This window comes from Trachurus trachurus (assembly GCF_905171665.1).
Source record: "Trachurus trachurus genome assembly, chromosome: 15".
NCBI lineage: Eukaryota > Metazoa > Chordata > Actinopteri > Carangiformes > Carangidae > Trachurus > Trachurus trachurus.
In genome coordinates this window covers 14,389,218-14,662,820 of record NC_139906.1, presented here as the reverse complement: position 1 = coordinate 14,662,820, position 273,603 = coordinate 14,389,218, and the positions used below count along the sequence as shown (strand labels likewise).

The 273,603-nt window shown below is 40.4% G+C and overlaps 3 protein-coding genes across 3 annotated transcripts; 2 read left to right on the top strand and 1 right to left on the bottom strand.

The window, feature by feature from the left end:
* Nucleotides 1-5,057: 5,057 nt before the first annotated feature.
* prokr1b (prokineticin receptor 1b) lies at nt 5,058-8,897 on the top strand (the record flags this gene model as incomplete). Its single annotated transcript, XM_083987671.1, has 2 exons — nt 5,058-5,524; nt 8,192-8,897. 2 exons carry the CDS (start codon nt 5,058-5,060, stop codon nt 8,895-8,897), a joined length of 1,173 nt encoding a protein of 390 aa, XP_083843797.1.
* Nucleotides 8,898-30,753: 21,856 nt separating this feature from the next.
* plek (pleckstrin) lies at nt 30,754-36,490 on the bottom strand. The gene is made up of 9 exons (XM_083988107.1): nt 36,383-36,490; nt 33,225-33,380; nt 32,904-33,085; nt 32,304-32,395; nt 31,999-32,183; nt 31,755-31,859; nt 31,391-31,474; nt 31,187-31,256; nt 30,754-31,043 (listed from the first exon to the last, which is right to left on the bottom strand). Exons 1-9 carry the CDS (start codon nt 36,422-36,424, stop codon nt 30,904-30,906), a joined length of 1,056 nt encoding a protein of 351 aa, XP_083844233.1. The 5' UTR covers nt 36,425-36,490; the 3' UTR covers nt 30,754-30,903.
* Nucleotides 36,491-113,155: 76,665 nt separating this feature from the next.
* On the top strand, nt 113,156-251,716 carry LOC310997852 (protocadherin-15-like; the record flags this gene model as incomplete). Its single annotated transcript, XM_083987673.1, has 36 exons — nt 113,156-113,246; nt 125,784-125,798; nt 127,097-127,162; nt 144,292-144,452; nt 146,605-146,760; nt 147,784-147,903; nt 148,021-148,131; nt 150,320-150,490; nt 159,566-159,674; nt 159,794-159,906; nt 164,045-164,251; nt 166,468-166,602; nt 170,430-170,579; nt 172,128-172,321; nt 173,433-173,565; nt 174,103-174,182; nt 178,969-179,062; nt 183,375-183,503; nt 190,870-191,175; nt 192,758-192,988; nt 195,698-195,814; nt 199,337-199,477; nt 200,765-200,877; nt 217,649-217,758; nt 219,333-219,473; nt 223,371-223,498; nt 229,413-229,628; nt 231,437-231,525; nt 233,412-233,588; nt 235,837-236,055; nt 238,404-238,517; nt 245,775-245,796; nt 246,464-246,502; nt 246,638-246,711; nt 248,280-248,394; nt 251,096-251,716. The coding sequence occupies 36 exons, from the start codon at nt 113,156-113,158 to the stop codon at nt 251,714-251,716; spliced, it is 5,208 nt and encodes a 1,735-aa protein (XP_083843799.1).
* Between the last annotated feature and the right edge of the window lie 21,887 nt (nt 251,717-273,603).

Here is a 273,603-nt window from a genome sequence, read left to right as displayed (position 1 = left end):
TTGATACTAATTGTATTTTGGTTTTTATTATCTAAATGAATCATGACCGAAAGACATTCATTTGTGATTACCAGAGACGCCCAAATACAAAGATACATTATATTGAAAAGAGTTAAATATTTTTTTATTAGTGTATAGCCAAAACATGATAATAAAAAATAACTCTGGAAACTGCAAGAAATACGGTTGGAACTGAAAATAGAATCCTGATGTAAATACTTATAAAATTATCAAGGTTTCTGCACATTAAATTGATTGTTTTAAGTGAAACAATTCAACAGCAGAGCCCACATTGAAATGCAAAGTATTTGTTTTGCTAGAAAGTTGAAATATTTCTGTATTTCTAAAAAAAAAAATCGGAACAAAGGGAGCCTCCACTTGTTTTTACCAAGGTGTTTTTAGCCAACATTTTCCTTTTTGTGTTTTCCATCCATTCTCTTCCACTTACTATAACATCAGCAAAGATGCAAAGACGAGGATGAGACAGAGTGATTCAAGAATGACGAGGAGGCAGAGGACCTTCTGCTCTGGCTTGCTCTCTGCAGGCTGTGGTACAAGGTCAGTCAAAACGTCCCTCTGGACAGATCCAGCAAGCTGTCTGTAAAACGGCTGAATGAAACACACGTCAAATGGCTTTACATCAGCATTTCAGCATATTTTAGCCCTAGCAAAAAGCATGGCTCGACAGCTTACTCTGGTAGTTAAGCTAGAGCATGAGAATTAAACTACTTAATAAAACATTTAATGATAGAAAATAATGCTATAGCTGAATAGATATAACCATATAACCACCAAAAAGAAGGCAATCTTGCATGGGTTTAAAACGCAAAAGCATTCTTTTGCCTGTTCAGACTATTTTTCTGTTATTTAGCATTCAACAATTGTCAGTTTCTACAGCACCTTCCAACTAATAAGCAAACTCTCCAAGGACACCAGACTCCTTGCCTACGTTAACCGCATTATGCATGGACTGGTTTCTGTCAATGCATAGAAAGATGCATACATTACAAATCAGTCTGTCTTTATGAGTGCTGGGACGACTCCTAAGGAGTATGCAAGTGACATTTCCACAACATGCACTGATTGGACATAATAAGCACACTGTGACAATGGTCATTTAGAGGTTGGATCAGCAGTTATGCAATATCATGTTACACAATTATACTGCATGGCATGTAATGTATTTTATTCTTTCGGACAAATTCCATTGTGCATCAGATATTAATCGTTTTTCTACACTGCTGAGGACAAACAAGAGGTTTCAATACAGTGACAGCTCCACCTTCAATATGCAAGGTTATTTAGATGGTTAGATGTTATAGTGTTTGTTCTGTAAGCACAACCGCATTCACTAAGAGAGACAGGACAGACAGAAAGAGAGTTCATGAGAGTTAATGAAAAAGAAAAACAGAGAACAACAGTTTGAATGGAGCGCATGATTATGCAGTCGAATACTGGCAGAGTGTTTCGACAACTACTGACTCACAAAATCAGCGCCCCCAACAGAACCAACATTCTGCCAAAACAGACTGCCTCTTTTCAGATTTAAACCCCTCATACAGTATATATGGATTCTGTTTCACCGCTGCTTATTCCACCGTAACATTGTCATCAATAAACTGCCTCAGTATCTGGCCAGGATCTGTTAACCAACACCATAAATTGTATGTCTTGTGCATATTCTTCATGGTTGAAGAGAGAATGCCAGGATCACACATCCCCCTTTTTCATCTATATTCATTGGTTACGAGTAGCAGTAAATCTAGGACTGGGTGAGATTAGAGAGCTGTCCAGAGTTGGAAATGAAAGCCCGGTGTTTATCTGATGCTCAGGCCTCTTGGACTCCAGTGACAGACACTGGCAATACTGAACCAGTTCTGCTGATTATATTTAAATGGTTGTAAAAACAAACTGAAACATACAAAGACATAAAAAAAAAAAGCTGTCTATGTCCATCATACATGACCAGAAATTTTATTGATGGTCCTCTTGTGTCTCTTTCTATCCATTACTGTATCTAAATTGTGCTGACCATCTCTGCCAGCCTGCAGCTTTGAATGTGAAATCACACAAAAAGCCATCTCACAGCTATCGACAGGTGATTGTCACAGATGATATAAAACCCAGTGGTGCTAGCTCTCCAGCACAATAAGAAATTGATCCTAAAACGTTATCAGCCCTTCTGTCTGTGCCTGTTTATCTGCTGTTCGGGATGGTTGACCACAAAGATGTAGTAGTAACAGCCACCAGCACCCCCCAAAAAGGAGAGGAAAGAGGAAAAAACATCAAATTAAACTCAGTCTTGCTAATTAGTCCTATGGATGTTTATCATCAATCCAGCGCCATCAAAGGCACATCAAAATGGAGAGATATATGATAATTCTTTCACAGTCGAAAATCAGATTAGATTTATTCTTGATAATGAGAAAAACATATTCCCAAACATCTCTAACATGAAATTCTTTGCACAACCCGTTATGCAGTCATTGTCAGTAATGGATCTGAATATCAAATGTGGTTTCTTTTTCAACCGGAGACTGGCAGAGACGACGGCACTTGGCACCAGTGAAGACAAAGAAATGCTAACATAACATCAAGCATCAAGTTCACAACTAGATTCCCATCATCCTGGATGTTTTTTCAAAATGTCTGGGGGGCGAAAAAAAAGGCAAGATACAGTTGTATAATTCTATGAATCAGATACACAAATTACATTTTTCTTCCATTTTCAATCTACATTGAAATTTGGACAGCTGTCACAGTGATAAACCCAGTGAGCATGGCTCAATATGACATGAAGTTATTCTCTATTCATTTTCTGGGGTGCACAAACAAATTGTTTTGGAAGCCATTACACACAGGCCATGCAGGACTGACCAGAGATGTGAAAAGTAAATAAATGACAAAATCAAGTTTGGGATCAGAGGTTGAAACATTTCAACTTTATTCAAAATGGCAGATACAGTAGCTGCAGCACTCTCCTGGATTAGTTTTTACCTCCCAAGGAAAATGTATAAGACCTCTTTCCTCTATAGTTTCCCTCTTTACATCCCTGCTCTCTGGGATTATAAATACACACAAAAAATAACATGTCACTTGTTGGTACATGTGTAAGTTGTTTATTGTTTCCTCATGAGCAGGAGTGAAGTCACTAACCTGAAGACATTTACATGTTCACAGCATCAAATAAGCGGAGGCAATTTGCTCGCTCCCATGGATTTCAGTGATAATGTAAATGCCAATGTGCATCCTGTGGTCAGTGTATGTGGGGTTAAAATTAAGCTCAGTTAAATGCCTGAATGCATCAATACCTGGAAAACAAGATAAGCCTGCTTGGTATAATGTTGGACTTTGTGTGAAGCAACCGATAAATCTCTCACAGGTTGGTGGAGACCACAACAGAGCTAGTGGAAAAAAGTACATTGAGCTTTCATTCGCCACATACTGACTATACTAATTCAGCTCTATGTGTTCATGAAGTTACAGGGCAATTATATATCAGTATTATGTAGACAGCTTGTTTCAGCTGATCACAACTCATCCCCCTTTCAGAGATAATGAATTCAGTGATGATCACCCACCCCCACCCTCCTCAATCATGTGTGAGACACGAAGGGTTAACATGATCTTTAAGGTAAATAACACCCTGCACCCTATAGGCTATTTATGGACATACACGAAGCTGTTGAACTTTCAACCATTTAAAACCTTGCGACCACCCACATGTGCACGCGCACACTCGCGCATCACCCACACCACCTGCAAGACGCGAGGTGGAATTCCTTCTTCTCCTCCTTCAGCGCTCGTCTTCATCGTGTTTGTCACTTGAGGCGGAGGAGAAACAGAGACAACTTTTTTCTCTCCCATCTCCATTCAAAGACTCGGTCCAGTGGAAAGCGGAGCGGTACAGGAGATACAGTGACGCTGATGTAGCGACCTTCTGTCAGCACAGCTGGAATAGGATTTAGACTGCATTTCATTATTGTCATTATTACTATTATTACTGTTAGCTCAGAAAAGTTGCGGAATCTGCATTTGTTGGTGAGTACCCTATGTTATCTGTTTCATTTTTGCTGGGTTGTATAAATGCCTCGCAATAAAGAAAGAGAAAGCGTCTATCACCTAGAACTCTTATATTTCAGTCAGTTGTGAGCCTACTCTTAATCTATATTCACAAACTGTGATACCTCCTGCAGACTGAGACGGTAAAGAGCTTAGCTGCAGTTTATAGAAACAATCTAAAGTACATTTTTTGCTGTAGTTAAGTTTGGTATCCTTTTCTTGTGTTCTTTTATTTGTCTATTTATTAATTAATTTATTCATTTGCATGCTACAGTATGATATTATATAGAGATATCCTTTTTATTTTCTTTTTTAACTTCAGTGGATATCAGTCATAGTTAGAGCTTGATATTGGAGATTTTATCAGCTCTGTCTTGATTTTTGATCTCTCTTCTCTGTGTCAGTGATAGTGTGCTCTGTCAGGTTAATTGCCTTGTGCATCTATATCAATACAGATCTATTTTCATCTGGTCCAATGTGCTTGTCTTTCTGATAAGTGGCATTATATTATCGTTTGCTTTCCCTCTCATGCATGCTGGGGGATTTAAGTCACAACTTGCAGCAAATTAAAAAAGCCCTGTCATCACCCTGAGACTAGTCTGTGACGTTGGTTTGCTGTAAAGTGACATGGTCTTAATAAATTACAAGAAGGCCATTGCTAGATATAATGACCTCACCCACAAACGTTTTTCATCAGAAAAGATCATAGAAATGTCACACATGCCAGCATGGTTGCGCCTGAAGCACTGAGATCATGTAATTTGTTTTGACTATATCTTGTTGCCATGAATCCTGACCCAGCATGAGTAATGCTGAGATGGGAACTTTCTGTTCCAGGTGAAGATGTGCTTCAGTGTCTGACTCAGACTGCTATCAACATCGCACTAACAACTTAATTGAGGATGTATCAAAAAGCATGACCTTTTTGCACCTCTTTCATTGGATCAAATCATTTCTGTAAGTTACTGTACCATAATAAGAGCGCGGCTTCAGACATGGGGGACTCCAACATCAGCCACATGGTTGCAGCCTACACAGAAGTGCAGGAGAATCTCCCGGCAGGCAAGTTGGATCATTACGTGGACAGCTATGATATGGACTATGGCATCTCTCCTGATGACATCCCAGACACCACACAGGGCCAGGCCTTCTTTGTGGCCACCATTGTTATCGGTGTGGTCCTTGTCTGCATTATGCTTGTCTGTGGTTTGGGAAACTTCATTTTCATAGCCACACTGACACGCTACAAAAAGCTCCGCAACCTCACTAACCTGCTGATTGCTAACCTGGCCATATCAGATTTCATTGTGGCAGTGGTGTGCTGTCCATTCCTGGTGGACTACTACGTGGTAAAACAACTCTCCTGGACTCATGGACTAGTGCTATGCGCCTCTGTCAACTATCTCCGGACTGTGTCCCTCTACGTGTCCACAAACGCCCTGCTCGCCATTGCAGTTGACAGGTCAGTCAGTTATGGCTTCCATCTCTTTGTTGAATATGTTAAACACTGTCTTAACACTCTGCTCCACAGTTGTTATTTATAATTACATGACTCTTTCTGTTTTGGCAATCTTTTCATTACTGGACATCAGGCATTTCAACAATGTCAATATTACCTGTCTTTCTGGCTGTTTGAACACGATTTAGATTTAATGAGTTGCTGATGCAACACTTTCTTCAATCATTTTTCGACAGATTTGTAAATTGAAACTTGTGACAAATGTAATGACTGCTGTGAGTGGATATTAGAAATACCACCATGCTGCTGCAAAATGTCCCCTACTGCAAGCTAATATAAAATAGCTCTTCTGGTTCACAGCTACTTGTTATATTCAAACTGAACTGGGTACATTACCTTCATCAAAGATTCAGTCCTTTTCTTGGCATAAACTGGCACCATGCTGCAACTGAGATTTGGGGTCTCGGATTTGTCTTGATGTATAACTTATCCAAATGAAAGATTTGTGTTTGTGTACATTATTACCAGTAGTTCAAAGCACATGTAAAATGTGTCTTGGTTCATTTTTGATTGCTAATTACCTCAAAAGGCTCAACAGGAAACAGTCTCCATATTCCTTTCAGCGTGCAACAGGCAGAATATCTTCTCATTAGAGTCCTATGGCACAGGCTCAAACAAACTTGAAGCATGCCTCAAAAGCAGATGGGTTGACATAGAAATATGCTGTATGTATTGCATTTACATGCAGAGTTTACATCCTATGCTTAAAAAAACATTATGCAAATAGGGAACAAAGAAAAATACAACCAACGACTACCAATACTCACAATGCCTTCAAATACAGAAATGTGATGCACGTATAGCTTAGATGACTTCAAAGGGGACACTAAAGTGAACCCAGCTGGGATGTGCTTGCTGTTCTGTGCTTGTAACTTCAGGTGTCACAAAGCATTAAGCAACAAGTGCTTCCCAGCAGGATTCATTTTATTTGTGTTTCATGAAAATATTTCACATGTGCTAGGCTATATGCAGTGAGTTTCTGTATTTGCAGTACATGTATTGTCAAATTGATGAATTTATTCTATTTGCATATGTTTTCTTATGTTGTGGTGCAATAATCAATTGGACTTGGCTTGATAATGAGTTTTTTTATTTTGTGTTAAATTGCTAAAGGGTACAAACAATGAGGCAACAGCAAACACTTCAATCCCTCAGATGTGCCGTTGCTCACAGAGTCGTGACTCGTGAGGGCCTTTAGTACACATGGCACAGGTGCAATCAATGAGCATGTTCAGTTAATTAGTGGAAGTAACACTGCAGACACACACACATGCTCAATAGGCTCAATAGGACATTTTGACACGGGAGGAAAACACACAATAGATTGATGATGGTTGACTTTCATTTACTTTCTTGCGGTGTATGTCTTGTTCATGTATAACTGCAGAGCCTTTGTTAATTCTGTTTGTCTGTGCTTTTCCTGCAACAAGTAAGACTATCTCCTATGAAAAAGGCCCTTATTCACAAATATAGGCAACAAGGAAAAACACAAACAAAGCTTGAAAAACAATAGAAAAAGGCCATGACTCTATAACAATGCTGTTGATAGAAGTGCAGATCACAGTAATTCAGTGTAAATACTTCCTCTCTTTGTGCATGAGTGCACACAACACCCACAGATTCACAAAGAAGTATGGTTCCGATTTTAGATGCTTGTCAGGAGTGTTGTTTGATTTGTGTCCAAAACATAACATTGGGGCTGGATAATGTGTTCAGTGTGTGCCAATGTAATAATTATAAATTATTGTTCCGTCTATAATCTTCCAGACATTGTAGGAGCCTCTTAGTGTTGACAAAAAGCAACAGCTTATTGAGTGCAGCTTATTGTTCTGGAGAATCTACAGGCTGCCAAACTACTGGGTGATCATTTACTACTTTGTCGATAGTGCTCAGTATGTTAGATATTCTAGGGATGAACAGTTGTGCACGATAAAGTTGTGAAACGGGAATGATTTTTTTCTGAATTTTTTTCCAAATAATTTTCTGTCATTTGATCAGGACAGAATAGAGTAAGGATAATTGTGGAATAATTGATTAGAACTATTAACAAAGACATTTAAAACACATTTCTACAAATTAAGCAACAAACAAATTTAAGATTGGACCATTTATAATCCAAAATTTAAATTGCAGTGTTCTAAATTTTAATCAGGAACATAATTATGCAGCATCCTCGGCACAGAGAAACGTCAGCGGTGAGGATGACCAATTGACTTTGAAGCAGGCAATTTTGTCTCTCTAGTAAATGAAAATAGAACTTGATATATGGGAACACGTTAAAAAACATGAAGAATCATTCATGTAGGTTCATGCAATTATGTGACCTGCCAATCAGTCATACTGTAGCAATTATTCAAGTGTCTTCCTCTTAATAACAAAGATTGTGCCAGACTCCCTAAAATGCCCTTCCTTAATATGAAAAATTCAACTCCCTGAATAATGGAGCATGGTATAATGAACTTTAAACTTCCATGAGTGACTGAGAGCCATTTGCCAAATCTATTGGGTGTGCACAGCATTCATACTGCTAAATAGGCTGTTTGGTGGCATTGTATTGTCTGTATGTGTCCTGAGCCTCCTCAACGCAACAGCATGTCTTTGTTTTTCCAGGTACATGGCGATAGTCCATCCTCTCAGGCCTCGTATGAAGTATCAAACTGCCTACTGCTTGATAACAGGAGTCTGGATTGTTCCCATTCTGATATCAGTTCCCTCTGCCTACTTTGCCTCTGTGACGGAGTACCCCCAAGGCGGCAGCGCCCCAACCACTCACAAAGTCTTCTGTGCCCAGATCTGGCCTGTGGACCAGCAGGCCTACTACCGGTCCTACTTCTTGTTTGTTTTTGCCGTGGAATTTGTTGGGCCTGTCATCGTCATGGCAATGTGTTACGCCCGGATCTCCCGCGAGCTCTGGTTCAAGAACGTCCCGGGTTTCCAGACGGACCAGATAAGAAAGAGGCTGCGTTGTCGCCGCAAAACAGTGATGGTCCTGATCGGGATCCTGACCGCGTACATCCTGTGCTGGGCGCCATATTACGGCTTCGCCATCCTGCGAGATTTCCATCCAACAGTAATCTCCCGCCATAAGAACTCGCTGGTGGCTTTCTACATCATTGAGTGCATTGCCATGAGCAACAGCATGATAAATACTTTCTGTTTTGTCAGCGTCAAGAACAACACAGTTAAGCACCTGAAGAAGATTGTACTCCTGCGCTGGAGGTCGACATATGCCTTAAGTAAGACTGTGGATGAGATGGATATGAGGACTTCCTCTATGCCTGTAACAGAGGAGATTGAATGTATTCACCTGAGGTGAAGAGAAGAAAATCTACCAATCATTGAGATTTGGACTTTTGATATACAGATGCTTTGTAACTGACGGGTGATTTTGACATGGGGCATCATCTCCGTCTGAATCAAATTTGGAAAGATGACATGAAACACGAAGCAGCAGCAAAGGTCAAACCCCTACACAGTACAGTACATTGATTAAAGGATAGCTTGCTCAGTAGTACATGTAGTACTTCTATCTGGGGTATTATAAGAATGTCATTGTTGTGTATACTGTGACTATACAGTGTATTGTGAAATGTTAAAGTGTAGTGCATGTATACTGTAAGATATACTGAAGACTTAAAAATAATAGCAGCTGCTACTGTTTCTGATCTATGGTGTTTGCTACCTACTGCTCATAAGGTTAATGTTTGTATTGCCGCTATCTTTTCTGTAAATTGATTTACAGTTAGGTCAAGTAACGGTCAAATTATGGTCGATACTAAAGAAATCTTTGCATTGGCCATCGCTGTTGTGTTTGAATTTGTGTGTTTTCTACCCATGTTTTTGCCTCTCAGAAATTGGTAAGATTTAATTTTGTGGAGTGAAGAGTAAAGTGAAGGTTCCTTTGAAGAAGCAGCAAAGACATATTCCCATGTCTTGTGAATGCCGTAAAAAATGTCTTTTTCCTCTTGATTTTTTGTCTTTGAAAAGAATCAGTATATTTGCTTGCATGTCTTCTTTGTAGATTAAAACATCTCATGTGTGTTTATGTTAATAAATAATGAGTCACTTGAAAAAAAAAAAGGTACTTTTTATCTAAAAGCTGTACTTTCCTTTCTCCTGGGTTGTATGCAGCTGCCTGTAGACGCATCCTGTTCATTATCATAAACCTTGTTAAAACCTGAAGTGAGAGGCTGAAGAACAGCTTTCAAACACCCCAGGTTTCTCACAGATTTGTTTGTACCTTCAAGGGAGTCGGAAGTGTAGGATTTACCTGTTACTGGAACAAGTGCCACAGAACACCCAGAAAAACACAAGCGCTGTTTCCATTGCTTGTGCTAGCTCTTTATAAATAATGTATAGATATTTATGTCTGTCATAACATTGAGATGCACGGTGAATGACATGGAGAACTGTTGAAGTGTACAGCATCCAAACAACTACAAAAACGTGTTAAAAAGAAAATAAATAGTAAGCCACAGGTTGTTATGTCTTCCTCTGAGAATCAAGACGCAGGGATTAGATGATCGTTATGCACTGACATTCAGCTGTTTTTAATTTCAAATCCCATGTGTTGAACATGTGTCAACAACTCAGGTAGCTCATGAATTGTACATGTTCCTGTATAACTGCTGAACATCCCAAATAGTGTAGTCATTACTGTGTTATTAATGTGAATGGATCAATATTCACACATTGATGTTGCATAATTCAACAAAGCCTTGAAATTGTGTAGTTGAAATTTGAGGAAACTCAGGGTGAGTTTAACAAAAAAGTCACTCTTAAATGACACTGCACCTGCATGAAAATCTGATTTTCAACACACTAGTCCTCCTCCTATATTAACAGTATAGAGGACATACTACTCCACATTGACACTTTACTTATATTATGCAGCTTCCACTGGGACTGAACTTATATAGGAATAAGAGCTGGATCACTACAGGACTAACAGGTAAAGCAGGGGAATGACGGCATTACCACCACTGAACCAGGCCTCCCCTGTTGTGCAGTATTTTGTGTGACATTTGTCTGTTTTGTCTTCCAATTGTTGTTTGGTGACTGCAGGTGGGACTTGTATTAGTGACTCATAGTATCAAGAAAAATAGTGAAAGTCTTCTGTGGTGGGTTTTATCTCTAAACTGCATCATCTCACTAATATAAGTTCTTGCCAAGCAACATCTGAGCTCTTCTCTCTCATGTGGTAAAGGTTGGAAAGATGCACTTTCATGCTGGAAATGTCACCTGGGGCTTTCAAGGGGGAAGCTCTTGATGACAGCAGGCCACACATGTTGGGCAGAGACCAAAGATTGTTTTGAAGGAGGACTGAGGGTTGCAATCTGTACATCATTGACCTACTTTCACTGATCAGGGTTTCACAAGACATGATACTATCAAGACACTCAAACATCCCAAAATGAGGACACTGTTTATCAGCAGCTCTTATTGACGACCTGCCACCCCTCAGGCAATTATTGTAACACAGATCATTCTCACATGACCATGTGACCTTAATGACTCACTTGACCTTAGTGACTGGCCTCTTAATTGCCCACAGGTATGAATGTGAGTGCACTGTTATAGATCAACAACTTGTACAGGGTGTACTCTGCCCTTGCCCTATGTACAGTCTTGTATCATACACAATACACAACAGCATTATATGCTCACTAAACCTATATTTAATTAAATTTAATGAAAATATATCTGATATAGGATATACATCCTCTACATCAGACTTAAAATGAGGACAACATACAAAAACACAAATATACCATTATGTTTGAGACACTAAGTTGGATTTAATCACACAAGGAAACAAACAACATATACCACCATATCCCAAATATGATGTGGTTGAACCCTTTGTTTGTTTTTGACAGTACTTTGTGTGACTGTTTTGTATCATTTCTGTTTTATTTTGAAACCTCTTCCCTTTGTGTGTTTTTCATATTACTTTACATCCTATCTTCACCCTTGTCTTCCCAGCATAATGTGTTGCACTTGTGTTCTACCATTGCCTTACCATTGCCCCAGTCTACTTAAGTGCCTGTCTTCACCTCTGTCTTTCTCATTCTGTCTTATACCACAGTGATCCTGCTGATGTCCCTTTTGTTCCCCAGTTTGCCTCTGTGATGTTACTTTTCTGTTGTGTTGTAGATTTTATTGCTTGTTTTGTAATTCATTTTTGTTTGTAAATCCCTTTTTATCACCAATTCCCTTTTGTTCTCTGCATTTGGGTCCAACCTTATACTTCAAAATCTGACAATTTCTAGATGTTTATGCAACTATAACGACTCAACTCATGAGTTGCCAGCACAGTCTCAGGTGATACTGGAATACACAAACTGAATGAAGCACATGGAGCCACACTGGTGACTACTGGACTGAATCACAGAGGAGTCATCTTAAGGTTGCAGCCTATTTTATTGATGAACAGTGGAAACTGCACTCATGCTGTAGCTTTGAGCTATAAACATGCTGAAAACATTTGAAAGCATAGGCTGGACTAACACGCTGTAGGTTTTGGTCATTTCCTGGACTTGTGTATTACTGTATACTGTTACCATCAGGTGTAAATCTGCTGTGTAGTGGAGCGCCGTAGAAATAAGCAATGCCGGAAGAGGGTTGAAAGTTCCCTTATTTACTTCCCTCCTACGCTGCGGTGTTGGTGAAATCAGCATCCTGAGCAGCTGACTGCTAATAACAACTTTATATGAACCCACAACAGTGGATTAAAAGGCCACATGCACTCTGAATCCCATATACAACTTAACAAGCTCAAAACTATTAGCCTGTAAAGTAGGAGCAGTAGTAATGAGCTGTTGTCTGGAACACATCTACTTGCATATGCTGACCTTTTTTTCTTATCAACCTCATTCTATAGTGTGCGTCACTCTTATTGTTTTGCAGTGAGTTTAGTCATGCTTCTCTTGATCAGGCCATTAGGTCTCTGGTTACTATGTTGACAGTTTATGAAGATTGTTGTCTTTTATGCAAATTTTCTTACAGGCCCTTGTTTGACACAAGGAAATGTTTATTTCTCCATTATCAGGGTCCTTGCTTATTGTTCCCATTACTTTCCGTGCTCTGGCCCCTGTGGGTGAAGTGTCATTTAGCACAAGGTTGGGTTTTTTTTCCCTCAGTACCTCACTTTCCTGGGGAACCTGCTATTAGGTTGCACAAATAAACAACATTTTCAAACTCATATATTTTCCTGCCACTGGCAGCTCAGCTTTTCATTAGGCTCCAGTGGGTTCTTTCCCAGTGAGGCAAGTGTTTACACATCACTGTTTCTCCTCAAGATAATTTCCCATGTGCTCTTAAGGCACCTATTTTCTATGGAAGCCCATTTCCGCCTAAAAAGTAAATTATACGGGAACCGGGATTTGAAACTGATGAAAACTCCATAGCCATCCTGCTACCGAGGAGCTCCTCTGTGCTCCTTGTTTTGACTTATCTCAAAATTTTGACTTAGTATCTCATAATTATGACTTAGCTATCTCATAATTTTGACTCAGTATCTCATAATTTTGACTTAATATCTCATAATTATTAGCTATCTCATAATTTTGACTTAGTATCTCATAATTTTGACTTTTAGTATCTCGTATTCTTTTTCATCAAGTAGCAGAAATGGGCTTCCATAATTTTTATATACTTCAGAGACATTCACAATGAGTCCACCAGTCATACATCCCTTTTAATTGGAAGTTTACCTTCAGTACAAAGTTCATTGCAAATAAAAATGGTGATTCCTGTAAAATGTTGAGACTAAAATTTGTCAAAACCTGACTACAAGATAAAGTATGACCTTTCACCACCCTGAGCATGTTTGATTTGCATATTGTTTAAATGCACCTAACATTTTAGTGAGTCTTTAAATGTTGCACATCTCATATGGCAACTCTTTCATTATTCATTCATTTCTATTTCCATGGTTTTGTTGGGCAGCTCACAAAAATCTATTTGCAGCTGGATGCACTTCTGCCAGGGAGACTAGCAATCATGTGTTGATAGGCATTTTGCTAATACTTGACCTTTATCAGTGCGCTCAGTCTGCCATAAATACACACTCTATACCATGAGTAGGCTACCAATGTATTTAGATCCACCGCATGGTATCTAACGATAGGAAGGACTTCATTCCTTTTACCAAATAGCAGGAGCTTGGTCTGATTCCTTATATGCAGCGATTTTCAAACACATTTATTCTTAACTCCTCGGTAGTTATTTGGTTTTGGCTGGACCAGAACAGCAAAGTATATGAACGAGAGCCTGTCAGTGACTGACTGACTGATGTATCTCCATTGACTATTGCCAATGGTTGGTCTTTGCACAAGAAAAAATAATACTTGCAAAATCAAGTGTCCTTTTGGTCAAATCTTATAGCTAATCTAATAAGCTAATAATGGCAATATTTGAGGCTGGTACACCTCATGACAGCTGTGGTGTCAATGCAAGCCAATCTGTTTCTTTTTTCTTTCTTTTTTTTGTCTGTATCACCTGCCTGTATCGGAATAAGCACACAAACTGAAACCAGCTGATGCCAGATAGAGTGCAAATAGCCTAAGATGTGTCCCAACCATACTAGGTTTTAAAGTCTTATTTTAAATAAGAGTTGACATCATATGATATAACTGTAAACAATGCACACATGTCAACTTGCAACTTTATAGTTCTTCTATTGGATCTACAGTAACTGAGTAAATGTGGTGTCATTTCATAAGCTGCAACCTTCCACCATCAGTTGCTTAGAACAGTCTGAGTCATCCTCCTTTGACATCTCACAGCCAGTTAGTCATTTTCTGCTGGACAGGTTCAAACTACTGTCTCCTCATAGTTAAAACAGTGATTATCACTGTTGATATGATGAAGGGAACTTTGTTTAATGGATCAATCAAGGGCGTTATGCAAATTAGTGATGTTGATAATTCACTTCACACGTAAATGGGGGATAATTTTATCCTTGGGCTGTATGCAGTCTGATTGGTGTGTGTGTGTGTGTGTGTGTGTGTGTGTGTGTGTGTGTGTGTGTGTGTGTGTGTGTGTGTGTGTGTGTGTGTGTGTGTGTGTGTGTGTGTGTGTGTGTGTGTGTGCGTGCGTGCGTGTGAGAGAGAGAGTGTGTGTGATGCTCATCTGTGGGACAGTGATGGGTTTGTCTCATGACCTGTCTGCCCAGCTCCTCTCAGTTTGCCCAGCCATCAGGGCCGATGCAGCACACTGAGTCTATCCAGAGGGCTAAATCTGACGAGAATGAAAAGTTACGGTATAATGTTGTCTCTCCTCCTCTTTCCAAATGTGTTTGGCTTGAACTTCACAAGACCTCGTGCTACAACTTCAGGCTCTTTGGTGCAAAAGAGCTTTCCTTAAACGGTTGAACAGTTTTATTGTCATCAGAAGCAGATCCAGCAGCAGCAGCACTCTGTCTAAGAAGTATTTGATATAAACAAAAGAGTGCTTCATTCTTTCCTTGTTAAATGTAGCTCAGCCATTCTGCAAACAGACACAAACCTAACACAGACATCATTCCTTCCCTTAAATAGGAATTAAACCTAAAAATTATCCATTGACACCTACATTTTTCCATGTACTTGAACAATATCTCAACATACCTTGTGAATGTGATATAACAGCTATCTCTGCATTCAACTATTTCAAAGAAACGACTCCACTGAGAATCAACCCTTGTGGATTGAAAACACAAAGCCTACTGTAGATGTGAGCTCAAAAGGAGGCTCTGAAGATTTGTAGTTTGCTTGCTCTGAGAGGACAGCTGCAGTCACCAATGGTGATCCAGACTCTTGGCACAGAACCCTGTCAAAACACATCAACATGTACAGAACATAGGGTCCTCTAAAACCTCCTCTAGCCTAATCCACTTCTCTGTTCTTCATCTGTGTGTTCAGTACACTCACTCCACAGCACAGTAGAACGCCATTACTGTGGGTTTCTCAGAGCTTCCAAGTAGCACACCTAGTGGTTTGAACAGAGGCGCCGCTTGTGAACAGGCAAGGCAGGCAACTGCTTGGGGCCCCGAGCCATTAGGGGGCCCCCGAGGGTCGGGGCTCGAGGGCAGTTTTATCGACAGAAATATCTCAAAATGCGCTACCCGCAGTGACCGCACCCCCTCCCCGTATCGTCGTATAGCGTCGATTTGCAATGACATCTCAGTAGGAAACCCCCCTAACGGGGCCCCATGTCATTCTCCGGATCTGATCCCATCTAACGTCAACCTGTATGATGCACCTTATCACCGGGAGTTTCTAATGAAGCCGAGGGAAAAAGAAGAGTCCACCTGGGAGCAAGACGAGAAGAAAAAAGAGGCTGAAGTAAAAATGAATGCAAGACAGTGGTGGTAAGTGGAGCAGAGTGTAACGTGAACAGTAAATAACTGTTGAACAAATGCTAATAGTCTAATGTTAGCTTCAGACCAGCGGTGACCAGTTAGTTAACGTTAGCGAGTTGGACTGCACTGGAGTCAGTCCGACCGACCACCAGACTGAGGGACTCGGTGCGTGCGGTTCTGGTGCTCCACTTGGTTACGGTCGTTAAGTGACAAAAAAAAAGAAAAAAGAGCAAGGTTAACTTAACGTTATCTGCTGGCCTCCTTGGCAGCAAGTAACAGCACTATTAACTTGTAGTAGTAGTTGAGTAGCCTATTATTATTATAATAATATTATTATAATAATATGAAAGTGTAAAAGCTATTGGTGCTATGAAAGCTATGCCTAAGGAAAACATTTAAAAATCACTCTCTTATCTCTCCTCAGGATTATTATTTAGGTTTCTGACAGCAGCAAATCAGAAGGACAAAGTGCTTCCTCCCAGTGCTGACAGTGAAAACTGTAAGTGTATTGTCATAAAGAATCTTTAGAGGACATGGCATATGTTATCAATTAAAGTAAAACTGTCTTTTGTTTTTTTGTCATATCAGTTGAACGTACACCTCCAGTGAGACAGCAACACCTGCCCATCATGAAGACGACATGTCACCAGCTTACACCATAACTGGACATTTGGAATTTAAAAAGTTTAAATTTCATACATTTTTTGTTGGTGTTCGATTATTTATAAAATTATGGTGATAAACACTGGTTGGAGGGCCCCCTGGGGATTTTTGCTTAGGGCCCCAGCAGACTCTAAAATCGCCTCTGGGTTTGAAGACAAAATAAGGAATGTTTGGAAGTGATTACATAATTCTTCTTTTTTATGCTAATCCAACGTAACCATCTCCTGGCTGTAATTGTAAGACAGATAGTATATTGATCTCCCTTGATGGGAAATAAGCATCTCCATTTCACGCAGAAGCACGGGCAAGAATATTCTCTTGTAGATCAGCAGGTGGGCTTAGCATGTTCAAAGAGCAAATGGCCATTAGACGTTAAACCAGGGCACTTGAGGCCAACTTCTCATGATAGCACTTGTGTCTTATTCTACCTTCACATGCCCCAGAGCTTTCCAGACATCCTGTGACAGCAAATCATTGACTGGTCATGAATAATGATTCTGATTTCAGGCTCAGTTTGTGCTCACTGGAGAACAATTTGATCAATACTGTTCCTTTAACAGCTTAAATGAATAAGTGCCCATTTGTCCAATGACCTTTGTTATACAGTGTTGCCGGTGTCTAAACAGCAGGGTGTGAGCTAAGAGGAAGTTGAGTGTTTTTAATCTTTCCTTTGACTTGCATATACATAATTCAAAACCAACTGATGGGGCACAGCATTTGCATAACACCATGGCTGTTTTCTAATTGACCCCATTTCAGCTCTTAATCATCAATCATGAAACTGACGTGATTTACAAAGCCTCAATAAAATCTCCTCAGCATGGCTGCAGATACCTTAAGCTTAATAACAACTTGCTGTCTTGCCTTTGGTGCACCAAGAATGTTAATTATGTGCTGTAAAGCAATATTTTAAATTATTATGGACATGTGCCAAAACATACTATAGGGCAGGGGGAAAAAATCAATATATTAATAAAGCAGTTTTACGTGGAAAATTTGAACATGATGATGCGAAGGGCATAATTAAATATGTGTATTCTGCTCTTCAAGGCAGCATCACATCCTGCTGAGTGAAATGTTTTTTGACTTCATCCCCACCAGGCATAAAATCGAACAGGAAAACATCCACCCCACTGTGTCATGAGCTGTTAGTGTGGTTCTACCCACCCAAAATGTGAAGAGGGTAGTGATGACAGCCTGCCAAGGCCCACATTTTAGCCACTCTGCAACATCAGAACATTTCAACACATTTTCATCACCCATCAACTCTCGTTCAAGACATCCCATCGATACCAATCTAACCTGCTCAAATACTATAGGGGGCTTTGTCAATAAAGCTTTCTCTCTGTGTCTGCACAGGTCAGGGATCTCATTGTCAAACATGGGGACAGTGTGCTAATATGGAACATGCATTACTGTGGAGCTACTATATATGATAGGCTTGTGGTCTGATGCTTGGAAAGGAGATACCATTTACAGGGTTACAAAAAAACTGAATGTATATTTTAAAAAGCTAGGTTCATTCTTCATCGTCAATTTAACTAAAACAAAAGCTTAATTAGTGATTTTACTATTACATGTTATTTCCCTGTTGTCTTACTCTCTCTTGCTGTTCTGAACCATGTTTCTTTACACTCTATTGCACTGGTCATTTATTGTGAACTCGACAGTTGAGGCACAAATCCAATGAAGCTCTCAGGTGCTGTGGCAGGGGCCCTCCGAGTAATAGAAAATTAAGTGTTCTGGTTTGCTGGCTTTGGAAATAGCTTCTTCAGCCTGAGGATAAGAGGGTAAAGAAGAAAAACAAAGAGAAAACTCACCAAAAACAATGACTTACACATACACCTTTATAGTCAAAAGATGTAGGCTATACTTCTATAAAGTTTATGCTGATACTGCCATTATTGCCAACACTTCCTTGTCACTGCAGCAAGATGTCTCACTTAACTGGATCCATTAGTCTAGTTTCCACTTCAAGGACAGATGTTTTGTTGAATAAACCCCAAGTCAACCTGAGATGAAGAGGGGTGATTTCTTCTTGTCAGAATCTCCTGGATATTTTTAGTAAGCGGAACGTTAATATTCCAGACTGAAATGCTTCCAGCATGACCTTTAAGATGACAAGTTGTGTGAATTATTTCAAGCATCTTCTGCCCTCTCGTCAACCTGCTCGTACAATGAAACATGGCAGCTCAAAGTGCATTCATTTTGGGTGGCTGTACTGTACCACTCAGAAAAAAAGAACTTGTCTTTGGGTCACAATGTTAAAACTACCAAGTGTATGTTTCTATTTTCCTGACAAGCGACCTCCTTTTGCAATCATGACCTCCCCCTCTCAGTTAAAAAAAAAGAAATGAACACAGTATCTTTCCAGTACTTTTTACAACCAAAACTGTACCACAGCACTGACTACAGAAAGACTCAGGGCTGTTTTTTGCTGTCAATCATTTTAGAAGGCACTGACAAACAAACCATTTTGTAATGGTTGTGTAAAGACTGAGGACTTGGTGAGCATCAAGTTAAAATTTGTATGGATGGAGAAGACTTTTAAACACAACAACACAAGTGCACTTTGTTTCAGAAGGCAATTATTCCTTGAAGGCCTGTCTGTAGGAAGACTCCTGATGCATTTAAGAATGAATCAGTTTTGGAGCAGGACAGACTAGGAGAGATAGTGGCTTATAATGTGATTAAAAAAAAAGATTTGTGTTTGCGAGAAGAGATTTAACTGAAGACTAAAGACTTCCATGAGTCAATTTTTAGACATTACCTTTACCAATTCCTCCTCAACAAATAAGATCAAACTTAAATACACTTTAAATTTGCAAATTCTGATATTGCTACACAGCCAACGTTTGCATTTACAGCTGTTTGTTATGTAGAATCAAACAGCCTGTCAAACCTACAAGGGTTTTAATAATACTATTCAGGCTGCTTAACATTCACACACGTGATCTAATTACTTAAAAATGAATGTAATAAAGAGAAGATATGTTTTACTGTGTTTAAATATTTAACAATGGATCAATTTGACATGTGACAAAAGTTTCACAAACCTGTTATATTCCTCACATTAAAGAGCCAGCTGTTATCCATATTATGTGCAAGAGGAATGGGGGTCTTGAATTAATTCTTTCCTATCAGAGTAATTACTCTGTCATTTATGTTATGGGGAGCTGTTGCTGCATGAAAGCAGATAATACTTCTGCTTCATTCATGATAACCTTGTATGGACTATGAAATGATTCAAGAACAGCAGCACACTAGCCCTCAGCCCGGTAGCTAAAGTATTAACTTCACATAGCATGATGACAGCTGATGAAATAGTTTTCTTCATAAAAAGATCTATTTAGAAAAAGGTTGCACTTAAAGCAGAAGTAAGCGATCCGGTCGTTTTGGCTAATGCTGCGTTCCAGGCAGGCTTTTAAAACCGTAAATTACAGCCTCAAGTCACGACTTACGACTTTGTAGCGTTCCAGGCAACCCACTCGTGTTTTTCTGACCTGTTTTACCTGTGAAAGTCACTATAACGGCCACTCGTAACTTCCGACCCGTGAACTCGTACCAGATCGAACTGGTACGACTTCACAGGTCGGAAAAACACGAGTTACGGGCTGCCTTGAACGCACCATAACGTCTTGTCAGCCGATGGAGTTAGCAGCCCCCGTCCTCGTCATGGATCTATTGGTCCTCGTCCCTACATCACCACATTCAGGCGCATCCCTTGGCTGCACACACAGAGAGGACTGCCCCTTTATGCCGTTCTCTCTCCTCATTGGATAAAACTTGTAGGATACAAGAAAAGTTTTCTCCTGGGCTCAGAGCAGAGCAGAGTGACTGACAGACCCGTGTTTCGGTCCAAACACTCTATATAAGTGATTGCTGTCGGAAGATAGAACTATTTAAGACTTATATTAACACAAAAATATTGCTTACTTCTGCTTTAAAAATAAGAGACCATGCTCATGAAAATGAAAGAGACAGGGGTTTAGGGGTTTATATGTAAAAATCTAACTAAATATAATTAGTTATAATATTATAAATATAGAGAACATGATGAGAATCACAAAATTAAATGTATACTGTATACAGTATACCCCTCCTGTTTCACTCACTAGTTACCAATTTGTCTCTTTTTGTTTGTTCTTTGTCTGGTTTACCTTATCTGCCTGTCCCTCCAGGGTTGTTTTTTTCTCCATGTGTCGGTGTCAGGCATGTTGACGTTTTTCTTGATACAAAGTTTTTTGGGTTTGGAGACATTTTGTGTTTCCCTCTTTTTCCCTCAAACTATGTTTTCACTCACCTGTGGAGTCTGCGTTTGGGTCCTGTATTTCAAGCCCAATACGTGACAACCTCATTGTCACTGACAGCATGTCTCTGGGGAAAAAAAACAAAAGACTGAAAATATCTCATAAAACTGCTGTTCAGAGAAACAATAGATCACACATTAATTAAATCAAATACAATTATATTTGTATATCACTTTCATACAAAGTTTGCATCACAAAGTGCTTACAGAGACTGAGACACACGGAGACATGTACAATGAAAGAGAAAGTGAAAGGGACATACCACCACCCCTCATCCCACAATGCTCTCATGACAGTGTGTAGGGAGCCAGAGAGGGCTGAGGCAACGCTATCATTACTTTGTAATGAGAAAACACTATGATAGCAATGATAGGAGGTAATGTTGAAAAAAAAATCTAAATATAAAAACTAAGAAATAAAAGCTAATCCCTAAGTAGTAAAAACTATAAAACAGTAAAATGTGTAATAATTTTGATAACTAATGAGAGAATAAATATGAGCTACAAGCAAAATATTACCCAGACCTTAAGAAGGACAAATTGACCTGTCATTAATCTGTGTTTTTAAGAAGTTTTTTGCTCAGGAGGGAGCCTCAAATCCTTCTATCCACTCAGCATCTTCCTCTGCTTTTGCAGGAGGGGTCTGACCCCCTTCCCTTGATTCTCCCGCATTATTCAGGCCACTTTTGAGTAATTGCCTTGCTTTTCCATCACTCAGCTGAGACCATAAAGCCTGCACTTAAGAAAATACATACTTGTGCTCCAATGACGTCATCTTCCTGCATATACCTGCAACAATACGTCAACGATGAGAGACTCCACAGGTTTCTCAGAATTTTTTGGAGAGATTAATGCCATCCTTCCTGTTTTGATGATGGTGGTGGAAGGTGCAATCTAACAGGTTGCCTGAGTTTCCCTGAAGTGTTTATTTGGGTCAAGATCCTCAGGCTATGAGGGTTGGTGCATATGAGTCACATCATTTTCATACACATCAAACCATTTGGTAGCCCATCCTCAGCAGGATGGACCTCTGCAAACCTCAATAGCAGATCTACCACTGACCTCTGTTGCAGTGTTCAACAGAAAATCTTTTGTTACATATCCCCACTGAGGAAACCATTTTACATCAGTGGGACTGTATGTGTGACCTGCAACTGAGCTTGAAAACGCCTTTCATCAAATATGGCGTCTCATTATGCGTATCACAGTAAGTCATATTCTTTTCATGTATCATATTGAGGTGCTGTCATGGTAGCCGAGATGGAAAGATTTAGCAACAATGAGAATGTGATGAATATGATAATATTACATTTCCTTTTATATTGATGTGCCTATTTTTTGTCAGTAGTTAATAAATTATGTTCTCTGAGTATATATTTCCACAAAGAACAAAAACATGTCATCTTGTACGTAGCCTAATATGTTGGGAGGAAATCAAACATCAGAGCCTTTGAAGTTAGAACAAGAAAGCAAATATTCATTTTAAATGCTGTTAAATAGGTAACAGAGTCAATCTTGTGGACAAAATCTGTGTCTGTTGAACAGTTCATGCAGGAAGGGCTTTTAGTCTGAGAAGCTTTGAAGTACTCCACCTGGGCAGAAACTGAGCTGTGGTTTAACAGCAGGGAGCAGATCCAATCTAAGAAAAAACATGTTTTCTGAGAGCTTACTTGCATTAAAGACTCCACTTGGGAAGTCGCCAGTCAGAGGTGAGGTAAACTTTGTTCCGTGTTGGTCAAACATATGATTGATTGGGTAAGACCCAGCTCTGAGCCTGAAAGCTGCCTCATGTTGCTGGCTTCATCTCCAGCTGAATTCTGATGAACCTGAAAATGCCATTCACATGCTTAATGGGGCTTCATTCACATGAGCTGTCAGGCCATTTTCCATTTTACTCTTAACAGTGGTGAAGTGGTCATCTTCCTGTAATTGAAATAAAATGGGAAAACATAAGTATAGTGCACTGCTCATATACTGTATATTTTGTGAAGACTGGTGGCTTAGTGGGCAGACTGTTTGGCTTTACCTTGCTTTGTCTCAGCAGGATACAACTCCATTCGGTTGCCTTCGATTGCGACTATGTGATCTCTCTTTTCATGCCCCTATAGAGTCACTAACACATGAGATGTTGCCTCTAGCCACATATTTATCTGCCTCTGTTTGAACAAGATTAATACTGGGATTTATACACAGTAAATGTTGAACAGGCTTAGGATAAGACAAAGCTGCACAGAGACACAGAGATCAAAAGTCAGAGACAGCAGCTTCATTTTTTCAGGGTGTAATTACCTACTTTAAAAAGAGGACACTTTTTGAATTACACAGGTTGGGCTCGTAATCTTGTTGCTACATGTAAATAGACAGCTTGTTGTTGTGCAGTATTCCCCTCCCACATAACACCATTACATTTAAAAATTTGTTCCCCTCTGATTTTTGGTGGTATGGAGCTGGCATAAATGTTCAGAGTGCCAAATACCGGAGGGGAAAAGAAACACTTTTGAAAACATCAACATGAGTGTGAGCAGGATTCAAGAAAACACTGTTCCTTTATGTGTCTGCTTGTTTGTTGATTTATTTTTCCCATTTTCCAGAGGGGGAAGTTTGATGGATTCTGCTCTTTCCCTTCTCTTTTATTTCTCAGCAGAGAAGAGGATTATAAAAATCTCTTAAATCATTTAATGAAAACATCAACCACATGGTACATGGTGCATTTTCGCCTTTATTTTCTATAGATTCAGTTCATATGGTTTTAATCAGGTGGTCACAACATGGAAGAATAGTGCATTGTTAGTTTAAGAAAAGAAATTGTTAGTTAATAATTTCTTTTATAATGTATCAGTTGTTGAATCATGGTGGCTGTACACTATCTCCTTCATCTGAGTTGACAGAGTGTGCTAGTTGAACAGTGTGGGTGATAAAAGAAGCTTTTTTTTTTCTCCTGCAGGGTCAGTTTAAACAGAGGTTGAAAGAACTGCTGTGTCTTGGTGCTACACTTAAATCTGTGACCATCACTGGCTTTTTAACTGTAGGAGCTGGTAAACACTCTGTGATGGTGCCTCTATTGAATTATTTGTGTTTTGTTGCAGTGTGGTGGGCTCCAACAGCCCGTTCATTTTGACGCTCAGGAGGCAGGTCAAACACACTAACATTTACTTCAGTGGAGCATCCATAATGGATCAGAACTGTTGAATTACATTTACACACACCAACTGATTAGTCCTTAAATAACCAAATCAGTTTGTGTGTGGAAAACAGCCCTAAATAGTTATAATACATGTATTGCAATTATCACTTAGTATGCAAGATGCACTTGTTGATATTTACATTTTACGTCTTCATACATAGTCACAGCTATGTTCTCAATGTGTTATTATTGAATGGTCACAGTTCCTGTTTTTCATACATGATTCACAGAAGCATGAATGATCTTGAGGAGTACACCAAGCTCTGAGACTGTATGTGGGTTATGAACCACAGGGTGCTTACAACATGTATACATAACCATGTAAGCAGTTTTATTAGTCTAACCTACTTTTGACCATGTTTTCCAAGTATAGTTAATTGGCCATATGTGAACGCGAGATCATGCTTCGCTATGACTAAGAGCAACAGTCTTATGTTGATATATAGTGACCCCCAGTGTTAAAATGCTGAAACACCCACAAGCCCACACTGCCATGTCATGGGGTTTTGGACTGATGGTCACAAACAACTATTTGCTCATTTACTGTAAGAAGAAACATTACAGAGTAATGAGTACAGTCTCATTACAGTTTTTCTCAATTGCTAAAACACTAAACCCTATTGTCTGAACTAAATGCTCAGTGCCCTGAACCCATTTATTGAATTGGCCATCCTTTTGGCATGAACCTTAAGCACTTTGCACATAGTTAGACACAACATATTCTCACCCACTAAAACACATTTTGCATTAGCCTATAATAGTAAACACAGGTAGCAAAAGTGAAACTCAAAACACAGGTGTCACAACTTAAACACAGCAACTGAAAATTGATCATACTTGTGGCTAATGATGTGAAGAAATCAATATACGGTAAGCCAGTTCATTATTGAAGTTTACTATGGACAGAAGCGATCAGTTAGACAGAGGCAGAGTAAGTAAGTCCTGTGGCCGGACCCAGCACATCGACATGATGCTGTAGATGAATAATTGTACAGTAGATAGCCTATGCACTTTTGTAGTTGTAATGTGATTCCTCTATATTTCTATCTTTTACTGTAAGTGCTAAACAGGATTTTTGTTTTGTTTAGCAAAATGCATTTTCCTATTGTGAACATAAAGATTATAAGATACAGCTTTATACAGCTATATTTATGTTTTCCTTTTTTCTATGTTGTGTGTAATGACTGTTCAGTGGTGTTTTCCGTTTTGATTGTCTTGGGGTCTGATCTGACAACAATGTTTGGTTTTGCACTGTTTGAACTGTTTTGAGGCAATAGTTTGATTTTATGAGTCAGAGGTTTTGTGAATGTAGTTTGGAAATTGGGTTTCATGTTTTCAGTTTAGAGAAAAGGATGAAAGGTTTCAAGAAATGTATCTTAGCAATTGAGAAAAAAATTAATTCAAAGGGATCAACCTTAGCTTTTTTTTTTTTCTTTAAAAAAATGAATAACAACTGAAATTGAAAACAGGATATGCATTTCACACTTGGAAGAAGTGTGAAAAAAGGAACAGAAAAAAAGAAACCACAGTTTGCCCCCCTTCTCTATATCAAGTAATACCCATCTGCCCAAAGCTGTACCAAAGAATAGGCAGTGAGAAAATAGCAGCTCTGTGAGAAAACGAACCACTGGTCTCTATAACCACAGAAAATGGCAAAGCTTTCATGGTGATTCAGCCCTGTTGGAGGAAACACTAATGTTAAAGGTGACACAATGGAACAACAAGTTAATATGTGCATTAAAAAATAGTTTTGTTCCTTTCTGTTATGATAATACTAAACCCACCAAAGTAACTTACAGTGACTTACTGTATGTCTTACTTCTTTGTCACAGTTCCAGAACACAGCAAAATTATTTGGAAAATAAAATATTATAAACTGCTTACACCCCAAAAAAAACAGATGCTTAGACCAAAGCTTGTTGTCATATGGGATAATGTTACTGTGTGGTCGGTTCAAGGTTGAATTTGGTGATATTTGCCCTGTTTTAGCCAGGAACCATCTGAAATCATCTGTGATGTCAATGTCTTGTGACCAGATCCACATAGAAGGATCCACAACCATCCTTTACTTAAAAAAATATTCTCTTTTTTATATTTCCCAGGAATAATTTCTGTTCTCTATTTGTTGTGTTTACAGTAAAAACAAATGTACTGTAATTTTTTGTATTGTAATCATAACAGACACTGTGACTGTACAGTATTCTCTTGTAAGACTCTTTTATTTACTTGTTACCAACTGTAAAAAAGAAAAAAAAGAAAAAAGAAAAGGGTAAAAAAACACTTGCAAAAAAAACCAACAACCTGTCAATTGATTACTGTAGAAATTCTACTTATAGCCTAAGCTTCACACGTTTGCGAAAATAGAAATAGTGTTTTGTGTAAAGTAGTACATTAGTGTGTTGCTGTTGATTTGAAAGTGATTCAAAATGGTGCATGTGTGTATCATTTTGTTGCTAAAATTATATTTTTAGAACGAATTATAGGTTTTGATTGCAGTTTCATTTTGACAGAGCTGTGAGGTGTTTTACAACAAGTGTTGTGTCTTATCTTGCTTTTGTGTAGAGTTTTGACACAATGAGTTAAATTTTGCAGAATGTGTGTAAGCAATCGGCAAAAACTGTAATTTGTCACTTACTAGCAGTTCTCAGTTAGGAAATGATCTGGTCTCGACTCATCGTCACTTGAAATGTTTTTATGTACTCACACTGTGGCTCACTGTCACTGGTACATTTCTTTCACGCATTAAGGCCTGAAAGTCACACAGTTGCGATGAACTGTCAAGGCAGAATATGATTCATACGCTTCATACTATCTCAAAGTTTTGAGAGACAAGTTAACACAGAGGAAATCAGAAAAACCACACTGGGTGGAATACTAAGCCTCAAACTGAAAATACTGTGTCACTTTCCTCTCACTGCCTTATATGTTCAAACTTGTTGGTTACACCAGCTGCAATGTAACTGCATAACTTAAATCATCTATATTTAAAAAGGTTCACATGTCAGCTCACAGGAAACAGCCAGTGTAAAATAAAGAAACATTGGCTGACTTGTGTTAGCTACTGTAACAAGGAAGCAACAGTATTGTATACAGCTTCTAATGTGCTGACATTTATGGGTGCATTTTTTACAGATCTGAAATGTCCTCATCTAGACAGTGGCTCAATTGTTCAGTTGTAACACAATGAAATGTCATATATCTTGGGAACAGAGAAATACGTTAATGTGGTAAATTACATTATTATTACATTACAATATATTATTATTAATATTACTGTGTTACTATAGTTGCAGCAATGCTGCGACTAATGGGGATCCTAATAAAAAACAAAACAAACTGTCACTGGTAACAACTTGCTAATGTTATTAGCTGTGGCCAAACGTATTGGTATTGGTACTGTACACAAAGTTTGTTGCTTCAGTGTTTGTAGATTTTTTTGTCAGATGTTAGCTACTATGGTTTGCTTAAGTATAAGCATTTCATAAGTGTCAATGGCTTTTATTGACAATTGCATCAAGTTTTTTAAGTTTCTTGGATGGTTGGGAAAAGTTGCACTTGGATGATGATTTGATACCATTCTTTATTCACAGCTGTGATCTCAGTGAGCCCACTCCCTTACAGTAGCTGAGAAACAACCCCACACATGAATGGTCTCATGTGTTACTGTTGGCATGACACAGGACTGATGGTATAGCACCCAGCTTTTTTCTGGATGCATCAAACAATCGGAAAGGGGATTCATCAGAGAAATTGACTTTCCCCACTCAGAATAGCAGTCTGTCCCTGATCTTTTTCCTGGAGAGAAGTGGCTTCTTTGTTGCCCTTCTTGACACCCGGCCATCCTCCAAACGTTTTTGCCTCGATGTGTGTGCAGATGCTCTCACACCTGCTGCTATTCCTGAGCAAGCTCTGCACTGGTGGTGCCCTAATACCACAGCTGAATCAACTTGGGAGATGGTCCTAGTGCTTGCTGGACTTTTTTGGGCGCCTTGAAGCCTTACAACAATTGAACCTCTCTACTTAAGTTAATTTTAATGGCAACAAGGAACTTTGCAATTAATTGTAATTCATTGGCTCACTCTCCATTACATTCTGGAGTACGTGCAAATTTCCATCATAAAAACTGAGGCCGCAGACTGTGAAAATTAATATTTGTGACATTCTTAAAACTTAATAGGGCTGTACACCCCTTACCTCTCACGATGACGTGGACACGGATGTCTTGGGTTCACATCCATGACTGTGTGGGTGAGTAACTGCATTGCTGTCGCTTTACAGTAACGTGTCACTGGGTGTGAGTGTAAAACACCCAATGAGACACATACACTGTAAAAGCAGACGATTGGTGTTGGATAGGCAGTTTACCAAGGTTGGAGGTATAGCTCAAAAGTTAAAATATCTGCAAACTAGGTTTACAGCACAGGGTGTGTAACCTATACTGTAGATTATTCATGGTGATAAAGTGACTGGTTGACGGTGGTGTGCCAAATTAGGTCTGTCTGGTTTCGGGGACATGGTAGTTGTGTAGTCAATTGGTAAAGTTTTCTATCTCACTGTTTAAAGAGAATTTGTGTGGGTTTGTTCATGTGTAAAGGACAGATATGGTGGACAAATTGAATTACAAAATAGATCTTCCCACACAGAGTCTAAAAAACACAATGCAAACTTCAAAGGTTTAGTTAGAACAGCATAAAGTTCTGCCCACTGTTGAAGTGCTTTATTGCTCAAAAGATGAGCACCCTGTTGCAGGGAGCAGCAGGGGGCCTGCTTTGTTTGTTTGACTTTGCTGAATTAGGCTTTGAACAGAACAAAATGACTCAAGCTGCAATAGGATACAAGCAGGAAAACGAACATGAAAAAGGATCATGAGACTCATCGACTGGAGCAAGAACTGGAGATGGAAAGCTAATTACAACGTTACAGTATGTGAATCTCAATTTCAACAGGGCATAATAGTCTGGACCTGGATAAAATGGAAACCTTTCCCCACCCTCTCCTGAGGATACTCCTTCCACCTTGGAGTTGGCTTACAACTTGAGGTTAATGCCAGAAAATAATGAGGAGACACCATTTTTGTGCTGTTCAACTGTCAAACAAGACAGCAGTCTTATCTGAAGAGGATTTTGTTCTTACAGTGCGTGCTTGCTGGTAAGGCCCAAGAAGTACAGTATTTTCTGTACTAAGCATATCTGACAGTGAAGATTGCCACAGAGTTCAGTCTGCAGTGCTAAAAGCTAATGAATTGGTGCCTGGAGCTTATTGTCAGCAGTTTGGGAAGTGAAGGAGGTCACCGGGGCGGGCATATATTAAACTTATCCGTGAGTTCAACATACAGTTCAATCGCTGCTTGACAGTTTCTGAAATAGAAAGTTGACTGAATTAGCACTTTGTTAAAGAGTTCAAAGATGCTGTCCATGAATGTCATACCACATATTTGAAAGAGCATCACATTTAAAGGGTCATAGAGGGCCACAGTAGCTTTTAGTTTTAGCTGGTTGGTTCTTTCCAGAGGCCGGGAGATTGACAAAGTCACTTTCTCATTGCCTGAACCCTCTGCCCCTCTACTGATGCTGCTGTGGACTTGTATTGACATGACAAACATGCAAAGCAAGAAGTAAAGTCCTCCAAATCAGTCAGAAACCTCTTGCTGTAATTAATGCTGAACATCAGGTTGATAAAGAGGATAAGTTGCAGCACTTCATACTAATTGAAAACCTTGGAGTTCCTGGTAAAACTTGAGTTCTTGCTTTGACCCTTACCACAGTCTAGATTAAATATGATGTGACACACTGCATTCTCACATGTTCTTGAACATGATGTTGATGTAAAGATGGGTTTACCATTCTAGCTGGGCCTTTTGTAGAAGAGGAAAAAACACATTCAGACCTTGTTCCAACTTTAGCAATGTGGTTGCCATTTGCCATTACCAGGCCAGACAAGCTATACTTTTATCAGATGGGGGATTGTGTGGCTCGGAGTGGTTCTGCAAAGTTTGTAACCACCGTCACTTTGATCTTCTCAATATTACATGCAACCACCACTGATGTCATGAGCCAGGGATATTGCATCATAAATTGCATCGTTTGTCAGCCTTTCAGAGTTTTATGCATACACGGTCATGCCTTCTGGATTGAGAAATACACCTGCCACCTACCAGTGCTTGATGAACCAGTAGTTTCTGGGCTAAACGGGTGTACAGTGTATTTAGATGATATAGTCACAATGATAAATAGCTAGGACTTTTGCAGCTTATCCAGGCCCTGTTTGATTGCCTGGCTTCAGTGAGCCTCACACTGAACTTAGAAAAGTGAGACCTTGTCAAAGCTGTAGTGACAGATATACACTTGGCAGTGAAGAAGAGATAAGTTTCCTCCTCTCACTTCAAAGAAAGACCTCCGAGGTTCTCTTAATACCAATTGTAAAAAAAAATCTCTCAGCTGTAGTTGCTCCCTTGTGTCAACTGAAGAGCCTAAAGGTCAAGCTCAAATAGTCGGGCCATTGTTAGAACGTTTTTGAAGATGTTAAACCTCTACTTACTTATTCTTCAGTGCAAAAAATTAATTAAGAAGTAGTGATACAAGTTAATTCTGTTAAATGTAGAAAATATGACTTTTATTTATATTTGGTTAGTTTCAAACTGCACAAAACATCATAGTGTATAGCGGGGAGAATCTCACTTAGCTTTGAATGAAACAGCATGATAATGTTTTACTTACACTATTTGACACACTGTCAAATATAATTAAAGATCAATCAAACTTTTACGATCAGTTGGATGAACTGTGGTTGGCAGACACTGCACTCCTGCTCCACTGCTCCTGTTATTTTCCACTTTTTGACACTGCCTGTATCGCTTTGATCCAATCCTTTCTTTCTTCGCTCGTAGCAGCCTGAAGGAAGTAGTGAACCTCATCTGAGGTGATGATCTCAAAGAGGTTGCCGTCAATGTCATATTTTTTGGCTGAAACCGGGAAAGGAGGAGTTAAAAGGGATGACTTGGAGAGACACTACTGGCAGTAAACACCAATTACATCTCCTGGTCACAGTCTGTCACAGTGGTGATGCAACTGGACATATTTGTCATGGGGCAATGATCTCACTCACCATCAGGCACGTACTCCACAGCTGTAACCACAGATCCACGGAGATGGATCGAGCCCAGAGGTTCATCACCCTGACACCAAGAGAGAAAGGACATAAAATAAGAACGAACGTATGGGCAAGACAACATACAGTATGTGAGAGGAGAGAAGTCCACTGAAAGAATATTTTTTGTGTGTTTCAGGTTGTACAATCCTGTGAACCTACCTTTGAGGGGTCATAGTAATGCATAAACGCAGGGTCATCTCTCAGTATGAACTTTCGCACCTTCCAGTTTTTTCTCCTATGTCCCTGTAAAAAAAAATAACACACAGGCTTTTTCTAATGTGCTGAACACCTACTCAGCAAACAAGTCAAACTGAAACACACTTCCTCTTTCAGTGAATGTGACTGGTGACTCTAATTAGAATAACACAAAAATGGACTGGTGGGTGTTGTTTGTATCTTCAAGTTTGTGTATGAAAGTGTGATGTTTTACAGAGTGAATACGATAGTTTCTCATAATTATTATTTGTGGCATATAAGTAGGAAGAACAACAAAAACCACTGTATTATTTGCTTTCTTATTCACCTGTTTCAGTAAGCATCCCTGTTTTATGATATTTCCTCTGAATTCCTCCTTCACAAGCACATCTTCATCACTGGAGTAGCCTTCACAGAAGAACCCACTGTCTGCCTGCCATAAAACACAGCAATGCACACAAACATCATATATATTTGTCTTGCTGAAAAAAAGAAAGATTCAAATTTCCATGTCTAATATCAATCAAATATTATAATCAAATAGTAACTTTATGTCACACATCTGAACTTACAAAGTAGTAAAGAGCCTTGGTATCATCTAAGAAGGCTGATTGCTCTCCCTTCTCAGCTCCATCCTTTGCCACGTCCCCTGCAGGCTGGAGAAAACCTTCATTCAGGAGCCCTGTTGCTAACATCAGGGCCTCAGGCCTATTTCTTACTTTGTCCTTTGAAATCAGCCACTCTACCACTGTTGCACCTGTGTTAAAAAAAAGGGAAAGATAAAAAAGAAAAGAAAATTGTGAGGCCACCGAAAAATAAGAGAGAGATAAAAACTTCCTCCACACCTGGAACATCAATACAACCAAAATAGTCATACCAGTAAAGCAGTGGTTGAAGACCCGTTTATCCTGCTCCAGTTTTAACTCTTTCACGCCATCATCCTGGTCTTTCATCAGTGTGTACAGCTCACTGGGAAAACACAATGTGAACTCTGTGAACACTTTCAACATGTCACACCATACTATCACCTATCTCTAAGCTACAGTAAAGCAATCAACCCTTCAATTAACCCCTGTCCCATACAGTCATCCAACCCTATACTGTACTGTAACTTGGCACAGGGGGCCTAAGTAGCTTATGTGAATAGTGGATATTTAAAATGGCTTTACAGGTTTCTTGTCAGCTATTTTCAGTTAAATTACTGAGTTAACTACATCTTGGTTGGTTAGCTCACTACAGCTGATGAAACCTGCTTGCAACATTATACTTTCACTGTCTATATCAACAGTCAGCTTTAGTTCTTTCTGTTGGAAATCAAGACATATTGTTTCACAAACTTTCAACTGATGGCTCTTTTGTCACTAGTGTGGCTCTGAAGAGTGTGGGGACTAGTTGGGCTAAATAGGGTGGAAAGACTCCATCAACAGCTGTTGTGAAATGATGTTCTCTACCAACAAAAAGATTTAACAGAACATACGTCAGGTTTACTGTGTCAGGTAGGCGAATGGAGCGTCTTGTGGACTTCCTGGCAAACTTTTTCCCCCCCTGCAGACAGGTAATGGCTCGTTTGATGTCCTTCACCCACAACTCTCTCTCCTCCACATGTGAGGCTTGAAAGAAGTGGTCCTGCTTCTTGTCAGTGGTAATCTTGAAAACCAGCTAAATGGAAGATTTAGAAATAATTTTAGCTTTTTCATCAGTCTGGAATTAATCAAATCTTCAAATCCTGTACATTTCATCATGCACTTTGAAACACTAATTGTAGCTCTGAACTTTTTGACTACTATGATTCTCTCACCGTCCTCTTGGCAAAGTCCTGACAAGGACTGAGGAGCGTTGCTCCCTTCAGGGGGATCATTCCTTTTGGAGAATTGTCTGTTTTCTTTTTATAGAACTCCATCCCATCTTCTGACAGCACCACCCACACGGCCTTCCAGGAGTTTAGCAGTGTACCCTAAGGATCAATAAAACAGGTAACCACAGGCAGGCAAAACTATTAGACGCGAGAGTAGTTGCTACAAAGGCCTTGTCGCAGCACTGTATTGATGGAGTATTCTGATGTATGCCTATTATAACATCTCTGCGTAATCCCCAAATGTCCCCTTGCCTCATTTTTTTGACAACTTCCTCATCTTCTCTCTTCTCCAAATAACTACCACAAATAGCACCATACATCATGCGTCTTACTTTTAACAGTGACCTTCAAATCCAGTGAAGTCCACATATAAGGTCAGTGACACCTCAAAAACTTCACATAAAACAAGAAAGTTAACTTTATATCCAGAAAATGACACATGAAAAACACCTATTTAATTACTAGTTTGACATGATTTTGTTTTTTAAATATACTGTTTCATTTCACACGCTGAGTTAACAGCTTGTTGGCAGAAGAAAGTGAAAGCTCACCATAAGAGGGAAAGCTGTTGACTTTTAGCTGATCAGGAATTAGTGGCATGAAAATAGAGAAATAAATCTACATTTAGGTCTTTAAAAAAATCCTTGGCTCTCACGATCGCTTTCTTGACCAGTTTGAGTTACTTTTTGTTTTTGATTGACAGACTGACGGTCTGATGGTTTTGCCATCTCTACCCAGTGAAGCGATGACGAGTCACAGTCAACAGTGCTGCTCTGGTTTCCCAGCTGCTGAGGAACTGAAGGATTCCAGTATACTGAGCCTTGCCTCTATATATAAACTCCTTGAATTGCATCATTATAACTAAAGAAGGCAGGGAAATAACTAACATAAGACCATGGATAGAGCGAACAATCTTTGGTAATGAGGGATTAACAGCTATGACAAACTGCAGGTATCAAACATAACAAGCTACATAAACACACCTGCCTTAAAAAAAAAGTGTGTTACATTTTGGAATTTGAAGTAAATAAGAACAAAACAGAGGCTGTGCTCAGTGTGGGAGATAGTCTACCATGGGGTGAATGCTTTGTCTTGCTCACCTGGTAGAGCATATTGTCAATTTGGCTTTTTGTTCTTGACCCAGCAGGCCAGGTTCCAGTCTGGGCCTATGGCTCTTTGCTACACATCTCCCTCTTTCTCTCTCTCTTTCCCCATTTTTCCAGTCTTTCTCTCTTTCTCTCTCTCACTATGCCTGAAAAAATAACTTTAAAAAAGGACAGATAGTCTGTCTTTTCTTGCATTGACTGAGAGATCATTTTACAGGTAATACAGCTGAAATCACCCTCAGTCTTATTCTTTTATGTGTTGCTGAGAAACTGTTCCCTTAAAACGAGCCATTAGGGCTTTTGTTAACTTGTGATGTTACAAACTATAGCCCTAACGCCTAACTATAACTCTTTTAGAGTTGCACAGAGGGGCCTGAGGGAGGGGATGTAAAACCAACTAGAGATGGTTTTTGGTACTTAATACCACACATAGACCAATATGTCTGTTCTTATGAGGGTCACACACAGCTAATTTTGACATTTACTGTAAAACCCCAGACACCACAATCATTTGCTGTCCATCAGCACTTTCTGACTTCCCAGCCCTGTTTGTGGTACACATGCCCAGTTTGTACTGTAAAAATAAAATTGAAGAAGTGAAACTAAGTTCTAACTGGATATAAGTATCTAGTTTCATTTTCGGTAACACTTTATTTTAAGGGGTCCTTGTTCCTGTGTATCTACCTAATTAATTACAGTGTAAGAAATGCTTGTGCAAAGAGAGAGGCCACTTTGGCATTTCTTATTACAAGTGTAACAAGGACCTGTAAGTACACCAAAATACACTATGTATTTACAATGTAAGTACATGTTATTACATACGTTACATAGGTAATTACACTGTAATTAATTAGGTAGATACACAGGAACAAGGACCCCTTAAAATAAAGTGTTACCTCATTTTCATATTTCAAAAGTAATTCCTAACAGCAGGGAATGGTAGTTTAGAGCAAATACCAATCAGTAATAAAAAGAGCATCTGTCAGTGACATTTTCAGCCACTATTTGGACCAAGCAGATAAATAAATTGTCAAGTTTGGTTGGACAAAAAAAAAGATCTATAAATTATTGACAATAAGACAAATCTGGAGCTGTTATGTCATTTGTTGTTGTGTTTGAATCTTCTTACATGAAATAAGCTGTTGAGGTACTGTGCAATCATCCGTACGTACATAGCTGTGCAAGAGCTTTTACTGCTGAACATTGCAAGTTTCTTTGACCAGCTTTTTCCTTGGAGTTCGATGTTTCATTGTATTTTAGTTGACACACAGTAAGTCATGAATGGATCAGGAACTAATCATCTGTTTGTAAAATACCTCTGACTTTTCCATGACACACACATGTTCTCTAACAACGCCCTCAACCACAACCATTACGCACATCTGTGGCTACTCATAGCACCCAGTTGAAACACGGTTTCATGTTTTACTCTACGCAGAATCAGGAACTGGTGTTTTTGTTACTGCTGTGGAACAGAAGTGTGTATTTCTGCATTATGTAGCAACCTTCATGTGACATTCACAACTGTTACTCTAGATTCGGAACAACATTACTTTTCTGTTCAGGAAACTGCACCCTAACGGTTTGTGGATGTTTATGTGTATATGTAGTCCTTTAACGGTTTCATTTACTGATGCATCAACTAACCTTAAACCTGCACTGACAGTGAGTGATTGTATCACTACTGTGGCAGTTGTCTCATCATGGTTTGAACACTTAAATGTGGCACCTTTATGATACTATCTGCAGTTTATTCTGTCACTCACATTTTTATTGCAACTGCATCTCCTTGAAGTTAATATTTTTGTGTGGCTAGAAAGCCAAAAAGAAAAAACCGAAATACATTTAAATATCTGCCTTTGGCTGCAGTACCAATTAAGTTCTCAGTTTTGATATAATTTCTGCTATACTTTTATAAATGTTAAACTTGACAAAGGGAGTTCAAGCTATAAAAATGCCACCATATGCTGAATGATTTTTCCATCTACGTCTTACCTTTTTCACCAAGTATCCCTCTCTGATCTCTTGTGGCTCCATTACTCTGCTCTCTGCTGCTGTCAAACGAAACGTTGTTAGTGACTGTCTGAGCCGTTTGACACCCAGTTCTCCAGATATATCTCTCTCTCTTTCTCTCTATCTGCCAAAACCACAGTCACACACAGATACACAAGCAGGAAGTTGCGCTGCTGAGTCTGTGACAACAATGACTGGTCAACTGCTTCCTCTTCCCTATGGTATTATTAGTTACAGCTGCTCCTTCTGCTGCTACTGATATGTAAAACTAGATAATAAAAAATGCTGTTAAATATGAAGAAGTAGCTAGAACGTTTTGATATAAATGTTCTTACAAGTAATGGAGGTTTCTCTATACAGTTATCTTAATTTGTCTGAGTTGACTCAATAAAGTATCAGAGACAAAGGTTGAGAGAGAAAAAAAACCACACACCCAGACAGACACAGAGCAAACCAACATCCGGATGACCAAACAGGAATTGGGAGAAAGGTTTTTACTGTTCTATTCGAATCACATTAAATCACCTTTATTGGGCATGTCTACAGTTGAGTTTGTGTTTGAAAGCTTATGTTAACAGTGAGTTGCATGTTTTATCTCATCTGCGATGCTCATCTGTGGTTAAGTTGATCTTTATCTCTTGACTTTTTGAGTTTGCGCTGCAACCTTTAGATTTTGTCCAGAGCGGTGACACTGTTTATACAGTATGTTTCTCTAATATGACTAACCCTGCATGTCTTGAAAGGCACCAGGAATACACTGCAGTTGTATCATCATTAATATTACAGTTTTGCAATCACAAAGAAAAAAAACCCCACATACACACTATAGTAACTCTATATTTAGCTAGACTATGACTTACCATAGATTTTACGGTGGTGCACAACAGCTGATCTGAGTCAGGAGGCAGTGTAGGTTAAAGTGTGTTGTAGTCAACATCAACATGTGTATAAATAGCAGACAGACATAAGAGAGCAGCAGACATGAGTGGAGCCCAAAAACATAATAGACGACAATATATTACCTCTTTATTATGAAACATTTTATTCACTGTGCCGTCAAAGTGTGAGTCCCAACTTCCTGTCATTTTTCTTTTGTAATGACAGAATTCACCAGAGCTCACTCATGCCTTATCGCAACATGTGTCACAGCTGTGGTTGCATGAAAGGAAGTCTCTGTATCTGAGGTGTCAGCTCTCATCAACATAGTGGACCAGCTGTTTGCGTCAGAGAAATAAAGCAAGATCCAAAAATGAAGTGAGTGGCAGAGATGAAACACTACGTGATGGGTGACAGAATGACAAGTTGATATTTGAGGTATTTTTTTTGGGATCAATAAAGAGTTCTTTGTACTTTTCACTCAGTTCTTTTAAGATAACAGCCTACCACACAGTAAAAGAAAAACATTCTTCATACACGCTGTGCATTCGGTTTATTTTAATTCATCTTAAGCAGCTTACAAAATTACTGACAGCACTGTACACTGGTCCACACTGGTTTGTTTTTGTGATGTTACAAATGCACCTCTAGAGGGCCTCAAAAACAAATCAAACTGAATAACATGTGGGAGGCACGGCTGTACTGCATGCAGGGGTTAAACAAGAGAGACACATTAAATCATAACAGACTGAGAATGAATGTCACAGTAACACATATACATAAATACATCTCTGTCAGTGAAACCACGCTGCTCAGGCTTTGAAATCAGTCATTAATTTATACATTATGCTAATAACTTTCATATGCGTCCAGTAATCCTCCTAATGGAGTTAGGCTTTACATTGGCTGCCTCATTCCAATCAAACATCTTTGTTGTAAACACTAAACCATGATAAGTCACCTTCTGATTATGATCTCATTCACTCCATAAACATGGGAATGCTCTCCATGACCGTCATCAAGCGGCCGTAGCGTTGTCTGCCTTGACTTGCCTTGCTTTCCTTCCTGCCCACACGATGAATAAACATTAAGGAGGCTGGCGTTTACGCCTTTATTGATGAATCTTGAGGCGGCGAGTTTCATTAACTGGCAGCATAAGAGTCACCTCTCCATGGTGGTGATTGAAAAGGGGGTGGAGGTGTGGAATGTTAATCTCACTGAGGAAATAGCAACAGAAGCAAAGAGGACACTACAGAACATTATAATCTCTAGTTCTAATCAAGACCAGGCGTCAAGGGCGGCAGAAGAGAAAAAAGCAACACAACACGTTAACCCTGGTCTTCTTTAGGTGAGATACATAAAGATACAAAAATAAAGCAGAAAGGGGAATAACAATCAAAACACCTCATTGGTTGATTTTTATCAAAATCACATCTGTCCTCTTCATCCCTGTGCTGTCTTTTTATCTACACATATTCTACTGTAGTGCATAAAATAGCACTATGATGATCCACTGTGCACCCTGGGAACAGGGAGAAGACATGGATCTGTAGGCACAGAGGAGGCAAGTAATGTACTGTAAGCATGATGAAACTGAAGACACAGGATATCTTCACAAAGATAAAAAAAAAAACACCCACACAAAATTTATTTCGACACCTGAAACAACCCATGAACATGTAAGAGCCTAAGCAGAAAGTAACGCTCGCCATGGGACCTCAATTCGGAAAAAATCTCCATGTTCGTGATCTGATTGAATTGTGCCATGAGAAAAATATATGACCTCTACGTATTTTTAAAACATTGCATTTCGTGCCAAGAAATCAGCAGTTTGTTGTAAAACTATTATAAAATAAAATTCTGAAAATCCATAACCAGAAAGACTACAGGTCATGTAGGTGACATCACAAAAATCACACGTGTTAGAGTGGTCTTCTTCACACAAAATAAATTCTTCTGTTACCATTTCACGACAAACTGCTGATTTTTTGGCATGAAACGCTGTGTTTTAAATAGGTTAAGGTCATATTTTTTTTCTCATAACACAATTCAATCGGATCACGAAATAAAATCTTGACTCCCATTCACTTACATGGAGATCTTTTCCGAATTGAGGTCCCATGGAGAGCCTCTCTTCCGCTTCTGCTTAGGCTCTCTATTACCAAAAGACCTACAAGCAGTATTCACTGTATACACATGATGTACACTGACCTTTATAGTAAGCGGCACTGAAAGTGCAGATCTAATCAATAAAAGTAGAGAAAGCTCATTCCAGTTTCCTAGTGAGTCGTTTGAGTCTGTACCATGCAGAGGTGAATATCCTGTGGTGAAAACTAACCCAGACCTTTTATTGTGTGTTTCCTCCCACTCTTCTCAGGAAAAATTTTACACTTTGAAGTACCAGGTGAAATTTCTCGTCAGATCTTCACTGAAAACCCTTAAAGTAGGCTACAGTCCAGCTTTATTTCCACTGATAGTAATTTTTGAATATGGGTTTGTTTCTGTACTTGCCACAATCAGTATTTCAATATATTTGTAAGGGAAACGCTCTTGGTGACACTCCTACAGAGAATTATTTGTAACTCAATATTTGCTTGTGTGTTATGGTCACATTTACGATAGTAAAGGAGCAGATTGCCTCTTCCACCAGTGCTAATACAGTGACAGCACTGTAGTATGAGTTGTGTGCTGCTCCACTTCAGGGACCACTTCCATTTTTCTTCTACTCTCCCCTCGTATTGAACACAGCAATAAATACTGCATGTGTTGTTGTTCCTCCTCCTGCTGCCCCACCCTTTGGCTCTTGTTGAGATGTCTTCATCCCAGTCCTCTGTACCTCACAAGCGCCATCAATTATTGCTAAAGAGTGCACTGGGCTGAAAATGGGAAAGAAGTTTGGGTAGGGTGGGGTGGTGGGGCAGTTGATGGCTCTTCCATGGCACATTCAATCTGTCCACCTCTTTCCATTCGTGCTCCCACACTAGCATGACCTTCTGCAGTGTTGTTTATCATTTTGTGTGACATAGAGAGGCAGGATCACACAGGCACACAGCTTTTAGCCCTGACATAAAGCTCTCCATTCCTGAGGTAGGCTCTCAAGAGTGTTTGTGTTTGTCTGTTTTATAATTCAAAGAGCCACAAGCAGTGGTCATTATTAATCAGTGAAGAAAGGTTGACAGGTCAACATAAGCACTGGATGATTGTACAGTAATATATTGCAAACCTGTCAGCCTTTTTAAGATTGATGATATATAGATCACTGCAGATAACGGGATGGTAGCCTATATCAGCTTCCACAAATGGGTTCCAAAGGCAATTTCTGATGATGTATTACATTTTTGTTCTGGAGCTATGGACACAAAACACATTCAGAAATGAAAAGAAAGCTAGGAAGCTTTACTGTATGTTTGTTCACACACAGTTTTTTTTTTGTTAGTTTTTTTCACTTTAACAAGAGTCAGCCTCGTATTTGCTTTCCTGATATGTAAATGATTTTTGGGAGGGGGGCTGAGACTTGCTAATAGATGGCACTGGCCCTCCCTGAGGGCATTACATCATTTGTCTGTTTCCACACATCCCACACTGAGCTGATCCCTCATTTGAAACTCAGATCTCATGATACCAGAAGACGCAGGCGTATTTTCTGCAAAATGAAAGATAAGATTTACAATCTCATGGGGAAATGTAATAAAGACAGCCTTCACTGCTCTTTGAAAGATATGTATTTTTTTCATCCTCCCAAATGATCATGGTTTTTAAAAGAGGTGATTATTTGCATATTGGAAGACTGTCATTTTGACACATATGGTGATTTTATGATATTTTATTAGCTACATATGAGCATCTAGTGCAGCTGCTCTGAATGTTAAGAGAAAACAAGTAAACAGCAGTGAAAATCAAAATTTGGATTATCTGAAGTGTTAAAGCCAGCAATGTGGATTTAGGAGAGGCAACAGTAACACAGTGTTACACCTGAGCATATGGTTACACCAAAGCCCACTGTGTAAGTATGGCTGCACAAAGCCACCAGCATGAAAGTAGACCAGTGTTTAAATATAACATAATGAAGTCACTTTTATTCTGGATGAGCAGATGTACCCATGCATTATTTCTACAGAAATCATCCCACATTGTGTCTACTACATTTACCTTCTACTAACTCCAAGCAGACAACCTTTGAGAAATTGTGTTTTGCTGAGATGTTGAATTTAGAACTGAAATATATGAAGTAAATGATTTCACAAGAATAAAAATCACCTTCTTGCTGAAATATCACTGGTTCACTGTTTATTTCAAAAGCAGTTTAGACTGGATGCCCTCGTCTGTCTGACCTATAACATTAGGTGAATTTACCTCTTTATCCAATCATCAGTTAAGGTGCAAAATAAAATGGGAGATAAAGGGCAAAGATGTCACGTTTATCGCCTAAATTGACAACAAAGTGAAATGAATGAGCTGCTGGAGAAGTTGGCCCGCTGTGGTGGGACTAATAAACTTGCAGGTTAGGTCAGAAGCAGGGGGAGGAGGCTCCTCGATCTGCCAATTAAACCAAAAGGCCATGAATGGATAAATAGTTTCACTGGGGATCAGAGAAGATTGAACCCCACAGGGTGCTACTCCCTGCCCACCATAACCACCATTGTGCTGTTACTGGCCTTGGGGAACAAGCTAATTTATTTATTCCCATAATTTCTTTTTCTAATCTCTCCCTGCCATTGCTAGAAAATCCCTACAAGAGTTTCACTAAAATTAAGAGCTGTGCTAATGTGATCTTTTTAACAGTATATTTGCTCTTATGCAGATAAGCTCTCTTGTTCTTATCTGTCGCTTCACACCTGCTTTGCTTCTGGCTATTTCTGCCCATTGTTTTTGAGAGGAAAAGATGCTTTACCTTTCTATGGACAATTATATACACATCATACACACCATATGACTGAAAAATTTCATCCACATGATTATATTGTATCCACTGTAAGCACTAAATGCAGTGGCTGAGAGATTTTGAGTGCCTTCATGTGTCTTGTCTAAACCTTTTAAAAAGTATTGATTTGAGTAACAGCCCGGAGCCACCGAGGTGATTTCCCCTCCTCGTCTGACCAAAGCACTGATGAGGTGTATCCATGTGTCTGTCTGTTCAATCTCAGTGCCCTAGAAATAGTTTTTTTGTTTTTTTTGTTTTTGTTTTTTGTTTCTATGGCTTAATAAATTCAATTTGATCTGCAAGAGCTTTGGCAACACCTGGATGATACTGCTGTGTTATGTTGCCCTTGGCCCCTTAAAAGGGATGCTAATATTCATGCTTGTGGCTCCAGGCTAGGCCATTGTGCCCACATCATTAATGTACAAATGTTACTTTTTTCTGTTATTAAAGCTAGGACAAAACATATTTCCAGCTGTGCTTCCAACCTTGATCTTACTCCCTTTTAGTTATAAAAGTAGATCAGACTCTTTCAGTAACTGGGACATGCTACTTTATTTCCTCTACACCTGCAAGAAAACTGCATTGATGCAATCACTTCATTGTTCTGACAGACAGGAATTACTGTAATAGTTACATGAAAGAAAATCTGGGATCTGTATTAAAATGCAGTATAACCTGTCCAATCAAAAACTCCCTACTGTTGTGTTTTTTAATCAAGTTTTCATTAAAAGTGGGTATGGCTACAGGCAAGCGCTGGCATGGAAATAATGTGTTTTGATGGGAAGGGCTGGCTTGCTCCTGCTCTTGGGGACAGGGGGAAGCAGGGAGTGAGAAGATGCCAAGCAACAGACTGAAGCAGGATATAAATCAAATCTCTCTGGAGACAGTGGGGCTCACAGCACATACACACGCACGCTGTGTGATTTCTGGGGTCTAGGAGCCTCAGTACCCCAGCCACCAGGTTAATGACTGCAGAACTCAGTGGGAACAGAAGCATGCAAAAGTGATTACAGCAGTAGAATAGTAATGTGGATGGGAAGCGTAAGAGATTTGGTTTTGGAGAATTTTTTTTTAGGGATTATTAAGTATTATCGGTCAGGTCTGCCCTAGTTTATTGGGTCAGATTATAGAATGCGTTCTTTTATCTATACAGATAACAAGAGATAAAAGAGCCAAACAAAAGGCTACTCTTGGAAATTTTAATTACACGATTGGCAATGTCTTGTATTCCCTTACTCTCTGTCTGCTTCAGTGTGTGTGTGTGTGTGTGTGTGTGTGTGGGGGGGGGGTGTTCAAGCTTTCTGTTTCATGAGCCAAGACGTAGATAATTTCAGGAAACACTCCACACCTGAGTGGTTTGGGCCTCAGTGTGTTTAAGTGACTAAATCTATACCTTCACTCTCTTCTTTTCTTCCCTATAGTAAGCCCCCACCTGCTGGCCTTTGTGACTCTTTGTCACTTAGTTTGTGATAAACTGTGGGCTCGTCCAGGAGGGACGTTGTCCTAAAAAAAATCTCAACCTACTTCAGCCCTCAAAATGAGACCCTAGCTTCACATAGATTAACTTTAATGGTGCATTTGGGCGACCCACTGCAGTTTCTAATGTCAAGCATCTCAAGTTTATCACCGGGAAACCTTCTAAAAGCAGACAAAGCCAAAGATCACTGAGGCAAATTTTATTATATACGTAGTCTTGACATTTCATGATGTCAAGACAAGACATTTTAAATGATAAATGATAAACAAATGATGATGAACTTTGTACCAGATTAGTGGGTATGTTACTGTTATTCCATATCCGTATGATTTGAATTGGAACTTGGATCAACTGCGGCAACTGAGCAACTGTTTGCAAATAGAAAGTGTTTTGGGGGACCATGTGAATACCATCAAACAATCCTGAAGGCTTCAAATGGTTTGTTTTTGTCCTGGATAAATGAAGGCAGCACATTTTGTATTGTGGCAGGCCTTGCTGCTTTGTTTTGATTCATTCAATTTATAAATGCAGACATAAAAGTCAAAGAGACAGAAAATAAGTGTTTTGTTATCCATCCATTTGTACATTTTCTGCCAATTTTTTCTCTCTTCCTCCCTGTACTTCAAGTTATCCTGGAAGGTCTTGTCGTGTTCCCACATTAAAAGAATTTAGATTCCCCCACTGTGTTCAGGGGTCTGCACCTGAAAACCCCCTGTGATGATCATGTGAAATCTTGTCCCAAGATCTGCAGCAGGCAAAAGTTTAGGCTTTTAAACTCCCCCAGTGTGTCTATGGAAAGAAACAGGAAGTCAACTACATTCATCAAGCTTTTGTGGATGGCTATTGCCTCAACGTGTGCAAGATGGCATCCAAAATCCATATGGGAGCCCACAAGTTCAGAGCTCTGAGGTCAACACTCTGCCTCGAGCAGTTATTCAAGTGCCGCATTTTGTGGTTCTGTATGAAACAAATATAGATTTGCTCTGTCCTCTTTGACCATAAGTTATAAAGTAGGGTCTTTCCACTCAGGCCTCTGGCAGCTTCAGAGTGCATTTAAAACAGAGTCAGAATGAGCTGTACAAATTGGAGTGATCATCTACCCACACTGAGCTTACTGAAAAATAAAACCTTGAAGAAACTGAGGTCATGGACTTACACCTTCTGTTAATAAACTGTTTAGAGACACAAGTTATGGGAATGCTCCTCAGTTGCCTGAAACAAGAATCTCACAGCCAGCTGAAAAGACTTCTGATGTGTCAAGCCTGATAAAAGTGTGGATGTAGACAGGATGCAGTACATTCACTTTAGAAGAATTTTAGAAAGTGCTGTTAGGTGGATTTGTTAACAGAGCCAACCCTCTGTTTCCAGTCTTTTTTCTCCACTAAGCTTGTTACATAGCTTCATGTAGACACCAAGCCTCTCATCTAACATTAGAGATGAAAGCAAGTCTTTGTTTCCCTAAATGTTGCAAATTAGTACTTGAATTTGTCTATTACTACAGTACTATTGTCTACTTATAGTGTGCAATGAACCCAGAAAACATAAAGTACAGTACTTGTTTCATAAGATCACTCTAATATCAGAGGCTGATCTCCAATCTCTACTGCAAAAGAAAACAGCAGGAAAATAACTGAGTGTAAATAAAGAGGCATTGGCTGGAACCCATGCTGACATTGTGGTGGGTAATCTAGAACCTCCCAGAGGCATTGTGCAGGCTTCTCTGCAGGTGGCTGGGGGCAGATTGTGTTATCTGCTGGCATCTCTTAAAGGTTGATGCAAAAAAAAAAAAAACTCTAATGCACTTTTGCTGGAGGCAATGGTTTTAAAAAAAAATTCAGAAAGAAACATGATAATAATTTTAAAACTTTTATTTTGTTCAGTTGGTACCTGTAGACAAAGAAAATGTTACTCAGAGCATAGGGCGGAACAAAGAAACACTGATACCACAAAAATTAAAGGTTCAATATGGAGAATGAGCAAAATACCACCATCTATTGATCAGAGATAGGAATGGCAACAACAGAAAAATAATTCCTGCAGTCGGTTGGCAGACTGTTGCTAAGTATAACACACCATTGCTAGGGACGCCGCTCTGATCAGAGGAGCACATATTTACCTTATGTTTCATTTTTAACTTCAATTAAAGTAACATTGCGGAGTTTTTCGGCCTTAAAATAATGTTTCCAGACTCATTGCAATGGTAGAAAAATTGTTAATAGGATGAATGGTGCTGCCGCTGCAGCCTGAGCGGGGTCGCGTCGGCTGAAACTGCGCTATGTAACTTCCCTGCACGGGTACGAAACACCGCCCCCCCCCCTCCCCTCTGCGTCGAGGGAGAGACGTGGTGGGTAAAAGTGAAACTTACGGTTCTCCTCCGGTCGTCGTCGCCGCTTGCTTCCATATCATGGCTGAAAACCAAACCTGCTTGATCAGAGCCTCTGACCCAGGCGGTGTCACAGGCAGTCGCTCTGGTCACAGGCTCAGCTCTCGCCCCGTTGGAGCCGCGAATCTGTGAGACAAACATGCCCCATAAACCGTAATCTCTTGTTTATGATAGATAAAATACAAATACACACATTGTAACATGTATATCAATCCACCGATTGATTATAAAAGGCTTTGTTGAAAACAAATGCACACGACTGGGAGGAGGCTTGGCAAAAACAGTGGAGAAGTGACCCCCAATGCCAGCTACTGGCTGCTACAATGTAAACAGGAATTCATTGTCGAGACTGCCAAAATTTCTTAAATTATTTAATTCAGACTAATTATATTATAATTTTTTATGGAAAGGCAATATTTGTATTCTGCACCCCTCGAAACGCCCTGTGGATGTATTATTTTTGAAAAAATATAGCTTTTAATAGGCATTCTCCATATTTAACCTTTAAGTGCGAAATGATTTGGCAAGGAGCCAAGCCCAATTGCAAAACATGTACCATGCAAGATACCGTATATCCCATGGGAGCTGGTTCTCATTTCAGAGATGCTACCCATTCTCTCCTTTTAGACAACTTAGAGGGAACCGTAATTAATCTATAGAACTTTTTAATTGTTTAGTTTACAAAGTTTACATAAAACTCTTGCATCTATCTTACAGACCACAAAACATGGTCACACAGATGGGGCATAAAAGGGTCTCAGATTATTTGCCTGGTTGGGCCCCATTGAAGGTCCAGTATGATCCCTCTTTGTGCCCATGTGGACAAAGATATGGGGCCTACATAGGTCCTGTGAAAATCACCAAGTTGGGCCCCATACCTGAAACCCAGTCAGAACCCACTTGAGGCCCATATGAGCAAACACAGGTGGGACCACGATGGAAACTGCAGACAAACCCATAACGTTGTTTATTTGGGTCCCACTTAAAGCCCCGTCAGATCCCTATTAAAGTCACACAGGTTGGCTGGGATACAATAAAAAACATATACACCCAATGACAGAAAGGAACAATACAACTGTGTTACATTTACACAGTCACTTCATTGCCAGAGCTTTGGCATGGCCTGTGTATAACACACAGGGTCAGTGTTTTCAGAGCTTTTACTGTGCCACCAAATCCCCCGGCTCCTCCTACAGCTCCACAGACTGCCCTTCCTCTGGCAGGCAGATCATAGGCTCATGTATATTTGGCTTCACAGAGATTTCATGGACATATCATGGAGGATCACTGCAAAAGGATAATAAATCAGGGTTGGTAAGTTCAGATAAAGTACTGTTTACAGAAAAATGTAGTTTGTTATTTCATCGTTGTCGATAAGCATTGTTGATCCATCCTACTCTTAGGATTGTGACTTTCTCCGCAGATTCCCATGCTGACATACTCCTACATTAAATAAACAGAAGGACGTTGCAAAGATTGATTTTACACTAGTTTTAGAAGTTGTAAGTGTAATTCTGAATGCATTATCCTTGAGGATGTGAGTGTTGCCTTCATACCATCCAACAATCATACATCATTCTAATTTGCATTTCATTCATTACTGACAATGGTTTAATTATGGACTGCATGTGTATGACACATCATATGTCATGCACTGCATAATTCAAAATTGCTCTGAGATGGATAATCATGAAGGGTTAGGACACTGCACTCTTTTTTCTTGCCTTCACACCACTTAAATGCTATAGTTCTGTTACAGTGGAAATAGTGCTGTAGATACTCCTTTTTTTTATCTGGAATGAATGATTCTTTTGTTGCCTTGTTCTCTATATCAAAACCCGCAAATTACATTTTATTGTCAAATAATGTAAATAAAAAGATAAAATAATCTACACTGGTATAAACTCCGTATTTAGCATTTGAACAGTAAAACTGCTGATTTATAATACTGTTTTAGGTGTTAACCAATACAATAACATACTGTCCAGCTTCCATAACTATATTTAGATGCTTCAACACAGTGAGCAGTTTCCATTTTACACCTTCTTTGCACACAATTAATACACTTCAATTCAATTGAATTAAGTCAATATTATCCCTTGAAAATGTCATTCAAAAAATATTTATGGCACAGCATTAAATTTTATTTTCATTTATTATTTGTCAATACACCAAGCCAAAGTTAAATATACTGTATTTATATAATGACTGATATGTTTCTTGCAGTAAATTGCATCAACCATCCGTACAAATCAGTTGAAAGCCTTTCCAAGTGTCGGGTAATTAAAACTACTGAAGATATATACAACATGATAACAGCTCCTCAGTCATTCACTAGTCCAACTGTGGTTACTAGTTGTATGAATGCGGAATAAATACAATTAATTAAACTGTGTTATAACCTCTTCATAAAGTAATAATGCACTAGTAATAACACAGTTTCTTAGTAAGACTATTGGAAATACATTTTTTCATGTTTAATGTGTAACTGGTGCTAGTAAATGAGCTCTGTTGTACAGTCTATTTGCAGTGCATTGGAGAGTTGCAGGTACAGTACTCTAACCCCTGAATCTCAAGTGGATGAAACCCATTGCTCTCCCCACATCATTGTTAGTGCTGTGAGTAGAAAACTCTGTGATGTGATGGCTCAAGTGTTGTTCTTGTGGATGCAAACTTCAAAACTGCAGTGCCCATCATTTAAACATCTAGCCACCATTCTACGCCTGTGTATCTGATCCTGTTGCCAAATATTCACATTTGTGTGGAGTCCATCTACCATCAGGAAAGAATAAAATTTCTGCAACATTTTCAGAGAGATCTGTCATAACATGTTATAAGTATAATATGTGTGACATTTATCTGAATTGTTATTGACTGGCTGTTCTGAAAATTTTGAGCAAAGCCTATTATTGTAGGAATGATTTAAAGCAGAAGTAAGCGATCCGGTCGTTTTGGGTATTGCTGCGTTCCAGGCAGGCTTTTGAAACCGTAAATTACAGCTTCAAGTCACAACTTACGACTTTGTAGCGTTCCAGGCAACCCACTCGTGTTTTTCCGACCTGTTTTACCTGTGAAAGTCACTATAACGGCCACTCGTAACTTCCGACCCGTGAACTCGTACCAGATTGAACTGGTACAACTTCACAGGTCGGAAGTTACGGGTTGCCTTGAACGCACCATAACGTCTTGTCAGCCGACGGAGTTAGCAGCCCCCGCCCTCGTCATGGATCTATTGGTCCTCGTCCCTACGTCACCACATTCAGGCACATCCCTTGGCTGCACACACAGCCCTTCATGCCGTTCTCTCTCCTCATTGGATAAAAATTGTAGGATACGATAAATGTTTTCTCCTCGGCTCAGAGCAGAGCAGAGGGACTGGGAGACCCGTGTTTCGGTCCAAACACTCTATGTAAGTGATTGCTGTCGGAAGATATAACTATTTAAGACTTATATTAACACAAAAATATTGCTTACTTCTGCTTTAACTTAGTTGTTCATAAATCCAAGTGTGCCTATGGCTGCTGGTCATTTGCACTTTAATGAAGAGAATTCCATTGTCATTCCACAGATCAATTCTACTTTGATCTGACTCACTTACTATTATTCATTCATATTTTCTAATATATCTTGATGAACTCATTTGCTTTACTATGATGTATGCCAGTTATTAGACTTAAATTACGACAATGTTGGATGAAAATAATGGCTGTCTTTACGGCTTCTTCCACATTTTCTCTGCCACCCCAGTCTCCCAGGTCCTGACAGTTGCCTTATAAACAGTGTAGAATGAGGAGCCAAATCAGTTGGCACATTCATGACTGACTACTGCCTGCCATATAGGCACACATACACACACATACAAACACATGCAGTGACTGGCAACCACCTATCATTGGCCAGGCTCTTGTTTGATTTGATCCTCAGTCCAAAACCCTTCCTCACATGTGTGGTGCCTCATGCATACCAAGCAGAGGGCTGCCTGGAAGGTTAACTAGTTCATTATCTGATTATAGAAGATCGCTCGTGGAATCACCAGCAGTAATGTAAGAAAAGATAAGAGTTTTGGTGACAGTCAATCTGATGTGGCAGTAGCACTGAATATTAACACAGTGAGGACTCACTTTGGGCATATTAACTAAATGTGTCACATTTTGTTCTGTGCTGTTATCTGTGTCATGTTCACACTGTCCAAGATGTTAATTAATTATGAAAAATTACAACCAGACCATGACAACATTCCCCCTTATGCCTATTAAGGCATTATTGGTCCTAAACTGAAACTTTCAGAGATAAACATATTTATCACCTTTTTTTTATTTTCTATCAAAATAAATGAAAAGTAGGTCAAAAGCATATCTGTTTTTTGTGAACTAATGAAGATTTATCTTCTGCCATCAACAAGGTGAGAGCTACACACAAGAAAGATGAAGTGCTGTCATGAAGATTAATTAACTATTTAATTGTGGTGGCATTCATTTTGAGTTCTAATGAGACTTGGAGTCAATACATTTGATGGCAGTAAAAGCCAAGGTCAACATTTGTTTTGTTTTACGATGAAATAGTAGATGTATACACTACTTTAACAAGGATAGGGCCAATAGGTCAAATGTAACAACAGGGGTGAACAGGAAAAAACTGAATACTGTACATTTTAAATATCTTGAAAAAATGACAGCGAGAGTAATATCCTTTATGTAAATCAGAGCAGTGTTAGCTTTGGATTCAAAGTCAGATGGATGTGCAGTTCTGGTGGAGTGCTATGAATCATTCAAGGTGTCAAGAAATGCTACCGAATAGTAAAGAAGACCCAGATCTGACATCTTTATCTGCATAACAAGGAGGACTGTGACTTCTTCCAGACAAAAAATCTCAACATTTCTTTGATATAATCTACATGTTTTATTCATGGAGAGCTTACTGTGAGATTTGTGGTTTGGCCAAGTGCTGCGTGTTGAGCCATTTAGCACTAATTCCCCCTGAAATATCTGCTATTGTTTGTGCTTTAACAACAAAACCATATCCTTTAAATCTGTTGGCAAATGGATCTGTCAGACAACTGCAAATGGATTTTAATTAGATTAAACATCTCTCTGCATTTGTTGGCTGAGCCTCTGATTGGACCAGACGGGTTGAGTTATTATGATTAAACTCAGTGTTAATGGACGAATGATTCCTACCTACCTGAAAATCGATAAAGGACACCTCAAGGACCATTTTCATGAGAAGTAGCCCGTGTTGCATTATAAGGTTTCTCCAGCTTCTACCTTGTGATTAATTACATTCAATACCAGTGTTGAGCATGGCCATTTAGTTTGTGTAGAGAAGCATAAGCTACCTTAATGCCAGTCTCAGATTCAAATATAGCTAGGGTTTAATCCCTGATAATGTTCCCACCTGAAATTCACAAATCTCGGTGTAACATTAATCTCTATTCAGGCACTCTCAATAACACTGTCACACAGTCTGTGGTGTCCAGCGCTGAACAGTTCCTCAATCTCCCCCTTGCGGTAAATTGAGCGAGAATCTCCTGGCACCCAAGGGTTTTCACAGATGGGAAACATCTCAAATAGTACATTTGTTCATATAAAAGTTTATACAGTAATTCACCTTCATGACAGCATCAGTGGGTTTAGTGTCTTGGCAATCGCTAATTGTTTTAAGGTTGTTTAAACCAAAATTTCTTCAAAACCATGAGATTCTAATCATTTGACATAGTGCATCATGTTTTTGTGAGACGCATTTTCACTGTTTCCATATTCTTTCACTCTATCAGACAGACACTCCAAACCGAAACTTGTGTAGACTTTTTATTAAAATGTATACGTTGTTTGATTCTAATGAAATACGTGACACATATTTATAAAAGGAAAGAGGTATATTTAAGTATATACAGTACAGTGTGGCTTTCTAGTATGAGGAAAATAGTGAAAGGATCTGTGACATGAAGGTGAACTTTCCAACTTTCAAAGAATTTGTCTTCATGACAGCAATGTACTTAAATGTCCCTGATTTGCAGAATGAGATGGTACTTAAGAATAAAAAAGGTATTTCATATGTGTGCTGTAACCATGGCAACCAACCAGGTAAAGCAGCGACCTGTCATCGTTCACACACTCAGTGTAATCAGTCTAAATGGCAGCACCTCGGCTGTTTATTGCACTGAATGAGGTGTGCAGGAGCACAGCAGCATTATTCCAGGAAGCCGCTCTCTGAGCCTCCACCAGTGCAGTACATTACTGACATCAGTTTCACAAGGAATAGAAATCAAGTTTGTGCTTTCAAGCTAGTAACACCAGGTTTTGAACAAAAGTATTGTTTCTGAAAATCCAAACTGACTGTATAACACTACACATGCAATGTCGAGCTTCCTACCATCATTTATCAAGAGCAATATAATGCGTCTAATTGGTCTGACCTTCACACTTGTTTTGTTATTGGTGCAGATGACACATTAGCAGGGCCAGTGCTTATGGCCTTGATATAATTAGATCACTTTGCCATAATATCATGAGTCCAGTATAAGATAATACGATCAGAATATACCTTAAAATCAAGACATGGATTTAAACATAAATCTGCATCAATCTGTGTAATCTTGACACAGTTAAAAACACTTGTGTGTTTGCATTCACCAGGTCGGAAGTTTGGACTTAGATCAGAGCTTACAAGGGATCAGTGCAGGATAAGAACAGGGAAGCCTTCACGTGTAGGCACTTTTTTAATACACAAACTCCTGTGCAGATTCAGCACTTATGTCTAATGCACTTGACACTGAGCGTGTTTTTATTCTGCTCAGTGAGATTTACAGTAATGACAGAACCAAATAGACAAATCACAACTGATCTTCCCAGTCCTGCTTGATATTATGTAGATTGTCAACACTTGCAAAACTAAAAACACAGCTTGTTCTCCCTCAAACATCCTATCATGTCAGCTGTAATGTTATAATGTGCCCACTCAGCTGTAAATTTGTCTGTGCTATGTGGGTGCATTTATGTATATATATTTATATAAATATTGAGAAAGAGCAAGAGCTTGATTTGTCACTTCTCTACGTTTTCTACAATCTGTTATTAAGGAGCAACAGCAGGCAGACATCTCAAGCAAGAAAACCAGTAGAATAAGTGTTGTATTGTTTGCCAAATCAATTTGACGGTTCAGTGTTGCAGATATTGGTATTGGGGTCATTTGTTTGTTGACATTGACTTTATTTCCTCATATTTTGACTTTTACAGAAACCCCATGTGTAAAAATAAACCTTCCTCTCCATCATCTGACCTTATTAAAAGCCCAAATGGTTTTGATGTTACCCCAGTAACACTTCCCTTGCTGCAAACTGAGATGAATGTATTTAATGAAGGTAACACTATATCAAAACCATCATAAAGCAGCAATATTACATCAGAAATGGGAGTGTTTCGTGTTTTATATGTGGGCTGTTTTTATGAGTATTACTTTGGTTCACCAAAATGTCAGCGTGCACCGTGACCTTTTTTCAGTTCCTCACTCATTATTCCCTTGCGCTCTTTACAACACTAACAGAGCTTTGAAAAAGGATCTGCTTGGGTTTTGCTACCAGTATAGTGCATGACAAGTAGTTATTAAGCCTACAAGTATAGAGAATAAAGAACATCCCAATTAAGCATCTATTTCTGTAGCAAACTGTCAAAACATGTTATCCTTCCAAAATAAAGTTTTATTAAGGCTAAAACATCATTAGGATTTTGTTTGTTTTTAGCTCTTAACCTTCACTTAAATGTTTTATAAGGTCTATCTTTATTCAAAACAAAGTTCATCAAGTCTTAATTTGCATAACAGGAAGGAAGGAACTGTTTCCCCGGTAATAAGCGCATCAGCTGATGCGGGGCTGATTGGAGGATTGGGAACAGATGTGATTGGTGAGACAATCACGTGACGTCCAAGGTTTTGAAATGAGGAAGTCCACTGTGGGACGGAGCATTAGTCGACACAAGAAAGTAACGATTTGCAAACGAACTCTAAGAATATTAAGATTTGGTGTTACGACACACGTTCTTGCATTTTTATTCTCATTTCGCTTAATGTGACCCATAAATTCACAAGAGGATCCAGCTGTATATTGAGGACGTTCAGTGAGGCTCTAGAAAGATTTGGATTAGTTCCATTTGACTGATATTTAATTCATTTGATCCTGTGGACAGAATAACAATGAAGAAATTAAATCAGATGTTAAATTCTGCACCAAGTGATATAACTCAACAAAAAAAAAAAGTATTTCCTGGAAGTGTGTCTCTAAATCTCAATCTTGTCAAATTAAGGCGCATGGCCTAAATCTGTTTAGAGAGGAAGATGGACGTGAAGACATTAGGGAATCCCTACGTGCGGATGGGGGAGAATCTCCGGTACAACTTTGGGTGGCGCCAGAGCGCAAGAAAAGAGGCGGTGGGTGAAAACCCCCCAACATGGGTTAATCTGCCTGGAGAATCACTTTGTGGATTCGGCCGTCTCCACATCCCGCCGGATGATGTGTGAATTTCTTCAACGGGTGGTTGGAGTTGCCACCTGCCGGGAATGGTAAACAGGCTACAGCGAGGAGACTGCACTGACCTCTCCCACTTTTTCCACGGGAAAACATTGTCGTTTTTTCTATTATTTATCCAGGGTCGCCTGCGTTTGTGAAATAACCACGGACAACTTTGTCTGACCGGGCTGCACAGGAGAAAGTGAGCCACACAAAAACTGGCAGTGCTGAGATTATTAACGGAGTCTCTGAGCGCTGTGCCCGACCCCTCTCGCTTTGAAGATTAGAGGGTTGACGACGTCTGAAGGACACTAAGAACAGGATTAGGTATTGTACGGGCTAACCTACTTCTCATCACTCCTACATCTTGTCCTCTGAATATTTGCGCAGTGACCTTTGGTGCACTTGGAATATATATCTACAGCGGGTGCGCCCCTGAGGTAAGTAAATCATTTTTGTCACAGCTGAGTTTTCTGAAGGCTGGTGAGGTTAATTATATATGAGAAGTTGTGTCAGAGAGCTAAATCCACTCTAAGCATATGGCTGTGGGTATTTGGAAAAAATGACATTCTCTGTGGGAGCCTGTTACGCGCATGGTGCCATCGGGATCCGGTGTGAATAATATAGCCTGTCGATATATATTTGACATACATAGTGTTTATGGACCGATTTCCCTTATGTTGTTCTGTGTACGGCTTTACCCAGGGACCGCGTATTATATTTCACACGCTTAACACGTCAGCCTGCTGAAGCGCTCTGTGGATCCAACGCTCCAGACGCGTGAAGGCGAATAATCAGCCAAATGTGAAGCCTACTAGTTCAGAGATGATACTTTAGGGTTTTTAGTCTGCCTCACTGCACATGCTGTTTGAGAGGAGAAACTGCTGTTAAATACCACGACCCACTTTGATCTTTTGGCCATCTCAAGTTATTCCTATGCGAGCCCCCCCTCAGAGACACTGTTTTAAGAACACATGTGATTTGGATAGGTTAGAACAAGTGCCATCATTTTTAGCCATCCCCACGCCACAAGCCACAGGAGACATGTGTCTTGTCATGAGATGTATAGCACGGAGCTGCTTCAAATAACACTGCTATTTTGGGGATTAACAAAATTAATCAAACGCTAAATACCATGACATTTACTCTGACTTGTAGAACAGAGGAGCTCTGCATCAGCTTTAGAGAAAGTACAATTTGTTGTCCATCTGAAAAGCACTAAATCCTGACAAAAATAGACTTGAGTTGATTTAACTGTGCACATGCATTTCACTCTGGTCCAAGCAACTGAGTGCACAGAGAGCATAGTAATGTACTATGTCATGTCTTTTAACTGCAGTCTATCCATCTACTGTATACAACTGCAAGCAACTGAAGCAAAAAAAAAAAGCCTTTGTAATTTGTTTAGTATTGAGTGGTAAGAAAAAATAGAAAGCCTCTCTGTAACAATGTGTCTCTGCATTATGAGCAACACTACTCATAGCAGTGCAGCTTGACTTTGACTTCAACTGCAATTCGTAAAATGTAGGTTTTTAGACTTGACATGGCAGCATGCAGGTATTGTCTTAATTTGACTTGTTTCATTGCTAGTATTCATGAATACATGTTGGTACTATGCCCTGGAGTGTGGGCATAGCCTGGCCCTGAATATCAGTCCTGCTCTTCTCATCTCTGACGTCATGTTATTTTATGTGTACTACACTTCCCAACAGCTACAGGTTTGGATAGTGCCCTAGAAGTGTGCAGAGAATATGTAAAAAGCATTGCTGCAGGATGTCTTCATGAGTCTAGGGTTGGGCCGGTTCTTTCCAGAGGCTCACATTTGGGAAATGAGAGATGAAGAGTAGCAAGGCTGAGGCCAGCCAGTCTCCATTGATATTCTGCCTGTGTTCTGCTCCATAGGCAGCCCATTGTCATGGCTTGCTCAGTGGGATAGTATCTGATGATTGAGGGGGTATGGAAGATGGTTGAAAGCCAGCTTGGAAAGAAACTAAAGGTTAATTTATTGAAGGTTAAAGAGATGTCCTCACAGTAATGGCTGATTGTGTATGTGTGTGCGCGTTTGTGCGCGTGTGTGTTGTGAATTGGATGCAAACGTGTAACATCTGCTCTGATACTTTAATAATAGACTAGTTCATGTTTCTTAACATGCACCTCACTGCAAGGCCAAATGAATGGGAGTCTATTTCATTTGCAAGTTAAGTTCCTTTTGCTTTTACTATCTTTGAGCAGAATTGCAATTAAATGCATATTTAACAAAACGACGCTTGACTTGTTCAGCACCCCCACGGCTCTTTAATTTTCTCTAATTGTACCCTAGAATGCATGAAGATAAAAAGGGAATCCCAACATAAGCAGGTGCATCCGAAGTTTCAAAGGGAGCAGCTTCTCTGCCGTCAGGTGCAACAGTGCCATACTGTGTGGCCACTCAGCCTCTGTAAGATTCATGGCCAGCCAAGCAGAAAGATTTATCTGTCGTGAGTGCGTGAAATTGCAATGCTCTGCAGTATTCTGTCCAGGGCTGGCGAGAGAGACAGATCTTCCATTGCTTTGGGAAATAAAGAAGTATCAGAGGGGAGTCATGCACTAAAAAGTAGCAAGCACTAATGGCTGTCTGTGCTTTGTGTCAGGTAGAAGTGATCAAGGTTGTAATTTTTTTTTTTTTTTGGGAAAGAAAGAAGGGAAATAAGCAGAAAAGAGCAACATTGGGAGAGAGAGAACAAAGACATAGAACAAATAAGGGTAACTTTTGAAGAGTGCCATATAGTTGATGTGCAAAAGCAAGTGTAAACAGTTGGGGGAGTTTCACTCTCATCTCAGCATTGCCTATGTTTTTTTTCTTGCACTTTTGCTGCCTTTTTCTGCGAATGTCATGGTTAATTATCTTTTCTTTTTTTTTTTTTGAAGGACTTAAATTTTGTATATTGTAAGATTGCATAGCTTGAAGGTAGTCTTTTGGGATTGTCTTTTTCTGCAATGCACCCATCAATCAAGCAAGCAATAGGTTTTAGGGTCTTATTTTGAATACGATGTATACCATGTTTTTTTCTGCACAATTGCAAAAAGATGGCCTGATCAATTATAGATTGTATAATTTAATGAATATGTCAAGAGTCAGAAAATATTCAAGACTAATGGGCTGCTGCAATCTACAAATCAGGAACACAACATTTTGTCAGCACATGTTTGTGGTGTAAATCTGTAGTCGGAGGCTTGTTGCTGCATTAGGTCATAGTAGAGCTTGACTGACTCTGGTGGCTGGCAGCTGTAGCAGAAATTGTGTCCAGGTCTCCACTGAAGCATTAAGGGAGAGGATGATTGTATATGAGTTATCTCAGTGTGGCGACACCAAACAGTCTCAAAATTAACAGAAAGGGAACTTGATCTGAATATGAAAAACCATGCATGTGGATGCACTGCAGATATTTTCCATTCTTTCCCGCCCTTGCTCATTCCCTCAGCCTTATCTCTCTTTTCTTGTCGCTTTCTAACACGGTGACTGGTTCTGTCCATCCATGTGCTGCTCCCTTCCTCTCAGATACGACCTGTTTGCACTGGGGAACAGGTTCATGAAATGATACACAATGCAGACTCACATTCTTTTAGATTTGGTTAACAAGCAGACCTTATTGTACAGTAGCAGGGAGCACACTCAGCTCATATACTGCCGGACCCAACAAAATGCTGAAGGGCAATTTGTTCCTCAAGCTCCTAGTCCTTTTATTCTCCTTGTAAATTCTCTGAATGTGGACTGCAGTAACTTTTCATGACCGGGCAGCAATGTCTTGCTGAGAGTAGGAAATTTGTTAAACAAGTATCTGTGGGGATGCTGGGTATCTGATTGAAAGACTAGATTTTTTTTCTTTTTTAAGAACGTTAAAATGAATTTCCTTCCTTCTAGGGGATGACTTAAGTGTCTTTGAGAAGGGTCATGGTCAACAGTGGAACAAGTTGTGCTGATTGGCTCCCAGACATTTGTGCATAAGCCGTGTTTAACCTCTCCTTTAAACAAAAACCCTAAGAGATGTTTCTCAGAGAATCAAGAGACTCTGTAATAGAGTCTTGTCTCTACTGAATTGTCCTTTTAACAGTGTCAAACTCCAACTCCAACTTGCCAATTAGACAATCTGCAAAGGCTAAAATTAAGCACTCATGCTGTTGATGTTTGGGCTTTTGCCCTTTGAATCAATAAGTATATAGAGACTAAAAGTGGTTTGTTGTTTACTTGCCCCTCAGTTAAAGTCCATCAAATGAGCAGGATCCCACCAGTGCATGAGTAAGTATACATTAAGCATCATCTCCCTCTGGCAGCTGCCTCTGGAAAGAATTTTTCATTTTTAATTTCTGCTCAAGGATCCACTGACAGCTTGACTTTTGAGGGGAGCCAGGTTGAGAGAAGCAGATATGCAGATTATTTTCATTTATAATTTGGGAGGAAGTTTGCAAGAGTCCATATGTTTGCTGATTGGAATTCTATTAGCATAAATTAATATTTGCCCTGGCTCCAAACAAATAGTGCTGTACAAAAAGCAAATAGAGAGGAAGGGTGGGAATTACCATACCATGATAATAGCCTGACTAAACATTGACTGCATGATTTGTAGGCATCGACAGATAACACTGTGACCATGTTTTAATTTCACACTTCAGTAGAGTATTTATCTGTTGCTGGTGTGACAGATTATGGTATATGTCCTGTAATTTACCATACAAGATGATTGCACATGTGGTTCAACTTTTTATTTGTATTTGATTCAAATGGCAGCAACATTACACGTTATTATTAATTATAACAACTTATTTGTGTCACGACTAATGACAATTAATGTCTATGAATTCTGCTCACTATTTGAAATCTCCCCTGTATATTGTAGTTTCAGCATCAACTGTGAATCCTGTGATTGTGTTTGCTAAATCACATATTTTTCTATTAATGGTACAGTAGGTTACTGGCAGCAGGGTTGCAATTCTTTTTAAATCGCCGATAAACTCCACCACATTAACCTCATAGCTACTAACTTCTTTCTATGTGCACTTTATTACTATGCAGGCAGTTTACAGCAGCTTCCTGTTGCTGCTGAGCACCATGCAGCCATGGGATCAAAACCATAGGTTCCAGTGAAAGATGCCAAAATTCTCAGTGGAGCTGAATATCTCCATCATTATATATAATGAATTGTTCAACTGTCCATTTAAAATCATCAGAGCATCCTTGAGGCAAAGCTACAGTACATTGATCCATGTGACAGACATCACTGCTGCACACTGCTGCATCTTGTTCAAACAGGTTTTGTGGTCTTTGCAGTAGCTGTGCTGGACAGGTTGTTCAATTCTAAAGTTTAGATACTTGTAAACTCAAGGATGTACTCACTCGAGTGGATACACAAGCTGAAGAGTCCAGCGCTGGTGTTGCTGTGCACTCAAACAGCTTCGCCATGGAGAAACACCATCAGGATAATGATGCTTCAACTGAAACCTATGGATTTTTACATTCACAATTTCCAACAATTCAGAACATGTAGGTTACACAGTTGGAAATATCATAGGAAATTAAAAACAACAAAAAGACATCAAGACCCATGGCAACCCGCTAAGACCTGTGAATGATTTTAGTCTTGGAGGGATAAATCTTCAAGTACATAAGATCCACCCCCCCCCCCACCACCTCACTAATAAAACATCTCCAAATTTTCATGCTCTCTTGCGCTCTCTTGAACATGCACTCAAACACACATGCGCACAGACACACAGCCTCCTTTTGAATATCTATTTCAAGCCTAAAAATAGTACAGTATGCACACAATGCTATGGAGCTCTGAGGTAATCAGAGGTTGTGGGAGCATGATATGTGATTCCAGGGTGACATTTTACTGATTACGCTTTAAGTCATAGATAAAGTTGTTTGGTATTTTTCTCACCACGTGACATGTTGGGTTTACTAAGAATAATCACACACTTAAAGCCTGAAAGCTCCAGGTTCTGCCAGGAGTAATTTAGGCCTCATTTCTGGCCTGGTGGTGGCTTTAGCAGCCTCTTCACAGTCTCAGATGCTTAAATTAACAGTGAGACGTACAGTATTACATGAATACAAACTGTGATGATCTTCATTTCCCCGAGATGTGTATCAGCTCCAGCTGCCTGACCGACAGCTAATCAGATTTATTCATGCCAGTGCCAGGATCAAAAAAACATTTGTAGACTATAATTATCATGGACATTTCAGCTTGTGATATTTTCTAAATAAAATCAAACATCCTCGAGGGGTATAAATACATGCAATGGCTAAAGACCGCATTTCAACCGCCATCCCAAATGTTTACAGCATTTTATCTCGAGTGACTTAAAATGTGAACTGTTCAGAATTTACTTTATCTTTACAACTGTGTCAGAACAGGAGAGTGTTGCGTTGTCATCGGCGTGCTGTCAAAGTTGGTGCTTTGCTCAATTTCAACATCATCTAGCTTGATAAATAAGTATTTTCATTCATGCTGCTGTTTCCACTCTCCAGCTGTTTGGCATAGAGGGGAATCCACTTGTGTGTGTTTGTACACTAAACCCTCTCTGGTATTTGTTACAGAGTTAAAAACAGAAGCTATCTCATTGTCCTGTCGCTGAATTTGACTGTTTAGAACTAGCTCCAGACGGGGCCACGTAGACTTACAAAGATCTGATCAACATAATATATTGATTCAAAGTCAGAGCCATATGCTGATGAAAGTACTGAATTGCATATGAACCTAAGCCTAATTGCTTCTCAGTTATATTGTCAGTGTAGAGTATATGTACCAACTGCTGACCTTTCTTTAGATGTATTAATGCCAAAATGCTCTCCATGATGGAGGGAGATTGGTGCCTTGAGTCCATTGCTAATGTGAAATATTGAGCAATGACATTATGCGTTTTCTTCCAATGAATATTATGTGAAAGCACTGGGTAGCCAGTGGAGGTTTATGAGGACTTCAACAATGTTTTTTCTTTTTTTGTTAAATAACTTTCTGCATCGCTGCAGTGTGTGGGTGAGTTTAGCTTGAAGGCCCATGAATGGGGAACTGCAGAACTGAAGGAAGCTTGCGACAGGGGCTCCATGTTGAAATTGAGGACGAGTAGGTGGAACCAATCAGTTGATTGTTGAGTTCAAAGGCTTTGTGTAGTAAGTGGAAATTAAAATGAAAAGTTGTGAATCATTACAAAAATAGGTAAAAGTGCTTTTCATTTAACAGAATATTTCAGTAAAATGCTATTAACATCACTATGTATTATCTCATCATCATCTCAGTCTCTTGAGACCTTCAAAAGAAGTATTTTAAGAAGTGCAGGTCATTTTGAAAATGAGAACGGGGAAAACATTTTACAGTGATGACATTGTGATAAAATAATCAGCAAAATAAAGCAGGAAATGTGGACATGCGAATGCGAATGTGTCATACAATACAGTATGAGTCATTTTCCTGCTTTTCCCCCTGCAATTTAATGCATAGTTCCAGCTTCAGCTATAGCTGCTAACACACACCTTATATCCCCAGCTTCTCCTCTGATGCAGTTGCTGAGTGAACTCTAACAAGTGCACCAAAAATAAAAACTACTTTGCTATCGTAATGCAACTCATTACAACCACCCCTGAGTAAAAGGCACCAGATGTGATGTTGTAATGTGGTGAAATAACATGTAAATGTCAGAAAACCACTGAAGTCACATGGTGAGTGAATATTGCAGGTATTGAAAACTGTGCTGCAAACTGAACCTACGGACAATTGAATTGCAATACGGTATATTAATTACGTGCTGGAATCTGGACTGAAAATATGTTGAGTGCTCTCAAGTTTGAGGATAAAGGCAGTGAACTTATGAGGCAAATGTCACTAGAAATGAGAATATTGTGGCTCCATCCTGACTATCTTTCATGTTACACTCTCCTCTAAAGCTGATACATCATCCTGTATTAGATGTTAATAAGATTTCCTTTAATCTTGCCATGTTTCATTTAACACTTTTAATGGTCTGATCATAAAGAAACAAAGCTGTTGAGTCTTTGTCTCTGATGTCAAAGTTGAAGCTAATAATTAGTCACATTATTAATTCTGCTAATTTTGTTCACATGAGCTGTGCTCATAAAAGATCAAAGGCAGTTAACTTTTGAGAAATGTAATTATACAGTGAGAAATAGGTTTATGTTGTTAACAAGTCTTTGCAAAAGTTGTCATCTGAAGAAGGAGACGGGTGATGCAGAGGGCAGAAGAAAATAAGAAACTTTAAAGTAATTTCCAGTGGATGTTTAAGGATAAATAGGCAATATTTTTTTTTATCTCTGGAGAAGTATCTTAAACTGCAGCATAAGACTCAACATTTCATTAATACAAAAATAGATTCTGTGCTTTTGAGCACAAAAGCTAATATTTAAAGTTTTATGAGCACAGGCCGTATAAGTACCCAGATTAATTTGATTTTCATTTTAAAATGTTCTATTTCAACTGCTTTGTTAATTCAAGGGCTAAACTGATGCTAACATAGAGAAATGGAAAAAAGTATATCAACATGTGCAGTTATATCTCTGCCAATGTGAATGTGAGTTAACATACAGTACTATGAACCACTCCACTACACATTTAGAAACAATACTGTAGGTGCGAAGGGAGATGGAAATCAAATATGTAAGTTTTCAGAACATTTGTGTGTTTGAGTGACAGCAACATGTCACTTAAAGAGTATGCAGTAGTTGTACATGTACATGCTCTTGGTTAAAAGTTAAACTCTTCCATTCCCACTCTATTTTGAAGCAAAAAGACGTGAGTGACTTCTTGGTAAAAAGAGGCCTGACCTTTCACTGAATTTACGCTCAATGTGAATATTATTTTTAAACTGTCTGAACAAATGACCTGTGGTGCAGTTTCTATCTGGGTAGGATGATCTTGGGAGATTACATATTAGCTAGAGACACTCAGTCTCTTTCACTGGATGAAAATAATATTCGACTCCTAGCTGCATGCAGTGCAGCATAGTTTCTTTGAGGTTTGGCTTCATTAAGGAATTTTATTTTTTACTGTCATTGTAAAGGTTTACAAAAACAACCCATAGAACCCTTGTAGATTATACAGTACATTGAAAATTGTGTCTCATTCTTCTTGCCCCACAAGTCGTAAAATCACTCTCAAGACCCTGAACATAGTTTTGTCCATTTGAGTACAACAGTACCTGGTGGTGCTGCAGGCAGACCAGTAACATATTTATCACAGCAGCCAGCTTCTTTTGTGCTCTGCCCACCAACAAGAGGGACGTTTCTAAATGTACAAGAAGGAGATTTAATGCATAAAATGGATGGATCTTAGGCCTGAAGACTGTTTTGTTGTTGTTTTCAGCTGCATGTGAAGTTTAGTTTGAGGTGAGAATAAATAAAACCCTCTCATTCCAGGTGACAGACCCCATTTGGAGGCCCATTCACTGTCACCCCACAGGGTCCTCGGGATATAGACTATTGATTCAAGAGCAATTTTCCTTTGTGGGGTTTATTTTTGCTCTTGCATTTCTCCTCTCACGTTGCTCTGTGGAATCCTACAACTTGAAATACTATGTCCTTTTCAAAACTTTTTGTTGGTGTGCGAGTGTGTGTGTTTTCAAACAAGTCCCTCTCACAGATAAGCCTTAGAAAAAATACTAATCAAAGCGTAATTCATGACGGATTTGGCCTGAAAATACAAATCCGTTCATCACAAGAAGGGGGACATCGTTGTTTTGATTGTTTCTGCTGATAATCAGGTCAGATGAAGTAGAGCTTGACTTCATCAAAACCAATGGTAGAGCCTCATTTGTAACACCATTAGCTGCCCTGCAATGAGCATACAGACTAGGGTTATGGAATTCCCCCTTACTAATCTCATTGTAATGCTTCGTTTTATTTAAAGACACAAAAAATGAGACATAGGAGGCACTGGACAATTTCACATGCACACAAAAAAAACATTCTCATAGAGTCTATAAAAAAAATGGCCCGTGATTTATGTCCTTATTGCGCACAAGGAAAACCAGCATATTCACCTTATGTGGTTTCAGAGATGATCGGAGAGGGGTAACAATATTTCCAGCAGCACTGAAAAGTATCTTGGATGGTGCGCTCGCTAAATCAGGGATGGACTGGGAATAAAAAGCAGCCGTGGATTTTGACTCGGTCCGGCTCGGCCCACAGCGGGGTGGGGGATGGGGAGTGGGGGATGGGGTTGTTCCTCTCTCTCTCGGTCAGGCTGTGTTGGGTACGGGCTTCAGCGCCTGTGAGTTGGATGTGCCAAGAGCAGGACTGTGAGGTCGCATGACAGCATGTCGCTGCTCTGTTGACCCCACACATACGGTAGTTGCACAGGTGGTTGTCAGTCTGTGGCTTCAGGCTGGTCATGTGCAGTGGTGACGGTGGCCCACTATGCACCGCGGTGGGCTTCTTAGTACCGCGACCGACATAATCCAGACCTACAGAATAGACATATTATTGAAAAACAATTCAGTCTCAGGTTGCGTAAATACATGTATGTCTACATGTGCTCACATTTGTCAATTTTATTTGGTTTGTTTTTTTGGATGCAGGCAATTAAAACTGTCAGCTTTCAGGCAAATTGCTGAGAATGAACCATAATTTGTGCATTTAATTTACTTTGATGAACACGTGTGTGTATGTGTGTGTGTTTGATACATCATTGTGAGTGCATTCGGATTGTGTGAAATCCTTACATCAGTGATGGCTCTTCAGGCACAGATCCACAGCAAGGAACCAATTATCTTGTGGCCTTCAGACGTCACACAAAGCCGGTATATTTGAAGGAAAATAACACTTACTTCACCTTGTTCTTCTGTGTTTTCACTCCAATTGAGTCATTGCCATTCACTGACGTCAACGATGCAACTTTGCTGTTGTGTTTCTTACTGAAAATGGCAATGCACTTGAGACTTTAGTTTGGAAATGGAAGATGAAAATTGAATTTTCTGAACTGAGGGTGAAAGAGCCAGTTAAATGTATTACCTCGCTGTGATTCTTGAACTCCCGTGTACCAGCATGTGTTGCGGAGTGTTGACTGGGGAGTAGGGGAGTCGTGAGTGGTCACGACACTCAATTAGGGGCACCTTCACCTAATTAACCCCCTTTCTCTGTGACTGTGGAAGCTCACCCAAGAGCTTATAGACTGACTTACATGGGTTCATGTTATGGCACTGACTAATGAGAGTCCACTACAGGACCTTCAGTTTGAGGAGGTGGCAGGTACAGTTAGCTTGAAGTGTTTCTGCTGTGTCGGATCATTACTCTGAATTCATACAGGAATTTAGGTTGGTGGGCTGCAGTTGTCTGACAGGTGCTGGTCAACTCTCTATGTGGTTTGTACACTTTTTTTTACAAACATGTAGTAGCTTTTCCAGCTGGCTCAGCCTCTTAGCGGTATCATTTCTTGGTGGGGCTGCCACATAGCAGTGTTCTTACATTTGCAGTCTACAACCCACAATCATCTGTGTTTTTTGCAGTTGAGGTACAATTAAGATGTTTGATGTAAAACAGAGCTGCAGTTTGTCAAATTGAAAGACTGTTCTGGCCTTTTTGATCTCCATCTTGAACAGTAGTGATGCAAAGTATGTTAATTTTATCTGTTTGAGTGAACCAGCCAATTTAAATCTTGCCAAAATTGCCACTTTGAGCATCGGCCAAGTGGCTTTTAGGCCTTCATTCTTTCCAATTATTCCACATTCAACATTTATTTTTAATGTATCAGGTGTGTCCATACCTGTGTTTGGAGTCACATGAGAACAGTTTAAGTCAGGTTATGCAAGTTGTTCAAATTCTGTCGATTTTCTGACTCAGAGTCTCAGAAAGTTATAGAAATTGTTCCACCCCTGCCATCCCACCCCGCATCGCCCCGTCTCTAAGATTTGAAAAGTGTATGTGCGTGTCTGGCTTAGTGGGTGTGCAAGGTAACATTTTAAATTAACAGTTCCTGACCACTGGTTTCATTTCTTGGTATCCATTTGCTACTCTTTTCTCTTTTTTTTGAAAAACACATTGAAACAGATGACATAAGAAATCTCTGAGGACAGCAGGGCATTTTAACCCGAGGTCAGGATTGTTTCCAGTTTCAGTCATTTTCATTCTGGGGTTGCCTGTGAGGTTGCCTTTTGGTAAAATATTTTTATGTGTAGTGCTTTTAAGTACCACGGTGCAGCATAGGCTGTATAGGAAAAAGAAAGGGGGGAAGAAATGACTGTACCTCATTATATTTTTTCCCCCTCTCTTCGTGATAATCACTGTGGACCCTGGTCCAAGCTGCTTTTCCCTTATTTTGACATTTTATATCAAATATTTCATTAATCCAGACTAGCAAGGATCTGAGAGCACTGTTTGAACATGACAGGCTCAAGGGGATGAGAAGGGATGGACTTTTAATGAAGAGGACAAGGTTTTAACTTGGGAAAATGATCACCAGCAAAGAGTGGGAATTACTTCTGTCGCTTTGAAGTTAATGCGAGAGACTCAATTAAATTGAAAAAAAAAAAAATCTAATTTTTTTCCTGCACTTTGCTCTGCTTAGCAGAAATCCTTAACCTTTTGCATCAAGAGCCAACCCACGAACATTGGACTTCAGTGTCTCTGTATTGCCTTTCACACTCCACTAGATGAAGAATTTGGTGTTTTTGCTTCATGTGGGTTATGACGCTTTCAGTTGACAGCGGTGTGTAGATGCACTTGGTCAAGGCCCATTACTTTACCAGTGAGTGGTAGTACATTCAATAGAGAAAATTACCATTTGGTTCACTGAAATAAATGTTGAAAAACATGTTTTTTTTTTTTTTTTTATCCATATGTGAGAATAATAACTCTTCTTGCCACAGGGAGTAGAAATGCAGCTTGCCAATGTGTTTCAGTTATTTCACAAAAGGCTAAAACATGACTTGAAGAAAACACAATCTTATTTGCATACAGGTACCTCACAGCGATCAAATTTGCAGCTTTGATGAAATTATACAGGACAATATGTGCTGACTTTTTGTGGGAACACTTTATTTTGCAGTGAGCTGACATTGTAGATCAGGGACAATATGTTAGTTTAAAACTAAAAACATATGCTCACCGCTCAGTGATCCAGCAGGTTCCAGACACTAATATCCCTCCAGCCTCAGCACTGGATTAAATGCACATCACAATAAGAAAGGATTTAGTTAAACATCAGCTCTTTCCATCAGAACTACCCTCAGACTTGTGCATCTTGTGTATTTCAGATGTGATCCTACCTCAGGCAGTGGACTGAGAGCTCATGAGTATGAAACGCACACATTCTGAATTACTTGTGCTACATTTTTTTTCTGTCTGTGTAGACTCAAGGCCACACTAGAGTCTCAGATGTTTATTTCTTTCTACATTCTTCCTTTTGTCAACATCCCAAAGAGAGGATTTTTTTTCAAAATGGAATTAATTGCAATTGGAGAGAAAGAATGCACTATATATACTGTAGACATAAATTGACATGTTTTCCCCGAGAAGAGGATTTAATAAACACATGTCACAGCAGATAAATTATTTTTAGAGCCCTTTGTTTCACTAAGATGCCATGCCAGGCAGTATTAAAGTCACAGAGTTCCCCTTTGTAACCTTTGGTCAGTGTCTTTCATTAAAATCACCAGCAGCAACGATCAAAACAAGACATTTATTGTAACAGAAAGGCAATATGACATGTGTCATACTAGCATGGTTTTGAACGGATTCTTGCAAGGCATCAGTGAGTCACTGCATTAACAATCATTTTCCTGGCAGTGGTCTACGCTGAACAGAAAAATGCATACCTTCTTGATTGAAGTAGTCAGTTCAGCATTGGCTGTTAATAATTTTCATGAATGAGGTGAAGAGCAGCATCAGAGAAGGACAGACAATGTATTGGTTTATGTAATTTAGCCTATTGTGGCAAAAGTACTACTGAACTAAACACACTTTAGAGAGAATAGATTAACCCTCTGGATTTATCATGCTTGGCTTCACAGTGCTTTGGTTTGTACTTCTTTTTCATCTCACCCCGGTCTTCTCCTATTTTCTGATCTAAGGAGGACATCCATTAGAGCAGACACCAAATCAAACCTTTTGGCAGTATGTGCTCTGCTCTTGTCTAATTCTCCCCCACCCCCCTGTACCTCCCTAATGAATTCTCCTGACAACTCTGATAATACCAGACGCTAGAGGGCTATTTATGCACCAATACTGCCATTTGCGTCTGAAAGCCAGTTGGTGAGAACAGCCACCATTTTCATAACATTCACAACAGGGGCCTCTTTACAAATATTTCCCCAAGTTTGACAGTACATTTATTCAGTGGGCAGACGTGGGAGGGGAGCAAATGGCTAAATAACCTTCTATCCCATTTTGAAGGTTATCACTTTCAGAGCGGTGTTGCAATGTCTCACAGGTGCGATGACAATTTCACAAGCAGTCGGGCTCCCAACCACTCATCAGCATAAAACGTGTCACTAGAAGCTGAATTTGAACCATTTACATATGGATTTGAATTGCTAAACTTAAGACTGAATTTAAATCTCATAATTTGAATTTGTATCATTCAACTTGAAAATTGCATTGAAAGTGAATCTGAGTAATGTAATTTGAAATTTAATTTATCCGTTTCCATCAACTTGACACTTAATTTAATATTATTACTTTCAGTGACACATAATTCTACTCTTGAAAGAAATCATGATGAAACAAGAATGTTCCATCTTGCAATTAAAAAAAAAAAAAAATCCTGGATCTGCCCTTTTTAACCAGACCTGCACCATAACTTAACCACTCCTTCCATGGCTAATTCTCTATCCTCCCACCAAGTTTGGTGAAAATTGGTTCTGTACTTTTTGTGAGATCCTGCTGCCAAACTGAGAAACAAAGAAACCAACAGACATGGCTGAAAACATAACCTCCTTGGCGGCAGTAGAAAGGGATTCTGCAACCAGTGCGGTCCTTGTACTCGGGCTGTCAACCTGCCAGCACTGAGCCGAAACCGCAAGTGATTGAACACACACAAGGGGCCGCACATGCCTCTCGACTTCGTACGTACAGTTTGCTGCAGATGGAGTCATTAAGAATTGAATGCAGGTAGAAACTATAGGTTGTGTTCACTTTTATGCCACTGTGATTTATGCAGGTAAAATTAGTTTATTTATCAGTCTTAGAATTTGCTTAGTTAAGCAGGAAACACATTTTTGTAAGGTTCAGGTTCTTTTACAATCAGTTCAGCTCATTGTATTCAAATGGGTTTACCAGATCAAGGGTCTCAGAGGAGATAAAACACTGTTATGTTCCCTCTTCTCTGAGGGATGACATTTACCCCCGAAAGCATGTATAGTACAGTTGGCATAGCCTTTATCAAAGCAACATATGACAGTGACATTTAAAAAAGTACCACTTTGCACTTGTAAGGCAGGCAGTAAAGAGGCTTCCTCATAGTTAGAAGCTTCGTTAATAGATTTCTGAATGTGAGAAAAGAGACTGAGTTTTTAATGGCACTCAGTAGGGTTGTGCAGTAGCCACACACACCTTATGATCTTACTAAATTAACTGTGAAATGTGGAGTTGTACTGATGTCAGGTTTTAATTGAAGCCCTCTCTTTCTCACTTTCAAGTTGGACTGCATAAAGATCTTTTTTTCCCCTTTTTACATAAGCAAATAGAGCAAAATAAACCTGACATTGATCATTGTAGGCAGTTTTTTCTTAGCGACAACGCATTCAGTCTCTGGAGTCTATCTAAGGACATATTCCCTGTCCTCTCCATTAGATAGTTGAATGAAGAATTTATGATGAAAAATACACTATAAATTATTTGTATCCAAACACACAACCCATTCACTGTGGCCCTGTGCCCTAAAATGTGTTTCAATTTTGCAGGTTTTGTTTCTTACCTTATTGTTCAGTGAGTGTGATGGGTTATCCAGCAAAATTGGACATGTCATCTCAGTTTATGGATGTTTTCCTTAAGTTCACACAGTGGATCTCAGTCCAGTGCAAGAAAAATAGCTGTCGTCTATTTATGTTTATGGTTTTCCTGTGATCGATTTTCATTTGCGGAACTCAAAGAGAAATCTGGGCCACCTTTTAAAAAGGCCACTAATGCCTCAGAGAGCAATCAATGGCTGGCATTCTTTTTTAACAGGGAGCATTTTTTTCATGGAAAAAGCTCAAAATAATACAAAAAGATTGTACGTTAAATGTTACACAATTCAGTGCTCTAACACATCAAGCACATGTTTTATCCTTGACTTCACCACAGTAGGGCACAGCACCACATGAACACCTAACGGCTGTGTCCGTTTTATTTAGTGGCAGGTCAGACTGAGGTCTTGTTTTGGCACGAACCTACAGGCTGTAGTCAGAAAATGTAGACACCAGCCTACAGACTCCTCGCAGCGCTGTTGACTTTGTAATGGTGTATTAAGCTTTTTCGGCACAGTCACGGTCTGTCATTTTCTGCAAAGTAAGGTCAATGATAATTACTGCTAACATAATCACTGGCCAGTAAGTGATCATCTTGGTCGTCTGGTTATTTAAAATTCCTTATTATGCATTTCAAATGGGCCCACATGCAATTCAAATGACCATTCATCTCTTCATGAAAGGGATATTCATTCCACTCCAGTAATTAAATTATACCAAATGTAAGACCATGCTTACAGTGATTATTGCAGCTGTCATTTTAATATCTTTTCTAAGGGATCTAATTTGAATTAAGAATATAATGGAAGTGGTACATCCTACCCTGCTCCTATGGTCATTTCTTGTATTGATCTTAGCAATGTTGTCTGTGCTTTCAGTTTTATCTTGAAAATCACTCACCTTATTTATCTGTGGTTTTACTTCCTGCCCTCGAAAATTTCCCTGCACATTGATTGATCGACACTCTGATTAGTTTTACCTCTTGTGTTCCCCTAGTCTTTGTCTGTTAGGTTGTTGAATTTCCTGTGCTTGTTTGATTTTTATCATCACATGTGTTTTGCTCTCCCAGTTTGGGATACTGGAGAGCAGTCATGGGATTACAGTGTCATTAGAATACATTACCCTGGCTTAATAAACTCTGTGCTATTCCATACAGTAGATATTTCACTAATTATGTGGCAAGTAGATGAGACCGGATGACAAGGCAGGGGACCACCACAGTTATTAAAATGTATCCTCAGCAGATCATATATATTTTAAATGTACCAAATTACATGGCAGTGTAATTTAAAAGTTGTTGAACTATTACACTGTGGACCAATGTGGTTGACTGACGGTCATCCCTAGAGCCATTCCAGCAGTGTGACTAAAAAGCAAAAGAAGGCCCCAGGCCAATCATTCAACCGTAGTACAGGACAAGAGAAAACTAAACGGGGGAACACAAGCCACAAAACCAGGCTACCTGTACTATCTGTGTAGGCACGAGGTGTGTCCTGGTTTAGAGGCTACATCCATTGAAGATACCAATCTATAAAGCAGGGGAGACTAACTTTTTCAAAGGTCGCACTAGCACATGATTAGGTCATGCCTTCAGACAGGGTACCAAAACAGCCCCCCCCCCGCACATTTGAAGGGAAAGGACAGAAATGTTACAATAAAAACCACAATGGACCAACAGAGGGACCGCATAACTCATTAATCTTTCAAATCACCCACAGTTTGCAACTTAGCCTCATTTCTCTGGGTAATGTTTCTGCACAGGTGCCACAGAGATCATCTGTGTGCTAGATGCAGGAGAGCTAAAGAGCAAGAGTTCAAATAAAAGAGCTAAGCGTTGCTGTGAAAAAACAATGAATATCAATGAAGTCCCTCTAGTTTCCTGCTCTTCTTTTTCCCACTGGCCTCTAGGCGACCACCCATATTATCAAGCAATACGTGTAAACCTTTCAGTTCATGCAAACGGAAGTGCTGCAAGAAGCAATAATAGCATGGTGAGGCTCAGAGTCTGAAGACAATTCAGATTTGTTGCAGGTCTTTAGGTAGATAGATTGATGTGTAATACCGGTACTCATATTGTTACATCCTTGACCCTTTATGGACAGTAAAGGAATGTCTTGATGGAATCTTGAAGTTGGTAAGTGCTTGAGACTCTCAGCTTAAACCAGAAACAGCCATCCATCACAGCTCATTGCTGTGTCACCAATGGTTATGGGTCAGCTGCCACCAGAAGTAAACAGAACGATGTTAATTGTGTTAATTTATTTAAAGCATTAAATGTTTAAAATTAAACGCAAAAAATAACGCGTACTAGTAAATACTGTATCTATATAATCACTTGAAACCAAGAAACTCAACCTAGGAATGGTCAATTGTTCATACGAGAAAAAGTTTGAGCTGCAGCAGTTCTGTTAAAAGAAAGGTGTAAAATCCCTCCTGAAGATTGTGCAGGTCTGATCAGCAGCTACTGGAAGCTCTTCTCTATAGTAACTGCTGCCAACACTGGTTTGAGCAATTATTAAATCCATGGGTTAATTTACTTTTCCCACTGGCACTGTGAATGTTTAATGGTTGTGTTCTGTGAAGACATAAAAGTTAGTAATTGTTTGTGTGTTATTATCTGAGGTACATTGTGTTTTTTTTTCTCACTTGCGACTTAAATGAGGAGCTGAACATATCTGATGACAAATTAATGCACAAAACCAGGTAATTACCTCCACTAAGGAAGTTATATTTTTAACCATACCTATTGGTTGGTTTCGTTAGTGTGCTTTTTGTACAATCCTGCTGACAACTGAATAAACAAACCACTTTCTACCAAACATGGTGCAGGGATAGGGGCATAGGCCAGGGAAGCACCCATTAAAGACATTTTTGTCAATACCCCATGAAATCGTGAATGTAACTTCATGTAAAATATCTGGGATTTATGGTACTGAGATTTGTGAGATTGTATGTGTAGCAGTTTTACAATAATTTGGGTGTGGTGGAAGAAAATGGTATGCCTTGGTAGAAGTGTGTGTTTTACCGAGTGGACTGTCGAGGGTTCATAAACTTTCCTTGCCACTGCAAATGTGTCTCTTTCCATCTCTCCGTCTTGCTCATTTACTAAGTCTGTCCACACTTCTTTTCTAAAGTGGCAGTTTGAGTGTGGCTGTTTTCTCACTAGAGAGTGTCTCAATGGCTTTTACTGTCCATTAAAGCACATCAGCCATGACACGTGTTAATAACAAGGAATATTTCAGCTTAATGGCTACCACCACAGGTCCAGGGTTGTCAGACTGTTGAGTGTCACGTGCAGAATGAATTCATGAAGCAGAGCTGCTTTTAGCCCACTGTGCTGACAGTGCTGATGAATGATCCTATAAAGTCAGGTGTCACACTACATGTCGGGTGACTGCATTCGTGCACAGGTGTGATAGGATTATTTTAAAGAAACGCTTCATATTGGATATCGACAACACTACTGTACAGTCCACAGCCTCTCATTGACTTTCCTTATAATTTTCTGATGGATTTATTTTCATGGGTGTAAAACAAAGAAGGCTACCTTTGAATTATGGCACTAAATGAGGTTTAAAGTTGTGCATTATTGAACTACACATTTTTATATTAGATATTAGTTTTATGTTTGTTTTTATGCTTCTAAGCTAAAAAGTATATTAAACAATAGCAGAGTTTTTCTTCCTATAGTTTGTACTGCAGTCTTCTTAATAGCTCACACAGGCAGAGTTTTATATTGTAGTGTGTTTTCAAGGACATTATAATCCCTCACAGCCTTCCCACTCTGGGACACTGACTGTGTTTTGGAGTGCAAAAACCAAGTCAGAGCCACTGCTGTTGATAATTACAATGCATTTCTTCTCTTCTCTCCTTATATTGGCAAAGCTTGCCTTACTCCTTTCATATGGTGTGGTTATGGTAATACAAGTAGCCTACAGACACAGATGTTATCTAGTTAGGAGTGCATCATCTGCCCGTTTTGTGCTAGAACCCTCACTTCATGAAACAGTTTTGCAAAGCAATATGTCCTGCTCCCAAAGTCTTAAGAATTGAGTTACAAATGCTTTGGTTCCTTGGTTGCCTGCTCCTGGCCTGATGAAACGCTGAGAGATTCAGCTTGTGAAAATATACTTGCCTGTGTTGACGGTTCAGTGATCATGTTTTGATCTCTGTTGGGCTTGGCTCTGACAGGGCTTTAAATGTCCAGGTGTGCACAGTTGCAGTGGGTGAACAGCTGACATTAAAAGTTAAAGTCCAGTGCCAGATTAGTGATGGTTGAACTGAACAAAGTATAAATATACTGTATGTTTTGACTTAACCACTATAGTGAGAAAGTCCCTATCATGTGCAAATGCAGCACACCACCCTCAAGCTTGTTAATGCTTTTGATTTTAGCTTGTGACTTTGAACGTGTGTTTACCCTGTGCAAAACTAAGAACCAGAGCAGTGGAGTGCAGTAATTACTGGAGTCTGCAGATAGATGGTCTTTAGCGAAGAAGGGGAGATGTCAATGCAACAATAATGTGCATAGTTCAACCATAAGGTCTATATATAGGGATTTACCATAGAGCTGAGATGGTACTTCTATAAACATGGCCAAAGCAGCAAGATTAGTCATAATTCTAATGTCCTTTTTATCAATATTATTTAAAGTTAGCAGCTTTCTCTTCCCTCTGTGGCTGAGAATCTTAAGGTTTCAACTTTCTGAACCCTATTCATAAGACTCTGAGGGGAGCAAGTCCTTTAATCTTAGCTTTTGAAAATAATTCAAAAAGACATTGATTACACTCCAGGAAAAAGAAAAATTCCTCAAATGTAATATGGACATGTCCATTTATCTGCCCAGACTAAATGAATGGCAGTAATTAGTTAAAGCAGATATCAGCTTCACGGCCGTTTCGGCTAATGCTGCGTTCAAGGCAGGCTTTTGAAACCGTAAGTTACAGCTTCAAGTCACAACTACGACTTGGTAGCGTTCCAGGTAACCCGTAGCTCGTGTTTTTACCATCCTGTTGTCTGTGAAAGTTCCCTATAACGGCCACTCGTAACTTCCGACCCGTGAACTCGTACCAGATCGAACTGGTATGACTTCACAGGAAGGAAAAACACAAAGTACGAGTTTCTTTGAACGCACCATGAGTTAGCAGCCCCCGCCCTTGTCAGGCATCAATTGGTCCTCGTGCTACGTCACCACATTCACGCGCATCCCTTGGCTGCACACACAGCCCTTCATGCCGTTCTCTCTCCTCATTGGATAACACTTGTATCCCACAAGGAAAATTTTCTCCTCGGGTTACAGCAGAGCAGAGTGACGGAGAGACTCGTGTTTAGGCTGAAATACTTCATGTAAGTGATTGCTGACGGAAAATAGGACTATTTAGGACTTATATTAACAAAAACATTCCACTGATATCTGCTTTAAGTCCATCCAGGTTTTTGGTTTTCTAGTGGGTGTCACTAGAAAACCAAAAACTTCAGGTTGGATATTGGATGCAAGAGTCCTTATTGAATTGTAATTAGATGCAGATGTGCTGTTCTTTCTTAATGCTACATGGATTAACTAATGCCCTGTCATTGTCATAACTGCCAGGCTTTGAGACAGGTAATTAAGAGTGTGGTGGAGCAGTGGGGGATGATGTTCATGCACCTCATAATTCATTATCTCTACAAAGCAGATATTTTCCCTGAAGTCATGTCCTTTTTGCACTTAAGCACGGCTGATTTTACCCTTAAAACTGAAGTTCAGCATCTACACATACACTTAAGTTTTCTGACAGTGTTTGTGAGACTGCACTCTTCACACACGTACCTGAGGTGTTGCAGGTGGATTAATATAGCTTTTGTTTCCTTGTTAACAAGACAGTGAACTCTCAGTAACTCTTATTTTGACAAACAGTATTTCTGTAAGATTTTAGCTGTCTAAATAGTATCTAAAATTAACATATTTTGACATTTGAGTATATTATCATTAAATGTATATTGTGTGTAGAGCAACACCACGCTCACATTTGTAAGACACAAAGTTGCAGCTAGAGTAGGAAATAATTACCTTGCCTTGCTATGAAGACTGTCCCTACAACAACCAAAGTGTGAAAACAGGGTGAATAATGTGAGGTACTAGTATTTCTTGACTGGGTGCAGTGAATATACAAAGTAAATATTCACCTGTGTATTCAGGAAATGTGTTTTATATAAACAGTGATCAGAGTGTTTATTCAAATGCCATAAAATATGCTCAATTATAACTGTTGATCTTCTCAACACACACTTGATTATTTCTACAAATGTGAAATTGTTCCTTTTTAACGGTAATTTGTCAAACCCATTTAGCATTAGTGTAGAAACTTTACCTTATCCACAGAGGTGTCAGTTTATAAAAACTCTCATTTGTACATATTTTTGGGGAATGCACTAAGAAAACCACCGATTTTGTCATTTTACTTTGCAAACCTTTTGCCCCTCAGATAAGACACTGAAATGTCAAAGGCAGTTATGTGAGGTATATGCTACAGGGTAAAGCCATCTTGAAGGCACCATGGCGTCATAGGGCCTTAACAGAACTGTTGTGCATTTCAGATGTGTCCTGTTTATATGCAGGGTGGCCAAAAAACAAAAGGCTGGTATTTCTCAGACCTTAGTATTCGGCAACATGTTTTTACTATTGCAGCACTTGAGGAACTTGAGCAGTTGTTTTGCTTCGACACTTGGCCTGTACTTTCTTAATAAATGATACCAGTGCAAGAAGCTGCAGTAACCTCCTGGACTTGTTCTGTGTCCTGCTTAGACCTTCTCTTTTTTTTGGACAGATATACTGGATATAGCACTTGGCAGTTTAGCTGCTGTGAAAGCAACTACTTACATTCAAACTCTGTCCATCTCCTCCCTTCTTATTTCTTTCATATTTCCCCTCCCACTCCTCTTCTCTGTTCCTGTGCTGCTTCCCCTCTGCCTTTTGCTTTTTCATGTTTCCTTTCTCACCCTGTGTCTATCATTTCCTCCTCTCTCTCTCTCTCTTGCTCTCCCCCTTTTCTCTTGTTTCCTTTGAAGTGCTAAACAATGAGAGGGCTACACTCCCTGTTAAGCTCATAGGGAAATCCAGACTGAAACTGCATGGCACAGTGCAGCGCAGCAGAATCTTGTCCTGGGGACCACAGGGGGATGGGAAGTATAAAGAAGTACTGTACAGTCAGCAAGCGGTGACAATGACAATGGCTGCATAGAGCCTTGATCCACCAAGCCATCAGCAGACGACATCAGCACAGCATGGCTAATGAATGTTCCCGCTCATCGTCAGAGAACATGCCTATCTGCTTCTGTCCCTCTGATTGCTGAACCTTGACAACTGTCCATTTCTTGACAGGATATGTTTGAGACTATCAGTGTGTAGATATAAAGACCAAAAGATTTGCATGTGAAGACCTTATTGACTGTAATGATTGAGCATTTCATTAGTCCGGCATGTCAGCACAGAGGAGAAGGACAATAAGTCGTCCTTCCATTGTCTTTGTCTTCCCCCCCTCCTCTCTTTTTTCCCCTTGTATGCAGCCACAGACACGTCCATGCAGTGATGAATGCTATTCATTACTAAAGGATGGAACAGGAAATGAAGCAAAATGAGTGCTTTGGGAGGCAATCCGTGACGGGGGCATATACTGTTGTCTGCCGATGCATCTGAGACATGTGTTTATCCACTCCCACGTTTTCTTAAGCTATATCTCACACTTACTCACATTACGCTGAATGCACCTCATTCTGAAATCTGATACGGCTCTCCAATTTCCTCTTATGTCTGTCTCTTTCTCTCATATTCATCCATGCTAATGTCAATGTCGCATGATGTTCTTTTATGTGGGCCTTGATGCATTTCTTCAGTCAATCTGTTTTAGAACAAGCTGTGTAATTCTCTCACCATCAGCCACCCTTAATGCAGGCAAATGCCTCTTTCCTCTTCATAGTGACATGATTGATTCCACGTAGGGATTTGTAATGACAACTTGACATTTCGTATTTATTTTCATGAATCAAGAATTTTATTGAGGTCATATCTGTGTCAGAAAAGCACATGCATCACTTTGCTTTTTCTCTGCCTATCAATACCTGCAGTGGCGTTTTCAGCACTTTGAGTGGATAAAAGATTGCTTTGCTCTCAGTGGGGCTCTGCGGTTTTGTCTAATGGCTGTTTAATTTGTTTGATTATTCTGATGAGGTGAACAAGTCTGCAGGTCTCTCCCTGCTGTTTGAACTGCTTGAATTCTTAAGGTCTCTACAGGTCGTATTGGTCCATTCAAGCCTGTGCCTAAAATTATCGAAGTGTTTGAGAGACTGGTGTCATAGCAAAGATAACGATAAATCCATAAATCCATTTCAGAGTTGATTGATTAAAGGGTAATATCTATATGTCATAATTTGTAATTTAATAATGATTCACTGGTACAGTATCATTCTACTGTGATTTATTTGAAACGGTTGAAAAGTGTCTTCTCTGATCAGTAGCATTATTATCTTAGGATTGTAAGCAGTATTTCTTGGGGTTCAGAAATTAGGCGGAAAGGTCATATGATCGTCATTAATTGTGAAATATTTTAGCTTAAAAACAGCCCAAATCCTGTCACTTCCACCCTAGGCCAAACTCACAAACCTTTGCATCCTGTTTCTGTCACTATTTCCAGCTTTTCCAAGATAGCTCCAGCAAACGGCTCCAAAAAATATAATATTTTATGTCTAAGTCTGTTTTAATTATGCTCTAATGGGAAAGTTATAGTGTTTAAAGATGAGTTGGTGCACTCAGGAAGCTAAGCCAACTGGTTCTCCTTGTTTCCTGTTTCCTGTTTTAAGCTATAGGCATCATGCTGACAGCTGGCATGGGAATGTTGAATATTATGCTCATGGTTACCATCAAGGTTGAGCTTATTGCACATAAAGACTAAACAGTCTGGCTGAACCAGACTTCACACCATAAACAAAAGAGAAAGCGGACAATGTTTTAATATAGATATGAAGAGTAATTTCTGTTCAGATGAGGTGATTATATGCATGTCAGACCTTTTTGTTCTCTAATATACTGATAAACACGCACAGGTAGGTGTTTACCAGTGTGTTGCAACAATTATGAAAGCTCATGGCTCAGTTATTCAGAACTGGAAATGCTGCAAAATGTAATCTGATGATAAAGAAGCAACCGTTGTGTTTATGCAATGCAGTGGTGTTGCTTTCGCATTATTCAGTTGACTGCTGTTCCAGAACATAACATTTCAATCAAATAAAAGATAAATGAACAGATTTTTGCCAATTTCCCCAATTTTGCAGAGCTGATCATTATCATGCATGTGTCAGAAAGATGTCTCACAGTTAAGAAAGCACTTAATGATAACCCAATAATTTATAATTCTGTAAGATATGGAAGCAGGTAATAACAACTCTGAAAGCACCGCAAAGTTTATCTGGATTCTCCTATCTGCTGTAACCATGCATTTAAATCTGCACTGGAGGATGTAGTTTTCTCAAAATGGAGAGAGAAAGGTATTATTACTTTGAGAAATGTTTATATTGAGGGTCATTTGGCCTCCTTTCAGCAGTTACAGCAGGCATTCCAGCTTCCAGCTTCCCATTTTCGTCTGCAGTTGAGACATTTTGTGAGAACTCATGTTCCACAACATGAATGTAAACCTCAGCACGAAGCATTAGATAGTTTTTTTTTCAAATCCAGCCATATATGATATATATGAGGGGCAATATGGAATCATACAGAATGTGAATAATACTGTACATTGTCGGACCCATTTAAAGAGGCTTAGGGGAGAGAATTGGATAAGGAAATCTCAGATGAGATGTGGGGGAATTGTATTAGGAATATCCATGATAGCTCAATCAATGCAAGACATAATTTGATACAATTCAAGGTAGTAGATAGACACTATTCTCCCTCCATATTGCAGAAAATATTTCTGGATGTGTCATCCCAATGCATTAAGTGTCTAAGTGAAGAAGGGACACTATCCCACTTATTCTTGTCATGTCATAAACTACAATCATTCTGGGGCTCCTTGTTTGATTTTTTCCACTTCCCTTAATCATCCATGTAACCCATTCACTGTTAGGGGTGGCCAATCCAGGTAGTGTGAAAAGTAGTTGTGAGGCTAGGGCTATTTCTGTTTCAACATTGTAAGTCAGAAAGCTAATTTTACAATCTTGGAAATATGAAAGGTCTCCGACTCCTACATTTGAAATGTGGTGAGAGAGCTGGGAAATGTATCACACTTGCAGAAAATCAGGTACATTATGTCTGCTAAAGAGGAAATCTTTTTTCTTTTAAATCTGGCAACCTTTTCTCCACTTAATGTCTAAAAGCTGATCTAGTGCTATTCTGTCTGTGTCATTATCTATGCCCTGTTTGTCACATGTCAAAAACCTCTGTCAACACCACCAACTATTGTTAATATCTATCTACTTCTTTGTTTTGAAAACAATAAAGAATAAATACACAAAAAAGAAAGATGACATGCAGGATCCACCACAATACATAATCATACAGAGCACTAGGCTGCACTCCATCTTTGCACAAGTGTTTGTCGCACAGTATTGTATGCCTCACTGAGCAGTATAATAGAGACTGACAGGACATGTGGGAGAATGAGGGGAGAGATAATCTAAGAAAGAGATTATGAATTACACTCACTTAAATATAAGTGAGTAAGTGATTGTGAGAGTTGGCTGACGTGTGATCTGCATTCATCTGCATGTGGACGTTCCTCATTGTGGATCTAACACTTTCCTTCTTTTTCTTCTTAGGTGTGTGACTTTGCAAGGGGGAAATGTGGTCTGATCACAGAGACTCAAATCAGGTATTTCTTAATCAGATTTTCACCTTTTTGGAAGAGCTGAAATCTTTTTATAACCTGTAAAAGATTCAATGTCTGTATTTCTGTTGTGTGCGCGTGTGTGCAGTAGTGGGTTTTTGTATGTTTTACTCAGCCAGAGTAGGACATCTCAGACATACTGAGTCAGACAGGATAGACCATTGAGGTTTTAAAGCATTGCATTGCTATGTTTTATTGATGTCCCTAAGATGATTCGCCCTGACATTTGCTGATGCTTTCTCTCTCAAGCAAATCTCCTGCTATCATAAAACTGCTTGTCCACCTGGTAAATATTTCATAGGTTCCCCCATCAGTGTTGACCAACCCTAAGATAGTCACTTTACCAAGGGCCATCTTGGATTGTATGTAGAATAAGATTTTTTTAAATGTTATTAGGAATTATTAAGGCCTAACCTTACCTTAAATGCTTGGATAGAGACACTCGCAGCAACAAACAGTTCAGCTGTTAAGACTCAACCAAACACCTTGGCACCAAATTGTTATCCATGCTAGAGAGGAACCGAAGCGACACATTTAAAAATCTGCTGATTTAACAAAAACGCTGCTTCAGTAAAGCACAAATCTATTGCTGCTGGAAGGTGCCTTTCTGAATATGCCATTGATGTAATTATTGATAGAAAAAATGACTTTTTCACACTGGACTGGAGTTTCAGCTGATAGTTGCATTCTGGAAAGTCCTTGTTTTCTACAGTAATTAATGCAGCTTTTCACATTTTCTCAGTGATGTCGATGGCTTGAATATCTCTCTCTGTCACTCTCCTCTGTCTCTCTCTTCCCCTCTCTCTTTCTTTGTTGTGTAAATAGGATAAAAACTGGTTTTAAATTTAGCTTTTTTCAACCACTTCTGAAAGTAACACACCTAGTAACTTAAATACACACAAACACAGGGACTGTGCACCCAGATTTGCAATCCACATAGTGAGTGACAGGTTCAGAGTCTGTGTGTGAACTGAAGAACAAGGAGGAGGGAGAAGAGAGATGGGATAAATAAAGAGGCAGCGGTGCAGGATGTGGGGCATGTACCACAGCATAGACGATATACGCTGAGCAAGTGGTTGGAGCGTAAAGGCGAGTGGAGACGGAGCTGATGGGGTTCAGGTGGCAATACTTGTAGATAGCATGGTCACTCAAGCACAAGCACAGACATCAGGCTTAGACGGTGCTGAGACATGGCTCAAGATCACAGCTTGAACAGGTCTGGTCATGATTGACAAGTTTTCAAGTGCATAAAAACTCTGAATATATATAAAGAAATAAATGTAAATGAACCAATTTATTATATGCAAAATATGTTGAAAAGTTACTTTATTTTGTTGCTCAACAAAAATAGAAAAAAAAAATCTTGCTTAATTGTAACACGGAACAAAATGGAACAAAATGGACATAGAAACGGGCACAATTATTGGCACTCTTCACTCTGACAACAATGAATGCTAAATGTTTTTTGGTGCTCCTCCTTTACTATGCATTTTAAGCCTTGGTGTATATTTTTCAATGACAGATTTGATCTCTGGGCAAAGGTTTTCAATGGGATTTATTTTCTATTTTAGATCAGGAGGACTCGTTGCTGGTTTAAAACAGTCCATCTTATCATTTTTCTCAGTAACCTTGGATATTTTTCTAAATATTCTGGTTGTACAAAATGTGGCTCATTTGCATTTATTTCTGAAAATATCCTGAATAATGTATTTTGAATTCAGGCGTGCCAATAATTTTGACCAGGGCTGTATAAATAAGTGAAATCATAGCTGAGATTGCCTTATTGACTTCAGCTCAGTGGTCTTAATCGATGGAGTAACATGTCCCCCATAGGATGCATAATAAAGGAAATGTTTATATCAGAGCCACAGCTGAACTGAAGAGTCTGGCTTTATCCTGTTCATCTCATTGTAAATCACAATTGTCATTGTTGTCTTTCAAAACCTACCCAGCCTCTTCATGGGATTTCTATCAGAATAGGAGAGAGAGAAAAGTGCGCCTTTGAGAGACAATCCAATTCAACGCTTGTCTGCAGCTTTACTGTAACACTAATATAATCTCCCTCCTCACCCAAGCCCCGAATGCATCTCCTTGACAAAACAGTAATCAGTGCACGGTTTCCTCTGCCTCGCATTCCTTTAATGGGATGTTAAAAACTGCAGCATGTTTATGACTGTTGTCTCACTCATCTCCAGTTTCATTTGGGTGTTTCCAGTAGGTACAGCACAACAGCAATCGAGGGAGAATGGGTGTCTGACAGCTGGTTGGTTTGTTTGTGTGTCTTTCCTTTCTCACACCTGTGTGTTGACCTACAGTTCCTTGCAAGTACCTGCAAGTCGGTTTTGAAAAGGTTCAGGAAACATACTGTTTAAGTGGGTGTGTGCAGAGCTCACAGCTTGAAGGAATCTGGTATAATGCCTTTTTGCCCATGTTTTTGCAGTGCAGGTCAGCCATGCCAGTGTGTTCAGTGGTGCTTTGATGATGATGTGAAGTGTGGAAAGAGGCCAGTAACACATTCATTGTCAGGTGTGTTGATCTATCCCTTGAATTATCCCAGCAACAGTTTGTGTGAGTTTTAAAAGTGAGTGAGTTTGACTCTTTCCCTTGAGTTTTAACTTCTAAAGGTTTGCTCAGAGTTGTCACTGCTGATCAAGAATATGTGAAAGACATTTGTACAAAACCACGCTGAAAGTTAAATTGTTGTTTCTATCATTTGAACACCAAAAACCAAATTTCATGCAAAGGGAAACATTTACTTTGTAATGAGAAATGATTGTTTGACTAGTAAAATCTGTCCATCAAATGACAGTTTGAAATCAAGGGGAAGAAAATGATGTTCTCCTGTGAACCTTTCCATTATTGGTGAATTCAAACATTTTGTCTTTCTTACACCATGAAGCATGAAAAGTACATCCTCATTGCTGCCAAAGCTCAGCCCATTGCTAAACAAATACAGCAATATTTGGCCTTGTTGCTGATTGTTCGTGTGCAAGTTTTCTGCATGCAAAATTTAACAAAACAGCCTCAATTCTGTTTGACATAGATTTCACAAAGACATCCCTTTTGAGATTGTGCTCCACTTTGATGTGATCACGTCCAAATATTTTTTATTGTTTTGTCAGCTGCACACTCATGCTGCGATTGACCCATTGAACTGCATCCAAAAGGTGGATTCAGATCTGGTGAAGGATTGAAGTACACAAAACTCATTGTTGGTGTGAGATGACTTTTTGCTTTGTGACATGTTGCATCATCACACTGTTAGTTGCCATTAGAAGATGGTAAATTGAGGTCATAAACTGATGCACATGGTCAGCAGCAATACAGAGCTGGCCTGTGACATTCAGACCATGATTGATTGGTCTTAAGGGACCCAAAATGTGCCAAGGAAACATTCCCTATAGCATTACATCGCCAGCATCAGCTTGGACTGTTGACACATGGCAGTTTGGTTCCATGGATTCATGCTGTTGAGGGCAAATTCTGACCAGTCGCAGTAGAAATACAGATTCATATGAACAGGCCACTTTAACATTCTTCCAGTTTCGTTAAGCCTGTGCACGCTGCAACCTAAACGTTTGACATGTGCCTTTTCCAGTTGTTCTTTTGCTCATCACAAGTTATCAGCATTACCGTAGCCCTTCTGTCGATTCCAAGTAGTCTGATGTTTCTCCTCCGACCTCTCATCAACAAGGCCTCTATGTCTGCAGAACTGCATCTCTTTGATGTTTTTTGTTTTTGGCTCCATGCCTAGAAAAATCCCAGGAGATCTCTAATTTCACAAATCCTCAACTCAACAATCATGACATAGCCAAAGTTTTTTATCCCCATTTTGATGTTTGATGTGACTGAGTCTTTTCATTGCACTGCATTGCTGGCAGACAAACTATCTCATTAAGTGACACCAAGTTAACCAAACATGTTTTATGTTAATCCACAAAAGATTTCAACCAATTGTGTTTGAATGAGGGGAACAAGTTTCACATAATGCTGAGAGAGGGGAAGCCCAATTTTTGCTTTTCTCGTCAGTCAGTTGTTGTGTCAGTGGCAAAAGGGCATATTGAAGAGGGACAGTATCTGACAAGAAATAAAATGGAGTCCTTGCCACTAAACCCAAAGCTATGATTAGGGCCAAATTCTACTGCATTTCATTTGCTGTTCATCTGACAGCTGTCTGTTTCTGGTCTTGTTCTGCCTCCTGTGTATTCTAGATGTTGCAGTCATGGAGTTGTTGAAAATGGGCCAACTCCTGCTCCGTCAATCTCTGTCACATCACTTTTGTCTGATCGACTGTGTGAGAGGCATTTGTATGAAATTACATATTATTCTTCACACACATGCAGCCACATACACACATACTGTAGATGCACATGGAAAAACACAAAGATGTGAGCAAAGAAGGCGAGGTGTGAGCTTCTGTAAAGCACAGCTATTATGCTGCCGGGTGGAAATAAAATGGCCCAATAATGTCTACGTAGAGAACAGTGTAAGATGAGTGCATTTTGCTGAATTCAGGTAATCTGGAGTTTTCTTTTGATTTGTCAGGGACATTTTTCTTCGTTCCATAGGAACACTAGCAGTGAGGCAGCTGTACAGTAGCTGTTATCATACAAAGCACACAGGTCAAGGGCATTGTTCAGTGACAGGAGGTTTTATTGTTTTTGTTCTTTACCCCATCCTCTCTCTACCTGCTGCTACTTCTTTATCCCAGCCTCGTCTCAGTCTTATCTCCCGATAGCATCTACGTCCTTTATCCTACTGCATCTTATCTGTGGTGCCAGACACAAGGAGTGACAATTCAAAAGAGAGGAAGAGAGAGAGAGATATATCAAGGGAGAACAGGACTCTTAGCATTAGAGGGGGGAGTAGTGTGAGAGAGTTAGAAAGGGAAATATTCAGACACATTCTTAAAGTTCTTTTAAGCCTTTCATTCAAAAAAAGGAGTGAACATTAAAACCTTTCCTTGGAAAACAATTGTAAAATTATTGTTATCCAAGGGGCAAAAAAATATGTTTTTGCAAAGATTTTGGCCAAGCCTTTATCTTATATAACTCCCTGGGACAACAATGCATCTTCACTATCTTGCTTTGGGTACGTATTGATTTGCACTGAGTGATAAAAGATGCAATCCTGCCTCTGTGCACAAACTCTGACACCAATCAGTGTCCACCCAGAGCACTCACTTTGGCACTTAATTGATCTTAGTTTGCACACACTGTCAAGTTTTGATGGATGATAAGCATTTGATTCAAGTCTGTCCAGTTTTGAAAGTTTAAAGTCTCTGCTAGTCAGTTGAGAAGTCAACTGCTCTTCTAAGTGCTAATGGACTCTCTAGAGGTCTGGTTGCCCCTGGTTGTAAAAGTAATAACCTGTGGTAGCTGTCAAAGGAGCTCTCTCCCTAAGGTTGCCATGGTGCCCTGTGAAGAGGAGAAGAAAAGGCAGGAGGGGAATCAAAAAAAAAAAAAAAAAAAAAAACAGTGAGAGGGATCATTTTCATTACAACCCTCAGCGTAGGTCTCTATAGCCTCTGGGATTCCCAGTAACAGATTTGGTGCTTGCGCTCTGGTCCCCCTCTTGTTCCAATTATCAAACCCCTTTGGCTTCTATGCCCATGTGAGCAGCCCAAAGACATCATCGTCTCCTGAGTATCTGCTGTCACACAGCTGTAGGGCAACAGACAGAATGAATTACCAAGAAAGTGATACTGAAATGACATGCAGCTCTTTTCATTGTCGACGGCAGCATCAAGTTTATTTGTTACTAGTTAACATCTTTCCCTTGACTTGCTATAATCAGTGTTTTTAGGTAAATAATAGATCACGTGGTTACTTGGCTCAACGAGAACTGGACACAAACCCCTAATTTCCTATAAACTGTTTTTTTTTTACTAATTTGTCTTGTTTTTTAAATACTTTAAATACTTTTATCTACATATTCGTCAACTTTCCACTTTTATTTGGGCAGGTTTGACCTTTATTTTGAAAGAGAGATGAGAATGAAAATCAGGGGGAGAGCTAGGATCAAATAGAGTAAAGGGCCTTAGGTTTGACTGTAACTTGGGCCACTGCAGTCAGGACTCAACCTTGAGTTTGCATTCCACCACCAGGGATCCCCAGTGACCTACTGGTGAACCCAGTGCTGCATTTAGCTACTTACGATACACATATTTCATTAAGGAGTTAATGGAAATCAACACAAAAAAGAGCAAAAACGTCATGTAAATATTAATATAGCTCCATTTGTGCTGGATTGTGTTAATTGTATGTTAGTGATGGACCAAAAACAGATATTTCAGGCTTAAATTCTGAACACACGCAGCAGCAATGCAAAGCTGTGGACACGGCTGCATGTGTTTAAGGAGTTTTGCTCTTGTTTTTGTTTGATTGTGATGATTGACCCGATGCACCTGTACATGACTATCCATACAGTTGCACCACTGAAGGATTTACCACACCACAAACCTTTTCACACCAGGGAGGATTTCTTATGCAGAAAACTCAGACAGCAATAAAATATAAATTGACTCCAGGTCTGTACTATAAATACTTGCGGAGTGGCACAAAGCTGGGAGCAGTTAGATATTTTGCATAATTATGCACTTTCAACTCAATTGAATAGGACATTGTCAGATTAGCTCTCGGATTCAAATTCACATTCTTGCATATTTCCTATCTCAATAAGGAGCAGGGAAACACCACAACATGGTGTTTTGAACAAACTAGTCACAGTTATTTTTAAATCCACCCTCTGCGCAGACTTAAGCCCGTGGATATTCTGTGACAAACTGGTGAGTCAGCTGCGTTGCTCTGGCCTTAACCCCCACTTTTTTTTGTGAGAATATCAGCTGAATAACTTACTTATGAATTCAGTCTGATAGAGATCTCTAACCTTTTAACTGACTTACTATTAACTCTTGGTTTCTAAAAGTAGCCAGATCAGCTTCCTCTGCCACTTATTCTCATATACCTGAGTGTTTATTAGACTTGGCAGGGTACAATATGACAAAATTACCTGTATTGATGTTTTGGCACTCCCATTATCTCTGGCTGATTTGCAAGGCTCACCTCTTTTCCATGTCTCTTTAATTTCTTTTCTCTCAGTCACTTGTTTCTCAATGACCTCCCTCCCCCTCTCTCCCTTTCTGACACACACACACACACCCTGGCTTTCTCTGACCTCCCTCACTCTATCCCTCTCTCCCTCTTGCTTGGCCACTGTCTCAGTTCCTCTGACCTCTCAATATCACACAAGCTGTCAGTGCCAAACTATGAATGTCCCTTGACACTTATTCGACTCAGACACCCTTCGGCAATTCCATTTGCACAGAGCCAATTTCAATTTTTATAGTGGGTCGGGTGGGGGCTGGTGTAAAGCCTGCAGTCAGAATAAGCCAAAGTTGAAGACACAGAAACAAGCGCCCTAAGGAGAACTGTGTGTGTGTGTGTGTGTGTGTGTGTGTGTGTGTGTGTGTGTGTTGTTGTTGTTGTTGTTGTTGTTTTCCTTTTTAAAAAAGGTGGCTCACTCAACCATGGAAGCTATCTGACCCCACCTTTGGCAGTTTTGCTATCTGGACTAAGCTCTCCCGATTGTTTAAATGGCTTGACAACTACAACTATTGACTTGACAAGTGAACTCCATGGATATTCTCACACTTTTCTTTGACACATTAGCATTATTCATAAAAAAGAAGTTGTAAGAGACACAATATGCTAAGTGAAGACTTGTGGCAGAAAGTTTGCCCGCGAGAGCACAGTGTGTTTTTGTCCTTAAGAGTGGGCTCTCTTTCAGCACCATGGACAGCACCAAATTCTCCAGCCTGTGTGGGAGGCTGCCTTCTGCCCGCATGATAACAGCCTCACACACAAACTCACCTTTTCAAGTATTCACAGTATTTAATTTCTGTGGATGTTGTTGGCTTTGTGCACAGACCTGAAAATATGGAGGTAGTTTCCTGTCTATAAACTTGTGTGGGTGCCCTCTGAGTGAATGCAGGAGAGGTGCTTTTTTGTTTTGTTTTTGCATTATGAAGTCCAGTTCATGTGCCTCCTCAGGAAATGCACTGGGAGATGAAGAGAGGGAATGTGTCAACGGGCCGAGCTGTGCTCAAAAAGCAAAGAAACCCCTGATTTCCTTAACACATGGCGTCGCACATTAGCACATCTGGAAGCTGCCTTGTCATTAAATTTGAGCCCCTGCTACTTGGTGCAGTAGATAGTACAAAGACAGTAGAGAGAGGGAAATGACACATCTTATTCTTTTGATAATGACATTATATTGGCAACTTGAACCTCTAAAATTATACAAGAAATGATCCAGCACTTATTTATGAAATTGCCATTCAATTGTCATGTGAAGATGTGAGCCTTTCAGCTGTTTTGCAGCCTGAGAGCCTGTGAAATGTGTCTATGTGTGTACTTCTATTTGTGTGCTCAGTTTCCAATTGGTTTGTCTACAGGGAGTTCACATGCAGAGTATTTTGGGACTGAACAGCTGAGTGCATATGCACAGTCCAGGGAAATGACACTTCAACAAGAAGAATTGTTCAATTCGACCCAAGTTGAAAACAATATTCAAGATGAAGCATGTTTTTAGTGCCACTGTTTTCTTACTCTTGACTTTTACTTTCTCACAGGGATTATTGCACCACTTGTTGGCAATATAGAGCCAAAGTAGTAGCAGAAATTAAAAAAAAAAACTAAACAAAAAATATCCGTAGAAATTGTTTATTTTCTGCTCATCGAAGTATATGGCCATGCTCTTTTAGAAACAAGTCTTTGATAAATGAATCATTGGCACAATAAATCAAAGGAACACACCACCTGTTGACTCCTCAAGTAACAATCTTACATTTTGTCGGAATAAACTGATGGTGCTAAAGTATGCTACAGATGCTGCACAACAAATTACCCTAACAGTGAATATTGTAGTCTAATAACGAGTCGCTCTTTGAAAACAACCCATATTCAAACTTTGTAATGACCCGCAAACCACTTTAAAGTGTCTGCAAAATTCAGCAGATAAACAGTGCAGCTTTCTCACCAAAATAAATAAATAAATAAAAGGATGGGAGAAAAGATGGTATTCACTGAGAACAATTAAAGCATTGCTGTCTGCAAAATCAGTTTCATGCGCTTTTAAGAATGACTGATGGTGTTGTGTTAATGCACCATCACTAATAGCAACAATTTCCCCTGAAAATGACTTGCCTGCTCAGTGACTGAACCCTCAGCTGAATAAGTCAAGTAGATCATTCATAAAGGAACCCTCTGGCTTCCCTGGTTTTATGGGAAAAAATAGGCATAAACACTGATACAACTCGGAGCGTCCTCAGAAGAATACATGACACCTCAAAGTAAACTTGAAGAAAGCTATGGAAGTTAAAGCTGCATTATACTTGACTTAGATCTGACTCAGGCTGAAGAAGCCAGTCATTTCTAATATAAAAAGGTCTGTTTCTATACTCTCTTCTAAACATCATTAGGCTAGGTACACAAACTGCAGATATTTGAAGAGTGATACTATGAATAATGGAATAAGCCAGAGTGAAAGGCCTGTTAATTGCTGGATACAAGACCTGATTAGACAAGTTGCTGCAGTTAGTGTTGTGCTTTTTTTTCTCACCAGTTCCTTTCTCTATTCCAAGTGACATATGAGCTCAAACACATACAAGTAGATATTTACATAACCCCTTAAAGGGCATTATCCATATGCACATGACACCTGGATATGTAAGATGTCAGCTGGCAATGTCTAACTAAGAAGTCTACTTTTTGGGCAGTGAGAGGAGCCTTTTTTCCCCCAAGAGCTGCGTATCCCTTAATCACCCTTCTCTGTGGAGAGTCTTCACTCCTGCCTGAACCCTGGCCCCTTGTTTTCTCTGCAGCAACAGAGACGAGATGAGAGGGAGAATTAGCGCCATGGCAGGGGCTGATTATTAGAGAGCCTTTGCTCAAAGCCTTCCTCATACCAAAAACAAGCTATAGGCCAAGTGGAGGTAGTGATGACTTAACCTGGATTAGCTCTTCATGCTCATCCAGGGCCAATGCATGCCAGGCAGAAGTCTATTTTTACACAAATTTTAATTTGGCATTTCCATGAAAGATGGCCAGACTAAATATCCAGCTTGTCCTGTCTTGTCCGCTAATGTGTGTGAGATACTGTATAATTTAAATGTGCTGCAGGTCTTCAAAATTGCAAAGTAATTACAGTAAAATAACAAAAACAAGACTACTTTCCTCCGAAAAAGGTAATTGCTAACGCTGCCAGGCTCAAACAAACTATCATACATTCTCTAATAAGCATGGTCCTGAATTATACATAATGAAAAGAATCTGAGCACATTCTTTCAGTGAAGACTGAGACAGTTTAAAGCTCCAAATGTCAGTAAGCGGACCTTTGTGTGTAGATTCTTACTGTTCCCAAAGGCCAGGAATGAACATCCATTCCCCTCTGAATTATACATGCCTAGTATTATTTAGAGCACGGCTCTCAACCTTTTTTTGTCTATGTTATTCACCCCTCAGATACACTTTCATTCACACTACTCATTTCTTATCTACCATCTCTACTGCCTTTCATCACTCATGGTAGTTTTCTTTCTACATTTCTCAGATTATCCCTCTAAAGTGCTGCTAATTGGCTGAAAAATGCCCATGAACTTGAGCATTTTGTTCATCAAGGAGACAAACTGTCCAACTCCACTTTTTTAAGCTTCCTGTCACAGCAGATCCAGCCTGCATCTCTTTTCAGTACATGTTTTTACAAATGAATACAGGATAAGTTCAAAAATAATTACAGAAAACCCTTGGGACAGGAAATACTTTCTTGCTATTGTCTTGCTTTATTAGTTTGAACATAGCATTACTGTATCTAAAGTTGACCGTGCACTCTGCTGTATATTTAAACCATCAATCTGATCAGCTCGGTTTGTAATTTATAATATGACTTTGATGATGTGTGAATTAAAAAGTGTCAGTTCAATTTCCATTTCATTTCAATGTTCAGAATTTTTGTAATGTTGTGATATTTCCTTTTTTAAATGTAATTTGAGGTTATTATGAATTCCTCTGCTGGTGTCTGCTTTTGTTGAAAGGCTTAATACTGTAGATACTGGCAAGTTCATATACGGCTAAATTACACCTGCTGCTTCAAATGCTGTCAGAGGAAATGTTTGAATTTTTTTTCACACAGTTAACATGTCTTTTGTGATTCAGACCCCAAACTGTGTCTGTTGTATAGAAGTTGTTGTATTGAATATTCCCTGCAACCTTTAGTTGGGACTTATTCAGCACTGCAGCTAATTAGAGTATATTGATGGGAGGCTTTTTGTTGTTGGTTGAGCTGGAGGGAAGAAAAGGCCAGCGATTGTTGCAAAGTGACAAGTGAATCATAGCTAACTGCCTCCACTGGTATTATTTCTCAGCTGCACACCAATTGTTGCACACAAAGCAGACTAATGGATTTGACTCTGAAATAATTGACAACTGACATTAATGGCTTTTGTTGACCTTCAGTCACACACTACACATTGCAGCCCTCATGCTGTAATAAGTTATGGATTAGTTTGACCTTCACTAGCAGGTTTTTGGGTGACTCTTTTCCTTTCTGTTAAACCACAGGAATGACATCCTGTTGAATGTGATCCATCTGTCTTTGGAGGAGGGGTGGAGGGGGGAGGGGGATGTTGGTCAGGTGCATATCAAGCAGATATGAGGTTGGAGGAGGGGCCACGGAGCTTTATCCGGCTCACCTTTACTGACCGGTGTAATAAGATTACCTGCTTTGCACGTCATGGCCGCGGAGAGAGAGACAGACAGGAAGAGAGCGAGAGAGGGAGAGACAGGAAGGGAGACTTGAACGGGGCTGCTCCCTGCAGTTTGCTCGCATTGGACCTAGGATACAGCCCTCCGGTGAAGTGTTGCTGCCTCTCGCTGTGTCGGGCTAAAGACACCGGGGCAGCAGAGCGCTGATGTGCCCGTGTGAGGAAGGCTGTAGCTGCCCCTGCCAGCCGGTATCTGTGGCTCCGCCGCCTGTCTAAAAGGATTTCTGTTGAGTACTTCTGGAGCCAAAATATGGTAAGACATTTTCTCTTGAGTTCTCTGGACGACTGTGGATGCATTTTACGCACATTACTCGCCACATGTGTTAACGCACGCGTTGTGTCCCCCCTCCCGACACACACATACACGCTTCCTCTTCTATCAGCGTTGTCACTGAGTAATTGTATCTTTGACCGCGGAACTGGAGCTTGCAGAAGGAGGCTTGCATTGCCAATATTTCCACCGTATCATGTCGATTCCCCGCCGTGAAATGAGTAATCCGTTGGCAAGGCGCAGTGTTTTACCTCAACTCTGCCCTGATCTGGGCTGCTAATCTCTGGAGGGAGAAGTTTTCAAACACTGACTGAGCGCATCAGCGTTCACTTTGGATTATCTGAGGATGAGATCCCATTAATGCATGTGGCTGACTGTATAAAATGCAGTTATGGGTTTGTCAGACCTCGCAAGGGGCAAACGCTGACTGCGGCAGTTTCTGTAATATCTCACATATACGCTTTTAGTTTGTATGTATTTAAATCGACAGAATTATTTTATGTAGTGAGGAAATCTTAATGATTATGTCCGCCGACTGGCTGCATTTCTTATTAGTTGACTTTGTATCCCACCCTCTTCTGCATATCAACTACAGCACTTTATCGAGAGCACGATTGGCATGCAATAACTTCCCTCGCGAGTGTGAGCGGTACGGCGCAGCAGGAGGTAATGCATGCCCCCTTAAAACTTCATTGACTGGCACTCCGCTTCTTACAGGCTCTCAGCAGCACATTAAAGAGGTGTTACAAGGCTGATTTGCTCCTGAAATGTGCACTTTCTTTAGAAACCCCCTCTTTAAAAGCCTAGATAATTAAAGAATCTCTTCACCTTTTTAAAACGAAAGCCTTTGTCTCCTGGTGACTGCCTGTACCCTACTGTACAGCACTCATTAACCTGATCAGCACAGTGAGCCAGAGTCTTGGAAGCGGTTCATTTGGCATCTGGGACCCCTGCATGTGTCTGAGAGGCTTATGATAATAAAGTCACCTATATCCTACAATTTAATGTTCCTCATGGTATGAGCACTGTGCCACAAGCAGCTGCAGAGCAATAATGTAAGTTAATTTGACTGTGACAGTATGGGTTCTCTTGGGACATCACCTCCTGCCAACAGAAAAATCTTACAAGTATCAGCCCAAAGGGTCTTCATTAATTAATGTCATTAGTGGTAAGTAGTTAATAACATTAACGGCAGCTGTGCTCCAGTTAGGTGCGTCAGGTCTAGTGGCTTGTCTAACGGTGACACTTAACTGAAATGGACCTCATTATTGATGTTATGAGTGGCGTCCGTGCTGTTGGTGCAATATGAGGACATGTAATGTTTCCTGTGAGGACAGTGCCATCCAGTTGCTATTGTAACAAAGGAGGAATAAAAGTCTGGGTTAAGATTGTCCTGCCAATCTACTTCGATATAACTGCTGCGCATTGTTTTATCCCAAGTGGCCCCTGTAGCTGTCAACATCAGTGAAGGAAAAAAGAACAGAGATGAGTTGATGCGTTAACATTTAATCCCAGGTTGTCTCAATGCTTCATTATAAACTAACAGGCAACACTGTGCTGATAGTTTGTAATTACACACCTGTCCCTGGATATTAGACAGTCGGCTTCAAATGGCTCCTGCACCATATGCTTACATATGTGCATCACCATTGTGTGTATGGTTTTCTTGTATCCTAGCATTTAGAAGCACTATAATGTTATGAAAGTGTGCAGTGTCTGTATGAGATCATAGACATTGTAGGTATAAAAACCCACCATTGCACACAATTCTCCCTCAGAGGTAAAAAGCAATTACATAACCTGTTTCTATTTAATCTAAAAGACTTTAGCACATTATGAAACGGTTGGGTCTCATATTTCACCTCCAAACAGTTTCTCAGTTGAATTTCTGGAACATGCACTGAACCATGAAGTGGATCTTTATAGACATAGGGTATACTATAAGATTGATCATTGTTTTTTAATGTGAGAAAAAGCCCAATGTGATGCAACTGTCGGTCCAAAATACACAGATTCAATTTATGACCATGAAAACTCATATTCTCAAATGAATGAGGCCAGATTTAAAGAATATTTGGCATTTTTATTTGAAGAATTTCTTCTTTACACTTTTTCAGTGATGTTTGATGATAAATCAATCACACAAATACCCCTGACAAATTCATTTAAAGCCTTGATAGAAAAATCTATCTACCCTATCTGTAGCATTTTAGCTATAATCTCTGAAGGAATGTATCTGCAGCCATTTTCAAAATGGCCACCAAGAAAAGTACTAGACGATGCGGAACTGACATTAAAGTCCTGAACTTTTTTATTTTTAGTATTTCTTCAGGCTGTTAGAGGAAATACAGTACATATGATGGTACAGTACTTCTGCACTACATATTTGGTAGTTGCAGCTTGATTAATGTGAGGTTTTTACCACTGGTATAAGCTTCAGGACTAGTAAAAGATATATACCATTTTTACTGGCATGATGGAAGATGGGCGGCTCAAGGCATCCTCTCTTTAAGTATTAATAAGGTGAACTAAAAAGACTGTAAAAAAAAAAGTGGACCAGAGGGGATAAATTAGGCAGCGGAGAATTACTCGTAGAAGTAATGGAGTGCCTTGTTCACACCAAAGGATGGAGAGGAAGGCCTGTGGGGTGTGGCACATATAGGTGGAAGTTTGAAAAGACTAATCAGCTCACTTTGTTGCTGGTCTGAAGTAGACCGAGCAGGTGGAGCAGCTTGTTAGAGAACTGGATGACTTCCTGTCTTGTTCCACCTCAGCATTATCTTTCAGTATTGAAATACAACGCTCTGCAGTCAACAATGACACAGCTCAAGCCACCTCATGCTCCCATCACTTTGGGTGAGCAGTTTGCATTCATTTAGTCTTTACCTCTTCATTACATGCACTCACACCAGGCAGATGTGTGTGTGTGTGACTGATAAAACAGTAATTAACAAAGCCTGCAACACTCCGATGACTGACTAATCTTGCCTGTTGCATCAGTGCTTCCCACAAGAAGGATTCTGGTGCTGTAACAAAAAAAAAGTGCACTCATTTTGCAGCCCTTGAGCAATTAAGGCAGAAAACAATCCTGGGAGTTTTTTGGGGCTTATTGAATTTTCTTCGCCTAAAATGTATAATATAAACCAAGGCAGGTAGAGGATAAGAGTGATTTTATGAAAAAACTTTCCACTGTGTACATGTTTGAAGCTGCAATTACACATCCTTTCAATTTGAAGGATGGAGAATGCAGAGAAACGACCAAGCATTCATGCACACACCCGATCTGGTCTATGAGAGACAAAGAAGAGACAAAGAGAGATGAGACTGGAAAGATGCTCTGGTCTGTTGCTAATTTTAATCAGCAAAGCCATGTAGAAAACCTGAGCTGCAGCTACAGTATGTATTCATTCTGTCTGGTGCTGAACTATTGTTAGTAACTTGATGTCAGTCCTAAATCGGTGGCATTTTCTTCTTGAGGCCAAGGGAAGCCGGGCTTCCCCTGTTTTTCAGACTGTAGTTGTCATTTTATTATAGAAGGGCTTAGACTAGGTAACAGTAAATGTCTTCTGTAGACTGATGTGACATCTCCTAAGAAGGCCAAGTGGAAGTTGGTGTCCCTTGATTAAAGAAATTGAAATAAATGACCAACAAATCAGATGAAGTTACCATCATACCACTGCCAAACTGATGCAGGACGATGCCAAGAGAAGCCATCTGCCCTCTGGTGTCACACCAACCAAATCATAGTAGGATTATAATGTTGTTGACCCTACTGTAACTGACCACTAACCCAGTAACATTTACCAATGTTCTCAGTGAGTGTGAGTGTAGTTTTAGTTAAATTTATATGCAAAGTATTTGTGAAACTCAAGCACATCAACGTCCGAACCAAGGTTGGGTGTTGTGGACTTTTGAAACATGATCTTCAGTGTCGTTGACAGGTGGCTCTAAATTTCACATAGTGCGTGAATGTGTGTGTGCGTGTGTGCACATTGTTTGTTTGTCTCTATGTGGCCCTGTGATAGTGGTGACCTGCCCATGGTGTACCCCGCCCTCACCCTATGTCAACTGGAATTGGGTCCAGCTCCCTGTGACCTTGCATGGATAAGAAGTATTGACAATGGATTAATGTATGGAAGGATGGATGGATAGACGTTGGTGCAGTAAAGTGTGTCTCTATGTGATTGGCTTCAGCCCCCCCCACAACCCTACATGGATAAACCATGATGATCAATCCAATCCACTATACTGCTTGTCAATTTTGTGATGAATAATAATATAATATTTCCAAATTCATTAAATTAACCCAGACATGAGTAGCCAAATATGAAACTTGGTGGACATTTGATATCCAATACATTTTCATTGCAACCTCAACTAAATTCCTTGATGTGTGATCTAGCATTTTTCAAACTAAGTTGTGCTCTGTACAAAAATTAAGTGTTGCAGCTTCCCTACCATGTCTTTAGAACCCACCTTCAAGCACACTGCTTAAATTTTTTTTTTTTTTTTTTACAGATTAGTATTTACATTGAGATATAGGCTACATGTATTAAAAAGCAAAGTTTAAACAAGAAGAGCTTACATATTCTCAGGGAAACTTTCTCCATTTGTAGTAGTATTATCTTTGTGTTGATATTGTCCAAACACAGTGAAGCACAAGAATTTCAACGTTAAATCAGGAAAGCTGGGGAAGCAATATGGTAAAAGTTAACAGGTTAGCGCTGTAGAGCACTCGTAGATTTGGTATTCAGTAGTGTGTCCTTCTAGTTGAAATATTTCGCTCTCTGGTTTCACTGGGCTGGTGAAAAAACAGGATGAGTTACAAAATGGGATTTCATCATAGGATAAAGAATATTTTCCCCGTAGTGCATTACTATCATAACTTACTTATCATTCAGCAAATATGACTTTATTCATATGCACAATGGACACCTCAGGGTAACCATTTCAATATTATTTGATAAGAGACTCGTGGGTAGTGATGCCTGAAATGATTTGGGCCCAAGTGCACAGGAAGAGGAAACAAGAGCCGTTGTGAAAGGCTTCTTCTTTTTTTCACCTTCCTCCTGGTGTTTTCATTTCCAATGATACTCTTTCACAGATTCAGAGGAGATGGTGTAGGTTGCAAGATGCTGTGTTATGACTTGCCGCCTTCTTTGCGCTCTGTTTCCATGTGGGGGAGGGCAGGTACTGCACAGCAAGAACACCATTATCAGATCAGCAGCTCAGTGTCAGATATCAGAGGTAATAAACTCTGTTTCATCGCTACCACCTGTAGTGGTATGACACGTGCGAATGGGAACCATCTGCAGGCTGCAGCAAAGATGGAAATAAGTCGAAGACACGGATGTGGTCGAACAGATTGGCAGATGATGTGATCTCTACATCAGGGGAAAGATGTCGGTGTAGTTTAGGGACACCTATTATAATCACGCGTTTCTCGAGTGGTGATCTTCTGTTTCATTAGTCATCAATTTCATCTGTTATCTTTTCATCCTCTTCATTACAGTCAATTATGACATTGCCAATAGTTTTGCATACGCCTAGCCTACTTTTTTATATGTGAACAATTAACAGTTTAAATACATATATGCAATGTGATCTTTCAACTTCCACTGCACTACTGGCTGCTGTTCATAGAAATATAAAGCAATCTGAGATGAAATTCATAAAATTAATGTTATATACAATTATCTTGGGACTAGTACAGTATTTATCCATTCGTTGACCATCTGACAGTGCTGCATTGCAGAGCTGCCAAACAGTTTTTCATAGTTTTTAACGAAAAAAACTGCTAATACATCTAATTTTATCTCTTCTTTGGTATTTTACTAGTTTGTTCATGCACGATTGATATTTGCTGCCATGATATTTACAGTATGTACGTAAACAGAGCAGCATACTGTTTAACTATTTGTTAAACAATAAAGCACTTACATTTCTCTGCATAATGTACATGGCTGGATAACTGTTAACAAGCAACATATAAAAAGGTTTCAGTTTTTATCGTATCCATGTGAAATTCCCTTTCAGAGAGCACATATGTGACTGAACAGAGTTGCAGCCATCTTGCCTCATCAGGCCTGGATGCTACAAAATAATTCACTAAACAAATGTATTGGGTTGTGTTTTAAAATGGCACTACTGCTGTAAAATATGAACTCATATTGCCATGAGAATGGACCACAATGTTTTGGATGCGAAGCTCAACATCATAACTGTCAGCCATTGGCCTATAGTGGGAGCTTAGCCAGAGTCGGCATCTCAAGGATAAAATGTACTGTATATGCAAGTACTGTATGGATTCTCTTGAAACAGATCAGCATAAGGTATGTTGGGATAGTAAGTCGCAGTTAATACGCTTACAGAGACTGGGGTGTTGTACAGAGAGGCCAAGCAGTAAAGCCAGGGAAGCGTGGGATTTCATACTCTTACTTAATTAAACAGGAGGGCACATATTACATATTGCAAATAGCTAGTCAACATTTGTTCATTGTTTTCCTGCTTCTTGAAAGACATTTAGTGGCAGTGCAACTGAGACACTACAGTATGTGCTGTTAGCCAAAACCTGCTTGAAGAAAAATGAGATGTGTCTTCTTGGCCTTTGACCAAATATTTAGTCTACTTTGTAATGAGAAGTTTATTGAAAAAGTCTAATTTGCTGCACTGAAGCAATACGACTCAATTTGAGAGTTGAATTTAGGGTATTTGCAATATTTATTTGTTTATTGTGACTTTAGTCTAACTGGGTGTGTTCCAGCTGTGAGCTCTTGACTAGAGGGTGGCTGGCATTACATCTGTGGTGTCTGTCACCACAGCAGAAATTCCCTTGAGCCATGCTTTAAACACTGTGGTGCACTGCAGCAGTGCAAACAACAGTGTAGACCAAACTTTCTGAAAGTTCTCCTCTGCCATGTTTCCCTACATTACAGTATAAAACACAAACATTGTTACTGACAAGTATATTAATTCACCCCCAGTCTTGTGCAAATATGTCATTTAGCGTGAAACGTATTTATTTTCAGCACTATCTATATTGCTTGTGCAATGATTTCAAGCAAAACCATAAAGACGTTGACATCAAAGATTAATCTTAATTAATGTTAATATTTATAGACAAGTTTAAAACAAAGACCATAAGGTTGTCACATTATTATAAACATTATACTCAAATGTACCATCCTTTACTTCATCTACCAAGATCTACATCTAGATCATCTACCAAAATGTTATGGCTAGTGGCACTTCTTCACTAATTTAACCAGTGGTCTCTCACCAGATATTATAGAGTAGGCATGTCCAAATTATTCCACAAAGGGCCGGTGTGGCTGCAGGTTTTCTAAGCAACATGCAGCACACCAGACTTGACTCATTTAATCAACTTATCTCAGTCTTCAGACAGTTGATTGGTTGGAACAAAAACCTACAGCCACACGGCCCTTTGTGGAATAGTTTGGTCATACCTGTTATAGAGGTTTGACTTTTCTTCTTATCAGCCATTTTCATGAGGCTGAGGTCAGAGAAATGCACTTAGTTTTCAGGTAGTTCCTCGCTGTGCTTTTACAGCTTCTTGAATATTCACTGTGACATATTCACCTGAATGCTATTCACAGAGTATTGGCTCATAAAAAAAGACCAATTTCAATAAAGGAAATGTGTGCACACTGTCTTTTTTAACAGCCATTATAGAATCCTCTGAGATTTTGAAGCAGTCAAAGGAAGTTACAGAGATTCAGTGTATCACTTCGTGCAGCGGCTGACATACTACTTTAACAAGCGTTTAAAAGTGTGAATGTAGGTATTGTTTTACATGTCTTGGCAGAGCTGTTGATGGCGCTTGTGGCACTTCTTTACAGACATAAGAAGAATGGAGAATATCTATTCTTAGAGACTATTATACAGATCCATCCAGCATAATGTTGCCGCAATGACATGTCATGAGATCTGATACCTGGGAAACAAGTTGATGTTAAAATTATGATAATTCTGCCGGTGCTGGTTTTGCTACAATATATATATTTACCATAGATGTTGTAGGTGGTTGAGATGTGATTTTTCAGGAACTGACAAGGGCAATACAATAACCGTATGAACTTTCTAGTCTGACATCAAACTCGAACGGGGGAAAGTACAGTGATAATATCAACAGCATGTGGAGTGGCAGCAGCAAGGGAGGGTCTTGAGAAAGTCTGTTTTGATGTATATCAGCAGGGACAAGTCGCAGAAAGAAGCCAGAATCCAAATGGTGCCACTGAGCATTTCAAATAAAAGGAAGACAACAAACCTATTAACAACGCGTTATCAAAATGGTCATGTCCTGAAATGTTACCATTACTGTTTGTTAATTGCGACAGCTGGCATCTGTTCTCGCAGCCCTCCACACACAATACTTAACAAAGGCTAATGTTATCTTGTTTAGAGATTCATGATGTGAGCCCACAATATTCATAGTCCAACACACTTGCTGTGCAGCCTGTCAAAATATAATGCTAACTTTTAAATGAAAATTTAAGACGATAGGGGATTTAATTGGTATTGCTGCAGGTGCAAAATGTATGGTATCATGACATCCCTACATTGCAGGCAAGAGGCAGATGGCAATGCATAGTAGTCCACTTGCTAGTTATTGTACAGTCCAGGTCTTCTGAACCCTTGTGTTATGTATTTTCAACATTTTATTCTTCGATTTTTCCGTTTTCAACAGTAATTCATCCTGACCACATGCTTCATAATTCTTAACATTCCCTTTTGGATTCTTTTTTCTTTGGATAGGATTTGTCGCTCCATTATGTGTCAAAGATTTGAGACAAACCCTTTGATAATCACAGTGGCGCTGCCACTCGCCGGGGGAAAAAGTCACCCACTGAGGTGAAGGATTTTCAAAAAGTCGAAAACATTCTATTGTTTGGCATCAGCTGCGTGTGTTTAAAGACCATGTGGCTAAGTGGTTCCTATTGTGCAGAGCAGTGTGCCTTGTGACATGGATAGGGCATTGTTGATGCTAAGCAGACAGCGCAGAGTGGTCGGGGCACCCACATGGACTGAGCTCAGCGAGGGTTTAGAGATTTAGAATGTGGTCATGAGATGACTAAAGCATTAGGATTAGAACCTCTGAGATCTGTGCCTCACCCGCTCCGAATTAGAGAAAATGAGAGGTTTAGCAGACCACCAGGCTTTGTTGACATTAGATGCAGCTGAATGCATTATCTACTCACTGCACTGCATGTACGTTTACTTCTCAGCTTCCTTTTTATGGGTTATTCAAAAATAATTGAGAACAAGACATGATGATTTGAATATTATGATGTATATGTAGTAGTGCCGGGTCGTTTTTGCCTTTGCTCTGTTTATGGTTCTGACTCAGTTCTATTGTAAGTTTTTCACTTTAATTTATTCAACAAAACAAAAATAATATATTCTTGACTTTGGCAGAATGGTGGTGCGCCCAACTGCTGTTCATCCGTATCATGCTGACTTTCTGCTGCCTCCCCCTCAGCTGCTCCTTCATGTCCTGCAGCCATCACTTTCTCCTGACACTACATGATACACTGGCATAAAAACCATCAGGCCATTACTGCTTATCATATGTCATCCTGCTCAATTTTTTAATATGTAATGGCCTGGATCAAAATGTCTTGTAATTATACGATTGTGGCCTTTTCCAGTTGTCGCTTTGGCTTCACCCTTTATTCCACATCATTAAAACACAGTAGTGTACTATCAACTGCCCTTTCATGTGATGATGACAGAAGCAATGTACATTACCCAGTTGGTCTGACATTTACCAGGAGATACATGCTTGTTACTTGGACAATGGCATCATGCTGTAACATGTACTAAATACATTTGTTTTAACTGTGGCTGTAGTGGATAAACAAACCAACCATGGCTCTGTTTTGCAGCATGGCTTATTGGGGGCCAACCTGCAAACTGAAAACCTTCAAACTAAAGTTCAGCCTCATGCTAAACTTGCTCAGTTTATATATGTATATATACAGTATGAATGGCTTTGCTGGTGACCACAGAGAAAGTGTTGTTTTTAAAAGTTTCTATTTTCAGCTTGCAGTGCTTCTGCATCCCACTGAGCCTCTGTGCTTTGGTGTTTTTTTTTTTCACTTCTGTATTGCTATGTGTGCTTTATGTGCCTTGTCACATTAAAAGCTTTCCAACTGTAAACCAGCAAGTGGCTTTAATTGTGAAGCTGGCCCAGTTAATAGTTATGAGTTTTTAGTAAAAACTGGCACACAAAATCGTCCAATTTCTCTCTGATCTGATGATACGTTCCAGTTTATTAGGCTCAGGTTTATTTTCCTGCATTGTATACACGTAACTCAAGTGGTTGCATGTTCTGTGCATTTCCAAAGCACAGGAGACATATACTTCAATACTGTGCCTGAGTGGCTCCTGTGTGGATCCGCACAAAGCACCAGAGCAACAGTTACGGTTAATGCCCCTGTTAATGTGTATACATGTAAATGTTGTGGAGCATTGTTGTGTATAAACACTCTCTGAAGTCAGCATAACTTTTTGAAATACTGTACTGATCATCATCCTGGCATCTTTACTTATAAGTTAGGATACTTCCTATCAGTCATGATAAATACTGGATCCCTCATTTCCTTAGTGGCTTCAGTCCTTTAAACAGGTATTTATTTGTGTGTTAAAGCAGGTTGCATAAACAGGTGCGCAGAGTTTATCATGTTCAAGCGATCCCAGTCCATCACAATAATCGTGAGAGCACTCAGGGCCCACATTAAATCTTTCATTTGCAGGCAGCAACTCTGCAAAAGCACATAATGGTGTTTATACGTTTGCCCATTAGGGTCAGACTTTTCAGCAGAAATACCAGGGCTAAACAACTCAACCTTTATGGTTGTGTTTCGCATCAGCACAAGTCAGTCCAGCGCAGTTCTTCACAGGGAATATGATAAAATGCACTTTGACACAGGTGGGTTGAAAAAAAAAATTAAATAATTAAGGAAACCGAATGAACATTAACTGCATAATAGCATTTCTGTGTCAAGTGCACATTGAGATCACTGCTCGCACTGAGGGCTACTCTCTCCCGCAGCCACACGCGCACACAGTGAGCGCACACAATGAGCACTCACTTAGGAATCACTCATAATAGCAGTTACATCATCCTGCAGAGGGAAGCACCTGCAGCATTAGTGACTGAACACCGGCAATATATTGAGAACAGTGCGATGAGTAATTGTCAGGAAAGATTTATTTTACCATTTTACATTTATTTAGAATTAATTTGTAATCAGTGTGACAGTTAATCTAAGACTGTTTTATAACCTAAAGATGGATGACTAATTGCCCGGCTCTAGATGATATGTGTCATGTTAGAACCAGTCTTTCTAATTGTGTTTCTCTGTGCTATTAAGCAATAACTTGAAACTAAAATGATCATTTAATACCATTTTAGGAATGTCTTTCTTCCCTAATGTGTCAGACTGTACTGAAAGATCCGTGCAGCCTCTGATGCAGGCAGTGATCACTCAGGAGCTTGAACCAATTTCAGATCTGTTAGTGAGTCACACGGGGAAGCCAGAGTTGATATGTGCCAAAAGACAGCGCTGCTGGTAGTTATTTACTTCTGTGCTATAAGGTGAACCATTCAAGATGCACTGTTGCATGGGAAATAAAACTCAGGCTCTTGATAGGAAAATGTCTAAAGAAGAATGTTAATTTTTTTTGGCATTTACTGTTAAATAGGCATGTATCATGGCATGGAAAATGGAAGAAAGCTAATGAGGTGTAAAAGCAATTTTTCATTTCACTGTGACTTTAAGAGCAAATTAAAAAGCAGTTTCCTAAATGGCAGAAAGAGAGGACTCCACTCACAGGGAACTAGATCCTTTTCTCCAATTCATCCCTTTAGTTCCCGTTGGCGCAAATATCACCAAGTCGCATTAGCACCATAAGCACTGTGTGTATTTAACTGATATCAAGTCCAGTTTGAACAATTAGTTCTCCTCTAATAAACTAAGATTGCCCGGTATAGCTGAAAGTACGGGGGAGTGTCTGACCCTGCAGAGTAGGGCATGTCCTCTACACCTCCTTGTCTCAGTGATCAAATACCTCAGAGTAATCAGTTAATGAATTGCCTTGGCATCTATGAACTTGTCTATAAGAGTTCTATGGAGAAAAAGGGACTGATAAGGTTTAAGTACCAGCTTCTTGCCTGATCTTTCTGTTGGGTTTTGAATATCTGTATCTGGGCGTGAGCCACGTGCAGGCCGGCTTGTTAGCTGGAGCTAATCGCTGCCATCATTAAAGCTACCACTGATTACATCTCACAGCAGGTAATGAATCGCACTGCACTGGTCTCGCACACCTAACCAAAACTGACTTCACTTTTGCTTTATTTGTTTATCATTCAGTTGTCTCATTGTGAGCGTGTGTGTGTCTGTGTGTGACGTTGCATTGTGTTTAGTGTGACATCATTGGGTGTGATGTGGTATCAGGTTTGTTTCTACTCCCTAGTTTTAAGTTACTAAGCTTTGTGTAGTTTGTATTATGTTACTGTCACTGGTTCACTTCCAGGCTATTACGGTCAAGATGAGAAAATACACACGAGTGATGTAACTTGTTAAGACTTTTTCGTCATTTACTGTTATCGCTGATGCACTGTGTGGCTCTAAGACCCTTATGTTCCATTTCAGATTTCAGCGTGTTGTATTAAGATCCTCTAAATGAGGAGCAGCGCTGCGGACAGAGTGGTTTTGTCCATTGCAGTGTTATTGACATAAGCATTTTTCAGCGGTGGCTCCTCACTGCTAAAAATCCCCAGAACAAACACTTCATTAATCACAAGGTTGATGGTTCGATTCCCATCACCTCATGGCCATATATGTCAAGAGCTGAGACACAAAACCTCCATTAGCCTCAGGGGTGAGGCTAAATGATCAGGCTAAATGCAGCTGTTTACCGTTATCTGAATTGAAGTGCTGAAGCTTCATTACTGTACTGTATGTTGACCTTTGTGAACTTCTGTTGAAACATTCAGTCTATTAATAGTTGTTTAGTTGTTCAACAGAAAGATACTCAGCATCTGTATGAGAAAAGGCAATTAAGCATTTTCTGGTTCCATGTTCTCTCCACTGTGAGATTATTTCTGTATTTTATATCACGATACACTTGATGTCTCTGGGTTTTGACTGTTCGTCAGAAAAGACGTGACTTTTGAAGGTTTCGCATTTGACTCAGGGCAACTTGGATGCTTGTATCAGTTTTTTTCAGTAAAGTTTAAATAAGATATTTAATACTGACAAACCGCACACTCACTTAGGCAAGACTTACTGTGAATGGTTCTGCAGTGTTGTTTTATTGTCTAATGGAGGTAATTACAGTGGCCTCATTATGTAGTGACACATTTTTCTTTTATTATCACTGTGATGTTTACATGTATGAAATTACAGCACAGAAATTGCATACATAGATGGGGCTAATTTGTGTTTGAAAGTGAGTGAGATGTTACAGTACATTTAACATTGTCATCTACTGTCGTAAAAAAAAAAAAAAAAAAAGCTCAGACCTCGGAAAAGCTTTTAAATCACATCACACAAAACATTTTGCAAACATATTTTACAGATAGTAAAATGCTGTGTGTTGAGGCAGTTCTTCCTTTTAGGATGTCTGGAGTTATGCAGAATATCTCTGCTGTGGCTTTGTGCCAACTTGGCCAGTTCTGGACAGATGAGCCTGAACATGTTGTGCCGCTGTGTGGCTGTGGATATTTGAATGCATTTGCTAATGGCTGAATATGTTAGAAGTGCAACATGGGTGGACACTGGAAGAAGTTGGTGCAAACTGAGGGTCCTTGTGGAATGCCAGCAGGGTTGGCAAGCATGTTAATTAGACATATTTCATTTTACATAAAATGCTGCTTAGCAAACTACACACAGGAAGCATGGGGTTGCTTGCTGAATGGATATGGTGCTGAGCCATTTAGCCAGCCAATGAAATGCTTTTAATCTCATGAAAGAATCCAAAACCCCATTTGCTTTTATCTGCCTTGAGCCCCTTTCTCTTCACTCCAAGCTTTTTTGCTAGTGTGTTGCTCAAGGTCCAGGGTCTATTAAACAGTTTCAGTTGATCCCTGTTTGATATATAAAGTCCAATCCATTTACCATATTGTGCTCTGTGTAACTGTAAAATGACAAAGCATATGGCCTATAGGTGTTTTAAATTTGAATAAGATAGGACAGTCTGCTGCTTTTATAATTCAAATTGGGCTGTGATAAGGTTGAAACAAGATGATTAAACAATAATTCTGTGATACATTTTTAAAGCTCTCTGGCATTATTGGGTAAAATGGCGTTCTCTGATACCTAATTTATAAACCCATGTGCTGCTGGACGGTATCGCTCTGTCTTCATGACATAGATCTTTGTATAATTTATGGTGCATTGTTTTTCATCCAGTCACTTGATCATTTAGATGACACGGCGCTGTACAGTTAACGGGGATGGGGAGGAGCCATCGGTGTAATCCAAGGCTTCTGTTACACTGATGAGTCCAAAATTTTCATTACCTGCACTAAGAGGAGGAGGATGATAGATTTGTGAGACTGATGAGGATGTCAAATCACTTGAAAAATGTCACCACGCCAGGCCCTTTGTTACTGAAAGCACCGCATTGTGATCCAAAAGAACCACCTACTCTTCACTACCCTTATAAACTTATTGTGCTGCTGTGACTCTCTCTCTGAAGTAAATGTGTACAGTACAGCTGCCATAGGCCTACAGTATGTTTACTGTATGGTTCATGCTTCCATCTCTATGTTTAATCATTTTAAAACATTAAACCTGGCACATTATGACACAATTTACTGTGCTGTTGACAAATGACACAAACTACTATGCTGTTGACAAATGTTATATTAACTTTTTGGACTATAGGACAAAGTCAACAAAGTGCAGTTCAAAGCTTGCAGCGGAGGCAACAAGATGGCACAATGTGTTGGTATTTTCAAGCCAATCTATTCATTTACAGACTAGCACCGACTAGTCTGTCCATTTTTTTTTAATGGTTTATTCTTTAAAAATGTCAGAAGGCTGTGACACAAGCCCATCACTGTTCTTCAGATTCCAAGATGATGTTTTAAAATGTCAAAAACACACAGAGGTTCAGTTTACAATGATATGTAACACATGAAACAGCAAATGTTCACAATTTTAGATCTTTGTGACATTTTTTGATGAAAACATGACTCAGGAGTAATGGCACATCTCTCAAAACAGATTACTTTTGTATCTTTAATAAGACATTGATGATACTTAAGTGTTATCATCAGCTCAGTAGAATTAAATTGTGATAATATGATGTTATCATCTTAATCATCTCCAAATTTCTAATGTCTAAAGCAAGGAAAGCAAATGAATAGTGTAAAAAAAAAAAAAACTAAGTTGCTTGTTTTACTTGAAGAGTTTGGTGTTATTTTATCTCAACAGTGGAACATATTCCTTTGCCCTCAGCAAGTTGATTAGCCTGTTTTATGCTCTTATTTTTTCAAATAATTTCTATATGGACTGTATATCTATCACTTAATATCCTTGTTATACAGTATATAATGTATAGTGTAGCCCAGCACTAGTGTGTAGACTGTAGTGAAATATGTAATAGTCAGAGATAGCTGGAGTGTGACATGTCAGTCACATTATTGTCAGTGGATCTCGACTTTTCTTCCTCCAGTCCATTTTATTCTGCTGCAGTGGATGAGTGTGCTGTTACATATTTAACAGACACTGGTGTGAGAGTGACCCACTCAAAACTCCTTCACTGTCAGCTATCAAAGTGAAGCGGCATCCACACCTCTACTTAACAGCAGGAAAATAACACTGAGGTGTCATTATTTCACTGCTTGAATGGTCACATCTCAGACCCATGTTTGGCAATTTCAGGTGTTTTGTAGAACTGAAAAGATGTGTTTTAAGGAAGAAAAACATGACGTTGTGACAAAGCATCACAACAGTGTTTGATGCTGTCTGAACATGAGAATATTTTGCTGCTAATTATGCAGAGCTACTATCTGTGCAGAAGTCTAGACAGACTATTTAGTCCATTAGTGTTTACCTCAGAAAAGGTTTCTACCTTCCCTCAATTCATTTTATTCACCACAAACACAAAGGTTTTAACTTCATTATTTTGTCAATATAAATTCAGAGTTCTCAAAAATGTATACAAATTGGAAACAAAAGACTTGAAAATAACTTAAAAAGAAAATTAAAAGTTTTAAAGGCATATAGTATATAATTATTTCTCATACACTTAATCTTCATGAGTCAAAGCAGTCTTTTCACTCCAGACTAATGGAATTGCTGTTTTCAGCAAAATTGCCATGAAGGTGAAACCCTGTTGTTCATGGCGTCTTCTGGTCTGATGAACAACAATTAGACTAACATCTCTGCCCTTTTATTGGGTTTCTGCCTCACCATTTTATGAACTCAAAGACTGGACTTTTCACTTCTGAGTGGTTTTATCTGCCCCAAACACTGAATTCTAATAAGAAGCAAACATGTAAAGACTTTGCTTCAAACAAAGCTGCCAAGAAAACAAATTCACCTCTGGGTGATACATTGAGAAATTGATCTCTTTTTTTATGTTGGTTCAATCTGCTGCTAGCAATTAATGACTACCACAAATTAGCAATTGACCAGTTACTTTTATGTCATGCTTCACTAAACTCATGACTGAGTTGAAGTGGTCATCTCTACTCATTCATGGTACCAGACAGTATATTAATAAAACAACGTCTCCTCCATTTGGTAGCATGTTTGGCTTTTTAAGCTTTAATAAAAGTTGTGTTTTCTGTTATCGAGACATCTCTGACAGTCTGTCAACACCAAAGCGCATGAACAGGAAGGGATGGAAAAAGAACTCAATGCCAGATGAGAGATGATCGAAGAGACACAGACAGCGGAAGAAAGAGAGACAAGCTGGGTTTTTTTTTTCCTCTTCCAGGCAGGCAGTGTAAAGCCCCTGCACTTAGGGGATAAAGAACTGCATCTTCACTCTTCGTGTAATCCATAACTGTGATTGCTTCATTCACCTTACACACCGCCTGCTCCTTCTTGTCCACCCCGTCAGTCACAAGTTTTAGCACTTTTCCATTTTCTGCCAAAGAGAGATGATGTCAGAGATGCTGTACAAACATATAGGCATTTCCTTTTAGCAGAACCATACTGAAAGGAGTTGTGGTCAGACTACATGTACAGTACGTGATGTGCATTAACTCAGAGCGTAATTGAACACCATTACAGTCTTATCAAAGCATTCCATGATTGCTGAAAATCCAGATATCTGTCCGTGATCTAACTAATGGGCCACAATGAGAGGACTGCTCTGGAAAGAGTATTGGAGACATTTTTCTCTCAGCTCTCGGTCAGCAATCTCCTCATTTTCCCTGTTCATTAAGTTTGAAGGGACATTGTTGTTAGCCTATGTAAATGAGATACAGTGTTCCCATGTCAACCAAGAGGAGATTTGGAGGAAGCTGTGGAGAGAAATGACTTGTCTCATTGGGGTGGCTAGTTGTGCAGGTCTGAGTTTTCTCATGTGAAAGGGATCAAAGCTATCTTACTCAGCCCCCTTAAGAAAGATAGATGTACGAATGTGGGAAATCAAATCCGCTTCAAAAGGGAACACTACTGGGAGCCGGAGAGATGAGAAGGCAGTGAGAGAATAGGAAACCAGTGTGAAATCACTCTTGTTGTTGCACTGTAAGAGCAGAGAACACAGCTGTCTCCTGCTGTCCACAGAGCGTACATGCAAGATGTCTGTCGTTTGGGTACATTAGGTTCAGTGTCTGCACAGATTTGGAAGAAGGCAATTAACCAAATACAAACTGCACAATGTGTGCAAAAGAGCAGAGAGAGAGGGAAGCGAAGAAGAGAGGGGAGATCAGCCTCGCAAATGAACAAGCACCGTTCGTATGAGTTAGACATTTAGATTTTTTTCAAACAGGCTTTGATATGATAGTGTTGATGTCTGTGAGTCCCCTCCTGTCCCCTTAGCATATGCTATGAAAGCTGATTTCACAGCTTATTGCCTGCTCTGAGAATAAGCCTTGTGAAGAAGGTGTGACATCAAATGGCTCAGACAGACGGAAGCAAAAAAAAAAAACCCTCTTATTCCTTGTAGTGACACTTTACCTTCCTGTAGCTCAGACTGGAGGGTGTGTGCTATGGATCAATGTGAGCAATGCAAGACAAGGAAGGCTCAGCATACACTCTCTACGCACCGCTTTGCTTGTAATTTCTGTTCGAGCCTGAATAGGTGTGTTTACTGCAAATCCTGTCTGACAGTTTGGTTCAGGCACCGTCATAATGTATGGAGCTGATACAATGTCAGTGCTGTAGGTTGCTGCCCGTCTGACTCCTCAGGGCTGGTGACATGTTACTTTGGTGATACAAGGTTATAACTTCTGGCAAGGATCTTTTATTCACCTGTCTGCACAATGCTAGCCTATTAAATTCCACCTGAGATCTACAGCATTTACTCCTGTGTGGATGAAATATTCACTCCGTGTAGACTGGACTATTTTTTTTCTGCCTCTGTGCTGGTGTCGGAGAGGACCAGAGGCTTTGCTTTTTCAGATTGTCCCTCCACACATAATGTCTGTCATCTCAGGAACATTACTGTATATCAGAGGAACACAATGTCACAGTAACACCTTGAGAGAATTAGATGCAAACATTTATATGGACTTCAAGGTGGACTGATTAGGGTTTGGTGGTCAAAATATGGGTTTTGGCCTTATAACCTCAAAATCCCAAGAACTCCTCGAAGGAATCTTAGATTTCAACTCAAGAATGAGTGAATGAGAATGGATTAGATTGGCTAAATTATTTCGGTGGTTAAAGGTCAAGATCACTGTGCTCTTTTAACAACTGGCTTCAAGGATTTTTTTCAGATTTGGTGCAAACATTTACTTGGACTCAACCATGAAATGATCAGATAGTTTTGGATTAAAGTAGAAGGTCAAGGTCATGGCGACCTCACATTCTTGTGAAGACAATACATCAGAAACACCAAGAGGCAATTTCATTACATCAGAGACAAGCGGTCACTGTGAGCTCACAAAACTCGTTTAGGAGCAATGGCTGGGTTCATCTTTGATTTCAGTAGAAGTGGACGTCTTAAGTAGTTTGGTACTCTGTACATTATATCATCTTTTATTCAGAACATATTAAAACAAAAAACGTATTAGTTTACATTCTCAACAAAATGGACTGCACTGTTTTTGTTCTGTTTCCAATGCATGGTCCAGCTTGAGTACTGAATCAGATTACAATGAGAGAGATTTTAAATTTGAACGCAACAATGTACATGAATCTGCATCAGATCATTCTGCTTTGTGCATTGATTTTGGAGTAATCCAGAATTGACTCAATACATTCAGGTTGATTCAGATAATCCAGCGGATTATATCATTTACTGTTAGAAAAATTGAATTTTGAGATTAATGTGTTGTTCAAAAATATTGACTTGCTGATAAAGTGTAGATAGATATACGAGTGTGTCTCTGTATGTGCGTGTGTTTGTGTGTATGTGTCGGTCACAGCTGTGCATGTATAAGGGCTGGAGGGCTCCCTGAAATGAAAAATCACGAGAAGACACAAATGAAAAATCGTCGCTTTCATTTTTTGTTTTGTTTTTTTTTTGTTTTATGTCCAGGTGGGCAGGCAATAAGGCTTGACAGAAGATGCAACGGGGGTGGTGGCTCGTCAGATGGCTGGGGACAGGAATGGCGGTCCTCTCTTTGCTAACCCACAGCTGGGGCCAGGACACAGAAGGTATGAGCAGCCAGCACTGAGGCGATCGCCCTCAGGCCTCCCCTTCTTCAGTTAACAGTAGCTGCATTGCCGAGAGGAAACTTGTAACGTGGACGAGGCAATGTTTGTTTTCTCTGTCAGAAGACCAGCTTAATGGGAAAACCTTTGTTCGACAACAGCCCACTCTTGTTACTAAAAAATGATGTGCCAAGCAGAGGTGTGAATCACTTAAGCTTCTTTTAAAAAAAACTCTCACTAAATAGGCCAAAGGTAAAACTGATTTCAAATTATTAAAAAATTAGTTTCTGGCTCGACAGTCATTCCTTGCTAAGTATGATTATATATTTTGTATTTTTTTCACTAGATAGGTAGAGTTTCCACCTCTTGTGTCTGTAAAATCATAAATACAGTATGAATATTTGCTACAGTCATTTCACATTGTCAGTCTGTTATTGCAAATATGTTCCTAGAGAGGTACAGTTGACTTATAGATTTTGTTTATCTCAGCACATAAAACTTTTATGACAAAAGTTTGAAGTCGTTGAAGCTGAGGAGGACCATAGAGACATACTGTATTGCTCTCAGGTGAATTTCTCCACACCACGCATAATGCTTCAGTGCAAAGACCTTCGCTTTCAATGTATTTTCATTATCCCTCCCTTCTGAAATTTACATAATGTTTTTCAAAAGACATTATTTCAAGAGAGGGCGTAAATCCAGCTTCTTGCCTACACAGTTCACTGATTGTGCTAAGAGGATTCTCCTTGTAGTTTCATGTTTAAGTTCCCATATTACAGAGGGAATCGTAGCATTTAGAGTTTCAACTCGCTGACTTTGTAGCAGATGCGAGTTAAAAAGAGTTAAAAGATTGGCAGGTCTTTAAAGACAGCGCCGAGAGAAAGCCGCACATGCACAGAGATGTGCTTTAATTCCCTTGTGTGGCAATATTGCGCATGATTCAGGTCAATGCTGTATGCTGTAATGCTGTAATTTTCAGAAGCTTATTCGCTTTATCCGAACCCTGTTTCCTTCTCTCTGCTCCTGCTTCCCAGGCTGCCTTGACAAGCTCACTAATGTAAAATCATTTTTAGACAGGAATATAATGTCTACTCACTGTCATTCGGATCAAGATTCTATTTTGAGAGGTTTTCTTTGTGGCTTTGTATGATGTCGTTTTAATACAGAAATGACTTGCTTTATGATGGAGCATTTGAAGGTGAATGAGTGCCTTGTGGTTTCCTCTCTGGATGAATCTCACTGTGAGCCTCTGACCACTTTAATAGGCAAGTTGTGTGTGTGCGTGCGTGTGTGCGCGTGTGAGGAAACCATTGACCCAAAGCATAACAGCTGTGGAACTCAAGAATAGCCCTATGGAATATATGGGTGTTGTGAATTATATCATTTACAAGCTGCAGTGCCTTTAGTAAACAAAGATATTATGGGTCTGTTTATCAAAGCTTTACATGGTGCTAGTGGACATGCAGGACAAGCTGTCATTATTAATTTGGTTCACTGACCTTGAGGTAAAATTAATCTCTGCTTCAACAAACCCATGTTTGCTTGAGCTATTTTGTGCTAATGTTGCTAATGTGTCACTGCTCTCCAGCTCTTCTCTCTAACCTTGTTGCTACAGTGTAGAGACAGTCACAGCAGGTTTAGTTGTGTCCAGGGAATAGTCACATGAAGCATGTAAAATGATTTTAATGTAGAGACTTAATAGCAAAGTTCTATAAATACTAATTACTTGATACATTTTTATAGTGGATTGCTTATTTTATTTATTTATTTATTTTTGCCGAACAGTGAAACAGATAAATTAACAAGTTGCCTTCCCTCTTGCTCTGTGTTCAAACCCACCCATCTCTGTGAAATTGTGTTTATGTACTACTAATTAGCTTTGTCAATTGTGTTTTGAGGGGATTGTAATTGGATTATGTTCCCCGGCAACCTTTTGTTCTAGTGTAGGAACGCTACATTTATATATTGCACACAAGCCGTAGCCAGTAGGATGTCAGTGTGGTTCAAACAGCAACACTGTAACACAGGACTCAACAAATCAACAAAAAAAACAATGGTAATAATTAACATATCATGACACAAGATTAGAGTTAGCGTTGACTTTCCATCCTTTTCAACACAACCGTTTATTCTTAACCATACAGTACAAGCAGATACTACAGAAAGAAAAGAAAATCAATACTTTGTCAGTGAATGTTTTGCAAGATTCAGTACCATGTTGCTTCTTTGCAAAGGCATTATGCATTGGGAAATGTAAATCTGGGCAGCATTATTTCTTAAAAAAGAAGGGGGGGGGGGCAAATCCTTTTCCCACAAATTCACAGTCATACACAACATATTATCAGTGATTTTCAAGTTGCAGTTCACGTCTCCTGCATTGAATATGCTTCTGTGAGTGAGCTCTATACGTACCAGCCACATAAAAAAAACATAAAGTGAAGAAAATACTGTATCACTAAATGGCTTCCTCCACCTGAATTTGGTGCCATTTGGGCACTAGGGATGCACATTTAGATTTTTATTCTGACCAATAACTGATGCTCGTTAACCGATAATAATCTTGTATAAAAGCAGTTTCTAGGAGACAGGGCTAAATCACACTCACTATTCAACTTCAGGCATCTTAACCAGGAGAACCAATAAACGATTGATTCTTGAGCACGTATTGTACTTGATCATCACTGGTGTATTGTGATCCTCACTATTTTTTTTTCCAACCCTATTTGCTTTGAAGTAGCATCAAGCATCAATCCATCAAATGGCTTCTGCGGCGGTGATCACGCACACTGTCCAGGCAAGGCTTTAACCTTGCTTTTTTCTTTAAACCTGACAATTGTCGTGTGACCATCACAAAGGCTTTTTTTCTCCCTGCTGATTACGAATGTGGCTGCAGCCTGCAATTTCACTCGTCATGTGAGACAGAGTATATCAGGTTTGAAGAATGAGGGCTAATGTGGGTGCTGTTGCTGCCTCTCCACCTCGCCACTCAGTGTCACCCAGGGATGATGTCAGCTTGAGTGGGGATTTTCCCCTCCCTCAACACCACATCCCTCATCTTCGCACTCATAAATCTCCCTGCTCCTCTCACCTCAAGGCGCCCTTGGCTTTTGGCTCTGTCAACTTGTTTGTTGTCTGTCTATCAAATAAAAATAGCTACCAGAAACTTTTAGACACGCAGGGAGATGTGGAGGCAGCGGATGTCACATTGTCTTTCAGGTCTTTATTTAATTAGCAAGGAGACATTATGTATCTCAGACTTCTGATTAATATGAATGTGGACACAGTGTGAGAAAATGGAGGTGTCCTTGAGAAATGTTAGAATTTCTTCAATTAATCATTTCTTCAATGATTGCCTAATTTAATAAAAACAATGCAATTATTAAATTGTATTTTTCCTCCTCTCTCTCCCTTATAATTTGTTGCATACTTAAGACAAAAAGTGGATTTATGAATACTACGGTGTCTCTCTTTCAAGTAATGACTGACTACCTCGAGGAAGAACTTAAACAACTATTGAATTAAGAATTTCTTTGTCTGGCTGGACGATAATGGCCAATAATGACTGATTAGTCTCAACTAATTGTGGGTAGCCATTTAGAAAATTCAAGAATTGTTTTCTTCCTGTTCTTCTATTTGTCTCCTTGAGTTCTCCTCCCACGTTTGCTCTGCATTATATCCCTTAATTCATTTGCTTAACACTTTTGCTGGCAACGTTTTTCAAATAATCCTCTCTTGCATGTTCCATCCTTTCATGTTTCTCATGTTCTCTCGCATGGTCCGACTCTGACTCGGCCGAGGATCATTTTAAACTACATGTTCAAGTGTAACACCTGCAGCACAGCTCATACAGTATGTATGCATCGATCCTGTAGTAAGCACAGACTGGAGCGCCTAGCAGTTTAACATATTATAATGAAAGGTCAAACTTCAATCCAAGCCACACATGACAGACGGATGTACAACGTCTATAGCTCCAAATCCCTCCGTCAGTAAATCAGACAAATGTATGTACGCACAAACATGCTCTGTATTTGTGTGTCAATATGGATGTGTGGATAAGTGTGGATTAGTTGATATTCCCATGCACACTTCTGCCATGTGATTTCACTCTCCCTTCTTGTCTCACATTATTCCCGCCTCTCAGTCTGTCTCTCTCTCTTTCCCTCCCTTCCCATCTGCACATCCATTCTGACCCACAATTGTTTGTCTATTTTTGGGATTGTCTGATTAGGGGCCAGATGTGCACACTGTGTCTGGCTACAGCAGAAGCCTGTGGAGTGGGGGAGTAGTGGAGTGACAGCGGGAAGGGCTTTTTAATCTGCTCGCCAGTAGGCTGTAATCAGGCTGTGGGAGCATGAGAGCGGAGGGGGCCACGCTAAGACTGGACCCCGCGCTTCCCTGGTATCTCCACCAACAGGCCCATCCTGGGGGCGCAGCATGTTAGAGTGCTGAACTGTTCACTGGGAGTGTGATTGCAACCTTTTGCCCCCCTTCCTGTGTGGTTAACCTCACAGAGAGACAAGATAGGCAGCGGTTAGAGAGGCAGAGTCCGAAGAAGAGGAGGAGGGAGAGGAGAGCCTCTGCAAGGGATTACACATCAGTAAAGTAATCCCCTTCTCTTTTCCATTATCAGCCACTAATGATTTACAAGATGCTGCAGGAATTCATTTCCACCAATTTCAGTTCTTCATCATTGTTACAATCACTACTGCTGCTTTGTTTAAACCCCACACAATCCACCTTTATTTTTTTCTTCTTTGCCGTTTCTCATTTTCTTTCTGTTTCATAACAACATTATTCTCCCCCACTTGTGACCCTTAAAAATAAATACATACCACAGTTAGAGAAGCCCCGCAGAGAGACCCACTCTCCTGACAATTTTTAAGAGGGAGAGGTTTGGAGAGCGAGAGAGAGCTGGAGTAGAGAAAGACCAAGAAATAGACAGTGATTGCATTCCTGTGCCAAACATAGGCACGCTGCAAGAAGCACACAGCAGTGTCTGTCTCCACATTGATTTAACTGTTTTTTTCTCCCTCTTAAGTAAAGGGATGGCTGAATGTCTATATGTAAGAGGGTGGGGGCTGCAAGATTTTGGTTGTTCATAAAAGAAAAGTGTCTCACAAATTCCCAAGTATTATTTTCTTTTCAGTTACTTTGAATTCTTGAATTGTTTGCTGCTGTGATCCTTATTGGTTTGTAACTGTGTCAGATTAGTTGTCTTGGGGAAGTGCAGTGGCACAAGATCAAAGCTAGCCTGTTACAATCTCTTCACCATAAAGGAAAACAAATTATTGTTACAGTAGATTCAGATACTCGGTTTCTATTAGGATTTGCGTTTTTTTTCTCTTCAAGTGTGTAACATAGTAAAAGATCTCAGAAAGAATTAGTTGAACTGGATTTCTCCTTTACACGTGTTGGACATTTCTTCCTCATTTGATTATACAATCAGAATTCAGTATTGAAATCAGTGTTATATATTTATGTAAATATAATACCCAAGCTGTTACATTGTCCAAAAAATAAAAATAAAAATGCTGCATACGAAAGCTAAACTGGGGAAAACGTCATTGGGTATGCAAGGCAGGATGCACTAAAAATGTTTGCAGTGACTAAAAATATAACTGCAAAAGTAGAGTGCTGAATTTGTTTTCATTTCCTTTACTACATAGCCTGAGACTATTTCCATTAAAAAAAGTCAAATTGAAATCTGGCAAATTGCTTTTATATCTCCTGTGTTGTCACAGCAACAGTCAACATCTAAAGTCCAGTAACACTGTGGTCTTGATGACCTCAAAGTAGCTAAATCTCCCACTCAGAACTGAGCTGCAGATTAGAAGGTCCAAATAAAGTACAAGTCAAAGGCAATTTTGTTGTGGAATTACTGTTAAATTGATGTAAATGTAATGTGTTAATTGTAACTCCAGACTACAGTATGATCACTTACAGTACAAATTAAACATAGCAACGGCTTTGCATACTGTATGTACAGGCAGCCGTTTTCTCTTCTAGGAACAACTTTTACTATTACAAAGTGGCTTTAGTGTAAAAGACAATATTGTGAAAACAATGTCTGTATTACTTAGATGCAATAAGTAGAACAGCCTGAGTATTGTTTGATTATGAATGAACAATGGCTTGTGTAAAGTGCTTTGGGTATCATGAAATGTGCTATATAAATCCAATCCATTATTGTTATTAAGCTACAGTATTGGTTTAAGTATTTTGCCTTAAATGGAAACTCACATCCAATACACATTTATGTATAGAATAACAAACATGACAAAAAATCTCATAACATAAAGTATGCGTCTAAACATCTAAAGGCTGTTAGACAAGACAAAGGAATGACCTGTTGCGTGTACTCTCAACAATGACGGACCTTTACTGTATGATGTAATGCACTGCTCTGACAGCCAAACCCTGTAGACAACTGGCTGCAGCCCCCATTACTACAACACACTGCTCATCTGCTCATCTGTTTCGACCTGCTGTCTGCCCATGAACAGCCATTACCTGGCAGTGTACGCCACTGGACAGCTGCCCTTTGTCTGTCTCAATGTCATTTGCCAGGCCCTACTGGATGTGTCCCAGAATGCCCCTCTGCCCCACTAGACACAGATACAATACAGTACATGCAAAATAAACAATCCAACTGGGAAATTAAAACAGTGTCCCCGCTTGTTCTGCCTCTTCTCATTCCTGTCCTCGGCTGCCTGCCACCCGGGGGATTCATTATAACGCTAACATCCAACCTTTAAGTTATAAAAGTAAGATACTGGTCAAACTGGAGGTCGGCAGAAATCCCAACCACCGGCGCTATGGCTGAAAGAAATCTCCAATGATCTCATCGAGATTTTCCTCTCCCCAAAAGAAGAACTTTCCATAGGCCCTAGCAGACATCGCCTTATCATCACACAGAGTCTGATATTTATATGAAAGGGTAGAGACATTTATGATGGTATATAGACATATACAGTATGAGACGTTTTATCATGAGAGGGGCCTTGTGCTGAGTTGGCAGTTTGCCATGCACGTAAAAGATGAGGAATGGGTTCCTTCTTTCCTTTCTGCTGCCTTTGCCCTTGCTCAAGACTCTTTTCTCTCGCCTCTCTCCCCCCCTCTCTCCTTGGACAGTTTTTAATGAGTCACTGCCCACAACAGGGCAAGAATATTTTGCTGTAAATGTAAAATAGTTTGCATTTCTTAGTTATTGAAGGCGGACGCTTTGTAGGTTCATTGTAAAGGCGTGACAGATTGATAGGGGCAGTGCAGCCTCCTGGACCACACTGCTTGTTAGATTAGTTGTCCTTTTAAAAGTCTTTTTTCCCTTCTAGACCTCCACTCCCAGGTAGCAGGAGTTTGATTTATTGGTTGCTAAAAAGGTGCTTTTGCAGATGAAGGCTCGGGAAAGCACAGGCTATTGAATCGAGTAGCAGGTTAGAAAAAAAAAAGAAGCCTTTTGAAACTAAATGTCAGTGAGCAGAATTCATCTCGCCACTGCCTTGTTGCACCAGTAATGTAGCAGTCACTGAGCTGCCTTGTGAAGACTAGAATTGCTCAGGAAGCTGTCTGCATCTCAGAGCATCTAATTTGAAAGAACTATGTATAGAAATTGAAATCTTTCTTTTTCTATCCTCACCACACCTCAGGTTGAATATCAAATTATTCCTTCCTACCAAAGTGTGTGAGAGTATGAGTACTTTTCAACAGTTTGGTTCACTGGGTAATTTTCACTATTTGTTTAAAAAGTAAAGTTTTGTTATAATTTGTCCTTAAAGACCCACTCCCGTGAAAATCGTGTTTTTTGAGCTTTTCACATGTTCCTGTGGCATTTTTCTTGTGTTAGAGCACATATCAGCAGAAAAGGAAGTGCAAAATTGCATTTCTGAGTTTTTCTGCCTTCAAATTGCTGTGAACCAATGGCAGACGCAAACTGGCAGTTTCAGGGAGACTGGAGCTGACGTGTCACAGCTCCAGGGGAGGGCACTAGTGCTACAAGCTCCCGGCCCGCGCTGCATCTGGCTCAGAGGTGAAAGGCTTCACAGCTTGGTGTAGCTATCAAGGTATAACAGGTATAGCTCACCTGGTAGAGCAGCTTGCACCGTGAGCAAGGACTATGTTCCAGTCTGGGATCGAATCCCAGTGTGGAGTTTTACGCTACACGCTCTGAATCTGTAATACAATGTCCAGCTGTCAGCAAGCGGGGGGTGGGGTGCGAGGAGGTGGCTGGGCGGGTGCAAAGCAGCGCAGTCTCCGCCCACCCTCCAGAGGTGCATTGCTAATGTGCATGGCTAATTAGCTGGTTTTAAAATGACCAAAAAGGGTCGCGGGAGTGGGACTTTAAAGGGACAACGAGGAGTTTTGGAAAAGCGAAGCGTTTTCACACTACATTTATGAGCCTCCGCGCGCACCGTACATTTCTTTGACCGGCGCAAGACAGACTCATGTTTTCATTCATCAATAATTAAAGTCAGAGGTTCAAAGAGGTTCACATACCGTCGTAGTTCCGACCATAAATGGCGATTCAGCTGCGTTATTCTCATAACTCGCCACGAAGGAAACGCTGGTCGGCCTGACCAGCATTTCCGCCACCACTAATAATAACAAAATAATGATAGAGACAGAACGATATATTTATCGAAAATGGGCCCATTAACAAGTGTGGGTAGCGGAGATTCATCCACATTAACGTGAGACTTTTTTATAACCGAATAGAAACTCCTCGTTGTCCCTTTAAGTTTTCTGATCAATTCAACTCAGTTTCCAGCTATTTTGTCAAATGTTATGGCTTTTGCAGGGCATAGTGTTGTTTTGTTCAGTCACAAGCATTTTACAAATTCATTGGAGCTTGCTTGCATTCTTTCTTTTCTCCCTATCTGTGTGAGAGTCAGTTATCATCATCTCAAAATTAAAGTTTTTTTTTTTCTCCAAGTCAACCTAGTGTGGCTGATTTGTGAGAAAATCTCTTTAGGTGAGAACAACTACTGACTCCACCAACACCCACAACTAAGACATTTACTGGACAGAAGCTTGTTGAGCATCTACCGATAACTCACAAAGACCAACTATAGTCTGTATGACAGCTAGTGAAATATACTACTCAAGTATATAATTTGATAGTGTGATTTCTTGTTAAGTTTGAGCACATGATCTTGTCCCATTTGAAACAAAGAAGGCTATATGCCAACCAACCAAATTGTTATATGAACACTGTAAAGTGAGCAATCCTATTTAGATTGGACTTAATTATTTAGGCTTTTCTCTCCTCATCCATTTGGCTTGCAGTTCTGCTGAACCTCTGATATAATTGCATATTGTAGGTGCTTAGATATTCCAGTATTCATACATTTGCTAGTACTTCGCAAGAATGAGACAGTTTGCTTCTCATAGTTGTGCTATGTTATGAGCTCCCATCTCCTGTAAGGCAGCCAGTTATAACATATACAAACACATAGGTGACATAAATGTAATTGTTCAAGGTGATTTGCACCTTTAATTTGTCTTAGTGACCATTTTTCATCTGTTTGGTCGTGCTGAATACTTCTCAATGAGAGGCTTTTGACCATTTTTGTAATTTGTATGACGACTGCACATCACTGAAACACTGATGGACCAACCTCACACCCCTACACTTAAAGAATGTGGAACATTTCTTTCATCTACCACAGGTTATGAGCTTTCTTTTCCAATTGTATTGATTTACTGTATCTCAAGACCAAGGCTAACAGGTTTTTCTAATAAATAAATAAATAAATAAAAAAATCCATGCAACCAGAAGTTTACATAAGAAATAAAGTTGATAAGTGGCAGACACTTTCTATTCTTGAATCGGGTTACTGTTAAAAACATGCACGCACACACACACAAATGCAAGCCTGGTGAACAGTCTTGTTGAAAACCTACAGACCTCAGTAACTGAGCACCCCATGCTGCTGTGCACCCCTCTCCCTGAGCTGTGTGATCAACTGTGCCTTTTATCCAGCTCTCACTATTCTCCTCTGTGCTGTTTTTGACTGGTTACCATTTGATACAACTGCATCTATTTCCTTCTTGACTCTCCTCTGCACAGTGTGAAACACAAACTTTTCTGTGCAACAAATTATCTCTGGTTGCTACAAGTAAACCTGCTGTATAGACCCGAAATCAAGCATGTCGTTTTCTAGGATTGATGATGGGCTGTCAGTTTGGTGGATTAATATTAGATGTTTTCCTTTCATATAGGTTTACTATTATCAGAAGGGTTGTGCATGTTTTATTTAGTATTATTTACTTGAGTGCTGCAGTAGGGTTGTATGGGTCGGGTTTGGCACAGTCTTGTACCCTGGGAACACTGGGAAGTGAATTGGCAGGAAAACATTTTTCATTCTCTCATGTTACTCTCTTAGGCTTTTTGAAATGAGGGAACACTTGATGTAGGGCGTCATTAGAAAATATCCCCCTCTGCTTAAAGGTGTAAATAGGGCAAGAGGTGTAGATTGTTTCTAAACAACTGAACCGTCCTTTGTTGCTTCGGGTTGTGCGTGTGTTCCTTTGTATTCACATGCATGTGTGCGTGTGCCTTACAGTACTTCCTCACTACAATTTAAGTTTGTACTCTGATCGCAATGTAAGACTGTTAGCACTGCAAATGGGGGGCTCTGTTCTTTATCTCTGCTTGGATCTGCCTTTTGTCTTCAAAGCAGATTCTTTGCATTTGACTTAGATGTACACAGACACACACACAGTATTTGTGGCTGAATACACATGCAAAACTAACAAAACAGACAATCTGTGATAGCTTAAAAAAGACTTATCAAAATGAGCACAGGGAACTTTTATTTCACACTCTCACACATGTGCACACTTGTTTTGCCTCATGCAGAGTATATATTCTCTCAGAGAAGATTTACATTTTGATGCTGCTTGTTGTTTATGTCTCCCGATAGTGAGGTGTGACCCACTTGCTTTGTTCATTGTGTCAGTATAAAAAAAAACAATCCTGCTATTTCTTCAGCAGGTAGTTACAGGTTTCTAATTGCTATAAAGTTGTGTGACTCTGAAAATGAACAGTGAGCACACCTCAGGAATTAGCATGTGTTGATAATTGCTCCTCAATGATTTAATATCAGAAAACTTTATAATGTTCAAAGATGTAGCCCTGTACTGAGAGAGGATTTTCTCACACAGAGCAAGATAAGATTCTTGCATGGATGGAAGTCTCAGCTTTAGATAAGGTCCACACAAAAAAATTCCAGTTCATGGCTAAATTTAAAGGGGCACTATGTAGCTTATTTGGCTTTTTAATAGCAAAAATCAAATATTGCTTTCATAAATAAGTATTTACCGAAGTCTACCGAAGCCACATACAGTACAAATGAAAGCTGTCTCGTAGCTTAGAATGAGTTGTTTACAAGGTGGCGGTGCACCCCACCACCATGGCGCATACTGTAAGTCCTCCTGTGTAACTGTGTGCTGTGAAATATGAGTGTCAGTATCAGTAATTGGTCAAAGATATTGTTAGCAGTTAGCGGTTAGTTTACGAATGTGTTTGTCCTCGGCGGCCACCGTCACTTTGCCGATGGGAGGGGTGCAATCTAGAATCTGAACGCTGGATGTTACGGTTTAGCCCCAACACACCAAGGCTTTAAAGCAACAAAAATTCAGTTAATCGTTTTCATGAAATATTACATATTGTTGCCTCAGGTTTTCTTTGCCATTTAACTGCAAATTATTGGAAGTGTTTGCACTTTGGAAACAGCAATAATTAAAAATGCAGCAACATTACATCCTAAGGTTTTGTTTTTTTTAATCTCCAGCTTTTAAACAACCACATCAGTGAAGGCTTGTGGGTATGCATATTTAATAAGAAAACTATCTACTGTTTTGCACCTGGCAACAGGTGCATAGATGCACAACTTGAGTCAGGGAACAGAAGGCAGGTGTGAAACCCTAGAGCGGTGACTGTCACATGTGGTGTCACTGACCATGTGTCTTTTTTTCTGTCCCTCTCTGATTACATGTAATGTCAGAAGACACCATCTGACAGCAGGCTGCTGAAGGTTCAATATCTTACATGATGTGGGCAGATCAAAAAAGAAAAAAAGCTAGGAAAACACACTTTAAAGAGTTGAATATGGTTTCCTGTGCTCCTTCGTGCTGTTGTTTCCCCCCTTTTTGCAGAACACAAGCTACCACTTAATTTACCAAGATAGAATGTTTTAGTTTTTAAATTGATTCATTTTCGTAATGCGCCTCTCTACCTCTCTTGTGGAATAATGTCAGCCGGCAGCAGCTGGCAGAAAGAAGCGATCTGCTGGCCATGTTTGTAAAACCTGTGTGTGGTTCACTAACATCCATTTCTCTAGTGAAGGCTTCTACAGTGTATCTGCCTCTCTTCTCTGCTATTTTCAAATATCTGTTTTTAAATATATTATATATAATGATCCTTTTCTCTTTTGCTAACATCAGACCTGTTCTTCAACCAACTGTTTCATGCCTTTCTTCTTTTCTATGCTTCTGCTCTGCTTCCCTCTGGCTCCACTAACCCCCTGAACCCTTCAGACTGGCAGTATGAGGGTAAGGGCAAATATCCGTTTGTCAGTATTTCATTTTCCTCCTATAATGTCTCTCACCATTTCTACCTACCTTTACCCCCTCTCTCTTTTCACTGTTAAAAGACATTTAATCTTGAACTTTCTTCACATCAGTTGCAGAGCGTGTTGCCTTGCAGCCTCTATTCCTCAACACTAGACATCTCCCTTCCTCCTGTCTCCTCCTTTCCACCCCTCCTGCTGCCCCATCTGGTGCTGTCTGTCAAGCTGCCATTACCTCAGTCCCGTGTACTTGTACCTTCTGTAACCTCCACCTGCAGAGCCACTCTTCGTCAGTGCTTGGCTTATGGCGTTGCCTCATACTTTGACCATCCCGTTTGTCTGATGTCAGTGTGTTGGAGTCCATTCCTGTTGATGTTTGTGTAGTAGCAGTCATTGATGTCACCACTATAAACATATGTGTCAATGTGACAGCTTATGGCATGACAGCAAAACACAGAAGCAACATTTTGAGCTTTATCTGCGCAGACCAATGAAACATTTACAGTGTCAGGGATTGTATGTCAGTTATTTTTGCAGTGTCGTTCCAGCGTTGCTGTTGGCTAGAGTCAGCCAACACTAGTGTACAGTATATGAGTCCTTCATTCAATTACACAATTGCATAGGTAAAGTAACTCAAGAAGTATAAGCAGCCAAATGTACTTGAAGTTTGAAAAGAAAACTTGATCATTCTGCTGTGAATGAGCTTTTTTGACCGATTCACTGTGTTATATTACTTAATCCATCTTTGCTCTTTGTTTTGTGAAATATTGGATAATTAAAATTTTTGGGGGCCTCAACAGTCATTTGTCTCATACTGTAGACATCTGAGACGTGATGAGAGACCTCAAGTAGATACTGCTTTGTTTGTAGTCACAAGCCAAAAATTTTGGGAGCCAGTGATTTAATCTTAAACTGAAACTTTAAATTATTTGTTGCGTTATAGAATATAGATATAATAATAATAATAATGTAGCATGAAGTAGCATAAAATAAAATGTGTCAAAAATAGTAGAGAACAAAATAGAAGTAGGCTATCTTACTGTTTTTTAAATAACTTTAAGTCACTTTAGCACACTACTTGAGTAAATGCTCTCTAAATATAGATATATCAACAGCTTCACTTCTAAATCTCTTTGAAATTCTTGTGTTTTATTTGACCTAATATGCAGTCATTTTCTTAAGCTGCCATGATGACAATAATATTGGGATTGCAAAATAGATGATTAAACTCATCAAAAAGCTTATTTTTGGTTAATTGTCTTTTTCTCTTTGCCTATGCAGAGTGTAAGCTGTCCCGGCCAGGCCCCCCTGCAACCATAGTGACCATTGACGAGGAAAGCCCAAACGGTAAGATCGATCAATCAATCAAAAACTTTATTTATCACCAAGGGGCAATTAAAAGCAACAGGTAGAGCAGCAAGCTTGCCCATGACTCTCCCTATTTATCTGTACCTCCTCAGTATTCCAGTATGGCTCTGCACTCAAGTGGCGTAGATTAGACAGTTGGGATTGTGTCTGTGCTACAATGAGTGTTGCTTTGGTAATTCAATACATATTAATACTTCCCCCTACTGGGAGTGTTCATTGTCGTGGTGGAGAGTACGGTTGCTCCGCTGATGGCACTTGGGGCAGGTTGGTAATAGGAGATGTTTTGTCAGATGTATTGGATTGTGTATTGTATTGTGTTTTAAATTATAGATAAATAAATTGTAGTTGTTCTCGGTGTGTGTGTGTGTGTATTTGTACCGCTTTCCCAGGATAAAGCAGAGGTGTGTGTGTGTCTGAGTGAGTGAATACAGATGGTGTTTGGCATACAGATGTGACATGGGGCTCCATTAATGAGTAGTCTCCTCCCTGCGCAGGTTGTCTTTACTGTGGTATTCCTGTGCTACAGCAGTACAGAAGTCACGGTTGCATAGAGCAGACACGCAGCACTTGAGTGGGTCAGGTGAAACTATTTTGCTCCTCCTTTTTCTTTCTTTCCTTATCCTCCTCTGCCTTCTCAATCGCCTGCACCCACTTCTCAGCCCTCTGTAGTTTCCCTCCCTTACCGTGAGTCTGTGCTGTGACGTTCCACCATCTGCCATCTGCATTTTGTTGACGTGTGTATGTGCGAATGTCTGCGTGTATGTGATGGGGAGCGCCGAGTGCTGCTTAGGAAGGAGCTATATGTACATTGAGGGAATGAGAAATACAGTTCCCTAAGTGGAACAGGTGTCTGTTTGTCTCGCTCGGTTCTCCCTGCAGATATTAGTACTGCAGGTTAACAGAGTTTAATGAGCAGCTCTCACTGCAGATAGGATCCAGAACTTGTTTATACAGTCTGAATACTATGTCACAGATGCTCAACTTCACAGCTACAAATGCTTTGGGCACTGCTTTGTGGTTGTGTGTGATGGCGAGGGAAATTGTCTGTGTGAATATATGCATACACCTCATGTGCATATTTGAATCCCAAGAGTCTGATTGGCTGGCTCTGTGTCAGATGAGGCCGCCATTCGTCAGTGCAATAGCTCCCAATTCAGGCTGTCATACTGTCTCACCTACTCCTTCCTCTGTGTGTGTGCAGCTGTGATTTGGGGCTTTGATCGATTGCCGCGGGAATGTGCGAGATGGAGGTAACCAAGCCTGCATCCCAAAGCTTCCCTCGCCCCACATGCATCGATGCTGTGTGTGTGTGTGTGTGAGGGATTTGCACTAATCTTCCTCATAAAGGACTCATTTACCTGGGATATGGGCCTCTTCTGGTTCCACCATCCTTTTATTTATCTCCCCTCGATGAAACAGCCTACAGCCCGTCCTCCCCGTAATGGAATGTAAAACAGGCAACCCGCTGTTATTGACCGAAGCAATTATCGTTCTAAACGTGTTTCAACGCCTTTCTTCTGTCACAATGAAACCATACAAATGACACCTAATGAGATTCCATCTTTTCCGAGCATTTGCCTTTAAATTCATTCATGACAGTGAATGGCAAGGCAAACAACATAATCACCCGTCTGTCTGACTTTATTTGCTTGAGGTCAGATAAAATGGACAAACAAATAAACATATAATCCTGTTTCCCTTTGCTCCTGAGATGAACACATTTCACATGAGTCAGGGACCTTGTTGAAACATTTGCTACTGTCAAGGCACTGTGTTTTTTCCCCACAGCTGTTCATTTATTGATTGTCTGGGGTGGACTTATATTTGACTCGGTTAAGACAATAAAGCTTGGCACAGATGATGTGAAATAAGCTCATTTTCTTGGTTCTGTCTTCTTCTTTTCAGCTGGCTGTGTTTTATTCTTGGAGGTTTTAACGTTAGAAAAAGAGATACTCACGGGGGGATAGCAACCCAGTTGCTCAAATGAAGCGTAACATGTTTAATTTATCCAAGCTGCTGCTTCTGCAGACCCACTGACAGGTGCCAGACACAACACATAAATTCTCACTCACATCTCTGTTGGGAGGACAAAGCATGTTTTCCATAGGCTCCTCTGGTTTTTTAAACCCAAAAGCAGTTAATCAGATTGAAGAAATTTCTATCTCATTGCATAGAGGCAGCTGGATATGTTGAGAGTGGAGAATGGAGAGAAGGTGTATTTTCTCATTGACAGAAAGCTTCCAACAGCAGTGGGAAATCAGTGTGTCCATAAATGAGGATGCAGTCTCATAGCTTTTATCTTGTCTGTGCAAATTCATGATTTGTATCAACTGTTGCCTGAAGCGTGTGAGGATCCTCTCAACCCTCTGCATATTGAGCAACAGCTTATAGGAAATCAGAAACGAGTGTTGCTGAAGGGCTTTATTAAACAAGTCAATTCAGCATTCTTTTATGTGCTGTATCTGCCAAGGTGGATTCACTCTAAACTCAGATAAATCATGATGTCTTTGAGGAAGGCCAAAGAAAGAAATCCTTCCACTAGATGATGATGCAAGGAATGTATGTCTGACCTCACTCATCCTGTGGACACAATGGATGTTCAAAACAAGTGCTTGATGGTGTGATTGAACCTATTCTCCAGCAGCAGGAGAAAGCAGGGTATGGGCAGGTCTAGCTTCATATCTCTCACCAGAAGTTAATTGTAGCCAGGATCCAGTGTTTCCCTTCAGATGAGCCTGAATATATTTTCTAATTTATTTGGGATTTGAAATTGATTTATAAAATTGTTAAATGTTGATTTTGCGAGGGATGTATGTCCCCAGTGCAGACATTGGCCTGGACAGTCTTCCAGTTTCAAAATTATAGCTGCTGTGATGTACCTAGACTTAAAGTAATTTTTATGACATGCTCTTTGATTGAATCATTACAAGCCTCTCATTAAGGCTACAGTCAGTCTTAAAGTGTTGCAAAAGAAAAGTTGATGGTAAAAACTTCATGCTGTCAGAGCAAGCTGTTAATATTATGAACTATTATATAGCACAGTGCAAAATGAGGACCAGTATGCAGGCTTGCATAACTCTCTACATTAAATGTATTTACTATTTGATAGGAATTTAAATCCTTTTTCATTGCAGTTTGCATGGTGTTCATATTTTTTACTGTTATATCTACAGACATTTAATAAAGGGGGGGAAAAGCCCTCTTTATTTGAATTAGATGATGAAAATGAGACTGAGAGCCACTTTATCAAGGCAGACCCATGCAAAGCACTCTGTACTCAGTCCAATCATTCATATGATGGGAAGTACCCTCTTTTGGAATAAAATCTGTCTCTGCCTCTACCTCTTCACGCTCGACTCTGAACTGCACCAGACTCAACCACACAAAACGGATCAGACAGAAAGTGAAGTGACAACTTCTCCACAGTCTCTGTGAAGACGAACAAAGTGAGCCACTTAAAACTTCTGCAGTGTTTCAGCTGTTTTCTCTGGTCTGTTGTCAACTCCTTGCTTTCACCGTCTTGTTAGTATCCGAAGGATTCGAAATGCCTCTGAGCCCATCAATTCCTTTTATGGGTGGTGGCAGCATGTTTTTCTGATAGTAGCATGTTGAGAAACAGTGACGTAAAAATCATGCATCTATGCTGCACAAACCTGCAATAAGGAGTCATAGTGAAAAGACAATGATTTAGTTGCATTATATGAAAAAGTCATTTAAATTAATGGTCATGAAAATACCAGTAATAGGCAGATTTTTGTTTTTCATTGCAATACAGGCTTCAATTACAAAAATGTATTTGCATTAATTAACACTCTACATTATAATAACATTAGCATCCAGGCTGAACAGTTTTTTCTTTGTCTAACATAAACCAGCATCTCTAGATTAACAGTTATAGTACAGTCTCTCTCTAGTTATAGTACAAAAGAGTGATGTAAATCAAAGTAAATCTTACAATTGAACGCCTCATTCCACACCAATTTAATTGACACAATTTTGGACAGACCTGTCTGAGCATGCACATGTTGTAGAACTGAGTGGAGACCAGATGCTTCGCGATGCACAGCAAGCTAGCTAACCTGCACTGTTACCCCCATGTGAGCTGTTACGGGGACTTGTGGACTTGTGCAAATTGCAGCTATAGATTTTTACCTAGTTTAGATTCTCCCTTTCTAAACTGCACAAGTCTTAACATGCACATTGTTGAAACACTACAAATAAATTCTAAACCTGAAGAAAATGCTGTCAATAAAAGTGGCAGCTAGATGAGGAGCTTTGTACACCTGAATCACATGCATGTTTTTCCCCACAAAGGCCTACAGTATATTTTCTGCACAGAAAAGTCAGCAGGAACCATTAAAACGGAATTGATCAAGACTACAGCCCATAAGCAGAATCAATAATAGCGTTGTCATCAATAAAATCTTAACAATTCTCATCTCTTTACCTCAGTGTGTCTTATATTTAGACCAAAGACATCTGTTCACTCAAATGATGGTAAATAGAGAAAATACAGAGTGCCAGCACTAAATACCATGAAGTCTGTTTAAAGGTCTTTTCTCTTGAGGAAAATATAAGGTCCTATGTCTTCTGGTTTGCTTCCAGCATTCAGAGGGCTTGGAGGCAGCCCTAGAAAGTGTTAAATGTGTTAGCAGGTTTAAACAATTAATGAGATGAGCCAGCCTACGTGAGTGTTTTTCTCAGCCACCATGGACTCATTAGCTTCTCTTCTGAAAGTTAATTCAATCCCTCACACGGTTTCTTTCTATTGAGCTTGTCATTAGTCTGACCATATACTTTCTGTGGTTTTATTCCTTCACCTTAACATGTAGTTAGTCCATTAAAAGGCTTTCCCTTTCTTAATGTGTGCCTCTTTCATTAATTTTGCCATATTTCCAGATGCATCATCTTCATTTTTGTGCACCTGTAAATACCCCTATCCCTTATAATACGTAATGGATAGATGGATTTAATACTTGAAGAGACTGTCTCTGACTTCACTTAATTTTAAATGTAGAAATTCAACTTGCACACCTTCCAAGCATATGGCCTACTATGATGAATCTTCAAACGCCCGTAATCCTGAACTCCACTGTTTTCAAACAATAGTAGTTGTCAGCAGGGAAGTAAATTGATGTATGGTGCTTTCAGTGTGGCCCTGTACAAATAGCAAGGGCATAATTTGTAACTCTTTTACAGAGTGGGGTGAAAAAATCTTGATCCCTGGCTGAAGGGGAGAGCGAGGCAGAGTGCACCACCATTTACCACAAGTGAACAGACTTGGACTTGACTCTTTGGGCGCCTAACTGTTTGTTTGTTTTTAGTTAGTTTTTTTCTTGGCAGACAAATTATTTTCGTGGTGTGAAGCTATACATGCATTTAAAATGAATCGGTCACATCCAAAGCCAGTTAAATGGAAAATCAAACTTCTGTGGTTCAAATACAATCTATGCACTCCCACACCAAGTGTATTCACTGTGACACTTAGGATGTAGTTATACTTTGAACATGAAATAATCAATACACTCTGTAGTTGTATTACTTACTATAGTTGGAGATTTTACTCTTTGCATGCCCAGCACGTGGACTGTGGTTTTCTGGCGAGATAACTGCAGTTGTGGTGCATAGCATCACACTTATTGTCAAGTTCATTTTCTGCAGACCAAATTTAATTGGGCAAAATGCACAAGGAGGCTTAATTTTGATGAGCGAAAAGTTTATTACCGTAGCTATGGACTGACACTACCACTGATCATCATAGAGCACAAACATCCAGTTTAAGCTTCCACTGACAAGTTTGACACTGAAAGTTGTCTGAAAAATTAATCTGCCCCTGCCTTTTCCTACAAACGAACCTGATAAATATACAGGCAGATTGGCTCCCTGGCTACATGCAACAAAGTGGAATCAGCAAGGAACTTACTGTATCAATAAAAAAAACCTGAGTGCTTGGACCAACATAACAAACCTTTTTTATCAATCTGTTGTTTTCATAGATGTTTTTTTTTAGATTATGCAAAATCCAGGGAGTCAAATAAACAGCAGTAAACAAATAGTTAAAGCCTTCAGTGGCTTAACAAAACAAGTGTTACTTTTTGATCTAAAATAAAAATAAAAATAAATTATGGAGATAGCACTGTCTAAAAAATTAAGCCTTGATGGGATTGTATTGTTTCAGAACTATAGGGATGGCCCTTCAAAATGATGAATATAAAAACAGCCATTTGGCAATTTGTCTTAAATCTGATTCAGTGCATTTGGTTTGGAGATAATGCAAATTTTTACATTTAAGTTAAATTAGATTTTAATGAAAAAAACATATTGGAAATGTATATGATATTCTCACAAAGCTTGCTTTAATTTTGCTGATCAGGAGTTTGGACATTTCTATTCTGCTTAATAATAACAATTTAGCAGGAAAGGAAACATCTGGGCAGAGTGGGCAGCAGTTACCCAGCTGTGAATCTGCTGCACAAACAAAATGAGCACTGCTGTTTTGTCTGCTTGGTTTCTGTTTGTGCGAGACAGATTCCAGACACTGTGCATGTGTGTGTATGTGCACATGTAATACACGAGTGGGGACATGTTGCACTTGTTTGTGAATTCCACTTTTTTTTTCCTAATCAATTTCATGCAGATGTCTGATGTAGGATTTTGAACAAGACTTACTACACAGACACACACACACACAAAAGTCTCTCTGTTCAATTCTCTGATCACATAGTGGTGATTGCTAGGTCATCAATATATAATTAGAGCCTATCTGAAAGGCTGGGATTAGTGCACAACACCTGCTCCTTGTGGATTAGAGAGCAAAACAAGAGGGCGGGACATTTACTGAGGCTCACTTATACATAATATACAACACTGTGACTGCCCCAGTGTAAAGTTGGTATGGTTTTCTGCCTAATAAGCCTTTTTTTTCATGACCTGAATTATGATAAACTGTCTGGTTTTTCCAGATGCTGGAGGTCTTTGTTTATCAGATTTAAAGTGGCCTCCAGCAGCCTTTCTGTCCTCATATGCATGACCCTAATTAGACTACCAGTCTTGTTAATGCTATTGTTTTTCTTTAGGAGAACATATTTTAGTGTTTGATGTGCAAATAAAGACAGCAATTACAGTATATTGTGGAGATAAACGGTCCACATAATTACTTTTGTTCATGTTGTAAATCACTTTGTGCTTACACTCATTGCGCTATAGAATCAGGCCTTTCATGTGTTGCACTGCACTGTATACTGTTTTGCATGATCGTGTTTGGTTCCTCGAGGGTTTTAAATATCAATGGAAAATGTCCCTCTAATCTCTGATTCAAATTGCCTCATCTAATTTAAAGTTTTTATTTATGCTTGATCAGAGAAAACATGGTCTGCACCGTGTTCACCAAGACAACTTTGATTTCTTTCAGCACTGTAGTTTTCTTTTTATTGTCTTTTATGACTGTTTTCCTTAGTGTTTTTATTCAAGCAGTTTTTCTTCAATATGGTGCAATTTAGATGAATAATGTCATTATAGATTTTTTTTGTTTTATTTAGGGTGTCCCGAAATGATGAGACTAGAATGATTTTCCAGAGTATGGAAATAGCAGCAAAACATCAACAGTAGTTTGTTGTCTTCTTCATGGTCAACACCACAAAAAAAAACGCAGAAGTTGTTTGAATATTATGTAAGAAATTATTTTTTTGCCCTTTATGTAACTTGTGACATCCCTCAAAGCTGCAGAGCTGTATTGATGGCATCATCATCAGAGATACCGCAGCTGCTCCAGTGAAATCGCGCCAAGTTTGTGGACACCATAATACTAATGCTTAGGGCAGTTTTAATGATGCTGGCTCATAACTGTTGTCTCTTCAATGAAATAAATTAAGGTTTATCAAAACCTCCAGGAGTAGATGGAATCACACACAGCTCCACCAAGGTCTTTGCTCTGTGATTGCTCCTCATCTGTTATATTGCCATAATTGTACATCTTCTCTATAGGGAGATAGTGACCAAATGTTCAGTTGAAGGAAAACATGCACAGACTAGACAATATTTACATACTGTAGTGCTTTTAACTTACTCTTAAGGCTAATATCTTCTTGAAAATTTAAGATAGGAAATATGTCCCTCATGCTTGTAAGAAAAACATCTAAAAGCAGTCTGCATTGTTGGCTTCATTCATGTTCCTGTGTCCTCTGTAAATAAGATACGGAACATTCATCAGTTAATTTCCAGCACATTGTAATGGGATCATGGATTAGTTTAATCCTCACATTAGGCTGTGGCACATTAAAGTGATTGGTCATTCATATTTCATGGTTAGATCTCATTTCCAAGCAATACAAATTTGCAAGCAAAATTCAGTGTGTGATGTTGAACAATAGAAAGGTTACTGTGGAGTTTGAAGCACCTAAACAGTTTTAAATACAATGCTCACACTCAACACAAGTGGCTGCAGCTCAGTTGTTACCTCTTACTCATCCCATTCAACGGTTTAATTCTTATTAGCAAATAAGCAAAACTGAATGTTCAAAATTTGAGACTGCGCAGAGGTTACAAATCAGAGATATGGCTCTGGAATTACCTTAATAGGATGTTTATTTCTTCAACACAGTTGTACGCCAAGGCTGAAAGGCTCTTTTATTTTTCCCTCCACTGTTTTTTGATCTCCCTGGTGTTAGTTAGGCATAAACAGTAGTCACACAATCCTCTGGTACAGTCACAAATGGAGGGAATGAAAAATCCTTGGAAGACCACAGGGAGAGTGACATTTAGGCGGGCGGACACAGTGATGCCTTCTGTCTGTAGGTGGCCATCTTCTTTATAACTGCCAATGTGTACATGCACAAAAGAAAGCAGTTTGCTGGGAGAAATCGTGTTACAGCAGTAAATTGGACTTTACATGCACTGCAGTAACCTTGTTAGTATAAAACCCGTGGTTGGTCAGTAATGAGATTTCTCCCACATGGCTTACACTCTGCCATATTTCTGAATGAAGACTGGAGTATTCTGCGAGTGTAATGGTGATACTGTAAATGACACAGCTTGAAGAGAAAACAAACACAGCTAATCATCGGAAAAACAATAAAAATCAAGCTGTTTGTTTGTACAAGCTTTCTCACAATGTCTCACCTGTATATGGAAGCCCTGTTTCTCAGTAACATATTCATGAACTTGGTGTTCGGCAAACAATTTGCTTCGGATGGATAAATGTTGTTTAATTTTAATGAGTTTACATTGTTAAGATCCCTGAGTCTGTTTGACTAGCGGAGACTGTAAGAGTCTTTGAACTGTTTACAGTGTTTTAATTTACTTAAAGGAATGGTTCAACATTTTTGCAAATTCATCCATTGCCATAATCCCTATAGTCATATAGGTTAAATACCTTTTAATTGTCGGTGCATGTTTTGAGATCGATGGGGCAGAGACACAAGCTGCTCATGTAATGGGCTAAACAGTCAGTCCCCTGTCCCTAATCAAACTCATGAAATTATTATTGTTTTCTCTTTTTGTACATTGTACTGTACAGCCCTCGCTCTGTGTGAAGAAGCAAACCCCGTTCTTAGTATTATTGTGCCGTTGTTACATACCTCATGTTCTTGTAAAATGTGTCACAGTATCTATTTTTGTCCACATGGGAGTCGTCAGTAGGACTCCAACAGAATCTTTTAGGCTGTGGATTCATATTAGAAAGTGGTATATATATTTCCATAGAGTATTATTCCAATTTTAGATTATGAACTGACTGAATTTCAATTGAGACACAGATTCCAAAAAGTAGGCTGTACTTGTAATTGGTCTCCAACAGTAGTTGTGCTATTTAATGTAATGCTGTCACTTGATGGTTTGATGTGCTTCTCAGAATGACCAGTATCCACTTTTTTGTTCGACACATTTTTCCAAAAATAATCTCCTGCAGGCCACATATCTTTCTTGGACATCACTCGATTCATATCACTGCCACCTTTTTTTTTTTACATACAGTAGTAGCAGGAATCATCTTATAGCAACACTAATATGACCATCTGCATCGCATTGTATGTATGCATGTGTATATGACTTATCTGGGGCTCCCTCCCCATCAGCCACACCGTTCTCTGACCTAAAAAACAAAACCACAAGGCAGTTTGCTTCTTTAATTTTATTATTAAAAATAATACCAAGAGTAATTTTATCATCCATGTGGGCTCTAAATTAAATAGCAATATCACATTTGTTTAGCCTTAATTAAAATTATAGTGCAACATGGCCTCATTAGTTCCGTCTGAAATTTTATGAAAGATCCTTAAGTCTGTCAAGATTTAAAATATGTTTTTAAACTATACCTTCAGCTGTAGGGTGTTTTTTTTTTTTTAATTAACACGAGTGAGATGACTGGCACTTTACTAAGACCAACCACCCTTAACAGAAGCGTATACGCAAATCTGAGTGGGAACAGGTTGTAGAAGCCATAATTGGCAAACAGCTGGAGAAGTTAATTTTCCAACCTTTTGAGCATGGTTATCATTTGTAAACGAGCCTTGATCCTGCAGAGGTGTAAGGTGCAGCTCAGTTTTAAATAACCATGTTAAAGTTTGTACAATGTTATGAGAGAATGTAGAGGGGAAATAAACTTTCTGGTGCAAGATATAATCAAAAGAAAACTCTTTCCTTCTGTCGGTACATTTATTAGTTCATCTTTAGACCAGTATCTTTCATTCAGGCTATATATATATATATATATATATATATATATATATATATATATATATATATATATATATATATATATATATATATATATATATATATATATATATATATATATATATATATATATATATATATATATATATATATATATATATATGCATATGCTATTCTAACTATGAATGTAATAATTACATAGTTGGAATAGCAAACATTTTAGCATTTGAATGTTTATTTATTTGGGATATTATTATGATATTTATTCATACAATGGGTCATGGGATGCTGTGTACCCAGCCTGTGACTGCTGGGAACAATGAAATTGACAATGTCAAGGAGGATTTGCCTTGGGGAACACAAACCTGAACCTGGCTCAACTTTTGTAGTAATACCCTAAAGGGTTGTCAGCCAAGCTGCTGGAGTGATACATCAAATCTATCCATGTCCAATAATGTGCCATGAACAGGGCATTTATATTGAGTAATGTGACAAAAGATAAAATAGTTGTCAATGGAATTGTAAATCCTGTATCAGAGTATTAAAGACCTCTGTGCAGGGATGTGATAAGCTCTCGGTCTAGTGAGGATGAGGAAGCTTTCATTTACTGTGGCCCTGCTCTCTGGAAGCTGCCTGTCGACTTGAGGTCCATCTCAACTATTTCCGCATTCAGGACAAAAATGTGTGTGGCCCTGTAGACAGCACTTACATGTGTCACAGAGGTTTTTGTTTGCCTAATTTAAAATGTTGAGCTTTTATTGCACAGTAATTTCTATATATATATATATATATATATATATATATATATATATATATATATATATATATATATATATATTTTTCTTTTTTTTCTTTTTTTCATTGTGAAGTATGTTGACTTGACTTTGGATAGAAATGTGCTATGTGGTATTTCCTCCTAATTATGACACCTAGAGACACAGTTTTAAAGTAATTGTATGGTTTAATACTGAGAACAGGGAGAGAGCTGCAGCCACTTGTGTGAGTGGGTTTGACATCACTACGGTATTATGCCATAGTGATTTCAATTTTCAGTCAGGAAAATTGTGTTTGTATTTGGGCTATTTTAAGCAATCCACAAAGCCAAATTAACTGACTGCCAATGTGATGGCGAAAAGATGAAGTTTCAGTCAAGCTGAAATTAACGCAGTCTGGAGGATGCTGATTCATTGGTTCATTTTATGCCTTGCAAATAATGCTCAAGACCTCATATAGGCACAGTATATGAATTCATTCACACAGAGCTTTTCATTCTCAAGGGTCATTCTTCAGGTTTATCCTCTTCCTTGTAGTCAGGCACCATCGCACAGGCGGCAGTGATTCACTGCACAAGCTCCACAGTCATGACTGCACAAAACTTTAATGAACAAAGGAGGATACAGATTTTTTTTCTCCTTTTGTATACTTGAATCTTATTACTGTTGATAAATTCACCCTTAATATAGTCTTACACTTTTTGCCAGTAAAAGTAGTTGAAGATTAATTCTTGCATCCAAATAAATATAAACACGTTACACACATTAAAAGTTAGTGCTCAAAGTAGAAAAAATGGAAGGCAAGAAAAAAAATCCACACACTAATTTCTGTTTTTGTAATAGCCCTAATTGCTGCGTGCATTTCCCTTAGCCTATACTGTATACATATCTTATTTGTTTACTGTATGTGAATGGCAGTGAACACAATGTTTTATTAGCATGTAGTATGTACAAGCAGAAATCTCTCAGCTGCTGTCCGTACAAAATGTTACATTTCCGCAATTTACTTGTATTATTTGTTGTAAATGTTTTTGTTGCTTTATAAAGATATGTAATTCCAGCATTTATACTAAATATAGAGGCTTAGTCAGCCAGACAGTTGAGCACAATAAGTTGCTTACAGTATATTCATTATCTTCAGCACCACGGACAGCTGACGCTAAGCACCTCTTACCAGTCACATGCCTTCATCAAAATGTTGTACAAGAAAATACCTGTAAAATCTCATTTGGTATTTAAATGCTGGAAAGGGGAGTTTCAGCAGGACCTCAGCCAGCAAGCTGGCACACATGTTGGCCCCTCAGTGCTTTAAAAGTAATCGGGAAGATCTTAAAACCTTTTCTAAAATTAATAAGTAACCAGTAAAGTGATGCCAGCATAGGGGCAAGAACTCCTTTCAGTGAATCAATTTTTTTCCCCTACCATTTCCAGAGGACAGGGGAATGACTATAATCCAGACGGGACATTTCAAAGGCACAAATACATCTCAAGTCTCCAGGTTTGTTTTGGAGAGGAATCTTTTTAGTTTTTCCGTTTTAAAGGAGGCGGTATACTGTATCAGACAGCTGGTTGTCAGTTAATCCATTCTGAGATGATTTGTCGGAGGGCTGCAGGTTAAAAATCTGAGCATTTGGTTATCCTGGCCAGTCATGGGGATCTGAAGAGCTTTTCTTGGCATTGATCAGCAGCAGTAATCGATGTCTTATAGACAGCTGTGGCCACAGCACATTTGTGCTTGTTCATTGCCCAAGAAAAGTTGTATCATCTATATAAAGGTAGAAATATATACAGTTAAATGAGTGAAAGGCAGTTCGAAAATATGGTGGTGAAATAAGGACAACTGATTACACTAAAACTTAAGCTGAGAGTTTGGACTGACAGTAAAGTTCAGTGTGGGTAATGCCTATTCAATCCTCTGCTTGCTAAGTCTGCTGAACAGTATTGTAAATGTATCAAATACCACACAAAGATTTAGAAAAACTGGAGGAGTGTGTCTCACATTGGCTGATAAAAAACTGTCCTTCATTTATTGCCTTGAGGAGTGAGGTTTCAATAATGTGATAGGCTTTGAAAGACAGGGCTGTGGTGCATAAAAGCCCAAAGCTCCAGTTTCCTCTAGAACATTAGCCCACAAAAAAGAAAACTGCAAACGTTTTCAACATTGGTTCAACTGATGCATTGAAAAAAAAAAAAAAAAAAAATAAATAAACACCTGTTAAGAGGAGCTTTCATACCTAATGAGTTGTAATTAAAACAGTTATGAATTTACATCCTGCAGCTTTCAATAGAGAGCTGTTGCCCCCATCCTTCAATGACAAACCACTGTGTGTACATCTACTCTCATTTGAAAAAGAAAAACCTCCTAATTTTATTGGGTTTCTGTCAAATTTAGGAATTATGTTTTATTGACTGATTCTGTCCTTTAGCAACAACAGTTTCACTTTGAATGCACAGTCATGAGCTAAGTGCTTGTTTTTAGCTTTCACTGTGCTCAAGCACTCTGAACCAATTATGAATTAAGCTCAGTATATTTCCAACAGGACCCTGTGCTAATACCAAAAAAAATATTATTTTTTTTCCCAGACTCAACCTGGAGCCCTGTCAAAAACAAGCTTCCACACTTATCTGTTGCCATCATCTGCAGATGCCAACATTATTGATATTTGGGATAAAAGTGAGCCCTCTGTGTTGTCTCTGTGGAGTCAATCCACTGTGAAGCCCAGATCAGAGCCTTCCCTGACCGCAAGTGACCCTGACTGACTCACAGGCTACTAAAGAGAGAGAGAGATTCTTTTTATTTAGTTAACAAGGACATATACAGCATGGTAAAACTCTGGGCAGCACTTGTTTTTAAAGGTCTGACAGAGTCTGGCAGACTCTTGACTGATGAGGACAACAACTTTTTTTCTGTGTTACTGAGACTGAGAGAGAGAAGTGGCCAGAACAGAGGGAGTATTGGCTGTCACAGCAGAAAAGCTGAAGTTCAATTAACTCGAGAAAGAAGGAGGCTCCTGAGCCCTCCCTTGTAATATTATCAACGGTGTAATTTACAACCCGAGAGCCTCAAAAAGATGTAGCTCACCATTCAAGTTACTGAGGCAGATATATTTATGAAAAGCTGTGTTTTAGATTAATGAACCAGCCACAAGTGGGGGTGGGGGTCTTTTGACTTTTAAATTAAATTCTTAGTAGATCCATTTTTCAGATGGAGTTTAGCCCAAGTGAGACAGATAATTATAGGTCCTTGTGATCACAACACACAAATGCATCACACCCTGACTGCTGCAAACACCATTAATAGTAGCATCAAAATGCAGGGGTGGTTGTTGCAATTATTATGCAAAGGCTTCCATCACACCTCCATCTGGGCTGCCCCTTCACTATCTGAGAGTCTGAGTGACTTTGCAAAATGTATAAACCTGCTTTATGAAAGGATAAAACACAAGATGTTATGGGCAGTGATTAAAACCCCCATTAAAATGCCACTACTACAGCTGGTAGATTGGAAAGGCATGTTGAGTGCTTTTAAGTCCACAGTTCATTTTATAAATTAATATAATATATATTATATAAACTCACTCTTTTTGGAGAAAACATAGTGTACTTTGAAGTATCACCAGCTCACTCGAGGCAGGATGTTAATTACACAAGAAAAATGTTGAATTTAAACGGGCTGAAGGAAGACATATAGAAATGAAAGTGATGAAACAAAAACCACTGAATACTGAAGAAGCCGGCACTAACCTTAACCACTTGTGCTGGTACTGTAACTCTGCATGGATGAAAGCTTTATGTCGTCTCAAGGACTGGGGTTTTGTCTACTGTTCTTCAACTGAAGGTTGATTGACCACTTGCCATGAAATGAGCCTCATTTGGAAATGAATATCTTACCAGATGTTTGTAAAGAGGCACTGGCTCCCACTGTGTTTCAAATGTGATTCACCAGTTGCCTTTTCAATCAAGAAATGCACCTATTACCCCTTTTTACAGTAGAGTACAAACAAGGACAAACTTGTTTCAAATTCAACTTGGCAAGTGAGTGTAAACACATTTTTTCCCAGTGTGTCTTCAAGGCACGGATTACCTTTCAGCAGCACAAGGGCATCAATCATGTTCATCCAGACCTACTGTAGGTAGCAAAGGCAATGGTTTTCTTATGTTGAACTGGATCTAACAGATGACACTGGTCTGTTTGTGTTTTTTAAAAACTGTCAAGTGGAAAACATGTGCCCTCTTCTGACATTATCTTGATTACTGCAGACTGGCCCATGTTGTTTTCTGCAAGGTTGTTTGAGATAAATACTGAAGGTATTGTGTATTATGTTACCTATGTGTTTATCTTGACTCCACAGCCAATTCATTATATCTTATTATATAATATATTTTTACAATACACTGCTGCAAGCTTGCGGTTGCGTGCTCCTATGGGTCCATGTGGCTCTAAATAAAGCATGGCATCGCTTCAGTAGCTGCGTGGAGGTGAGACTGCTTTGAAGTAGATGTAGCTGCAAACATTAGCATCTTATCTGGGTATAACTACTGTCAGTACGCCTTTGTTATAAGCGTGTAACTAGGTTGCATAGAAATGCTGTGTCTGACTTGCTCTGAACTGACCAATGACTTATTTTAAGCATTGGCTTTTGAAAGCTGTAGCAACATTTACCAATTATGTGATCTGTGGTTGTTTATTGCTGTACTTGAATCTCTGTCTCTTGTAAAGGTTTCTACTAAGGGCCGGTGCATATTCTCATTTGCCCAGGTCATAGTATTTCAAAGGAGGTTAAATCGAAAGCAACTGGACTTAGTTATTTGTCTAGGAAGACGTTTCACCTCTCATCCAAGAGGCTTCATCAGTTCATGTACGCAACTGACCAGGCTGGGACTGGTCCAACTATCTGGTGTGGAGACTCACTATATAAAAAAAGTTTCTACTAAGGTTTTGTGGACTTTAGTTTTGTTCAGACTTTCCCATGCTGCTCTTTTATTTAAGTATGGGTTTTAATTCCTTTTTGCACCACTGACTCAATCAAAATACCTTGCCAGTACCTCGTAGGATTTTTCTTCTATTTTAGTGAACCACCATTTATTTCATAAATCCACTAATTTGGCCACTTAGGAGTAAAGCAATCCTTAGATTTAACAGGCTTTGGGAGGCTTGTCCCACAGGGCCTCTGTGGCAGAGTTTAATCACTCACTGATTAAAAGCTGTGGAGTATAAACCAAGTGCTGATGCCCTCAAGGATGATAATTATAAATTTCAGAGATTTGCCTACATAGGATGTGGAATAGTCCACAGACATCTAAGGCAGTATTCCCAAATTCTGCACAGGCTGTTGTTGAGTGGTCAGTGTAGGTATGAATTTTAAAAATCATCTTAGTTTTTATCCTTAACTTTTATTAAATGAAAACATGCAATAATAATACAAAGTCTGAAGCCTCAGGCAGACTTTATTCAACAAAACTGAGCTTTTTCTTTGAGTCTTAGAAGATTTTTTTTTTTTTTAAGTAATGACCTTTGTGATCCTGTGCTTTTGCTTTTTGGTATTCATTTCAGCAAAAGTCGATTTCAAGAGGTGGCAAAAACACCTTTTGAAAAATTATTTGAGTAAAGGTTTTCAACATGGTGTAACTACCTACTAACTCTGCACTGCTCTGCCTTTACAGGTACAGTTCTGGTGGAAAATATGCAGATAAATGGCCGAGCCCAAGACCCAGGCAGAACCATCTCGCTGACATTGCTGGACAACTATGACTACTGGGTGATACTGGAACCAACGCGACAGAGGCTCTACCTCAACAGCACCGGGCGCGTTCTGGACAGAGATGTGAGTGCAGTTGTGCTCTTTAGTGGGAAATCACAAAGTCCCCCTTGTGCCTGGTTGCTTAAAGTAAATGTGTTTTACATCATATATAACTGTGTTGCCTTTTCCTGGTGTGGTATTGTATACATACACAGTATCTGTTTATATGGTAATCCGAGCTAAGCTCTTTCACACTCATTTTTATCCAGGCCATTTAAATTTAGTGATTAGTCATCACTATTGTAATTTCTGGGGCCAGTGGGAGGCCATTGAAATAATGAGGAAGCAATAAAACCTATTCAAATGTTTTAATTGGCAAAATATGGTGCCATTGTTGGAGTTAATTTTTTCTACAGTGGCTGTAGATGAAATTCTCTAAAGTTTTAAATAAAAAAAACAACAAAAAAAACGTATTGTGCCATGAAGGAGAAAATTAGTTGTATCAAGAGGTTGTGGTGTGTAGTCAGTCACAAGTCTTCTTTTAGCTTCACAACATTGGTCTGACCCTTGTGTCGTTTTTGCTCTTTGCTTAAAAAAATGGAAATCTAAACAAATCAGGAGCAAGCAGTTTGTCAAAATTGTTTTGTTTTGTATGTCAGAGTCTAAATCATATTGGTAGGCCAGGAATATTGCAGTATGTCTCATTTCAGTCAGTATGTCTCTATGCACATTATCACATTTGAGCCAATTATGTTTACATTGAACATGAGAAATTGGTCTATTTGTTTCTCTGTATGCCTCAGATTATTCAGGTTCTACAGTATGTGCTATGTGCAACTAAGTTTCCCTTGACAGCTGAGAGTGAATACATGGTTCTTGGCTTTCTGAACTGAACTGACCCTGCTTTACTACGTAACTTGTTGATGAAGCACCTGCACACATTGCAGGGAATGATTAGAAAAGTGCCTCAGAATCCTAGTTTCTCTGCCTGAGTCCGTGCCATTCTCCCTTTTTGTAACAAATTTGAATTAGATTTTTTTTTTTCCACTACAGCTACAAAGACACTTTAAGTAAAAGTAAAAAAGAAGAAAAGTAACCAGATCTGTGGTAATTTGAGTCCAGAATGATAACGTACCCCCTAATGTTGAACATAGTAAGTGGCTAAATAAATTCAGGCATTCCTATCTGCTTCTGTATGTTATATACAGTTAAGTCCCCCAAGGTATCCAGCGCATAAGGATGATACAGTATAATGTGAAATGTGAGGTTAATGCTGATCTTTAGGTGTTTTGACTGCGGTGGGAAAGAAGCTGTTTTTGAAGTGGGTGGTTAGCTCATGTGGTCTAAAAGGAGGAAACTCGACTTGAAGCTACTAATGGGAATCTCAGAATCTCCCTATGTGTTTCTCAGAAATGTGGCCAATTAACAAAAGAAATGACAGTGGAGCAGAGCCTTCAAGAGTCAGACCTTTGCAGCTTGTAAGAAGGAGAGCGAGGAGAGAGAGGAGCAAGCCTGGCTGAATTACACCAAAGGGCAAGATCATGCTTGTTTCTAAATTGAGATTATGTCTGACAAGTAGTTGTGGCATCGGGACAAAATACTGCTATCCAATAAACATTTGAACAGACTGTGGCACAAGGCTCGTGGTTATTTGTTTGTTTGATCAGACATTTTAATAATTTGTTTAACACACTATTCAAAAAGCGAAATTAGGCTGCACAGGGCGGTTTAAAATAAAATAACAGGGAAGATTTGTTCACACCAGCAATGTACAAGTAGTATTATATAAGTATTGTAATTTAGAGAAAGACTTTCTTGTTATTTTTTAGATCGAGGCTGGATAAATTCTATGTCAGGATTTGTGTTGTTCACTGAGAAACAAGTTCATTAAAGTTAATTGTTAGTGATTAGACCCCTGATGGATGCTTGTAAACAGACATTTTTTGCCAAAGCCTCTTTCCGCTCTTTCTTTTTGCATTAATTGTAGGTCTCTGAAAAGGTTCATTTGCTGTAGCTTGTTTACTCAAAGTTTTTAAAATAATGAAGGTCAATGGGACCTTTGTTAGTATGCGTATTATACATTTTTTCTTCAAATAATGTTAGATACTATTGGACAAAAGACATGTTTTACAACTTATTATGACCCCAGTCAGCGTCATCTGTGGGGAAAAGGCAAATTGGAAAATAACTTTCATTGTTATCTTTAAATGACAAGCCTTTCTTTTCTCTCTGTCAGCCTCCCAACTACATCATGACTATTGTGGTTCAGATCCAGTGCACCAATGAGCTGGTTGGCACTGTCATTTTGCACGAGGTGCGCATCGTTGTGAGGGACAGGAATGACAACACTCCTCACTTCCAGCAGCCACGCTACTACGTCGCAGTAAACGAGGTAAAAAAGCAACTTCTGTCACCAGTTCAGCAAGATTTGTGACTCAAAACAGTATTTGCACAATTTGAATGTTACTGTTGCATCTTTCCATTTTTTTTTATTATTTACATAAGTCAACTGGTGCAGGCTATGTCTTGGTTTCAGCACATTTATCCCCAGGTCCTCATATTAGATCCAGAAGGGAAGGCCTCGTTCTGTCTGACACAGAATCAATTTATACGATCGGTGGGTTCACCAAAGTCTGAGATTTCCAAATCCCACACAGAGTTCCTGAAGAATCGAACTAAGTCGTCCACTTAGGCTTTAACTTTCCCCCCCACACTGAGGCTGCCAAGAAATACATTTTTATTGCAGCAAGTGCTACTTCTCTAAGTTATGAAGGTCAAAAGAGTTGTTCAATAGCCTCAACTTTTTGCATTTGACACATATGTATTCAGTCGAGCTGGCAGGCAAGGAGAGCATGTTCTATATTCAGTTATATGCGTATATGGACAGCCGACCTGCATCGCCTGCAACGGTTCATTACAATTCACCAAATCCTCTGACTCTACACTTAAGTGTTGTGAGATTAGAAAATAATTCCCTGCTGAGTTTGAGGCAGCTACGATTTTTGCCTCTGTTGTTCACACTGTACATTGTACATTGTAAGATTATTGTCAGAGTGTGTTACCATAGCCATATGCAGTTGCCTGAACAGTATAGTGAGTCATTCTACATTGCTGTCAACATCTCCCCTGAACAAGCACTCCTGCCCACTGCCTGGTCCTGTGGACTTTGCTAAAGGCTCTGGGGAGCAGCAGTGGTTCTCATACTTACTTTTTGTTATTCTGTCAGCAGTGTGCGTGAGCCCGCCGACTGCTGCTGACTGCAACATTTTCCCTTTTTGATTTTTAGTTTTTATACTAATGGGGTGGAGTGGAGAGAGTAAGAGTTATATGCATGGGCTCTCTGCTGTAAGTAGATGTTGTACTCACAGGGGCTGTTAAAGCTGTTGACTTTTTCCACCTCTTATTTGTCCTACAGCTCACACCAGTTGGAACAACCGTTTTCACTGGCTTCTCAGGAAATAATGGCGCTACAGACATTGACGACGGACCCAATGGACATATAGAATACAGCATCCTTTACAACCCCAATGACCCGGTATATAGAAAAGTCACACCATGATATACACCCTCTGCACCACTGTAAATATCTTTCACAATCGTGACTTATTGCTGACATCCGGGCCTGATCATATCGACCGTTTTTCTCTTTCAGGACTCTAACGGAACAGTGAGTGTCGCAAACACCCTTTCAGGTCACATCATTCTGGCAGAGAGGCTCAACTATGAGGAGAGAACTCGCTACCTGGTTTTGGTCCAAGCCAATGTAAGTAAGCTTAGTGCTGCTCTTTATTTTTCCTGGTTTCTACTGCAGTAGTGACCTTGGCGGTGAACAACCCTTAAAACCACCTAAACACATACCTCACAAAGTGCTTTGTATTGAGCAGCTGTGTTGACACACACACACACACACACACACACACACACACACACACACACACACACACACACACAAGAGTAGAGTTGTAGTGCAGGATTGGAAGACTGCAGCAACTGTTTTATTCCCACTTTAAGAGTCAGAGTATTTCTGCTTCCGGAGTGTGTTTTTAAGTCAAGGTAAAAAACACAAAAAACAAACAAAACATTTTAGGTTTAACCACTTGTGAGAGAGGAATCCTTACTCCTTTTGACATATTAGCAAAAAAAGAATTGAGCTCTCTCAATTGGCAGTCAGTTGAAGGACATCTCACAAGTTGTTTAACTCTCATTTAACTAATACTTATTCAGAATTAGAGGATTAAATTCTCCAAGGTTTCATTACAACTTAATGTTTTTTCCCCATAAAAATTGATTGAAGCTGTCTTCAAGATGTTCTAAGATAAGCGTTTGCAGTCTGCATACACCAGAGCAGATTTGTATTTCCAAGTGTATTTAATCATGGCTTTTGCTTTGGGTAGGGGCTTTTCTCTCACACTGTCATGGGGCAACGTGGCCAAGAAAGTATCTCAAACATGTAATCCTTTAATGATACCATGAAAGCAGTATGAATTAAAATGAAGGGACTTCTATACTCTTTCTGTGGTCCTTAGCCCCAGGCATGAGGCAGCAAATGTTTGTTGACTGAGAGCTACTGCAAGGCCACTGGCCAAGAATCTGATTTCAATTAGAGACCCAGGCTCCGATCTAAGAATTTAGCATCTCGATGTTTCAGAGCCTTTTATTGTATGACACTGACTGGAGAGTTTCAACTAAAACATGCAACAATTATCATGATATAAATCATGCCCCACTGACTTCTTACTTAATCACTTGCCTGAACAAGAAGTGGTCAGGTATTACGCTCTAAATCTCCCATTTTACTATAAAGTGATGCAAGGTTGTTACGTAGTTATTTTGTCTCTTATTGTTTACCCTTTCTGCATGAGTGAAAAAAGGACTCCCATCTTCTAGCCTTGCAAGTGGTCCTCCAGGAAAATTTCATTTTCTTTTAGAAGAGGGACATAAGAGTGGAGAAAGAAGAAGGCGTAATATTTACTAGAAGTCTGCCCTGCTTGTGTCAAGAGTTCAATTACACTGAAATCGCAACATTTCGAAGTGCTGTGCTCCTTACTTCTCGGGCCACCACTCTGAAAAGCAACACTATCTTTTAGGATAACTGTTGAAAAGATGTGTTTCATTACTAAGAATGATTTCCTGTAGATGAAAACGTTTAGTGGAACGTAGAGAAGAAGTGCTGTTCCAACTGGTGGTCCAGTGTTGGACATATTACGTCTCGCATTGAAATACATAAACAGGTTGCAGCCTTTGCACCTGATAAACTCTCTGTCAGGTGTATTCATTTTTCATGTCGCAAAACATAAATGAATTCACAAACTGAACATCATTTTTATTTTAATAAACAAATTTTTGCTTGGAGATTTTGTATCAAACCATGCCAAACCCTTTTTGAATTGTGATTTTCTTACTGCATCATGATAATACATTTATTTTAGTGATGCTGACTTGTGTGAAGGATTAAATCCACTGGTCCGGTGTTAAGCGTCTCTGCTCTGGAGCCACGGCTCGGCTGACGTTAACATAAACGGCCTTTCCTTCGTGAGATGTCCCATTATGCCCGACGAAGTTGTGTCATGAAGTTATCATGTCATGGCAGTTGTTGTGTTTATCTTGCACTCCATCAACATTGCTGTTGCTGATATTGTATTGATGCACTGTATAAATATGCTCTGCTGAAAGAATATTTGAATTATACTGTAATTACCTCAAGATAAAAAAGTATTTTTCTGCCCTTTTCCTGCAGCCAAACAAATGAGGGATAAAAGCTGAATCAATGCATGACTGTGCGCTTCCATAACAACCACCAATGCACCATAGGTGCTAAAGAGCAGCTGCAGAGATCTTTTATGGTTTTAACATGTTATATTGATTTTAGCTCCGCTGGTGTCTGGCCTCAGTGCACAAAGCAACAGATCTTTTGGGAGTTTGAAGATTGAAAGCATGTGTTCGTCTTCCAGGACCGTGCTCCGTACCCTCCCAACAGACGATCAGCTACCACGACTCTGACTGTGGACGTTCTGGATGGAGACGACCTGGGCCCCATGTTCCTCCCTTGTGTTTTTGTGAACAACACGCGCGACTGCAACCCCATCACATACCGCGTTTCCATCCCTGAATTTACTGAACCGGTAAGAACCAGGCAGACAGGCAAGTGCAAACACAAGGTCATTGTAACAGAATACCTCCTTTTAATAGTATGTGCATATTTGTGTTTCGCAGGTTGTGTTTACTCAGTGAATCCATGCACATTATGCAGACATCGTTCAGATTTGTGCAACATTTTCAAACTCATGTTATGATGTTCAACCATGCCACACTTTTTTAAATCACATAATCATCTGCTTGCACCGTGTTTTACATGCATACCTGGAAGTAGAGTAAGCTTTGCTGGTTTGTCTCAGCATGGAAATTCTAGGGGCATTTTCTGGTCTGTTGGACCGGCAATTAGAGCTGAGGGCTGAGTTGACCTGGGATGACAGCAACACACCACTGGAATTCATAGAGGCAAGACAAAGAGAGAGAGAGATGGTGCAGCAGCTTAGAAAACAGGGTAACACTTTACTTGAAGGTCTCATCATAAGAGTGACATGACACTGTCATGAGAGTGACATGTCACAGTCATGAACATGTCATAAACATTATGTCAATGTCATAACACCCAGGTTTGTAGGGTTAGGCTTAGGGTTAACTGAATGACACTTAATAACAACTTAATGACATTGACATAATGTTTATGACATGTTCATGACTGTGACATGTCATAAACCGAAAAAAGATATGGAGTCTGGGATGAAATTCTCAATATCTATTCACATTTGATCTGTTTCTTTAAGAATCTACGATGGATATGCCACATATTTCTGCGCATGCAAAATCAAATTAGAATAATCTGAAGTTAACTGTGCTGAATTCACAAATTTAACAGGGCTAGATTTGTAAATACCTTAATGTCCAAGCTTTTGGTTGTTTGTTCAGTTGCCATGAAACTGTAGATGTAAACTTCTCATGACTTTTAACGTTTAGGTTGAGAGTTAATTCTTCATTTTAGAAACAGTAGCTTCAACCTACTGTAATCTGTCACTACTTGGTTGCTCTCATGCTTTCAACCATATAGCATACTAGTTCTCATCAGGAGCTGAGATGGGTCTAAACTAGAGGTCGACCGATAGTGGATTTTTAAATTCCGATATAATAACGATAGTTTGGAGCAGGAAAAAGCCGATAGCCGATTAATCGGCCGATATCCCCCCCCCACGAAATTTTTTTTTTTATATATTAATTAATTTTTTTTTATTTAATTTTTTTTTATTTTTATAATAATATATAGCTATTAGCTAGTGTAAAACTAAAGGATGTGGGACACTGAATCATCCCTGGACCCTGTGAGTGACGAACAGCCGAACTCCACACGAGTTTGTTTACATCAGAACAGCTGTAGTGAGGACGTGACGCTGCAGGAGAGGAGACTGTAACTAAACAGGACACGTTAGCTCGTGGTGTGGTTACGCCGTACATTAACAGGTGACTGTTTCACTACAATCAGCCTACTGTGTGGAAAACCCATAGACTGTAAAAAGAAAAACCACGCTGTAATGATCGTGATCGAGTTGAACGAGTGTGTTTGGAGCTGACGGGAGGAGAGAAAAAAGAGAGCGAGACGCGCGAGACGCACGTAGCGGCCGTGATATGACGACACCGTCCCCGCGGAGGAGGAACTCGCTGTTATGGAACAGGACCTAAACCAAGTCGAGTAGAGCCCATATAGAGCCCAACTTTGTAGTGTAAAGAGCCATTATTGTGCGTCTGCCCCAACTCTGAAGCTGAAGCGGCGCTCTCTCTTCCTTCTTCCTGTCGCTCTCTAGCTGTCCTTTCAAAATAAAAGCACAAAAAGCCGGAGGGGAAAAAAAAAAAAAAACACTGACTCGTGAGCTGGTGGCAGTGACATATTTAGCGTGGCAGCCGCCACCACATTATCTATGCAGGAACCCTTATATGATTAAGAGAAAATACTACAGTGTTCAGCCCCTCCACCTGCCGCCTCTCTCTTACTGCGGTCGCACCGCACCTTCCCTCACCTGGGTCACTTCTCCGCTGCTGCTGCACTCGCCCTGTCTCTCTCTCTCCCATGCTCTGTGTGTGTGTGAAGAGCAGCCCCGCCCCTCAGTGATCAGAGAGACAGAGAGCGGCAGGGAAGAAGCAGTTTATGGCGCTGTGGAAAAAACTGCAGCCATCGGCCACTATCGGAGCCAAGTTCCGCTGATTCCGATAGTTTGTAAAATGTCCTATCGGCGCCGATTAATCGGCCAAAACGATTAATCGGTCGACCTCTAGTCTAAACTAGACTGGATTGGATTGAACTGTGCTGAGGTAGATTTGACTGGAGCAGTCTGGATTCAATTTGAATGGATCCACTGATTGGGTTGGAGAGAACAGTTCACTTTTAAGTGGAGTTTGCATGTTTTGCCATATATCATCACTTCTTTGTCCCCTGTTCACTCCCATTGAATTCGTACTGCACAAGTCCATTGACTCAGTACCATCTTATATCCATCCATCCATCCATCCATCCATCCATCCATCCATCCATCCACCCACTGTATACTACTTATCCTTGTATTGTTGTGGGGGCTTTTGAATTTGTCAAAAATGTGTATGCACTTGTCAGCATTTAGCTCTTGGAAGACTAAAAATCCCATAATTATGTAGGCTTATCGTTATAATTACTTTCATTCGCTCCCTCAGTATAAGGCAGTGTATGTGTTAAATGTGAAGAAATTACGATGTTGACAGATGTTAAAGGTTTGCAAACCAACGTATATATCCATTGCCAGCACCGAATCGAGCTTGATAGAAATTATGATACGCCTGGCTGAGAATACTGCTGTGAAGGAGTATTGCAGAAAGACTGCCTATGGGTTAAGAGTGCTGTGCTGTCTTAAACATGGGAGCTTGAGTGAATGAAACCGCACAAAAAGATAAAATTACATGGAAGGCTGTTATAAAAGACAGACATGAAGTTGTATAGATGGTTGAAAAGATCAAGGGCTTCAAGTCGTATGAAGATGTACATGTTCAGTACAGTAGGTTCACTATAGGTGTGTACTGTATCTAAGAGGAGATGAGGGCAGCTGAAGTGAATTAGATTTGATTATCCATACTTCACATTCATAGTTTGCCCATGTAGCTATAAGTTACCCTCTATGGTACGCATTATGATCCCAGTTGGTAAAAAAATGTTTTGGGTGTTTTTTTGTCTTAAAATAGACCAATTAAACATAATCAAGAGACATTTTCAAAAAATATTATTTTTTTAGTAGTTTTTAGGGTTTGTTGCCATACGGCAACACCGTACGATAGTGGAAAGTAATGAAAATAATAGTTTTGTCTAAAATAGTAATAACATTTATTTTAAAACTCATGTTATAGTCTCAACAATCCCCAGTAGCCTGAACAGTTAAGAATGCATCTCATTTGAAAGTAAAAACCATTTAAAAAGACATTTTTCACTGCACTTTACACTATCCTCGCTGTCCTCACCATCTCCACTGTCCTCATTGTCTCCACTGCCCTCGCTGTCTCCACTGTCCTCATTCTCTGGCTCATAGTCTTCATCATTCTCACTGTCTTCATCTTTCACTCTCTCCTTGCTATTTTGCCAGCTGCTCATATTCTTCAACACTGAATGCAATTGCTATTAACTTTACTACAACAGTCAAATGTGTATCTGTCAAATTGATGGACCTGAAAAAATGATTCTACATGGTTGTGGAGCCTGAGTCCATAAAGTTTACAATATTATTTTGAAGAATAGGCCTATAACTAAATACAAAATGTTATCAACATGCCAGGCTAGCAATTCATAATGGTACGGTGTTGCCATATGGCAACATACACATTTTAACAATTTTCTAATATTTAATGATCAAGTACAGTGCAATAAACTACAGAATAATGAACTTAACTAACCTATTATTGAGTATATATTTTTTCCCAGTTGAAAAATGTCATTAAAACACTTTTTTAGATCATTTTTGAGGGGTCAAATGGCGAGGCTCCTCCCTGTGAAGACGTCTGCAGAAAAGGGCTTCAAAATGGCCTCCAGTAGGTCATGTAACAAATTTAAACACTACTATTGGTTTACTTAGAACCCCACCTCTCTTTTAATGCATTACAACATACTGTAACTGGGGATGTATTGTCTGTGTGTAGAAGGCTTAAAATGGGTTTGTTGCCATATGGCAACGCCGTACCAGAGGGTTAAGTTATGATGACTGATAAGCAGACTTGGGGAGTAGCCTACCTGACTGCATGTAATGGCGTTACGTAATCAGGATACAAAAAAAGGGTAACTGTAGTCCGTTACAAGTACAGAGAAAAAAAAAAAACGTAATCAGATTACCGGTACTACATTTGATAAAAACGGAGATTACTTGACTGATTACTTCACATTTTAAAAATCAACCACAGCTGTCCACAGGCTAGAGCGGCCGTAGAAGCCACTCGCCGTCTAGCTGTATTTCAGAGGAGAGGCACAGAGCTGCTCTGCCTCTCCTGCCCATACGGTGTGTGTGTGTGGCTCATAGGTGTGGCTGTCGCTGAGGCTAAGCTGCCTCATTGCGTAACTCTACTGAGTGTGAGCGGCACGTAAGTTCACGTTGCTTTTGTGAATTGTAAACAAACAGACGCCCCCTCGGTTTTAGCGTCCAGCAGTTTAGCGGCTAATTCAACTGCAGTGATGGATAACTGTACCGGAGAGGCTCAACAACGTAATGAGCTTCATTTGAGGAACAAACGGCAGCTTTTACCTGACGGGAGACCAGCGCCTGAGCTACGGTAGCTAACAGCTAACAGCTAGCAGGTTACAGACTTTCTCTCTCTCTCTCCCTCTCTTTCTTACACACACACACACACACACGCGCACACACACACACACACACAGCCCAGGTTGTCTGTCATATCTGTTGTAAACCTTGTAATACTAGTTTGTTGAGTACAGTTAACATTGTTGCTTCGGTTTGAGTGTGGATTATTGTTAACGGTTTGTTGTGTAGCTAATGTGAGCTATGGTCCAATATCACGATCCTATGAGGGTTTTAATAACAGCTGATCTGTGTACTGTAAGTTAGATAGCGTGGATTGTGATGAGAAGGTGTTGCAATACACACTTTAAGACTTATCTGTGCAAAGTGTAAACGATTGTTTTTCACCTCAAACCTGTTTGTTGTGACCCCCCCCCCCCCCCCCCCCCAAAAAAAAAAAACTCGTGGTTTGTGCCGACACCGGCGGCTGTCACTAATGTTGATAAAGTGATGATTTACAATCGAGAGTTTATCCTGTGTTTTATTTTGAAATTTAGCGGATGCTCGGTGAGTTTCATTTCCTGTTTCCTCTGCGTGGATTGATGCGTGATGGCTGCGTGACTGAATTTGCATGTTTGTTATTGAAGTAATCCGAAAGTAACTAAATGTAATCTGTTACATTACTTTAAGTTTATGGTACTTGGAGTAAGTTACTAATTAGCCTACATTGTCTAACAGGTAACTTGTAATTGTACTGGAATACATTTTTAAAGTAACCCTCCCAACCCTGCTGATAAGTATGCAGGACTTCAGTTAAATATTTTTCAGTGGTGTGAAAAAATGTTGGTTGCTTTGTGTGTCTGACTACTTTCCCCCTGATGTACAGTGAAGTTACATTTACCCTTTATTGGATCTATACTTTCAAAAGAATGTCTCCCTATCACACTTTTTTAGTGTTTTCCAAAAAAAATTGCTAGTGTTTAAGTTTAAGTGAGTCTGTTTCATAATATTTACCTCTCATTCCGTTCCATTTACTTTCCTCAAACTGTGCACAATATAATTTCAGATGTGTTTTTTATGGCTGGCCTACATCAGCTTTGCAGTTTTCAGTCAGATTTTGTTGTTCTCAGATTTTTCTCCATTCTGCAGTGTTACCATTATGCTAACATCTGTCCACAGGGAGATTTGTCTTCTCATAATTGATGAGTGTATTGTAATTAATCACAATGGCGAGACAGGCATTATTAAGTTGATCTGTATTTATTTTTTTACCCAGGGGGGATATAATGTGGGCTCTGGAGTCCCCTGGATAATGACTGCTGGAGGAGGGTATTATGGCTAATCATCATTGTGCAGAGCTAGAGGGATTTGATTTAGCGCACCTCCAGACATTGTAAAAGCGAGAGGGCTGGTTGGGGAGGGGTGTAAGGATTACTCCAGAGCTGAGGGATATAAATATACCCCCTCAGGGAGGGATTCTTCCTGCCAGAGAGCTGTTAGCCATGTGCCTGTCTGTGCAAGTTCGGCACAGGCTACTTAACATACTCACGCATACTGTATCAACCATATGGAGGCATTTTGCATAAGGAGAGGTTTTCATAAATGTGATGTGCTAGACATATTCACTTAGCCATATGTTGGCACAAAAGTGTAAACGAAGAGCTGGCTGGGTAATTAGCAGTGATGATGTCGGAGTATGCATGAGCAAGTGGCCTCCAGTTACACAAACATGTCGTCCTTGATGTGCAACTCTGTGAGTCATGTTAAGAAGCGTTCTGATGAGAAATCGATCTAATAGCTCTGGTAATTCAATGTGATACCCTAATAATTGGCCAGTGGGCTGTGGGTTATGCTGAGGCACAGGCCTTCATCAGGAATTCTGACGATTGAATGGATTAGAATTTATTTTTAGATTTACAAGTCCCTATAGTGAATGCCAGGCGGCCTTGTTTTGAATTATACGGCAACACACGACCACTGCTGACCGTAGGTAACTGGGCAGGTACGCACATGGAGAAACAGTGGGCCTGCTTTACCCGACTGATTACCAACAACCTTGCTTCCTCATTCCCTCACCTCCTCTCTTATTATCATTGTCTATAAATGTAATAAACACACACACAATAGACGTCAGAGCCTTTTTGCACACATGATCTATTTATAGAATTACTGTGTTAACTGACCCTGTTACCAGCTCTTGGGGCTATGCCCACAGGGAATCTGCCCGCTCCCTCTGATCAGCCACTCTGTACCTGACACACACACATACAGGTCCATATGTTTGAGGCCACTTCTAATGGCAGGTGGTACTCACAAGACTCAATATTTCATAATTCTCACTGTCTACCATCCCCTGCCTGCAGTCAAGGCCTCACAGCTCAGAGGAATGTCAATTCGATGTGCCCTCACTCCTTTAATTAGCTGTCAATTAGTGCAAATGAGTAAACTCTTCGCCTAATTAAGCAAAGCCACCAGGCAGCACACATATACGGGCAATTGTGTAAGCAGCATGAAAAAACACAGCTAACAAACTCCTTCTGTAACACGAGTGCTGCTTAATGATCACATTTGACACATGCTGTGATCAGGGACCTGCGTGCACGTGCGTGTGTGTGTACTGTATGTCTCTATGGAGTACAAGGAAAGGTGAAGTCACACACTTTGTCATGGTGGAGAATTGTTTTGCTGAATCATGTTTTATTCTATGCACAGATATATCTTATAGAGGCTATGTGCCAAACAGGTATATGTAGGACATAGGCTAAATCCTCTTAGCCCATTTCTTCATTTTAGTTTTATACCTCAGTGTCACAGCTACACTGTACAAATACACCATGACACAACCACTTAGCCTGTTAGGACCTTGAATATTCCAACATCTCTAAGTTTAATGGGAGATTCAGATCTGTGGATTCACTGCAGAGCCAGCTTGTGAATGAATTTCAAGGGAACAACAAAACATGCCATTTTAGTTACTTACATGTAACAAATTAAGACTTTGCATTTAAAACATAGGAAGAGCTTACAAAATAGCATGTTGTTAAAGACCCAACACCACAAGTGTAGCTGGAAGAAACAGTCAGCCAATTAATCCTTGAGAATGTTCCAATAATGTAATTGTAATGTTGATATCAAGTCGAATGTTTCATCTAAAACTTTTTTTTTTCTGAAATGTGAGAATTTGCTTCACTGCTTTTGTTTTCACTTATTGTAATGATTTGAATTATTTTCTTATCATTTTTAAATTGGGCCTATAGTGTTTGGACACAATTGTCAAGGTGTCAATTTGGGCTCCTGGTAACTGGGATGAATGTTTCTCATTTAGTATCTGGATTTTTTCAAACCAAACAACCAATTAAATAATCACCATAATGAAAATAATTAGGCTAGTTGCAGTCATATTTTGTTAAAAATTAGCTCTATGTTAATCAGCTACAGATGGAAAATAATCTTCACACTTAATGAGTAATAACAATGTAATCATGTAATGATTTGATGGCGTAACACTGAGACAGGACATTTTTCTGTATGCAGTAGGGCACTATACTATAACTTCCCCTGTTTGTTCCCAAGCTATAGCACAACTTTCACAATTGGGTATTTTATCAGTGTGTTATTACTACTTTTACAGGGTGTAAATGCTTCCTCTACCAGTGCCATTTTAGAGTCGGGGTTTTCCAGCCAACTGGTTTAACAGATGAGATATAATCTTATGATGAAGTTTAGTTGGCTTTTTATTTTCACACTTCACAGCCAAAGTAGGTAGATAAGGATTATTGTTGTTCATTATAACTTACTCTGCTGCTGCTCTTCCTTTCTTGTCTGTACTCTGCTGCTAGATGCATTTTGATTTTTCTGATTTACCTTCTCTCCTCTCAGCTTTTCAGCCTTTTTTGGTTGTTGTTGTTTTTCTTTTCTTTTTTCCGCTGTTATTCATGTGAGACGAGTCGGCAGCAGCCCACTGCTGGCTGCCTCCGTGTTTAAACAGTGATAAAGACACAAACATAAACAGTAAGCCAGTGGACAGAACTGAACGGCCACACAGAACAAATAAAACGAATAAATATACTCAGAGTAGTCATCAGAGTTTATTTTAAAAAAATAACCTATAACATACATGACCTCTTAGTAGAATTGCTGTGTTTACTTGTCACCAGCCAAACAATCAGTCTGACATCCTGAATCGCCACCCCTTGCTTGGCAGACAGTCTCCTTTTTAAGATCCAGTATTTTCAGCTTTAAAACACTTGAATTCCTGTCTCTGCATAATGATTCCCTCCAAGTTATTCTTGGAGACAATATCTGCTCAAATACAAGCTGTAGCCACACCATAAATAGAAAAAATGGATTTGTGTCAGTTTATCTTGCTGTGTTGTTGACTGACTCTCCAACCTGTTGTTGCAGAGCAAACTGAACCCACTGAATGTGACCCCTCCAATCCGGGCAGTGGACATGGACAGAAACATACAGCCCCCATCAGACAGGCCTGGCATTCTTTACTACATCTTGGTTGGTAGGTTCATTACCTTAAACTCCACTGATTTCACACATTCAGTGTTCTTTGAAACAGTTTGTGTTTGTTGATTTGAGCTGTGCATCCACATCTGTAACAATTCTTATTCATTATTGCAGGTCATCCAGTTACATATCCTGAGTATTTCTCCCTGAATAGAACCACTGCAGAGCTACGGGTGCTTCAGCCTATCAGCAGGGACTTCTATCAAAGGTTCACGCTCATCATCAAGGTAAACAAGAAAAGAAAAAAAGAAAAGAAAAATCAATTTGCCTTACTCATATGTTTTTATTTTATTAAGGGTTACAGGGCATCGCTTCTACTGATAGCAAGATTTTCTGTGTCACTTTTAATTAAGCCTAAAACCGCCACAAAAGAGATCTCTTCAGTTCTTTTGTAATAAGAGGTCACGAATCGGCTGAACAGATTACAGAATTACAGCAAACAAAAATGAAGCTGTCAGTGTTGGTATCTCTCACTCCTGCAAGGGTGATGAAACAAAACATGCATGAATTACATCTCCTGAATGAGATGGAGACCGATTATCTTCATCAGAGTTCAGCCCAAGGTAGAGTATTGATTACTCCTCTGGCCCTGCGTTGGAAAAACAAGGTTGTTTCATTAGATGTCTCAATTCAGTCTTAATATTTTTGATTTACTTGTGTGCCACAAGTAAATGTGTCAAGTTTTACTCATATCTGGGTAACTTTAGCATGCACCCTTACCTGCTTCACATAGATAACCTCAGTCCTGAAGACCATTAACCTTATCTGTAGCTGCTTTGGAGATGGGGGTGAAAAAGATATTATGATTTATGGACTTTGCAGGAGGATGGGCTGCTGCACTGTCATGAATCCTAATTTAGAGCAGAGTCAGGTATTGCCTTGGTGCTGCTGGTGCAGAGCAGCAGTGCAGATGAACTTTCCATCCACCCGTCACTAACCTCTAGACACCTCTGAGCGCTGTGTAACCTGCTGTTTACCAGGATAGCTGGGGAGCAAAGAGATGAGAGGAAGTGCTGATTTCCACAAGAGGAAAGGGAGATTGATCGCATGAGGGGCATTTATGCATGTCTTGAGAGGATTGTGCATAGCTAGAGGAAGGGAGACAGTTCAAAGGGGAGCAGGAAAAGACCAAGATAGATAGTGAGATCTGTGTGGATGATAGTGGGAGCCTTATCTACCTGATTCATAAAGCTGGAGGAGCCATTGCTTTGGGACTCACAGGAGGAGGAAAGTGAGAATTAGAATTTGGTATCTTGAGAGTGCTCAGCTGCAGCACAGTTTGTGGTCTACATAGCTAATCCTACATACAAACCTAATCTACAGCATATTTTGTAAAGCACATCTGTTGTTCTTCAAAAGTCATCACTGATCCTGATGGAGCCATAACCACCAAGATGACGAGGATGAAATGAAGACAAGTGACAGAGGCAGATGGAGGTGGAGAGAGAGCGAGTGTGGTTAAAATGAAAAAAAAAAAGACAGCGAAGAGATGCAGTATGACACTTTAAGGATGATGGAGTCACAACAAGAGAATCAAGACTGAGTGATAAACAGTGACTTTTGGTAGCAGCCAATCTCCTGCAGGCCTGTGTGTTGTTGCAGCGGAGCGCAGGTCATTTAGCACTGCCTCCAAGATATAGGGAGAGCGCTAAAGAGCTAAATCACCAGGGAACACAGACTGTAATCCTACCACCACCACCACTCCACCACTCCATCCCCTCACCCCCTGTCTTTTCTCTCTCAGACAAAAATGTTTGTGAAAATGCAGAGAAAGAGAGAACATCCAGGCGCACACTTTGTCAATCAAATGACAGCACTTTTCCCTCAGGTGTTTAAGTGAGCAGATTGCATCTGTGGGTCAGCGCAGTGTGGGTGTTCCTTATTATCACACAGATAAGGGAAATTGGTAGAAGATGTTTGGGGAAGATTGTGTGGCACAACATTGTGATGGCAATGAAAATTGGTATGAACCTCAGCTGCAGTGAAACCCAGCTGGATATTGCAAAAAGTGCGTAGCAGGGGTCTGCAATTGTAGGGTATACACAGGCAAGACAATAAAGCAGAAATTACAGAGTTTCTTGGCCCCTGCACTTTTAATATTTAGCAGTAGAACTACATACCTCTGTTACAATTGGTATTCTGCAACACAAGCCCAGTGAAATTGAGCTAATGTGCAGAATTAGTTCCAGGTCATGGCTTAAAGTGATGTCTCCTCACTCCCCCTCTCCATCTGTATTTTCAAAGCCTTAATGTTTCTGAAGGATCCCTGTGTGGGAGGCAATAGTGACACATGTGCTTAGGAGGGGAAAGATTGCACTGACAGCCTGACCACGCCACATCCATCTGGTTTGGTCTCACTGGGCTGTTGTAGTCAGACGCAACTTGGGTTACAGTATAGCCTTCTTTTTTTATTGCACAGTTTGAATAGCTGAGACAACACACAATTTGATTTGTGGTAATGCGCTGTGTTACCTGTGCAGTCTTGTCACCCCACCGGCACTGCCGGAAAATGACGGGGAAGCAATGTTTATGCTTGGTACAGTTCAGTACATGCTCCATACGTGACACAAATATGAATGCACATGAGTCAATATTTCAGTCCTGCATTTTTTGTGTTCAGCTCCTGGGATTCATGTGCGGGCTGTTGTAACATTTGTTATGTCCAGTTATTCTGAATCTCTAGGAATTTATAATGTTTTATAGATAACCAAAGTCTATTGATTTCATGCAGTAAGAAGGGAGTTGTGGAGAGTAAGGCAGGTTTTCCAAAGACTTGATTATTAGAAAGTTTTACTGTTGATTCCACGCTTTTACACACTTACAAGGTCACATGAGTTTTGTTCCATTGCTTTTTTGCTGCATTTCTGTTTTTTGAAGGAGGATATTAACATGTTGGAGAGATAAAGAGGGATTTGGTCATTTAATTTCCGCACAAGCTTTTAGGCAAGATAGAGGCACTGTACTGTACAGGAAGACACCAAAATAGGTTCAGCTCATTTTGCACAGTCAGCAGTGTAGACAGACCAAACTGGAACCAAGTGCTCCGACACTCCTTTACTAGTAAAGTGTTTCATTTTGGCATTGACTCAGATATTTCCTTTGAGCCTCCTTCAATCATTGGTCAACCATTTGACTGAGTAGCAAAAGGCACTAATTACTGTCTCCCCCCTACAAATGAGAGTATTTGCGTTAAGTGCCCTGGTAATTACTGTGGCCTAATCCTAAGTGGACCCCTGATTGAATTTAGTCAATGTAGCTTTTTTGTAATTGAAATGACACTCAGAGATATTGTGCCTTTCTGTCCTCGTTAGGGATGGGTACCTTTCGCATTTGAATCGATACGGTATCGATACTCGGTACCTGGGAACCGATATCGGTACCAATCGGTACCTGTTTTCGGTACTTTTTGTGTGTGTGGTAATTAAAAAAGAAAAAAAAAAAAACTCAAAATGTCAAAAATTTTAATATTTACCTCTTAACATCACAACTCCTCAGCCTTTAAGAGTATTTTATGTTTTAGGGATGGGCAATGATTTTCATATAATGGAATAGTCATTCAATGAAAAAAAAAAAAAAAAAGTTTATGAGACTATCGTCTTGTCTGAAAAAAATGTCCGTTTTTACTGAGGAGAAACATGGAAAGACTCCTACAGCCATCAGAAAGCTCTGTGTGAAACTTTGTCAAATAAAAAAGAACTGAAACTGCAGTGCAAACTCTGCAACATGTGGACTTCACGTTTTGACGAGAGGAGAGGGGGAGACTTCATCCTCGTTTAGGTCATAGATGTGCTCTCATTACGTGACGAGGACTTGAATGGCGCCGCTGTGATGAGAAGCGGGACTCGGGAGTCGGGACCGGACCGCTTCGGTACAGATTGTCACAACAGTCCGTTCCTCACGTTAAATGACGGACGGCTGTTTTTCAGGTAGTGATTTAAAACGACGGGCTGGCGCTACCGCTTCTCCACGTCTCATTTCAGAGAGAGGGAGAGAGAGAGAGAGAGAGAGAGAGAGAGAGAGAGAGAGAGAGAGAGAGAGAGAGAGAGAAGGGGGGCGGGCGCGAGTGTGCGGGGCTCATGCAGACTGCCGCACGACGAAGGTGCGTTCAGGTACCGAAATGTGGTACCGATTGACTTTATGTGAATCGATACTCGGTACTTTGGTGGGAATTCGGTCGGTACCAAAAAAGTACCGAATTTCGGTACCCATCCCTAGTCCTCGTGCCTGCATAGTTGGGGCGCCATAGCCCTGAGTGTGTTACTCTCATCATCCAACTCATTATTAGTGCTTCTTAATATATTTCCAGCAGGCTGGGTTTTATTTAATAAATGTATGACTTCTTGTGTCTTACCCATTGTTTTCCAGGCTGAGCAGGACAACGGTCACCCCCTCCCAGCCTACGCTGACCTAATTGTCGAAATCCTGGATGAAAACAACCAGGCACCATATTTCCAGTTTGCAACCTATCAGGGCTACGTGAGTGAGTCTTCCCCTGTGGGTACGACGATCTCAGCCAGTGCCAACCTCAGTGCTCCCCTGGGAATCATAGCTCTGGATAATGACATTGAAGAGGTAAAGAGAGGAGAGCCTTTGTCATCCTATGCTCACTGTTGCCAACACTTTACACATGCCTACAAACACAAAGCACAAAGCACTTGTAGTGCAGTGATTAGATAATATTGATTAAACATCCACGTGTATTCATGGCTTTATGTTGTGTTCTCACAGAAAGTAACACATTCATGACTTTTTTTCCTGCTTATTTTTTTTTCCCTTGTAGCTGGCTCCTGGTGATACACCTGTAGGTAAAGGGGTTGATTTGAAATGCAGTGAACATACAAACACACTCACATTGCACTATAGGGATGTCCAGATCAAGTTCAAGCTCTAATCTCAGAGACAAGTTTTTCTTTTTTTTGGTAAATATTGCATATCCACTGATATCTGGTTTGATCTAATTTTCATGTTTCATTGCATAGTACAGCTCTGTGCACACTTATTAGCTTAAAAGTAGGCCTGCATTCATATTAGCAAATGGTTCAATTTAGGGATTTGATAGCTTAATAACTCTGCATTAAATCTGCATTACAGCTTTAATTGGTTTCTTACAGTATTTGGTTTAGTGTCCTCGAGTATTTTGAGAAAGAAAGGTCAGTGTGGAGTTGAGGCAGGATTTAGGCAACTTCAATCCATATGAGGATTAAATGCATTAGTTTAGTTTTGTTTGTTTGATGTGCTCGAAAATCACAGGCTTTGCCCACTGTGGCAAGGTGTCAGTGTGTATATTTATAATGAAAGCTTTTTCTCACTATGCTTCACCTTAGAGAGTGGTGTATTGACACTGAAATGGCTTTCCCTGCCATACATGTAGCACAATAAACAAACAATGGATACGTTTCATATGGCTGATAGTGAAAAGCCTTGATCAGCTTGATCCCTGCTCTGCTAATTGACTCGGGACATCCCTCCTGTGAATGCATGCATCACAATGTGAAAAGTAAAAACAAACTGAGTGCACTCATCACTGCTGGAGATATTGTTACTCTGCTTTGGAGAAAAAAAACTGTGAGCCCTCCAGCGTGTTCACAACTGCAGAAATTATATGTTTTGTGTTCAATTTCTTTTTTTTAACAATATATTAAACACAAGGCAGTTCTCCGGTATTGACGGGTCTGTACATAGATTAATCTAGCTGATGCGCTGATTTTGTTTCCTAATGGGAGTGTGTGTTTGGAGTGTTTTGCTGTGTTGTGTTCTCCTTCTTTATATGCAGATGAATGTTTTTGCTGTGGTTTCTGCAGTTGCATAAGACAAAACTCATGCAATTATTCTCTTTGAATGCCAACTTCACTCTTCAAAAGGATTTGTTATTTTATGACTTGATTCTTGTGTGTATAGCTGGATGAAAGGCAGGGAGGGTGTGGGGGGGTGACACATTTGTTTGACACATTTAACAAACAGTGTGATTGTTTGGGTGCATGTTTGTGTGCGTTCACCCACCACAGTGTAGTAGCTTTAATAACAAACACCACTAATGGAGTTACAGTTAAACTCTTCAACACACACACACACACACACACGACCAAAACAAATGGCCGATACCTTTGGTTCATCTTTCAAAATATCCCTTTACTCAGTCTTTGGAGAAGATTAACAAATCAAAGTGGAGTGGAAACAGAGATAACAAAATCAATAAGCCACTCACTCCTGATGTTTACCAAACTCTCTTAAGAGGACTTATTGATGGACGTGAATCGAAGTCGACTTGCAGCAATGGACCACACTGGCCTCCAGGTTTATTTGTTAACACCGTCAAACAGCAGTGATGATACATCTTTTGTAAATGTCTAAATGGCTCTTTTTAAAAAATATTTTCAAGTTTGTTTATCATCTGGGTACCCTAATCAAAAGCTGTAAAAATCCATATCTATATTTTAACAACTGAAAAATGTGCTCACAGTTCTGAACCTAAAAAGGAACGAGGGTAATAACGAGCCCATGTTGTTTCAGCAGAAGCCATTTCCCATCTTCCTTTCCTTATTAATACAAACACACTCTAAAAGACATTGATTTCAGGTTCCATCTTCAGCTCCTCTTCCACTGTCTTCTGAAGAGAGAAGCGAGACCTGCCAACACAATACTTTTCAACTCTTTTGCAGATCAAATGTACTGTTTGATAGGTTTTCTCAACCCCACAGCTGCGGCCTTGGTTAGAAAATGATGAAACGCTCATGTCGTCATGGTAACATATGTTTCTTGTTTTTTTTTGTATTTCTTTCTGCTGGAAGACGAAAGACCCAATGTTGAAGATTACCCTGAACGACTACACCACAATCTTCGGCTTGACCCCGACAGGGATAATCCGCTACCTGAGGCTCCTCAAACCCCTGGACCGGGAGGAGCAGATGGTCTATACTTTAACGGTAGGCCTCAGACACTAAAGCCCTGTGACCTACATCTCCCATTTTGTGTATATTAATAGAAGTCACAGGTTAGCTCTATACCAAGAGGCAATTGCAGATGAAAAGCTGACCTGACACTTCTAGAACAATATGACCTTTATCAGTGGTTGGACAGCGGTGAAGTACAACGGTCTGTTCACTTAGATTTACACATTCATATTCAAAGGTGAATCAGAAGCACATCAGACCCCTGTGGTTTTGTTTAGTTGAAAAATAATTAAGACCTTTGCTTAACCTTATTGATTTATTCACCTTATTATTTAGTCTAGATGTTGTGAATGTGTAATTCTGATATTAACAAAGATTTATAGTATTGTGAAAACCTGAATCATGTTGTGTCTTCCTTCTGTTGTTGTAGCATTTCTCTATTTGCTCCTGCCACAGCCAAGGATACGATGTTTTCATGCTTGTTTGTTTGTCTGTGTGCAGGATTTTGCAAAAAGTACTGAAATAATTTGCACCAAACTTGGTGGAGGGATTGGGCGCAGAGGGAAGAACTTATTAAACTTTGGTGCCAGTCTGGTTGGCACATCCACTTATTTTGTACTAGTCGTCTTAACATTGTGAAAGAGGGGAATTTAGAAATGTTGTCAAGTTCTCAAAAGATAATGTTTGAATCTTGAGATTTTTGAGTTTATACAGTTTTGTACACCAAGATAATAACCCAGATCTGTTAGAAGAAGATATTTGTCCCTGGCAGAGGTGTGCACTGTTGCCATCCTATTGTTGCTTATGATTTCCTTGTGTTACGTCAATTCAAGTTTGGAATTTGACATTAGAAGAGACTTATTTGCTTTCTTGCCGTAGATGGAAATAGTTTTACCACCCCTACATCTATCAGTGAACATCAAGCTATAGCTCAGCTTGGTAAACTCTAAGTATTGAAAAAACTGTAAAACAGCTGGCCTTGCTGAGTCCAATATAATCCACATAGTAGCACCTCTAAAGCTTGATCTCGCAAAATAAATTGATATATTTCTGAAATGTTGAACTATTCCTTCTGAAAGAACATGTGTATATATAATCCATACAGTTTCACTGAGCTCCATCACTGCCTTCAAGTCCCATTAGGATTCTGAAGTAGGTTACTCGTGATGTTTCTGATGTTTTATTGAACTTTTTACTGTATGTTTGGTGTTTTTCAGTTTTCAGTTTAAGTGTTCAGGTTTCTGTTTTACTGCTGTTACACTGACAACAGCAGCCTGGTTGGTTCACCAAAGTAACTTGTTTCCTTGTAACTTTCTCAGTGGGATGGCAGCATCTTGGGATATAAAGCAGCTCTTTCGATCGGGGGGGTGGGGGTTTCTTTGGATTAGAGAACATCAGCGAATCAACACTGAGCTGTGTGGGAACGTTTCCCCGGAGAGATTCTGAACACGGATGAATCTGTTCAATGTTGGTTCTGATTTAATGCTGAGGTTGGTTGGACTGTTACGGGTGCTTTGCACATTAAAGTCAGGAATTTATGAGGATTTGATGTGTTTATTGTATTTACTGTTTATTGCACATGTCCAGCGTCAACTCTTTTCACGCTGTACACAGTTCACCCAGTGCAGATCTCTCTGTGGATCCGGGTATGAGGAACTCACTCACTGGTTCTTTGTCTTCTGCAGAAGTGCTCAGAAAGCTTTCAAGCTCAAGATGCATTCTGACTACATATTATAGTGAAAGCTGACAATGCGCCTCCCCTTGCAGTGGTGACTGCTCAATATGGTGCATTTTTTAGATTTCCATGGCTCCCTCAGCTCTTTAAAATGGTCCCTGCATTCACTGTCACTGATAAAAAGGAGAAATTCCCTTCCTGCATCATCAGCATCATTGTCGTGTCTGTCTCACTGCAACATTCCCTACATCACTATTTCCATGTGGAATAAAATACTTTATTTACTGGGGACCATTTTAGCAGTTGTTGTTGTTGAACTTGTTTCCCTAAAGACCTGCAGTGCATTAAATGCTAACGATAGCCTCTGACTTGGATGGATTCTTCCCACATGAGAACATCAGTAGTACTTCAGAGTTTGACTCACTTATCACACTATCCATTCATCATATTTACTAAAGACACAATTATTGTGTCTTTAGTAAATATTTTACAAGCTAACAAAATGAGCTAACAGCATCTAACTGAGTTTTTCAGTTGTCTATCTGACAGAATTAACTTTTACTTTGATCAACACAGCTGCCCTGAGCCTGATAAACTCGGGTTTTTATTCACACTAATCTGAGTTAATTCAAAGCTATTGCGAGTTTTGTACTTTTACATGTGAACCAGAATGAGTTTGAATTGTTTTTTTGACTACTGCCAAAACACAACTAATTCTGTGCCTAAATGCATTTGGATGGAGGACACTGACAGATGACTGTAATCTTCTGCTAACATGCTGGTTTCACCACACCACCGGTGTTGACGAGTTGTAAAACAAATTAAACATGACTGAACCAGATCAATAAAATTCAAAGACACGATGACGCATTATACTTTGCATACAAAGTCTGCACTGACATTTCAATGTCTGCAATTGTATCCAAATCTCACACGTGACCAATGTATACATGAGTCGGATGGATCAGATCAAAACACGAGTCAGGTGTTTTCTCTCAACACTGATCTGAGCCATGACATCTCATGGAAATAATCCTAAATTACTTTATTATCAGATGTTATAAGTGAATGCTTTGAATTCTTGCTTTAACGCGTGTTAACATTATGTTTCCTAGATAAATGAAAAGATGCTTTGAAGGTTGTGCTTTTACTTTCATGGAGATAATGTTATTTCAAAGATTGCTAGAGAGAAATCTTGTCTTTTTATAAAGGCTCATCTCAAATTAATTTTATAATTAATCTGCATATCCTGGACTGCTGGGAGAGTGCACTCAGATCCAATTTAGATAAAAATCTGCTTTGAAGGATTATTGTGTGTATGTTTTGTTTGGGTTTCCTGTCAGACAATGAGGAGGAGAGGGACAAAGAGGCAGGCTTGTTTACATATGTTTAGTGCGTGCAGAGATGTATGTCAGTATTTGCGCATCGCATGGTTATAAGTATGGATTGCTTGTGCATACAGTACTGATGACTCAATAAATCCAAATCTGCTTTCACCCTTGGCTCCCAGACATTGCTTGGTGTCTATGTCCCAGGGCTGCAGAACAGACGCTCTGTTTGATGGGAGAGGAAATAGGTGCTGTCGTATATGTTATCTTGTGTGTCTGGGTCCCCTTTACTCTGCATGTTTAGCTTCTACTAAAGGCAAACCCTCCTGATGTTCAGTCTAACCAGAAAGATATGTCATTTCCATTCTAGTGCTAACACAAATTTTGGGGGGAAAAGCAATTTCTCCCACAGAAACGTGTATTTCTTGTTGCTGCCACAGTACCGTTGGTAGTTTAGATCTCCTCTTCCCTACACTTCATTTGTTGTTTTGCTCAGTCCATTTTCTTTCTCCCTTGCCAAGTACTGGAGATCACAGCTGCCTGTGACAAACAAACATGCAGTTTGCTCTGTTTGCAAATTGTCCTTTGGGCGAGCTTTATACAAGCCCCCTCTTTTTATCTCTTCAAAGGCTTTTTTAATGTTAAAAGAATGAGAAATGAATGTATACAAGGGCTAAGTGTTGGTGACTTGTGGTGGTGGGAGAACCGTGTTGACGTTTGACATTTTCTCTGATCAAAACATAAAAAACAATCTTGAATTCAAAAGAGAATAAAATCAGATGTCTGTGATTTTATTTTTAAAAAATGGACTTTGTTTACTTGCCTGCAACACCCTTTTTTCTTTTGTGTGTTTACAGATGGTGGCATCAGATGGTGTCCAGCAGAGCAGCCCAGTAACTGTCAACATCCTGGTCCTTGATGCCAATGACAACACACCCACGTTTGCTGAGGTCTCCTACAGTGTGGAAGTCTTTACAGACATGCTGCCGGGAGAGACGGTGCTACAGGTAATCAATCCCAGCAATCGTGCTCTCGCCGCCCTCCCTCTCTTTTGGTGTCCTGCTTTGGCACTCTGCTTTACGCCTCCGTCTTTGTCGCCATCACAGAGAATCTCTCACACACACACGCTCTTTCATGCTGAAAGCAAATAACCACAACAATCCAGAGCATTGTGTTGACAGGCAAACCCCTGGAACAGTTCCCGTCATCTCATCTGTAGTCATGACAGAGGAGTCAGTGAGAATGTTTTTATCTCTGTCCTCAGTGCACAGACGAGGGGAACCTTTTACCCAGTAGATCATCCTCTGTCATGACTGCGGCTGATTCGTTGTGCGAGGCATAATGATGACCATTTATCAATCTTTCCTCTTGAATAAAAATGATCAGACTATTTAACAATAGTATTCTGTCCTCTTCATTGAGTGTGTTGTGGTTATTTCTATTGATAAGGAACATTGTTTGTTTTTATTAAATTAGTATACTGCCTTGAAATGTCACGACTTCCTTTTTGCCTGTCAGGCATGAACTAATGAGAACAAATACAGAACATGTGTGCAGACATGCACAGGTGTATTTGCATGCACTGACGGTCTTTCAAATGTAAATCTCCAACCCCATCCTGCTGTATCTATTAATGCACAGGCTTGTCTCTCATTTGATAGTCTAAACATGATCTTTTCATCTTTCAGCTGATCTGTCCTCTCAGCACAGCCTCTCCAAAAAAATGTCAGACTGAAAAGGTCAAGTTTAATCTGTCTTAAAAACCTGCCGTTTCACCCTCCCCGAAATGAGGCCAGGGGTCACAGAGTGTCTGGTATGACCGCTTAACCGATTTTTATAAGCCGTTTATGAGAGCTGCAGGCTCCCTGAGGATGCTGCTGCTTATTTGATGCTACAGCTTTTACTTCACTGTCAGGAGCATGAAAAAGGAGGTCTGGATATCTTGGATTAAAATTGGAGGCCTAAAAGATATTAAGCCAACTACACCACGAGGGCTCATAATTACAAGCAGCGGGATGCCCTAAATTAATTGGCTTGAAGGAAATGGTGGTTTCCTAATTCATTTTTGTAACAGAGCAAGGCGGACATTATATATTTATGTGTTGCTCTTCTTATCTTTCTTCAAAATATAAACGGTCCTGCAGCTGTCTTTCCACAACGTAATGTAGTGTATGTTATGTAATCAATCTCATATGAAAGGTAGCATAATTCCAAACTTTATTGATCATTAAGGTCACCAAACTGCAATCACAACTTGTGAAGAAATTGAGAAATTGCTGCCAGCAGAATATAGCTTCAGTAGTATGTATACTGTAAATGCCAACCACTGTGTATCAGTTAGATAATAATAGGCTCCCAAAATGGATTCAAGGTTGCCAAGTTGACTGAAGTCTGTCACAACCTCCTACTAAGAGATATTTACTGCTTGACTGGTTCAGTGAGCATGTTGCTTGCAGCTCTGCAGAACTCCCCCTGTAAGACTACAGATGCACAATTGTATATGTATACTGTATTATGGTGTTTATTTGTATAATATGGATGTCTGTTTTTCCCAGTTAACAGCAGCAGATGCTGACGAGGGACTGAATGGTCTGGTGACCTATGAGATATTGGCTGGTGCCCAGGGAGATTTCATCATTAGTAATCGCACTGGACGGATCACTGTGGCACCTGATGTCACGCTAACCGTGGGGCGATCTTACGCACTGACTGTCAAGGCCTCTGACAATGCACCAGAGACCCAGAGAAGGTACACACAAGCCATCTGTGTTTACTACTTTCTTATGTGTGTGCATGTATGTTTTTCTATTCTGAACAGAAGATTTCTACACAAGCAGAATGAAGGGTTTATTATTTAAATGTGATAAATGTGGGATTGATGTGATAGCAGTGCATTACTATTTTATAAAGAGTCAATTTGTTTCTAAGATGTTTCAGAAACCAGTTTCATTTCCTATGTCTCCACTTGGTTGGAGGGGACTGGAGTACACAGCATGTGTTGCTGTACAAGTCTTATTTAATTCAATATTTGTTCATAGTCATTTACAATTTAGCTTCTGAATGACACAGAAAGTCTTCTCCTTGCTGAATTATGGAGAAATAACATTTCTAACAAGCTGCTGGGGCTCAAAAAACAGATGGTCTTGTTTCGTCTAGCAATACAAATTCTGGTATGAGATGCATCATACATCATCCTCCTCTTTATCTCGTGATCAAAAAGAAAATAATTAATTCTCTGTAAGAGCTAAATATCTCAGATCTCAGATCAGACTATTAAAAGTACTTGAGTGTGGAAACAGGTGATGACTTTGGATTCATCAAGCAAAACAAAGACATAAGACACAAAGGCTTGTACATCAAATGACCCAGACTCAGCTAGACAAGCTGCAGATAGGCACAGTGACACAATGCACTACAGAAAACACTTTGTTTTGTTTCAGATGTACAATTATCTTCAAGTACATTGGTAGTCTTTTCCATTTTTATGTGTTCTGCTGTGAAGAGCTGTGAACAAGCAGGCTGATTTTAAGTGAGCTAATTCTACACTTATGAACAATTTATGAATGAGAGGCCTGTACTATGGCTTTACACTTGGATATAAAACATCCCTGATAAAATTGTGAACGAGAGAAAGATCCCATTCCAAATGTGGCTAAACCCTGTGTGTGTATTTTTATTTTATTTTTTTCATTTTACTCTCTTGCAATCAAAACTCCACACAACAGAGCTTTGGTATAGGATGATGCATCGTGAACAATTTCCACTATGCTCGGGGCAAGGTTCTTCAGCACAGCTCAACAGGTTGTCAAGGAGAAGCTGATGCTGTCAGTGGGCTGACATGTGCTTTTTCTATCTGCCAGGAGCTCCATCACAACAGTGTACATTGAGGTTTTACCACCCAACAACCAGAGCCCCCCACGCTTCCCTCTCCGCACTTACAGCTTGGAAATCAGTGAGGCCATGAGGATTGGAGCCATTCTGCTCAATCTGCAAGTGAGTCACAAAAAAACCCACAACCGCACACCCCCTCGCAAGGCATGTGCAATTTAATGAGGCACTTGGTATGATTCTGCAGTTCTTAACCTGATGAAATTTTCAGCACATCATTAAATTATGTTGCAACACAATCAACACATTTTTAGTTCTGCCAAGGAGCTTAGGTTTTCACCTGTGTCTGTTTATTTGTCAGCAGGATTACGCCAAACATACAGAACTTATTTGCACCCAATTTGCTCAAGAGATGGGGCGTTGGTTAGAGAACAACTCATTAAATTTTAGGAAAAATCTGAAATTTTATCTAAAAAATGTATATTGTTTTCACTGAAGTCTGGTGTATTGTTTGACTTTGGCCTTGGCAGAGGCCTGTGCTCTCTGAATGCCCTGTTGTCTTTGTTTGTCTCTCTCCAGCATATAGACTGCTCACTTTCACTCAAGTCCACCATCCTTGTTGTGTTTCTATCATATCTGATAGCCTTCAGCTTTCATGGTGCTGTATGACCTTCAAGCTACTGATTTTTTTTCTTTCCCCAGGCCACAGACAGAGAAAATGACCCTATCACGTACCGAATTGTGAGTGGGGATTCCCAGAATATCTTCAACCTCACTGAGACGTAAGTTCAGATATTGTTCAGGCACTAAGGCACAACTCTATACAGTAGTTTGTTGGTGTGAATGAGTTTGTCTGTCCCTTTTTTTGGTGTGCCACATGTTTCAGCCAAACTCTTCTGCAAGGACATTTGTCAAACACTGACATTTGTTTGAGTGTTTGCCAAACAAGACAAGGATTTTGTGGACAGCTGAATGGGGTTTATGAAAAATCTTATTAAGATTATGATCTGAGAAACGCAAACAACTGGACATCTCAGCTATGAAAGTCTTTGATAAACAACCCGGCTCAGTCAACTCAGCTATGAAATTCTTTGATAAGCTTGTGTGTTTCATGTCGATCTCTCAAGCCCAAAGACTAGACAGTCGTAGTAATATATATGTGCAGGCACAGTGTTTCCTTTATTGTCATTGCCCCAGAAGAGTTGGGCGAACCAGGGCAGGGCCTCACTATCATCATTAGCCTTTCTCTCATGGTATTGGTTTGCCAGAGTGAGGGGTGATTATAGTGAAAGAAGGAATGAGAGTGAGAATGTGCAGTTTGATGATAGTGAGATGTAGTAGTAGTAGTAGTACTGACTTGCCAATTATTAGTTTGAGGTGATTTATTCGCCAATATATAACTTTGTTTGTTAACACTGCCTCTAGTTGTTGGTACTATTAAGAATCCAATCAAACCAAGCTGAAAATGAACCCATTTACATCCACTAGCTGCCTCAGCTGTTCGTGACCATGATCATATCAATGTTCTACTCAACTAAACATTATGTTTGTATAACAAAAAATAACATATTTGCCTGAATGTGATGCATAGTCTTTGTAGAATGCAACCCTCCATTTGAAGTAGGAAAACTCTCAACCACACACACACACACACACACACAAAAACACATCTAATGAGGAAAAATACTCAGAAAGAGGACACTGACAAAATACCTCCTCCTCAAGAGGTAAACATGCATTATATATCATCGACTGAAACAGCCATGAAATAACATAATGGACAAGACAAATTACAATATTAAGTAAATAGAGAACAGATATTTGCAGACTATAGATCCAGGAAATTTCAAGCAACTATTTACAGCCGATGACTGAGTGGCAAGGTGAGGTGAAAACAACAAGTTCTATTCATATTGCAGGCAGCATCTTTCATGTTATTCTGTTAGAGCTAAAATAAAACATGAATTTGCAGGCCAGGGCAATTAGGTCAGAGCTACCAGAAGCTGGTACACAGCTCTTTGGAAATAATTACATGGAATTAAATTTCATTTGATGGCTGGAGTTTGGTTCTGCTCACGTCCTGTCTCCTCTTGCTCTCCAGCTCTGGCCTCATTGCAGCCTTTCTGCCGTCTCTAAAGAAGCCCGGACATGAAACACAAAGACAAATACCTTACATCTTATAATCGACATCGGCATTTAAAAATCCCACTTCGCTCAATTACTGCTTGGGAGCAAAGAAAAGACATAAAATATTAAAGTGGTCTGTGGTTTTTACCTTCCCTTAAATACGCAAACAAATATGGAGAGAGGAGGCACTGGGAGACTGAAATGCAGGACCATGCCAGACACGTTTCTCACTAATTGATTAAAACCTCTTTTGTCTGCATCCTCAGGCTCCCAGCTCTGCAAGGACAAGCTGTGTTGTAGCAATGTATCTATTCCTTTTGTTTACGCTTAATCTGCTCCACAGTGTTAAAAATTGTTTGTTTTATGGAAGGATATTCGTTTTATGGTTTCGGAGTGGCGCTGTAATGGTGACCAGAAAAAATGGTGACATGATCAAACCAACAAGGAAACTGTTATTGTTGGCATTGCCACCACAGACTCTAAAGCCAGATATGACAGAAAACTTGCTTAAATACAGACACACATTCTCCTTCAGGTCATTGTCTGTGTGGCAGAAATATTACAATCACATCAGGGGCTCTCAGCAACCTAGCAATATAATAACCTCAAACAGATGCTGATACAGCAAACTATGAATCAAAGAGTGGTTAGCTGGTATGTTTGATGAGTGTGCAATATACAGACCTACTTCACGCTCTCATTTTTCAACCCTTCAGAAATCCAGTGTGATTCAGTGAAGAGATTTTTTTTTTCTTTGCATTGCTGCATGTACAGATTCAGGCTACATATGGAGCTTGTTGCCAGCTATTATGAATAATGAGCTCTCTGGTCTATAAGTCCCTATAAATGGGGCTGGTTCCCCTGAGGGGAGGTATGCTTCTGCTTCAGATTGACTCACCATTATGGTTGTGAGCAGGACGCACCATTGAATCGGCAGCTGATAGTCTGACAGGCACGAAGCGTTTTACACATACACACAGAGCTTTCAGTTATGGTATACAAATGTGTAGTGTCAGAATTATAATTTAACACATCATAAAGTAGTCTACTGTGGTTTAGGTCTGGTTGGTTGGACTGATGATCTGTTAAGATGTCCCACATGTTATCACTGTAACTTTGAATTTTTTGTATTATAATTAATAAAACAAGATAGAACTATAAAATGAGATTGAATATAACCAGTAAAAATAAACTACATGCCCCCCGTGAGCCACTAAACATATGTTAGCAGTGCCCTTTCTCAGACATATTGTTGTACCTGTATCCATCACCTGATAAGAAGAAATGTCAGCACAATGTCAGCACAGAAATACCAAATATATGTTAGAAGTAATGACTGTACAGAGTGTCCATTACATTCTTTGTCCACCAGAGAGACATGACAGAAATTTGCAAATCTGTACATACTGTGTGGGCCAAATTCTTCAAAATACCAATCTTAGGAATCCTTATGAAAACAGCCAGTCCATCACTCTCATATAGATACATGAACTCTCTCAGTATCACATCACTCTACAACTATATTGGCTACATCAACTTTTTCTTGCATCACTTTCATAAAAAAAATCCTAACCTGTAGGCTACGCCAACTTTGATACTCAAGCTTTTTTCTCTGGCTTCTCATGGCCCTGTGTTGCTCGCCAACTATCTTGCTGCAAAGTAATACTGAAAAAGAAAATGAAAGAGGAGTTATCCTTTTTCTTTTTTTTTCTGTCGTCTTAAACCAAACATTGGTCTATTGGCCAGAGTCAGAATAAGTCTAAATAAAAACAACAACTCAAACAAATCCATTGCCAAAAAATTATCTTACAGTTTGCATTTTGGAATAAACAAAGTGAACCTTAAGTGAGTTATTTTATTCATGTCTATTCACTAAGTTATTCAGTCTGAAAAGTTTTCATTTATGTCTTCTTTGAGTGAAAGTCAACACCTCATCCAGCTAGTTCACCTCAGGTCAAACATTCATGCGACCTGAAAATGAAGGCCCTGTACGTGAAGTCATCATTACCATTTATATAGAGACACAGTCAGAGCAGAACGGTCAGCTGTTAGTTTGACAGGGATGGATAGACTCTAACCTGCACCCTTGTCATTCAGTACGATGCTGTAACATCATCATGTCTGTCTGACAACATCTTTTCATTTGTGGCGGCCGGGGAGAGGAGGAAGGACGCTATCGCACATGATCAGTGAACCTCTCAGACCTAGCCTACTCCAGCTGTAGTCGGGGTGGGAAAAAAAAACTCCCCAGGCCATTGTTAAATGGCATTAATCTTTCTAATCTGTGTCATTATCGCCATCAAGATCACCATCATTAACACCGCAATTATGACGATTATCACTGTATATCTTCATTATCATAGTCGCATTGAGTTTCATCTACCTTTTAGTTCCATCAAGCACAGAGAAGGGCTGTGTATAAATAAGTGTGAGCACAGCAGTGGGGGGGATGCTGTGCTGCATTTTTATGATGTTTTTAGAAAGCTGCTTTTGCCCTCTTGACCACCAACCATCAGGTGTATTGGATTCAAAGCAATATGTGGGCAAGTGGTTCAGTGAAATAGACAATGTTAATCGAGGTCTGGGTAATTTGCTTTTCAGATCTTAAGATGGGCCTCTACAGTTTGACAGTTATGGGCGGGAGGGGCAGGAAGAAAGTAGCGGTCAGGTTCTGCTTGGACTGTTTGGCCACAGGAGCTTTAAATTAGAAATGTGAAGGAGCAAGGGGGACACCAGGGAAATGGGACGGGCATTAATCTAGCGGCATGCTCAGATGCATTCGTCTTTCCTTCCGTTTGTGGGGCCTGGCAGAGCCTGAGTGCGAGGAGAGCCTCTGTGTGTGTGTGTGTGTGTGTGTGTGTTGGGGAGGGGGGGTGCTCTCTCTCACGTGTCTTCTGCACCTGTGTGTGCAAACAAAGATAATTCAGCGTTCTGCTTGGGAATGCATCCACGCTTTGTGTTTGGAATACCAGAGTACCAAATTATAGCATGTGAACGAGCACGGGGGGTGGGGTAGGGGAGGGAGGGGGGGGGGGGGGGGCACTGTGTTTGCTGCAGTCACTGGAAAGAAAACATGAATCTCTCTGTAGTCCATGTGCTTTGGGAGCAAGAGGCAGGCTATGGAGGCAGAAAGACAGAGTGAAAGCGTTTAAAAGCCCACCTGCTCTTTGCCCAAAACTCGCCCTACTTTATCAGTGACCATTTTTTATAAATGTGGCTTATCTGGAAGTTAATAAACTTGGTGCAGTAAAGCCTTCGTCATCATTCACTATTGCTTCAGCAATAACGTATTTTGAAGTGCTAAACCAAGCTATTTGAATTGAAGCTTTTGCTTCATATCACACAGACAAGGAATACATAAGGGGCTCTAAGCAAAGTTGTGTATACTGTATTTACAAAGCATACTCTCTGACCTCTCTGTCTCTCTTTCTCCCTCTGCAGGATTGGCCTTCTACTTTTGGGCAAGCCTCTGGATCGAGAGACCACTGATCAGTACCGTCTGATTGTCACCGCCTCTGATGGCAACCCTGGAGGGGTGAGGCTCAACCAACTTTATTAAACTACTGGCCTGACTCCTGGGGTTAGCGATCCTCAAACATTTTGAACATGTTAAGCACGAATAAGATCTTCTCATATAAGCGTATTAGCTTGGAAATTTGGCTCACTGAACCTAAGTGGTTCATTAGCCTGGAAAATCCAATAGTGTGTTCGAGCTCTCACAGATTCATAAGATTTGTGGCAGCACGAGAGTCAGCAGCACTACCTCTGTGGGACAAAGCACTGTGACTCCAGACCAGTAAAGGGTGTCCATATAGGCCCATATACTGGTAAATAGTATAGTAAAGTAAAGTAAAGTATGCATTTTATATATCCCATGGTGGGGAAATTCACAGGGTTACAGCAGCAGTACATACTGCACACTGTGGTGGACTGGTAAAAAAGAAATATAAATATTACAGTGGGCTCCATGGAAAAGCTGTCTCACATTGTAGATAACCCCATGACAATCATAGTGGGAAGGAAAACCAATTCTGTGAATACAGCTGTACAAGTGTTAGTTATTTTTCTCCACAGCACAGATTTGTTCATTTGAAGTGACATTCAGGTTTTTAAGTCTATTAGTAATTTCCCTTTATTCATTTCAGTTCTATAACTTTGTTTTTTGTTTTCTACTATTTCTTTCGACTGTTCTGAAAGAATACATGTTAAGGAAGAAAATCCCCCCCAAAAAGCCCAAAATCCCAAAATTGATCAGTGCATGAAAAAACAGTGATTTTGCCTGTAGTGTCTCGCCTTAAGTGTAAATCCTTTAAAAAAAAACTGCTGTCAATACAACATCAGCACTTCAAGTTTGTACATTTACAAAGCTGTCTTTGTGACTTAGCCTAGAGAAACAGCAGACACTATAACCAAAAGTGAATACTGGCTGCTCCATGTCCCACCGAGAGCCGATAATCATATAAACCGTCTTAATTTAATTAGACTTCACCTCAGTTGGCTCTGTTTTTACAGCTGTCTCTGTTCCAGGCAGAAGTGAAATGTGGTTTCTTTTTTAAGTTGCTGTGTCTGATAGGTAATGAACATTAGCTGATGAGCCGTCACAGGAGTGATGTTGATTGCCCCCTTCTCACCTGCACATGCATAAACACTTGGAGCTACAGCTCCTTGTCATCAATTGACAGACTGCACAGGCTGATGGAGTAGAGCTGCACAAGAGGCATTTAAGTGGATGTAAAAAATTATAACTATCAATCATTAGTTATCATTCATTCCTACTTTTATCATTTGATCATGTGAGGAAAATGCAAACTATGCATCTAGGCTAGATGCTCTCAGGAAGCCTCCTTTTCCAGGGGATGAGTGTGATTCTCTGTGCATATGTTTCAGCTCTTTTTCAAGTAGGTTAATGTTACGGCGTTTTTGGGCAAGTGGCCAATTGTGTACTTTGGCTTTGTCTTAAAGAAAACTATAAATAATGCTTTTTCCTTTGTCTAAACAGACCCCTCGGCCTCCCCCTCTCTTTCTTTAAGGTTTTACATATATGCAGTAATTCTTCTCAACCATCAACGTTTGCGGGTTTATCCTCCTATGGCAACTTTGCATAAGATACATGCAGCCATGGTGCTTCTGTATTTGTGCCACTGAAGGTGACCAGTGTTAGAGAAAAGAGCAAGTAAATAAATAGAGTGTAAGATGGGGCTTCACCTCACAGAGGGAGGCAGCCACATGCTGTTGCCCCTTTGTCCTAATATTGATGGACAGACTGGACAAACTGACACCCTTTACCTGAATTTTGTGTGTACGTGTATGTCTGTGTGTGCCAAACATCTTGTCCACGGAGTAAATTACTGGCTGACTTGAGCAGGGTAAATGTCAGAGCTCGGACGAAATGCTGTCACAACAGGAAGTCGGATGAGGGAGAGGGGTAAAGGGTTATAAGTGGATAGAGGTGAGGTGGAGAACTGACAGGAGGGTTGGAAACATGGAAAGGATCAAAATAGGCACAGGAGGAAGGCACAGGAAGAAGGATGGGGCCACAGAAGATTCAAATGTGTAATTAGCGCACAACCTTGGTAACCATGGGAACCTGAAAAGCTGCAAAGCAGCAAGACATCTCCCCTCACTGGTGCTGGTCAGATCTGCTCACATACATGCACGCATGAACTTTTCCTCACAATACTTGTTGAAATTCAGCTTTTCATCAACTCGAGCATGAAATAAATTCCGTCTGTGTGACCAATTCAAAATTTATATTCTCAACAGTACAAGCTGTGATCATAACTGCCAAGCAGACTCGCATTTCAAAAGCTCGACCGGAGATATCGGCTGAAGCTGTACTTCTTGTCCTCAGAGGAGAGAGTGCACGACTTGTAACAGCCTGATCATATCGGTCTCTGCAACATGGCTTCTGGTCAGGATTGTCACTTGAAAGGCGCAGCACCATCAGCCACCTCTGGATCTCTCAGACAGTGGAGACAGAAGACGAAACATCACAGAGCTCCATATATTTTGTGTTAAATAAATAATAAGGGCTCATTAATCACACTCGTGGCCATAGAGGTAGAGGTTTTGGCTTTGATAGGAACACCCACGCCATGATGGAGATGCTAATTGGCTTCAGGTCTTCTCTGAAATGAAAAATAAGCACATCTCATCACCACACTGATCCTGCACCGCATCCTCTGGTGTCTTCGTGTTTTAGTTTTGACAGAGCAAAGGAAGCATGGAGTGTGAAGGTTTACAACATGGGTTGCCAGATCAGTTTGTGCATGAGAAAACTGTTTATGTATGTCTCAGAGGCTCAAACAAGGAAAAACAACAACGGAGAAGGAACTCCCACCAGACAGTGAGACAAAGGTTACATTAATAAGGTCTTTCCCTCCATGACATGTCCCATCATAGACTCATCTGCCAGGGAAACTTCAAACAGCTGTCTTATGGGGAAGTATTTCTTGCAAGGGCCAACTCCTCCCATAACCCACCCATCCTCTCTCCCTCTAAGGAGAGCATTTACACTATTATTTGCATACAGCTTTGTCCCAGTACTCTGACGGATCGGAGATTGTGCATATTCAGCCATTTTCTTATGTTGATTTATAGTATAGCGCTACACATACGTGCACTTTGTCATTGTTTGAAGGTCAACAGGACAGTGCGACACAGTGGCCCTGCATGGATAAAGACTTCAAATGGTGCTGGAGGGAATCTGCCCAGCCCTGGGGGATTTGAAACCAAACAAACCCACATAAAAACTCTTAAAAACAAAACAGATAGAAGCATAGTGGCTTATTCCATAATGTGTTATACCATTGAAATTTGTATGTTCATTAATTGATGCAACCTTTGCTCTAGAAGTAAAACTGTGCAATGAGAAGAAGAAAGATGCAATGGATCTGATTTTTGTGCTTTCATGCCCCAGATACTAGGTCATCCAGTCTTACAACCTTATGCAGTTTGCTCTTACCGTAATGACTGCCATCAATACATTTAGAGCAACAAGAATTCAGAGTTGTACAAGCTGAATTCTGAGTAGATGACTATTATGTTATATTCAGATACGGTGAGTATTTCTGTCAGTGTTTCAGATTCAGAGATCCCTTTTAAGAGCTGTTCTCGTGCCTTTGCAAGCAAAGCAGCCGTGTTGGCATTCAGATTCATTCAGACAAATTCTATGTGGTATCAGTAGGATGGCATGTAAGTGCTTCTAATTATATACCTCAACACTCTCAATAGTTGTATCCATTACTTTTGCACTTTAATGTCAGTATTCATTTATTTTCTGTGTCTTGAGATGGATTCTGGGGAGAAATTGAAATTTTGATCTCATGATAGCACTAAATAAAAAACCAGAGTTACTTCACTTTATCCTGGTGTGGTCTAGAATGATATATGAGGACATTTTCAACTTTTGGTATCAAATGCTATTTTCCTGCCTTTTGGGGAATTTCCAGTCGATATTTTGTTCTCATGTAGAACTACAGTAGAGTTTTGTTTACCAGTCAAATAAAGGCATCAAAAAAGCTCATGGTCACACTCATAAAAAGCCCACCAGTCAATCTTAGTTTGAAGTGTAGACACAGGGAGGGATGGCACACCAGCGAGGTGCTCCTGACAACTGACGCAAAACTGACTCAAAGAAAATGAAGTCTCACACTCCTATTAACCATGATCATCAGCGCCCCATTGCTGCGGACATGTGTGTGTTGTGAACACACGCTGGCAATCCCAGACCGAACTGCGCATCCGGTCAGCCGTTGTTTAAAAAAAAAAAAGCCCTGAACACTACATGTAAGGAAAAACTGATGAATGAAACACTGCTTTTTTTTGCTTTCTTTGTTTTTCTTTAGACGTCCACTACCACTGTGAACATCGTCGTCACTGATGTCAACGATAACGATCCCATGTTTAATATCACCTTACCCACTAACTTTACCGTGCAAGAAGAACAGGCCAACTTGTTCGTAGGACAAGTCGAGGTGAGTTTAATGTTTTATAAGAACTTTTTTGTTGTCATTGTTGAAATAACTAATGTTGTTTTCCCAACCTTCCACATGTCCCTCCCTTGTCCAGGAATCTAAATCATTCATTTGTCCCACAGATGTATATCCAGATGTCTTGTACAGGACACTAAGCCATAACTGTACTTTAGCTTTCACCGCTCTTGCCCATCCAAAAATTACCTTAATGATCAATCTTGTTGGACAGAATTGTCACCCAAAGCTGTTGACGGGCTTAGTTCGGCTCCACTGAGCTGCCAGATTTTTCTAATTACGGCTGTAGATTAATTGGTCTGATGTTTGTCAGTTGATTAATCATGGAATAATGATGGGACACATCCTCTGTCAGGATGCACATACAGCACATGCCTACAAAGTGCCTGACGAGGCAGTAACATCCAGTGAGTTTGTTTCTTTATTGCCTCTATTTGAGTTTCACCCCTTGGTTTCATGTCCTCATATCTCATTCCAACTTACTGTTTTGAAGAACTGAACAAGATCAATTTTGGGGATCTGTTGGGTTACTGCTACAATATTAGAGAATATATTTTCAAGTCATGGAATGAATGTTGCTCAGGTTTGCAAGTTGTCTCTGCCACTGTAGCAGGTTTATATATTAATATCAGCAAAATAAAATAGAATGATTGTCGTAGTTGGATAAATACAACCTTATTTATATATGAAATAAATGTAATCTGTTTTGACAGTGGATTACGAAGATCATGAAGTTTTGAATTGCATATCTTAATTTAATTTTACTGTAGGTTGATCTAAAAGTGTTAGTGATTTCAGACTTTTTCGAGTAATTAAACACTCATCAATTACATGTTGATTAGGTGTGCCATTTCAATACCTTCTCAAGTCCTTGTACATGCTTATAGAAACAAGTTATGATATGAGTTGTGTCAGCTTTCAGGATATACTATACTTTCAGTATAAGGCATCCAATTACATTTTTCAGGGAGTAATACAATGCTACTTTTAAATGTTGCAAATTTATGAAGTGTGAAATAAGACAAAGGGACATATGAAGGAAGCTTGGTGTTTGCATGAGGCAAAGCTACCTCCATTCTCACTCCTGAGTGTTTCCACAGAAATGCAGCCAGCAGCGCAACTGGGGCTTAGCTCACACTACCGTCTTTCTTTCTCTTTCCATCCTGCCTCACAAGGTTTTCTCAGCTGGCGCCTTGCCAACTTGAGCTGAGGTTGTGCCTTTCTGACTGAAAAGAAAAGTACATTAAAGTACTTAGCTCGACACAATCCTGCTCTCCATGCACATCCACATAGAGAGGCTACAGCTTAGCCTGCTGTAGCTGATCAGGAGTGGATGGGGCCTTTTTTTACTCAATGTAGCAGGTTTCCCTAAAATCACCATACTGTATTAAAATAATGGTTCAGTGATTCGGTTTCTGTCACATCAGAAAATTTGCAGATGGTTGACTGACTCCTCTAATGTCTGACTTATTTTGTTCCTTTTGAGCTGCCAGACACTGATGCTCACAATATCTATGCAGATGACACCCGTATTTCTTTCACCAATGATTATTCTTTTGTAGACTTACTGTGTCTATGAAGTATGAATAGAGGCGAGTTCAGCTATATAAAGACAAAATAGAGATGCTGTCATTGTGCTTGTTGGCAAGAAGGAAATAAATTATGTATTTGTTTAATTCTTTGGGTGGTAGAGCCTTAACACAACATCTCTCCAAAAGGCTAAAAAGCAGCCCACTCAAAATGTCACTGCTAGAGTTCTAACAAGAATCTCAAAATGTGAGTCGGTTACATTGTGCCCTTCCTTAAATGTTCACATTGTCTTTCAGATTTTAAAGTGCTGCTCTCTTTTTATAAATAAAGTTATCGCTTATGGCGTAAATATACTGTAGCAAAAATGGCTAATGGCATAAAAATATTTCTCATATGCTTGAAGAACAAAAACCCAGTAGATTCCTCAGATCTTTAGCAAGCATTCATCTTGTAGTGCCTAGAGTCAGAACCCAATGTAGTGAAGCTGTATTTAGCTTCAGTGCTATGCTTGGATGAAAACTTCCTCATAATCTTCTCTTCAACTTTATCAACTTTAAAATCTAAACCAAAACTACTTTTCCCAATACAATCAATTCACTTCATTCATTTCATTTAAACAGCTTTATTATACAGTATTGCACAGTATACAATACCTTTATCTAGTGTTCATTTCATCTTTAATTCTTTTCATTGCCATTTTGAATTACTTTTCTTTAGATTGTATTGAGCCGGAAATACATTAGCTACATATAAAAGTTATCTCGAGAGAATACAGAAGCTGGACACAGTTGTCATAGTTGAAGGCTTGTTCATATAGACACATGCACCAAACTAGTCACAAAGCCATCCCTGTTGCCACTACCCCTTTATAGCTTGTTTATTGTATATGTGTTTTGCTTAATCTTGTCATGGTGGAGAGACACTTTATTAATCATTGAAGGAGGCACACATATTGGATTATTTCAAAAGATTATGTGCATTTCACAGTATGTGAAGAGACCTTGTGCAGAGTGTGCTTTCATATACTGTAGGCAACACAACTGTTAAGTGTCTTATTTCTAAGACATTATTAATAGTCACAGATGGAGTGTCAGAGAGATGGACGCATTCTCTAGAACAACTCTCAGCTCTTTGTTGCTGAAGTGATGTAATTTATTAGACTAAGATGTGGCATTTAGATTATAAGTGCCAGTAAGTGTATTACGTATGTATGAAAATGCCCCTTTGTTCACATTTTCTCAACTCTCACTTGCCCTCATTAATTCATCCGAAAGGGCACAGTGGATCAAGAGGGACAAAGTGGGAGAAACGTCAGGTAGACTAACTGTTGATTTGTTAACTAATGACAAAGTTTTACTAAGGTGAAAACAAAAGCATTGCATAAAGGAAGAGCTGCTGCTGCAGAGATCTATTAGGTTCACACACTGGGAGTCACACGTGACAGTGACAACTTTCCAGACTTCAAGTGCTGACAGTGAAAGAGAAAATAGGAAAAGCAAAAAAGTTGTGGAGCCAGAGCATCATCATTTAACGTATGCCATTTAAGTGTTTCTCTGTGTTTCATCACCCGTCCTGATAGGCTGACAAATGTTCTCTAACTGCTAGCTCTCTTTCCGCGGGCCTGAATAATGTCTTGTGATGTGAAGTTTTCTTTAAGAGCTTTGTGTGCAAGTGCATGTCTGTTACAAATCCTGCTTTCTGAGTAAATGTTGTCCCTATCAAAACAGTTGCCTACAGGTCACTATCACATGACACGCTAAGTGAAAGTCTTAAGTGGCAGATGAAGGACTGAGATACAGATGTTAAGTTACTGCACTATTAATGCCTCCTCTGTAATTTCACATTTAAATGTGACATGTTACTGTAAAAAATCTTTTTTCCCCCTGTAGCGCCTTAAATTTACCTGGAGGGAGTAACAATGCAGTCACCCACAAAGCTTTACGCAGTTGCCAAGGGTGAAGATGGCTGCAGTGCAAATGCATTATGCCATTAAGTGACTTAATGCTATCCCTGAAGCATTTTGGATTATCGTAATTGGAACTGGTTCCCACCTGTTCTTATTTTACACACACTCACGTAGACTGGAGACGATTTACTTGGTTATCACAATTGACAGCACTGCTGGTTGTACTAACAGAGTCATTTGTTCTGTGACTGACAAATCCTACATCATACAAGCCCATTCTGTTTGCTTATAACAGGAAGCTATAATCTGAGCATGCAGATGACCGGAGGACAAATGGATTTGCATTCATATCAGACACGTCACGGAAGCATTCTGTAGATTTGTTGCTAACTGGAGAGGCTGTTGAACTTAACACTATTTTTTTTGCCAAGCACGTACCTTGATAAAGTTTCATGGTTTTATTATGTCTTCAACTGAGGACTTTTGCAACCCAGGCTCTGCTGCATTTCACTTGGTTAATGTATGTACAGTTATCACATTTTTTTGTTTAGTCTTGAGAGGAGCACATCAACATTTAATATTATGTTTGAAAATAGTGTGCCCAAGGTGAAACGAGACATCATTCTGCCTGCAGTGTAAGTGGGCAATTCAGGATAAATTTTAGGTTTCAGCATTCATCATTCAAAACAAGATGAATATGCCCTTTTTGCAAATGCAAAAAGACCAAAAAACTCACTGGACCCAAGCCGGCAGCACACAAAGGAGACAAATTTCCCAGGTACTATATATCAGAGGTCTGCGTGGGCCTTTTTCTTAAGAGTGCACCCACCTGCTCAAGCTGCCTTTTGTGCTGCAGCCACTCTCACCTGCAGGATGTTCTGAGTCTCCCAGAATCAATGTATCAAGCCTGCCCACCACCTCACAATCAGATGCCTGTGCCACTTACACATCACTGGATGGCTTAAGTTCTGGAGCCTGACTGAAAAACTCTGTCAAAGATTCCCATAACTACTGCTCTGATGTAAAAAAAAAAAAAAAAAAAACACCATATGGTTTAGTGACATGTGGTAAATAGTGGGGGTTACCAAAGCAGAGAAGTCGTGATCCATATGCCAGAGATGTTCACAGGTCTTTTTTTGCAAGTGTAAGTGAAGTCTCAAGCTTTTGGTCACGAGTCCGAGTCAAGTCTCAAGTGCCTATCAAAAAAAATGATAATAAACAACTGCCAGTTCACAGTCACCTGTCACTCACCTGCAGCTGACCAAGCTGTCAGAGGAGCTCTGCTATTCCTCTCTCTTTAGCCTGGTGTTTTTTCTGCACTTTAAAAGGAGTTCAATATATGAACATCTAACATCCATTTGAACACGGATCATGTGGCGCTGCTCAGCATTAGCAGTGTGTTTTATGACGGCAAAAAAAACCCACCGTCGGTCATCCTGTCAGGATGGAGGATTGGGTTGCCGATCAGCACAAGGCAAGAAAATAATGATTGTTCAAGTTGAGTTCGAGTTGCAAACTCGAGTCCCTATCTCTGCCATATGCACACACACACTGACATGATGTTCTTTAGTCTGTGAAGGATTAATGCTGAAGTCCAATTTTTAGCCTTGGCTTTAAATATTTGTCAGGCACTCCATGTACAACAAATTGGGGGCAGCTTTTAGCAGCCATATGTGGACTTATTTCCCCTCTTTGTGCTGCTTTGTCCTCACTTGCACTGAGGTTGAGCAATTATTTCCAAACAGACAGATGAAATGAGACTTAAACTCCCTGTCTGTGTGTGTGTGTATCTGTTTTTTTTTTCTCTACCTCTTTCCCCTCTCCCTCTCAATTACAACAAAGAATTACCACCATGCTGGTGACAGTTGGCATATGAACACACAGATGCGTATGCACAGGCATAATAATGATCTGTCATATCCACACAGGAATTAAACGTTGTAATTTGCCCACAAAATCATATCAGTAACACCACGTGCCATTTTTTCTTCTTTTTTTTCAGTTTTGACCTGACTCTGTATTTTATGAATGCTGCGCCTGCTATCAAATTGTGATTGAGCTTTCAAGGATTTCTTTTTGCATGATAGAGGGCTCTGGCCTTTTAAACTTCTGATTGCTCATCAGTCTCTGACAGAGACTGAGAAGTGTGTAAGAGCTGTGTTGGTGTGTTTGTAATACTAGAAGTTACATGGCTTTGTTCTTGAAGCCTCTGTAAACACACGCTAACGCTAAGCTCTAATGGATCGTGTAATGGATCACATCAACCTCATAGTTTGCCTAAAGGGAAATACCTCTGCATTTCAGTTTTCAGTAAATGTGTTATTCATATGCTGTGCATTGGTGAATATTTATCTCTCTCTGCTATTATTGATGAATGTAAATGGATTTTCAGTGTTTCCTACAGGTTGTCAGTGTACTTCAGCAGCACCAGGAGGGAATGACCATTATTGATGACTTTTTAGTAACGTTTAATTTAGCGAGCACACCAACTCTTTCTTTTGTCCCAGTCTAGTGTAGGATAATGACTATTGCAACATTAGCTGACTATTACGCTTCCATCAGATTATCCAGGCTATATTTATATTTAATCTATATTTAAGTTTACTAACTTGTCTTAGGAGGGTTTGAAATGAGACATCAGATCACCCAAACTGATTTCAAACGTAAGTCTCGAGGGGGAGTTGATTTATGTGGGTGAGCCTGTCCTGTTACTTGGGGGTGTAAAAGCCCTGAGTGGTTGTAGGTAAAGAAACATTCAGAGGCTCTCGAGGCATTTGGTGGACACATTGATGCTCGCTGTCCCAACGCTGCCTTTTGTCACCCCCCTCCAGCTGTTGTGAGGGTGGCCTTTTGAGGCAGTAGGTCTATGCGATGCGCCAGAGTGCCAGCTGGCTGCCTCACATGTTCCCTCTTTCCTTGGAAATGACCATGTTTTACCATCTGTGTCATCAGTACAACGTGGCTGCATGCACACAGATGAAGGTTCTGCAAAAATAAAGACTTGAAGGTTGAGTTTTCCTCTGAGCACTTACCATTAATGCATGAAAGAATGTTTAATTTAGGAGGCTGCAAACGTTGAAGCAATCTCATCAGCAGTAAAAAAAAAAAAAAAAAGAGAACTTAACAATTAGTGCTTGATGGACCTCTTTGAAGTTATTTCTGACACTTGGAGGTAGTGATCGTATAAACGTGTTAACACCTTAAGAGGTTTTCTTCCACACAAGTTTAATTTTCTCTCTTTGGATTGCATGGGCCAAATCAATTAGGTTGTGGTGTAGCTTCCTAAGATAATCATTGATGCAGTGATCATAGTTGTCTATGCAAAGATGTTACATGTCCATATACCTCAAGCACTTCAAGGCAGGGGCAACTCGAGGTCCCTTCTGGTAAAGGTGAAACTATGCTAGCTGGTTGAGAGGCAGGAGCTGAGCAGCTGTCATCATCTCTCATGGTAGCGCAGAGAGGAGGCTGAACAGTCTGGAAGGTTCTAGTCTGCCCTTTGGAGGGATAAGCACAGATGAATTTGTGGTGCATCGGTGGCTGAGAAGAACATGAATGTCCCCTTGAGGATGGACGGCATGTCTCCTCTGTCTGTTTTAGCGAGATGGGAAGTCAGGTTACCTCTGTTCCGCAATGCAGGTTGAGGAGCTGACTTCCAATGACAGTTTGGGGAGAAGGGTTGACCTTTTATCAATGGAGGAGTCTGAAGAGATTTGCAGGTCTTCAAGATAGCATATGGCTTCTTTATTGCTGCTTCTTAGAGGGGACAAGCATTTTGCTCTCTCAGAGATTTTATCTCCTCTTCTAGGGCATATTTGCTCTGAAACACATGGGTGGCTTTCCTTTTCAGAAGCAGGCATTTAAATAGACTGAGGCTAAACACAAGTCCTCTGATGATTTTCTCTCTCTCTCCAGGCCACAGATCCAGATTTAGGAGCTAATGGCCAGGTGCGCTACCGGATTGTGAATCATCCCAACTTGTTTATAATCAGTGAAAATGGCAGCATCTATACAAAAGTGCCTCTGGATCGGGAGCTGAGGAGCCAGTATGACCTGGTAGTAGAGGCCTCAGATGGGGCTGTGGATCCACGTCGAACAACCTTGACCCTCTCAGTTCAGGTCACGGATATAGATGACAACAGCCCAGTCTTCTCCCAAGAAACCTATGTGGTGAATGTACCTGAAAACAGTCCCGTGGGAACTGTAGTTCTTCAGCTAAGCGTAAGTACTACATTTTAGTTTTGTTCGTTTATATATGTCTCTTGTCTTTATTTGTCTCACGCAGCATGGGCACTTCAAACAACTGTTGTATTAACAGCCTTTTAGCATATTTTAACTTCAAGTGCTGGCAATTTAGTGTTTAAAATGTCAAACACTTTCAAGTGGAAACATTTACCCTGACACAAATGTACACAGCCTTATGTACACAGCAGAGTTAAATTTTTTTCCTCCTAACGTGACAGCTCCTTGGGCATTTTTTGACAGAATTAGACTTAAAGCTGGATTTCGAAGTCATAAACAGTCCTTAGTAGAAGAAATTTTTCGTCTCCCCCAACAAACATTAACGGATGTGCAAAGGCTCAACAACTCTTTAACGCGGTGGAATCTGTCTTTAGGTAAAATCAGCACTGTCAAATGTCGGTGGACATGTTTGCACTGAAGGAAGGTATGGAGAAACCTTGCACACGCAGAGCAGAAGAGCGAGTAATTGCTGCCATATTGTGAGTGACAGTTCTCAGTGAGGGATAAAGTTGGAGGAGAGACTGAGGAACAGCAGGGTTGGGGGTTGAGGGTGAGGGATGTGAGTGACAGTGGCGCTGTGACACCATTAATCTCCGAGACAACGACACCTGAACTCTAAGAGGATGCAGTGGCTGACAAGACACCTAAAGAGAGAAAGTGAGACAGCCAGAGAGACCTTGAAAGAAGGAAGAGGCTGAGAGGAGACCTACCGCTTATACCTGATGTATTAACTATCAGCTCGCTCAGTTGGTCCACCTCTTGGTCATTGGTTCCCAGAGAATGAAAGCGACAGCCTTTAATGATCCTCTAAATCTTCCTGTACTACGACTGAAAGGTGGACATTTTTGACTCTTAAATATCCTGGCTATTTGATGGATTGCCATAACATTTACTATAGATTTTTAAGGTCATCAGGGGTGGAAATTTGACTTTGCTGATTGTATGACTTTTAGTTTTGTGCCACCAGCAGGTCAAAGGTACGACGGAGCCACATTGAGGAAAAAACAACAACACAGACTCCGAGAATAAAGTCATACATTTCCTATGAGAAAAAAGTCATAACATTACGAGAATAAAGTCCTAAATTCACGAGAATAAAGTCCTAAATTTGCGACTTTATTTACGACTTTATGTGTGAACGGCCACACACCAATATGCATTTATCTGTCCACATACTGGTACTAATAATCTCTTTTCACAGAAGCCTGTGCAAATTAGATCTACTTTGGGAGTTGTGATTTAATGCAATGAGGGCCATCTTAAGCTTTCCTTAGTGGTTTAATTTAATCAGAGCCCATTAATGATTGATGTAAGTAACCCCTGCAGCATTGAACAAAAAATTAAAATAGAAACATTAATATTTATTGCTGCAGCCTTTACCCACCAGCTTATATGTCGATATACTATATATATATATAAAGGTCCCAATTTTGAATATATATAGCTCTTCCTCTCTTTTCTTCCGCCACCACCAGTTCTTCCCGAGCTCCCTGTGTTGCCTTGAATATACTCTAATAGTTTTTCCTATTCATCCCTCTCCTCTTTCTCCTCCTGCTCACAGGCAGTGGACTCAGACCTCTTTTCCAATGTCACGTATCGGATCAAGACCGAGTCGGCCAGGCAGCTGTTCTCTCTGAACCCTGTCACAGGGGAGTTGGCTGTGCTGCAGCCGCTGGACTTCGAGAGCCTGGCAGCTATGGGTATGGGGGCTTCTTACATTTTCCAGGTGGAAGCTGTCGACCAAGGAGGGGTCATGCCTCCAGGGCAAGCTACCGTCACGGTCCGAATCACGGTAAGAGCCCCCTGGATGGTCAGTCCAATGAAAACTCTCAGTTGTCATTTTCCTTCCAGCCATCCTCATTGTCCCATAGGGTCTGCAACACTGGCAGTGAATATGTGGATGGTCATTAGCGGAGTTTTACTGTATTAATAGCTGGTCTAACCCACATTCCAACAGGGGATTGGAAACATATTGTACAATGAGGCACCTGCACCACTATTGTGATATGAAATCCAGTGTATGCCATTCAGAGCGGGAGCTGAATGAATTTCCTTTGTAAAACATGTTTCGGCCTCCAAACCTGCTTTCCCTCTCTCAGCATCATTAGGACAAAGAGGAGTGATGGATAGGTGTTTCTGCCTGCACAAAGTGCTATTCCAGATCTGAATGACTCATTAGCTTTGTGACAGCAATTATGTCAGGTTTTTCAGGAGCTTGTGTTCCCTTTCCAACCTTTCAAGAGATTAACAGCTGAATCCTAACCAAAGGATTAGACGCCTTGTGTTGTGAATGTGTATGTGTGTGTTTGTGTCTTAATGGGTGTGTGTTTTCATTCTGTGAGTAATTCTATGCTCCAGAATGTGTGCATGCACATTTATCTGTCTATGAATTTAGTCCACCCTTTAAGCTCTCTATATTAGACCAAAAGGGAGGAAATTCTTGAGCTTATTCAAGCCAGCTCGCCACACGATCTGCCAACCTGGAGTAAGTTTGTCCTCCGATAAGGACATGCTTTGTTGCAGCATTCGTGCTGTCGCCCAGGAACAGTGTTTGATAGGATAAGGCACTGCACAACCCCTGATATCAAACCAGCGTGTGCTATTTGAAATGGCAGACATGAATTAGAATGAGCCTAATGGAGTCACACTGGCTTCTCGGGGACGAGAGATGGAACTGATTCCACGCATTTGAAGTCACTTGTGTTTGATTTCCCCTCGTCGGTTTTGTTGTTGTCTCTTTTGTCGGATGTCTTTCAGTGATGCATTCCTGTGTCCTGCATGTCTGGCTGTTCTGAATTGAGTCTCCCAAACTCTTTCGTCTTTTCTTGCACTTGAGCAATGTAAGAGACAGACACCCAGTGTGCGCGCACGTGTGTGTAGGCACGAGAGCGCGCGCGCGCATCGATGGAGATGCAAGTGCTGCACATGTATGTTTTAAGTAAAGATAAGTGCGTCTCTGCATGCGTCTTGTTCACAGCCTCCTTGTGAACACTCGAGCACAAGGATCAGGCTTTGTTGTTCAAAGCAAGAGCTGGATCATAGATTTTCTGCTAGGAAACACTAAACCTGTGTACAGATCAAAGGGAGGCTGGCCTCCACCACAGAGTTTATAGAACACATGCCGTTGCCCATTGCTCACTCAAAACAGTGGAAAGCAAAGAGAAAAGTCAAGAGAAAGGAAGATCAGGCTCCTGCACTTACACCATAGAGTTAAGCTATTCCTGAGAGATGTATGAATGGCTTACTGGAGTGTTCATTCTCACACACTGAAGCAGGGGTTGCACGGTTAAGAAGATTTCATTTATGTGCAGGACCACAATACAGCATTGATCTGCTGTGCATTATTTACAGCTAGAAGGTGATTAAAAGCATTCCTGATGTTAAGTTCTTCACATGTGTTCTGAGGAGCCATAATCCCAGCAACACTGTTTCATCGGATGGACCGGGAGTTACGTAGAGAAAATATTTGATAAGAAAGCAGCGTTCACAAAGTTTCATCAGTCTTGTTATTGTGGTTGTTAGGCCCTGCATTAGAGTTTATTTTTCACACACTTAAGATTTTTATGATACCCTGTCAGCCTGCTCATTCAGTTTTGATGTCCCGGGACTCACAGGATTTTTGTGCATTTCTGTGTCTGCTTGGTTGAAGGGATCAGACAGACTTAGAATTGAGCGTCAGTTTTCCAGAGGTCCTGTCAGGAAAATTACACTAAATTCTTACTTGTCCATCATCTTAGGCAGCAGTGACAATAAGCTAATTTCTAGTACTTAACTGTAACATCAGGTGTTATAGAGTGATTTTTTTTATGTTCATCTCTAACAATGAAACTATGAAACATGTATTATCACAACTGACAGTATTATACATGTATACATTTTCATATTTTCCTTAAACGTTCATGTACCTTATGTGTAAATGTAAATGTGACTAACTGTGATTACATTGAGTCATGTCAAGGCACCATAACATGAGATTATGGGAGGATTATTGCCAACTGTAAAAGCACAGTACATTCTATCTATGTATTATTTATATGTATGTGTGTCTGTGTCTGTGTCTGTTTAAATGTGATAATATTCAGCTTAGATGCACAGTTCTTGAACTACAGCGACAAAAACACAGAGGACAGTGAATTACCGCTGTGGGAACATTTGTCTGAATCTTGCTCTTGCCTGCTGGAAGTGTTAACAAAAATCGAACAAAGCAGCAGCTGCTAAATCTGCACCGCTACAATATAACTGTTTTAGCATGGGAGACAGCATCAGCAAAGGTTGTACTACATTACACTGACAACTTACTTTGACCCTTTTAATGCCAAATTGTATGTGTCACCAAAGAGATACCTGTCATGCCTCCTTCTTTATTATTGTCAAAGGAGTGTAATTGAGTATTTTGTACTGCACCAACCCATTCATGTTGTAATGATTGTCAAATAACTGTTAAGCAAAACTAGCAGTACATTTATTAAAATCTCTTATTTTGTTTTTTGTTTCTTTTTAGGACATGAATGACTTCTCCCCCATCTTTAGCCAAGACCTCTATAAAGGCATGGTGGCGCCCAATGCAGAGAAAGGAACAATCATCACAACTGTGTTTGCTGAGGACCAAGACCCACCTGTGAGTATGATCAAAATGCTATTTATCCCATTTCATATTTATATTTAAAATATGCAGTGTGTTAAATTTCAAAGCACATGAAGTGTGTTGATTCCATATCTGTCTCTAATAAAAGAAGCAGAGATGAAAGCCTTGCTGGATGATTTTTACCTTCTCACTACATGTCTCTTGCAGAACATCAGCCAATTTACCCGTAGCATTTCACACGCTGCATTTTAAAGATGTTTTCAAAACTGCGATGCTCTCATTAAAGCTACAGTGCTGTCTATATTTTCTTTCCGCACCAGTAGTTCTAATTGTGACGGGGTCTTGTTTAACATCTTCACTTGTATGAGTCATCTACCAGTTGCCTCAGACAGCGTCATGATTCCTCACAATATCTAAGCAGATTCTCCTGGGACTCTCCGAGCTATGAAGACTTTTTTTTTCTGTTGTAGTCTTTTGGAGTCTGCAAGCCAAGGAACAAAATTACACAATGCAGAAGAGAAAGTGTGCCACCTTGTTGAGACGAGAAATTGTGTGTCTAAGAGGAAGCAATGCAACAATTGTTTGGGAGAGTAGTTCCTTAGTTTATCAATAGTTTAACATGCATAGTTAGCAAAGTACCAGCCCCTGCAAATGTTTGGTTCCATGTCATTCACCTCAGCTGAACCTCCTTTTATTGGCAGCCCCACGCACCTTGAAATTTTATTGCACTTGGTGACTCAGCAGTCTTCCTACTCACATCCCCTTTTTTCTTCTTGGCAGCGTTACAGAATGTTTCTTTTCCTTTTATAGAAACTTCACCAAATCAGCCTCTTATAACACAGTCTCTTTTTTTGAATTTATTTTTAAATTTTAACTATGAAAAAGGGGAATCAGAATCCCCCAGTGCCCCTCTGCCTTTCCCTAAAAGCTTCCAGCTCTTAACAAGTTCTTCAGAAAAGTCGTGTGTGCGGACTCTTGTCAATGCTTGTTATTAGTGGCTCTCTTGCTCATGGGATTCTACCAGATCTTGTCAAGCTTGTGTACTCTCTGCAGCCCCAAAACACATTCAGGGATATAGATGCCTGTCAGTCCTGGCTGTGGGTGGTGGTAGAACATCTTGAGAGTGCTATAGTGACTGCAGCATATCTCACTTCCCCTCCCAAGGGGAGACTGCCCTCCCCACTTCTCCCAATCTCCCATTGGTTTGACAGACAGCGAGATTAGGTTTCCTAACAGGAGCCGACTAACCCAGTCTCTTATTTACCTGTATTTGAGAGTTCAAAGCATTTTATTGACAGGATGCCTGTCATAGACACCTCTGTTTCGTGGTGCAGGGTTTTAGTCTGGTGCTTGTTAAACACACATATTCTCCCTCCATTACACAGGCTCATAAAAAATCTGCTCACAAAAAAGAGGGAAGATGGAGAGAGTCACTCAGCTCTGTGGTTGTGATGCAACATATACATTTATATCTGAGGGTGATCATGTGTCAACCATTTTTGCTCTTTTCCCTTGTTTGCTCTGTTTTTGCACTTTCTGGGGAGAAGGCATACAGTAATATCTACCCACCCGTACCTTGGGAGATGGCATAATGATGATTTTTTTAAACCTGGCTGCATTTTTGGCAGTGCCACTCAACGTCAATATTAATACTTTCCTCAATAAGAGAGGAAATCACCATGGAGACAAACGTTCCTCTGCACCTGAATTGAAGAGTGTTTTTTTATGACTGAAAGTGAAAGTTTCTTTTTCCGCTTCACTTCTTTGTTCATCACAGCTGAGAAAGTTCACCTTTTTACACAGATGTCTGCACTAATCTTTTAGTCACATACAACTCAAATCCAAATTTAACCATCTCTCCAACAAGATGTGTTAATGTGTTGTATTTACTGTCTTGAATTATCAGCTCAAGCTTGGCTGTGGTGTTTCTGAAGCATCATTCGCTGTTTCTTAGTGGGCCTGAGCTTGTTCTTTAATTCATGACCTGGCTGTTTTATACTTGAGAGAACTGTTTTCTTATTGGGGGGGGGGGGGGCATGCACAACAACAAAATGCATTTGAAAAGAACGTGTGTGTCTTGTTAAAATCTTGCTCAAGATTGCAGTTATTAGTTGCTAAGTAGCTGTTGTACGTCCACAGTTTTTGTCACTTATCTGCAATGTTAATGACGCAGTGAGTTCACCCCAGCAGTGGACATAAAACATTCATAATCTGTGAGTTGAATGCCAGACAAGAAAAGGTGTAAAGCTGAAAATGCGTGTTGACAGAGATGGGGTAACATACCGCTGTAATTACAGTACATTCACAGTCTGACTCATGTTTAAACATCATTTCAGAGCCACTCTGAGCTGCTGCAAGAAAATGCACCAATTACTAATGCCAAAAATTGTTCAAAACCTGAAAACACTGATTAACTTGAAATTGTGCAATCTGTTTTGCAAAATGTAAACTGGAAGGTATTTTGTTATTAGTGAGGCATCTGTTTGCTTTGTTCTGGTCCAGGGCTAAGTTAGATGTATAGATTTTGAAAGGCAAGCTAATCACACAAATGGGGAGAACTCACACTGTTGACAACATTTAGCCCTGAGCAAATGAGCGCTGAGCACTTTTAACCGTCTCTGCTGCCGTCACTATGAATGTTTTTTCTACTGAAGCCACTATATTAGATTCTACTGTGTGTGCTGTTTTTATTTTATTAATGATACTGTCCTGACATCTTTTGCATTACATGTTAGAAAACAATTTGAAAAGCTTTTAGAGATGAGACCCTTTTTCTGAGGATCCACTTAGCGCATTCGCTCAGATTGTTTTGTAACCTCTTAGAGACACATTTGTGTGAGTAAGCCTCCCAAGGGATCCACTGCTACTACAGGATTTACCTCTCTCTCTCGCCCCAGGTTTTACTTTGTCCCTGGGGAGCAAAAGCAGTTCAGACAAGGGAGTGGATCTTCAAAAAGCTAATTAAAAAATCAGACCGAATTTGAGGTCCAAAGGGATGAAACTGGAATGGGATAAGATATAGAGATGATTAGTAATCAGGAACCATGATTAATCTTAATCAAAGGGTCATATTAAAGCCAGGCTCTCGCTAATGAATGTAAGGCTGGAGACTAGAGGGGCTGGTTTAATGGAGAAGTGTTATATTCCAAATGAAAGGGAAGAGGTCTGAATCAATGAATAACACTGAGTTTATATTATATTATATTAATGATGAGGACAGACTAACGAGGACTACAGTATGATAAACTATGAGTTGGTGAATTGGAAGGGAGTATAAAGTGAGACATTTTGGTAATTTTCATATTGCACAGAGAAGAGCAACCCTTTCTTATGTAAACCACCCCGCCTCTGTCACATGAATAAACAATGAAATCCAACAAAAAATAAAGTTATATTCCCTAGCAATCGATATTGCTATACCCTTATGGGTCGAATACATTTTCCACTGCTTAATTATTTTGGCACTTCTCTCTGTCTTCACAGCTTCATCTGAAAATGTGGAAGTTATTTTAACAGGCTTATGGTTCATGTTTTTCTTCTGTCTCCTTCCTCCAGGGTACACCAGCCAGTTTTGTCCGCTACACAGTGGACCACGACAGGTCACCTTACAGTGGGAGTATCTTTGATGTGGAAGAGAAAACTGGGAGAGTCATCACCCGGGTCAACCTCAATGAAGAGCCCAGTGTCACATTTAAGGTGAGCGGCAGTGATTATGGTGACAGTATCCGTGACAAGCTGCTGCTGCTTGTAATATCAGAGTGGCGCTTTCAGGATATTAATGTTATTCTGTGAGTCTGTCAGAGACACTTGGAGTGTGTCCAGGAATTGTCCATTTGTACTGAACGGACACAGATACAGTTAGATTACAATTATAGTTAGCAGAAAGGGAGCTACCCTTTGACAGTACTCTCAGGGAATCTGAGCTAATCCCCCCATGCCTTTAATGCACACACATTAATATGAAATCTTATCTTAATTAAATCAATAGAAAAATATGAAGCACATAAGGAGGAGACTGAGTTGAGGTGGGGAGCTGTGGTGGCAAACAGTATTGGCTTGACTATTTTAGATGTCAGATCACACTGTAAACAAAACAAATACACAATGATTCGTTTGGGCTAATAGGTAATAATGATGATGAATTACGATAAATGGGGAATTTAAAAGTAAAACTGATGGTAATTGTATAACCATGAAAGTCAAATCCTATATCACAAATACAAGAACTACATTGCCTTTGAAACCACATTGATATCATTCATGCTGCTATTATTGTTAGTATTTCTTTACTGTAAACGGTTAGTGCTCTGCCTCGCTTGTTTTAATGTTATATAACTTGCAGTGAATGCCATTGTTTTACAAATGTGTCCGTATTGACCCTTTAAAATCAAATTATCACTGGCAGTGATCAGGTCTTTTTCTTTTGTATCTGTGACCAGGGATAGTGAGCTTTCTTATTAAAGGCTCCTAGGTGCTCACATAAAGATATTTTACCAGCTTAAAGTGAGCTTGCATAGCCAAATATATCATTGTGAACACTGGAGAAAGTGCTGCAGCATATTAGATCCTAACGAGGATGTGCTGCTTGCACTCCTTTGTTGTCTGTCTACCTCAAGTCTCTGTTTCTTTTCTCTCTCCTGTCTCCGTTTCTTTAAATATTCGTCTGTGTTTATTCTCTTTCTGCCTATTACTCCTTCTGTGCCGCCCCGCTCCGCCCTGCTTCCCCCAGGCCCCATTCTCCACAGTCTATGAATGTAGATCAATACATTCATGCTCACTCTCTGGGAGCCTTGCAGGCTCTTTGCCAGATCCTATTTTGCCAGTCTGTCTTTATTAGGATGCTGAACATGTCTACAAAAGAATGCTTGGCAACCTGGAAAAGGGAATTATTTGTGTAGCAAGCAGTATTATGGTGAAAAAAAGTAATAGTTATGTTCTTGCATTTGTATTTGTATATTGTTTGTGTGTTCTGTCCCTTTGCAGTTGTTTGTGATAGCCTATGATGACGGGGAGCCGGTGAAGTCGAACAGCACGTTGGTGGAGATCACCGTCCTTCAGCCTTCCCGCATTCCAATCTTCACCCAGGAAGAGTATAAGTAAGTCTCCCTGACACTCTGTTGACGCAGCTGCCTCTGCCTGTGAATTCATACACTAGAGCACAGCTTAGGCTGTAGCCGCCAGACAGGGAGAGACAGTGGAAAAGCCAGTAGGAAGTCGACACGATATCTTAAGAACACCTTGACACCCATTTACATCTGGTTTCATCTTCCTTTGAACTTTTCCAATACTTACATCAATATTTAGTGACTTAGTAAATTATATATTATACGCTGAACTACGTACAACAAATGGCTGTGAATTCACCATTCCTCATGATTTTATAATTTTGTAATAACGACAGCTATCTCCACACCATCGCGCTCTCGTTGTCAGCACTCGGTGAAATGGCCCCAGTTCTGATTCAACGTCTCCGTCTTTGTCATGCTCTCTTTTCTGCACATGACTGATTAATGAGTGTTGAGTTTAAATATGCATTAGCGCTTCAGGGTAGATGCTGCAGATCATCACTGCTGTAAACCACATTTGTTTCTCTCCGAGGGCAAAGCAGAAGGGCTTCCCTCTGAGTTCATTAAGAGTCTCTTTTGACAAGATTAAGTGTTTAGAGTGTTAAACTGAGGGGGATATAATCTATACTGCTTTGAGATGACTGGCTGCTACACATGTGATATACTGTACAGCTGTACTGGGTTAGGGCTGGGTGGAGTTTGACTGCACTGGTGTTACTATGACTCAGGAGGAGGACAAGAAGTCATTTATAATTAAAAATAAGCATGGATTATTAACAGCCCCAACTGAAGCTGCTTTGAAAAATCTTCCATGATGAGCGGGTACACACATGAACACTTGCAATCTATTGTGTTGTGCTGCATTCAGTTGGTCTGCGGTGTTGGGGAGATTTTCACTGGACTGAAGCTTTAAGGTCTAATGGCAAAGTTTGCCACCATGCAGTTTCTAGGAGCTGAAGTAAAGCTTGTTTTAAGTGGATTGATTTATAGCTCGTATGTCAGTCAAGGTAAGGAGTCTTGGCAGACTGTCGTCTGTGACAGAAATTGATGTGCTTTTATACACAAGACAGGGAAAGTAAGTCATTCCCAACCTGTCAGCACATCAGTTGAGGTGTGTTTCTCTTTGTCTGTGCACAGGTACAGTGCACATGTTTTTCTGCCCAGCTCACCGCCTTTTGTGAATGTTTGCTTGGTTGAGTAAGTGTCTGCATGTTTGTATTTTCTCATACAGATGGGTTACTGAGTACATCCTGTCCTGATGGTCTGTAATCCAGTGCTTTGTGTGTGTGCTCACGTTTTCCCCATTGCTCAGCTTTATTCAGTGATTGATATGCGCGCACAGCAGCATCACTGTTGAAAGGCCATTGATTAAGACGTTGAATGAGCGCTCTGTCTGACACACACGATGAAGGTTGGGACCATAGGAGCAGGCCTCTGTAGGGTGTCACATTGACAATGCCAACAGCACACAGTGGCAGGCCTGGTGTAAATTATGAGCCATGAAAACATTAGCCAGGTGCTTGAGACTCTCCTGCTGGACAAGGCTCTCTCCAGCCGAGAGCGTCCAATCTGCTCATTCGGCGATGAACTGTTTCTCCATTCTCTGCCTCTCTGTCTCGCCCCGTCGTCCTCTCCCAGAGGAACCTTCTGAACACAAATCTCTCACTAAACGTCTACAGAAGATCTCGTCTGTCTCGGTGAAGGCAGTTAGTTATAGCAGCCATCAGGTAAGCTATGCCTGCAGCTCCACCGCACACAATTAAAACAACTCTGGGGGGCTTTGGCTGACTTAATGATTTCTGCTCCTGCTTTATGGTTGGTCCCTTCCATCTGTCAGAGGGAAATGAGGGGCTCCCAGTCATTGTTGGCTAAAATAAATGGCTTATACCACGGTTGTTACTGTAGCAGCATGTTGCCACTTAGTTTTCAGATGATTTGAGCAGGATAGAAACATGCATTTCACAACAATTTCTGTTAATAAGAAATTGCACAAAAACATAATTTTATTACTATGTGGCAATAATACACACCAAATGATTCAATGTGAGAAAAAGTTGTCTATAACCTGTGGAGAAATATCAGCCAACTCAGCAGCTTTACACAGCTTTAAGCCTCTTTCCTCACCACTTTAGTTCTCCAGACCACAAGAACAGTGTATGATTGAGTCTAAAAGCTCTCATCAACTCCCCATATAATACTGCAGAAGCTGAGTGCACACTACTGTACCTGCCCAGCATGAAGTGAGCACTAGTTGTTGAATAAAGTCAAGCATCCAGCACACTGGAAACCCTTATATTTTTCTCAGAAGTTTGTGGCACTTAAAGAAAAGTGGATATTGAACTTATTTCAGGTTTCTCTGAATCTTTTGACAAACACATTGGCAATACGACCATGGGAAAAGGATGACATGATGTACAGTGACGGTGTGTGGGAGGTTGTTTGAAACTACCAACAACTCAACTCTGATCTGTTGTAATGGACTGTGTTGGTCCGAGCTATATCTTTGGCCAGGTGATGAGTGATTTTCTACTAGTTTTCATGGCCTTTGTAGCTCCATCATCTGCTGCAACTATGGCAAAACTTTTAGCAAAGTACTTGCGTGGTTCTCTAAAGCCTTTTTCTCCCATCTTAATATTTCTCTGTCTCTCCCACACTCAAAATATGTCTGATTTTTTTTGTTGTTGTTTCATCTTTGCCCTCTCATTCCTCTGTTATCTTTGTGAAAAACTTCATTTGACTTGGTAGACAGATGTGCCTGATATTTATGTCCATATATATCTACAGTGTATATACTGTATATATGATATGCATAAATAAGCAGTTTACTTTATGTGATCACGTATCTGATAACTCGTAGCTGCTTTAACAAAATTTCATTTGTGTCTGTTTAATATGTTAATTTATTATAGCTAATGTTCATGTACAAAGATATTAAGTTTTAGATAAAAAAAGAAATGTTTTTGGAGCCCTATCATTAAACCGCTGTGAACAGCTCTTTTACATGGAATTCACGGACACAACCCTTTGGGGAAGTCTTTAGCAGTGGGCACATGGGAAGGGAATGAATATTTATTTTCCCCTGGGTGTGTGACTGGAGACGAGGAAGGGTAAGCTGCTATCTAACATGTTCCCACTACGTGAATCCCCCCTCTTGTACTGAGGCTACTTCTCTGGCCCGATGTTGGAAACCTGTGGTCTGAGCAGTTTTCCGTGCCGCTTATCTCTCCCACAGCACTTCCCCTTCTAAATCTACTCTAAATCACATGAGACTTTTGCCTCACTGCTTCTGAGTATGTCATTTTGCTCTCCTCCTCCTCATCCTCTTCTTCTCAGCCCCCCAAGCCCCCACATCCCCTGAGTTTTTCCTCTCAGCTTATATCGCTCTGACAGTTTCTCTCTCACTTTGTCTTCCCTGTGCTTCTGTCCTCGCTGTACAGTCAGTGGCCCTTCATTTTCTCCTCAGCAAGGGGGAGAAATCCTGTCTTTATTGTGACTAACTGTTTTTCTATGTGCCTGTGACACCACTCAGATTTTCTCAATATAACTTGATTGGTGTAAGGCATCCACGTGCCCAAGTGGTTCTTTGTTTCGAGTCCACTAGTCATCTCAAAACATACCACGGTATGCTTGTGTCCATATTTACATATTAACATCTTTGTTTTTGTAGAAGAGATATGTTAGCAAATTTAAAGAAAACCTGATGGACTCTTATAATGCTTGTTCCATCTGCAACATCTTATCATACTTAGTGTTTTTACAAACTGATGTGAATATCCCACTATCATTATTTTTCTCCCTTCCCAGCAATACATTAGTTGCAGACAGCAGATGTTGTGCCATACCTGTTGCATAAATAAGCAGTTGTGCAATGCTGTGGGAAGCAGTGCATCCCATTATTAAGCCAAGCTTTTATACTGTTAGCATATGTTATACTCAAGCATAATAATCTGTATCAACAATGAGTATTACTACAATCAACATGTCGCTATTTACACATGCGGCCCCACTAATTGCATAACCGGTGACAGTATGCTAAATAACAGAGTGAGTGTGAAAAAACACACACACACACATGTTCATAGCGTACGCATAAACTCAACCACCTCTTAATGGAGCATTTTGTACATTTTATTATTTCTTCCATTTCTTGACGTTTATGGACCATAGAGCCTTCATGTGTACATTTTGTGGAGACGTCCACTCGTCGTTACCACTGGTTTAATGTGTCTGACTCACTGTAGATTGTAGCTAAAGGTACAGGCTGCCCTGAACTCATAAGCATTTTCCACTAATCAATTATCATTATATTACATGAAACAATTGCTGCTCATTTCAGAAGGGCTCTGGGCCCTCCATCAACTGTTCCTGTCATCTTGAAGGAAAATATTTATTTATAAAAACAAATCCACACATGTCACATTTCCAATTCAGACAAGGTTGTAATTCTGACATAATTAGGCAGATGACATGCTTTCATAGCATGTAACTCTTTTATTGGCAGCCTTCTTGCAACTGTTGTTTTCCCAGACGCGTACACAAGTGATAGAGGTCGTCACAACCTAGTCATCGATGCTCATTGCCAGGCATTTAAAGGGTTAGCTGTAAACCGTACAGTGTGCTCTCCCACACACTGTCGTCATGCCTCACTGCTAATCTACACTTAGAAAAGCAACCCGCAACCCTCTCAATTTCTATGCATCCATCTTTCTCTCTATCCTGCCATTCCTTCCTCTAAACAGCTACACGCTGTGGAGGTCTGTTGTACCTCTGAAGGGCATAATTGATTTTCAGCCACAGGTTTGAATCTGACGCCTCGAGCCTTGAACCTCTAAGCACCAGGAGCACACTGACCTTTCACATGTCTCTGCTAAGTAGGCAGGCATCACTTGTCTGTCTAACAGATGCCAAGTCACACTCATTGCACATGTCCCAAATATCAGCTAAAGGTCGATGCTGAAAGCCAGGGAAGAAAAGCAGCATGGCCTATCATTAAAGGCATGCTGTAACTCTACAGATCAGTATCGGTAGTTGCAAAAAAAAAAGTTTAGATTTATGTGGAAGCAAACTCCTCTACACCAGTGTGCGGTGCCTCATAATTAGGTTGTTTTTATTTAGCTTTCTGAGGTGTTTGTTCAGCTATTTCAAGCTAGAAGGGTCAGCTGTCACATAATGCTTTTATTACTGAGAATGATAGTGAAGGAGGACATTATTGCATGAGATGTCGTGTAAGCTTCAGTACAAATGAAAGTACTCCTCTTACATTTGACGTTCCTGCCGTCCCCGTGGCTTAATTTTTGTGACAGCCAAGTTGTTTTTCCTGTATAATTTCCCTACTTTTAACAGAACAAGGGGTGATAAGAAGCACAGCGCAGGGAATGTGAGAGACAAGTGCAATTTCAATATTTATGACTATCACAGAAGTTCATTGGAATATGAGCATATTTAACAGTTAACGGTGCAAATAATTCAGCCTCCCATGAACTGTGGTCCAAAATCAGAAATTGAGCTGCAATGCATGTCTGAGTAATGAACACACAGTGAGATGGCTGCCTGACAGAGACAAAAAGAAAACATTTATACCTGACTGTCCAGACAATGAGAACAACAGGGGAGACAAGAAAACACACTGAATTAAAGGAAGAAACTGTTAAGTTTCTCAGTTTAATCTACAATGTTGCTTATACTCCATACAATTCAAAAGAAGAATTTATATTTTATAAACTTGGAAACTCTTGGAAGTGGATTCTATGGAAGTGCCTGAAAACAAAACACACATGACATGACATACAGTGATACACACTAGCTGAAAGCCACCAGTTGAATTAATAGAAATAAATAAGACATAGGCTAAAGACATGGATTACGGTAATAATTTTTTAAGCCTCGGTTTATCTCTGTAATCATACAACAGTCATGATAATGTGAACGTTTGCAAGTTGTTTAAATTGGAAGCTCTCCTATTTTGATGTGAACATGGCGATAAGAGACGTCACGTGACTGAGCGCTCACATGAAACAGTTTATGTGGTCCTTTACCAGAGAGAGATATAGATGTCTTTCTGTGTGTGAGGTCTCTGGGTGTTGGTGTGGTAGAATAGATCATTTGGGCAGTGACAATAATTTCACAATAAAACATCCAGAATGGCATCAGTACCTCCATGGCAGTGCGTGATATCATATTGCAAGCCTCAATGACCGGACAACACCAGCATCCGCCAGCGTCCAAAACATTCACTGGCCAGATCTCCTCCCGTGCGCTAAATGACCCAGTGGATGATATGTGAATTGATATCCTGTGGACTGACAGGGCTAAGCCGGCACGCCATGTCTGGTTGCACAGTAAATGTTGTTTCTGCAGCCTCACTAATGTTTTCCATCTTACCTTCCAGAAGATATTTTTGATTGAAGCCCCTTTCTTTCTTGTGGAATCCAGAAAAAAATGGCTCACTGTGAATACAAACAGAATCTGGGTCTGGTGAGGCAAGATAAGTGATCAGAGGAATAGCTCAGGGAGGAACATAATCAGACCAGGGGTTGTGTATTTTTTCTTCTTGTTTTATAGAACATGATAGTTTAATGTGAATACTTGGTTAAGCTTTACTTCATGTCAAAGGTGTTAGAATTTCGGAGGTGTTTGTTAGCACCGGAGCAGTTTATGGCGAAATCCTCTTAGCAAGTGTGAGTCAGCACCTCATAAACATGTGCTAATATCTCATAGTGTTAAATTTAGTTTACATGAATTGGGAAATCTGAGAAAGCTGCAGTTGGTATAAAAATAATATGTAGTATAGTTTTGAATTGAAACGGCATGCGATAATGTGTTTGCCAGCCTCAGGGGTTTCATATTTAGCATAAGCTGCGCAATCCTGGGGAGCTGGAAGGACATGCCTACACTGCGCAATAAACTGACAAATTCTATGTTTAGATCAGCGTTTGATGCAGAATGATTTGTGACTGCTCACATCTCCTTATTAACAGGGCCATTGTGTTGTCTTACAATACACTGCCAAGTGGAAATAATATATAAATGAAGAAATTGAAAGTGTTTATTAATGTAGAGTGTTTAGCACGAAATATAACTTCTTTTGTGAGGATATAAATTTTAGTTATAGTTATCAACACATGTTTCAAAAATACAATATCTGACTTCTGTCTTATTACATTTTTTCCCCTCGAGTGTTTTAATTTTTAAATTCAGCACTCAGTTTAGAATTAGTGCTGTTTTTTTTTTTTTGTCTCTCTCACACGAACAAAGATGCCAGGACGTCATAGGGAATTTTAACTTAAGCGAAGGATAAAATGTACAAAATAAAAAAACAGCTTTATTTCAATGCTTGATCCTGACTATAAGAGACTATTGATAAAAAGGTATTTTTAAAAACTTTAAAAGAACAACAGTATATAGATGAAATACATCATCCAGATTGTTACCAGATCTACTGTATGTTTATCATTGATAAGGGAAGAAATAATTAAAGAAAGAAAGAAAGACATTTAACAATTGGTGTTATGTCAGACATACATCAGTCTGCCATGTTGTAAAATAGAAAGTGAGACCATTTGATGAGGGTTTCCTGGTGTTCCTCTAACTCTGAAGATTCCTTTATCCCAGGATATGGAGGTCTCTCTTCCCAGCTGACCTTCTCTGCAATCTGGTAGTCAGGGTCTGATCTGCAGGCTCCTCCTGCTGCTCTGGATGGTTTCCTGGTTGATCTGTAGATTCTGCTAAGGCTGCTGGGTCTCCTGGCTGGTGATCCTCTCTTGAGGAGGCTGGTGTTATTTACCCTTAGCCTGGAGCTCCCTGGTCAGCTCACGGTTGAGTGAGAGCTGATTGCTCAGCTGAGTTGTCAGATCTTGCAGTTCTCTCCTTAGAAATAGCTCCCGCTCCTGATGTTCTTTGTTGAGACTGAACTCCTCAGCCATCTGGTGTCGGAGGGCGTCCGTCCATCTCAGCTCTCATGTCATGTCTCCCTGGAATACGTTATGTTCTCTGACACTGTGGCTGAGCATCCATTGCTCGTCTGGCACAGAGGTCTTCAGTCTTATACCCCTGGGTGTATTGGTATGAAACTGTCCAGAGAACCATGCTCTTGTCCTTGTGGTTTCTGTTGAGATTTCAGCTGAGTGAGAACTGCTTGTTGAGGAGGGTTTTCTGCTGCTCCTCCTCTTTCTTCAGAACCAGCTCCTGCTCAGGTTTTTTGTTGGGCAAGGCTGAGCTCTTAGGCCATCTTGTGTTGGAGGGTGTCGATCTCCATCTTCTTTCATCCTTCTTTCATCATCCTTTCTCCAGGAGCAGGTTCTCTGACATTGATAATGTGAGCCTTCAGTTCTTCCTCCAGTTGACACTGCCCGACCTGCAGCCCGATGCTGAGGACTTCAGCAGTCTCATAATTCTGGGTGCCTTCTTGGTATGAAGCCCTAAATTTCAGGTTCTTCTCCTTCTCTGCCTGCAGCTCAGCTGTGAACTTCTCCTGGTTGATAAGATGTGACACAGTGCTGAGCGAACATACGTACTGTATGTACATAGTTTCAAATAACGTGTATATTTTTCTTATTTCAAAGGAGGTTAAATCAAAAGCAACTGGACTTAGTTATTTGTCTAGGAAGACGTTTCACCTCTCATCCAAGAGGCTTCATCAGTTCAGGATGAGAGGTGAAACGTCTTCCTAGACAAATAACTAAGTCCAGTTGCTTTCGATTTAAAGCAGATATCAGTGGAATGTTTTTGTTAATATAAGTCCTAAATAGTCCTATTTTCCGTCAGCAATCACTTACATGAAGTATTTCAGCCTAAACACGAGTCTCTCCGTCACTCTGCTCTGCTGTAACCCGAGGAGAAAATTTTCCTTGTGGGATACAAGTGTTATCCAATGAGGAGAGAGAACGGCATGAAGGGCTGTGTGTGCAGCCAAGGGATGCGCGTGAATGTGGTGACGTAGCACGAGGACCAATTGATGCCTGACAAGGGCGGGGGCTGCTAACTCATGGTGCGTTCAAAGAAACTCGTACTTTGTGTTTTTCCTTCCTGTGAAGTCATACCAGTTCGATCTGGTACGAGTTCACGGGTCGGAAGTTACGAGTGGCCGTTATAGGGAACTTTCACAGACAACAGGATGGTAAAAACACGAGCTACGGGTTACCTGGAACGCTACCAAGTCGTAGTTGTGACTTGAAGCTGTAACTTACGGTTTCAAAAGCCTGCCTTGAACGCAGCATTAGCCGAAACGGCCGTGAAGCTGATATCTGCTTTAACCTCCTTTGAAATACTGTGACCTGGGCAAATGAGAATATGCACCGGCCTATATTTTTCTTACTTTTCTTCTATCTATGTTATTGCTCTTCTATGCCCTTATCACAGGGTGTATGTGTTTTTAAATAGGAAGTAAGCATGTTCCTCCAACCATCAAAACATAAACACAGAGGTCATGGCAACATGCCAATGATGGAGGGAGTAATATTTTTATCTGAACACCGTCTGCAATGTTTTGATATATATTTGAATCCCTTCACCTCCCACTGACCCAACACCCTCGCTCACTTGACACTGAGACTTGAGACTTGTTAATTAGGAGCTGGAGGACCAAACCTTGGTTTTGGAATCGACATTCTGCCCTCCAGCAGTCAGAAATAGCTCCATGTTCCTTTAATTGAGTGTCCCCATTTTATTGTCACAATCAGTCCACAATTTAGAGAAGGTCACCACAATAAATGTTAAAGTGCATGAAGACCAAAGATAATTGAGGGGGAGGGGGCGTCTCAGCAGTGACATTTGTTAGTAAAAAATATTATATGTCAAGCTTCAGAGCATCTTTATTGTGCCAGTATCAAGGATTTGATCCAAGGAAGGTAAAATATTCTGAATACCTATGCATATGGATAATATATTCTGTCTTCACCACCTGTCATGTTTTTCCTCCTGAATGTTTATAGTTAGAGGTTGAGGCTGCCTGAGGCACAAAAAAAGACAACTTTCCCCAGTGGTGTCTGGCCGTGCAGTTAGCACTGGTTTAATGTTCCGTGGTTTTGAGTTGAGATACCACCCCACTTTACATTTTTGTTCATCCAGAACCAACATTTGAAGAACATGGCAGCAGCATGTCTTTCCAGAAACAATTTCCCTGTTTCCTTGGGATTACCCGCAGACCTCACGCTGGATGGATTTCAACTTTAGTTTTTTGTGTGAAAAGACTTGCTGTGCTGTTTTAAAGTGTACATTCTCAAAACATCTATATATGCATTATGTAACAAATGAAAATGCAGAATACTGTGGGATCCGATTTTCTCACCTACCATCTCACTTAACACTGTATAGCACTGCAGTTGCAGTATTTGATTTTAAAAAATTGGTTTTTATTTTAGTGGGTATAGCACAGAGCTCTCGTGTGCCCCTGCATCTCTTATGATGTGTTAATGCAATTTAAGCTGCACTTTCTGACAGACAACATTAATGCAGTAACTGTTACGAGACTGTGGGATTGCAGGTGTCTAGTGCACAGTCACAGTTATGCACAATGGCAGTATAGTATATTGCTCATTCTAGGCATAGAATTGACTCCTGCCAAATGAAATAGCTTTGCAATACCCTGGCTGTCAGACCATGCATTATATCCCAAAACCTTTTGAATATCTAAGCTATTTTTTCAGGATCACATAATAGCCCTTTTTTATCTGTTTTTCGTTTACCTTTCCCCCCTCCACTTCTCCATCTCTCTGCGGTCTTGCCAAACATAACCCATAGTCTTTAAAGTTCACCCTTCAGTCAATAACGCAGTGCAGCTCAAACTTAAATAGTATTACATTAAATGGGTAGTGCTGCGCTCTTTATCTCAGCATGAACTTTGATTTCAATGTGCTACGATGTTTGAAAAGGCAAAATACATTGAATGACATTCAGTGCATTTCTTTTACGGGCCCTATTGTATGGTATGAAAAGCAGTCGTTCTCAAACGTCTTTGAAAGAGCCTATACAGTCCATGCTTAGGTTATTTAAATAAGTCTGAACTGGTAGATGATGAAGAACTGGGCTGTTGTGATTAAATACAATATTCAGGTATTCAGCCAGTCATTTTGAATGTTAAATACAGTACTGTAATGCAATTTGGAGTGAATTCCCTGTGTAAAGTGTTCTGTGTCACTGAGCAGACTTTGGCTTAGTTGTCAGAATCACTTAGAACTGTGTTCTTAATGGAGAGCGCGAGCTGTGGATTCACAGCGGTGTTTTTCCTACTTGTCTGCTTGTACACGAGGAGGAGCTCAAATGCATTCCGTATGTGTAATTTAGTTGGAGTCAGACGAGTCTCTGTTTATCGCTCCCTGAATTTGCTTCCAGGCAGGAACAAACAAGTTAACACCAGGGTGACATAACAGCTAACTAACAAACTCTCAAGCACATATCCACCTCAACAGTCATCGAATTAGGGCTGATTCATAATTGCTGAACAAAATGAGCAGCGCAACGCTACAATCAGCAGTCGAGCAGAAATGAGCTGCAAGTCTGTATTTATGGGCACTCACACAGCATCTTTTTTTTGTTGATTTTTGACTTGTGTCTGCCTTTGTGGCTGTTCAAGATCTCCATGCAGAACTCCATCTATATATCCACCAGAGACTTGCACTGGAGGGAGGTCACTCCTTGCGTTGCCCAGGATGTCCATCGCTGCTTGTTCAGTCTGTGATGCAATGCATGAACAGAGAGGAAGAGCAAGGTGGAAAGCTAGTCGGCGTGGCCCCTGTGGCGCGCGACAAGGTTTATACACCTCTGCCTTGTCTCGTAAGCATCACTCCACCATTGGCCCTGGGGCAGAGTGCTCGCTGACACCTGTGTGCCGCCTGCGCTTTTCAGTGGCGTGTCATTCGCCGTCTCTCATGTTGACACCAGGACTCTGCTGCTGCCTGTAGACATGTCAGCATCTTCCACTTTCTCTCTCTCTTTCTCTCTCTCTCTCTCTCTCTCTCCCTCCCTCTCTCACTGTTTGGATGGGATTTTTCTCATCTGAATATGAAAGGAATTAAAAGTGGCTTTGGCCCAGCTCAGTAGTACATGGTATTGCATTATGCATAATTGACTCTTTGAATTCACCTACTACTTGACTGTTGCATACACAACTTATTTACTCTCTCCAAGTTTCAATGTAAGAGATCATACATGCCCCACTTATGTATCAGATATTATTGGAGTGCTTGTGCTCAACATTCCCCTTATGCTCTTATCTGCCCGCAGTACATGTTCCTGTTTATGTGTCCTTCAATCTGCTTTATCTACTGCATCTCACCTTCCTGTCATCCTCTGTGTCTACACGTGGATACACCTTTTCTCTAATCTGCACACTTCATACACCTCCACACCCCCTTGGCATTTCTCAGCAGCTTACAACCCTCAGGCGGAGCCACTTTGTAGGGAAGTGATAACATGTCAGCTCTGCCTCTTTCTGGCAATCACGCCATGCAGGCCCATACTAGGTCTGCACAGCTCTTCATCCCCCACTCACAGTCAAAGAACAACCTGAGAAAAAAAGCTATGACTGCGGTCAGCACAGGTTATCCAGGTCTTCTCTGGACCAGAGTTTTACCAGAGCAGCAGCTGAACACTGAAAAAAATAGTCAGTAAATGAGTGCTGCAAGAACACTGAATGTTTTGAAATCGTTGGAAAAAAGCCTCCGAATCCCCCGGGAGTCAGAGGGCTTCATGTGAGAACCACTCACATGAAGAGACGTTCTCGAGGGACAAGATCAGTGCAAGTGATTTAAGAGAATTTGTGTCACATATTTATTGGCATATTTTAGCATGGCAGCTTGTACAATTCAGTTGCTCACTTCACCAACTCCCTCAGGGTCTCTATGCAGGTCTCTGTCCAATACTCCCACGTGACTAGCTCTCCTATTAGTCATTAGAAAAACATTTTTAGCATTTGGCTTCATGTCACTAACCTCTGTATCACAATAGTACAGTGCTGTTTTTTATGTACTGTTCCTATTTTCCAGTTGTTTTGTCTACTGTGATACAACTAGCTTTACCACAAGATACCACAAAAAAACAGATGCTTTGTATCGATACACAAATGTTACTTAATGCACAGTTTCATTGGCTTAAGTCATAATATCTGCTGGGTGTGGCACCTCAAAAATAAGTATTTATGAACAATCTTGCCTCAGCTTGAGGGTCTATAAAACACATCTCAGGCTTTTGGTGCTTGTCTCCACATCAGCATCACTCAGACTCCACAATAAGGAGCCAATAGATTTTTAGGTCTAGAGTAACTCTTAGAATCTGGAAACTTAGGGGTTACACACGAGGCTGACACTATGTGGCATTCAGATTTAATAGTTGATTGATATTAGGCCTTCAAAATGGATTACATCAGACAGTAGAAACAATTCTGTTAACATTTATCGGAGTGTTCACGTCATCCATCCAGATACATTTTTCTTTTTATCAGATTATCACAGCAGCCACTTAAACCCTAACCTGAGCAGAGGTCTACACAGCAGCTACTTAACCTTCTGACTGCCTGCATTGAATAGTCAGACACCAGTTGAATAAGCTCTTAAAAACCTGTATCATAAACAGAGATGGTGTGTAACTTGTATTAGCTTCAACCACAGCCACTTAGCAGCAAGAGAGTTAATGTTAATGTGTGTTGAAAATGGTGTCATCTGGCCAATAACACCCCCCACTCCTGGGCTGCTGATCTCCAGAACAGACGACAGACTGCTGAAAAGGGTATTAAAAGAGAAAGTGCATACATTAAGTGGCAACTACTGTGTCACCCTCGGTTGCAGTGAATGGAAGGTTTTATGTGACTGATACAGAGTCACATGTTGGGCTCTGCTGCACCTCACTGTGCCCGTTGTGTTGGGGAGGGGAGGGGGGGGGGTTGCCTCTGTGTTTTTGTCGGCCTGTTTCTGAGCCAAACAGGTAATCTTCTTATGTGAAGGCCACATTAATAAATTGGTTTCCAACGCCGTGGAGCATGGTTGCTCCTGGATGTCACGGACACTGCAATTATTCAGTGACAACCCAACAGTGCACCTAGAGGGAAACTGAACAGAAGTCATTTAATATTATCCAAACAGTACATTATTCTCATGTCAATAATTGCACTGTATTTTTCGTGAAAGGCTTTGTGGGGACTCACCCTATAGTCATTTCACCGCAGTGTGCACTCACCAGCATTATCTCTCAGAACTGTATGCCACAGTATATCATCCCCGGTCCAGGAGAATGGCATGCATTTCCCAGGATTATTCTCAACTCGAGATGTCCTTAGGGATTGTTTTTCTCCTGAGACAGTAACTGTTTCCTTCAGGATGGATAGATGGGTCTTTTTTACTCGCCGTCCTTCAACTGCGCACTGTTTTGCACCTTTGTTTGCCTCTGAAACGTTGCCAGAGGTAAACACATATTGTATAGTGACTGTTATACCTGCCGACTGTCCAGAAAGTCAGTGAGTGTTTGTTTTCCTCCAGTGAGCAACAAAGACAGCATCATTTATTGTCTCAACAGCTGTATACTTTCAGCAAGTACAACACACTTCTTTGTTTCTGTGTGAATGAAGTTCCTCCTTCTCTTTATCTTCACCCAGGGAAATTGGTTGAGTCTCCCTGAGTCTATAAAATAACAATCAGCCCCTGAGGGAAAACTTAGAATGACCACATTTTCATTCGTTGGATAATTTTATTATTCATGTAGTAAAATGTATTGGAACGGAGGGGTCAGCAAAAACATGGACTGGAGGCGTCTAATCGCCGCCAGTCTATGTGTATAACTGGGCTGGCAAGATAGTGTCTACTCCCAAATCTCCCCTGAAACACTGACATTGACTTAATAATAGAGTTACTGTCACAGTATTACTCCCACAACGCTGTCGAAAATTCCTTGCTACTGCTGTGAATAAAGTTTTAACTTTTAAATGAAAACTGCAGAAGAAGGTGTACCGCCGTGCATAAACACCGCGCACACACATACACATGTTCTATGCAGAGATGAGAGAATAAGCAAGAAAGCAGTCACAACACAAGAGGGTGTCAGAGTGAGATGATGCTATCAACTTAAATAATCCCTCGCCGGCAAAGCGCCAAGACAGGATTCCCTGCTATTTATGGCAGCTGTAATTTCTGTGGAGAGTGGTGACAATCATATCTGCTGGATATGATTACACACTTGTTTGTCTGATAGTCAAGTATAGTCATTAGCTGTTACACAGTCATGCTTATCAAGGTTAAAAAAAACAACACTCAAATCTCTCAATAGACCAATTCATGTTGCATTTGTTGTGATAACCTTGCCTTGGCTATTAGTTTTTAAAACTTGCTCAATGAATAAATAAGTCAATGTCAAATTATTTGTGGATTTAAACTCTCACTACCCCGACACTGGAAAGAAATCAGCATTTTTAAAGTGTTTATCCATTTTGCTATATAATCTAGTTTTAGGCAGCTTTTCCTGGTCAGGGTCTCAGCAGTGACAGGATCAGCAGAGGAGCCTAAACATGCTTTACCCCCAGTGCATTCCTCTACTTCCCACAAGTGATTCTTAAGTACTCACAGGAAGCTGAAATATCTAATTTGCCCATAATATATCTGCCCCAGGGTCTCCGGTTAGTTTCCAAAATACCTCCCCAAGAAGGAGGTATTCAGGAAGCGTCTTCACTGTAAGAGCCCAAACAACCTCAGCCGGTTCCCTTCAATATAAAGGAGCAGCAGCTCAATACAGAGGTTCTCTTGAATCACTGAACTCCTTCCTTTATCACACAGAGAGAGTTCAGCCACCCTGCAGAGAAACCTCATCTCAGCTGCTTGAATCTTCAGTCTCATTCTTGCAGTCACTGCCCAAAGCTTGTGACCATAGTTAAAAGTAGAAAGTAGAAACTGAGAGCTCTGCATTCTCACCCCACACCACCGCACTCGCATACAAAGCCATCATAACCTTTGCTGATATCCTCCACCACCATAACCAGATTGTGAGTGTTCCTATCCTCGCTACTAAGTTACTGGCATCAGTCCAAACCGTTGTAGATAAATTATTTATAAGTTCATGTTTTTTTCCCCCCCCAAAATACATTGAGCTCCCTTAGAGAAAAATCACTTATTCATTTAGCAGGGAGGAAAAAGTAATGTGCTTAATCACTATCTGGAGACTTGAGCAAAACTGAAGTCAGCGGTAAAACTAGTGAAAGAAACGACTAAAGAATTAAAAGCAAAACAACGGAAATGGAATAAAAAATGGCTGTTGTTTAACAGTTTCTTTGTGTATACATTTTTAATATTGTTCAACCTATTTCTGATTCAAAGCAGATTTGAAAAGTACACACCTAGTGAGACTCACTCAAACAGCATTTTTCTAAAAAGAAAAGACGGGAAGAGGGAATATTTTGCAGATGCCAAAATAAAAGATAATAATAAAAGAATGTAATATACAGAACTGCAGCATTTAACCTTATTGCTGGTCAAAACCAACGCCTCTGGCAGATAGTTCTCTCCAAGATGTTGTAAATTATTAAAGATGATTTTGCTGGTCCAATGTTTACACAGTCACAGGGAATTATACCCACTGTGTACTGATACTATTCTGTGCATTAATTGATAATTAAATAATTGAACTCAATCCTGACTAAATCATTTAGAAGTGAATAAGTTCAGATTTTTTTAATGAAAATAAACTGTAGCCTTTTATGAAAACCTTTGCACTGTATTTTCTACAGTGCCTGTGGTGTTGATCTTGATCTGTCACTGGTTCAGGCATGTTCATTGATCCCTCGAGTCCTAATGCCATGTGTCTTATAATTTGTGTTCTGTCTTTCCAGGTTTCCTCCGGTTAGTGAGCTGGCTCCATTCGGCACACCAGTGGGAACCATTCTGGCTGCTGCTATCAATCAAACTATCTTTTACTCAATCGTGGCAGGAAACGAACTAGGTACATGCTACAGATCATATCAAAGCAGCCTACGAGTGAATGTTTTTTTGTGTGAAATGCAATATATATTATGTTTCCCAACCTTACCTGCCAAGTGCACTTTTCACTCAAATTCTGACACAGACCTTGCGTTTGAAATACAAAGCCTGCTTCTCAATGCTTTTTGTTTATTTTTCTGCAAAGGCACTTTTGTCAGTGTGCACAAAGCCATTTCTCTTGACAACAGCAGATGTCCACAAACCAGATTTCCAGTAAAGAAAACAACAAACATCAAAATGTGTAGAATCTAATTAAAGACTGAAACTCCTAAAAAAAGATCCAAGATTATTTAGAAAATAGCGTGATGCACTTTGTAGCCCCCGGTGCTGTTTGTCCTGTCTTTGCCTAGAACTAGAGAGCCCACTTTCTGCACACTTGTCACTGCTTTTCACACTTGGGGAAAGTTTGAAGAGTATAATTACACCCTGGGAGAGGGAGAACACCTGACAGGTGTGAGGTTAGCTCCGGTCTTTAAGCGTAAGAGGAGGAGACTTATCTGTGCAGCTGAAGAGTGTAGGAGGAAAGTGTAGCCCCCTCCACATACTGTGTACCTTACCTGCCCTCACCGTGAGTTGTGTCTGTTCCACGTGGATCCGTAGATGCTCCTGGAAATTGCAGGCAGACCTACTAAGAGTTTTATAAATCCACCTTCGAGCTGCCAGCAGTAATATTCTCAGGGCAAGCAAAGACATTCTGTAGCATGACCTTTCTGCACAGCCAGAGGAGTTGGGATCCACCCATGCTAATGGAAGGGGAAAAAACAGACAGAGGTGTTTCTGGGATATTTCCCCTTGTCAGTTCTGTATTGAAACAGTCACTCAATTACAAGAAAGTTTTCAAATCGACAATGTGAGCAGCCTCTGTTGGAATTTATAATCCTGCTATTGTGTGATTGCCTTAAAGTCTGACAACTGCTCTATCCACCTTTTTCCGAATGTCAAAAACGTAAGCCGGTTTTGCCGGTTTTGCTCTTCCGGTGGAATTTTATGTTTAGGTTTCCATGGTTTCGATAGTCGCGGTAAATGCATGTATTTTTTTTTTCTTTCCCAATGAAAGTCTGTAAAACGCATGGATCATCACACCAGCTTTTAACAGTGGATATCACACAAATTGACATCCGTGTTAAAAGCCAGCGTTAATAGATCCATGCGTTTACCGCAACTATGACAACGACTGAAAACCATGGAAACGTAAACGTGCCATTCCACCAAACCGGCAAAACCGGCTTCCGGTTTTGACCATAGATGACGTTCGGAAACTTGTGGATAGTTCTGGCATTTACAGCATACTATTATCTAGAGTTTTTTATAGCATGTGTGAAGATTTACAACACTTCTAGCACCTTGATTGCAGCAAGTGTAAAAGCTCTGTTTAGAACTTCTGCACATAATAAGTGATAAGTGAACAGTTGGCCAAAGATAAAATATCCTCCGATATCTAACATCCAGTAGACATTTCTGTTTTTTTTATCTGCACAGATGTGTTGTAAGCTTCTTTTTCAGTTTGTTTCATGCTGTGATTATGTGTGATTCCAGGTCATTTTCAGGTGAACAACAGGACAGGCGTCATCTCCACAGCTAAACCCCTGGATTATGAGAACGTGACCAGCTACGTCCTCCGGGTGCAGGCGGACTCCATGCTGATCGTCATGTCCAACCTGCGTGTGCCTTCGAAAAGTAAGAAATAACCGGGTGAATGTGTAGGTTGAATAGAAGGAAAATCCGGGATATTATTATCTTTCATGTGATTCCAGGTGTTGAATTTTATATTTTCATAATCCTTCACTGTGACAGATTATGATTCGCGCAGATCCTATTTTTATCTTTCATATTTATTTTCACATTTACCGCAATTACATAGAGCTTTTTTTTATATTGTATGTTTGTACTTACTGTATGTGAGGATTATGACATGCTCAAATCTGCCATACAGGAGCCCTCCTGAATAAAAATATCAAAGAACAGAGATATTAAATGTGCCCTCTTGCTGGAACCTCATAGACATGCTTTTACAAAATCACGTGCTGTTAAACTCACATCAAAAGTACAGTCTGCCACGTGTACATATTAAATCTGTTTGTCCTATCTGCACTGTTAGGCTGCCGATCTGGTTCAAAACAAGGAAAACATTGTGTCACAGTGTGCACTGTGCACTCTGAGCTCTACTTTTATGCTTTGTTGCACTGTTACCTTTCTATGCTGCACTGATCCATTTTGTATTCTTGGGGCAGGTTTGCTGCAGCGCGTGATTGGTAGCTCGGTTTTTACACTCCACTCAACATCCACCTGATTTTCAATGAACTGGGGAGATGTTGTATTTGGGTAATTCTCATGTCCTGCTCAGCAGCTGCTTTTTTAATGCATGGTGGGAAAGAAGATTGTCTGACCCATATGACATTTATAATAACTCAGTCCCTTTGAAATGTATGAACCACACTCTGTTCCACCTGCTGTGCAAAGCTTCCACTGTTAGACTCCTGGTATCATGAAAGGTTGAATACGAACATGTCATACAGTACAGTAAATGTACAGAGAGACTGTTCTCATCTCTCAATCATGGCAATCACCAAAAATAACCTGTGAAAATGTGATTTGTCTCTTCCCTCAGAGCAGAATATCAGTCCCAACAAAATCATAAATCTTAAAATCGTTATGTCTAAATTTTCCACAAGGGCCATATAAAAAGAAATAGCCCATTTGTTCTAATTTAGGCAGACCACCCCCAAAAAGAGGGTGGGCGACAAAACATTAATCACAGCCAATTCTCAGTTAATGAAGTTTCCGTGCGTTTCCACTCTCAAGGCCTCTCGGTGTGCAGGAAACTAGCTCTTACAACATGCCGGCCGGCAGCAGCCACACTGGAAGATTGGACTGAAAAGCCAGACGTCACAGTCTTCTCCTGGCTGCGTCCCACTTGCCTCACTGAACTGAACTCTCTCCAAGAATTCAGTGTCTCTTCTCTTTGTCTTTGTAGTTTGGATGCAATGAGTTAACACAAATTTGGATAATAGTGCATCCTCTCAGAGAGTCTCTCCTCGAAGGCATCTGTAATGTTGCACTCAGTTGTGTATACACACACACACACACACATGCACGCACACATTGATGGAGGTACTTGAAACTGGTTTTCCTGATACCTGTCACTGCTGCGTGAAGCGGGCGTGATTGTCAGACTGTCTGTTCCAGAGAGCATCTGCTGTCAGCAATGAGGTTTCAAACGCTGCTCACCCATCCGACAAGCGCTTTGTTTGAAGCAAGCTGAGGCCTTCAGGCTGCACTCTCTGATGGTCACGCTTCAGCTGGAATATCATTAGATAGTTTGGATCCAGTTTACTGACATAAAGTTTTGTATAATGATGGATGAAGTACAAATATCAAATAAGATTCATACCTCACTCTTAATCCCTCTGAGCCGCCAATGAATAATCAGACCTACTTTACCTCACTCTGTCACTCGCCTACTACAGTATTGACAGCAACACAGTTCTCACACACACAGTCACTTCTCTGATAGATGTAAAGTAGAGGTCTCTCTCTATATCACACATACACACACAAGGAGGAGAGGTTAACTGGCATCTTCAGGCTGACAACCTCTTGTCAGACTGTGGAGAAACTGTTTCTTTTCTCACTTGCCTCTCGTGTAGCATTGTAATGCAGATCAGGACTCCATGACAGGGAACATCTCTCCTCTCGTTAATGAGTCTTTATTGAGTTTAAATTATCAGAGCATTACTGGACTGATATGTCAGATTATCTAAGCCGCGTTAACATTCAGGCTCTGCGTCAGAAAAGCACATGGCCAGTATATATACACAGGGACATGCTCATAAACATGTGATAAGATTTACTTATTAACTTACTCACTTCGACACATTGGCACTTACTCTACCCTATAGCAGCAATCCCTCTTTTTAATGGCCCTGTGTTTTTCATGCATCTTTGTGTGTGTGTACGTGAGAGAAGAAGGCTGTGTTTGTGTTTTTTGTTGTTTTTTTTTTCGTCCTGAGACTTGGAGGATGGAATATAGCCACTTTTTCGAGAGAGGGGGGAAGAGAGAGAAACTCTGCAGACCTCTTACCCATCCCCTGGAGTCCTCCTTCTGTGGCTCACACTACAGCTTTTGTGTCTGTAATTTGATGTGCTGTGTTTTTTGTTTGTCCAATCCCCCTGATGCATCCTTAGCTCTAGTGCCACACGACTATCCATTTTTGAATGCCACCAGAAGAAAAATGGTCCTTGACATTGCATATTCTTTTACTTAAACTGCAGTGTTAGGAGGATTTTGTGTTGTATTGCATCGGCGTATCTGTGACAAATTAGTTTGTACTCGGCGCATGTGTGTTTTATCTTTTTAAAGGGACAGGGTGTATATTTCAAGTCGCAGAGAAAGACTAGTTAACCTGCAAATTTAGCACTGAAACACCAAAGTTTCTTCCTCCTTACTTTGTTTCTTTCATGGTGTTTTTGTAATTCTCTATTGCCTTTCAAAATGTAATTCCCCAAAATGTTTTCCTGTGAAACCGTCTGAGCCGTTTATTGTTGTGCACCATGTTATGAAGAAAACAAATGATGCAAGGTATACCTCATTTCAGATAATGGCTTAGAAGCCAAGCTTTTTTATTATTTCACGTCACCATATTTCACTCAGTGTTACCACTAATTGGCTGGTAAACAGAATGCAAATTAGATCAGCTGTTTTCTTAATGGGGGCAGTGAGAAGGCATCAACATACTTCAGACTCAGTTTTGCTTGAATTGAATCAGAATATTTTCTGTAATCAAAACAAAATTAACCTCTTGATCACTGAATTGAAGTTGTCGACTTCACCGTAATAGCTTCTCATTTTTCATTAGAAAGTGTTGAGTTAGGACTAAATTAGTATGTTTCCATTCACAGCATGTCATTTTCAGACATTCTCCAAGTACTTATCGCAGCGCAGTGGGAAATTATTGCTAAATGAATAGAGGGACGTTAAACCAAAACTCACTCAGTCTACCTTTGGTCAAAATGAGCAAGCAAGCAAGCGAACGGCACTTCTATTTGCAGTAAGCATCAGTCAGATTTCAAAAGCTTGGTGAATATGATGCCTCAATTTCAAAATATCTAAAATTGCTTTCGAAATTGGTCAAAACAACCGCACTCGGATAATTAAAAAAAAAAAAAAGTCACTCAATTTAAAATTGGTGATGGTTAGCCGTGGTGTCCTGCTTGGAAAAGCTTTGTTGATAAACCATGATGCTTTCAGTGATGACTAACTCACAAGATATTCTGAGAAATGATTTCAAGCTCTCTTTTGAAGTCGTGGACCAACTGATGGGCATGAAAAAATGATATTGACATCACAGTTGGGAGGCTAAACTGTGCGACATTTGATCAATGCGAGCTCGGATGACTTGAGTGATGTGTATATAGGACAGTTAATGGCGTGATGATATAAACTTTGTGGGCTTGTGTGTCCCAATTTTTATTTTATTTTGTGCATTCTTGCATAGGTGTTTGTAGTTTGTTGGCTTTACTGAATGCTGACTCATTCATGGCTAAAGGATGACTTGTGCCATTTGCTTTTTGCAGCGAACACAGCCAAGGTGTTTATTGAGGTGCACGATGAGAATGACCACCCTCCCGTCTTCTCCAGGAAGCTCTACATAGGCGGCGTGACGGAGGACACCAAGATCTTCAGCTCTGTGCTCAAGATAGTGGTGAGAAAACATGTGCTCTTTGTTTTTGTTGGTTTTGTGTATCGGCATACCTGGAGACATGCTGAAACTAAAGTGCCCGATTCAGCTCGCACTTCTTCAACACCCTGCAGCCATGGTTGGAGAATTCATCCGATATGCTCTCTGCGGCACAGTTTCATCTCCCCCCTCCTATCGCTCGCTACATCTTTTCCTCAATTTCGCTCTGCCCACTGTCTGCTTTTTCCACAAGCAGGTGGGATCAGGGTGAGCTGATCGTGTAATCCCAGTATATTCACAGAAGCATGGCTGGACATCCTGTATGATTATCAGTCCGCTCTGCCAACAAGGTTTCACATGCTGTCCAGTGTTACTACACCTTATGTCTGTTTGCTGTTTGTGGGTGGGTGTCAGTGTATACTTAGGCTTGTTTTTGTGCACAGAGCCTTTGCCTGCAATGCTTACCAAATGAGCTTTCACAAATTTGTTATCTCGGTTCATGTTTCAAGTTTTGCACCCCCGGGTGTTTCATTTGTAATTGAAGTATACAGTAGTTAAATACAGCTATTTAAGGGTATGATTTCCACAGGGAATAAAGAATTATCTCATGCCTACACTTCAAAATCCAATTTTTTATCCCGCTCACTCATTTTTTTCTCGTTGATTTTTGGTGGTGAGCTCTCTCTGAGTGGTGCTGATGATAGAATATTATTAGTGCAGAGACAACTCAGGGTCACTGACAACTGTGGTTTGGGGTAACATTTTTTATTTCCAGTCAATGTTTTTCGTCAAACAAAAAATCTCGATTTGTTCAGTCAAATAGATGAGTAAGGGTTGATGCAGCACAGATTTCTATCACATTTCTTTGTGTGTACAGGATATCTCATGGCCAAAACCTCACTTGAACAATAGTCATGAGTTTTCAATATTTTGCTAAGTGATGTATTTCATCTGGTTACAATTACAACAATTACAATGATATATTGCAAAGTGCAATGATTTATAGTCATAAGCCAAAGAGCTGATAATACAGTACTTTAATCACTTTAAATCCAGACAACTTCTTTTTTTCTTAAAGGCTTTGTCATCAAACTATTCACGACTTGTACTATAAGGCTGAAAAACCTCACTTCCCTTCCCATGGTCAACCCAAACAGCTTATTGTCAAAATTCTGTTTGACTTTCCCACCACAGTAATGACAACAGTGCCAGACAAACACAATATACACTTTATTCAGCTTCCACCTTAACTCGTAGCTGAATAACTTCAATAGGACAGTGGCTTGGTTTTTTACTTTTATTTTATTCCCCAGGGCATGACCCAGTGACTCAGGATAATGAAGAATAAGCTATATCATTATCGTGATGCTCTCAGTGCCAACAATCATAACTCCTATTTTGTTGCAAATTAGCAAGCATATTTTAATCCTTATTAGGAGATAATCAGCCAGTAGGGCAGCTGCCCTCTACCCTCAATGTGATTTTCAGTTCAATATCATCTACTTTATAACAGAAAAAAGAGATCAGTCCAAGGAAACGTAAATGCCTGCAAGGCTGTGTTCCTCTCCTATGGTACCAACACAGGGACCAACAACAGTGAGTGGATTTATAGTTTCATTAACGCTCAAATATATTTCAAAGTTAAAAGGAAATATCACTGGGAGGACCTGCAGCCAGTTCAGATTAAACTGGGACCTGGCTACAAACATGGGAGCTGTTTACAGTATAATGTGCACTGGACACAGGCCAGTCTGTCTGGAACTAGAAAAGAGTAGGTTCAATATCTAGTTGGTACGTGAACTGTGCAAAGATCATAAAGGAACATTCATAAAAGGTATTTCAGACCATCCAGCAGATGTGAAAATCAGCCCCAAAATAATCAAATGATCCAAAGAAGGAAGCTGCATATCTTGTATATCTCCGTCCTCATTAACAAAATAGGACAAAAATATGTTGCTCTTAAAAAGTAAAAAGATGGGAATATCAAGGGAAGCTGGGGATTATATTTGTTTTATTGATGGTTTCAAATATAACTCTGGGGTTTGCTTTTATTGCAGGAAATGAGCTTATCCTTAATCTTTATATTATAACTTATAAAAGCTCTTTTAGGACACGAACAACTTCTCCTCAAGGACTCGGTAAAGCTCTGTGAATCATTCTTTATTGCTTTCGATGACTTTAAACCTTGGCTTAGCATACGTATGTATGTGTGTGTACATGTCTGCCATGGCTGTGTGAGTTGATGTAAGAAACAACCTATCAAAGCAAAAATACTCACTGCAGAAAATGTCACACGGGCTATTATAAACCTTATTTGAACTCAAACTTAGCAACATCATTACATGTAAAATAAGTTGCATTACCACCTGCACTTATTCTTGCAGGATTTGCCTGCAATTTTGGTTGTTCGTGTTTAGTGTTGTTTTCTTTTGTTGTTGCTGTAAAGCGACCTTGGGTTTCATGAAAGGCCCTATACAGTATGAATTAAAGTTATTATTATTATTTTGATTATTACTATTATTGTTACAAATGAATTTCAGGTCATATGAGGCTCTTCTTGGCGCAGACACTGAAGAACAATATCATCCTTAGACATACACATTTCAAAAACATGAAGCTGAAGAATGTATACTGAATAAGGGTCAGAGATGAAACAAAAGTACACTACATGTAAAATGCCATGCTTTGTGACTATATTATACCCTGCCTCCTTCCCCTGTGGTTTCCCCAGAGCTGTGTCATTCATTAAATCATTTGATTGAAATTAGAGCTCAGTTTAAAATCAGCTCTAATAACCAAAGGCCAATTTTCACAATCAGAACCTCAATCAATCATTCAAATGGGTACCTCCATACGTCAAATTTAGATTTGCTTCCAGACAGGTCTTTTGCCACAAACACTAACGTTTGACTGACTAAATAAATCAGTGCTATTAATATTTCCTGCTGATATTCGCATCAGTCATTCAATGTGTCTAGTATTTATTTTCATTAGAAAATTACTATGAAACTCCAGCCCAAGTTTAGTGTTTAAAGCTGTTGTGCGATGACACCGTAAATTACAGGGTGGAAATTCACCACTCAAAATTAGTTAAACAGTAATTGGCCTAATTTTGTATGCTTGAGGCATACGAAAACTCACCTCAGCATAACGAGGTAATATTGAAGTCTGAGAGAAAACAAATAAATGAAAAAATATGAATATATTAGCAAATTAAAAACAATTCACAAGTAGAAATTAAAGCAGTGTGATTCCAGGACAACAACTGGATTCAATTAAGAGTGCCCACAAGCTTTTATAATTTTCATACCTGAAAATCATGGCTGATTAACCATGTGAGTCCTTTAAATATATGGGGAAAAAACATTCTGCGTAGGCTCAGATGTTGCAATGAAATAACATTAATTGATTGAACACAGTGGCTTAAATCACCCAACCAATTTGGAATCTCCTCTCTTCCTTTCCTTTGACTTGGACTAGACACCAAAGTGTTGAATTATGGGTCAAGTCAAGTGCTATCTATAATTTCCCCCAAGGCCAAGGCTTCTTTGGAGTGTGGTGAGTAAGAAGCGTTTGTACTTGTCTTAATTACCAATGAAGCTGAGAGGTCCCTTTTCCCTGGAGATAATCATTAGAGATATCTTCTGCATTTGGCATACACTGACATTTGGGCCTTGTGCTATTTTACTATCAGCCAAAAATAGGATAATATGGTGACAAGTAGCATTTTTATACAAGCAAATTAACTCTGCAGTGTCAGACAGGTTTGTTTTATTTTAATCCAAAGTATCTATTCAGTGCTGCGGAGAGGTTTAGTGAAAAAGAAAAATCATTAACAAGGAAAAAGTCTGCTGTTGAGAATGAAAGTATGATTACATGATTACACCCTGCAGCTTGTGGCAGTCACTCAAAACATGACCCTTTTTTTTCTTCCAGGATTCATGGGCAGCCAAATAAAAAACTCTTCCTTGCCTCCCGCCTTCAGTGCTTCCTCCTCTTATCTTAAACATAGTGAACACGAGGGAGATACCATCAGATGTCAAAGCGCTCTCATTTTCAAGTTATTCAATGGTTTGATGGGGTATTTTTAATGTAACCCATCAGAATCCATACATTTTTGCTTGTTGCCTTGTGGCAGGTTACAAGAAACCTCAGTCCGTGACTGTTTTCCACCTCCCCGTTGCCATGCAGTAGCTGCTTTTAAAACGTTTGCCCTACATTCGGTATATGATGCTGTTATATGTAGGAAAACTGTCTTTTCCCCTATGAGGGTACCTCACTCTGGTGATTTATGCACCCCTTTCATTGAGAATTTGCTCCGTCTCACTACCCCCTCACTCCCCCCAGCCTGCTCTGCCAATAACTGAAGAAAAAAAAAAAGATTGCTCCTATTAATCAGTGTCACTCGCCACAGACAAGCACTCTGAAAATTGATGCCTGTGTTGAGCTCGGTGGCCAGTCAGAACTTGTGCCTTGGAGGTCGATGGAAAGAAAAAAAAGTGGTTTTGCCTGGGGTGGTCTGACGAGTTTCATGTGGTTTATGATTGCCATGAATTATATGTCTTTGAGGCTGAAATGGTTCATGGTCCTTTCCTTTCTTTGTCCTCACATCAACAAAACATTGGTGCCAATGCTTTTAATAGATTTCCAATTCAAAGCAGCTATAATTGATATTTTTATAATGACGCATCCAAGGATGGTGTCTAAGCTCAAAGACATCAGTAGTATTAGTGATCCTATAGAGCGTCATCAACTGATTCTGCTGCTTCCTTTGGTAACACCTTCCTTTTAGTTCTTTATTGTTTCAGTCACTTACTCAACGGACAGACATAGATAGCAGCATATAGCTGGTGGAGCATTTAGCAGGGAGAAATAAGATATATACAAATGTGTTATTTCTCTCATGAGTTGGTGGAGGACTAAAAGCAGTAATTGCTTGCAAGTATTCTGCATCAAATTAGGAAGGGATGTTATATATGTGCACTCACAACTTGATTCCACTTTCCCCCAGTTGTTAACCAAAAATAGTCACAGCAGGTTCAAAGACGCACAGCAATTTAAATATAAAGTGAGTAGACCTTACCTCCTCTTTAGCCTTTTACAGTTGGGAACAATGGGAAAAGCTGCAGCGGTGTGAAATAAACCACTTCAGTTAATTTATGAGCCTCCAGCTGGAGCTCTTTTCCCTCCTGTCAGCTACTTTAACAGAACACCTGCCTGTGAAAAAATGTATATAAGCAAATATCTCCACCAGTAGGAGGGCAAAATGTTAAAACTCCACTCATGCGCCTTGTGTATCTGTTAGCTGAGATGTGAGAGTGATTTATAGAAATGTGTCAAATCAGCGTTACCCCTCCAGACATCTGCAGTCATAATGGCTACGGTTATAACATTATAATGGTTGTCCATCAATGGTTCTGACATAACATTACTAATACGAACAAATCATGGATGCATGAAAGGAAAAGCTTTACTGCAGGAAAAAAAACAGCGCTCTCATGGTCTGTTATGAGAGAGAACTGAATCATTTTCATTTGTCTTATGTGCCTAGAATAATTGTGTGATAAGTAAAAAGCAACGCTGATGCACCACAGGGACAAATCGACACAAAAACCCACAAGAAAGAGATCCCCGCCTGCTGTGATTTCTTTTTAGTCTTTGAAGAATATTGGTCTGCCAGCCAAATTCACTGATGTCACAGCAGGTGTTTCCCATCCGCTGTCAAAGAAAAATTATGTATTGTCGTATCACTCATTGGGTAGTGGCCAGAAATGCAATATGCTTGATCGAGAGCGGTGGTTGGTGGGTTCTGGCTCTGGCCCTTATTTCCTTTCCATTATGGTCTGAATAACCAGTTTCTCTTTTTTTCGCATTGCCTTCCGCATAAGGTACTGATGTTTCCATGTTTTTTAATGTTTGTGCTACACATGTGTTATAGGCCACTGACCAGGACACCGGGAATTACAGTGCCATGGCATACCGCCTAATCATCCCTCCCGCGCCAGAGGGCCAGGACAGCTTCGTCATCGAGACCTATACGGGCATCATCAAGTCGGCCATGATGTTTCGAAACATGCGCAGGTCCTACTTCAAGTTTGAAGTCATTGCCACTGACGACTATGGAAAAGGTCTCAGCAGCAGTGCAGAAGTGGTGGTGAGCATCGACATTTGTGCCTCTTATGATCCACATGTTTGAAAAGATCAATAATATATATACATTACATATAGTGTAGGCTACCTGTATTGGATGTGTGGGAGGAATCTTAGAATCCTTGACTTGCATGTCACACCAGTGCCATATTGATTGCATGTTGTGTGCAGCTTTCACAGCAGGTTCTCCCTGGGGTTGACAGCAGATGAAGTATAGGATTAGCCGGTAATGTTCCAGTCACAATCCATTGATACAGGGGGAGCCATATTAAAGAAAAATTTTACTGATCAAAATCAGTGTAGTAGTCACATGAGAGTGCAGCACAGGCCTGTGAGAACGACTGCGTAATGTCATCTGTGGCCCTGGAGGAGCTTTGTCAGATCTGAGGAAATTGCTCAAATGACATCACTTTAGTCATCTCATTCAACATTTTGGGCAATGCACTTATTCGATCTCTGGCGGAGTTAGATGAAAAGATTGATACTGCTCCCACGGCTTTGTGATGAAGATGAAGCTGCAGCCAGGAAGCGTCACATATAGCACAGAGGCTGGAAACATAGGGAAACTGTTAGCTTGACTTTACTCCCTGCAGCCCCTCTAAAGCTCACGGTTACATCTCATCTGTTTTATCCATATGGAAAACAAATGTAAAAACAGATAAAATCATATTTTAGTACAATATTGTACTTTATTATAAATGGTGGTTAGAAATAGAATAACTGTTTACTCTAACACACTAAACTAACAAACTGCTATTGCTGAAACATTTTAGAGGGATATTGATGTTCTTCCTCTTCTTCTTTATCAGAGAACAAATAAAATCTTTCCCAAAATATTAAATTAGTTTGTTGTTGAAAGCCTGCATTTCTAAGCACTTCCAGATTATATTACATTAAGTTTAGGGTCCAGTGTTGTGAAGCTAAATCTGAATATTTTCACATGTTTCAACGATTTTGTTTTTTTCCCATTCAAGCTCTGCTATTTAATGGAGGTGCAATACTAAATGTTATTTCTTTGAATGCAGTTGTGGGCACAAATGGCTCTTTAGCACAATCATCAGTCAGATGCTAGATAGAAAGACGAAATAAACAAATTATGCATATAATTGAGGCAGTGAAAATGAATGTCTTCCTTTTTTCGTACCTTTTCAAATACACAAGCCCAAGTGATTGTTTTTCTTACATGTTGTAGTCAAGATGTGGTCTCTTTTATGCCGTACTCTTTCTCTCAGCTATGTGTGTCCATTATCTGTGTCTGGATGTCTGTCTAAAGGCAGACATCTCATTTATGTGTGTGTTTCTTTTGTCCTGATAATTTAGCCTCAATGCCTCAGCTGTGATTGAGCTCAGCTTTGCCCCCTCAGTTCAATCCTCATCTGTCCTGACTGTGGGCACAGGCTTATTTTTCGTTTCCATGAAATATGTCTTCCTAACAAGACCCTGACGAGACAGAAGGAGGGTCTGGGACATTGCCTGGATATGAAGGAGCAGCGAGTGCTTACCCGTGGTGCTCGTTAATTTTCAAGGGGAAACCTAATTTCACAGGAGCCACATGGGAGATTTGGCCACGGTGCACAGAGACCGTTGCCTATGCACTTAACTGTGGCATCAGAATTAGGCACTGTTAAGTTTGCCACATGGCACCAATACGAGGCAGCAATTAGGGAGTCTCATTTGGTTCACAGATAGAGGCATTTGAAAGTGTTAATCAAACTCTCAGTTGGACCTGTGAATAATTGGCTTATTCACTATTTACCTTCATTTTCTGCTATCTTCTTTTTTCCTCACCTTCTGTCCATCATGTTCTCTTAGGTTTCCGTGGTCAACGCACTGGACATGCAAGTTGTTGTCTCCACTGTTCCCCCAACTATGGTGGAAGAGTATAAGGAGCAGCTCATTAGGTAAGACAACGTTTAACATGACTGAACTATGAAAGGAAAACCAAAGTACAATTTTGTTAAATGGATAGTTAAACATTTTGGCAAATTTGCCTATTGCCATAATCCCTATAGTCTTAGGGGTAGGTTCATTACCTTTAACTGTCAGTGCAAGCTATTTTTAGATCGACAGAGCAGGGACGCAAGTTGCTCACGAAACGGTACTTTCGCCTTTCCCTCAAAACTAATCAAATACACATCCAACAACGCCGATATGCTCCGTCGTTCTAAAAACAGCTTGCACCGACAATTTTTTTTTTGTGATCAAATTTTTAATGAGATTTTGAGGACAACAATTATCATTCAACAGCACATAAATAAAGTAATTACCGTATGCATACCAAGTGCATACCCGTGTACACACACACACACACACACACACACACACAAATATGCCGAGTAAAAATGATAATAAAATAAAAACATAAAAATAAAATGAAGATATGACTGAAAATAAATAAATAATAGAAATACAAAAGGCAAGTAAGTAAAATACATCAACTGTCACAAATGCAAAAGGAAAAAAGTGCCATTGAAGCATAACTTAGTTAGACCTATTAAATGGTTATATGCCATCCACAGTTTGCAGTACATAGTAAAAACCCAAACAGGGAACATAAACCAAAGAAAACAAGACCAGAGGGGGGAAGGGGGGTGTCAGCTCACACCAAAATGCCTTTGAGAGCCTCCAGCTTGCACCGACAATTAAAGGTAATGAACCTACCCCTAAGACTATAGGTATTATGGCAATAGGTGAATTTGTCAAAATGTTGAACTAACGCTTTAAATGACACAAATCCAATGTGAGTGTTACTAGAAGTTCAATTTTGTGCTAATTTTAGATAAAGCAAGCAACAGTTTAATAAGACGGTGAAATTCATAATATCTCTTTTGCTAGTTGCCTGTTATTTTATAGTACATTTTTTCACCTTCTAATGTCCCTCTTTTAATTGATTTCCTAGGCAGAATTGACAAATTAATTGCCTCTTTTTGTGCGGTGCTTGGCCCAGTGTGATACGAGGGGAATGTGGTTCAAGGTGGCACCTTCATTTGGATACAAAAGTGTTTCGGCTGCGCCAAATAACTATTAAAAGTGAACATGGGCTAATAAAAACCAATGTCAGAAAAACTCATTTTTGTTGTTCATTAAGCAGTGATCAATCAGTTAAGATGGTGAATTAGCCAGTAAGACAGGTGAGTCTATCCCCTGGAGTGTGTTTTTCTAGTCCAAATTAATTAATAATGAAGATTCATGAAACATCTTTTTGGAGCTCTTGGGGCACAGTGTTTTAGCCTAATTAGTTCATCTGAAAGGCAAATGGGTGTTAATAGTTGTTTTTCAAGAGCTCACTGTGTCTCGCCCACGCGTGTGACACTGCTGTTTAGGCTGGAAAACACACACACATTAGTCATGTTAAGCTCTTTGCATTGATGTCATTTGAGAGGTCTGCAATTTTGCACGGGGCTGGTGATGATCCAGAGCCATTTTACCTGAGTGCTCAAACTGTTTATCCTCTTTGGCAAAGGTGGAGAGCAAGGCTTTCCTTTATTGGCTGTAATTTGAGGTGTGGATTTCTCCCTGCCTGAAAAGGATTATCAGAGTCTTGCTTTGCCAAGAGCCCAGTGTGGAGAGGCAAACTGCTGCCCAATGGGATAATCATTGCCAGAGTGCAGTACTTAAGATTGGTAGCGCTCATATTGCTTTGGGAATAGCAGTGCCAGAAATTATTTGAACTGATGTGAACCTGTATTTTGGCTAATGTAAGTCCAACCACTTCTTGCTTTTTTTAGTATTGACATCTATATTGCTGTTTTTATGAGTTTGACTTGTGGTTTTCCGTTCATGTCAGTATTCTGGAGCGCCACGTCCAGGACCAGATTCCAGGTGCCAAGGTGATCGTAGAGGCAATTGGGCCGCGTCGCCATGGCGATGGCTTTGAACTAGAGGATTACAGCAAGTCGGACCTGATGGTGTACGCCATTGACCCACTCACCAACAGGGCGATTTCGCGCCAGGAGCTTTTCAAGTGAGTGGGTGAATTTTATTATCAAAAGTCCAGTCCAGCTTTTGGTTTGATTTGATGTCCCCTGTGCCTCTGAAGTGCTGCATGTTTCCGGGCAGTCTCTCTTTGCCCTCTGTCCGTACAGTGAGTCAGCAGATATCTCTTTCTCAGGCTCCGCTTGACTGCATCTCCACTTTTCACTGCCTTTACCTTCTTGATAAGACTTTGATAATCCTGCTGGTGCACCAGATCTGTCATATGTTAAAGGAAAGGGGCAGATTTAAAGGTAAAAGGAAGAGGGGAGGTTATGGGTGGACTCTGAGTGAAGCAAGGTCTATTTCAAGCAGTCCCTCAATACAACCAGTCAAGACAGACTCAGAGGTTGTACAAATTGTTATTATTCCTATTTATTTTTTGTCTTATTCGTTTTGTTTGGGAACAGATATAGAGAGAGGATACCTGTGTCCCCAGGGACTGTCTGAAATTGTTTGATAAAATACTGTTTGACCACAGAGAGACCATGTTCTCTCTTCACTGCTGAGAAAAAGTGCTAAGCAGATGCTTTTTCATCTCCTCAGAAGAAAAAAGAATTTGACCTAGGTTTGCACCTGAGGACAATCTTGTGCTTACCTTTTAATGTTTTTTTTAGCTCCCTGATCGATCTGACACCAATCTGAAAAAAGCCAGAGTTGCCAGTCAATATGAACCAGTTTATTCCTTCACTCTCTACAAATATGCTCTCCTGCTAACACTGCGTTGAAATATCTGACACCATCTTCTGTCTTCATTTGTCCGTGTGTGTTGCCAGTTCTGTTTTTCTGCGTGGCTGCTGAGAAAACTCACTTCACTTTTCTTTTCAATAAGAGTTGGACAGTTTGGAGTTGATCTGCAAAACCTCCTTTCAAATGACATTTAGAGAGCTGTGATTAGATTGAAATTTGTGGGTGTGCTGAATTAATCTATGAACATTGAATCTGTGTCCTTGACCATGTGATGAGTGTGTGTCACAGCCTTTTTTTTAAGTAGACAGGGTTAAGCCTGCCACCATGTAGTGGGCATCTTGAGAACGGCTTTTTTTAAACCTTGACTAGTAATCATCGCTGCAAGTGGCAACTTCTCAGAGAATCAAGCTAATTTTCACTCCTACGTCTCTCCTTTATAAGAATCTTTCTCCTTTGAGAGACTGTCAGGAAAACAATTTAAACTAGACAAGAAAGGCTTTTTTTATGCATGCAGTGCGTGTCTGTCAATGTTGTGGGGTAATTGCATGTTATATATCAGCGACTTTGCTGTCGGATCTTAGAGGGGGGAAAAGAGAAAGACAATATAGGGAGTGGATTCCTGCATTATAAAGTGTCCTTATGCCACCTTGAACGCAGGACTCTCCACCGTTTGAGTTCTCTGGAGGATAGATTGCAAGAGAGGCCGACTAATAACCTTCATCTCCGCTCATTTATTCACCTATAGAAAAACAAAAATGACAGTAATTGAAAGTGACACTCTGCTCTTTCCGTTGTGGTTCGAAATGTTTGAGAGCCACTTTGCAGCACCTGGTTATTGTAACAAAATAACACTGGAACAACAGTGAGTGGATTGCTTGGGTGCGCATTTTACTACAACCCTGATGCATATTCTGCCACAGGTCTGCAATTGACACGCTGTTGGACATGAATCAACACATGTTGCTAGAAAGGTCGCCCTGAGTTTGTCATTTATCTTTTCTTGTCAACAAAACCATTTGCACCTACATGAGGACAAAAATAAACATGTGCGAGCAATGTGCCTATCCCCGGCCGCTTTTGCACCACTCAAAATGTGATGATCTAAATTACCAGATGTCACTGACCTTGAAATAATTGTCTCCCAGCAAATGAGCTATTTAAGCAAATGCCCCGCTTTGTTCACCAGCTAGTCGGTAATTGCGTCTGTCTGCTATTTGTTGCTGAGCAGGAAGTGCACAGTGAGTTTTGTGAAGCTTTTTCACTGCAAACAGCTGCCTGCTACCACAAAGGACACTCTGAGGGTGGGGGGAGTGAACAAAATTTGTAAAGTTGTGAGCAAGACAAGTAAACAGTGAGCTACAACTTGCTATAAAGCTGTTTTCATGTTACCATTGTACATATTTTATGATAAAAAATATGGGTTACAGAAGCTTTTGACATTAAAAATATGATCAAGAGTTTACATCATTGGAATAAATTACAGTGGGTTCATATAGCCAGAAAACCATTTTCCTCCGGTTCTCATTATTTGTAAAAACAAAAATCCACAGATTTCTCGATGGGAACGTGCTAGAGATCAACAAGGAGTTCCAGCCGTACCTTGGCGAAGGCGGCCGCATCTTGGAGATCCGCTCTCCGGACATCGTGGCCAGTGTGAAGAAGGCGGCCCAGGCCGTGGGCTACACAGAGGGAGCTCTTCTGGCTCTGGCCATCATCATCATCCTCTGTTGCATCCCTGCCATCCTCATCGTCATGGTCACCTACAAACAGTGAGTAATCTCATCTCTGGGATGATCACTGGCTTCCTGTAATCGATTAATCATCTTTAACTGGTTGTCATGATACCAACAGGGAAATATATTTTAATTAAGCAGGCCATTATCTCCGGAGATACTGTGCTACACTTGGTTTTAGTCGGAGGTTTGCTCCTCACAGACAAATCAGATATGTATTGTTTGCATTTTGTTTACATCCTCCACCCTGTGGCCTGTAAGAATAGAGCCGGCATAACCACAAACAGTGTTGTTGAAGCGTGTGTTTGTCAACTATTTAAGATAAAGTGACAGAGCTTCTTGCTTGTTTGCTACCTGCGTCTCTCTCTCTCTCTCTCCCTCTCTGTCTCTCTCTCGCTCGCTTCCTCTCTCTGTCATCAGACATGCTGACTGCGCACTCTGCTGGGCTAATCTCCCTGCTCAGGCTCTGTGAAAGCAGATTAATTAACACTCATTTGTGACAAATATCTACAGCCAATTGTGACCGTCACAGTGCGTCTTCACACTACTTAATCATCTCTGCCCGGCACACACGCAGTAAACAGGGCTCCCTCTGTCTCTCCGGCCTTATCGCTCTCATTCACGCATCACACACACTGTGCAGTTTACAGAAAGTATGAATTTAAAAAAAAGGAATCATTCACATCGATGAGGTGACTGAGCTCTTAGTTGCCGTTAGTCGGGTTCTTGCTCCCCTGTAATCATTGGTATGCTGAAAGTGTTCCATAAATGTCGGTGTTTGGGAAATGTTTATTCACGGCAGATGGGCGGAGTGGCTGTCCTTATGCAAATGCGCAGACCAAACACACGGCAGAAAGCTGTTGATGGTGACATTAGACCTAACACGCAAACTGCCGTAGCAGATGGCGCTTTGTTGGTGGCGACATTACTTTGGTGAAATCGAATGATTCAGGAAATCATTTTCTCATTTCTGTGTCAACATAATTCACCGTCGCCCCCAAATTTGGGAATGAATGTTGTATTTAAAACATGAATCTGTTTATTCATGTGGAATAATTGATTTTTTTTTTGTTGTGAATAAGTAATGTAAAAGATTCACTTAAAAGCAGTGGCTACTTTTGCATGTAGCCTTGCGGTCACTCCTTGAGGCTTGAGTGCTTCCTACTTTGCATAGAAATTGGGGAAAACGTACAGAGAGTTGTTTTTTTCCCCTCTCATTCTCCAGTTTAGTGTTTAAATTGGTGGAAGTAGTATTTTACACAAAGATCTGATGGTGCCTCTGTAAGGCTTCTATGAATAGCCTAATGCTCATTAATCCCCTAACATGTTTTGAAAAGACATTAAATACTTCGTATATGAAGTTACAGTTACGCCAAATGATGTAATTATGCATCTTCTTTTGTCTCTATCTCTCTCTCTTCTTGTCTCCTCTCATTTCTGCTGCGCCAAAACCCACCACCAGGTTCAAAGAGTAAGTAATAATTCCACTTTGTGTCTAACAAGTTCTCAAGTGTGTGTGTGTGTGTGTGTGTGCATGTCTTTATTCAGTTATTTAAAGATTGGTAGAATGTGTGATAATGAAGCTAACACCATCCTTTTGAAATGTCTCCAGCATAATAATCCAAAGCAGCACTGATTCTTCTTGTAGTTTGTAGAATCAATGTTTGACTTGGCAGAACAACTGCACATAAGATCGCACAAGAAATCAACCCGAAACTAACAAGACTTCGTGGTTCAGAGTGCAGCTGCTAAACATCCTGTCACTCAACTCCAACGCTCCACTTATCGCTCTGTTCAAAACCTCCTGAAAACCTTCTGGTCCCCCTTCAGTTCTCTGGTGTCTCGTGTGCAATTTAAAGGTGCAAGCAGCATTGATTAGACTCTCACACCCTTGTGCACATCAGGGGTGCTGGTAGGATGCCAGTTCACACAGCTATATACAGTACACTGGACTGGAATTCATGGCAGTGAATATGATGTTTACTAGTTTATCATGGGATGAGGTAAAGCTGTATAGCACATACACAGTACACAATGAAATCTAAGTCTTTTTCCTATTCCCAGCATTTCTTAAGACATGACGGCACGTAACATCATCAACAGACGCTAGATTTACCACCAGTGACTCCATGTTCCTCCTCTGTGCAGAAATATCTTGTGAAAACACATGGTTAATTCATGGCATTGACTTCATGCATAAGTGATGTGTGTGGCCTCTGCTTACTTTTAAACCACGCTGTTCCAGGAAGAGTTAATTCTTAACAATATCCAACGTGGAGGAAACAAAAGCCAGTATTTTCAGGGGGGGTTTTGTCATGGGTTTTGTTTTTCATGTGGTCAAAATAACACTTGATTGTGACTGTAAATGTCAACACTGTGCACAGGCGACAGGCAGAGTGTGCCAAAACCGCCAGGATTCAGATGGCGACGGGAGGGAAAGCACCTCCTGCAGCTGCTCCCATCGCTAACCTCTATGAAGAGCTGGGCGACAGCAGCATGTGAGTCAACCCTGACCCTTTGTTTTCCTTCTCCTATCCCACCCATCCCACCTTATCCCATGATGAGCCGGCACTGTATGGTGCTCTGCAGCCTCCTTTCTTTGAATCTCGTCCAATCTACCTGCTGCTACAGAGTATTAGTAGCTGCATCAATGGGTCTTTCTGCTCTTTGGCTTCCAAACCTTGATCCACTGTAGATAAAGCACTCTGTATGTCGCAGCACAGCTGGTGATTAGATTTTAGCTTATGTATGTGTTTCTAATTCGACTGTGTATGCATTTTTGCGTAGGCCCTGTCTCAAGGTAAGTTTGTGTAAAGTTCAATAAGTACCAACAAAAAAACATACTTTACTGGGACTAGAAACAAAAACACAATATGTTGCTTAATTGATGCTGTTTTAATTATCATAAATAGTTTATTAATATCCATATGGAAATCCTCCAGAGCTTGCCAGGGTGTTTTTACCATCAGCGTGATCAAATATCAGCTTTCATGCTGAATATTACTCGGGTAATGTTACGCTATTGCTTATGGAGCAAATTAGGTTGAATTGAAACTGGAGCCCCAGCAGGGTTAAGCAATTTTGATTTACAGCATGTTCGAGTAATACTGCTGCTAACATCACAATTGCTGTTAAAGGAAGAAAAAAAAAGAAAGAAAGAAAATGGAGAGTTAATGGCAAGCTGTATAGAGCTCGAGACAGGATGTTGACCAACACTCGACAACAAGCAGAAGCTTTTGGTCGTGTAGCAGGAGAAAAGGTCTTGTGGGGATTGTATGGTAGCCCAGCATTGTTTATTTAGGGGTTATTTTCCAGCCTGCTCCAGGAGTAAGTGGAGTTGGTCCTATAAACAATCCTATTAAAACACTTTGAAACGTGTGTCTGCAACACAAAGAGGGAGTGTGTTTGCGTGAGTGATTGTGTGCGTGTTGTGTTTGTGCATACTCTCAGAGGCACACGGCGAATAAATCAGTACAGTATTTCCCTGCAGTATGCAGAAACTCGACGTACCCCTGCGCTTCCACTTCCTCCCTGTCTTCATTTTTCGTTAACACCTCTGACATTTCTGCTTTAGTCTTCTTACCATCTGTCTGTGTTTCTATCTTCTCCATCATCTCTATCCCCCTGTGTCTCTGGATTCAGACTGCAGTAAGTAATCCCAACACATATGAAGTCCATGAATATGATCAATAGCTATTATTTGTTAATAAAGCACAGGAGCAGCGCCTTTGTTTTCGCTCTTGCTTAGAGCTTTTGCTGAGCATATTAGCTGAGTATAGATGATTACGGTATGTACGCAACCTTTTGGAAAATGGTAATGTTTCTCTTTTTATTATTCATACTCTTGTGTGTTAACACAATTACGACAGGTAATTCCTGTTTTGTTAAGTGACCTTGGTGACTTGGTAGCAGTTGGAGCGCTTTTGTTTTTTCCTAACCTCAGTGAAACCCTTTTACTTCCATGTAGTCAGGAGAAAAGAAGCTTCCTTTGATTATAGGGCCTGCACTTTAGTAGCTATCGCTATTAGCTGTCTCCTCTCCACCTTTCCATTAGACAATTGTCTCCTTTAGTTTTCTGTTGCCTTTAGCGTCACATGTCTTTCTTCCCATCTCTCAGTGCTGTGACTCATTGCACAAATGTATCCAGTATGGCTTGATATTGGTCATTTTTATGATCATACAATATATTAAACCAGATAGGTGGTCTATCTGTAGCCATACTATTCCTGTGATAACATAACATATAACATCGGAAGTGTTTTGTTTTATAATAAGTCACAGTATTGAGAGTCATCATAGTGCTACTGCTGCTTGCGCCTCACCCTTTTATCTTAAACCATCAATCTTCATTTGTTTCAAGTTTCTTCTTTCTTTTCCACCTCCACCTTTCACTGGGGCAGGGCTAAAAAGTCTGTCATTCAGGAAGCTGACCAGCAGAGGATTTTTAGCACCTTTGCCCGTCGCACCATCGCACCCCGCGGCAACGGAACACTGCACTCCAACTTACCCAAGTCAGAGAGCAACGTGACCTTCCTCTCTGATCGCAACCCGCTCACAACTCACAACCCTGTCTACGATGACAACAGCCCCCTCAGCAGCCCTGAAGTCCATGCAAGGGGGGGGAGTACGTCTAGAAAATGGTTCTCCTACTCTCCCCCCCACACAGCAGGGTCAGGCGGCGTCTGGACCATGCCTGCTCGCATCCACGGAGGGCCGCAGAGCTACGAGGCGCCAAGGAGACAAGCTCTCATGGACCCGTCCGACTGGGAGCTGGAGATACTCCGAGCAGCCATGAGAGGCGAGCGAAGGCCGCAGAGCGCAGACACGCTTCGACTGAGCAGCAGCGCAGACACCAAGCTGTCGGTCCGCGAGCAAGCCCGGCAGTTTGAGCAACAGGCCCGCCAGGAACAGACCCTGAAGCAACACAGAGGCTCCCAAGGCTCACTCTCTACCATCCTTGTCAGAGACAGAGACAGTGATGACGTGCTGGAGCTGACACCAGAAGCCCTTTTCTCCATCATGGATTACCCCTACAGCCCCACATCTGTAGGAAGAGACGTGCCTCCCAGTATTATGATTGCTCAGGGAGAGGAGTCATGGCCCCTGGCTAGCCAGAGGCCGACTCCACCGGTCCTCCGCAAGTTCAGCTCCAGCATCTCCAGCTACATGACAGCGCAGCCTTGTCAGATCACGGTGGAAATCATACCAGACCCACCAGAGAATCCCCCGCCTCCCCCTCCGCAGAAGCCACGACCGCCTCCGCCTCCCCCACCCACATCCACATCCACATCCACATCTCCTCCCTCCAGTCCACCTCCCCCTCCCCCTCCAGCTCCGACCCCCCGCCCTCCTGAACTACGCATTCCCCCCCCTCCGCCGCCTCCCCCTCCTGAAAGAATACCCCATCCGCCCCCACCTCCGCCGCCTCTCCCTCCCCCTCCCTCCCCCGCCGTCAGTGATCAGTCGCGTCCAATCGTCCAGTTTGTTCCGACTTCTTTGCCGCCCGTGTCCTCGCTTCGCCCCGTTTCTGAGCGAAAGCACCCCCCTCCCCTCACCCCATCAGAAACCGACGCCGGGAGGAAGGAGCTTAAAGGGATCTTGAAAAACATCCAGAATCTAGCCGCCATAGAGAGGTCTGTTGCCAACCTGTACAGCCAAGTAGACAAAAATTGCAAGGTGCCCAAGTTTAACAAGAAACCGCAAGTGACTGAGGAATCAGAGGACGCAAACAAACTGCAAAGCTCTGATCCTGATGATGAGCAGAGCATGCCAAAAACAACCAACTCCAGCTCTGCTGTCCAAATCAACTCGACAGCAAGTCTGAACTGTTCTGAAACGAGTCAACTGAACATGGCAGCAGAGGATCAGCAGACGAGCCAACTGAACTCAAACAGCCCAAACACTGCTGAGCACAGTGAACACTTTTCCTCTCAGTCCACAGTGTTCTGACTTTTTTCTCTTTTTTTCTCCAAACTCTCATTATTTATATTCATACATTTCTATGCCTGTGTGTCTGTTCTTTCTAAATACTTTTCTTTTCTTTTGCACAGTTGGTAGTATTTTATATAAGCTGTAACAGAATGCTTTTTTTTTTTACTCAATACTTTGTGTGAAAATCAAATTTTAGTGCCACCTGCCAAGAAATGTGCTCAGTCCTGCCACACTGACTGTACAATATGCTTACAGGCTTGAATTAGAACATGAAAGAGGCTTGCATACTCAGAATCACTTTGCTTTAGTTTATTTGCATTTTGCTATGAGATCTGTGAAAGTGTAAAGTGCACCCCAGAGTTTCCCAATTAGTCAGTGCATCACATGATAAGTATGTTGTTTATGTTCATAATCATACCATTACCGTTTCATAACCAAAACTGTTTTCATGAAATTACACTTATCGCCAAATTTTTCAAATCCCACACCCCTGAGGTCTGTTTCCCAACAGTTAACCTCGCTGCATTTTACTGATTTTAAATTTGCTTTCCTCCTTCCTTTACCAACATAAGTGCATGAATATCTCGGACGCTGTTGCTTCTTGCAGAATCCAATTTAAGGCGGAAGAAAAAGAAATTATGTTAGTTTTTTTTTTTCCCCCAAATGAGGGAAAAATTACCATAAAAATTTTCCAAAGGTATGCAAATACTGTGAAATAAGCTTCACAGTATTCAGAAAGGATGATCACACATTTGTTGATGAAACATATTCATAAACCTGTTGCAGCGACTTCTGCTTGCATATTGCATTTTTAGGTGTACTTACCAGGAACTACGTGCAATGATGAATGAATGTGACAGACCTCATGAGATACATACACTGAAACATTCATCACAAGTCATAATAAAAAATATTGGATACGACGACAGACTATTGAAAATCCTTTAATTTAAATGCAACACAATTCATTGCAGATATGATGGAGCCAGGCACTTCTAAGTGAAGACATCTTCTTATGTTGGACAAAGCATCAGCTAAAAGAATACATTGACTTTGGTTCCCCAACAGACTTGTGTTGAATAAAGAGAGCCAACCTCTGGGGGACCTGTCTGCTCACATGTGTGCAGAGATCCTCCCAGCATGATAAAGTAGTCACTATGATGTTCGGTTGCACACTGGAAAAGGCTAATTAGAGAGCCAATCAATCGTTAACCAGGGCCGCTGCCTGTGGGATTGTCAACTACTGTTACCCTCTCCTTTCCTTTTCCATTGCTCTGACCTTCTGCCTGTCCCATTTGTCTGTGCTTCTCTCGCTCACTTCTTCTCCCCCTGCAGTTAGTTCTAATACTTTCCAAGCCGTGGCGTCTTCTTGTTAATCTTTCCTGTTGGATCTCAGGAGATTCTATTACCTTCTTTGCGCTCATTGCCATGCGGCCTCGGTCCCCTCTTTTCCATTTTTTTCCTGCGCTCAGGTTTTTCACTTCCTCTCTCCTCTCTCTTTCTCCCACATACCCTTCATTCGTTTGTTTCACCCCCCACCCCCCCATGCCCTAAGGCAAATGGTCTTAGCATACCTCCCTTCCAGAGAAATGTAATGTTTGATTCATCACACATTGCCCTGATGGGCAGATCGAAGGCCTGCTAATTCTGTATTCCATGTTCACGACATGGGGTAATCTATTTTGTAAGGAGGCTAGCAGCTCACATACTGTTTCTTTTAACCGAAAGAGCAGTACGCTTGAATGGATGGTATTCTTTATGTTCCATTTTTTTTACTATTGGTTTTTATCAAACTCTTTTTTGTCCCCGACTGATAATTCAGTGCAAGGGTATGAAAAAAATACACATAAAAGAAACAGAAATCTAACATTTTTCCAATTTGATGATTAAAGTAGTTTTAAACTTCATTTCCAAAGGACATGTCTATGGGCAACTTACAAAGCCACTCAAAAGTAACTGAAATCAAAGAAGCTCAACAATGAAAGTTGAGAAATTTAAAAATGACAGCACTAAGCAGATCTCAGTATATTACTCTTCAGAAAATTCTAAGGCAGAATATATAGAAGTATTCAGACAGAGAGATCCTTTGTTGCATGAAAACATCCACCCTCTCGAACACCACATAATACATCTTCTACATGTTTTAGTTAAAGGAATAGTTTGGAAAGTTTAGAGATCGGTAAGTTTACTTATCCAGTTTTGTGCTGAGTTTGATAGGAAGGTCACTGCCATATCTGCAGCTAATGGAGCCAGATTATAGCTCCATCCAAAGAAAAGAAACTCTGCCTAAAAAAACTATTATGCCTGTTTAAGAAATAGTCCTCCACTGCACAGGTTCTTGTAAATCCACAGTTTTTTTATGTTTTGGTTTTGTACAGATTTAAGAAATTAAACATAGAATCTATTATTGAACCATAGAGGTGTTGGTTTTCTATGCAGAGAACAAGTCTTACCCCTGTTTCCAGTATGTAGTCTATGCAAAACTAAAGTAACTGGCTGCTGGATGTAGATTCATATTCAATCTGCAGACATGAGGGTGATTTTTATTCAAATATTCAAATCTAACACTTAGAAGAAGACACGTTGCTTTGTTTTACCTTTAGCTGATTCCTGCCACAATGACTTGTCTTTGTTGGTGAATGTATCTGTTGGCAGCATAATAACACCTTCAGAGTGCAGAAAATCCACAGTGACAAACTCTGAAGCTATTTACAGCCAAGAGCCAAGATCCACCTCACCGTTATAGATATAATACACTGATTTCTTCAATATTCAAGTCTTGTTGAAATCCTGACCTCACCTCTCTCACCTCTTTTTCTACAACATTACCTTATCACACATCTTCCCCCAAGTCCTCTCTTGAGCAAACTTCCTATGGCTGCTGTCCACTGAGCCATTTTTCTTGATGTTGTATGAAGCAGCAGTAGCCGGCAGCCAAGCCAACAGGTCATCCATCAGATCCCACTCCCATCATCCACTCTGCCTGGGAGGTGTGGCCATATGGCGGTGCCCTGTCCCCTGGTCCCTGCCCATAATAACAGATTACAGCTCTCCAGAGGAAGCTCACATCATTGCTTGGCCATATATCTGAGTGTGAAAGTCGTCATTATTTATGGGCTCAGACAGGTTACAGTTGTACGCTTGTGAACCTGGAGGTTTCAGCCAGGCTGCTCCATTACTCGCTGTTTCTCATTGACTTCTGCTGAGTGCACTGCAGATGCACTGCCGTTCCCTTCAGGAGCAGCTCTGAGTTGTTGTTTTTTATTTGTTTGATAGAGTGGAATTCCTAAGATTTACTTACTTTAATTTAGAAAAACAAAACAGTGCTGCCTGTGGAGAGAATATTGCACATTATGACATGATAACCAAAGACAATTTTATTAACTTTCTTTGAGTTAGTAATTCCTCCATGAATCACAATGTCCTTTTTATATCTGCTTGGAGATGCTCTAGATATGTCTGTATAAACACTGACTTTTTTCAAACTCCAATCTTCCCGGCCTCTTTGATATTTGCGTTTATTGTATCTTTTTTTTTCTCCTCCCTGTTTGGATGAGATAACGGGAGAAAAAAAACAGCCCACACCAGCGTGATAACAGTGTGGCCTTAGGCACCCTCTCTTTTAAAACTGAAGAATATCTGCAACTCTTTAATTTAACACATGAAAATGCACAGTAAGTAAAGCTGCAATTTCCTCACTGGTCAGCAGAATGTAGACACACTAGTCCCGTGTACTTAACATTTCTTTATCTAAAAGCACTTTAAACTTTGCTGTCAATCCATATTCATTATTTGTCTTATTTTCTCTTTTCTGCGGCACGCAGGAGGAGAGGCTACGGCAGGCAGGTAAGCATTCCTGTTGTGATGTGTTTTTATCTCATTGTTGTGCCAAGACATTTTGTCACTCTCAAGGCAGCTTGAGGCAGCTTATATCCTATTATTCTTATCTATAACTCGCTTGATGGAAAACACTGAATGAGATTAAGATGAGATCCCGGTGATAGCACTTCTAACACTGACATTACAGTTTAGGTTTGATTTGAAAGTCTGTTGTATTCTCCAATGTTCCTGTCCAATGGCAGATAAGCATTTGGATGAGTTTTTCCTGCTCTGTTGGGAAGAAAACATAATCAGAGACCAAACAAAGCCACTCTGTTTTACAACTTTGACATTAAACTCACTTTTTGTCACCTTCAAGTCATCTATGAAATGTTAACATCCAACAGATGCAGGATTTTTTATGTTTTTGTTGCAATTTCTTACTTTCAATTTCATACTCCATCGCTTGGTTAACTCGTTCCATCCTTTTCCCTGACTCTCCGTCGATATTTCATCAATATTTTCACCTCGCTCCTTCATGGTGTGTAAAATAGATTTAGCTGTAAACTTAAGAGAGGCCTGCATTTCCTGGCTTTTACATCTGAAATGTGTAGAGTGAACTCTTCCTATGTTTGTGTCTCTCCTGAGCATTCCTTCCATTACCTTATCCTTCTTCTGTACTAATATTTGGCAGCAACAGCAACTGCTGAGACCGTCTCTTCTGAGACCTGAGGTAGAAACTGCTTTTCTTAATTCACAGGGATTGTAGTCAATCTGCTGTATATTTACCCTGTCTGATGCTGCTGCTCTTCTTCTGCTGTCTGTCTGTAGAGAGTGCTGAGTAATTTCTCTTTCTCCCTCACTGCAGGAACTGTCCATGGAGTCAGGTATTGACCCAGGCCAAGACTACTACACACAGGACTACTATAATTATGACCAAGGGTGAGCATGCAGCCCACTGACTCTCTCGTCTCTCTCCACTTTTACTCTAATCCATGGAATTGATCTCCATTGATTAATTTCAAGTGAAGTGAGAAAAAAAAGAATCCATCATTACAACTTATTTATTGTGACCTTGCCTCCCAGCTCCCGTTGCTGGGGTCCTTGGGGAGTGGAAAGCATTGCAAAGGAGTTCAGACTAAAATGATGTGCATAACTTATGCTGCCCCTTCAGCATTATATACCAACACCAGAGTTTTTTTCCCCCCATCAAATGAGATCATTTATGCTGCCTTCAATCAGGTACCTGAGGGCCTAAAAGTCTTTCCCTTTTCCCATGGTTCAGTGCTTTTAGGCTGTTTTGACTTGCCTGCTTCATTGCCTAAACAGGCTAAAGAGGAAAAAACATCAAGTCAAAGCTGCAACAGCTGCTGAGTAATTGTTATTCATTTAATGCTCCTGCTCTCTTGCAGGTGACTTGCACAACTCTGGTGAATTACACTACAAGTTCAAAACAGCGAGAAGCTTTTACACCTGATATTGCTGAAAAAAAATTCTTTATGTTAATGTGTTGTAATTGTCTCTGTACAGACTCACCGACCTACCTCTCCTGTCATCTCTAATAACTTAAATTACTGTGTCTGAATCACACAGGCCTTCATTTGCAATAGGCTGTAATTATATTTTAATGGTGTGTCACAAACTTCACAGTAAAATCTGCAGTTGCCAGCGAGTGTGTCATCACTCTGATCGGATTCCTTTGATCTCTTTCTATTTGCATTGAGGGGCATACTTTAACAGCAATTAAGCTTTAAATCCAGCCGTCCCCAGGCGTTCACATGTTAAGAGAGTGGCACCAACACCAACCTCTTTCCCTCCTCAAATTTACCATTGAACAATTCAAAGTATAATTCAGATATTCAGTATCAATGGTCTTTGTCAGTTAAGACCAAAATAATGCCAAATGGTGGACGGTATTTGTCAATTGAAATAAGAAAAAGAATGAGTTATTAAATCTCACCTCTTTTTCTTGTCTCTTAGTGTAATGACAGTTAATTCAAGTGGTGCATTTTAATGTTATGTTCTGATTTATTGGCTTTTGGGCATTACATGTTTGCATTCTTGTGTTAGACTTTGACAAACAAGGACACTGTTACCTACAGTGAAGGATATTTTGGAAACCATCATGTTTTTTTTCTCCTTTATATCCTTCCCAAATTCTCAAAAGTGATTGCTGGGACTTGCAGCAAATTGCCACAACAGTTATTACCTGTTTTTCAAAGACTGACAAATCTACAAAAAAAAAACTGTAGTGACTGGCACAAGTGAAATATAACAGAGGAATTTTTAGCAGATGGAGTTAAATAACCCTTCAGTTTACCAGCTATATTATGAGCTTAGTGACTCATTCTCACCCTCATAGCAGATATTTAATTTCCGTGCTGCCTCTTCAGCTTCGGTCTGTTCCGTCTGTTAAATAATAACAGGTTAAGGCACTATACTTTTGGCAGATGGTTAAGGTAGTTCTTTGTTCATTCTAGAAACCACATTATCCATTATTTGTTCCTCAGGTATGACCTTCCGCAGTACGGCAGTCGGAGGAGGCTGATACCTCCCATGTATGATGAATATGGAGAGGTGATCGTGGAGGATGATGGGTATTACTACAGTCCTCATGGCCCTGAGGTATTCAAGAGTAATAATATTCCCTCAATATGTTGTGTGTCCAGTGTAATATTGAGACAGCAGTATCAGCCCTATGTGACATTTCAACACTGTGGCTTTATCATCACAAAAGTTTGCTAAATGATATATGACTGTCTTAGGGCCGGGGCCGTGGCCGAGGCAGGGGCCGTGGCGGCATGCGGGGTAGAGGTTCATCCAAGAAGGTTGCATTTAGGGACGCGCCGCCAGAGGATGAAATCGAACAAGCTGAGCCAGCAGAGCAGGGCGAGCCTTCTAAGGCTGCCAAGAAACTGAAGTCTGTCATGAAACTCAGCAAACTCCTGGCAGCCAGCAAGGGAGGAGCGCAGCCATCTGATGCTGGTCCCTCTGGCGCGTCTCCATGGAAGAAAGCCAAGATGTTCAAGATGTTTGGCGCTGGGACGAAGGACAAGGATTACGCCAAACTGATGTCAGCCCGACGAATTGACAGCCAGGAGAGTCTGACTGACGGACCGGCATTCAGGGGACCAATCGACAGCAAGTCTGACACCCGCAGCCGTCTTGGCAAAGTTTTGAGGAAAATCAACTTAGGCAACAAGTTACAGGTCCGGAGGAAGTCGCAGAGTAGTGTGAGTCGTGGTTCGGCCACAGGCAGCGAGAGAGACGAGGAGGCCTCAGAAGTAGCCAGTGAGGATGAAAGGAAATCCAAAGTGTCTATTAGTGTGACAGAAAGTGAGCCAGAAGCAGGTGCAAGTGGAAGCAGTAAGGAGAAAGGCTCTGATGAGGAATCCTCAGAGAAAAGCAGTGTTGACAGAGATCATCTGAAAGTAGATTTAGACCGGGATGATGCCAATGAAAGTACTGTGGACTCAGAGGAAGAGCCTGATGAAGAGCCGGGGGATTCTGATGAGGAAAGCAAGTCCAAATCTGAAGAAGAGGAGACTGAGAAGGAATCTGTCAGTGAGAAAGAATCTGGCACCGAAAAAGAGTCAGAGTCAGATAAAGAGTCAGAGTCGGAGAAGTCGTCGGCTTCAGAGAAAGAGTCAGAGACAGAGAAAGAATCAGAGACAGAGAAAGAGTCGGAAACAGAGAAAGAGTCAGAGACAGACAAAGAATCAGGGACGGAGAAAGGGTCGGAGTCTGAGTCAGGAACAGGTACGGCAACAGAGAAGGAAACAAGCACAGAGAGGGGTTCGGGAACAGAGAAGGACTCTGATGAAGAGTCTGAAGAGGAAGAGGCTTCAGGAGCCACAGGAGAAAGTGGGTCTTCCGCCCGCTCTTCCATGAGATCATCAGCTACTAAGGCCAGCAAGGGGAGCAGTGCCACAGATGTCAGCGGCAGTGGGAGTGGGAGTGGGAGTGGAAGCAAAGGAAGTGAGAGCGCAGGTGAGAGTGGCAGTGGCAGTGGCAGTGGCGGTGGTAGTGCTAGCGCTAGCGCTAGCGGTGCTGAATCTGCACCTGAATCAAGCGTGAGATCTTCCCAGAGAACCAGGTCATCAAGAAGTGCAGTGACATCCGAGAAGTCCAGCGAGGAGCTCAGCGAGGCCGAGTCAGGGACAGGGACAGCCAGCGAGCCAGAGTCTGGGAGCGAAGGGTCTTTGTCTCGTGAGTCCAGCCAGAAGAAACCAACCGAGTCTGAGTCCAGCAAAAGGTCTTCTTCTGGCAGTCAGGCGACCGATCAGAGCTCCTTGGGCAGCGAGGAAAGTTCGGCTGGTTCCCGGTCCGCCAGCGGCAGCCGGCGTTCCAAGAAGTCCACACTGAGTCACACTGGGTCTGAAGACAAGATCACAGAGGAGAGCGAAGAGGAGGACAAGGAAGAATCCGAGACCGCCGATGAGAGCAAGGAGGCCAGCGAGCTCAGTGATGATGCTGCATCCACGACGTCCAGTGTGGCGTCCGGAGACCCAGGGCCCTCCGCCCCCTACACTGCGCCCCCATACACCTCTGAGGTCAGAAGCATCGGGGACACCTCTGTGGAGACATACGGGGGACTGTCCCCTATCACTGAGGTGGACGAAGACGCCATCTCCTCTGACAGGACCTCGGCCGGTGCCTCAGAGTCGGAAGGAAACACTACTGCCTTCTAGAGAGATATATTGTTCACTGTGAAGTAAGAGTGAATAAAATCAATTACCCTTGCATGGGAGTGAAGAAATATTACTTGCCACCACAGAGTGTTTCAAACATCCACCTTTTCCTTATTTCCCTTTAGCGACTAAGAACTTTGATGCTTTCCTGCTGCAAAATATGAGAATTTTGCTCTTTCTTACATCTTTGACTTGCTCTCTTCTCTTTGATGTTTCCTGTGTGACTTTTTATGCCTTTACTGTACTTCATGCTCTTGTTTCTGCTGTGATATTTGGCATGTTGCACTAGTGTCTGCTTTGACTGTTTCTGTCTGATTTTGAAAGTATTATGTCTCCGGAATATACAGTATCACGGATTTCCATGAAAATATTCAGCTCTCACAAAGAACTGCAGATACTTGAGGTTTACTCTGATTTTCTAAATATTCACATTAGTTGGTATATGAATCATTTTTAGCAATACAACAGTTTTTGTCAACAGTTCCTTCTGATCTACCATGATCCTAGTAGCTGATGTACAACCCATCTATCTGCAGTGATTGTGTTGAGAATTTGGCATGCTCTGCACCCTCTGGGAAAAAAAAAAATATATATATATATACTGTATTTACTTTGACCCCTTGTCTCCTCCTCAGCCTGGGAGAAAGAAGCGGATTAAGCTGGTGCTAGATCGGGAGAATGAGACCAGCTCCACAGGAGAGGAGAGCACCACAGAGACCCAGCGGAACCGAATCCCCAACAGCCACAGCCACAGCAACATCAACGGGAATATCTACCTCGCACAAAATGGCACTATCGTCCGAACTAGGAGGCTGCTACACCCAAACAACCTGAAGTTGGGTTCTCCGTGCCGCCTGGGTAAGCATTTTAAAAAACTAGACAAGTTAGGTGTGACTCACGAAGAACCCCCACCTGTTATTAGCATTGAGGGCTCAGGAAACGAGACAGAAAATGGAACCGGTACTTGTGTTCCCACTAACGTGGACGTCAACCTCAACACCCGGTCCTCCTGTGGCTCCCTGGGATCCACCATCACAGATCTTAAAAGTTTTGGGTCCAAAACCAGTATTGCCAAGGCCTTGATCGACAGAAACAACATTGGTCAGTGTGTCACGGAGGAGCAAGAGACTTCTGTCGACAACCACAAAAACAGTAGGGAGACACTGGAGTCCCACAGTGACCACACGTTATCAGATGAGGAAGAGTTATGGATGGGACCCTGGAACAGCCTGCACATACCAATGACAAAACTCTGACTGGCCATGCAGAAAATTAATTTCCTTTTTTGTTGTTTTCCTACCTTTGTCATGTTGTTTTTCTTTAGAAAAAGATTATTTAAAAAAAAGATTGTGTGCCTCAACTGGATAAGCTCCGATCACTGTCCACCACCAGCCATTGCACTTACAGTCAGTTTTTATTTAACCACAATACGTTGAAGCTTATTTGTACCAAGCATTTATCACCGACAGGGCTATTACAGACAGAAACATAGAGCTGCAAGGCAATGAGTGCCTCAAAGAAAAATGAAATTTTATGTGAACTGTGCTTGACTGTAATTTTATTATAATTTTTTTAAACACAGAAGATGGGCCTCTTTTGTTGAGCGATTCCATGTTTTGCTTTCCTCTCCCAATTCCCCAATCTCCTCAGTTTTTTATATCCCAAAACAGATCACAAAGAGATTGTCATTTATTTCACTACAGTGTTCAAGATATTTACAGAGAAATCATGGTGAACATATGAAGAAATCGTGATTATATAGTCTATAAAAGTAAAAAGAAACTTATTTTGCTAATAGAATTTTACTTGCAAATAATCAAGATTGTCATTGATTATTTTATGTTGTGATCACTTGACAATGTTTTTGAAAATTTATGGAAAAATATATGAAATTATTTTTGTCTATTTTGTATCTAACAGATGAAGAATCTAACATATGACATTAAAAACATAATATCCACACGAGACTGTCATCATTGTATTTCAGCATTGGATTGTGAATGTGGCATTTCAAACCCCTTTACATGATGCAGATTTACTCATTTATCAGGAACCCATGCGTGGGCTTAAGGACTATCCAAAAAATTCATCACACTCAAGAATAAAGATCAAACCTATTTACTGTAAATGTGTGTTGTGAACCCTAATTGCAAGCCTTGACTATATTAGCAACTTTTTCCATCAAGGTCCTCCAACCGCTTGGATGATGATAATTGCAGCTCACCGTTTGGAAAGTGTCGAAGTGCATCATTGTTTGTCTTTATGAAAATGTGAAGGACATCTGGGATGATAGAGATACAGTCCATAAATGCGTAACAGGGATGAAAGTTGAGTATAAGGTAACTCACAGCAGTGGAGCTCGACAGTATGCTCATAAAAATACAGTGTCTGCAGAGAGAGGTCTGTCAGAATGAGGCCTCCTCCGTGCAGTGGGCTTTCACTTAAAAGAAGAGCAATGACAGGTCACCAAACAGGGGGATGTGGATAGCTACTGTATCTCTGAAAAGCAGTGGGAAGTATGCCGGGAAGTCTGAGAAACTGACAGTCTTCCTGAGCGCACTTTCTCACCTGTCACCACAAACTGCACGAAAAGAAAAAAAAAAACGAGAAGGAAAAAAGTGTTTAAAGGTGGGGGGGTTGCAGTGATTGTAACCAAAAAGGGGGAAGGCAATGAAAATATCTGGCACACTTCTTTTCATTTGTTTCTTGCTTTATCTGAGATTGACACATCTGACACATCCACAATGACATTTACAAAAAGTGTCCTGTAGTCAATCAAACCGTGGGAATGCCAATCAAGTTCACAGACTTCTTTGTAGGCTGAAGTTCACAAAGGAGCAGGAGCTGAATGCCAACGTGAAGTAGCATGAAAAGCTGCGCTGAAAATAGGTCACGAGGGAACCTTGTTCCCCCCGACAACAAGCCTGGTGTCCTACAGGATCAAAACAAACCTGTGCACTATGCTGATGGGAAAAGGAAAAAAAAAATATGCCTGCAAAAAAAAAAGCATAAAATTAATTTAATTGTCAGCTGCTTTTTTTTGCAACTGTTGAACATGTGGATTAATTTTTGTGTTCACTGTCTATCGAGCACCACCGGCTTCACCCTGCATTAGCACTCACGGGAAGCAGCACTTCTGACAGCAGAGCTTGTTAAAAAAAAAAAAAAAAAAAAGCCCTTAAAAGGAGAACCTATTCCAAAATATCAGTCGTCTTAACCAGAAACAAAAGCAATTAGCAATAGATATGAAATGCATCTGTGCCCTCAAGGACGTTCCCTACCAATCTCTTTTTAGAATATCCTCCTGATGAATTTGATTAAAGCTTGCCAAACAAAAGATGGAAGCATTTCTACTTAGCATTTCCCTCCATCACAGGATTATGTCCCAAGCCCTTTTTTACTCTCCACTTTGATCATTTCATTCTGTAGATTAAATTGCAGCCCTAAGAATGGACACATACAGTATCCCTGTTTTAATAAAAGGTTTTAGAGAACCCACAATCCAATGTCTCCTCAAATGGGATTTACTTGTCATTTGCATTAGATATTTATAGAACAATGCCATATAAACATGATGATGAAATGTTGCACACCTACAGAAGATTTCGTAGCAAGTCACTACGTTTCACCATCAGTGTTGTCTGCCATTAACAAGGGCCTGTAGAGTCAAGAGACAGGCCAGAAAACACAAAGTGATCATTTGCAACAATATAATGACCCAATTTTCTGTGATCTACAAAGAACCACAGGCACCACAAGGTCTAGAACAGATTAAAGTCGAATGAGATCAAATTAAATAATACATCTGAACCTAATAAAATACAGAAAATAACTGACTAAAAATAAGTGGCAGAGGGCATAAAGTTTATATGAAAAAAAAGGCTGTATAATCCACTGAGCAAGATTTCAATAACAGAATCTGGTCAACTATGTTAAAGGTATTCAAGAAAATTGAATTTGAGCCCATTGTAGGTCTTAACATTAGTGTAATAACTCATCTATCAGACGATGTAGCCAAAACTTTGTGCAAAATTCTATTTTCGAGTAAACCCAGGATGAAAGTGGGGTCGTTTTTTTCGCATTGGATAATGCAGGCACACGTTGCTCACGATTCATCAGCCACTGATATTGGATCCGTCATCCGTCAATCAAACGTCTGAGACATACACACACCAAGCTCGGTCTCGCCCCAAACATTGAATATCCCCCCCACTCAATAACGACCAATCAAATTTGATTTCCTTACTCGGGTAAACTCGTGCGGCAACTCGTGGAAACTCGTAGAAGGAGGCCCGAAAAACAGGACAAACGGCCATTTCTGAACACCTTTAAAAACATTTTTCAACAAAAAAGCTCTGTCAAAAAAGGGTGGGTTAAATTACTCTGAATTCAGTTCTGAAAACATCCTTACACCTATATGTCCTAGAAACACTTGAGATTTCACTAGATTTCACTTCACTCGTTTTTCTATCTGTCCTTGTTTTGTTCCAAAGGGGAAAGATTATATATTCCATACCCCATTAAATATGTGCATCAAATAGTTGAGGTCATGACATTTTGCACAAATGGTCAACCTCTGTTGGTGCATATTTCTCAAAATCTAGATTTCATGGTGAACAAGATAAACATACTACATATACCTGCCAAACACTGCACTGTCGCATGTACGTAAGCATGCAGACATTAACTTTGTTCATAAGCCACTGCTGCTCTTAGCCTCAAAGAGCCACTAATGTGATTGTAGACTTTTAAAATGAGTTCTCATGACTTCCCCTTTAGATTTCAGTAGTATAACACAAGTGCACATGTCTGGGTGCATTTCTATTTATTCCAAAAGCAAATCGTTGAGGTGACAATAGTTTGTGAAAAAAACACATCTTTTCTCATCCTTTGCAGTGCACACATTTAAAAATGTATGACGCCTCCTCTGTGTTTTTGTCTTTACATTGTCATAGTCACAGTGCTCCCAGCTTCATAGTAAACCTCATATGTAAAATTTTGTTTTATGAGCAGATCACAAGCGGTGTTTCTGTGCCTGTGTATCGCATAAGCCTCACCTTAGGGTTCATCTAAATGTATTTATACATCCTCTGGAACAGGTTCTGCCACATAAACACTGTTGTTTTTATGCGAAGTCATTTTATGCAACAGTTATTCTGTAATAGACCTATGGCTGTAAATCATGCCACAAAAATACTGCTGCACTTCACAGACATTCATAAATCTCATTAGGCTCTGTGGAGTATGATTATTCATACACCGGGGAATCTGCAAAGTTAGCAGCACTATGTTTGCAACAAACAAAGGTGCAGGGTCATGCTCTTTCTCTGTACTCGCTTGTGACAGCTTGCTTATTCTAATTGGCCTTTTGAGGCCTTGTTTCTGGCCCTTAGTTTAATCAGTGCTACAAGCTCATGCATCCATTCAGATACGCCTGATGCCTCTTTAAAAAGTGAACAAATTCATTTGCTTGCAGAGGATGTAGTATCGCCGCAGCAGATAGAGCCACATAGCTCCTGATACGCCAACATTCTATTTGACAGGAAGAAGAAGTGGGAGCAACTTCACAGAAATGCATCAATATTAAATCACCTTTTAATCAAATATTTATACCGCATGTAAAATAGGAACGTAAGCTCAATAGAAATTGAGATTCAGATTTTTCTTTTCTTAAATATACAAGTGTCAGTATTGTGATGTGTGTAATAACCCTGTGGAGTAATGACTCCCTGCTGGCATTGTAAGGGCACATTTCTCATGCCGTCTCATTGCATTTAATGTTAGGAAACTATGGGTAGAATAAGGGTCAGGGAAGCACTCTTACATAATGTGATACTATTTCAAGGAGTATAACTCCTATTATCACCACTATTATCTGTCGCATTGGTAATTTTCCATAATGAAACCAGCAACTCAGTCTTTCTATTATCATGCACAGAGTTGACACACTATTAAGTTTCCTATTTGATTTGTTAGACCCATGTTTGCTGGTCTTTACAACACTGTGTGAGACAGAGCAAACACAGCAGCTACACTTTCATCACGTGTAAACACTGCATGTCATAAATGTGTGTGAGATGTTTGATAGCTGAAGCCATAACATGAGCATGCAGATTTGATTTTCTGTGTGCACAGGAGGAGTGGCTAATACATTAATTCCATCTCCACTTGCTTGGGAATATGCTTGGCAGGTAACAGGTAAGCACCGTTCTCATTCCAAGTTCACCGGTGAGCCTCCTGAGTTTCACCTATTAGCATAGCCTATATAGGATATCCTGGCCTACAGCAGGCAATATGGTAATCTACCCATGACTCATTCTAAAGGAGATTATCACAAATCCCCAACGGAGGCAGGAGGAAACTCCTCATAATACCTATCCGTCACCACTGCTTAGTGCATGCTCAGACCTGAAGGGCAGGACTCTTCGTTTCCTCCTATATCTAACTCCAAAATAAAATGATTCATTCCCTCAGTTAAAAAATTAGCAGTTGCTTATTTAGTTGCTTATTTAATTGCTTTTGCAAAAAAAAATAACAACAGCTGAGGATACAAACAGGGCCGGAAACAAAGTGGCATGGGAAAAAATGTCATATTACCATATGTTTTTTAATCCAAGGCCCCAAAATACTGAGGTGTTATGTGAGCACACACTGCAGCTAGTGGGGAAATTACAGTTCACGCCATGCATCCAGTATGTTATTATTTTTGTTATTCAGTGAACTCTGGCTTTTTACTCATTAAACTAGATAAGGTCTGCCCTGCAGCCTGCACAGGGACAGATGGGAGTAGTTCAATGTTGCAGGAGACTGAGGCTGGTCGCTGGTTGGTTATTACAGCCGAGCCACATTAGAGGGTGCTGTGCATTACTGTTTATACCAGACATACACCATCTGGTGTAAGGGTAATTTCTTTGATAAATAGCATAACACTCTGGTGAAGGTGTTTTTATTAACATACCGAAACGTATTATTTTCTTTGTAGGTAAACAAGGTCCATGTAAGTATGTTTCCATAGATACAGTAGAGATAGATAGATATTTGGACTTGGATTTGGAGTGGTATATAAGGGGACCACTTGGACACTTGTCTTGTGTTACCATGTAAATTGTATCATCATTGTTGTTGGGAATGGACCCGAAACAGACCCACAACCTCAATCATACCATTGTGGGTTTTTTTCATCTTTGAATACGTTTTGTTAAATACAGAGACTGCCAGTGTCATGAAATCAAAACAGCGAAGAAACAAACCCTGGTGATCTTGAAAGGTTACCAAGACAACATTTAAGAGCCATTAGTCATCTTATTTTACCTTCAAGCTCAAGCCGAGGAGCTGAGACACAGGTTTATACTGTCCTTGCTTACTGTCAGATGAGTTCACATACTGTATTGTCATCGTGGCCTTTTCTTTAGTGCTTACACAGCTGAGACGCTTATCGAGTTGTGATGTTGTTGCCACTCTTGATAGTTCATTACTCGTGCAGACAAGCAACGCTACTGAGCTTTGTCCTTTCCTGATCAATGCTAAATTCATCAAAGCTTCCCCATCGGCCATAACTTGATTAACTACACTTAAGTCCAATTCATAAACATTCTGTGAATTCTCTTGGGGGCACTAATTTTTTACTGGTGATCAATTTGGCTCTCACCTTTTCAGTTTTGCCCTGCAGCTCAGCCACCTGTTAAGATTACACTTAACCCTGCTTCTTCACATTTTAGCACATCACTGCGTACTAATTAGATTTCCCTGGGAGTGCAGTGGAGTCGAAATTCTGATGGGAGCGATAGCAGGAGAGCTGAGAATAACTTTAGGAATCCTTGCATGACCCCGTGAAAGTATCCAAAACTGTTAATCCCACTGAGAGAGACTCTGAGAAATGATAAATGGCTAGCAAGAACATCACAAACTGTACTTTTTTTTCTTAAAGGAACAAAGTATTTGCAGCAAAAATGCATTAAGTCTCTCCTCACAGGTTATTCTTATGCAGGCCTTGCGTTGTATAACTTTTCTTTTTGTCTCACCAGCAGTATCAGCAGCAACACTTCCAAAAATCCACTAGAATTTCCTTCACCTTTGCTCCTCTTCAAGTGTGACTGTGTGTTATGGTGCTTGATATTCTTTCCGTCGGCCACATTGAAACTTTTTGCACATCTGATTTTCCCACCATAAAAAGGTGAGGCAGCACAGAGGTGATAATGAATATAGCGACGATGTAGAAATGCTGTGTCATGTACTTTCAAACACATTAGTCAGTGTTACATAAACCTTTGCCTCAATGTCACTTTACAAGCTTTTTACACTGTGATGCATTTAATGGAACAACATTACCCCATATAGAGGTTTACAGATGTTGTGCTCCCGTGGCCACAAGATGGCGCCTGTAACTCACAGCTGTAGCTTGACAGCTGCCTGCGAAGTGAAGCAAATGAAGTGATGAAAATTTAAAACATACAAAGAGTACGAGCAAAGGGGAAATAAAAGATAATATATTAGAATTTATTTTCTTTTTTTTAGACACTAGAAGCCCCGCAGCATGAGCATTCATCTTCTGAGGGTTTATTGCTCAACTACGTAAATGAGGACATGCTGATTCTCTTTACCAAAATCTAAGGGAAATGAAAATACTTTTTTAAATAGCTGTTTGATTGAAATATGTTGCATCTCATGACAACTTTTCTTTTTTCTTGTTGCTAATGATCTGTTTTTTTTATTTCTTCCTGGCAGCCCATTAAATATGACTCAAATACCCATCAAATCAATCAATTTCTGATACAGTTATAGCTATGTTGATACTGTTTCACACTAGACTTGTTGCTGCCCCCGCTTGTCTAATTTGTTTACATTTCTTTCAATCTGATTATTTTGTTCCCTTCTTCGCGGCATGTGGAGGACAACAGATCACTCCTATTTTGAGAGAGCAGTGCTTAGGCAGAGGGTAGCTTCAAGTCCATCATCATCTCCTCATTTCCTGCAGCTATTTAAGACTGTGCCTCTCCAAAATAGGCACCCGATGACCGCAGCCAGAGCTATCTGGGGACCTGCTTTCAGACTAATTTGAGGATATTAGGATGTATCCAAATGTTTTGTTTTGACATTTCTATACCTTCATCGGGCAGTCGTGTGCGCAAGGCGTGTGCCATCTGACTTAATGCCATTTTAGAAGTCATCTCAGAGGTTTTTAGGTTTCCATAACTATATATTGTACATCTTGAGTGCTTTATAATTTCTATGCTGCACATTGTTATTTTGGAAATGTACTCAAAACCCAAAGTAAGGTTTAGCTAACAGACAGGTCGTACACACAAACACACACACACACACACACACACACACACACTCAGTGTAGCTCAGTGTCCTGCGACATCCCGCCCAAAGGTTATATTCTATCCGAAATGTTGGGTGTGTAGTAAAATACATGCTCCACACTGTCTGGCTCTCCTAATGAAGGGGTTTATGACTGGTAGTCCTGTGTTTGTACCATGTATCATGCACCGCTCTATCACTGGCTACAAGGTCAGATCATATCTCAGCGTATATCTGCCAGCAGTGCAAGTCAGCAATGAGAGAGCTCAGTCTATTAGACACAGAGACATTATTGCAGGACATGCAGTCAGTTTTTTTTTTTAAAGATGTTTTTGATGTGATGAGGTGTGGGTGTGTAAAAATAGAATTTAACACCTTGTGAAGAATTTCTATGCTCATTGTTTTTTTATTTTTATGAACCGCATATGATGGAGTTCTTCACCAAAAAGGCCTCTTCTGTGTTATTCTGAGTCAGACACTGCTGTACGAAGCCAGACTTGTCAGACTGCGAGCTTTCAGCACCCACAGTGTTAATGTATAATGTCAACACAGTAGGGAGCCTTGTTAAAAAGCAATTAAGCCAAAATGATTTAAACATTGTGCGGTTTGGCCATTGGCGAGCCTCGAGGTACACACTGTGTTGTTGTCTTAAAATGAGAATTTCACTGTCTGCTCACACTGAAAACCGCTATTTGTGTGAGTATAGCTCTAACCACACTTTCCCACACCCGCCAAACCATACCAAACCACAGACTGCAGATGAGTATGCACACCACACACACACACATACACACACTCGCACAAACACACACACACAGTATTCACATGAGGAGTAATTGAGGGGTTTGACTAGTTTTTGGTGCATTAAAACAGTAGCTGTTTAAAATGACAGGGGCTGAGACATACTTGCATTGATGTCTGTGAGGCTGGTAAAGATGGCTGATTACTCAAAGAGGACGTGGCATTCAGTAACTCTTATTATATTCCTCTTTATTCAGTGGAGTTTGACTGAATCGCACCATTTAAGCTGTTCCTGACTGTAATACATTCCTAATCCACGGCTTTCTCGCTCGGTAGATTCATTTCTTGAGTGATTTCGGGCACAAGCCTTTCTGCAAACATTGTTATACTTGGTCTTATTTTTGATAATCAAAACATTACTGCTGACAGTCAAGAGTCTTCAACAGGCAACCCAGAGCTATTAAGTTGTTCGCCCTGTTTCCAAAGCAACAGCTCATCCCATATTCCATGTGATAATTTGCCGTTATGTGTGTGTATGTCTCCCAGTAAGTCTACCAGAGTTACGTAAGCAGCTTCAGTTTTAGTTCCAGTGGCCGTTGTCTTAGACAAAGATTAGTGCTAGGCCATAGTCAGACACATTTTAGCTGTTGGCAGATTGTTAGCTTACACTCTGTGTGCAAATGTGCTCATCACAGCCAGACTGCTTGGATGTGGTTTGGAACATCTGTGTGGTCCCCACTGCAGAAGAAGACAGACAGGGGAGAGACAGGAGAAGGGAGGGGTGGTGGGACCCCAGGGCTGCTCAGAAAGAAGCCCTCAGTTTTTCCATCACTGCTGTTGCGTCTGGGCAGAGCCAGGGGACAGTGTGAGGCAGATGCAAAGTGTGTGTTTGTGTGTCTGCGTGGAGGGGGAAGGGGATGGGGATGGGGGGGTGGGGGTGGGGGCGACAGAAAGATGGAGGAGCGAGAGCAAGACAGGGACAAAGTGACTGTGTGGGGAGCCGTCAGTCTAGTCGATGACTTATGAAGTTGAAGGTTAGGTCTGGCAAATCTTGGAGCCGCTGGCGGGGGTGGGGAGAGGGGCGTTGAAAGGAGCCTCGGTCCAAAACTGTGGTCGACTCCCCCCACCACCAGCAGCAGCAGGACCACAGCCCAGCTCCCTGCCTGTATGCGTGTGGTGTTTATTTACGAGCCTGTTTAACCACGGCGCGGTCCCTGTGGTGGACTGACACAAGATGACAGCAGCCTAAATGTCTTGCCCTTTAAATCCAGCCTAATGGTCGCTTAGCGCTGTGGAGACAGGCACTGGGATAGGCGCCTGGGGTCTTTTCATAGAGGCCCTCTGAGTAACACATCAGCTAACACATCTATGGGCCACCATCCAGAGCCTTATTACTACCTGCTTCTGCGGCTGTGGCGCCACTGATTTAGCCATGGCTGTGTGTGGAGGGACAATGCTAGCATGGGAATAGACACTATCCACCTATTACAGCTGCTCTAACAATGATTTTGGATGTGAATGTCTTTTTAATATCTGTGTCTGTGGTGTCTGGGACAGTTTGAATAGCCACTGGCTGGCTGGTTATATGTAGCGTTCAAAAAAGAGCAATTTAATATGATGTTTGGGATGTCTGCGCTCCACGAGAGCTGAATTCTTAATTCTAAACCTACAATTTAATTTTTTAGAGCAGAGAAAAACTGCAGTCTTTTTTTGTTGGTGTTGTTTTAAGATTTCATTGCTGTCCAGACGAGATCAGAAAGAGTTAAAATGCTGCATTTTGTAGCCCGAAGTAAGTGGTAAATTAATAGCAGATGTCAGTGTTATTGGGCAAATTCTATGCAATAAGAAAGCAAACATACACTTCACATAAAAACCATTCATAACTGCATACCATTCTGTGTGGGCTTGCCAGCCAATGCAATTAGACGCTTTCTGAGAGGAAGAAAAGATTATCATCCAAAACCTTGCGCCTTGCTCAACTCATGTGAAAAAAGCCATGTTTATTGTGAGTCAGATTCTGCCTGTCAATAATCCACAACAGATCTTAGTTAATGTCATTCTGATCACACCTCTGGGATCTGTGAGAGGAAACAGGCAAAGGGGGGAAAAAAGTTGGCCACAAATCCCATGGGAATCCATCCCTGCAGAAGAGTCTTCTCCTGAATCACCTGTTGGCCTCGCTCGCTGTTGTTACTCCAACCTCAACTCGTTGCTCAATGCAGCGCACACACTTGCACACAAAGGCTTTGAGCTTCAATCTGCATGCTTCGGTCCTGTGCAAACACAGATCAGACCATACTCATTGGGCCGTGTCTCTGGCACTCATCAGGCTGTTTGTACTGCAATTTCCTCCCCGCTCTTATCCATGTTTTGTCCACTGTCATTCCAGCGGGATTATGGGATGCTTTCATCATGCAGGAACATCAACTGAGGCAGTGGGGGAAATGCAAAGGAGACATGTTGTTTTGCTCCTCTCATCACACATAGTGTTATCATCACATGCCATAATGAATGCCACAGTCTGGAGTTATCCTCAGAACTAATTATTATTTTGTAGCTGCTCTCCTGTCCATCTAAACAAACATGGTATTTATTCATTCCACCTCTTCCAGCCACTGGGAAGGCTGCACATTTTCTACATGCCACTTGGCGCATAGGCCAGCATGGGTCCTTAAAAGCAACAGGTTATACTGTAGGTAGAGATTGTGCGAGTCTCAATAACATTATCATACTTGTCATTATGTCTCGATATTATGTCATTTATGTTTCACACAAACACATTAAACCTCAATTGTCACTTTGTAGATGCCTTTAAAACTTAGAAGATAACTATGAAAAATGTAATTTGTGTTTTCTTTGTTTAAATCAGAAGGAGAGTTTATCTAAAGAAAAAAAGAAAGAAAAGCATTTGTGTTTGAGGCTCATGATCCACTACAAGTTGGACCCAAAATACATTAAATTACCCATTAAACCAAACAATTCTCATGCTACTGCTCAGTGTTACCAGAGTATGACAAAAGAAAAAAACAAAAGGAAAAATACTACCAGCTCCACTGAATTAGTGATTCAGCCAGAAGGACATAATTGCTCCAATTTGAAACCAGTTGACTTTTATAGCGAGTCACCTCAGGGTCAGCTTGGTTTATAATTGATTTTTTTTTTCCTCAAGATTACTTCTGAAACTAATCTATATCACAGAGCTTGAGGGTCCTGAGGCACATCTTTAATAGGCACACCAAAGTCTGGATTAAAAAAACAAGACACAATCTCTTTTTGCTACAAGTGTTTGAAATGAACTGCCGGAGGAGCTCACAACTGTCGTATGTGTCTCGCTGTTGACTTCATGCCGTCAACAAACCTTTATTTTATGTCGGTCGTCTGTTTATTTCTGTGCTTGCTATATTCGAAAGTGCTTTGGCTTTACATAAATTGTCATAAATGTTTTCTGCGCCTGTGTTACCAGGGTGCCTGTGTGCCTCTATGTGTAATCGTCTCCCTAAACTAGACCAGTAACGTCAGTATGTTCATCTGCAAGTTCTTAGAATAAGTCATCAGAGTAGATTAAGGCTCCGTCTAGACACAATCTGTGGTTAGTTTTGTGTTTTCTCTTCATATTAGTTAAGGCTTTGGTGAGGTTGAGATTATCCCAAGTCATTGCTTCGAGGCTTCGGCCACTCATGGCTCTAATCTGTGGGGGGACAGTTTAGTTGATTTAGTCTTTGATGAGGTGCCGTCCGTCTCCAATACTGATGAGCTGTTAGTCGTCACCACTGCCCAGCCTTGCTGCTGTGGTCTAGGCCTGCCGCCTCCCTTCTATCCAAGAGCCTCATTCATCCCAAGACAAACAGACACAGTCATTACAATTAAGCAGTGCTATTAAAGGGACAGGCCACTGGCAGATTAAGAGCGGAGAAATGAAGCGGTTCTTTGTGTTATTGCAAGCAGTCAACTCATTAAAGGTTGAGTTAGTGAAGTTTTGTTTGTTGTCCATGAGTCTAAATATACTTATTATCTTGCATGTGGGGATTTGTGCACAGCACAAAGTCACGCTGCTGGAAAAACAGCTTTGTGACTGGAGAAGGTTTTTCTAAGTTAAAATTGTGCCTTTTTTACTGCTTAGTTTTTCAAGAGCAAATGAAAACAGGCCAGAGGAGACACTGAGGGCTCAGACTCTGCTCTCAAGGGGCCTTGAGACATGAAGGATTAAGATTATGGGGGAGGTTCTTTTTAAATGACTGATAGAACAAAGTGAGAGAGGGAGCAAGGCAGGGCAGGAGCCTGTGTGGCGGACCAGCAGCAGCTTTAGTCTTCAATCAGTGAGATGAAAATTGCCACTCCTGTCAAAGTAGAGGTGTTTACTGAAAGGAGGACAAGGGAGAAAAAGAAATAGAGACCTCTTGAGAGGGAGAGTTATGCAACCTGCATGGTCCAGGTTCCCATGGAGCACCGCTGTTATATTTGACCAATTGAGGCAACAGTGTGTTCCTCTCAAAATCTGCAGAGGTGTTAAGAGGTAGGATTGGATATGATCCCGCAATAATGCGTATTGACACAACCAAATTGCACATCTCCGAATGTGGCAAACCAAATTATAGTTTTCTGGGAATAGAAAAAGGAGCATCTGACTTTTTGGACAGATGAAGGATTCACTCTGGATCTCTTTGCGAAAGCAATTTCACGAGATATCAGTGAAAGTGATGCAGAGGAGCAGCATCTGAAAACTGTTTAAGGCTAAGAGACGCTGTCGACATGTAAAATGTCACTCATGACCTCAGCTCTTAATCATTTACAGAGGTTTCAGCATAAGTGATTTCCATTAAAAGTAGCCTAAAGCAAAGCCTGGTGTGGTTTGGTAGCATGGTGGTCTCAATTGTGATTTATGATACAGTAGGGCCTTGTGGCAATGCTGCCCACAGTGTATTTTGTGTCTGTCTAGATCTCATCGATTGGTGATGTGATGGAGAGCTGCAGTGAGGCTCCTTTGTCAAGGCAGGGTTTCACTGTTAGGGCACTTCAGAAATGTGACAAGGATCACCAAAACTTTTACAACCTCTGTGGCCTTTGCGATGAGTTGATTGCGAAATGTATTTTTAAATGGGAGTTTTAAGCAATTCTTTCAAACTCCGCCGTCACTTTAAAGAACACCATGGCCTCCGTAATTCAGAGCAATTTGCAATTTGATGTCACCAACAAAGGTCGGTAGATTAAATCCTCATCCATTTAGCTTTTTAGGGAAAGTGGATCATATTTTTGCGGGGTGCATTCTGACATCTTCATAAATCAGCCTAATCATAGGGTTGCGGTACACCCCTGCCTTGTTTGTGTCTTTGTTAATGCCATGCACATGTGACCAATGACATGCTTGCATAGATGAGTGAGCGCCAGCGCTGTCTCTCAGCTGTGGAGGCGGTTAGATGTCTGCTTACATTCAGGAACGTACTGTGGGGGGAACATGCCAGACGTTGTTTGGATGTTTGGCTGTAGGCTTTGGCATGAAGCAGTACCCCCAGAGAAGTGAATGCCATTTTTAAAATTTAGATCCGAGCCAAAATGTTGGCTTCAACTATGTGGATTTATTTTGTATAATGCGAAGAATATATGAGTTTATCCTCACTGAAGCTGGCAATCACCTTTATTGCAGCAATATACTGTATTATGCCTGGAAGGACTTGACTTGCTTCGGGCAAAGCGCAGCTGGGCACCACATGCCTCATAACCTTGGTGCCTTCCTTGAACCGTTTAGAGACAAGATACTGCTCCCGTCTTTGTCCCTCTTCACCGGCTTCTCATCTATTTGTGTCTCTTTCTCTTATCCAAAGATTTGTATCACTCACCGTATGTACAGGCCCATCATCAGACACTGCAGTTAAGTTCAAATTCCCTTTAAACAGATCCACGTTGCCTAAAGTGGAGGCAGGCCTCGTTCAGATAGCGGCTGATGAGCACTGGAATTCTTTTAAGTCTTATCATGTTGTTGTCACGATCCAGCCAGAGCATGCCAAGCCAGGGACACACGAGCTAGACGCGACGCCGTCTTGAACTGGAAGCTTTCGCACTTCGCTGTGACTTGCGCTATAAATCAACACTTCCTGCTGCTGCATTTGCAAGCTTGAAGTCACATGCAGGTAATTCCTGTGAGAGCAAGGACAGGGTTTTTCATATCTATACGTAGATTCCTGCTGGAGCATTTAATTTATATATTTCTGTGTTGAATATGGGTTACTTACTTACTTTACAATTCAGTATAAATAGCCCTTTAAAATGTGAATCTGTCATTTAAGTGCTGTATGTGCGACACTTTCTGTATTTAAACAGGATGCAGTATTTTCCCTGTGAGATCTGTAGGGAATATTTTTGTTATCTTGTCAGGGTTATTGGGGACAATTTGTTGTACAAAATGCTCCCCAGAATCCTCTTCCTCATTAGTTTGAATGTGCCAGCATGTTTCTTGCATAACTCTTTCTCAGACTGAAGTATCCATTTACTTATATTACGGCTATTTCTGTGCTGTATTTTATAAGGAATGTTACTATAATCATTCGTTATAGCTGACCGCACGGAGAAAACAAAATATTGAATCCAGTGGGTGGATACATTTGGGTTAGTGCTTTTTCTTTTCATACCCAAGAGCGCTGGTGACACAGGCGACAACAGTACGACTGGCTGTCTGTCAAAGTTTCCAGCAGTTGTAGTCGACGGTGAGCATAGATCTGGTTGTGATTACTATAACGGAGACAGTAAATCATGACGCAGCATGAGACTAATTTGTGGTGGGGGGAAAAAAAAGACCTGGCCCTTTCTTTATGGAGTCGCAGTTAACCTCAAAAGACACATTAACATGCGTGAAAGAACGTTTCAGTGGCGGAGAATCCAAATGGTAAATGGAAAGAGAGGTCTACTGCTTTTTCAAGCTCAGGCAATAATATACAGATGGGTGACAAATCGAGGCAAATGCCAACATTAGGTGTCTTTGTAAGGCACTGGGCCACCATGAGACACCAGAATGGCTTGAGGCCTCATGGGTATAAATCCTATAGGTCTCTGAACTCTAGGATCTTCCAAAATATATTTTCTCAAATTATATTTTAATGGTGGCTGCACCTCCTCAAAAACAGAGCTAGCCATCAGGGCCAATGGTGACTATAGAGATGCAAGCAAGAGATGTTGTAGTTTTGCATGTTATCTTTGTGCTTACTTCTACAATTTGCTGATGCTGCAGGGGATTCTTGGGAGTGAAGACAACATGAGAAACTTGGGAAAAAGGCTCAGGAACAAACACCTAACAAAGGCTCATTGTGCATTTGCATTTGTTGTGTCTGCTTCATTTTTGCAGCTTTTTCCTTTAATTTTGTGTGCGTGTGGTGCTGTGCGTATGTCATTCCGAAAAAGCCCTGACTCATCACTCGCCTTAATCTTCTTAATTGCATTACAACCAACAGGAAAAACTGGAAAAATGCAGAATGAGTCATGTTTGTTTGTTAGCTCACCTCACCTGTGCATTTAAACAAGACTCCCTCTGTCTCCGGAGCAGATCTAATAGTGTTTAAGTCAGAATTTTCCACTCTGGTTGGAGACCTAGTGAGTCAGCATCAATAAAAATTTTAGGACCATCATGGCCTCTGTGAGCCAAAATCCTTCACAACAAACAGCAGGCAGATAAAGTGGGATTGCCTCGCATATCATCTTTCTTGGACAGTTTGACTGGTTTATTAGGACACTTAATCCTGGTCTGTTTGTTTTGGAACAAAAATGTTTTTCTTTTTTGATGGCATAACCACAAAATGTTTGACATGGCTCAAAAGAGCATCCTTACAGAGAGGCTACAGGGGTGCGGGATAACTAATAGGCATTGGAAAGACTCCTTAATTTTTCTCCCAAAGTCTCCCATAGAACACAAACAATGTTTAGAGAAGTGCTCAGTCTGCCCCTTAATCTTTGGCTGTTGAGATGTTTTTGTCTCTGCTGCTCTGCTTTTCGGTTTTAACTCCTTTGAATCTACCTCTCTGGGTCAAATGATTCCCTGGCTTCACAGCAGTTCTGTGGTGGCTCCACTAATGGCGCTGTAATTTTGCATCTCTTTGAAGTTCTCCCCGACCGTTGTGTTACCTGAAGTCTGCGCTTCTCTGAGGTTTTGGGATGGGGCAGGCTAGCTACCCTCTGCAGCCTAATTAAATGTAATTGCTCCATTTTGTAGTGGTGCCCGTGTGGAGAGGGGAAGCCTTGTAATAAGGGAGATTGCGTGAAGGGTCCGAGGATCACAGACGCCAAAGAGGAGCCACGAGGAGACGATCGGAGACGCTTCCCCCCTCTGTCGCCTCCTCTGTCCTGAGCAGACCTAGTCATTACCCCCTCCACTCTTCTCGCTCTGGCTCTGTCTCTCCTTTCCAGTGTTGCTCTCTCTTGCCCCTTTATCCTCTCTGTCATCATCACTCTTTCTTCCATTCACATTCATCCATGCGCAAAGCAAAGAGTGTTTTGCACAGTCTTCCACTCGGAGACACGCTTCATGTGCAGCTCATTTGTTTTTCACCCTGATTCATGTCGCTGCTTGAAGATGAAGCACAGTGTGTGTGTGCACAGGAAGTGTCTGGTATGATCTGTATGGCATTCCCTCAGGTGGCGTCACAGTTGTGGGTGCAAAAGCTGGAATTCTTGGAATCCTGCAGGCACCTCTGGGACTCCGTAACTGAGTCAGACACCAAAATGGGCTGTTTAGCCCCCTGACACTGACTGGTGGAGCGACAGGAGACACATTCTTTCCGGGAAAGAGGAGAGGAAAAAAAGGAAATTACAGAGCAGGAGAGAGACAACATGACACAGAGAAAGAGGGAGCGCCAGCTTGACCGTGACCCTGTGGGATGATGGGCTGACAAGGGAAGTGTGATGATGTGTGTGCTGTGGGTGCAAAGGTGACTTAGATCGAGGGATAAGCGTCATGCTCCAACTCTGTTGTCTCTTTTTTTTTTTGGGTGGGGGGCAGAAAACTTTCCAATAGGGATGATGACATTCCTTCCTGCCCCCTTAGCTCCACATGCTATTCCTGCATCAGGGTGTCCAGCGATTTGCCTCCCTCTTCCTCCTCCTCCTCCTCCTCCCGTCTTCTCCGCTCTGTGGTGCCAGTGCGTCTGCCACACAGCCCGTTAAGACTAATGCGACACAGGCTCCGGCTCACATTTCAGCCTCACATGAACACCCCCCTCTACTTCATCTCCCCCACCCCATCGTCATCCTCAACCCCCCACCCCCCACCCTATACCCATTTCCTCTCTTCCAAGCTGACCAGGCCTGGCCCAGGAAGTATACATTTGATCGGAGAACACAGATCAATAAAAGTACAGAATCCCAAAGCCATCATTTGGCGTTTTATGATCCAGGAAAGTGTCCGCTAAATGATTTCTCTGCTTGTTAAAATAGTTTTGTGAAGCTGGAAATGGGTGGCAGTAGCCAAGCTTCTGCTACAGATGAAGAGCGAGGATTGGGGGGGGGGTGCGTGCGTGTGTGTGTACGCGCGCGCATGCTTTCCTGTCAGTGAGAGTAGGGGTCTCTGGAGGACCAATGATAAAAGTTGAGGAGGGAAACATCAAAAGTGCGGTGGGGAAAGAGTGTGGTGAGATCGCACACAGCGCCGGGCCTGCTGTCTCTCTCATGACCTCCCTGTCATGTGGCTTCCATGAGAACCAAACATCCAGCCACAGTTGTTTCCATACAAAACCAAGCCGCTTTGGTGATCCGAATGCTTTTTTTTCTTCTTCTTCTTCTCCTTCTTCTTCTCTCTTTTACTACCACAAAGCTAATCGTTTGGCTGTTTCTGCACGGCTGCTTTTTTCATCTTATCATGTGTGAACGTCTCAGTATCTATCACACACACACACACACAGTGGCAGATGATATCACTCTCATTTGTTGTAAAACAAGCAAAATGTCACAACAGTCTGCGTCACCTCTGCATTGTGAGCCTAAGTCTCTGTGCTACGTGGTCCAAACCTCACACTCGCACGTCACGTTTCTCTCATACCTTTACAGGAAAACGTAGTTGAAAGATAAAACAAAAACAAAAAACACTCAGTGCAGTGGTGTGTGCGTGTACTACCGCGCCATAAATCTGCCAACCTGATCACACTCCCATTCTAAACAGGGGGCAAAACCAATTAACGAGGCCCACACAGTAATTAGCTGTCTGCGTGTTGAATAACTTCTCGCTCCCAGTTCTCATTAGTGGCTTATAGCTGCAGAGGTTCATAATTATACCATGAATTGTATACGTGCTTGATTCGTAATTATACCATCTATGTAATTATAGATTCATGCTTCCTCTGAAACCTGTTTTGACACATATTTCGTGAACTCTTGTGATCAGACATATTGGTGTGTAAATGTTATTGAGTCAGAGATTGCAGCAGATCTTCTGGCAAATATTTTTGTTGTCTCCAAACATTGGGTAAAAACTGTTTTTGGTATTAAAAAAAGTGGAAACGCTTCAATCCCCTCTGTGTGAGGATGATACCATAGCCAACCCTGAGATAGAGCAGAGTGGTTCTCACTAATAAAGAGGCTAATTCCCCTCGTTGATTTTTCTATAGCAAAAGTGTTTTGTTTTTATTTTCCCCAAGCTGATACAACTAGAGTTATGAAGTATATGCAAAATGAAACCGAATATTTTCTAATCACATGTCTAGTGCCTCTTGTCTCCACATTCAAAGTATAGTAGGTGCCCCAGAGTTAATGTAATTGTTTGAAGTGTAAAGTGTAAAATCAGCATCAGATGGTGTTCATTTATGGGCTTATCAAATCCAGATGGAGCCATATTTTACTCAGCATGATTCAAATATCCATCTCTTTGAGTCTGCTTGCAATTAAACCATTCAGTGAATGTTCAACAGCCTGAGAAAAATCTGGTCTTTTGGAATCAGTGCAACACAAAGCAGGGTGAGCCGTTAACAACAGGAAAGACCACCCCTGATTTTGACTGTAAATGATATTATACGTCCGTCAGGGCTCAACGTCCTACATCAAAGCAAAGGAGACAATACAACTGTGATGGCTTTTTTCTTTTTTCCTCCAGTGTGAGAAAATTTAGAAGTGTTTTGAGTGCTGTAGAGTTAATCTCCTCTTTGGATACACAACAGTGATGGCATTCCTCTGGAAGGTACACACTGTAGGCAACGTAGCCAATCAGGTGAAAAATGGAAGGAGTGCCGGAGGACCAATAAAAAAGTGTGTCATTAGAAACTTCAGATGTTTGTCGAGAATCGAGAAAAACAAGAAGAGTCACTGTCAGAAATTGTCCTCAGGCAACATGGGGTTGTAATTTCAACCCCATTAAGATGCATTAGTGTTAATTTGTTTAAAGACAAGGAGCTGTTGTACTGCGAGAAGAAGGCCTATTGTGTTGAGCGCAGGGTGCGGACAGCTCCAGTTAGATTTATCTGCAAATGTTGGCAAATGAACATGTCAACTCTTAATGGATGGAAAATGTTTATGTGCAGTAGTTTAAAAAAAATGAATTTAGAGTGAATCCACAGACAGAGCTAATTAAAAATGTGGTGTGTTTTGCAACGACAGAAGAAAGGTGAGGAAATGTATTAACAGTGATAATGAATGACAGCATGGGGACTGCGTGTGATACAAATAATGTTTTAACCACATAATGAGATGGTATAAACACTTTTCTCCGTGATGACATGCTAATCCTTAAGACAGCAAATCTGTTGTGTATCTTTCTCATGGAGTTCAAAAGGTAAAGCCAAGGGTTTGAACCCTGCATTAAAGCCTCTCTGTTGTTTCCTTTCACTTTCAAATATTTACTGTTTCAAAAGTGGACATAATATAAGATTAGCCAGAAGAGCAGAAACACAGAAATAATGTGCCATGAAAACATGTAGTGGATTAATATTTATTCATTTGATCAGAGAAAAAAAAGAGTATAAAAAAAAGATGAAAGTGGTCAGCTGAGACACAGAGAGTTTCTCACAGGGCCTGAGGTGGACGACTGAGCACTGGATAAGCTTCACAGGTCAAAAGGGCAACATCTAAATGGAAAAAATAAAATACACACTGGCCTCTCTCATTAGCGTGCAGTGCACCGTGGGGACTTCCTGGGTTAATAACTGGGATGGGGTTTACATTACTTTGTGTCTCAGCAGCAGGAGAGGAACACAACCCTTTAATACAGCAGCTTCAATTACACCACATCAGGAAAATGATGTCCTCTTAGATCCCATTAACAAAAATAATACTCAGAATCTGTCTTGTGTGTGAGAGTGTGTTTTTGCCTGAAAGAAATACATTAGTTAATTAAAGTTGGTTTCTTAACCATCAACAATGTGGCTCCTTATATTCAGAGTAAAGCTCCAGAATTTAGAAATTTGTCAGAATTGTCCTTTACCCAGCAATGGAAAGACTGATGTGTTTAAGGCTCTAACAGTGCCCCAACATCTGTTAAATTGCTGCCATTGATAATCATCACAACTACCGGCAAATTGCTGCATCTTATCGTGGGCAATTAACAAAATACGGAACTTCTAAAACAGCCTCCGGCTGTCTTTTCTCTTCCTGAAATTCTCTCTCTCTCTCTCTCTCTCTCTCTCTCTCTCTCTCTCTCTCTCTCTCTCTCTCTCTCTCTCTCGGCTACTCAGACATATGTGGCCTCATGTCAGGGGATGCCTCTTGTAGTGAATGCCCATTGAAGGAAGCTATTTTGCCAAATGCCAAAGCCATTGAGTTGCTTCATATCCTGTCAGATAAGCGGCCACAAAGAGCTCTCTTTTTTTTCCCCCATCCTGCTCCCAAAACGTTCTTAACATCTCAACATCCTCCTCTCTTCCTCCCTGCTCCCCTCCTACTCCTCTTGTTAGTTGATAAAGAGCGTTGTAATGTCAGGAAGGACACACATTCCTCCCGATGTACTCACGGATCTCTGAGGAACAGGGCTTAGTTTTCTTGCAATGTGTGTGACAGATCAGAGGGAAGGAGAAGAGAGACAGAGATGAGAGGAACAGCAAAAAGAGGGACAGAGCACGTGGAGAAATGACGGGTGAGGGACTTGAAAACACAAGGGAAACATGAGAAATGTCAAAACTGAACTGGATTTACAACAAAA

Coding starts and splice junctions, on each gene's coding strand:
- plek (XM_083988107.1), bottom strand. CDS start 36,424: ATGGAGCCACAAGAGATCAGAGAGGGATACTTGGTGAAAAAG. Junction 33,086..33,224: donor AGGACTTTGCCAAGAGGACG/GTGAGAGAATCA, acceptor TCTTCCATTTAG/CTGGTTTTCAAGATTACCAC. Junction 32,396..32,903: donor CCTGACACAGTAAACCTGAC/GTATGTTCTGTT, acceptor GTGTTTTCCCAG/TGAGCTGTACACACTGATGA.